Source organism: Miniopterus schreibersii, assembly GCF_964146895.1.
Source record: "Miniopterus schreibersii genome assembly, chromosome: 16".
NCBI classification, from domain to species: Eukaryota; Metazoa; Chordata; class Mammalia; order Chiroptera; family Miniopteridae; genus Miniopterus; species Miniopterus schreibersii.
The window spans coordinates 29,714,589-29,931,307 of NC_138116.1; the positions used below are offsets into that span (position 1 = coordinate 29,714,589).

The 216,719-nt window shown below is 37.8% G+C and overlaps 3 protein-coding genes and 2 pseudogenes across 7 annotated transcripts; 3 read left to right on the forward strand and 2 right to left on the reverse strand.

Annotated features, from left to right (window-relative positions):
* Positions 1-16,043: 16,043 nt before the first annotated feature.
* CRYBA1 (crystallin beta A1) lies at positions 16,044-22,711 on the forward strand (the record flags this gene model as incomplete). 2 transcript variants are annotated; one of them, XM_081162240.1, is made up of 6 exons in its annotated part: positions 16,044-16,074; positions 17,624-17,688; positions 18,685-18,803; positions 20,248-20,389; positions 21,998-22,140; positions 22,564-22,711. In XM_081162240.1, 6 exons carry the CDS (start codon positions 16,044-16,046, stop codon positions 22,709-22,711), a joined length of 648 nt encoding a protein of 215 aa, XP_081018366.1. The 2 variants fall into 2 exon arrangements, with proteins under 2 accessions (XP_081018366.1, XP_081018367.1); XM_081162241.1 differs by lacking the exons at positions 20,248-20,389; positions 22,564-22,711 and having other exon boundaries at positions 21,998-22,124.
* Positions 22,712-31,919: 9,208 nt separating this feature from the next.
* Positions 31,920-54,778, reverse strand: NUFIP2 (nuclear FMR1 interacting protein 2). The gene is made up of 4 exons (XM_081162218.1): positions 54,415-54,778; positions 47,608-49,335; positions 34,333-34,365; positions 31,920-32,059 (listed from the first exon to the last, which is right to left on the reverse strand). Exons 1-4 carry the CDS (start codon positions 54,686-54,688, stop codon positions 32,007-32,009), a joined length of 2,088 nt encoding a protein of 695 aa, XP_081018344.1. The 5' UTR covers positions 54,689-54,778; the 3' UTR covers positions 31,920-32,006.
* Positions 54,779-75,440: 20,662 nt separating this feature from the next.
* Positions 75,441-77,932, reverse strand: LOC308568825 (disks large-associated protein 4 pseudogene; annotated as a pseudogene). Its single transcript has 3 exons — positions 77,905-77,932; positions 76,845-76,946; positions 75,441-76,377 (listed from the first exon to the last, which is right to left on the reverse strand). The product of its transcript is annotated as a disks large-associated protein 4 pseudogene (transcript).
* Positions 77,933-95,557: 17,625 nt separating this feature from the next.
* On the forward strand, positions 95,558-96,920 carry LOC308568826 (small ribosomal subunit protein eS1 pseudogene; annotated as a pseudogene). Its single transcript has 3 exons — positions 95,558-95,766; positions 96,046-96,301; positions 96,511-96,920. The product of its transcript is annotated as a small ribosomal subunit protein eS1 pseudogene (transcript).
* Positions 96,921-108,130: 11,210 nt separating this feature from the next.
* TAOK1 (TAO kinase 1) lies at positions 108,131-215,624 on the forward strand. 2 transcript variants are annotated; one of them, XM_081162205.1, is made up of 21 exons: positions 108,131-108,377; positions 108,723-108,791; positions 141,221-141,443; positions 159,492-159,563; positions 162,978-163,079; positions 164,354-164,399; positions 164,932-165,028; positions 167,461-167,574; positions 170,216-170,307; positions 177,892-177,985; positions 179,635-179,716; positions 183,417-183,584; positions 185,343-185,546; positions 187,428-187,562; positions 190,859-191,095; positions 195,597-195,725; positions 198,483-198,686; positions 203,248-203,487; positions 207,019-207,231; positions 208,639-208,821; positions 214,615-215,624. In XM_081162205.1, exons 3-21 carry the CDS (start codon positions 141,312-141,314, stop codon positions 215,074-215,076), a joined length of 3,006 nt encoding a protein of 1,001 aa, XP_081018331.1. In that variant the 5' UTR covers positions 108,131-108,377; positions 108,723-108,791; positions 141,221-141,311; the 3' UTR covers positions 215,077-215,624. The 2 variants fall into 2 exon arrangements, with proteins under 2 accessions (XP_081018331.1, XP_081018330.1); XM_081162204.1 differs by having other exon boundaries at positions 108,131-108,791.
* Positions 215,625-216,719: the final 1,095 nt, after the last annotated feature.

A 216,719-nucleotide genomic window follows, 5' to 3' on the forward strand; every position in this document is an offset into this window, starting at 1 on the left:
TGAGGTTATTTACATCTATCGTACCTGTATGGTGGAAATAGTATATATTGATGTGCTACTGTGTGTCTCTTCCCAATTCTTTGTTCAGTTATATCACATTGGTAGCATAAAATTGGCCACAGTAGGAGCATTTACACCATGGAAATTGGCAAACACCACAAAACAGGGCTTGGTTTATTGTTTTGTTGATTTCCAGACTTAACATACTCATGGAGAAATGTTAATAATGTAGATTAAACTTAATAGTGTGTCATGTCTGTAGCTGTTACATTGTAAATTGCACAAAAATTTGGGGAAATAGTCTTCCAGTATTTGAAAACTATATGCAGTTTAGCAAAGAAGTTGTTCAGTCATTGACTAACAAGTGAAGTTCAGGCAAAAATCATTGTTTCACTTTCATCTCATGCCTTAACTTAAGCTAAAATAGCAACCAGCATTCATGTCAAAACTACACTTACCATTTTTAACCTAAGTTTTTTTACTGATACAAGTGGACCTTGAAAATCAATAAAAATCAGCTATGATTTTTTTTAAAAAAATCAATGAAAGCATTTTGTAGGAATAAATTGGTTATATGGAATTTACAGTAAAGAGTATTGTATATTTTGCTATTATTTCCAAATTATGTGCTACAATTCTTTATTTAAATACAAAGTTCTAATAAACTTATATAGTATTTATATACATCTTTTCAGAGAGCCATTTTCTAAACATTTATCAGCACACCACTGCCTGTTAGCACCCATGTTTGCCACTCTTAATCTTAAGTTTCTGGGCTAAGAAGGCAGCAAGTTTCTCTTCTGCTTCTTCCCAAATCCTTGTGCCGCATGGTCCCCAGGATGGGTACCCAGGAGTCCCTAAACCAACAGAAAATCTTTCTGAATCCACCTTCCTTACAGGAACCACCTGCTCCAATGCCAGGCTCCTCAAGTTTTTTATTTAAGTTCTCCTAACAGCTCCTTGAGGATTATCCCCATTTCACAGATGAGAGAACTGAGGGGCAGAGCCAGGATTTCGATCTTGGTCGGCTGCCTCCAAAGCCTGAACTCTTTGTACTGTGCAGCCTCACAAAGGAGACACAAACATGGCTTAGAGGAGGCAGGGCACAGGAGAAAGGCCGGGACATTTCCCTGATTCCAGTTAAAAAAAAAAGTGTCATTGAACCAGTCCCATAGACAGGGTTGGCTCCAGAGCCTTATCCTCCCCTTCAAGATATTCCTTCAGTCAAATCTAAATCCCTCTTATTATAGTTCTGGATTCTGAAAACCCCCAGAGCCCAGCCCACCACTCTCTTACCTATAAGGGAGTACTTGTCACTGAGAGCTGGAGGCCCAACCAAATCTGCTGCCTGCTCTGGGCTAATGCAGATCAGGAGACATGCAGAACATGGACGGTTTATCCCCAAGCTTTGGGGCCCTGCAGCAGGAAAACTCAGAAAAGGCTGGGACAAAAGCTGGGAGACACAATGGACATCCCTCGTGTTCAGAATCCTGCCTACTCAGCACAACAGAAACCACAAGAATCCCTCACCCCTCCAGCACTCAGGACCTACCTGTGGCCATGGCCTGAAAATTTGGCTAATTCCTTCCACAGGTATAGACACCCTGAGGGTCCTACATGGTCACCCATGTGGAGGGGCAGGTGAGGCCTGGATTGAGACCACCTGGCTCCCAAGAGCTTGGCCGACAATGGCAAGAATGAATCAGGAGCTGTGACCATTACATCCCCAAAGCAGAAGTTCCTGCTAGTGAAGCCCTTTGCCGCTGGCTTGGTGGAGGGGCTGGGGAAGCTTGGGGATGGAGTTTAGGAGTGCCTCCCCAGGAGAAAGCCCCCTTCCAAGATTGCCTGGCCTTCCTGACCATTCTCAGCAACTGAGCCTAAAACCAGGGCCCAGGGCTCTATCACTTCCTGTGTGACTTTGGGCCACTCACCTCACCTCTCTGGTCCTCGTTTCTGTAACAGAACTAACAAATATTAGTGGCTTCCCAGTGCCAGACACATAGGAATTTTACATTTCTTGCCCCATTCATATCCTCCCTCCAACATAGTGAGGGTGATATTGCAATCCCTACATTGTACCAGAGGAAACTGAGGAGTGGAGAGGGTAGGTCACTCCGCTGGAATTCAAGCCCAGGTCTAGTGACTCCAACTCCACAGCTCCCTGTCGTAAACTATAAAGTACTTGACATGAGTGTAGCAGGAATGACTTTCCTCTACTGCAGGGTCTAAGGAATAGATAGGAACTTCACATCTGTGCTTAACTGTATAACTCAGCTTAATCCCAGTCTGTTTTAGATTCCCCCTTCCTTTGCAAACACCAGGATTTTTTAAGGGGTCCCAGGGCAAAGGTGCAAGCACTCAGCTCTCTATGTCATCTTCCCCTGATTGGTATAGCTGGGTCATTCACTGCCCATCCAGTCATCGACCTGCACGTGGGTTACTGCTGACATGTCCTTTATTTCTTGTCTGTTGACTTTCTTTGATATATCCACTCCAGGTGTGAGGGACCAGGACTCCTAGGGGCCAGGTTTCCATCTGCCAGCCTCCCCATGCAGCCACTCCCTTCCAGCTGCCCCAGGCTCCAGCCCCAGTACACCTCAGGGTCCCTCTTGCTGGGACTCATGGCCACCTCCACAGTCATCTCTTCCCCTCTGCTCCTTCCCCCTAGCCTCGAGGAAACTTCTCTAGTTTCTGGAGGGAGCCCCTTTCCCCTCAATCTTATCCCACCCAGCTTTCACTGTGAAACTTGCCCCGAATATTCAGTCTGTGTTCAGAGGCCTCACCAGGCTCCCGAAGGCTAGGGGTCCGCAGAGCGAGGCCCGAAAGCAGCTCTATTTCTGAGACATTCCCCCCAGGCAATGAGCACAGGACAACCCCGCTCCTTGAAAAGGAGGCAGTGGCACGGATGAGGGGTTAAGATATCCATAAAGAAAAAATGGGTCATGTTTCAAAATTTTTATATCAATAATTATGTATGAACTTGTTATTATTCTTTCTCCCAGTTTCTCTATCCTTGGGGCAGAGATGTTATAGTCTTGCAGGGCTTAGTAGTAGTAGTACCAGCAATAATAATAATAATAATAATAATAATAAATGTTGAGTACTTATTACTGGCTAGGCACTATGGTAAGTGCTATACCTGTGTTGTTCTATTTAATTCTCAGGAAAACCCTGAGGCTGTTCTTATTATCCCATTTTACATATGAGGAAACTGATTCTCAAAGAGCCTTGTCCCCAAGGCGACACAACCTGCCGGTGTAGAGCCTGGGTCTCACCCAGTTTTCTGACTCCACCTAAGTCAGTTTTGGTTATCCAGCGGTGTAGCAACCACTGGCCATACTGCCCAGATGCACCACGAAGACTCATTAGTCGCCTGGCCAGTGTCACTCAGGCTGCCCACTCACCGGCATTGAGAAATACTGTCCATGAGCAAGTTAGACAGGCGCCTCCCCAGGTGAGGGTGTGATGGAGCGTTGGCGTGAACTGGTTTCACCACGAAGGAGCAGGGACGTGGCTAGAAGGGAGGTTACTCCCGGGGACCAAAAGACCAGACGATAGGTCCTCAACCCACCTGGCAATGGGCTCCCCAGGCCAGGCTCAGAAGCACTGCCCAGGGATCCAGGGTAAAGCCTTCTCCTGCCTGTCTTCCCTCTTGTCCGGGGGCTGCTGGGAAACCAGGATCTCCTCATCCACCCAGAAGTGAATTGGGTAACAAGTAGGTGCCAGGTGAAGCAGGTGCCAGTAGTCTAACCCTGGGAGGCGAGGGGTCAGGCAGGACCAGAGGTGCACACACACACACACCCACACCCACACCCACACCCACCCACACACACACACACACACACACTGCTCACCTCCCCTAATATGAGACTCTTTTTCTTCTATAGTGATAGAAGTTCTTATTTATAGCTGGGCAATGTCTACCCAGAATAAAGACCTCATTTCTCAGCCTACCTTTCATGAGGAGTGGCCACATGACTACTTTCTGGCCAACAGACATACGTAGAAGTATATGTGCAACTTTCAGGCAGGGCTCAGCGGGGCAATTTTGCTCCTTGTGTCATTGACTGAGGTCACCTGGTGATGTTTAGCTGGTGCATGGATTGGCTTAGAGGGTCCAAGACAACTTCACTCACATGTCTGGCATCTTAGCAGGGACAGCTGGGACTATTAACTGGAGCACCTACATGTGGCCTCTCCAGCATGATTGCCTCAGGAGAACTGGGCTTCTTACACAGCAGCCCAGGGCTCCAAGGGCAAGTGTTCCATGATCAAGACAGGCTCTCCAGCCCGGCCGGTGTGGCTCAGTTGGTTGAGCGTCATCCCATGCAGGGTTCAATTCCCAGGCAGGGCACACACCCAGGCTCTGGGCTTGATCCCTGCCAATCCATGTTTCTCTCTCTCTCTCTAAAAAAATCAATAAAAACGTATTTTTTAAAAAATTAAAAAAAAAAAAAGACAGATGCTCCAATGGCCTTTTAAACTGAGCCTCTTGAGTCACTGGACATCACTTCTATAGGTCAAAGCAGTCACAAGCTCACCCAGATTCAAGTATAAAGGACATAGACCTGCACTTCTTAATGGAAGGAGTGTCAAAGAATTTGCAACCTTGTTTAAAAAAAAGCACCAGCCTTGGACCACTTTGGTCTGGTCTTGGAGTAGGAGAAAAAAGAAACTTCTATCTTGTTTAACCCACTGTTACTTTGGTTATCTGTCACTCACAGCTGAATCCAGTCCCAACAGAAACGCATGTGCACACCGACACATTCACAATGTGCAGTGCACATGGAGCCCACAAGATCCGGGGGGTTAGCAGTATCGGAGTCTCACATTTACTCACTCAACACGTAAGTAAGTTCAGCAGCTGTCTTTCCACTGTGCTCTTACCCCACTCGGCACTTCCCCGTCATAGCCCTTGCCACGATCTAGAGTAATTACCCATTTATTTGTCCGTATTGACCTTGCTCGGTTCACCCCTTGGACCGTGTCTGTCTCGTTTATCACTTCGTACGGAGTGCAGGACCTCAGTGAACGTTTGACCAGGTTCATGTTTCACAGGCAGCCTGCAGGTGACACTTTGGGCTGCTGGGGACTGGAGATTGTGTGAGGATAGTGAGACTACTTAGGAGTCCGTACGGTGCCTGGAAACGATGAGTCCCTGGACGGAAACCTCAGTAGGGGGGGCAGGGGTGAAATGGAGAGAGCAAGAGGTGGGACTGGCAGGCCTTGGTGATATCGGGCGGGAGAGAAGCGGGAGTCAAGATTGGCACCCAGGTGTCTAATCTGATCAATGGAATAATTAACAGTGGCACCATTTGCTGAGAGAGAAAAACAAAACAAAAGGGTGGTGGGAGACTCAGGAGGAAGGTAATGAGCTTGGTTTTAGCTATCTGCTTTTTAAATGCCTGGGGGACATCCAGGTGGAGTCATGCAGGAGGCAATGGGACACATGGAGTTGGACAGACCAGAAGACCCATGAAGACATGACCACAAATTCAGAAAGAGTCTCACGTGTGTGCATCCATTGTTCACCCAGAAGTGTTAGAGGAAGCAGGCCCTGGGGTGGAAGCTGGCAGACCCACAGTCCCCTCTGCACTACAACCTGATGTGTCACCTTGAGCAAGGAACTCTGTCATTCTGGCTCATAGTTTTCTGCTTTGTTGTAAAATGAGGACTGCCTCCAACCTCTGTTTCTTCCCAGCTCTCACATGCCATGATTCCCAGTTAAATATTTGAAGGCTTACCCTGTGCAGGTTACTGTGCTAGACACTGACCTCATTCCTGCTTCTCACAGAAAACCAAATCAGCAACAACAATAACAACAAAAAGGGTGTCAGCTGCAGGAGGAGCCTGGTAGGTGGGCCACATTGCAAGCTGTCCCCCTCCAGCCTGTTCTTCCTTTCGCCCATTGCCCACACCCAGCTCCCTGTCCGCCCGATTCTCCAGCACGTCCACCTTAGGCCTCCAGGCTCCTCCTGCCACTCCTGGCCTAACCCTCTTCTCATCCACAGAGCAACTAGGAATAAAAGTTATTCTAATTCTTCACATTTGTGTCACACATTTTATTTCTACTTTCCAATATAAATGATATGTATTGCACAGGAACCATGTGGTAGGCAGACTGCCAGGCTCTGAGGCCCTGCCTGGGATAAAGAAGACATGGGCCCTGCCCTCTTCACAATAAGCGGGGAAGACAATTAGCCATATAAACCAAGGCGATGCAATCACACAGGGACTGTAGGAATCACATAGGAATTACACAGGGGCTGTACAGGTGGGGTGTGTGTGTATGTTTAGGAGGAGCTTCCAATCCTGTTATGTTTTCATAAAACATCGACATTGAAAGGGGTCTCACACACCAGTTAGTTCCACTCCCTATTTTTATACGTGTAGAAACTGAGGCTCAGAGAAGTTACTTGTCTAAGGACACACAGCTGGTGAAGGTAGCAAAGCCTAGACTGGAATCATATTTCCCAACCTTCTTCCAGTTCTCACACATTGTACTCTTGCCCCCTCATCACAGGATCCTTCTAAGATTATTTAATAATAATAATATCCTAAGCTTTATAAGTGCTAAGATAATGCCAGGCACCATGCTAAACTCTCTGCATGGATTCCACGTGTATAAAGTACAATATGGTAAAAATGAGTCTAATGTTAAAGTCTCATTTGTTATTCATGGCAACTCTAAGAGTTAGGTGTGTTTTTCTGATCCCTTATTATGATTATACTGAGTATAGGTTGATTGACTTGCTCAAGGTCACCCAGTCAACATGTGAAAAAGTCCATATTTGAACACAGGTAGTCTGATTACAGAGTCATGTGCATTAAATAATCACTTGGCAACTTTGTTTAACATACAGTTCCCAGAACCTAACCCCCAAAAGTCTGATTCTGTAGGTCTCAATGAACAAACTGGGGCAATTTTAAAGATAAATGTTAGGTGATTAAGATTTGGTGGCCCTCACGCCACACCCTATAAACCCCAATTCTCTTGTATCATTTTTCTAAATTCAGAATTTTCTGGCAGAGCCCCTCCCTTCCCTGGGACCCATGGAACTGTCCCCAGGGAACTGGTTTTGGGAGACTAAGAATGAGGGTGCTCTAGGCACAGGAGTGTGCCCCCTGGTGGTCAGAGATTAGAGGCCAGGAGCTGCTGCTCAAAAGGCCCCTGGTCAACAGAACAAGTGTGAATTTTTCTTTAATTCTGCTCAGCCAGTGTTACTGAGGTGCCGCTGTGTGCCAGCACTGAGCCAGTGTAACTCACGGCACCCCCAAAAGAATCAACACTTTGGGGAGCAGAATTCTTCAAGGTGGCTGCTCACTTGTTTTCATCCACAAATACAGCAGCATGAATTCCAAGCTGCAGTTGGACTAATGTCATCTGGGGCAGCTAGTCATGTCTGGCAACATATGGCTCTGCATTTTAGATCTTTAGGAAGGCTGCAAAAGAGGCTTCTGGAAAAGGCTGAGCTAACACTCTGGAATAAGAACACAGGAGCATATTCGCAGCGCAGCGTGAAGAGCCGGGTTTCAGAGTCAGGCTGCGGCTCCAGGCTCCGGGCCCTGGGCCAGTTACTTCATCTCTCTGGGTTGCAGCTGCCTCACCTGAAACATGAAACAATAATAATACCTGCACCATAGGGTTGTAAGGAGTATGAAATGGCACCTGGCACATGGCAAAATTTTTTAAAAAACTGTAGTGATTTTGCCCGGCCGGGCATGGCTCAGCAGTTGAGCATTGACCTAGGATCCAGGAGATCGGGGTTCGATTCCCATCAGGGCACATGCCTGGGTTGAGGGCTCGAACCCCAGCAGGGGACGTGCAGGAGGCAGCCAATCAATGACTCTCATCATTGATGTTTCTATCTCTCTCTCCTTTTCCTTTCCTCTCTCTGAAATCAATCAAGATATATTTAAAAAACAAAACAAAACAAAACAAAAAAAAACCCTGTAGTTATTTAAATATACTTTGTAGTTATATATCATGCAGTATGAAAGACACAAACCAGGAGATGTGACATCAATCTTGATTTATTTTCCTTGAAAGAGAACAGTAATAATTTTCAATCTCATGTACTTTAGAGACAAGATCTGCTCTGTTCTGAATCCTCTAATATGTGTCCACAGACATGCAAAGTGCCCCACACTGTTGCGGAGAGTGTAAATTAGTACTACTTTGGAAAGTTGTTTGACAATGTCTGAGCATACGTATGAGCCTGCGGTTCCACCCCTAGGTGTATTTCCCACAAAATGCTCACATTATCTTAACCAAAAACATATAGAAGTATGTTCACACCAATACTCTTTATAATAGCCCCAAAGTGGGAACTACCCAAGTGTCTACCAACACTAGAATGAACTAAAAAACTATGGTATTATCACCGAATAGAATGCCATGCAGCCATGGGAAGGGACAAGCTACAAATACACACGGTGACCTGGGAGCATCTCATCAGTATATCTAGTGATGAGAGAGAGAAGCCAGATGCCGAAGCGTACATGCCACACGATTCCACGTGTGTACAGTAGAGTGTGGTCAAAATGAATCTAATGCTGTTAGGAACTGGAACAGCAGTTACCTTTCAGAGAAGAGGGTGTAAGGAAGCCTTTGGGGGCTGCCAGGAAGTTCTGTGTCTTGATCTGTGTGGCAGTTATACAAGTGTGTGCACCTTATAAAAACACATGAGGCTCTTCATTCAAGATCTGTGCACTTCTATGCAAGTATGTTTGATTCCAATAAAAAGATTATCTTTAAAAACTCTTGGTAGGTCCCTCATGACGAGTCACAGAACACACTCGGAGCTCACTTATCACAAACCGAAGCCCTGAGTTCTTCAGGGCATCAGAACCAGGAATTTAAGGCCCCTCTGGGGACGGGAGATGTGACCTCAGGCCAGTGATCTGGGACCAGGTTTTCTGCTCAAAGCCAAGAACAAACAGGCTATCTTGTAGATAAAACAGGTTCTAGAAAAACTGCACTATGGGGCTATGGAGCATAGCAAGAGAGCTCGGTATCTGCCTGGAGTCCATAAGTGGAAAAAATCAGACCTCTGACACTGTGCTAATCACAGAACTAGACTTGCTGTTCAAGAACCCTAGTCCAAGAAATTAGCAAAAATTGTCTGGAATTAGTGAAACTTATAAAGTACTAGCATAGGAATCCCCTAGGAATTCCTCCAAAGCCTAGAAAGTGAGCGAGACCCTGCTACCTGGAAAAACAAATACAGAAGGCAGCCAACCCATGGTTTTCACTCATCACTGATGTTTCTATCTCTCTCTTCCTCTCCTTTCCTCTCTCTCTAAAATCAATTTTTAAAAAAAAAAACACATGTTTTTTAAAAAGATCTGAAGCAAATATGATGAAATGTTAGCACTTGTTGATTCTGGTCAGCGAGACATGAGGTTTGGATATTGGAGGCCACTGGGAAAGTTCTTTCTTACTCTTTAAAAACCCACAGGAAGCCACTCTCTCTTTGTCTCCTGATAGATGTGAACAGCGAAGCACGCAGCCCCAACTGCTGCTGGAAAACATCCAACAATCGTGAAAGCAACCAGGCTTAAAAGGAAGCCAATACTGAAGTCAGTAGAACAGAGATGGAAAAAACCCAGGTCACTGAAACATGACTGAATCAACTAAGCCTGAAGCTTACCTTATTGCATTATTGTCTGTTACGTGAACTAAATAATTTTCTTATTGTCTCAGCCAGTTTACATTAGGTTTCCTATGACTTGCGACAAACTTACAATGACTGATACAATGGGATGGAGAAGTGGGCGCATATAGAACTGTCAGGGAGGTGGGATGGGCAAGATTCAACCAGAGGGTGGATATGATGGCAAGAAAGAGAGAAGAGCTGAGATCGATCCCCAGATTCCTGGCTTGGATAACTGGGTGTATAGCGGTGCCATTCCCGAGACAGGGCTCATCAGAGGCAGCTCAAGCGGAGAGCAGAGAATCTGAACAGCTTGGCTATGCTGGGCTGGAGGAACCTTTTGGAAGCCATCTAACTGGAGATGTCCAGGAGGTAGCTAAATACTCAACACTAGAATTGAAAAGTGAGTTGTGTCTCCCCCAAATTAATGTCCACCTGGAGCCTTAGAACAGTGTTCTTATCAGAAGGCCACATGAAGACATAGAGACACGTGGAGAAGACCACGTGAAGACAGGGGCAAGAGACTGGAGCGATGCATCTACAATGCTAAGAATTGCTGACAACTAGCAGAAGCTGGGACACAGGCACGGGACAGTTTCTGCCTCAGAGCCTTCGGAAGGAATCTACCCTGCTGACGCAATGATTAAGACTTCTGGCCTGCAGAACCGTGAGAGAATACATTTTTGTTGCTTTAAGTCAAGTTCATGGTCATTTGTACAGTAGCTCTAGGGAACTAATACCAAGATAGGTGTCTGAATTTGAAACATGGATTTAGGAACCATCAGCATAAAGTGGCTGTTGAGGTCTTGGGAGCAGGTGAGGTTACCTAAGGAGAGTATAGACTGAGAAGAGAAAAGAGGCCAGGGACAGGCCTTGAGGAAGACTGACTTGGAAGGAGCGGGAAGATGAAAAGGAACAGGCCGAGAAGGCTGGGGACGAGCAGCAGATGCCGAGCGGTGCCTTGGAAGCTGAGGGAAAAGCGTTTCTGAAGAGGAACATGCTCAGTGGGCCAGACACTGTAGAGGAGGGAAAGAGTTTATTGCATGTGGCAGCATGGACGTTACTGGTCTCCCTGGCCAAGAGATTTTGGAATAATGGCAAAGAAAGAAATAAGATCGCCGTTCGTGAAGAGTGGAGGCGGGCGGGGGTGAGCATGTGGATATAGTCGCTATGTTTCTAAGGCCGGTGGCTATGACAGGCAGAGGGAGAGCGGTGACGGCCAGAAGGGGAGGCAGGGTCTTGGGTGGGTTTGGGGTTTTGTTTTGAGCTCAGGGAGGCTTACCCATGTTCACAGGCTGAAGGAAAAAAGTTAGTAAGGATAAAAATTATCGGAACATAACACGGAGACCAAAAAGCAGAAATACAAATTTCATCATTGATGAAACCAGCAGACATATATCGCTTCTAATCAGATCTTTAAGACAAAAAGTGAATGGGAGCCTCTCGCTTTCTAAGGAGGTGAAGCATAACTCGCCACTCCCTACGTGTGGGCTGTGCACAGTGGCTTTTTCCCAAAGATTACGACAAGGAAAGGAAGGGGGGGAAAGTAACTTTTCAAGTGGAGAAATGTGACAAACACCTTAAGCGAGGTGCTCAAGATTAACATCCAAATGGAGATAAGCCACTTGATAGTGTGTACCCATCATATGATATGATATGATATGATATGATATGATATGATATGATATGATATGATATGATATGATGTGATGTGATGTGACGTGATGTGATATGATATATGATATGATATGATATGATGATATGATATGAGAGTGGCCCTGTGCCTCTAGGAGGGGGGTCTTCCTCCCCAAAACGCATTGCCCCAGTCTAATCATGAGAACAACATCAGACAAATCCAGATTGAGGAACATTCTATGAAAAAACCCGACCTGGACTCCTCAGAGCCGTCAAGGTCATCAAAACCAAGGAATGGCTGCTCCTCTGTAGTGGAAAGAGGGAGCTGAACATCACCCAGTGGGGTAAGTTCCATCCCCGCACCTATTTTTCTAGCAGTTTCATAGAGTTCCAGTTGAGAGGAAACGCAGTATGAAGAAATTCAGTTAGACTGAGTGGAGTTGAAATGCCCTCAAGCCCATTCCATACAGAGGAAGCAGGCTAGAGGGACCGGGGGCCTAGCACAACAGCACCCCGAGCAGGGGGCACCCGTTCGTGCCTGGATGCAGAGGAATGGACGACTGTAGAAAGTGTTCAGAAGAAATGGAGGTTCTAGATGCCTCCCAAGTTCTCGCCCAGTGCTTGTGCCTTCTCAGGACCCCCAGACCCTGGTTCTCTTGCTTGTTTAAAAGGGTAGCAAGGGACTGGCAATAAAGGTCCCAGAAGCAGCCCCTCGTGAGGGAGGGAGGTGCTGGCTGAATGCTGACTGGGCCCTTTGCTTTGTATCAACCAGCTCATTCCCAAACAACAGAAGTGCTGCTCGGCCTCAATATGCTCTCGCCACAAAGTGCTGAGTCCAGGGGCTGGCTGCCCTGGCCCCATGACCTCACCCTCCCACACTGGGCCTCATCCTGTGAGGCTCCCTAGGCCCAGAGGCAAGGCCAGGGCATTGAAGCCGTCCATAAAATCCTACTGAGTATCTACCGTGCTTGACATATAGTCCTACTGCCGAGGAGCCCACGGTTCAAACCGACCATGTTACATTTGGGAAGTCACCTCATTCACCTCCAAATCTAACAGCCCATCCCGCTGGACACCCGGCTGCCCCACCTGCTTGTGCAATGAGTGTGTGGGCTGACAACGTGGTTCAAAATCCACATCCCCAAATAAATCAATGCACTTTGGAAAATTAGACTGACAGAGCACACTGCTAAAACTAAATAACGAAAAATACTGGAAAGAAAGAAAAACTGAACAAATGGGGCCTTTTCCAAATTCAAAGAGAACACTTTCTATCTGATAATTTTTCTAAACTTTTGCCACTTGCTCCCACTTATCTCTATGAAAATCTGGCAGAAGATGATACCTGATTTGGACATAAATAACACCGTTAGCATTTATTGAGCTCTAACTGACTGCCCATGTCTCCTTTCATCTGACGTCAGTCGGTCATGTAGGTCTTTTCATCCCGTTTCATGCCAGAGACAGGGTTGCCAAGAGGAAAGAATACGGGCTTTGAGTCAGATGGACATGTATTCAAGGCCCTGCTGGGTTTCCTGGCCCAGAACTTGGCCCCTCAGAACCTCAACGAACTCATCCTTAAAACGGGTATTATAATGATCTACTGAGGAGGCACCGTCTGCTTCACAGTAAATGCTCAGTAAGCTGCAGTTATTGTTAATATGGATGAACAAGAGAACCCAAACCCAGCTTGGGAGCAGCGATAACAAGGCGGCAGCTCCCTTCATTCCCACTCCTGGAGGGGCTATGTCCTGACTTTCCTCGGAATAGATGGTGGTGGGGGCTGGAGGTAACCAACATGGAGCTCACGAAGCAACAGCTCCAGACAGTGTCAGAGGGGGAACCTTCTAGAACTTGGTTAAAAACCATATTGAGGTAATATCTGAAAAGCATGATGGTGTGCGCTGGAGAGCTGGTAACCCTTTTCCAACCTCCACGGACTTCAGGTAACTGAGGAAAGCAGAGGAAGACAGGCTGGGGCTGTGTATGACTCTGGGGGTATTTGATGGATATTGGTAAGTTGGTTGCGCAATAACCCTGATTTTCCTCCACCCCCGCCCACCCACACAAACAGTAGTTTTGTGCATGTGTGTTTGGGCTTTTCAACCAAATATTAAAAAGCTCCACTTTTCTGTTGGCTCAATCAGTCTTCACTGTACTAACTCTTCAGTAAGGCGTAAAGCTCCCAAATTAAAATGCTGAGAGTATCTGAAGCGCAAACACAACACAAGCAGGTCAGTGTGGCCAGGGTAAGTAAGGACTATAACATGGTCAACCTCCGTGCCTACAGAGTCACAAAGCCCATCAGAGGATGTCATTCATTTATTCAAAAATATTTATTGCCCTGGCCGGGTGGCTCAGCTGGTTGGAGCGACACCCAGTACACCCAAAGGCAATTCCCAGTCGGGCACATACCTAGGCTGCAGGTTCCATCCCCTGTCAGGGCATGTACAGGAGGAGGCCAATCCATTTTCTCTCTCACATCCATGTTCCCCTCTCTCGCTCTCTTGCTCTCTCTCTCCCCCTTCCTCTCTCTCTCAAATTAATAAAAACATATTCTCAGGCGAGGATTAAAAAAACACATATTTATTGAGCTAGGAGTTATGCCCAGAGATATAACTATGAGCAAGACAGATGAAGCCCCTGCCCTCATAGAGCATGAAGTCTAGTGAAAGAAGCAGATAAGTAAGCACTCGGTTTCTTTATTTTCAAGAATAACTTTAATTGTTTTTGATAGAAAATATGTTCACATTGTTCAAAACTCAAAAAGTACAGAAAAATAGCCCTAGCCTGTTGGGCTCAGTGGTTAGAGCATCGACCCTTGGACTGAAGGGTCCCAGGTTTGATTCCAGCCAAGGGCATGTACCTGGGTTGTAGGCTCAGTCCCCAGCCCCAGGTCTGGGCGAGTGCAGGAGGCAGCCAACCGATGTGTCTCTCACATCGATGTCTCTCCCTCTCTTCCACTCTCTCAGAAAAGCAATGGAAAAAATATCCTCAGGTGAAGGTTAAAAAAAAAGTACAGAAAAATATATGAAAAGTTCTGTTCTATACCTGAGCCCCAAGTGCCTCAGTTCCCCTCCTTGGAGCCCAATATTTCTAGTTTCTTTAGGAATTTCTACAGCATGATCAATGCAATAATTGAAGTACATTGTGGGAGTACCTCAGCCAGTCCAGGGGTTAGGGAATTAATGAATGAATAAATGACCCAATAAGTGTTTCCTGAGGACCCCAGTTCTGTGGAGTAAGAAAAGGTGAGGAAGCCCAGGAGATTGTGGTTCGATTCCCGGTCAGGGCACATGCCTGGGTTTCAGGCTCCATCCCCAGTGGGGGGCGTGCAGGAGGCAGCCGATCAATGACTCTCATCGTTGATGTTTCTCTCTCTCTCCCTCTCCCTTCCTCTCTCTGAAATCAATAAAGATATATTTGAAAGAAAGAAAAGGTAAGGAAGAACCACCAGCCATGGACCTCTGATGCTTTAAGCCCTGCCATGATCATCCCCAAGTCAACTCTGTCCCTTGCCAGCCATTGATCCAGACGTCACTGATTTATTAAGGAGCAGAAACGTCCTGGGGTGGCGCGTTGTGCTTAGAGGCAGACATGTACCTTTGGAATATTCTGCCCAAATCTACAAATACTTGTGTACATACCAGAACTTGCCCCCTGAGTTTTGGTTCTGAGAACAGGGGACTCTGATGAACCTTGAGTTAAGGGCTGAAAAAAGTGGCAGAGGGATTAGGGGGACTTTACTGGGAAAAGTTTATTCTCTCCAAGCTGCTATCAGGCTTTCTACAGTATCTGCCACCTGAAAGAGAGGAGGATGATAAACCAACAATGTGTTGGGCAGATGTTATATTCATTTTTGGAGTTGAGAGAGGTGAGTGACTTGCTCAAAGTCACCCAGACAGGGCAGTGAGGATCTGAACCTACATCTGCCAGGCTCAAGGCCCTCCCCACCCACTGCATCCCACCCTTTCTTCAGTAACTGTGATTCTTAAACAACACATCTTCCCCTTCAGGGCTCCTGGGGAAGCCCACCATGCATTCCCCTACACTACCCTCACCAAGTGCCCTGACTTTCCAGAGGGAAATCTTTTTACCCGCTAGGGTACTATAGGTACAGTACCTTGGGCCATGAGACTGCCAAGGGCCTAAAGCAGTCTATTAAAAACCTAAAAAAGATTTATTGGCTCTAAATTTTTAAAAGAAAATTACTAAATTAAAATGAATAAATATTTAATAACATATCTGCTGGTGAACTGTAATTTTATTTAACTCTTACATATTTAATATATAAATATAGTGTAACAAAGATTTCCAAAACAGAGTGAACCATTTTTTTCTTAATAAAGTTCAGGATTGTAATAATCCTTCACATTTTCTTTAACAAAGATAAAAACTGTATTTCCTATGTGGAAAGTGAGGTGCACTTTAATGTGTTCGCTACGATGTGGGGTCTTAGGAAGGGCCTGGGGTCGCATGAGGAATCTGGAGAAGGACAGGGGACAAGCACTCACACAGAGACCTGTCCTCACCTCCCAACTGCTGAGATCAAGACCACAGCAGCGGGGCCTCTCCGGATTTGTTTCCCTAATTTAAACAAAGGCCTGAGGGATGCCTGCCCAGCAGGCTGAGCCACCAAAGCTCTGGGGATCAGGCAGAACTAAAGCAGAGGGAAAGAAGAGTGCTGACAGGGCCGGAGGCCGGCAGCCTGCAGGGCTATAAAGAGCAGGGCCCCAGAGAAAGTGGGACCACATGGAGACCCGGGCTGTGCAGCGAGAGCTAGGTAAGGTCCTGAGGGGTGCTCTGGCCCTTCCTTTCTGTCCCCTGTGGAGCCATGCCCCGGAGGGGACCTAGTTCTCAAGCCTTGTGCTCAGAGCCTCCTAGGATGGCTGGAGAAGGGTGGGGAACTCTGCAGGGAGGCAGCCTCCTTTTGCCCCCCCCAAGAGGAGTCACTATCTTAGCCATCAAGGCCAGGAGGCGGTGTGGGGCTGCAATAAATGACAGGCTCCGTGGCACAGGGAGAAGGTACAGGGGTTGGGAAGCGCTTATTCAGAGGCTCAGGATGGAAAGATATGTCACAGAATCGATATGCATCAGTCCCTGGGCCTGATACCAGCCGGAGGGAAGGGCCATGAATGGCTGTTCCGAGTCTAGAAGCCTAATGCACAGCTACCTGTCTTCTTCCTTCCGCCCCCCTCCCCTGTCCCTCCCTCCTTATCTTTCTCTTCTTTCTTCTTCCTACCATGTTTTATGTCTACCTAATCTTTGAGCCTCAGTATCCTCACCTGTAAAATGGGGGTAATGATAGTACTTACCCCGTGGGCTCGCTGTGAAGATGAACTGCGCTGACCACGTGGAGCATTCAGGATGGCCTGGCACAGAGGGAGGCTTTGTTAAAGTGTCAGCTCTCACTGGCCTCCTTCCTGCCTCCCTTTCCTTCAATACAGTTTTTCCCAGCGGCACCCATGCCTCCCCACCCCCAACCTCCCAATGCCCCAACATGGGCTCAGCTTGGTGCAACAACAATCACCCAGGAGACCCAGGCCCCCATTGGGATGTTCACGGGGATGCATTCAGTAGGAACTCAGGTCAGTACTGTGATGAGTGCTAGAAATCAGAGGAGAAAGCGAGTCACTGCAGGCTGGGGAAAGCAGCAAAGTCTCTCCGAGGAGCTGGGCAGGTTGAGAAGGTGGAGAAGTAGGGACGGAGTGGTAGCATGGCCACGCACAGCCAGTCAGTTTGAGAGCTGCTAAGAGCCAGGTGAGGGCAAGGCGAGCCCACACACTGGTAATATGCGGGGTCTGGACTAGACGGTTGCCAAGGAGTTTATGTTGGGGTGTGAGACTGAGGCAATGTTGCCACCTGTAGGGGGTACCTGGAAGCTGGCAAGTGAACAAGACCTACATTTATCAAGAGGTCACAAGGCCTGTGCCGCGCTTTACCTGCATTATTGCTTGTAATCCTTACAATAACTCTGCACACAGAAGCTTTACTGATGGAAGACAGCAGAGACTCAACTAGTGAGAGGCAGAGCTAGAATCTCAACCGAAGTCTGTCTGCTGGACTTCAAGCCTCTCCTTCACTTGCCAGCCTCCAGGTACCCCCTACAGGTGGCAGCATTGCCTCAGTCTCACACCCAACATAAACTCCTTGGCAACCATCTAGTCCAGGCCCCTCATATTACCAGTGTGTGTCTCACCTCGCTCTCACCTACCTCTTAGCAGCTCTCAAACTGACTGGCTGTGCATGGCCATGCTACCATTCCCTCCTGGCTCCATCACCTCATCTCCCATCCCAGAGGCCATGTCATTGGTGTGTGTTCTGTCTTCCAGAAACCCTTCCAACCACCAAGATGGCTCAAACCAACCCCATGCCAGGGTCTGTGGGGCCATGGAAGGTAAGCCCAGCCCCAGCACATGGAAAATTGAGGGATTCTAATGGGGCAGGGGGTGAGATGTTGCCACAGATCAGGCTGTGCTTTTCCATGGGACAGTGACTGGCCAATAAAACACCAGTTCATAGGGGAAGGGTCCAAACAAGGTCCAGATGCTCTTTCAGGAAGAATCTCTCAGGATGTCCCATTTGGACAGAAGGATGACCCTGGAAGCCCATGAGGGGTGGGAGATGATACCTAGTTTTCTAGTTCAATTCTCCCCTGCACTGCTAAACTCATCTTAAAGTTGAGCAGCCCAGAGTGGATTATGCCATGGAGAAACTGAGTGCCCAGAAATGAAGAGAGATTGGCCACCAGATCCCAAATAAGTGATGGGACCTAGGTCTTCTGACTCTCATCCTGAACTTGGTTGTAACTATTACCTCACGTGACTGATCCTCAGGCTTTTCATTGTTTCCCGCAACACCTCTACCCTCTCCATTGGATCACCTCTGAGGCCAGTTCCTAGCTATGGGAGTTGTTCTCTAGCCAAGTTCAAGAATTCTAGTTCAAGATATGGAAGGGGTTTATTACAACTCTCTCTACACCTCAGGTTTCTATAGCAGGTATGGCTGGAGAACCTAAGTAATAATCCACAGGGAGCTCCTGGGACTTCCAGAATCCTGGCCCTTGGATCACACTTATGCAAGCAGCATGGTGAATGAGTCCTTGAGTCCTTGGTCTGTCCAGTGGGCCAGCTATTGATCCTAGAAGACCACTCCTATCATAAACCAAGTCCCCACACCTTATCCTTAGCCTGGGCATGTGAACACCACCAACCAGTGGTATTAATTCAAACCTCTTCCTACCCTGTCTATACTGGAAGAGACCTCATCAGGCATCCTGAGCTACAGCTAGTGATGGAAAACAGGATTGGACACAAGCTAAGCTGCTGACCAGGGCCTCTGTTCTTCCTGATGTGCCACATTCTAGCTTCCTTTTCATTCGGTCTCATTTCAGATAACCATCTACGATCAGGAGAACTTCCAGGGCAAGAGGATGGAATTCACCAGCTCTTGCCCAAATGTCTCTGAGCGCAGTTTTGATAATGTCCGATCTCTCAAGGTGGAATGTGGCGCGTGAGTATGGACCTCAGCAGAACCTCAGGCCCCTTATTTCCAGTCCCCTCAGGCATGGGGCCATAAAGGTGGGGATTGGGGAAGAAGGGTGTTCCCCAGACTCTAATCATTTCTGGGAGATAGACTTCCATACTGATATAATCTCAAAAGAAATCACTACACATGTAATTCTGTAACTCAAAGCTAGAAGGTACATGAGGTTCTTAATGGTTTGGTACAAAAATTGGAGGGTATTAAAGAAATATATCATGAGTTGGGGCAGTGACAGTAATCAGATCTGTGCTTCCAGACCCCATGGACTGCTACCTAGGATTCCCTGTAGAGCAGCCACAGGATCCTTGAGGTTTTCTTACCTGCAGAAAATAGAGAGAAAATAGTCAAGCTGTAGCCTCTTTACAGCTAACTCCCCTCCTGCATGTCCCAGAACAGACATCACTAGCTAGTTTCTCTGTGTAAAAGGAAACTCAACCACAGATGCTGGTTTATATTTAGTCTTCCAGGAGTTTCTTGTTGATGGTTAATCTCCTTGGTGAGGAAGACCTTCTCTTGTCTTCTGACTCTTGGCAGGGTAGTTGAGGCCTTCATCATCGGCCTGAAAACATGTAAGGAAAGGACTCACCTTTGCCATAGGAAGTTGCTCACCACCAAAACTCAGCCCTTTAACTTTTAAAAAGGAATGATACTTTCAGGTATTGTCAGTAGCTAAGGCCTGGTTGTGAAAATATGACCTGAGGGTTTTTTGTTTTATTTATTTTTAATCCTCACCAAGGATATTTTTCCCATTGCTTTTCAGAAAGAGTGGAAGGGAGAGAGAGAGAGAAACATCGATGAGACACATCAATTGGTTGTCTCCTGAATGTACTCCAACCGGGGCTAGGAATTGAGCCTTCAACTGAGGCACATGCCCTTGGCCGGAATCGAACCCAGGGCCCTTCAGTCCACAGGCCACCTCTCTAACCACTGAGCAAAACCGGCTAGGGCTCATCTGAGAGTTTTTATAAATTAGGTCTGCGACAAGGAACCAAGAGACTGATAATCCATCAGTTGCCCATTCAACCCTTTACTTCCTTAGGAAGAAGCCAATAGGTTTGGCTGGAGGCAAAGCGATAGTCAGTCACTTTATCCTGAACCTGAAGCTTCAAGTAGAAAATAAGGTAACTTGGAGAGAAAGGAAATAAAGCTTTAGACTGACTTTGCTAATGCACATTACTCAGGCTAATGAAGTAGACCCTTTCAGTGGATAATCTCAAGACAAGTATCACATTTATAAATCTGCTTAGTGCACTTCCCACCTCATGTGATAAATGTTATTACTTTGCATGGCTTTGTTAGAACTGGCTTGATATTTTACCCCGCTATTAACATCTAAAACAAAAATGCCTTCTCCCTGAGGCCACATAGACTCTGAACACCATGAACAAACGCCACTAATTATCTTTGGCAGCTGGATTGGTTATGAGCATACCAACTTCTGTGGGCAACAGTTTATCCTGGAGAGAGGCGAGTACCCTCGCTGGGATGCCTGGAGCGGGAGTAATGCCTACCACGTTGAGCGCCTCCTGTCCTTCCGCCCCATCTGCTCAGCTGTGAGTCTCTGAAATTTTCACTTGTGTGCATGTGGGAAATGGGGTAAGAGAGGGTGCACATGGACTGACACGTATGCTACTTCTCATCTGTGAGGCCGAAATGTGGCAGGAAGAAAAAGAAAAGTAAAAAAGAGAAGAAAAACACTGGTCTCTCTAAGTTTGTCATTTGATTTTTTTCGACTAGATAATAATTTGATTAAGCTAAAAGTAAATGCCTCCCTATTTATAGGTGGCAGGAAGTGGATACTCAAGAGCCCAGATCTTCAAAAAGTGCAATGGGACAACTAATGAGAACCTTATAGTAAAAAGTAAATCCTTAGCCAGTTAAAATTCAATCTGTGTAAATTTTATCGAGAAACATGGAAGTACTGAAGTAACCTTTCAATAAGTGGGATAACGGAAGAAAGAAGCAAGTCTTCCAGTGTCTTTTTTTTTTTTTAATACTCACCGGAGGGTATTTTTTCCATTGCTTTTCAGAGAGAGTGGAGGGGTGAGAGAGAGAGAAAAACATCAATGTGAGAGAGATACACTGATTGGTTGCCTTCCACACTCACCCTGACTGGGGAGGGGGGTCGAGTCTGCAACCAAGGTACATGCCTTCGGCTGGAATCAAACCTGGGACCCTTCAGTGCACAGGCGGATGCTTTAACCACTGAGCAAAACCAGCCAAGGCAGTGTCTCTTATCTTTGACTCATAATAACCTCCTGATTTCTAATACTAAGCAATATTCAATTCTGCATCGGAGTAGGATACTTCTAGTCTTTGGAGAGTTCAAGTAGAAGCAGGATGATCTTCAATGGTTTGTTGAAAATGACCCTTATATTGGGAAAGTGAGGCTGGGCTACAACCTTTCCAAATATTTGTCTCTATCATGTGACTTTTCTCATGATTGTCATGATCTCACCCGTTTAAAATCCTACCAAAATTCTAGTAAAGAAGGTAACCTAAAGTTATAGAGCTAAAATGTACTGTCTTATCTGGGTGTGTTTGCATCTCACTTTAACTCTGCATTTTCCCTAAATGGCTATTCTCATGAGTTTTAAAAAATATGTATACACCCATGTAACCAATACCCTACTCAGACAGAATTCCACCACCCCATTAAGTTCCCTGGTGTCCCTTTCCAATCAATTGCTCTTCCCCACGTTCTGTCACCAGAGCTAGTTTTGACCGCTTTTGTACTTCAGTTTAGTCTCTGCCTTCTTACTGCTTATGTAGTATTCACATCCCCTACTGGATTTTAGATTATTTCCAACACTATGCACATACTTACGAGCTTACTTTCCTTATTAACTTGTGGGATCTTTATCCACATTAGTGAATCTTAATCCCTTGATTGGCTGGGTTACAAGTATTTCCTTCCTGCTGTTATGTTTTCATTAGTCTACCGTTACTCCTCAGTATTAGTTACTTGTACATTTCAAATGTTATGGTATTAAACAGGATTATGGGCAAATTTTTTCTTATAAATCTCCATATCGCCTGAAATATTTTTACATCATGTATTTCCTTCTGTAAACCAGGAGTGTTTTGAAAAATATGGTAATTAAAAAAATTAAGATAGCCATAACACTAGTACTTAACTTTTTCAAACTTCTGGATTACAGAATCACAAGGAGTCCAAGATTACCATCTTTGAGAAAGCAAGCCTTACTGGATGCCAGTGGGAGATCTGTGACGACTACCCCTCCTTGCAAGCCATGGGTTGGTTCAATAATGAAGTTGGCTCCATGAAGATACAATGTGGGGCGTAAGTACAAAAACAGCACCAGGGCACATTTCAAGGTAACTCTTGTAGCTGTAAACTTTGTGAATATTAATGTATAAACGATCATGTCTTATCAAATTTCATTTATTGATGTCATATTGGTATGGCTGTCACAGTCTAGTTATTAGTATTTTTGAATTTCAAATTCTTGCTGCCAACTTCAGGTCCGTTTTTTTGCCCCAAGACTCCCCTAGAGTCTATGGAATCATTTGTGTTTACTCATACCTTTTTTCATGAGGTTAATTGTTAATTAATTACAGCTATATTATGCTCACAAATGTGCCGGGCACATTTTCTAAGCCTAAAAGTATTCCATACCAATTGTGTTGAGAAAAGAGGCTGTCTTGGGGTGTTGATCACTTCCTAACTAGGTTTAATAGTCCAACGTGCTTTTGGATTTTCTAGCTGGGTTTGCTACCAGTATCCTGGATACCGTGGCTATCAATATATCTTGGAATGTGACCATCACGGAGGAGACTATAAACACTGGAGAGAGTGGGGTTCTCACGCCCAGACTTCCCAGATTCAATCAATTCGCCGTATCCAACAGTAGTGGATGAAAAGCTCCAAGAGAATTCCTCAAGCAGACCTTGCTAAGCAATCTAGAATGAGTATTATGTTCTGCTCACACATTGTTTACAAATGTTAGCTGCTGAAATCAACAATAAATGTCATTAAAAAAAGAGACTCAATTAACGACCATGCTTCATATAAATCACACTTAAATGGCTGACAATTTTTAGAAACAAATTTCAATAAAACCCCAGATTTCCTTCTGTGTCCTTGCAAATCACTTACCAGGCCAAGTAGAATTATTCCCCATCTCAAATAACATTAAAGCATATAACCCAAATGTATCAGTCTATGCAGTGACAGACACTTTTGATGTTTCTGCATCTTTTCTCCTGATCCCCTACTCTAATATTGATGCCAGCATTGATTTTTTTTTAACCTGGTGACAAATCAATGCTAAACAAACTTAGGAAGTTTCTCAAATAAGCATTATCATATACTTCTACATTAAGTTATGAATAAATTCAGTCTTGGCAACTTATTCTGGTTGCTTAATTGCTTAGCTCAATTTTGGTCTCGTCTTTTAATTTTTTAAGAACATAAGGCTCAATCTCATGCAAAAAGGCAGTACAGCTGTTCTCACAGCTGTTTTTTCAATAAATATGCCATTTCTAAGCACTTTAATAATTTGGATTTTTTTTAATGCCATGACATGACCACGGTACATTTAAGACATAAATTTGTGCACTTCACCCTTCAGAATTACACCATTATCAATGTCATAATATTAACTTGGTTTTCAGTAATTTTTGTTAATTAAAGCACACAAAAGATAACACAAACACTTCAGAAACTTTAAAATTTTTTATTCAACAATGTACACTTATTGTCTCTTAATTGGATCTACAAAGTTCTCAAGTTTTTTTCTGATAAAATAAGTAAATCTTGGTATGGATGTAGAGTGTAATTTATATTTTTTAAACACTGAACATGAAGTAAGACATCAATAAAGGAAGATCATTACGTAACTGACACTTCCTCAGAATCCGTATCAGAAACAGCTATGGCAAATACCTAAGCATTTAGCAAAAGGATACATTTCTGGCCACTATTCTTTCACCTAGAAAAGGCCTATCTTTTTGACTGGGTAAAACAAACAGTAAAAAAAATTTTTTTTTAATTGGGAGAGAGAAGGAAAAACATCCTCTAACATAATTGTAGTCCACTAATTATCCTTTCCCCCAGATTGAGGTAACTCAGCTCCTAAATGCTGACGCACACAAGACAAAAATTATTTTGCTCTTCCAAATATGTTCTAAGACTGAACATAAGTGAACTACTGACAGATGCTGAGAAGCCAGAGCCATCTAAGATGATGCTACACTCCTCCATTTATGCCTTTTGAGGCCATGAATTATCGGCCACCTTTCGAGTCTTGACTAGTAGACTTAGTTTTTAACTGTCACTTTCAGTGAAGATAAAGGGTTTTGCTGTGATTTCAAAGTCAACAACATACATCAAGAGCACACTTGTTGACAAAGTAACACTCTTCTATACATAGTTAAAAACTATAAAACAAGGATTTATTTTATATCTAGAAGCATGGGGAAAATATCATTAGTATTATCTTCTATTTAAACTTATTAGCTTCTTCTACAAAGGTCCTGGAGAGATTACAAAACAATCTTTTAAAAGAAGAATGACAAAACCTGGCCAGTACATCTACACAATCTTTTAAGTACACATACATGTGAAATAAAGCTAATTAGTACATGCAGACTGCAGCAATTTAACCAAATTTGCCCAAATTCTAAACTTGTTCTAATCAGCTTGGGCAATTTTTAAAAGGTACACATTATCTTCAAAACAACCTGTGCTTAGATATTTAAGCAAGACAATGATCCTAATTTCAAGTCAATCACTCATTCATTAAACCAAATTTATGCTAAAGTGATAAAGGTAAATTGGTTATCCTACCTTTAAACCAAGTTAAATCATAAAATTGTCACAGAACTCCATGTGGCAAAAGGTCCTTCATTTCAGTTTTAATTACTTCCCATTTTTATTTGATCAAATAAACCAAAAATTTCACTGAGGAAGAGCATCCAACAGTTTGTAAAACTGATAAAAATGCCCTGTTTCAAGAAAAGCCCTTTAGTAGATACAAGTCAAGCTCTCATTTAAACTGAAGTTTACTAAAATAGGTGCCAGTTTTCCTCTCTTCTGCTTCCACTGATGAGCTAGCCCAGTACTATCATTTTGAGCCACGTTCCTAAAGATGATGAAGCTAAGAACAGCGAAGTAATAAGGATAGGTCACTTTTGTAATGACACACAAATTAACTTTCAAAACATGTGCATAGCTTTATTCATCTACTTAGATCTAACCTTTTCAATGGAGCTTCGGCAAAATTCGAGTGTGCAAAATGCATTTCTAAAACGTAATGCAAGCAAAGCTTTTCACATTTACACTGGCAGGAAATACAGAGAAACTAACAAGTCACATTAGGGAGAGTTTTTTTAATGACAAGAATTGCACAGTTCATTATTTTGAGACAATTGTTGCAGACATAAGTATTTAAAATTTTTCTAAGCAAGGTGCTTTAACAATAAAAAAAAAATTGAAGTTGGAAAGAGCCAGTAACTTGGATCATAGCTCACATAGAATTCCAAATTAAAGCGGACTGTTATCTCCCTAGATTTTGCAAACAATGCTTTTTATAACACTTTTTTTAAATAACACTAAAGGAAACAGCAAGCTGAAACTTTTTTCAAAGCACACAAAAAATGGTGTCATCACATTACTTGAAGAAGGTGCTAAGGGGGGAGGGAAAGGGAGTGAAGAATCCTTTTACTATTTCCCACTACAGAACAGCCACTAACAGACTAAGAACAAAAAAAGAAACAACAAAAGTAAATTAAATCACTTCCCCAGTTTATAAAATAGTTCCAGTTTGTGACAAGACCTATAACTTTAAACAGAGAGCACCAGTTGGGCGATAGAATGAGCATTTCATACTGCATAAAAATTAGTGAGGTGGTAAGAACCATCAATCATCTCAGGCATTACTACATGGCCTTTCCAATTTTTTTTTAATAGACATGCAAGGCACATTGATATAAAAATAGATCTCTGGCCAAGAAATATATTAAATAAGCAAATTAAAATTTTGGCTTTGCAATATTGGCAACATCAAAATATAACCAGATAGCTTTGGACCACATATCTTTCTCATATTCCTCCACCCCATTTGGTGTTTCTTCCCTCCTATTTTGGGTTCAATCTTCAAGTTTGGGTATGTGCTTGAGAAATGACTTTTGTCAAGTAGCATTCCTACTATACTTGTTTATTTTTGCTAAGTAAAAATATACTAGAGAAGCAGAATAGTTGGAGTTCTAATTTATTTGATTAAACTAAATCTGATTGGCTCGAGGCAGCATCATTTCTCTTCTGTATACAAACAAAAAAATTAAGTCCTCAGCTTATATAGTAGACAATTGTTTTCTTTCTAAAAGAGAAATAAGCAACAAACCCTTTATGCCATTCTTCCCAACTCCTCTTTTTGAGGCAGAGAGGGGAAATAATAGAAACAAAACTAGGTTTAAAAGATTTTCAGTAGTAGAAGACATTTTAAGGCCAAAAAGTGTAATACTAACAGAATTTTTATTTTCCTAAGTTACTGTCCTTCATAGGCCAATACCATAAAGTTATTTGTACTGATTCCCTCCCAAAGAGAATTTTAAAATTCATTCACTTTTGTTAGTGGCTGTGCTACAGGAAAGGTATCAAAGCAACCTATAAAGGTATGGTATATTGTAATGTAAAAAGTGCATCACATTCTTGATTTTCAGTTTCTCATAGCAGCAGCAGGATTAATCCAAGACAGATAAACAGTTGTATTTTCATTCTAAAAATGCAATATACCTAATGAAATGTATTCAAGATCATGAAAGGATCCTCCTCTATAAAGGATAAATGAAATACACTAATAATAGACAAACAGGGGCAAACTAGAGGCATTCATTCATATTTACATATTAAAATCACTTTTGTTAACACCAAATCTTTACATCTAGGCAAAAGAAATATTTTAAGAATAAAGCAGACATTACTAAAGCAGTATCCATTTTTGGAGCCTTTGTTTAGCACCTGAGGAAAAAAGGGTATATGGAAAGCTATATAATTTACCTCAAGTTGGTTTGTGGAGTAAAACTTTGATATTCAATGAAAGGGATACTACATTGGGGGGAAAAAAAGTTTGTAGATATTTTACTAAGGCTGTAGAAAAGGGATACTGCAGTATTATAAAATGGCTTTAGAACTCTGGACATAAACAAAATTGTATGGATAAATAGGGAAGTCTGAATCAGCAATCCTACCAGGTGTGAGGATGGCTGTTCCATAGGTTTCTAGCCAATAACTGCTATCTGACACTCCCAGTAATGCAAAATCAACATATCACTCATGCTTCACTGGGTGTTATTATGCACAACTTAAAACACTATTTATTTGTAAGACCCTTGAGTAGCAAAACTGTGAAGTTTAATTTAAAACACATTAAAGGAGTGCTTTTGAGTGCAGCCAATGATTCATCATTTTAAAAACCAACCCAGGGTGGTCCTGGTTCTTACATCTGAACAGATGTACAGACCTAAGTATATTTAAAAACAAACATTTTATGATACTTAAAGCAAAAGCCCATCTTTCTCACCATAAAAGAATCCTGGTACTCTGTTAATTACATTAACAAAAATAACATCAATATTAAAAACTGATAACCTATGTGTCTCTGCAAATTTAGAGCAGCTATTATACTTGTAGTCTTGTCCTCCGCCCTCCACCCTTTAAACAAATAGAACACTTTGGGAAGATGCGCAAACCCTACCCTTTTAAAATTCAGCAGGACTACCCAGGACTTAAGACACTGCCAGATTAGAATCTACTTCAACCGGTGCAAGATCAACAGACCTATCATAAAAACTATTGTCCGGAAATGTTTTTCCCACTATAGTGTCTGTTCTGCAGTTAGCGTAAGTATACAAAAGAGGGATCATGTGTTATTTGAGAATATGGTCCAGTGTTATAACTACACTCATAATCCTTGGAAATGACACTTTTAATCTATTTCTCTAAAGCAAGCCTTTAAAGAATGACTTTTAAATTAAGTGCAGTCCTCTTACAGATTTCTTTGCCTGTGGCCATTTGGTACATGATATACTTTACACTAAATGGCTTTTTCATGTTTAAAAAAGTGTACAGCAAGATAAACCATTAGATATCTCTAATTAGGTTAGCAACAAACTAATGACTAAGGATGAAACCACCACTGCTATGTACTGTTTTGTGAATAAACACCTTGTATTGTGGACAACACTCATAACTGAGGTTTGTCATACTTTCCCTAGAAACTGTTATTTGAAGAAAACAATGCAGCACTTTTTTTCCTTTATAAAGTTTTTGCAGATTCTGAGTAATGACTAGGTAAGCAGATGATTAAGAACAACGAAATTCTAAAGTGGAGAAAACCTTTCCAGCCATTCATTTCAGGAAAAAAACTAACTGGCATTAACAAATTCCTAGTTATTGTCTATTGCCTCCTAGAAGGTAGAGGAGAAAGGGCTAACTACAGATGCTGTAAATATACTTTACATGAAAGTTCATTACTAGGAGGTCAGAGGAAAGGCTATGCAATTAACTTCAGTTCAGCAAAGTGGGGGTGAATAAAGAGAAAGATAAATACACCCTGTCTTTTGTGGGAAAGGGGAATTATTCAAGACATCTACAAGAGAGTGGTATGTGACACAGAAGCCTACAATCAAGACAGATTTTAAAAGAAATCTTCACCCATAATTAGTATCTTCATAGCTATTAAAAAAATAGGTCATGATTTCATTCTTAGTGCCATTTTTCAAACACTACCCCTTTAAGGATTAAAACCACCTGACTTTATTCTGTGTAATGAAAACAAATGGCACAAAATAAATACAAGCTCATTCTCTGAATACTAATGTCTTACACACATTTGTTTACTAATTTTTAACATCTCCCTCTTTCCCACACACACACACACACACAAACACACAAGCACTCAACACACACACACCTTTTTCAGTCTTTATAATGGAGGGATGTTAAAAATCCCCTCTAGACTGTATTTGGTTTATGCTACAGTACTAATACTCTGAGTTGAAGGAAAATTCTTTATATCAAACAGTAACACATTAATGTTATTTAAATGTGCTAAATTAATCACAGCTGAAGTTTGTTTAGAAGCTTACACAAAAATAATGAGAAAACAGATCAACTCTTAAGATTTTTTTTTAATAAGTGCTCTGTAAGGAATTGTGTGAGGACCTAAGGAGAAAGATTTCGACAAGTAGAGAGTTAAGTGTTACCAAACAGCACAAAGGATATTTGTCCCAAAGTCCTGCTTGTACCTAGGCAATTAAGTCCATTAACCCAATGCCCAAAAAATACTGACAGTTAATATAATGGGGCAACTAGGGTTCCCAGAAGGTTAAAAGATATTTCTAACTATATACCTTTAACCATATAATGAAGGAAATTTCAGTGGAGAAATCAAAGTGAAATGTTGCATTGTCTCATTTAGGAGTGAGACTCTGAAAAACCTTTGGACAAACAGAGAAGGGATACATTCTCTTTTTGGCTTCTCTAAACATGGAGGCCTGAGGGATATGAAAGGGAAGTAGGAAAACAACAACTTTCTAGAAATATTTTATAAGTGTTGCTTCTAAATTTAAAAGCCCAATTCAGATGGGAGCTGGCTTGGGTTTTTTTTTTCCTTTTAAAATGTATATTCGTTCAACCTCTGTATGTCACAAACCCAGAAAGTTTCTTGTGAGTTGTGAAACAGAAGAGCTTTAAAATTCCAGGCAAGCAAAATGGATATTTAAAAAAGGAAAGGGACATGGGAGAGGGTGGGGTGGAGTGGGGGTGGAATCTGGCCCTAAGGCGACAAGTGGTTACACAAGGCAATTGAACACACAGCAGAACTTTAAAACCTATAAAACAAACTGGAGCCTTTTTTCCTTTAATCAACCTTATATCTTTTTTTAAAAAACTTTTTGAAAATTTTTATTAAAAAAAAAGAAAAAAGAAAAAAAGAACACAAAAACACAGACTTCTTTCACTTCATTGCATTTTCCAGTTTGTTCAATGCTTTAAAGCTCAAGGATGCCTCTGCTTTCAATTGTACATGGGCCTGAAGCATCCTAGCTTTTGGCAAGCAGGCAGGAGACTCAACAAAAATCAAAATTGGAACAAGGCAGACTAAATGCAGGGCACATCTGTAAACATATTATACATTTAAAAATTACAATATCAGTAAAAGTGATACAGTTTACAGGTGAAATGAAACTATCTGAAACTGGCCTACCACAAGTTTCTGAACCTGGACTGATACAATAAGTTATCTTATATATATATATATATATATATATATATATATATATATATATATACACACACATATATATATATATATACACACACACACACACACACATATATATATATATTATGTATAAAAAGTTTTGTTTACATCAAGTGGAATTGGCAATCCATGCTTATACTTTTAAAATCTAAGCAGGGCAGAAATCCAGACTATAAAGATATTTTACTCTATGTTGAGTCCAATAGCTTCTTTCACAAACTACTTGTTAAAAGCCTCAAATGAATCAACAAAACAAAAAAACTCATCCATACTACAGCCGCTCAAAACTGGACATTTCTTAAGCAAAGGACTTGAGCAAAAGTAGCTACTTTCTCCCCAAACACCCCAGGGGATCCAGTCTTTTCTTAGAAGACTACACCTCTCTATAGAAATGCCCTGCTATTTTAACCTGTATTTGACATACATGGATATACTAATTTCTGTGTGTGTAATGTGATGCTATCTCAGGCCAGAGAACTTGTTTTTATGCCACTGACATCACCCAATCTTAAATTGGACCCTTTGTTTCTGCACACACACAAAAAATTATTTTAGCATGCTATATACAAGCTGCAGTGCAACAGGATGGCAATGTGATAAGACAGGGCTAATGCTCTTCTTTGCCCAAAAGAAAATTTCCAGAACTTCACATTATTTTCCTTAAAAAACCCATTTTGCTCTAGTAATAAAATATATTTAAGATATAATTAGAAGCTAATAAGCTCAGAAGTATAATTTGCATGAAAACACATCTTCTATTGGCAGGGTTTATTATCCTCTCACTGGCTAAAAACATAAAAAGTTTTATAGATTTCATGGAATTTTTCTTCCCTTTTAGATATTTCTGAGAAATTAAAAGAGAATTTACAAAAAGGTACACAAGTTTCTCTTTAGGTGTTTGATGAAAAACAAGGAAAACAGCACATTTAGTGTTAGTGACAGAGAGCAAGTCCGGAGCACCTACAGTTGAAAAGCAGAATATATTTTTGCTCCCACTTATACAATTACATTAAAAGATGGGCACAGGATTATTTTTTCATATTAAATATCTAAAGCCAATTGTTTGTTCTGTAACTTTTAAATGACACTCATGGATTCGTCACTTGTTAAAGTCCAATAGGTAACTAAAGCCAAGTGAACTATGTACCACCAACTATTCCAGAACTGTATAATTTCAATGCCCTCCCCTAACCCCACCCCACAAAAAAGTTAAAGGAAAGAAAATACTTCCCCAACACCCCACAGAGGCTGCTTAACTCCTGGCAAGACATGCAAATCATATTCGCTAAAAAAAAAAAAAAAAAAATTTAAACAAAAAAAATACACCCCTGCAAACTTCAAGGCATTTATCCAGCATTCTCGCAGGGCTCAAAGTATAACCAAAGTATTAAGGGAGGAGTGGGGGGAAATGTTGAATCATTCTGGGTTCCCTGTGATTAGTGTATCACTTTAGTCACAGAACAAGATACAGAGATTTCATAAGCGGATTTGCCTTTCCAGTAGGTCATTTGTTGCCCAAGTTGATGACAGCAGGAACTTTAGAACCACGCTTGTTAACAAGTCTGTATTCATTAATCACTTGCATTCACACTTAAAACAAAAACATAAGAAAAAAAAACTATTCAGTACCGGAGATTAAATAACCATGTGTAGTCTCTTGAAATAAATTTGATTCCTTAAGAAGTCTAATTACTTTCAGTTGCCTTTTTTTTAAATAACTATATATATATATATGTATATATATATATTTGTATATATTATCCTGTGATTCTACTTATGGTTCCTCTGCTGCGTTGAAGATCTAGGAGCATAAAAGCCTTGTGTCCCCCATGAACGGTGGCTCTAATGCTGCAGAAAGGTTACAAATAGGCAGTCTGGTCCTTCATTGATCTGGACTATCCATGGCTTCATTGTAAGTGATTATCCTTTTGGGATCTGGAGGGAAGGTTAAAAAATACATAAATAAAAATAAGGCTTAAAATCCTCAAATGCCAATGTTCTAATAACAAATCCAAAATAACTATCATCATTTAAACTGCGCCTCCTTTTAATGAAAATACAATTTAAAGACCATTTCCTATTTGTATTAACACATGCATGATCCACTTTTTCTCAACCCTAAATAGTTCGTATCCCAATAGATTCTCAGCAACAGTCCTCAAGCCCATGAGAGCCTCTACTCTTACAGATGAGTTCAATTAACAAGGGCTAGCTTTATGTGTTTTTCCTGATTTTAAAAACAGTATATTTGAAAAAAGCAGACCGAAAAAAAAAAAAAAGGCTTAAATTGTCAGTAATTCAATACTAAAACACTTGGATTTCTTTTCTTTTGTTCTCAGAAAAATGAAGTAAAATTTTATTTTAATCAGTGTGGACTGTCTATAGTTAGAAATTGTTGAAGTAACACCTAGCACCAAAAACTTCAAAATAAGTTAGTTTGGCAAAACTACCAGTTGTGTCCTAATCATGACTTATTTCTTCCTTCTTCCTTATTTCCCAGAGCACCACCGCCCGTTATTCTCAAAAACAGCAAAAGCCTGTAGACCTGTTGGGTTCAAAGTATAAAACAGAGCTATCTGGCCAAAACACCATTGTTGTTCTAAATTCCTATTATTTAGCTGTATGCTCCCCTCTTCTGAGAGGAACTGATTTTATTACATAATATTTCTACCTGTCACAGAAATTTTTTAAAGTATACATGCTTTAATAAAAAAATAGGAAACTAAAAAAATCTGTCACTTAATGGACAAGTATAAAGACCTGAAAATAATATTAAAAAACTCAAGCTCACCTCAGCTTAAGAGTCAATCTAATTTAGTCCACAGATAATATAATATTCTTTCTAGGACTCCAAGGGCCATCCACTAGCAACCTGCCATGAAGACAATGCTCATTCTTAATAGTTAATAGTCATTTTACAGTAAAAACAGAGAGGTCTACTTTTGCAGGATATATTTTCTAATCTACCCTTTTCCCATATGTGTTTGAATAAAAAGATACACAGAAAGTGTCTCAAAACAGTTTAAGAGCTTGATAGTTATCTTTAGGCCACTGCTGTTTTAGACGAAAAAGATCTGGCCTAAGAACAAGAATGAGTTGGAAAAAGAAGCAGTGTTGGGAAATCAGAGAAACCTACATTTCAGTCCTGCTACTTTCTAGCTTATATAGTAACCTCTCTGGGCCTCAGTTTCCTAATCAGCAAAATAAGGAGATAGAAGAGATTTGTTACGTCTTTCAAGTTCTGAAATTCTAGGAATTTCTCATTCACCTGCAAGTGATACACAATTCAGTTACAGGGCCCAAACCTATTAGTGACTAGTTCTCTAAACCAAAACTCTTACTTTATTTTAGGTATTCCACAACTACCATATTTGAATATATTTGGAAAGAAGGCACACACTAATTAGGAAAGCCAATTCCAATTTTATGAAAATTTTAGACAACCCAGATACAAATTATCCAGTCCCTCTGCCCTCCTGCTATTCACATCTTGTTTATGGGGATAAAAGAAACCAATTTGCTGTTCTTTAGATTTCTAACCATCTTTTCAGAAAATATACGGCCCAAATAAGGTTTTGAAAACAGCAAATATTTTTTTGAACTGTGAATTTCAGTTCTTAGGCTACCCCTTGTCTACCACACAAATACAGATAAAAATTGACCATAAATGGGAACACTTATTCATGTTGATTTCCTAGATTAAAAATATTTATGGTCTGTCTTATTTTCATAATCAAGGGCAAAAGAAAATATTCATGTTCTTCACCTAGCAGATAGAGTACTTTCATATATTTTTTTCCCTTACTGCAGGGGTGGGGAACATCCAGCCTGTGGGCCATATACGGTCCTTGAAATCATTTGGTCTGGCCCTGCCAAAGCAACCGCAGGCGGGACTCAAAATTCAATAAATCTAGGAGTTTTATTCAAGCTAATTTTTAAGTTGATAATTTTGTATGGCCCATGAATGATGTTATAAATATCCAAATGGCCCTTGGCAGAAAAGAGGTTCCCCACCCCTGCCTTAGTGCTACCCAGTCCTTAGCAATCTTGGTATGGTAGCTAGTCCCTTTTGACTGCAGTTATTAAATCATTCCAAAATACAAAGTCTATTTATTTGGTAGGCCATTATTCATGTTATTACCACCCCAAAATAAAGTATAGTAATTAGTGATTAGTACTAACATTTCTGGTAACCTAAACATTCTTACCTTGCTTCTGTAAATTCCAAACAGATTCCATTTCTGCAAAGGAAAAAAAAAAAAAAGAATTATTTTTTATACACTAAGTTTAGTAGAACACAGTTCAAAGCTATGCTGTAGTCTAAAAAAATTAGACTGGTTATTACTGGGCTGGAGATAGTGCTGAAATAGCACAGTTCTATGAAGCTGGAACAAAACAACTCATATTTTTCTATATTCTTAAGAATGTCATTCAGATTTAAGCAGATTACAGAAAGTCATTATCTGAAATCAAACCGCCAAGAGAACTATTTTATCTACATAAATAGAGAAGGTATGTAGAAGCAAGGCTTTAGATAAAATATTTGTAATAGCTCATTGTTATTAAAAACGAACAAAAACCACCAAACAAAAAAAAAACACCAAGTATTTTTTGGCAACCTATCCATCACCCCTCAATGAGGTGCCCAAATCCTCTGAATGAAGCATTCATCAAAACTGATTAAGCTTGGTGCTTAAAATGCCGTATTAAAATTTTACTTAACTCTTGCTACAGGCAAATGGTTCTATTCTTTAAACCAAACTCACTCTTATTTTAATCCTTATGGCCAAAATGCCTACCCACACCTATTTATTAATTACACGGAATCCTTATTTGCTTCAATTCCATTCAAATGTGATTATCTACAATGTGCTCACTTTGGTATCTTACAAAAAGGGAAATATGTGTATGTTCAAACTATAGTGACATATAGAAAGAAGGCAAAAGCTCTACCTGTAAGCATACTAGAAAGCTTCACAGAGGGGATATTTGAAGTCTTATTAAGACAGTGTATGACTATTACACCACAAGAACCTAAGAATTGGACCTTGAAAGGAAATACTGTACTAGAAGATTAATATAAACAAAAGCTACTTAGAAACAGGAATAAGCTCTAACTAATACCGGGAGTAAGTGCTCTTCCTGTGTCCATACAACTACCGTTTTTAAAAGACAAAAAGGTGATTTTATGCTGAGTAACTGGATTCTGTGTAATTGTTTTCTATACCAGCAACCAATTATAGTTAAAGAAAAACAAAACTTGAGCTAAGATAGGATATAACTGGACATGGGTTATAGTTAAGATACAACATAATCCTTTCACAGGGCTAAAATAGGTGTAGAGATCTAAAATTATTTTGTTTTATGAGTATGGAGGGAGTTAGGGAATAGAGAGGAATCACACTCTCCTTGCTCGGCTGCCCCCCACCCCCACCCCAATCAAACTCACTTATAAAAAACTGCTAGATTTTTTGAAAATTTGTCAGAATTGACTATTTGGAGCAAACAGGTTAATTATTCAAATGATCAAAGTAATTATCCAGATAAAATCCCATTAAAGGTATTACAACAACTCTCTCATTTAACAAAGACTGGGAAATAATGCACTGGTTGCCATTTGGCTCAAGAGCCTAGCTGGATACTATGGCCTTTAAACTGCTGGGCAGATGCCCATGCATAGATTGGCAGGAAAATACCCCTCTCCTAGGAGATCTAAGAAAGGGAGAGAATTGTAACCAATCTAATCTGGAAAAAAAGATACATCACAAATGGAATTCTAGTCATGGTGCTCATATTTATTACTCCAAAATAATTTATAATTCCATTAGTTTCAGACAACCAGGAACAGCTGGAATAGTCATTAGACCTGTTATCCTACAAATGTCTATATTTCAGAATGGTTTACTTTAAGAAACCCAAAGAAACACCTTTCCTTGGTTGACCTGACTATAAAAAAACTAACCCTATACAACCAACATTTTTTCTTTTAGTGAAAGTGCAGAAATCCCACATTCTGCAACAAATAAATTCCAGAGTTCTGTATACAGATTATTTGATGCTCAATATGGTAAGTTTGCTTAATGCAAAGCTAAATCTACATTTAGTTGTACATTGAGGAAGAAAAGTTACAATCAAACTTTTCACTTTAGCCCACCTATGCTATAAATTTCCCCACCACAAACCTCAATCTGCCCCTGCACCTTTCTGGGGGGATAGGCGTGAAGGTGGACTACACTTAAGAGTCATAGTAGTGCCCTGCCGAGCGTTGCTCAGCGGTTGAGCGTCGAACTAGGATACAGGCGATCGGGGTTCGATTCCCGGTCAGGGCAAATGCCCGGGTTGTGGGCTCGATCAATAACTCTCTCATCATTGATTATTCTGTCTCTCTCTCTCCCTCTCCCTTCCTCTCTCTGAAATCAATAAAGATATATTTGGGGGGAAAAAAAAAGTCATAGTAGCAACCATACTATTTTAAAGCAAAGTAAAGATATAAATTTTAGAATAAAGATAAAAGTAACTACAGTTGACCCTTAGAACATGGGGTGCCAACCCCCTGTACAGTCAAAAACCTGAGTATAATGTTCAACTCCCCAAAAACTTAAGCTGTCCTTAGTTAAAAAGTTAGCCATGGGCCAGCCTAGCTTCTACCCAAGAAATAAATCAGCATTACCTATAGAGCAATGAATGCAAGTCCCCTTCTTGTTATTTAATATTACTTCTATAATATTAATTACTTCTAATATAACTAGTAGCAACTAGGTTACCTTGATTAGAATTTTGAAGTTTCCATGAACTCAAAGTTAAGATAATAAAAGGTGAAATAAGTATCATTTGCATGTTTGTATGTCATGCTTAAACAACCCTAGTTAAGACCAACAAACAAGGCTAGAGAAAAGATAGGAAAGTAGTGAATTATATTTTGCCCTCTTTTAGGCTACAAAAATCTTGAGTCAAACTCTAAATATGAAATGAGTTAGTTTGTGTAATTTTATTTCACTATTATAAGAGAAAATGAACAGATGAATAGTAAAGAAGGCTACAGAAAGCTCATTCAACTATACAAAATCGTAACATAGCAGTAAATCGTTTCACTTTTAATATGGCACTCTTCTATACACACACTGACACACAGTCTTTAACCTCTCAGTTTTTGTTTTCTTTTTTGTTAATCCTCACCTGAGGATATTTTTTCCATTGATTTTTAGAGAGTGGGAGGGAGGGGGGAAGAAAAGAGGGGGAGAGGGAGAGAGAAGCATCCATGTGAGGGAGACATACAGACTGGTTGCCTCCCACACGTGCCCCAACAAGGCTGGAATTAGAACCTGCAATCCAGGTATATGCCCTTGACCAGGAATTGAACCCAAGACCCACCCTTCAGTGCTCGGGCTGTGCTCTAACCACTTAGCTTCACTTTTTAAAGACTGATCACAGCATCCAATTATACAAATAGTTACTGAAAAATGGCCACAGGGCCAAACCTGCTCACCTAAGTAAAGAGTGCTGCTCTTAAGATACACCAAGGTAGGCAATTTTCTTAAAATCCTGTAGTTTAGATCACCACCCAAATTTGAAATTTTACTATATCAAAGTTTTCAAGTATTTAGTTATGTCTCTTATCAAATGAAGAAAATTTAACATTCAATTTTCAGAGCAGACTTTCTACATAGCACCCTATCACAATGGTTCCTGTAATAAATGTCCAATTACCTGCAAATTCTTAATTCCAAGTGGATTAAAAAGTAACATTTAGGGCTTTCCGTGCTGCTAATGCTCTTGAAAACATGGTGAATGTTCCTAAAACCCGCCGGACTTTCTGTAAGAAGTGTGCCAAGCATCAACCCCCACAAAGTAACACAGTACAAGAAGGGCAAGGATTCTCTGTATGCGCAGGAAAAGCAACGTTATGACAGGAAGCAGAGTGGCTATGCTGGACGGACTACGCCAATTTTCCGCAAAAAGGATAAAACACAAAGAAGATTGTGCTGAGGCTTGACTATGTTGAGCACAACTGCAGATCTAAGAGAATGCTGGCTATTAAGAGATGCAAGCATTTTGAACTGGGAGATAAGAGAAAAGGCCAAGTGATCCAGTTCTAAGCTTCATCTTTGAGGATAAAAAAAATAACATTTAGGCCCTGGCCAGTGTGGCTCAGTAGGTGGAGTGTCAGACTGAAGGGTCCAGGGATTGTTCCTTGCAAGGAGTGCATGCCTTAGTTGTGGCTCGATCCTCAGGCCCGGTCAGGGAACGTGCAGGAGGCAACCAATCGATGTGTCTCTCTCGCATCTATGTTTCTGTCTCTCCCACTTCCACTCTCTCTGAAAAGCAATGGAGATAATATCCTCTGGTGAGGATTAAAAAAAAGGGTAATGTTTAGGATCTAGGGATACAGATCCAAACACAGAAAGACTCTGCCCCTGGTAAGCTTAGTACAGTAGGAAGCTTTGCTAAGTAGACGCATCAACATAAATAAAGCTTGGTGGTATTAAAGGTGTTCTTAAGCAGGGGTCAGCAAAGTTGAGTTCCACCCACGTTTAAAAAAAAAAAAAGTTTTATTGGAACAGAGTCACATTCACTGTATATGTTATCTATGGCTTTTTTGTGTACAAAACAGAATCAAGAATCCAGTAATTGCAACAGAGACCCTATGGCTCAGAAAGCCTAAAATATTTACTATCTGATCCTTTATACAAAAAGTTTGCTGACCCATGTGTAAGTGGTCGAAAGTAATTTATTAAGGCTGAAAGTCACTAAGAGAAAAAGATTTAGGCAAAGAACACTATTCAGAGAACAGAGCTGAATGTCACTAAAAAGAAAAGATTTTAGAGAAAGAAAAATGCTTTTTTGCTATTCACGGGAAAGAGCACAAAGGCATACATGAAGAAAAGTTTATTATTTAATCATTTAGGTGAAGGGAAGCCACTGAAGAAATCTAAGGTCACTGTACTAAATATTAGTAATGATTCTGATGCAACTGAAGAGAATGGATGAAGTAACAATACAAAGAGCCCAGTATATGTTACTGTAAAAGTAATTAGCACAGCTGCATTAGAGACGGAAAAGAAAAAAAATGGAGGTGTTTGGGACGGGATCCATATAGCCTAATAAGGGCTATAACGTTAATTTACTGAGAGAAAAGGCAAGAAAAAAGAGAAAGTTTGGGGGGGAAAAATGAATTCACTTTTACATATGTAGACTGAAGTGGTGATACTGCATATATGTGGTCTGAACTCAGCGTAAAAGTTGAAGAAGTGTTAATACAAAGCGATAGAACTGTATGAGATTACCCAGAGGAGTTTCCGTAGCATCAAAAGGGGTCAGAAGGGACATCGAAGCTGAAGAAGGGAGAATGATACCAGAAAGGTTAAACTGAAGATACAGAAACTAGGAGAGTGGGTAGAATTAAGGAACTGCAAATTAGAGAATTTAGGGAGTGTTAAACCACTGCAATTCTTACATGAAGTTAAGACACTTATAACTTTTTAGTCACCTATTCCTTTTTCTCTAGCCCAATGCCAGGGCCATGGTTTAAGGAATGGTATTTTATGAATTTTAACTGGCCCCTTTTGCCATAAATTGAGCCTTACTTTCTGTCTTCTATACCATGGCTATCATTCTCTTCCTTTAAAAATATAAATCTGAGAATAGATTCAATGACAGGGAAGCATAGATCAGAATGATGAATGTCAGAGGGATGGAGGAGGGCAGGTGGGTGGAGGGGGAAGAGAGTAACCAAAGAATTTATATGCATATATGCACAACCCAAAGTCACAGACAATGGTGGGGAGAGGGACTGGGGAGGGGGATGGGATGGGGTGGAATGGGTCATTGGGGAGAAAAAGGGACATTTGTAATATTTAAATCAATCAATCAATCAATCAATCAATCAATCAATCAATCTGAAAGTGAGCACAAGGTTCAAAACATTTCAGTGGATTCCCACTGCCTACAGGTAGATTGGATCTGTGTGTGTCTTGTATAAAATTTCTAGCATCTGACACAGTGGCTGGTACATCAATAAGTAAATTAGATGACTAAGTTAAGATTTTTAATCTTGCACCATTCACCTTCCTTGAAACAAATTAAATAACTGGCAATCTTCAAACACTTCCATTTCCTCTACCTAAAATATTCTGACTCTCCTTGTTCAACAAGCCAACTTCCACTTGTTTTTTGAATCCCCCCCATCAGTAGATCCTGACCCCACCACCCACCTTAAAGTTTATGTTCCAACTGCATTTTATATATTTTTCTACAGCACTATCATATTAGTAATATTTGTTTCCATGTAAGCTTCCCTAATAGAGGTCCTTAATGACATGATCCTCTCTTTTCATCTACTTATCACAATTGCTTCACACAGTCCTTGGTGCAATAAATACTGATATAGCCCTGATCAGTGTGTTTCAGTAGTTAGAGCATCAGCCTGTGCACCGAAGGGTTCTGGGTACGATTCCCAGTCAAGGGCGCACATCTGGGTTGCAGTAGGGGAGCATGCAGGAAGCAAACAATCGATGTCTCTCTCTCACATTGATGCTTCTCTATCTCCCTCCCTCCAGAATTGTGAAAAATAAACTTCTGTTGTTTATAAGCTAAGAAAAAATTTTTAAAAAATACTGATAAATACTACTCATAAATCAGTCAGGAAAATAATAAAGTAGTATTAGGTAGACCCATTTGAAACTGCTGACATTCAACCTTTTCTGACCTACAAAACCAGAATTTCACATGGTACATACAACCAAATAGATTTAGCACATAATTCTAAAGTCCTAAGAAAAAGACTGAAGCTGAGGGTTAAAACCAAGCAGAGGCTTTTTTTGCCTTTAAAATTAAATGAAACAGCCCTGGCCGTTGTGGCTCAGCTGGCTGAACGTCATCCGGTACACAGAAAGGTTGCCAGTTTGATTCCCAGTTGATGTTTCACTCTAACAATGATGTTTCTCTCTCTCAAAATCAATAAAAATAATTTAAAAATATATATAAATAGGACACTTAAAAAATCATTTAAAAAATTTAAACATGTAAAATACCCATAATGGCTTCACCCACTCCAAAAAAGAAAATACATAAAATATAAGGCCAAACAAGCTGACTCCCACAACTGAGAGCCCCCAGATCAATTTACTGCTAATCATGCCTTCCAACCCTTTATTAAGCCATTTTTACATCAAATTCTGTAGAATTCAGCACAGGGTGGTGACATTGTGGTTTTTTTTCTCCCCTAATTCAGATTGCCCATTTTTTGATGATTACTGGCTATCCCAACACATTTTGCTATTCTGATGTCCCCTTTCTCAAACTGTCCACTGTACCGTCCTATTCTTCTGCAAAGTCTGTCAGAAATTTCTCTCCACCCTTTTCTTTTCCATTTTGACTATACCCATAGAGAAATGTAGCATGTTTTCAAGCAAATTTGGTTAATGTAGTTAGAAGTCACCACTTTTTCAGAAGATCCGTAACAAACTTTTCAGTGTATCACTTTCAATCCCATATTACCAATTTGGAGCTACACCAAACCAGAATAAACAGAATTGTCTGGATCACCTCTAAACACACACTTGGAACTCAAGGGTTTATTTTTGTTTTTTGCTCATTTCTACGGCTATAGGTATTCTAATCTGGTTTATTTTTAAAGGTAAAATATCAAATTCACGTTGCTTGAAATGGAACTGCTAGTACAATGGTAACAAATAGACAATTTCTGTTTTTATAGCATGGGTGGTTACTTCCCTCACCCTCAGAACTTAAGCTAATGAAACCTGAGGGTAAAATTTTAGCTTCTACAAATTCCTTACAAGCTACCTTTCAGACTAATACCAAAGTAAATTCATTAATGCACTCATAAAGCAGATTTAATGAGAAATCAGGCACCCAGTATAGATGCTAAAATGGCAACTCATTGGGGAAAAAAAGTATCTTATACCATCTTAAGAACTACTTGTTACATACATTCCTATTTGTCTCATAGGGAAGAAAAAAAGACCCTCACCTCAATCTAGGAAATTTAACCAGGGCTGAAACCAAAGTCAAATCTTCAGGTAACGGGATTAGAAAATATTAGATTAAAATATTAATAATCTCTAATATTAAATAATCTTTAATATTAAAAATATTAAAGATATTTTCTAATAAGATTAGACAGCTGTGAAGAAATCATGAAGAAACTGTTATAAAATGCAGTAAAGGTGAAAATACTTATTAAACATTGTGTTAAAAGGAGGAAACTTAACATTCAGGTCATTCTGTGAACAACTGTCTAAATTGTATATATAGTTCCCCATCAGTTTTATGGATCAATTAACCATAACTTGTCTCCTCATATCCCGTTTGCCAAATCCGGTAGATGAAAATACAAAGGGAAAACTCATGTTATTTCTCTGCCTATACTATTCCAAGAGGCTGCCTGACCTACTTCTAGTCACCAGAAAAAAGGTTTCCAATCCACCTTACAAACTAGTGTCACATTAATCTATCTGAACACAGATCTACAAGTCAACTGCTTAATACCAACTAAATTTTTAAATCACTTGAGTATAATCTGATAGGACAAAAAAATAAAAATAAAAATCAGGAAACCCAGGCTTAAAAATGATAAATGATTTGCCCAAGTACACAGGAACTGGGAAGAGCAGCATTTAAACCCTTCCTCTGTCATTTAAATTACTTCCATTCCATCAGCCTATTTCTCTGACACTCAAAAGAAAAACCTCCTGATCTGGCAGCAACTTACCTTCCTTCTCTTTTATAGTCCCTCAGCACATCCCAAGTGGATGGATCCCTTCCCATATTTACATTTACTCATGATTCTCCAACTTTTGTATTCTTTATCTTCCTCTTCTCTGTATTTCCATCTATCAAAAATGTTCCCTATCTATCAAAAGCCAGTTTCAAGACCACTGTGCCTCCATGAAAACCATACATTTACTCTTTCTACTTTTACTCCATTAAATTCTCTCTTCTCTCTTCCGCCACTGACATTTCCTAGTTATTTGTATCCTTATGACAGTTAAAATCTTACCTTATAAGCTTGTTACTGTTTTCTCCTCTACTAGATTAAGTTCTTTAAAGGAAAATACCCTTCCATAACTAAGCAAAGTACTTTGCTTATGGTGGGTACATCATAAGGGAAAGGAAAAACATACACAAATTATTGCACAACTCAGTAGTAAAGAAAACACTGGCAAATAGTACAGAAAACTTACAGAGAGAAGGAAAAAAGAATTAATGTGAGGAAAGTTCTCTAGACCCTGAGTTCCCAACCCCAGCTGGCAATTAGAACCACCCAGTGAGTTAAATTTTTTTTATTCCAGGGCCCAGCCCAGATCTAGTGAATCGAATCATTTACCCCAATAACCTGCAACCTCTGGAGGTAATAGAAAATCAAATTTTTAAAATTTCATGCAATAGCCTAGAGTTGCCTCAGGGATATCTTATACTGGATAGCTTTCATGTTGACTCACCCCAACCATCAAGAATTAAATCTTAATTCCTCTCCCCTGAATCTCTATGTGCTGGGTAAAATTTACCATATCAAACTATTTTTTAATGAATATTCCAAAATGTTAGCATTTTAAATGCTTGTTATCCTTCAGTGCCTTATTAGCCAGATATGATAAATCAACCCAGTTTAAATTAACACTGACCAAACACACAACTAACATCAATCTACCATATTTCAACAGACTTGGCTTCAAATGACTTAGACTACTTCAAAACCAAAGAGTAACCTTAGAAAATTAGGATCTAATGTTATAAGCCTTTGACAACAAATCAAAGAATTCTACTAAATTAAGAATTATAAGTAACTACTTTGAAGGAGGCAGCTATTGCATGTCCTAGGTACGTGCATCAAAGGTATCACTCTAACATATTCAAAGTATTGACCAGTTAAATGTTATACCTGGAATTTGGTTTTAAAAACTCCTACCAAAAAAGTGTGAAGGTAAATAGCTGAAACAAGAATGACAATGCTTTTTAAATGTCCAAGCTAGATGCTGGGTACACTGGAGATTATATTATTGGGTCCATTTCTGTGTATACTTAAATCTTTTCATAATCAATTTAAAAAGATACTACTTTTTAAAAGTTTTGCCTCTTGCCCTAGCTGGTTTGGCTCAGTGATGAGAGTGTCGGTCTACCGACTTAAGGGTCCCTGGTTTGATTCCAGCCAAGGGCTTGTACCTTGGTTGCAGGCTCAGTCCTCAGCCCTGGTTGGTGCTGGAGTAGGAGGCAAACAATTGATGTGTCCCTCTCACATCAATGTTTCTCTCTCTCCCTCCCCTCTTTCCACTCTCTCTGAAAAGCAACAGAAAAAATATCCTCGGGTGAGGATTAAATAAATAAAGTTTTGCCTCTTGAGGATCACTTTAGATAAACAGGAAAAGAGGACATACCTCTCACCTTAAATATTGGTACTGCTATGTAACAGTACTACGTGCCCTCAGATAATACAAAGATTAGCAGTCTTGTTGCTTAAAAAACTAGCATAATATATATAAAAAACCTAAAAGAAAGATCCCCCAAACCAGAATTCCCACCAATCCCTTTTATGCCTCAATGTATCCTTCATTTCATATCCTCAACTGTATTGAGCAATCAGATTTTTAATAATCTGAAGTACTTCTAAGGCTGCAAGTAATTAATGTTTAATCTAAAACATGCACCATTCCTACTGAACTGACATAATACACCCTCCTACCTACTACTTCCAAATAAAGTTGTTGAAGGGCTTATTTTTGACAGGAGGTATACACAGAACTTCCAATTCTAAACCTAACTTCAACTCACTTAGAGATTATTTTTGAACATTTGAAGACTACCTTAAAGGACCAAGAAAATAATACAGATACTTTTTTAAAGAATACTCCAACAAGCCCAACTGATGAGTTACCATCCTTTTAGGGTTTAAGAAAACTTAAAAAAAAAGAAAAAAGGGGGGGGGACCTTCACTTATGAAAAAGATCCTCAAATCTTCAAAAAGTTGTGATTCAAAACAAATCCAAAGAAAAAGAGAAATTAGTGACCTAATGGGCCAATCTACATTTGGCAGGAATTCAAAGGACCTGCCACTTTGGGATCTAATTTAACAGAATACTGCATATCATTCTAGAGGGGGAAAAATAGTCTTTACTAATTTAATCTCAATAATGTCCAACTACAAAAACCAAAACTACCCACTTCACTAAAGCAAATCTTTCAGTAACACCACCCAAACTAAATATAACTGCATCCATGTAGGGGCATTTAGTTTATCTAAATACCATTGATTTCATATTTAGTTAGCCTATCTATACGGAAAATGCATACAGAATACCTAGCAATAAATAGGAGTTAATACTCCCATTTTAAAAGGCCCGCAGTTCTTCATAACAAAAATCACACAAAACCACCAACCAACCACCTAATGAAACTTATCCCAGAATCTTCTGCAGGTTGTGGGAGATAACACAACCAGATATCCTCTGAGGCTCACACAATGACCACCAGCACAAAATACTCTGGTAGATTTTCCAAGTAATGGTATCTAAAGGGCAGATGGCACAGAAAATAATACCAAAAACACCCAACTCCCCTGGCAGAATTTAACTTATAATTAACCACGTCTTAAGAAACTAAGCATTTCTTTTTTGCCTTGACTTTCCTAAAAACATACAGCTCCTGATTAACTTTAGAAATTGGTTTTACAGAGAGGGAAACATCTATTTGTTGTTCCACTCATCCATGTATTCATTGGTTGCTTCTTACATGTGCCGACAGGGGATCAAACCCACAACCTTGGCATATCAGGTCTAGGTTGTATCCCACAAGGACTAGTTAACTTATATTTACTTCCAAAGAGCAGTGCTAGAGAAAAGTGAAGACAGATCATTTTACCTGCCAAGAGTTCTACTTCTAATCTCCCATAAGGCAATTCTACTTGCTCCCATTTTTAAAAAGAAAAAAGTAAAAGGACATCTGTTTATTTCACTAAATGTCTTCCAGTTTGCAGATAAGGGAAGATATGCAGACTAAGTAACTTGCTTAAAAGTCACATAAATAGCTGCTAGTCACCTCTGAGGCAGTGATTCTTCCAGTGAGAATATGCTAATTACCACATCCCCACAGTATATGCTGCCCCAACCCTGCAGCTGGCACATGACTGCCTAAATGAGTCAGTTAAAAATGGAAAGTGCATGAAACTAACATTGCATGTCAACAAAAATTGGAAAATAAATAACCTTTAAAAAAATATTTTTTAATGGTAATGAACAGTATTTATTAGATGTGTGAATGCATGGGTATGCATTTGCTTGGGGAAGGGGTGAAGGACGAAGGTGGAAGACTGAAAATCACCCTTTTTAAAAGCACTGAAGTTGTAAACTTCATTAAACCTCATTATTTGCTTTGCAAATTTAAAGAAATCTGTTTATGCCATACAGCAAATTTTTCTTTAAGACACAAACCATATTCTAGAAAAATTATTAGCATGGAACTTGGAAGATTATCTGGTTCTTTAAAAAAAAAGAAAAGTATCTTTACTGGTTTCAGAGAGGAGAGAGGGGGAGACATCAATGATGAGAGAGTCATTGATCTGCTGTCTCTTGCAAGCCCCCCACTAGGGACAGAGCCCTCAACCCGGATATGTGCCCTGACCAGGAATCGCACTGCGATCTCCTGGATCATAGGTCAATGCTCAACTGCTGAGCCATGCCGGCCGGGCTCTCATTCTTTTTTTTTTTTTAAATATATCTTTATTGATTTCAGAGAGAGGAACAGAGAGAGAGAGAGATAGAAACATCAACGATGAGAGAGTCATTGATCAGCCACCTCCTGCATGCCCCTGACTGGGGATCGAGCCCGCAACCTGGGCATGTGCCCTGACCAAGAATTGAACCCCAATCACCTGGATCCTAGGTCGACGTGCAACCACTGAGCCATGCCTGACCGGGCTCGTTCCGTTTTAACATGGGCTTTGGGGCTATGAAAAGGATATCCTCCCAAGAGCCTGGTCTCTACAGTGCTGTGTTTACCAATATAATTTGTCTAAATTATTTTCTAGTTACCATTCAGCACTCATTATCCCTAATCATTTTAAGCAAATTATAACTATCAAGTAAGCTCACTAATGATGTAAAAAGCAAATGAAAGGGGACATCTGCTAAAAAAACTTAAGAACTTTTTAAGAGCGTTCAAGAAAGAACATAGCATCATCCCTTTAGGCACCCCTCTTTATTCTCTGAACCAAGCAATAGGTCAATTATACTTGTCTATATAAATGCGTTGAAGTTGCAAAAGTAAACATTTCTTCTAAATTTCAACCATACTATTTCCAAAGACCCTGAATTAGTTTGTTATCAGCTGCTTATCCATATTACTCTCAAGTAAGGTCTAAAATTCTTAAAGAATGTGATAGCAATTTACAAAATTCACCCTTAATACAACAGCTAATAAATATATATTACACTGACCAATAAGAACCTTTATATAGGAAACAAATGAGTTACCTTTAGTGTGATATACAATAGCAGCCCTCAGGTCAAAAGAACCCCAGCTATCATTTCTTTCTAGGCCTCTCTGGTATCTCTGTTCTTTGGCGGAGCCTAATAAAGTGTTCGTAGGAGACGCCAGAGGATTTTGATTTTCTATCTCATAGTCCTTTGAGAGAAACACTAAAGCACCTTGACTACTGGTGTCTGCTTTTTGCAGGTCACCTATATGACTGGGTTCCAAGGATAAGGCTCCACTCTCACTAGTAGTCCCAGATTTTAGAATGCTACCCAGAACTTGAGGACTAGTCCGTTTTTCCAGCTCATAAGCCTTGGGAAACACAGGATGCTCAGTTCCTGAGGGGATTATTTCAGCACCCTGTGAAACCAAAGTGGCAGGATATTCCCCTTGAAATGTCACCTCCATCACTTTATGATCTGATGACTTCCCAATAACAGTCTCAGGGCCAGCACTGGGCTCATTTATAAATGATAAACCCCACTGATTCTGGAAGATATCCCCCAGGTTTTGCTGATCTGTCTGAGAGGGTAGATCCACTTGTTGTGCTGTGCTCAACAGCATAGTTTGCATATTTGAAGGGTAGATAAAAAGGCTAGATTTAATTTGATCAACAGCTGCTGAAGTCAGACTCTTATCCTGGAGAACTGAATCAGTCCCAGAAGAGATGGGTGTCAGAGTATTAGCAGCAGTAGTTAGCAGTGGCTGACCCCCTGGAGAATACACACTTGCATCAGTCCCTGCTAAAACAGGCCCATTAGAAAAGTTGGCTGAAGTAACAGATTTCAGCGCTGACATAGGGACCTGGGATAACCGACTCGAAGATTGGGTCTGATTTTCCCCAGTAGATGACGAAGAGGATGAAGATGAAGATGGTGACACAGAAGAGTTCTGTACAGTTTTGTTGAGGTTTTCCTTAACTTTGCTTGCATAACTTATTTTAGGAACTATTTTAGCACTGCTATTGTCCACTGGAAAAACTGGGGGTGGTTTAAATAGGGTCCACGAGTCCTCTTTGGAGGCAACAGCCGAAGCATGCTTTCCTTTAGGCCGATCGTCAAACTTCTTGCTACTCACACCAGGTTTAACATCAGAGCTTTTCCGCAGCATATCACCCACAGCTGGTTTTCCTCGACTTGTTCCTCCAGGCCCAGTTTCATACTTCCAAATGGGCCTCGAACCATCTACTCGATTTCCCTTTTGTTCACTGTAGTCAGGCTTGAAAGCTTCAAGTCCCTGTTTTAAGGTTGGGACACTGGTCTCTTGTTGCATTATTTTGTCCTGCACTAAATTAAGGTTTTCACAACCCTTGGCACTATTGCGCCTAGCTTTCCTTTTTTTAGGAGTGGTATATCCGCTCTCAGATCCACTACCATCATTATCTGCTCCTTTGCCCATATAACCATTAGTAATATAGCCAGAATTATTTGTTACAACACCATTTGGAATTGCTACAGTATCACTCTTATCTACAGACTGGTTTTCTCCAGATTTATTTTCATATGACTTTCCATTCTTTTTGTCCATACTGTTTTTCTGAATGAAATTCCTGGTTTTAATTCCTGCTTTCCCAAAGGTGCTGGACTTTATAGTTGGCTTCAGGTTAGTGTCTACAACTTGTTGGTTGCCATTGAGGACCCTGGAAATAGGGTTGGTAGCTTCATCAGAACCGAGGTTCTTTAAATGTATTTCTCTTTCTCCAGCATTACCATTTAGTTCACCATAGCCTAGGGAGGGGAAAAAAAAGGTTTTTAAAAATTACAATATACAAATTACAGTAGTACTTAACATTTAAGGAATGTTTATTTACTATGTGCTAGACACTATGCTGAGCTTTAGCGTTATATGTTCTATTTCACAGTTGTCTGAAAAGACACTTGTCAACCCCAATTTATAGATTAGGAAGTCAACTAAGCAAAGACAGGACTAAGCAGGGATTCATCTAACAGAATCATCTAACAGATCAACCTCTCCATCATTCTCACAAAACTGTTATAAAATTTCCTTTACAATTAAGAGCAGAGCTACCCTGTGGGCAAAACTGTTATACTGATACAGTAATTTTAAGTATTACAGGGAAATTAAAGACTCCATTTCTATGAAACCATAAATGATGGATGGTGACCATAAGCAGTTTCTATTGCATTCTGTCAAACAAAAATCTAACACCTGTGAACTTTTTTTCAAAGTAGTTAAATTCATTTTGACACTTCCCAGACATTAGATCATACTTTTTAGCATGAAACCAAAACACTTATTATACTAATGTTTCTAACTCTAAGATATATTTTCTTCATTTTACATTTGGGTAAACAGATTCTCAGAGAAATTAAGTAATCTGTCCAAGTCACAAAGTGGAAGAACTGGAAATATCAACTTCCAGTCTGTCTGAAACATGGTTTCCTATTACTATGTCATACTGCCTACCCAAATGATGCAGTAAGAAAATATTTACAAACAAAAACTTCAGTGAAAGGTAACTATTTTTAAAAAATGTTATGGTATTCATTGTTATGAATTAAAAATGTTATGTTTAAGACCTTCAACTGCCATAAGCAATTTATTACTGTACGTGATTCAAATGAGTCCAACCTTTCCCATTTCCTTACTAGTAAAATAATGATATTAGTTATCTACCTTTCCATGAAATGTTACCAAAACATCTTGAGCTCAAGTCATTAGAAACAAATACACAACAGAAAGATACACACACACACACATTCATTCAAGGCAGGGGGTGGGTCTCTAACAGGAATACCAAAAAATTTGCCTTTGTCACTTTCATTCACTCTCTTGGGCTTTTAATCTGTGAAGGTTAAAAGGCACATGAGTTTGTATATTCTTAGGTTTTGAAATTTTGTTTTAATTTCTAATATAGTAAATATCAATAGATATATAGTTCCGGAAAGCTGTTCAGGAAGCAATTTGTTCAAAAACGGAATCATTTTTCCCATTAGAAATGTCAATTGAATAAATCTGTTCCAGATCCCCAAATAATTCCCTTTTAACCTTTCTTATATACAGTATATGCCTAATGTACTGTTTAACCTATAAATAAGCACGTCTTTTCTTAAATTTATTGAACTACCCCCTACTAGCCTTAAACAAATTTTTCATATATCACTGCCTCCAAAATGCCACCAGCGGCTGCTTTCTGTTCACCCAATCAACAACAGTTTTTCTATCTACTCAACTGCCAGTGATTGTTGTTTTGTGAGCAATTTCACACCCTTAGCAACATTAGCACTCTTGATAGCCTCTTTATGTTTTAAAATTGTACTAATCGTTTTGCCACAACAAAAGCATTCTCTCCTTTGTTGCCTGAGAGATGTTTTTTGCTGTGCTGACATATCAGCATGAAAAGATTGTCAGGCAGAAAACTGAAGTTTTGGTCCACAACCAAGGTTTTACTGTATAAAGAATACTAAGATTGAAAAGAAATTTTGGGAACCATTGTTTTAAAAGAACTTGATGTGGAATAGAACAGTCTGGGAAGATTCACAGAAGGGCTTACTTTTAAGTTATTCATTCTACATCAGAGAAAAAGGTGGGAATACTGAAATGAGCACAGAAAAGCATTTTCTTCTACTGTATTAACTTTCAGGAAATAACCTAACAAAACATACTTAAGACATAATCATTTCCTAAGAGTGGCACAAAACTTGTACAATGAGAATATATTCTATAGAAGTTGTACTTTATTTTTTGGCTGCTGAAAAAGCTGTATTAGCTAATCAAGTCAAACTTGGTGTAAAACTTCTAACTATGAAACAGTAAAAAAGGGATCATTGCTTAGGATGCTTTTCTAAATTTTTTGTTTGTTTTAGAAAAGCAGAAAGTCCCAACAGAGAGGCTCTCAACATTTTCAACAGATATAAGTTTACCTGTGTACAACTCTAGGCCAAAGAGAAGAACTACCCATAGCATTTAACATGCTAACAGGCTAACAAAGGTTTGTACCCTTGAGCCCATTAGTCATAACTTTCCAGATCTCAAAGGTAAGTAGTCTTAAACATAAAAAAAAAAAAAATCCAATGTCCAAACCAAGTTGGACCAAAGCCAAGATTTTTAAGTGAACTAGAACAATTGTTTTTAAGATTACTAATATTTAGTGCCTCTGATGTCATAAATCACAGTTAAAAACCAGCTTAGAAGCCACTATGCTTCCACCTCCAAGTTTTAATGACAAAAAAAATTTCTCATTTAACTATATAAAATTTTCCCTGTGGTAATCTTGGCATACAAAAAGTTTGCCAGAGAGAGGTTTTCTTTTTAAAATTCAGGTATTCAAGAAAAATGTAAACACTAAAATTACTGAGAAAAACTCCCCCTCTCCTCCTAGTGCTTTCATTATTCAGGGATGCCATGCTAAAAAGCATCTAACCCTACTTCAAAAGGACTCAGCAAAAGTTGAGTCCTGATAAATCTAGCTTTGGTTAGAAACTGAAATTACTGAGTACATTTGGCCCTCTTTTGCGCCCTCTTCTGGATAAAGAAAAGCTGTTCCTTTATGGGCTTGTGAGTCATAAAAGCCCACCCCAACATATTGCAGATATATTTCAAAAACCCTCACTAAGTTTTTCTTAGTAAATTAGCATTATGCATGTTGAAGCAACAGTACTGTGACCTGGCCACACATGAAGAACTGCTCCTCCCAAATTGTTTATATTCTTTCACAACTGCTAAACCCAGTTTCTCCTCTTTATCCCTTCCAGGAATAAAACACATTAATTTGAAGGATGTCACTTTGAATGGTACTGGAGCTGCTTCTATGTGTAAAGAGGAGTCCTGCAGGGGTATATTAATATCTGACTGACAAAATACTGGTCAGTAATATTGCCTTATATTCCAAGCAACCATAATAAGGTAAGATTTTCTCACCTTCAAGTTGAAAAAGACTAACATTAAAAAGATCTAGTGTTGCAGTTTCTTCATTTTTAAATCCTTAAGATTAAACACAAAACATTTATATGTTTATTTCCACTGCACACCGTCAGTCCCTACCACCCCCCAAAACGGAAAATGACATTTCCATTTCAGTCTTCAAGTCACATTAAGTCTGCCATAGAAAAAGTTTTTTCCTGCTCTCAGTAACTGCATGTATCACATTTGACATGCGTGGTCATAAACTTTTTAAAGTTCATTTCTTAAACATTTTCTAAAATGGCTTTTACCCTCAATTTAACATTTGTTAAAACAAGAGTTTGGGAATCAGTATCAGTTCGAAAATGGGAAAACACCTTTCCTTTCAATGTGGAAAAAAGCCTCATCAGAGGCAACATAGTGAACCAACCTCACGGATGAGTTCAAAAAAACTTGCCCTCTCCCCCATACAATCAAACATTTTTCAAATCTACCTCCTCAAAAATACTACCCAACCCAGGACGTAAATTGGGAGGCGGGGGGGGGGAGGTTGGAGGGAGTTAGAACAAGCTTATTTTGTAAAAATGAGAAGCTAGAAGGAAAGGGCCCAAGTGAAAGCCTGAGAGGCGGAGTCGTGAGCGAACCTGGCAGGAGACAGGGTTCCTGTGGCAGAGAAACTCGTGACCGGGGAGCCCGGTTCCCGCTGAGTACCCCACCCGGCCTTCAAGCACCGCCTCTACCCAAAATGTATCCCCCGCACCCTCAGCCCTCCAGCCCGGAGGAGCGCCGCGGACGCCGCCCGCCGTCTGCGGCCTCCTTCTCCCCCCAGCTCCGCTTGGAGACCGGCTCCCCGCCCCGACCGCCTGCGCCTCACGCCGCAGCCGGGAGCGGGAAACGCGGAGGCCAGCGAGCGGGGCCCGGCACAGGCCGCTCCCCTCGTGGCCGTTTCCCTCCCCCACCCCTCACCCCAGGGACCCGCCCGGGGCCGCGCGGCCGCCACCGGATTACACAACTCCGCTGGCGACGGGGGAGGGGCGGCCACGGGCCGGGGCAGGCAGCGCCCCCGTAGTGCAAGGGGCAAAGCGATCGCGGGTGGGGACCCCGATCCACCGGCTCCGCCGCGCCGGGCGAACCTCGACACCCTCCCCCCTCCGCTCCTTAGTGGGCCGGAGTCTGTGACAGGAATCGGCTTCCAACATGGCGGACAGGAAGCGGCCCCGCGAGGAGGAGAGAACATTCCAGCCGCGCCGGCTCTGGGGGGGAGCGGGCCCGGGGCGCCGGCCGCAGAGGAGCCGCGGAGACTGACTGCGGGGTCGGGCGCCCAAAAGGGGCATCTGGGAGTGGAAATGACCCGAGAGACGAGGGGTCCCAACCGACCCCCCAACCCCAGACGGGGAACCCCAAGGCCACAGGTGGGCTTGGGGCGGAGGGTAAGGGAGGGCACTTCCTCAACTCTGCCCACCTACCCTTTGCTTGCCGCCTGCAATAGGGTCTCGCGACACCACCACAGTCGAGATTCGCTAGGCCTTCCTGAGTTCCACCCCGAAGGATTTGGGGAGGCTAGGTACATCCCAACTGAGGGCCCCCAAATTAAGGTCCTCCCAGGGCCGCAGGAAGGTAAACGGGAAAGGAATAATAAGGCCAGACTTCCCAGGCCAACCCTCCAGGTCTCCCTCAGCCCGGGCGGGGGCCGGGAAGGTCACACTGGCCTAGTTGGGCCTCTCCCATGCTGAGGGGAAGGAGAGCGCGCTGCAAACCCCGCGGCCCAGCCCAAGCTTTGGGAGAAATGAAAGGGGCTTCCCAGACCCGCAGGACTGACGGACGGACACACACACACACAGAGACACCCCGACCCAGTCCGCGCTTTCCAGATCGAGCCCCACCCCCATCTCCCCTATCCCCCACCCCCATTCCCCTTCCCCCACTCGTCCTCCCTCACAGACCTGTTTTCTTCTTCGGCGTTTCCTGGTGCTGCTGGAGGGCGTGTTTCTGCTCATGTTTCAGCGGCTTTGGCTGGGCCTTGGGGCTGCCCTCGGTTCCATGCTGCAGGTATTGGTGAGGCTGCTGGTGATGGTGGTGGTGATGGTGGTTGTGGCTGTGGTTATAGAAATAATAATGGTGGTGGTGGTGCGGCTGCTGCTGCTGCTGGGGGTGATGGTGCGGATGGTGGTGGCTGTGATGGTGCTGAGGCTGTGGCTGGCCGGGCTTCTCCTCCATTGAAAGCGACTGGGACTCCCTAGCTGAGGCTGCGGGCTGCCTGCACCGTCAGGATCTGAGACTGCTTCTCCGGACTCACTCAGTATATCTGAGCGCGTCTCGCCAGCGCACTGGTTAGCAGAGCGATTTTGTGAGATTGGCAGCCGCGCTCCAGCAATCAGGAGCCACGCTGCGCCGCAGGCCCCGCCCCCAGCCAAAGCCTCTTTCCTTCCTCTTCGCCACAGCCTGCCGGCCAACGCCGCTTACCCTGTGCAACCTCACAGGGCCGGGCCTTCAACGTCAGCACTATGGCTCTTTCTCCGGTCGCTTTCTCTCCTTCACCGCGCAGTCGGCGAACAGCACTTTCTACACTCTTCGCCCGCGAGCAACCTCACGTCGAATGTAGCAGATTCCACGGGCGATTCCACTGGCTCTGGGAGCCATCTGTTGGTTTTGCATCTCCTAGAATCTTTTAGCTTTTTTTTTTTTTTTTTTTAATCCTTTTCCGGGTAACCGGAGGGGAAGCTCAGTTCCTTAACCCTGAGACCACTAAAGGCGCGATACAAAAAGAGGCAATACATACATTTTTAAGATTACAAGAGCTTCACAATCGGTAGATCATTTTGTATTCTGGATTAATTTTGCTTTATATTCATATGCTAATCTCTTCCTTTCCACGAAGGGATTATAAGGTTCCACAATGGGGTATCTGTGTAATTTTCTAAAAGGGCACAAAGGGTTTAAAGCACTGTTTCTTTGTAGTTGGAGGCAATAGAGAGCAGGAGGAATAAAAATTAAAAATCTACACAGAGTTAGTTGTGGTGTGCGTGTTTTTAAACTCTGCAGGTGACGTCAACTGTGGAACCACGATAGGTTTTAGAATTATGAAGAGTTGCAAGAGCGAAGAAGGAAAAGAGCACTTTAAAAGTGATTAAGTTTTGGAAAAAATTGCATTTATGGAAAATACTGGAATTTAAATATTCTTGCATTTTGTTGCGACTTAGCCTGCATTATCACATCACAGCTTGATTTTTAAGCACATGTTAGGATAGTGGTTACTCAGTAAGGAAGAAAAGGATTGTGGTGGGGAGGGGCTCAGGGGTACCCTCTGATAGTATTTTATTTTTTGACCCAAGTGGTGATTATACAGGAGTTGACAAAAGTAGGTTTACAGTTGTGAATATGGTTGAAACAGGGTTTATTCTTGTGTTATTTATTTGTTATTGTATTTATTATTAACCTTTTACCCACCCCTGTACATATTTGCTTTATATATTTCTTAAACTGAATATGTATGTATGTATGTATAATATACTTTTTTTTAATATGTCTTTTATTGGTTTCAGAGAGGGGAGAGGCAGAAAAAGATAGAAACATCAATGGTGAAAGAGTCATTGATTGGCTGCCTCCTGCACGTCCCCCTTTGGGGGGTGGAGCCCGCAAACCCGGCATGTACCCTGACCAGGAATCAAACTGGGATCCCCTGGATCATAGGTCGATGTTGAAACGCTGAGCCATGCCAGCAAAGCTGTATAATATACTTCTTAAGTATATGTTATATTGAGGGTATTTAATTTATGAAAAATACAAAAAATTTACCACTTTAACCATTTTTAAGTATACAGTTCAGTAGCAGAAAGTGCATTCACGCTGTTGTGCACCCATCACCACTGTCCGTCTCCAGAAGCTTATCATTATTCAAACTGAAACTCTGTGCCCATTAAACAATAACCCCCCTTGCCCTCCTACCCCTAGTCCCTTGGTATCCTCTATTCTCTTTTCTGTCTCTGATACCTTATACATGTAGAATCATGTAATATTTATCCTTTTGTGTCTGACTTATTTCACTTAGCATGTCTTCAAGATTCATCCATGTTGTACCAGCATTTCCTTACTTTGTAAGGCTGAATAATATTCCATTGCATGTATATATTACATTTTGTGTATCCATTTATTCGGATTGGACACATGGATTGTTTCCTCAATGTATATTTTATAACTTTTTAAATGTGACTTGAATTCTTACAGCAAGACAATGTCAAAGGAACAAAGACACTTAAAAGGAAGAGTTTGTGGCCTGAAATCAATGAAGGTCAACACAATAGCATAATTGAAAGGTAAAAGCCTATTTCCAACAGCAAATGTCACTGAATCCAGACAACTGTTACCAGACTGTGAACTGTTCAATAGGTTGAGGATTTGCATCGCCTTGCTAATTTTTAAAGAAAGATCCCTTTGTGGTGAGAGTATGTTTACCTAATTTTGAGAGCTAAAACCCCATATATCATGACAAATAAGTCTTTGTCATTTAATAATATTCCACCACTTTCCACCTATTAAAGGAGAAATAAAAGTGTATATGCAATATATAGTATTATATTGATAATGCTTTATATTCTTTTGCTGATTTATACATTTAGTTGGAAGACAAGAATTCCTGAATTCTAATCTCTTTGTACATTTTCTACATTACAGTTTCAGGTAAACCAGCACTCATTCTGAGTTTCTGACTTATCACACCTTAGCCTGCCTTAGTTTCTTCACATACATATGAAGTTTAGGAAACTAAGCCTTGCTCTCAGATGCTTTAGTTACTGTGAGTGTTGTGTCAGTTGTATGTAGTAGTATGGAGAAAGGCTTTTGATATAATGTAAGAAAAAATGCCATTAAAATCTATGTACACTAGGATCATAAGCATGTAAAACTATGAATTTTTAGTAAGTATGGAAATATAACAGTAGAATGCGTACCTTCTCTTTCATCTGATTTTTCTAAAATAGTTTTATATAAAACATCTTTGAAATTTGCCATGTATTTGAAAATAATGATGCCGTAATATCAAACCTCTGTGAAAAGAGAATAATTGGATCTACTTATTTTAAGCATATTTTTATAAAATTAAATCTGCATAAAGGAAAAAATACAACATGGAAATATAGTATAAGTCTGGTGAAACTATGTGTGCTTTTTTTCTCTTTCTGTTTTCCAAATGTTCTGTTATATAGGCATTACTTTTCGTAATAACATTATTTTAAAACAATTAAAATAAAAAATTGAATCTGCACAACACTTTGAAAATCATTTTGCACCACATTTCATCTATAGTCAATGTGGGAAGTGATAATGGAGAGATAGGAGGTTCCCATATATGGTAGGTTACTTGGTAGGTTATTGCTGTAATCATAATAGGAAATATTTATTGAGCACTTACTATTTGTCAAGAACTGTGCCAAATATTTCATCTTTGTCTTCATTTGTAATTCTTTGAGATGGATATTAAGCCCATTCTATAGATGAGGGATTTGAGGTCTGAAGAAGTTAAGAGGCTTGCTTATAATTTAAAAGCTACCAAGTTTATAGTGGAGCCTGAAAAGATTCCAGATCAACTGGAGAGAAAGAATTTCTAACACTATTGAAGTGTGATATACTTTTCTAAAATTCTAGAAAACCTCTAAAAAATATTCAAGGTATATCATAACCACCATGAAGATGGTGTCTGGTTATTAACAGAGTCAGGTGTACTTGAAGCTATTGAAGGTTCAAGGCTCCTAAATGCACAGAACCTTCCAAGGCCCTGAAATGTTCTTTTGAAAGACCTAGATATTTTTTCATTATTGTGTAAAAAAATTTTTTTTTTAAAAATATATCTTTATTGATTTCAGAGAGAGAAAAGGAGAGGGAGAGAGAGATAGAAACATCAATGATGAGAGAGTCATTGATCGGCTGCAGCCCTTAACCGGGGCATGTGCCCTGACCGGGAATCGAACCCCGATCTCCTGGATCCCAGGTCGACGCTTAACCACTGAGCCACGCCCAGCCAGGCTTGTGTAAAAATTTTTAAAGTAACATTTTTGTACATTTTTCCCTCAATAAAGGTCCCCCAAAACCTGGATTTGCCTGTTAACGGTCATTTGTGATCTGAACTCAGAAGTGTTGTAACTTCAGTAGGTACTTTAAAAGATTATAGTCATATTTTATAACAACATGGAAAAATGTTGACACTATAACTCAAGTGCCAAAAGCAAAGTAAGTTTTAAGTATACATTATGATTGCTTATAAAATATGAATTCAAGGACTGTGAGGGAACTTGAAGACTAAAAGCAATAAAATATTTTTTTCATTTGTTCATTCACAAATATTTATTAGGCACATTTTATGTACCACATATTATGCTTTTCGTTAACTTGAGTTTTTTAAAAATCCATTTCTCTTATTGATACAGTTTTGGAACTTGGTTAAATATATTTGCAAGACTGTCTTAATTATCAAATGAAAAATCACTTTTCACACACTTTAATCTTATACTTGTGTACTATGCCAGGTTAGGAGACACAGAAATATTTAACTATTTGGACCTCAATTTTCTCTTCTCTAAAATACAGAGAATGGGCAAAATGACCTCCAAATCTTTTCCCACTTTAACATGCCATGATCATATCTCTACTCTTTATTCCCAGGCTACTCCTTTACTTCATTATAATAAAACTATACAATAGCAAGAAATTTGGCTGCTAAAAATCTAGTTTTTCAACTAACAATTAACTATAACTTTACAGAAATTATAATCAGAAACAGTACCATGTAGTTTTATATAAATAGAAATAGGCTCTCTGATGATAATTCCAGTTTCAAAATGAGGCAAGTCACTGGTAACATCCACTATTTCATTTCATCAGGGAAAGAATTTTATTCATGTATATTTCCTTCAGATCTTAATATTTTTGCCTAGAGACACTAACTTCAAAAAACTTTCAAAGGAATTGAATAGAGGTATGAGTAAATTAGGTTAGTCTTTTAATAACTGGAGTATGATGACTTTTCTAAATATAAAAGTTTTCAAAAATGACATTTTGCTTTTAAGAAAAGTATTATGGGGGAAATTTTGAGGGAGAAACTATAGCTGAGAGGTTGTTTCGTAGTCAGACCAGAATTAGGATGGAATCTATTCTGAAACTGCTTAGCTTTGTGGCCTTGTTTGGGCAAATTATTTAACCTCTCTAAGCCCTACTTTACTCATTTGAAAAATGGAAGTAATATCAGTGCCTAACTCTCAAGGTGTAGTGAAATTTAAATAAGATAATATAAATAAAATTGTTGTGTATAGTGTTTATAACATCAGCAAGTAGTAAGTGGTACTAAATATTCAATATTAGTGATACTGCCCTGGCCGGGTAACTCACTTGGTTACAGTGTCTTCCCAATACGACAAGGTTGAGGGTTCAATCCCCAGTCAGGGCACATACAAGAATCAACCAATGAATGCATAAATAAGTGGAACAACAAATTGATCTCTCTCTCTCAATTTTTAGAATACTGTAAATATTAGTGATACTAAGTTATTAAATATTACATATTATATAAAGCTAAACTTCCTGATATGAAATTTCGTTAAGGAAACTGAATTTTAGAGAAATTAGTTATCAGGTTAACCAAGAATAGAGTGTTTTCCCAATTTTTAAAAGGTTAGGCAAATAATCTTTTGGCTTTCTGGGCAGCACCATGGCAGTCAGCAAGAACAAGGACCTTATGAAAGATGGGGAAAAGGTTGCCAAGAAGAAAGTGGTCAATCCATTTTCTATGAAAGATTAATAGGATGTGAAAACACCAGCTATGTTAAATATAAAAATATTGGGAAACATTAGTCGCTAGAACTCAAGGAATCAAAATTGCATGTGATGACCTCAAGGGCAGTGTTTTTGAAGTGAGCCTTGTTGATCAGCAGAATGAAGTTGCATTTAGAAAATTCAAGTTAATTGCTGAGAATGTTCGGGGCAAAAACTACCTCACTTTCATGGCATGTATCTTACCATGGAGACAAAATGTGTTCCATGGTCAAAAAATGGCAGCCCATGAATGAAGCTCATATTGTTGTCAAGACCACCAATAGTGTCAGGGCACATGCCCAGGTTGTGGGCTCGATCCCCAGTGGGGGGCATGCAGGAGGCAGCCGATCAATGACTCTCATCATTGATGTTTCTCTCTCTCTCCCTCTCCCTTCCTCTCTCTGAAATCAATAAAGATATATTTAAAAATTTTAAAAAGACTACCAATAGTTATTTGCTTTGTTTATTCTGTGTTGGTTTTACTTAAAAAAAAACAAAACCCGCAATAATTAGATTCATAAGACCTCTTAAGCATCAACAGGTCTACCAAATCCTGAAAAAGATGGAAATTATGACCTGAGAGGTTCAGACAAGTTACTTGAAAAAAGTGGTTGCAAATAAATTGGTTGCAAATAAATAAATTGATTGCAGAAAGCATTAGAAGAGACATAGAAAAGGCTTGCCAATCTATTTATCTGCTCCATGATGTCTTTATTAGGGAAAAAGTGCTGAGAAAGCCTAAGTATGAATTGGGAACACTCAAAGAGCTTTATGGTGAAGGCAGTAGTGCTGGAAAAGCTTTGGGGATGAGACAGGTGCTAAATTTGAATGAGCTGATGGATATGAGCCACCAGTTCAAGAATCTGTTTAAAATTCAGACTTTTAATGGTGACAAATAAAAAGCCTTATTGTAATGTTTGAAAAATAAAACAGCCCTGGCTGGTGTGGTTCAGTTGGTTGGAGCTTTGCCCCATACACCCAAGTGTCACCAGTTCAATTCCCGGTCAGGACACATACCCAGGTTGCGGGTTTGATCCCCAGTCCGGGTGCATACGGGAAGCAACCAGTCAATGTTTTTCTCTCACATCAATGTTTCTCCCTCTCCCTTCCTCCATCTCTAAAATCAATAAAAAAATAAAACAAAAACAATAGACAAGTACTGTCAATTAAAATCAATAGTGCATTCAGTCTCAATAGCAGTTCTCTCTGAGCAGCAAGTTCAAAATTGACTTTTACTTTTTTCTTTTTAGTTTCTCTATATTCTCTAAATGTTGTACATTGAACATTTATTCTCTTTATTTAAAAAAAAGTATTTTTAAAAAATGAATCAATTCAACATCCAACTATCCTGTAAACATTAATCCAAAAAAAAGACCAAGGAAATTAATATGCCATTATTCATTTGACAAAATGAATTTGTGTACAAATGAATTCGTAAATATTTGGTTGTCAGTATGTATATGCAGTGTATTAGAGTCCATAGTTAGATGCATCCAGAAGCTGGATAAAAGGTCACTCCCTGAGAATCAAACTGGTAAGATTCAACATAAGCTGGATAAAATTAACTAAATGAGACTCCAGTCAGTGTGATTAGAATGCCTAAGAAATGATAAGAAAATAGTGTAACCATGAAAACTACAGCTTATTAATTTTATTAATTCTATTCTCTTTTATTGTTTTTAAATTAGTACAGTATTTCAAAAGTTATGTGATTGGTATTGTATTATTGATTGCTGTGTAACAATTTACCCCTAAAACTTAGGACCTTAAAACAACAAACTTTTTTTCCAGTTACAGTTGACATTCAACGTTATTTTGTATTAGTTTCAGGTGTACAGTAACAAACCTTTATTATATCACAGTTTCTGAGGGTCAGGAATCCCAGTGCTGCCTAGCTGGGTGCCTCTGGGTCAGGGTGTCTCCTGAGACTGCTGGGGGCATCTGTTTTCAAGCTTACTCCTGTGGCTGTTGGTAGGATTCAGTTCCTTGTGAGGTGTTGGACTGAGGGCCTCAGTTCCTCACTGGCTGTTGACTGGAGGCCTCTCGGCAGAGGGTCCACAACATAGCAACTATCTTCCCTCAGAGTGAGCAACAGAACAAGAGGGAGCACTCAAGATGAAGCCACAGTCCTTTTGTAACCCAGCCTCAGAAGTGACACCCCATCACTTCTGCTACGCTCTATCGTTAGAAGTGAGTCCAACCCACACACAATGGGAAGGGGTCGCAGGAGGGTGTGAATACTATACACCCATGGAAGGAATCACTGAAGATCATCTCAGAGGCTGCCTAGTATAAAACACTCCTCAAACTTATTCTGCTTGCTCTGATGTCATCATCTACCTATATTCTGAATATAACCACATTATCTATGACTTATCTATAAGGAAAGTACACATAAATTCCTCATCATTTATTAAATTATTAAATATTTTTAAACACTCGAATTTTGTCATTTGCCAAACTTGTGAGTTTGGTTAGTGAGATTCAGTGTCCCTGATTCTGGTCAGTGACTGAACCTACACTTGTGACCAGGTCCAGGGCTGTAGCCTCATCTCAAAAGGGCCTACCTGAGCTGCCAGGAGCCTCCTTGTACAATAAGAATGGCTCTATAAAATGTCCCCATGGGCCAGGCAGGTAACTTAACTTGGGTGAATTTACTTGGGTGTCAACAAACTTGGATGTAAAAAATATTTTTCCCAACACAGCATCAAATTTTACAGTAATAATTCTACTAAAAGATATATGTACTTACCTTAAGAACTGGGTAATTTAATTTCTCAGTCTAACATCTGCATTCAGCTTACTTAAAGATAACCTAATACACACTCTAAAAATCCTTAATCACATCTTTTCCTATAAGGTAATGTTTACTCTTTTGCCATATGAGGTAATAGTCACAGGTTTCAGGGATTAAGATGTGAACATATCTTTTGGAGAGAGACCGTTTAGCACATGATGGGGCATTGTCTGTAAAGAAGTTTAAAATAATTGTAAAACTGACTAAACGTCACTCTAATTTTTATTATCACCATGTGTGGGCAATTTCAAACAATGCCAGTGATAAAATACTCCCATGGGGCAGACCATGCCAACACCTCCCCTCCTCGCTGGGCCACTTCGAAATATTCCAATATGAGCTATTCAGCCTGCCTCAATTTTTCAGGGCCAAATACCACATAAAACAATTTGGTGGTTCATCGATGGCCAGCCACAGCTCCTAATTTTGTTATGACTTTTCATCCTCTAGAAACCAGCTTAAGTAACTGTCACCACCTCAAGGAAGATTTCCCTAAATACCTTATCTAGATGAAGTGTCACCCCCGACTTACTTCCTGTATTTATTTATTTATTTATTTGTATTTATTTCTTTCATAGCACTTGCCACACTTTGCAGTTATTTTTCTTTTTTGTAGGTTAAATTTTCCCATCTCCCTTATTAGCCTGTAAACTCCAAGTCCTGTCTGTCTTTTCCTCTGAGTTATTCACAGAGCCTAGCACAGTGCCTGCCACGTGGTAGATGCTCAATATATGTATATCATTGCATTCTCCTCTGCTTGTGTGCTATCAGTAAAGACTGTTCGCTCAACATTGGACAAATTCTTCTTTCTTCATCTAGAAATAGCCACTTGTCTACGACTGGTGACACAGAGAACCATTTATCTCCATAATTCAGAAACAGCTGCAGCATTATGGATTTTAGTAGAGTTTTCTCTTATTCCAAACTCCAACTCAGTCATGATTAGGAATGTTTTATTCTGAAAATTCAGAAATATCATAAGACTGAATCATACAATAAAATATAAATAAAGCGTTAACATTATGAAGGGGAACCTATATATTCTGCCCAGTCACCACTAGAAATGACAAGAATCTAATCAGTACTCCAAACTTAACAAGTTCCAAAGACAAATGACCAATTTCCTCTTCAAACCACATACAAGCTCCTGTTAATTTCCTTTAGCATTTCTTTTAGTAGCACAACTCTTCACCTGGCTAGTTCCTTAGCACATTCTGTTTCTTCTGTTGTGATTTTTCCCCTTTGGCTCTTCCTGTAGCAGGTTCCTTCTCATCCTAAAACTTAATGTAAATGTCACTTCAAAGACTCTTTTCCTCCCTGCCCTATATAATTAGATCTCTCCTCTTCTACTCTTATATGCATTTATTATATCCTATACATTTTCTTCATAACACCTTATTCCAATTAATATATTTGATTAGTCTTCCACACTAGAGCTGAATCTACATGAGAGCAGGAACTGTGTCTTGTTTACTGATATATATCTAGCTCCTAAAGCAATGTCTGGCACACGGCAGGTGATTAACCAGTTGTAGAACAAATTAAGGTGCCCTATTCTGTTGTGGCCTGTTGTTACACGTGTGATGCATTTGCACAACATTGTGCAGAAGGGGGAAATTCTTATTCCTCTACTCCATGTCCATTACTTTAAAAAGTTACTTGTATGAGACTAATGGCATAGAGAGCCATTTATCTCCACAGTGCAGAAACAGCTGCGGTGTCATGGATCTTAGGAAAGACAATACTTTTTCCCATCATTAGGAACATTTCATACTAAATCTTATAGGAATTTCATAAAGAAATTGAATTCAGGGACTAGTTTAAACCCTGAATATAACCTTACATATTTAGTGTGGGGGGAAAAAAAAGAAAAAAAGAAATTGAATTGTAAAATACAGGACAGATGAAGAATATGAAGGGATAGGACCTGGAAAATTTTGCCTAGGGCAACAAGGTATTTTCTGTAAGCTTCTGAGATAAACATACAGGTTTCTTTTCTTTTTTTCCCCACACTTTAAAAACATCTCACAAAGATGGACTACATCTGCTGCCTCTACTGGCCAGAAGTACAAAAGTTATTTATTTAGGCATGATTCACCCACCCAGAGGCCTTCATTTTCATGAAAAGGAGAGGACAACTAATTTCAGATAAGCACAGCATACTAATTTGACCTCACAGAAAAGTGAGTCCACATTACCACTCTCTTGGAACTTACACCAAATGACAGTGTCCAAAGCCATGACCCTTCACAGCTACACTTCAGGACTGCTTTGCATATCTGGGCTTCCCAGCAACCAGGCCTCATTTGCTATATGCCTCAAACAGACGCACTTTGGCCTAGCTTGAAAGTGCTCATAGCTATAATAGCATTCAAACAATAACAAAAAGTCTTCAGCTTCCTTAGTGTCTATCTTTGAACAGTTCAAAGAGCTCCCAATTTTTTTTCTCCTGGGGCCTTCCCTGTCATGCTATAAGATCTGCGATTAGAGAACCTGAAGTTCAAATAGTTTGTTCAAAGCCACAGTGAAATTACGTATCACAATCAGCCTTCATTCTCCTGACTCCCATCAGGCCACGTAGCTTTCCAAGGGGTTTGAGACCCTTTATTAAAAATTTCAAAACTACATATAATTATGAGTCTCGATCATTTTTTAATCCTCTTAACATAGAAAAAAAATGTTATTTTGTGGTTTTTAAATAAAATGACTTTGTGAGAACAGGCTTCTAAATCACCTTATTCTAAGTTCACATAGATGAGATCAAAGGACTAGGCATAGAGGAAAAACCTTCTATGTGCCAGAAACTTTGAGGAATTTCTGCTGGTTAGAATGTAGAGGGGTTCAATTAGAAAGAAGGGCCAGTTCAAGATTCTACTTCTGGAAACTAGATTATCACCCTGATAATCTATGAGCACCCCCTTACTTGGGGTTGAAAGCTAGGCTAGGGCAGATGGAGAGATAATCAGGACGTGCACTTATGTCCTTTCAATCTCTGATAGAACCCACTGTAATTCCTACTTGAGTATTAAACAAAGCTGGACACTCACATAGGTAGGTAGATAGATAGATAGATAGATGATAGATGATAGATAGATAGATAGATAGATAGATAGATAGATAGATAGATAGATGATAGATAGATAGATAGATAGATAGATAGATAGATAGATAGATGATAGATAGATAGATAGATAGATAGATAGATAGATAGATAGATAAAATAAAAAGAATTCAGGTAAGGAAAAATCAGAAAATAGAAACAAAACAGATGATCTCCAAAGGAACTAAACTCAAGCTGGTCTCAGAATGAAGCAACCCTGTATGACACAAGTCAATAAAGCGTATCCTACAGAGCTCTGAGGATGTTTGTAGCTTAGGAATTCTGCGCTCAGCCAAGTTGTCCCTTGGTTGTGAAGGCCTCAGGGAGAAGCGCCCGGATATAAAGGAGGCAAAAATAACACCCCCAGGTTACCTGTTCTGAAATGAACGCTCTTACATATGCTGCTGAATGGAACTCAGGAATAAAGAAGAAGACAGTCATTGCATGAAAAGACTATGCATGAAAGAACTTTATTTAAATGCCTAAAATAACTCTCCTGAGAGAAAATACATAATGTGAAAAAGGGAATTTCTTTTTCCAAGAGGAATAATCGAGGTTGAAAAGGCCAGGCTATACGAAGAAAAACCGAGCTGGGAGGGGTGGGGGTGGGAGATAAAGAACAGGAGGAAACAGAAGTGTGCTAGATACTCCATCTCGCACAAAAGAAATCAAGAGCTATTATTTTGTTGTGATATTGAAAATGAGATACTTTTCTTTAATTTAAAGGTAAGCACTTTTAGAATATAAACTGAATGTGTAACTTCCAAAGCATTAAACAGGATTTTAAAAGCAAAGAATGCATAGTTCTTACAGGAAGAGACAAGAAAAACAGAAGATCATGCAGAATGTGAAAGAAAGATGATGAAAATAAGATGACAGAAAGAGTCTGAAACATCAGAGCATCCACCAAATCTATCCTTCGCCAGAGCAGTGTGTGATAAACAATACTTTATTCATTTATTTATTTCAATAATCTTAAGAAATATCATAAGGCCATTGAAATTAGGTTAGTAAAGGATATGAACTGTTATAGAAAATACAATAAAAACATAGATCAAAATTAATCCTATGGTAATTCCGGCTTGATTTAAGACAGAAATGTACAGGCAGTCCTGTAGCATAATGGTTGAGGTTATAGGTTTTAGAATTGGATCTAGATTTATATCTCAGATCTACCATTTACTAATGACCTCAAGGCAAACAAATTAATACTCTCAGCCTCATTTACTCATCTGTAAAATGAGAATGATAATGTTTCCTCACAAAACTGTTGAGAAGATTATAAAAGAATATATATATATATATGTACATATATATATCTGTACATATATATATATATGTACATATATATCAAGGTATCTGGCATACCCAGTAAATAATAACTATGAATATGTGTGTATTATTTATATATTATATGTATATATTATATATGTATGTGCATATATTGTATATATACAAATATATGTGTTATATATGATGAGTGTGTGTCCTAGGGCTGAGAGAAATTATGCCAAAGTGTTAATAATGGTTATCTTCAGGTGGTGAAATTTTGAGTGATTTTTTTTTCTCTCTATACTTTTTGCTTCTCCTTCATGCTTTTCTTTATTTTCCAAAATTTTTACAAAGAATATGCTTGCTTTTAGAATTAGGAAAAAAGTTATTAATTAAAATTAAAATATATAGTAAGAACACTGTAGGATACAAATAGAAAATATACAAATAGAATACAAATACAAATAGAAAAAATATCTTATAACCATACAAAAACAATATCCATTCTTAGATACCTAAACTGCACAAATTTATCTATAAACGCAGCAGCGTCTTTCACATAGCTGGATTTCAGTTTTAGCAAAACAAAACAAATGTCTTTTCCTCTGAATGGTGAATGCCTTGGACTTACTCCAGAATAATACTGAATTATTCACATTGAATGGTGAATGCCTGGAGTTATTCCAAAATGATATGAAATCAAACTTTATTTCAGTGGAACTTTTAAGCCTAAAATCTTACAAATTGAATGAGTTCTGGTACGTGTGTCTGTTCCAAGAACCAGTTTCCAAATTCATAGAGACAAGGTCTGGCCCTAGGAGATTACACGTACTAGACAAATGCTACTTGATGGTGAGGGTAGAGGTTGGGAGGGGGTAGGGAATGATGAAACCCAACACCAACCATTAAATATTGTCAGTAACATCCATTTTCACCCCAAGCTGTCCTTCCCCGGAGTGCGATATGTATGAAATGTGTGATAAACATTTCATTCATTCATTTATTCTTGCAATTAACATCTATCTAAGGGCCTATTATGCGTATAACACTGTGCTAGGCACTGGGTTTACAGTAGAGAACAAAACAGAAGGGGGTCCCTGCTTGCACAGGGCTGGGAGTCTAATGGGGAAGACAAATACATACACGAATAGACATTTAATTGAAAATTGTGATGAATGCTGTGAAGGAAAGTACAGAGCGTTATGAAAGAATTGGAGGAGGGAATGTTTTAGGGAAGGAAGAGGGAGAGGCCAGACATGACTTCTCTGAGTGACATTTTAGCTAGAACCCAAAAGATGAGTAAGAATTAAGGGAGGGACGGAGAGGAGAATTCCGGGAAGAGGAAAAGAAGCTTGGAGCCTTGGGGCAAGTGAAAGAAGACCAGGGCAATCTCTTATGGAAAAGCCTGTCTCGGCTCCACTGTTCCTCATTCCAGTCAGAACAGAGAACCACGCAGCGACGCAAGGCCCAGGTGGTAGCAGACAGGTCTTACTCAGGTCTGTCACTTAGCTATTTAACTTTATTGCTGGGCCTTGTGTCAGCATCTTTGAAATGAAAATTATGGATTTTCTTTTTGAACCTCTTGTGAAATACTTGCCCTTTTCATAAGGATATATGTGTAATGTAATAATCAACAAAATATGGCATTTTTACTATCAAAATGCCCATGTGTAGGGAAAGGAGTAGGAACTCCCCACCAGTTTAGGAAAGTGAAAAGAGAGAACTATATCATTCATTTGCAACTGTCATTTCAGAAGGTTAATTATGATCATGAGTTAGGTCATCTGTTTTTGTGAAAGTCAACTGGTATTTGCAAGAAAATGGTTTATTTGAAGCTTTCTCAAGGAGAATCCTGTCACTTAGCCTGAGAGTTTTGTTGTGAAGTTTCTAGTAAAATATACCCCTGCTTTGGACCATGTGGTACTTAGATAAATGTCAGAATCAAACTGACGAGAACATATCTAGAATCTTACCCCACCCTCACCCTGCACTGGCCCTAATCCTCAGATGCAAGGCAGAAGGCTGAACATTTGCACACAATAGTTCAGTTAAGCTCTGCTTAACAGCCTTATGAGATACCGTCAATACTTGCTATTTCCAGTAGTTATATTCCCTAACGTGCCACTGAATACTGAATTAGTGAGTCACAAACAATTGCTCCTATGGGAAATACAGTGTTAGGTTCCTGTGAACTTCTGATCATGATATTTTCATCAACTAATCGATACATAACTTTGTTTTATGTGTTTTTGTTTAAAGACACCATGTGTAATATATATTGCTGATTCCTTAACATTGAACTCATGTTCAACAGTGCTATAACTCATGCCTGAATGAAGCTTATCTAACATGTATTTTCTCCCTCTTTTCTCCATGGCAGCCTTCTTGCACTCAGGAACAGTAGACAGCACTTCGGCAATATGTTTGGGAGCTATTTTAAATAGAGAAATCACCATGAGAAAGTATAAAATAGAAAAAAAAGTCATGCTCAATAGACCATAGAGAGGACTCTTGTTTACAGCATGAGAGCGGAAACAAAAAGACAAAGTGTTGCTGCTTTGTTCAGCCTCAATTGGGAAAGCACAAGCTGCTCTGCACGTGCCTGTGAACATGCACAAAGGCACCATGGGTATCAATTTGGGGATTACAAGGAAATTTTAGCAAGTAGGCAAATTCATAAAAACAGAATCTGTAAATAATGGAGATCAATTGTAGGTTTGTGATTTTCATGATTTAGATGAAGAAATCGAAGATCAGAGAGGTTAAATAACTTCCCCAAGACAATTTTGATAAGAAGTGGTAGAGATAGGATTCAAACACAGTACTGCTCAACTCCAAAGTCAAATACACTTAATCACTATTATCTCCTTCTGTTCATTAATAGGGAACTAGTTAAGCAAATTATAACAGTAAAATTCTACAGAAAGTTCCAGAAGGTGATACTTTAGTATTACATTTCTATTATTTAACAAGAGCTACCAAATGAGGTCTTGGATGCTATTCAAGGATCTTTCTATTCATTTTCTCACTTGATTGTCACAATTCCCCAATGAGGAAGGTGCTGTCCAAACCCTCAGTTGATTGATTAGAAAATTGAGGCCCAGGGAAGTTATGTAACTTGTTTAAGATCACATGGCATGTAAGAAAAACCTGGCCTCAAGCTTTTAACTACTATATTATTCTAAATCCCAAAATGGGCATGTGACCAAAAGACAGAAATTGAACATTGGGAGAAATATGATAAAACCAATGAAGATTATTAAAAATAAGGCAGAAATACTAAGTCTTTTGAAGCATTTATAGTATATGACTAAGAAGGGAGGGTAAGGAAGAGATGTGCTTATAAAATGAGCATCTATTTAGTATGCAATTAACAGAGATTTTCACAAAATTTTTATTTCTGACCCTTATATTAAACTTTGTTACTAGCCCGGCCGGTGTTGCTCAGCGGTTGAGCACTGACTTATGATCCAGGAGATCACGGTTCGATTCCAGTCAGGGCACATGCCAGGGTTGGGGGCATGTGGGAGGCAGCCAATCAATGACTCTTCTCATCACTGATGTTTCTCTCTCTCTCTCCCTTTCCTTTCCTCTGAAATCAATAAAGATATATATTTTTAAAATAATAATAATAAATTTTGCTACTAGGTAGAGGGATGAGAAAGAGTATACAATAGCCTATATCTTTGGTATTATTCTAAAGAATGAAATGTACCATATAAACCTTTGAGGAAAAATTTGTAATCCATCAAACAGAATAGTCCCAATTGTGGGAAGTATCAGGTCAAAGGCTTATATTCCAGCCAGCGCAACACCATCAAGTTTTTAGAAACATCATGTCAGGCTTCGTGTGTGAGCTAAATAACTGTCTAGCTCACTGTCTTCTTCCATGAGCTCAAACTCCACCCAAATTCATGAAAATAGAGTACGTGTAATTTTATTTCATCAGAGGACTATTTCTCTTAGGGGAATTAGATCTAAGGAAAATCTCTGGACTAAACATTTCTTTTGGTTTTCTTTCTCAATTAGGCTCCTTTGGGTGAAAGTAACAGAAAACTCCAGCTCAAATTATTTAAATAAGAAAAATTTCTTATATCAGGTAATGGGCAGGAGATAGGGTGGTTACTAAGTTGGTTAATTTAGCAGCAAATGGTGTTATCTAGAATGTAAGGGGGTTTTGTGTGTGTGTGTGTTTTCTATTTTTCTACTCTGTTATCTACAGGCTTTTGTCCTCAGGCTTGTCTTCTCATGGTTGCAAGACGGCTGCTATAGTTCCAAGGTATTATATTTATAGTAGTTCTCCCTTATCTGAGAAAGAGATGTTACAAGACCCCCAGTAGATACCTGAAACTGAGGATAGTGCCAAACCCTACATACTATGTTTTTTTCATATGTATAGCCTTATATATATATATACCTATTTATAAATTAAACATTATATACCTATAACATTTAATTTATAAATTAAGCACAGTAAGAGATTAATGACAATAACTAATAATAAAATAAAGAATGAGTACAATAATGTATTGTAATAAAAGTTATGTGAATGTGGCCTTTCTCACTCTGTCAAAATACCTTACTGCACTGCACTGATCCTTCTTGTGATGATGTGAGGTGATCATGCGATGCCTACGTCATGAGATGAAGTGAATTGAATGACATAGGCGTTGTGACGTAGTGTTAGGGTAGTATTGACTTTCTGATGATACTCAGAAGGAGCATCATCTGCTTCAGAGAGAGAGAGAGAGAGAAACACTGATGTGAGAGAGACACATCGATTGGTTGCCTCCCTAAGGCATCCGGACTGGGGCCAGGGATTGAACCTGCAACCCAGGTACGAGCATGCCCTTGACCGGATATCAAACCCAGGACCCTTCAGTGTGCTGGCCACACCAGTCAGGGCTTTCCTTTACTTTTAATACCTTACATTTTTGAGGACTACGGGCTATTTATTTTGTAGACTATCCCTCAATTTGCATTTGTCTGATGTTTCCTAATGATTAGATTCAGGTAATGCATTTTTGGCAGAATTATCACAGAAGTGATGCTGTGTTTTTTTCTTATTGCATCCTATCAAGTGGCACACAATTTCAATTTGTTCCATTACTGGTTGGTAACTTTGATTACTTGAATAATGTGGTATTTGCCAGGTTTCTCCAATTAAAGATTACTCTTTTTCACTTTGTAATTAAATATTTTGTGGGGAGATATTTTGAGACTATATAAATATCCTCATCAAACTTTCACGCACTAATTTTAGTATCCGCAATGTTTCCTGGCTGAATTAACTATTTGGCAATAGTTGCCAAATGGTGATTTTCTATCCAGTATTCTTTCTGCGTTTATTAGTTAGCATTCACATGTAAAAAAATCTTTCTAGTCTTCCCATTTATTTATTCATTTGTTTACTTATATCAATATGGACTCATGGATTTCTATTTTATATAACCCTTTATTATTGTTATTTATCTTAATGCTCGAATTGTCTCAGATTAGCTCCTTTGAGCTGGCTTCTGTGTCCTTTGATAATCCCCATCACTCTTTGAATATTACTTTATTTTTTGTCACAATAAGATGTTCCAAGAGGGGAAGGAGTGTGGGGGGAGGAAAAAGAGGGTAAAGGGGGTCAAATATATGGTGACATAAGGAAACTAAACTTTAGGTGCTGAGCATATAATGAAGTACACGGATGTCATATTATAAAGTTGTACAGCTGAAATTTATATAATGTTATTAACCAATGCTACCCCAATAACTTTAATTTAAAAAGATGTTCCAAGCTTATTTTGTTCTTTCCATATCCCAGCCTTGGAATAAGTTATTTTTCCTAGCATCCCTGATACCTTTTAACAGAGAGTACTATTTAGAAACCAAGATATGGGCACTTATGTGCTGCTCCCAAGCTAAAGGACACATATATCTATATACATATCTATATATACAAATATACAAATATTACATATTGTACACAACATATATGTACAGAATTTATATATGTATATATAAAATACAAAAATTATAGTTTTCTATATACCTATATATTTAAATATGTATAAATATAGGGATATATAATTTTTATACATACATATATAAATTCTGTACATATATGTGTTGTGTACAATGTATAACATTGTGTGTATGTACTGTGTGTATTGTGTGTGTACGCACATACACATGCATTTGCATCTATATTTCTTTGTTTAAAATTTAATTTAATTTCCTTGATTTGAGAGAGAGGGAGGAAGGGGAGGAGAGAGAGAGACATCAATTTGTTGTTTCATTTATTTATGCATCATTGGTTGATTCTTGTATGTGCCCTTACCAGGGACTGAACCTGCAAACTTGGCGTATGGGAACAACACTCTAACCAACTGAGCTACACAGGCAGGGCTATATTTCTTTTTATTTCTATAGCTATATCTTATTTATTTATTTATTTATTTATTTATTTATTTATTTAATATGTTACCTTATTTATTCTCACAACATGCCTGTGATGTAGGGAGGGGCAGAGACTGTGTCCGTTTTACAGAGGAGAAAGTTGAGGCACATAGGGGTCAAAGGTCTTGTCCAAGGTCACAGACAGCAGCCAAGCTAGAATGGGGCCCCAGAGCAGGCCCTTGGTTCACTCAGGGCCCCCTGCAGTAAGTGCCAGACACCAGGACATCCCCAGTGCTGTAGTCTACACATAGCAGAGAACAGCTCTCCTGGACTGAGCTCATTGCAGGTTGGCCTTGCCCTCCCCCTGTCCTTCCCATGCAGCCCTGTAGGCTTGGGCCATTGCAGCTCAGGGCTCATGACACCCTGGGAGTGTGACTCAAGGGCAGGGGAGAGGGAAAGATGGTTGGGGTAAAAAAAAATAGAACAGAAAAAAAAAAGCTCAGAGGCTGGGCAGATGGACCCATGGCTGGGGGTGGGGAACATCCCTCCAAAAAAGGTATATATTACACACAAGGTATATATTTTTACACATACTTACACACACACCTGGATATAGTACATGTAAAAATATATGCTATTCACACAACCGCCTTCTGCCAGGTGCCCCGAGAGCCAGCGTTGGCACTGGTGGGCCTGGGTGAGCAGATGGGTGTTTGTTAAATATGCCCTCCAAGGTCCAGGCGCATATCTACACATACTACGGACACATCTGCTCGTCCCTCAGGTACTGTACACAGGCTCAGCCAGGAATAGATAAAAGGGGTCCCTCTCCTGAGTGTCCCTTGCAAGTCCCTCTGAGTCATACATTTCACTGAAGGAAGAAGGGGCTGGAGAAAAGAAAAAGGTAGGAGAACAGAGTGTGATAACTGTGGCTTTTATCTCATTTCCCCCCCAAAACTTAAACTCTCTGCATCTTCTCAGGGAGGTACGTCACCTGCCCCACCCTGCCTAGGGCTGGCCGATGGAAAGGTGAAGGCTGCTTCTGCTGAAAGGAACCTATGTCTGCTGTGACTATGAGCACTTGGCGGGGGTGCGTGGCCATCTCTCTGTCCTCTGGGCTCTCAACCATAAAGCGACTGAGAACCAGAAAGCCTCCAGCCAGGATGGTGAGCCCTGTGTGAGCTCTGAAGGGAAAAGCCAAACATAAGAATGAAAACTCTGAGGTCAGAGCAGGCATAGCTGGGAAAAGAAGGAAGGCCCAGGGCAGGTGCCCAAGGCTGCCCTAAGGCTGTCATTGTCTTGGAAATAAGCTAATTTAAGTTCTCATTAGATAGAACCAGTAAAAAGTTTGGAGGCTGGGCTGAGTTGCCGAAGCCCATCTACATAGTCCACCATGGCCAGCAAGAGGGAAAAAATGTTTTATAGTTTTGTGTTTTTGTTGACTTTTTGGGGGTGAAGTCTTCATAAACCTGGGAGGGATCCCAAAAAGCCAAATTGTATGCGTCAATTTGAAACTTGGTTCGGGGCCTCTAAAGCCAAATTGTATGCGTCAATTTGAAACTTGGTTCGGGGCCTCTAGATAGAACTTAAAATTGTTTGCTTCTTGCTTCCTGGTTTCAGAGCTGGGTCTGGGCCTCGGGGACATAAATCTCAATGCTGTCCGCACTCCCCGTGACTGAGTTTTGCCCCATGGAAGCAGCCCGCTTGGCCTCCAGAAGTCTCTTTCGGACTTCCTGACACTGCGGGTCCCCGTCAGAGGCCTTGTAGCAGCTCACGGCTGGCTTCTTTGGGACTGGAGGGGGTGGTTCCTTTTCTTCCTTCCTCTTCTCTGGGGTGTCCACCAGCTGCTAGCTGTTGGACTTGAGGTGGTAGAGTTCATTAAACTTCACTAATGTCCTTACTGGACAGCTGTAGCAGGCCCCAGAACCCTACCAGGTCCTGGGCTGTCGACCGTGGGTTGGCGTCATAGTTCAAGTTTTGCTCACAGAGGTTCTGGACCTGCTGGAATTTCTGGAACATCAGTAGCTGGGCACTGCCCACAGCACTAAGAACTATTCTTAAGACCCCCTCAGAGAAGTTGTTCTCTTTGGTCTCCTGTCCATCTGGCAGCACCTATTTCTGCCTACAGTAGCTTCAAGAACCAGTAGCCATCTCCACACAGGTCCCTGGCTGTGCTGGTTCTACTGGAAAGCTGGAGGAGGTCTCAAGCCAGGGGTCAGGAGGGGGCAGCAACGTCTCTAAGGCAGGGTTGCTCTTGTCTCCATAGGAGAGGTAGCACTTGATCTGGGCAATCCTGGGGATCTGCCCAGGGCCAGCATCGATGCTGATGGAGCTGGGTGTGGGTACAGTCCAGTAGGCACCTCTTAGATGATTTACAGCTCAAGTCATCGGCACCCTGGGCATCTGAGTCGTGTCCTGTCTGGAGGACGTGCTGTGAGAGAGAGGGAGTGCTGTTTCACCAGTAGTCCTCTGCCTGAACCCCGATGGACTGGAATTTGGTAGGGGGCCTGGGCCCTTCTTTTGGCACTGGCTGAATGTAGTCAACTTTTATTCCTATAGATCAGCAGTTTTCAGCCATGTGCCCAAGAATTTTTAAAACATGCAATACCTGACTATTTAGTCAGGAACACTGACCTCCTTTCCCTTGTATGGTCAAATAAAAAAATGACAATAGCCAACACAACAATAGTCATCTAGTGTGAATGAATCTAAATTATACCTATTTTATTGTGTGTCAGGTTGGCAAAAAACATAATATATTTTTTTGCTGTGCCGGAAAATTTTAGTAATTAGTTTATGAGGGCCATGAGATGAAAACGTTTGAAAATTGCTGCCCTAGATGACGGTTTCCTCTTGGGGACGGCCTCAGGATGAGATGCAGAGCTGGTTAGCATCCCTTATTGTCTCTTCAGAGCTGCATGTTTCAGGGGTGGTCCTGGAGCCTTGGAGGCTGGGGTGGCTCCGCCCTACTGGGCGGTGGCTGTCCAGGCTGACCAATGAGTTGCTCAGGCCCCACTGGCTTGTCACCTCTGTCTTGCTGTCCTGGCTGCCCAGGTAGGTATCCTGGCCATACTCAGTACTGCTCTGGATTGTGACTGAGATGAACAGCTTTGATGTGGTGCCTGTAGGGCACAGTAGTGGGGTCTTAGATGTCATTAGGCATGATGAACTAGGAAGCTTTCGCTGTTGCTGAGACCACTGGTGCTGGGTGGTGGGGAGAGCTATCTCTATACAGTATATTTTAAGCCATGAGTTCACACTGATAAGTACAATTTTAATATAACATTAAAGGGCCATTCTAGTTTTCTTTCTTTCCCTATTTGTAACTCCCACAGTGAAATATCCTCAATGTTTACTTATTGAATCAGTTCCTCCATGTTCTCCAAAGCGATTAATTGTCTGTATTCTTGATGCCCCCCCCCCCAGGCAAACACTCCCCCCACCCTACTCACACTCCAACAACCTGCACCCAGCTGACTCTGCCCTTCATCCCTCTTCCCTGTGAACACCAACCTCCCTCAGCCCCACCTAATGGCTTCGGGCTGAATTATTCAGGAACAGAGGGAGTCAAGAGGACAGGAAGGCAAGCAAGGAAGCAGTAAGGTGGCCAGGCAGGCCCCTATGTTTACCTTTGAATAAAACTTTCAAGTAAGGCTATTTTAACCCAAAAGAGAACTAATAAATTGAAAAACGCTGGATGCTCTGACAAGCCAGTGGAGATTATAGTTTGGGGGAAGCGAACCCTCATGACAATTCTTAAATAATAAGGTAAATATAAATACTTATAGTTTAATGTGTTAGGTTTTTTCCTTCTAAATATTTGTGTCCATGATTTTTAAATGAAAATAAATCACATCGCTTAAAGCAGAACCTTGCTCTTCAAGGTGTGAGCCACCAGTACATCAGCATGTTCTGGGGCCCCCCCCCGACAGAAATACAGCCTCAGGTCCCACCCTAGATGCACTGAATCAAAATCTACATTTAACAAGATCCTCCAGGTGATTCATCCGCACTTTAAAGTTTGAAAAGCGCAGAGTTCCAATATTCATCATTTAGTGGCAAAATCCATCTTGGTCTCACCTACAGAACGTAGGTAGTAAAAGTCCATCTCCTCTATCCAGCCCTGGAAGCTGGAGCTAAAAGTAAATACTACATCTACCTCCCCTCACTCACTATGATTTTCAGTCATTCACTTCCTTCTTCCCTTCCTGCCTGCCTCTCACTCCTCCTCCCTTTCTTCTTTCATTTTTAAATGTCTAGTTTCCTTAAATAGGTGGCAAACACCTTGAGAATAGGAATTCTTTGCCCCATAAGTTTACAGTGTAGCAGCCAGACACCAAAGACTGGCTAGTGCTTTACAAAAACTAACTTCTGGGAGAACTGTATTTAAGGAGTACAGTGAAGTGGAACCCAGTTAGAACGCTATGCTTTCAGTATTAGCTTCAAATGAGAGAATGCAATTATTTTCCATTATTTCTCTTACTTCCAAATGTCAACATTTCAGTTCTGAAATCGGAGAGACCTTGAGTAAAATATCAGCCTTGCCACTTGCCGGCTGTGTAAACTTGGGCGAGTCTCTTCAACGCTCTGAACTTCCATCTCAGTATTTGGAGTGTTTCAGCTCACGAGCTTTGGGATAAGAAAGCCCAGCTTGGAACCTGTTTCTTTCTCTTCTTAGCTCTGGAGACTTGGGCAAGTTATTTAACTTTTGACCCTCAGTGAAATGCAGGCCTCCTTCAGAGGTTTACCAAGGGAAAATGGATACCGGGTACTTAGCACGGGGCCTTGGCACATAGTACGTGTTTAATAATGGGTTAACTCAGTGTTCTTGTCTCGGTTTTGAAATAAGGATAATTATATGCTGTAAAGATATATAACAGAGCTGAGAGCCCTCTCGTGAGAGCTGAGATAACACAGGGTCTGAGAAGTGTCTGGCACAAAGGAAGTGCTCAGTAAATATTAACTATGACTGGCTCGTAGGGTTGTTGCAATGATCCAGTGGAATAAAATAGTATGATACTCAATGATCATGACTGTTTCCTCCAATCAGGCGGTAAGTGGCACCTCGGGTTTCAGAGAATTTTGACTATATACTATAACCTGCCATTTTTTTTAAACCATTCTGTATTACGCTTAATTCCTATACTTATTTCTTATTTATATGCTCAGATGCTAGAGAAGACAACCGCTGAGCATTTCAATCTGGATCCGGCTTGGTGAAACTCCTCTCTAATCCTAAAATCCTGCTGCCAGCCCCATCCAGTCATTCCCAGACGGATGGCTGGATTTGGACTGTAAAAGGGAAAAGGAAAATCAGGTGAAAAGAAATGTTCCAAAGCCTTCAAGATAAACAGCAAGGACTACATCTGCCTTGGAAATCACTTCTCTAAAGACCATGCAAAGGATGAAAAGGCGGACCGGTGGAAAGAGCAGCATCCAATTGCTATGGCAACTGGAATTTTCCAAACAAATACTTCAACATAGCTTGTCTCTCAAACGAACTGGCCTATTCTTCCCGTGTGTCGGTCCCTCTCCTGCTTCCTCCTCATTAGTGTGCACCCATTCCTATCATAGTTCGAAATGAAAGGAAAAGTACTCTTTTTTGAACTATCTTATGCTCCCCCCCAAAAAAAAATCAAATCAAATCTGGCAATGCATTGTTTGCCCACACCCGGAGATAGGAAGTGTCCCTATTATGTGCCAGGAGCTCTGTCCCTTCACCAGGGTCATCATACCAAGCTCCTGAGAGGCGTGGTAAGCCAGGGAGCTCTCTAAAATCCAGACAGTCACAGCAATGAAGTTCTTGTGACCACCAGATTTCTCTAAACTTCCCTTTCCCAAGTGTGCATGCGGGAGGCGCTGCTCTCAATCGTAGGAAATGTGGGCAAGGCTCAAACCATTTATATTCATATCCAACTGACCCAGTTTGGACCCGGCGTCCCCTTTCCAGCCTAAGCTCCCGCTGGCCGCCTGTGCTATAGCCAAACACGTCTACTTGTTCCTGGCACACACACGTTTGCGCCTTGGCTCTTGCTGTTCTCTCTGCCTGGAATGTCCTTTCCCCTTCTCTCCCTTTCCTCCTATTTTATCAAACTCTCATTCGTCTTCTTAGATGTCTCAGATCAAACAGCACCCCTTCCACAAAAAGACTTCTCTGATTTCCACAGCTAGTAGAAATCTTGCTTTTCTTATTTGTGTTCTGGTGTTTGGAGCTATCTGTGTGTATCTCTCATTCCCCCACACCCCCATGGAAGAGAGTAAGCCCCTTGTATATTCTCTTTGGTTCCCCATAGCACTCCAAACTCTATGTGGCCTTTTTGTTTACATGTATCCCTTCCCAACTAACCCTTGACTTATAAGCTTTTTGATACCAAGGGCCATGTCTTGTTCCCTATTACATACTCACCACCTAGCTCATTGCTTGGCACATAGTGCTCAAGAAATATTGGCTGAAGTAATGAATAAAAGCAGATGCTTTGTTGGGAATGAATTAGACTAATTTGTATTACGAAACTTTAAATTAGAGGAAAAGTATAGTACTGAGTTGTTACAGGTGCATGAAATTCATTCATTCATTAATCAGCAGTGAACCAGGCAAATAAGAATCTTGACTTCATGGAGCTGATGTTTTAGTAGGATGTGCAGAGAAGTAACAAACAAACAAATAAATAGAAGAAATTCAGATTATGATAAGTGCTGTCGAGGAAATAAATAGTGTAATAAAATAGAATCACTTAAAATAGGTGTTATTTAAAGTGTTATTTGTAGGATTTCTTAACCTCTGCACTATTGTCATTTTGGACTAGATCATTTTTCTTGCAGGAGGCTGCCCTGTGCATTGTAGGATATTTAGTAGCATCCCTGGGCTCTCTCCACTAGATGCCAGTTACATATAACCCCTCCTGTTGTTAAGACATCAGAAATGTCTTAAGACATTACCAAATTTCTGGGGGGCAAAACTACCCCGAATTGAGAACCATCGTGTTAAAGTAACGCCTCTTTGAGTTGTGACATGAGCTGAGACCGGAAAGACAATACAAAAGTAAACCTTCAAAACTAGGGAAGTGTATTCCAGGTGAGAGTGTAGACTACAGTACCAAAAACGAACAAACAAAAAACCCAAACAAACAAACAACACACACAAACTATAGTAGTTTACAATAATGGGTAAAGAAGGTAATGATATATAATGTGATTAGAGAGGAAGTCAGGGCTCAATTTGTAGTTGTCATATAAGGAAGTTTAGATTTAATTTTAAAGCAATTGAGGCCATTAAGGATTTTAAACAGAGATGTAACATGATCTAATTCATGTTTCTAAAGATCACTCTGACTATAATGTGGCAAATGGATTGGGCAAGAGTAAAAGCAAGGAGACCAATGAATAGGCCGTTGGAACCATGCAGGTGGAAGAACATGAGGCTCCAGTCCGGCCTAATAGCAATGGGAATGGAGATAAGTGAACCGATTCATGATATCGAAGAAGTATAAGACAAATACCACCACATAAAATTAAATACTACCAGCTCAGAACAGAACAACCTATAAAGCTGTAAACTAGGCTTTTTTCTCTACCTCTCATAGGTCTGAGTGGTCTGTTGTCTGCATTTTCTATGCAGATGAGTTTCTGTGCATCCGCCAAAGTTTAGCTTGCACATGGTTTTGATTAACCGCGTCTTAGCTTCTACAGCACCTTTCATTCAAGCATCCACCATTTACTAACTGCCTCATTCTCTCAGCGTCTCAATTCCAAACTGCTGGCAGAAGGAATCTCACTGGTCTAGTCTGCATCAAGTTGTCCTATTTTCTAGGGGACATGGAATGAAGAAGTTCACTAACAATGGAATATGAGTGAGAAGACAATGATTGACACACCTACTGGAGACGGCAGTTTTTTAAAAATCTGTGCTAATTTTTATTTTATTTATTTGTTTTTAAAACATATCTTTATTGATTTCAGAGAGAGGAAAGGAAGGGGAGAGAGACAGACAGAAACATCAATGATGAGAGAGTCATTGATCGGCTGCCTAGCCCACAACCTGGGCATGTGCCCTGACCTGGAATCGAACCCCGATCTCCTGGGTCCTAGGTCAATGCTCAACCGCTGAGCCACGCCCAGCCAGGCTGTGCTAATTTTTAAAGATACTTTTAAATTGTGACAAAATACATATAACACAAAATTTGCCATTTATTTTTAGGTGTGAAATTCAGTGGAATTAAGCATATTCACAATGTTATGCAACCATCACCAATATCCATTTCCAGAACTTTCTAATCTTCACCTGAGGAAATGTTTTATTGATTTTTAAAGAGAGAGAGGAAGAGAGAGAGAAAAAAAACATCAATGTGAGAGAGAAACATTGATCAACTGCCTTCGCATACTCCCCAACCGGGGATCAAACCCACAACCCAGGCATGTGCCCGGACCAGGAATCCAACCGGCAACCTTTCGGTGCGCAGAACCACGCTCAGCCGGCTGAGCCACTCTGGGAGGCTCCAGAACTTTTCCATCAGCCCAGACTGAGACTCTGTGCCCACTAAAGAATAATTCTGCTTTTTCCTTTTCCCCTAGACCCTACTAATCTTTATTATACTTTATGTCTGTATGAAATTACCTACCCTAGGTACCTAATATAAGTGGAATCGTACAGTATCTGTCCTTTAGTGGCTGGTTTCTTTCATTTAGCAAATGTCCTCAAGTTCATTCATGTTGTTGCATGTATCAGAATTTCATTCTTTTTTTTCCTTTTAATCTTCACCCAAGGAAATGTTTTATTTATTTTTAGTGATAGAGGAAGGGAGAGATATATAAAGAGAAGCATCGGTTGGTTGCCTCCTCCATGTGCCCCGACCAGTGATGGAACCTGCGACCCTTTGGTGCCCGGGCTGATGCTCCAACCATCTCAGCCACCCAGCCAGGGCTCCTTCTTTTCTGAAGCTGACTGTTCCATAGTGTGTCATATTACATTTTGTTTATCCATTCAGCTGTTAGTGGAATTTGGGTTGTTCCTACTTTTTGGCTACTGTGAATAATGCTGCTATGAACATTGTGTACAAATATCTGTTGGAGTCCTTGCTTTCAATTCTTTTGGGTACATACCTAAAAGTGGAATTGTTGCATCATATTATAATTCTAAGTTTAACTTTTGAGGACCTGCCAAACTGTCTTCCACAGTGGCTATACTATTTTTCATTCCCACAAGTAATGCACCAACAATTGTTTTCTTTCTTCTTTTCTTTTCTTTTTTATAATAGCCATCCTGGGTATGGAATGGTATCTTATGGTTTAGATTTGCATTTTACAGATTGTTAATTATGTTGAGCACTTCTTTTTGTGTTTTTCTTGGACATTTGTGCATCTTTTTTGAAGAAATAGACATCTCTTCAAAATAGACAAGTCTGTGGCTCATTTTTTAATTGGGTTGTTTGTTTTGTGTTGTTGTTGAGTTGTAGAAGTTCTTTACATGTTCTCGATATTAATCCCTTATCAGATACATGCTGTGCTAATATCTCACTGTGTGGACAAGATAATCGTTTTTAAATTTAGTGCCTGCCAAGGCAACAGCATGAAATAAATTCACCCAAATCAGCTCTAGTCTTGTAGTAGCTTGCTCCAGACGTCTGGATCAAGGGGATACTGGCATAAAACAAGTTCATATTTAGCCTAGAGAACTCCCTGAGAAGCTGGCTGTATTTCAGATTTACCTCAGATATTTTCTTTTCCTTCTTTGAGGATCAGAGAACCAAGGCATAGGAAGCCATAAATGAGAGAGTCAAGATAAGGCAAGAAATAAAAGACTGTCCTATTATTATCACAGGCTACACTGGATTGCCCTGTTTATTTCTTCAACTTGTCTGCAAGTTTCTTGGTAGCAGGTATTGCTATACACATTTAAAACTAGCATTCTCTTCAGCACCTAGCACATCAGTCTTTACATAGCAAATGCTCAATAAATTGTTAATTGGCTTGTTGATTGATTAGCAGTTCCTATTTTTATAGCAGATTATCATGAAGCAATCTAAATCTTCTCATAAAAACAATAACATCACCTTCCTGAGTATTTGATATCGAATAAAATTTAAGAACATTTCACTGACCACATATGACAGGAAGGATGAAATTAAAAAGGATATTAGGGAAAGCTAATAATATCTGAATAAATTGTGGAATTTAATTAATGGTAATATACCAATGTTGATTGTGACAAATATACTAGAGCTATGTAAGATGTCAACAACAGGAAAGCTAGGTGAGATATATATAGGAATTCTATTTTTACAACATTTTTGTATATCTATAATAAAGTTTATTATTTTTTTAACCTTTAAGTTTTTTTAATATGTTTTTGAGTTCATAAAATTTATTTAAATTAAAAAATTTAAAATAATTTCTCAATATATAGTTATGCTACATAGCTTATAAAAAATTTTTTAGGCAGAATTCTAATATGGCCACCCAAATTCCTGGCTCCTGATATATTTTCTTTTAGGTAGGAGGGTAGAAAATCCAAGCTGTCATAGGTCTTCTCACGGGAGTTTAAACTTCTCAAGGGAGTTTAGAGTCCTTCAAAAGATTAGAGGGAGAGCCCTGGCCAGTGCTGCTCAGTGGTTAGAGCATCAGCTGAAGGATTTCGGGTTTGATTCCTGGTCAAGGGCATGGACCTGGGGAGCAGGTTTAATTCCCCACCCTGGTTGGGGAGTGTGCAGGAGGCAACCAATCGATGTGTCTCCCTCACATCAATGTTCCTCTCTCTCTCTTCCCCCCCTCTCTCTCTGCCCCTTCCACTTTCTCTAAAAAAAAAATCAATGGAAAAAAATATCCTCAGCTGAAGATTAACAAAAACAAAACAAACAAAAGATCAGAGGGAGAGACAAGTCTCAGAAACTTAGATATCGAATTTAAACTGAGAAAAAATTGAAGACTAAAGTCATCTTAAAGAAACCCTTAGAGTTGGTAAAAAGATAATTTCCAGAAGGATATTAAAACTATTGATAACTATATTTTAACCAAAAGTAAGTTTCAAGAGAAAGAGTAGAAGTTATTCAATTTAGAACATGGAACCAGAAGTCATAAAATACTTGGAGTAGCCACTAAGTGGAGAGAAGGGGATGGCAAACAGGCAAAGAATTTTGACTTTTAAATTCATGAAGATCTTAACTGTATTTTTGCAATATGATTTTGCCTGCCTTTTATTGAGATATATTTGACATATAACATTATATTTGTTTCAGGTGTACAATATAATAATCCAACATTTGTATATATTGCAAAATAATCACCATAATATGTCTAGTTAACATCCATCACCACACATAGTTACGTGTGTGTGTGTGTGTGTGTGTGTGTGTGTGTGTGTGATGAGGACTTTTAATATCTACCCTCTGCCCTGGCAGGCATGGCTCAGTCTGTCGGGCATCCTCCCGTGCGCTGAAAGGCTGCAGGTTCCATTCCCGCCCAGGGCACATGCCCGGGTTGTGGGCTCTGGCCCCCCAGCAGGGGCCAAGCAGGAGGCAGCTGAGAGATGTTGTTGCTCTCCTGTAGATGTTTCTCTCTCCCTCTTCCTTGCTCTCTCTCTAAAAATCAATTTTAAAAATATTTTTTAAAAAATTACTCTCTTAGCTACTTCCAAGTATACAAAACTGTGTTATTAACTATGGTCACCATGTTTTACATTACATGCCCAGGACCTACTTATTTTGTAACTTACTTATTTTGTAACATGAGTCATTGTTGTTTTTTGGGGAGGAGGGGTTCTTCTGTTAAAGAGTTCACATGTAAATAAGATCATACAGTATTTGTCTTTATCTTACTCACTTTAACATAACGCCCGAGATCCAACCATGTTGTCCCAAATGGCAAGATTTTCTTATTTTTTTATAGACAAGAAATATTTCATTGTGTATATACATATATACATGCACACACGCAAAGAAATTATATATATATATATATATACACACACACATATATATATATATATATATATATATATATATATATCACATTTTCTTTATCCATTCTTCCATCAGTGAGCATTTATGTTGCTTCCATGTCTTGGCTGTTGTAACTAATGCTGCAATAAACATGGGGGTGCAGATACCTTTCAATTTAGTGTTTTTGTTTCCTTCTGACAAATACTCAGAAGTGGAATTGCTAGATCACATGGTAGTTCTATTTTTAATTTTTTGAAGAAACTCCATGTTGTTTTCCACAATGACTGCACCAACTTACATTCCTGCCAACAGTACCCAAGGATTCCCTTTTCTCCACACCCTCACCAACACTTGCTATTTTTCTTTTTTATAATAGCCATTCTAACAGGTGGCTTTGATTTGCGTTTCCCTGATGATTAGTAATGTCGAGCACTTTTTCATGTACCTGTTGGCCATCTGTATGTCTTCTTTGGAAAAAGGTCTATTCAGATCCTCCACCCCTTTCAAAATTGGATTGTTTAGCTTTTTCCTCTTGAGTTGTATGAGTTCTTTATATTTTTTTGGAGATTAACTCTTTATCAGATATATGATTTATAAATATTCTCTCTTGTTCCTTAGGTAGCCTTTTGATTTTGTTGATGGTTGCCTTTGCTGTGCAGAGGTTTTTGTAGTCTGACATAGTCCCACTTATTTATTTTTGCTTTTGTTGCCTTTACTTTTGGCATCAAATCCAAAAAATCATCGCCAAGACTGATGTCAAGAAGCTCATCACCTACATTTTCTTCTAGGAGTTTTATGGTTTTAGGTCTTACATCCAAATCTTGAATCTATTTTGAGTTAATTTTTTGTGTATGGTCTAAGATAGTGGTCCAGTGTTATTCTTTTGTGTGTGGTTGTCCAGTTTCCCCCAGTGTCATTTGTTGAACAGATTGTCCTTTCCCCATTGTGTATTCTTGGCTCCTTTGTCATAAATTAATTAACCATATATGCAGGGATTTATTTCTGGGCTCTCTATTCTGTTCCATTAAATTATGTGTCTGTTTTTATGCCAATGCCATATGATTTTTATTACTGAAGCTATAAATATAGTTTGAAATCAGGAAGTGTGACGTCTCCAACTTTGTTCTCTTTTTCTCAAGATTGTTTTGGCTATTTGTGATTCCATACAAATTTTAGGATTATTTGTTCCAGTTCCATGGGGGAAAAAAAAATACCATTGGTATTTTGATAGGGATTGCATTGAATCTGTAGATTGCTTTGGGAAGTATGGATATTTCAATTATATTAATTCTTCTAATATAAGAGCATGGGAAATCTTTCCACTTATTTGTGTCTTACTCAATTTCTCTCATCGATGTCTTATAGATTTCAGTGTACAGGTCTTTCGCTTTCTTGGTTAAATTTATTCATAGGTATTTTTTAATGCAATTATAAGAGGATTGTTTTCTTAATTTCTCTTTTTAATAGTTTGTCGTTAGTGTATAGACAATGTATAGTACATTGATCATGTATTCTGCAACTTTATTGAATTATTTGTTCTAACAATTTTTGGTAGAGTCTTTAGGGTTTTATATATATAATATTATATTTATTGAGGTATAATTAGATACCAAATGACTGATGAAAGTAGAAAATCTAAAGGCTTTGGATTTATGAGTTTTGAAAATTTTGAAAATGTCCAGAAAGCCATTGAAGGAATGAATGGAAAATTCCTTAATGGAAATCAAGTTTATATTGGTACATCACAGAATGAAGTAGATGGACAATCTAAATTAAAACGCAAATTTGAGCAAATAAAACAGGGTAAACTGCCAGGGTGCTAGTCTTCATGTGAAAAATCTTGAAGGTGGCATTGATAAGTGACTGAGGAGAGAATTCTACCTCTTTGGCACAATTACTAGTGTCAGGGTCATGATGGAATCCGGCCACAGCAAAGGCTTTGCCTTCGTTTGCCTTACATCTCCTGAGAAAGCTAATAAGGCTGTCATGGCAATTAATGGAAGAACTGTGGTCAGCAAGCCACCACATGAGGCTACGGCACAAAGCAAGGTGGAGCATCAGGCTCTCCTCACCAAGAATCATGTGGAGAGAACGGCACCTATGGGAGCTGGAGGCAATCCTGTGCTCAGCTCTCAAAAAGCGGCAGCAATACCAGCAAGTAACTGTACACCAGTTTTTCCTCAGCTTCAGCATGGACGTGCACGTCTTTGCAAGCGGTCAGGGCCAAACCTCACTTATCTCAGAATAAACACGGTGCTACCCACTCAGTTGTAGCAACACCTAAGTCACAATTTAGCACCTACAGACCACTGCAAGTTCTAGGAGTCCAGTCAGCTTATCAGATCGCCAGTACAACAACCCAGACCATGGCTATTCACCCTCGAAATTCTACAATGTCCATCCCAGCTGGCGTGGCTCAGCAATTGAGCATCGACCTATGGTCCAGGAGGTCGCAGTTTGATTCCCGGTCAGGGCACATGCCCAGGTTTCAGGCTCGATCCCCAGCGGGGGGCATGCAGGAGGCAGTCGATCAATGACTCTCTCTCATCATTGATGTTCTTATCTCTCTCTCCCTCTCCCTTCTTCTCTCTGAAATCAACAAAAATATGTTTTAAAAAATTCTGCCATGTCCAAATAAAAAATTCAAAACAGATGCAGGCGTTGCAGGTTTCATAGCCTTCTAAAATTTAAGGTAGGTAGACTAGCACCATCCAGGAGCCTGACCCTGTTTATATGCAAGGTCATGCATGGTATGTTGAGTGTATCTGTGTTGGCATCAGCTACTACTCAGAAGAAGATCATGGGTTAAAAGCTGATTTCTCTGGTTCCACATCTGGCTGGAGAAAATTCCCGCATACTTTTGGAGATGGATGACACTGAAATTCTTTATATGCTTAAATATCCTGAGTTTCTCCATGCCAAGGTTAATGAAACCATTCTTAGTCTACCATCCAACCAAGCTCAAGACACTGCCCTGAAATCTACTAACAACACTCCCAGTATCCCATCTGTGTAAGATAAAATTTCTGCTTGTAGAAATAAAAGTTCCAAACAATGGAAAACTTAAACATTGAAGAAAAACATAAACATTAAAAACAATTTTTTAAGAAAAATAAATTTATACTTTACCAAGAAACATCAAGACAATTATTGTCTTTTTTTCTTAATAAATTTCCTTGTAACAAGCAAGTAGAGGCAATAAAAATCAGTCTAATGACTTTCAAGCTGTTTCTAAAATTAGGAACTCCATAAATATTGCAGTTGATGATTATGGCATTTTTCCTATGGAAAGCATATTTTTAAAAAATGGCTGATCCAATATTTCTTTCTTTCACTTTCACTTTCCTCCCTCTCTGCATATGCAACTCTTAGATAACAACTCGCACCAATTACCGTATCATATACCCCTTTAACTCCCTCTGGCCTTGACTGGTTCAGGAATGAGCATATGCCTCAAGACAGGATATTCAAGGCTCATAAGACCAAGTTTGGGGACCTTTGTTCCAGCTATCAGGGAAATCTTTTCTCTAGGTTGGAAGCATATAATTCCAGGACTTGTTAGCAGCCAACTTGGCACCAAAAAAGGAGAGCCTGTCTAAAAATGAAGTTATTACCAAGGAAATAGACATCACTTGAATCCTGGATCAAGCTACATCAGGAGCAAGAAACAGTTTGACAGGTATAGGAGCTAATAAACTGGCGGGAGGGGAGAGGTGTTTTTTATTTTTGTTCAGCCAGTTCTGGTTGGATTTTCTACCATCTGCAACATAAAGAGTCCTAACTGATACAGGTAAGTTCTAATGCAATGCTTCAGTAACTTTGTTTCTTAATACAAAAGTCTGTATTGTATCTAGGTAAAGAAAGACACAATTTTAGATTGAAACTCATAGAATGCTTGATAATCTTTTGATATCCCATCATTACACACTTTTTGGAAAACCACCCAAAAAAATTTCCATGTCATAAGTACAGATTTTTAAAATCTATTCAAAAATCATTTTGTCTTACTGTAATTAAATGACTGTATCCCAAAATCAATTAAATGGTTGCAAAGAGTAAGGGAGTTTTTCCATTTTCTGTATTTTGTTTTCACTCAAACTTAATCCAAATATAAACATAAATATATTAAGTTGTATATTAAAATATTTGCTTGATACTTATTAAGATTGATGGGGAATGGATTTCTGTTCTTCCTTTATGCAAAAACTGGAAATGAAGAAGTAAAAGGTGATTTTAAAAGTGAGATATAGCGCTCTGGCCAGTGTAGCTAAGTTAGTTGGGCATTGTCCCATGCACCAAAAGGTTGTGGGTTCGATTACCAGTCGGGGCACATTCCCAGGATTTGGGTTTGATTTTCGGTCGGGTTGTGTGCCAGAGGCTGCCGATTGATGTTTCTCTTTCTCTTCCTTTCCCTCCCTCCCTCTCTCTCTCTAAAATCAATAAAAACATTTTAAAAAGTGAGATATAATAAGTCATAAGCATTATTAAGCGAAGTAATATAATAAGTGTCATAAAAGGGGTATATGCAAAATGATTTTGGAAGCACAGATAAAGGTATAGTAAATGCTGGCAAAATCAGAGAGGAAGCGCCACTGAGCCTTCATGGAACCTCCAATCGAGTAAGGGAGGCTGACAATAAGTGTAGTCTAAAAATACATAACATTATCATCGGGATAAAAGCTAGAAACAAATGGTACCATGAGAAAGAATAATAATTAGGGATAAAGGCCAGGAAAAGAGGGATAGCCTCAGACCAAGACTCAAAAGACATGAAGTAGACCACGACAAGAGCAGAGAGAAAAGCTTTTGCTAAAGGCTTATGGCAAGAGAGAGCTTTGCAGGTTCCAGAAATTGCAAAGAGGCTGGTGTGGCTGGAGCGCAGCAGGAGAGAGTGGCATACGATGAAAGCAGATGTGGAGAGAGGCCAGATCATTCAGGGTTTCTTCTAGGCCTCAGTAAGGAATCTGAATTATATTCTTAGAACAAGAAGTTGTAGGCTGGTTTTAAGCAGGGATATAACATGACTGGATTGGGTTTTTGTTTGTTTGATTTTTAAATTTTATTTTTGTTTAAAATATTACAGATGTCCCTTTTTCTCCCCAGTTGGATTGTGTTTTAACATTACTTTAGTTATTAAACGGGGAGTGGATTGTGTCGGGGCAATCAGGAGGCCTAGGGAAGTTTTTAGAGGAATAGTGTGCTTCTATCAAATGAAATACTGAAGGAAGTTAAGAGCACAGGGTGGTTTGGTGAAGAAAGTGATGAGATGGGTTTAGGTTTTGTTGCTTTGGGGAAGCTAACACTAGTTCTTTCTCCCATGGCTCCAAGTGGGACTGAGATCAGTAGATTTGTAGAGTCGGTAGAGAGCATTCCAGAGACTGTGACCAGCTAACGTAAGGGTAAGGAAGGTCAGAGAAGTAACGCCGAGGCTGGAGTACAGAGAAACCAAGGTACTTTCTCGCCCAGCCTTACTTTTACAGGGGTGTCAGATACGTCAATCGTCCTGTCGAAGATATTCCACAAACATCCGGACTGGAGCCTAGGACAGATGTCTGCCTGGACCCCGAGATTCTGTCTGTAGCACATAGCAAGGGGTTACGTAATGCTTCCTGGGTGAGGTGGATGTGGCAGTTCTCTGTCGAGCAGGGACAGTTGGAAGTACAGGAGTAGATGAAATCACCGAGGGAGAAAACAGACAGAGAAGGAAAAGGGAAGAGTCAGGAACAACTGAAGTCCGATTGAAATGGATCTGATAGAAACTGAATGATGTTACCACAGGAGAACCCGGGGTTAGACTCTGGACGGTCCTAAAACTGGTATTTTTAATAAGAATGAGAAAATATCTATTGAAGAAATGTTTCATTTCTGTCTCTACGTCAGAAGAGATTTTAAAGACTAGATAGCCTACTAGGTAAGTAGGATCCCAAGCATTTGGTGACACGATATCAATTAGATCCGTATTTTGCACATAGATCTTACCAGGTCCAACTAGGGGTTTTGAAACAATAGGATGTTGAATATAATGGCATTCAATCGTTAGGAAATTGTCTCTTGTACAAAATAGCTAACTAGGGTCTCTCTAAAGAACTGTAACTAAAGGGAAGTAAAAACAAATTATAGTTTCAGTGGGTTTAATTAAAATGTGTTTATCTGGATGAGCCAGCCCATTCCATGTGCAGCATGAATCTAATGTATTTGTTTGGATTTGGAGTTCCAGCAAACAAATTCAGACACTGGATATTTTGCTGCCTTTCTATAGGAGAGGCAGTATAACCTAATTATTAAGATTGAGGGCATTAACGTTAGACAGACCTGGTTTCGTCTGATTCTTTCTCAGACACTTCCTAGCCTTGTGCAAGTTACTCAAGCCCTCTAGGCCTAGTTTTCTCAACGGTGCTACAGAGAAAATGAAAGAGCCTACTTCAGAGGATTATTGTGAAAATTAAACGAGAAATTAAAGCATTTAGCCTAGTGCCTTATAGGCAATCCCTGACACATTCCATTGCAGAAACACATAATAGAAACAACATAATATCCAGCACTTATTATTTGCCCGTTGCTGTGCTTAAGTACTTTAAATACATTATTTCATTGAATCCTTTGAGATAGGTACTATTTCTTATCTGAATTTTGCTCCTGAGGAAAATGAGGTGTAAGGAATTTCAGTAATCAAGAGCTAGACAAATGCCTTGTTAGCATAATTATCCACAGGTGTGCCCATGTAATTCGATGCAAACGTATGCATGCATGTAAATGCAAGGATATTCACATACCCACTGTTGCCAGTACATTTCCTAGCACTTCTATCTGGAATTGGTGCTGAAATAGCACAGTGGAAATGGCTAGAGAAACATCCATTCAAACAGCATGTGCATGTGTGTTGTTGTGGTGGTTGTTTTTCGTGAGAGAGGAATGGAGAGAGAGAGAGGGAGAAACTTCCATCTGCCGTTCCACGTATTCATGCGTGTATTTTAATGTAAAAGGTAATGTCTTGCAAAGAGCACAGCTCTGTCCCTAACTTGGTCTAGGACTTTGAATAAGTCTCTTAAGTAAGTCTTTGGGCCTCCATGTCCTCATCTGTAAAATGAGGGGGCCGGCTCAGTTCTAGAATCCTGGGAATCTGAGCAGCCCTCAAGCCTACCACCTTGCAAACACTCCCATGGCAACGACCACTCGGCGCTCAGCAGCACCGGTCTGCTGGGGCACTCCAGCCAGCACTACATACTATTTCAATCGCAAATTCCTGGCTGAATAGAGGGGCTTGAATGGGGGAGGGATCTGTCGGTCAGAAACCTTAACGCCTCTGGCTTTAAAATAAATTCTGGAATACATTGTCTGAGGATGGTGTGTATGTGCCAAATCAGAAAAACGGCATCAGTGTTTAATGCACAAAATCACCCTTTTAGCAGGTAGAAGAGCCGTCTTAGATGAAACAAGATTTAAAGGGTCACTTTGCCACTAAGTGCTGAGTCAATGAGTTGGGGAGACTGTGGTCCGAGTTCATTAGCATTGGCGAGGATGCCAAAGGAACGTCGCCAGAGGGTGTTCAAACCAACCTGGATTTTTGAGAAATGATTCCAGTATTTATTTCCAAGCTACTTAGACTAATAAGGCTCTTTTATTACCATGGACATTATCAGAGCTCCATCCTAGAAGCATAGCGACTCTGGGGAAAAGAGACAAGGATTAAGGCGTGAGAGAAAGAGAACATTTCTTTCCAAGGAAAGCAGGAGACATCCTTGAAAAGGCTGCCCTATCCATGCCCTACTCTCAGTATTCAAGCCTTGGAAAAGTTGTGTTCTGAGTCTGTTGCTGGTAATGGTAGGATGACAACGCTGAATTCACGGAGAGGAGGAGCTCCTGCCTTTTCCACTTTCGTGTTGCTTCCTTGTATTTAAGCGGGGCAGTAGGAGGGGGCACTATCCTTTTATAACTAGGGTGTAAACAAAGAGGGTGCTCAATAACATACCAAGTTGAAAGAATTGACTTTCTCAGAGGAAGTGGTTCCAGAAGGAACGCAAGGCGCACTGCGCTAGGTCCCCGCCAGAGGGCAGCCGTGTAGCCTGCTTAGAGGGGACTCGCAAGGGCGGCGGAGGGAGGGAGTGTTGAGGTGGGGGCTGGAAGAATGGGAACCAGGCTAGCGGGAGTTCTCAGAGGAGGGCTCTTGATAGTCGGAGACAGACTTGGAGCTGAGGGAATCTCGGAATGAATGGATGGTCTCTGTTGAAGACTGAGCAGCAGAACTCACTGAGAAATCCAGGAGCTGTTAGCTTTCAGGGCAAATCAAAGTCTTGCAAACCTGTGGCGTTGGAACTTGCTGTTTTTCCTCTTGCCACTAGAGGGTAGACTGTGAAAAGAAGATTCAAGCATTGTCACCCTCTCAAATGGGCTGTTCAGCCCTGGAGGAATTCTAAGTTTTAGAAGGATAAATCTTGACCTTGCTAGCATGCATATCTGGTCAAGACATTTCCCTGATTACACATTTTTAACAGTTCCCAAAAGTCTCCACATGAATTCTGAGCTCATGGAATGACGTACAAAGTTTTTTTCCGATTTGTCCTTGGTCTTCCTTCCCTCTGCGCCTTATCTGAACATACAACCCTAAGGGAACCAGTGAGGTGGAAAGGGCAAGGGTGTTGGAGCCAACCACAAGCCAATAAACCATCCCAGGCTCTCCCTTTTTCATCACTTCCATATTCCACTCCACTGATTCCTGTCTATTCTGCCTCTTTGAAGAACTCTGTGACGGAAGGGACCACACCCACCTTGGTCATCTATATATCCTTAGTGCCTAGCACTCTTAGTAGGAGCTCATAAAATATTTATTGACCAAAGTAATAAATGAATGACTACATTAACGTCACTGTTATCAGCCTAGTCCACCTTACTATACCATCTTGCAATGGCAACCCAAGGGGCCTCCCTATGTCCCCTCTTTGCTCCCTATAATCTGTTTTATACTCTGTAGCAAGACTGATCTTTCTGAAATGCAAATATGCATAAAATCCTTCAACTGGCTTCCCAGCTCTTAAAACATCCTTAATATGATACACAAAGTAAATATAACTTAGCAGTTTGGTCACTTGCTAGTTATGTAATCATAAGAAAGTTACTAAATCTCACTGAGTCTTGGTTTGCTCATCTAAAAAAATATGAACAATAATTATTCCTACTCCACAGGGTTGTTGGGAAGATTAAATAAGGTAATTCATATAAAATGCTTAGCATAGTATGCAGTTTTCTACTAAATAAATAGTAACTCTATGATTATTAGTACCTGAATGGTATAGTCCCTGTCTGCCTCATGCCATTCCCTCTCATTTTCTGGCATCCTCATTAAGCTATTTTCAGATCCTGGAATGTGCCAGGGTCCTTATTAATCCTACTCCTCTCTCTGGTCCCCATGTGGAGTTTTCCTCCCCTAGGAAGCCTTTTTTTGACACCCCATGTCTGATTCAGGTGGCCCTGCAATGGATTTCCATAGCAGTCTATATAACATCATGACATCGGTTATCCACTCCTGGCATAGTGGCTGGTGTTTAGCAATGCCTCAAAAAACATCTGTTGAAATGCCATATGATTTCACTTATATGTGGAACCCAAGGAGCAAAATAAACAAACAAACAAAATAGAAACAGACTCATAGACACAGAGATCAGACTGATGGTTGCCAGAAGGGTGGACATTGGGGGACTAGGTGAAACAGGTGAAGGGATTAAGAAACAAATTGGGAGTCACAAAATAGTCACGGGGATGTAAGGTACACCGTTGGGAATATAGTCGATAATATTATTATAACTATGTACTGTGTCAGGTGGGTACTTGAAATATTGGGGGGCCCTTCTGGCCCTCTGAGCAGCACCATAGCCATTGGCAAGAACAAGTGCCTTATGAAAGGTGGCAAAAAGGGAACCAAGAAGAAAGTGGTTGATTCATTTTCTAAGAAAGACCGGTATGATGAAAAAGCACCAGCTATGTTCAATATAAGAAATGTTGGAGCCCTGCCAGTGTAGCTCAGCAGTTGAGCACCCATCTATGATCCAGGAGATCACGGTTCGATTCCAGGTCAGGGCACATGCCCAGGTTGCCAGCTCAATCCCCATGAGGGTTGTGCAGGATGCAGACAATCAATGACTCTCTCTCATCATTGATGTTTCTCTCTCTCTCTCTCCTTCTCCCTCTCCCTCTCTGAAACCAATACAGATTTTTTTTAAAAAAAAAAAAAAAAAAAAGAAGAAGAAGAAGCAATTCCTAAATTGAATAAGGGAATTAATTATTTTTTAAAAAGAAATATTGGAAAAACACTAGTCATGAGAACTCAAGGAACCAAAATCGCATCTGATAGTCTCAAGGGTAGTGTTTTTGAAGTGAGCCTAGCTGATCTGCAGAATGATGAAGTTGCATTTAAAAAATTCAAGCTAATTACTAAGAATGTTCAGGGCAAAAACTGCTTAATTTCCATGGCATGGATCTTACCTATGGCAAAAATGTGCTCCATGGTCAAAAAATGGCAGACCATGATTGAAGGTCATGTTGACGTCAAGACTACCAATGGTGCCTGGCTGGGCGTGGCTCAGCGGTTGAGCGTTGACCTGGAATCCAGGCGATCGGGGTTCGATTCCCAGTCAGGGCACATGCCCGGGTTGCAGGCTCGATCAATGACTCTCTCATCATTGATGTTTCTATCTCTCTCTCTCCCTCTCCTTCCCTCTCTCTGAAATCAATAAAGATACATTTAAAAAAAATAAATAAGACTACCGATGGTTACTTGCTTTGTCAGTTTTGTGTTGGTTTTGCTAAAAAATGCAATAATAGATTCAGAAGACATCTTATGCTCAGCATCAACAGGTCCACTAAATCCAGAAGAAGATGATGGAAATCACGACCTGAGAGGCATAGACAAATGACCTGAAAGAAGGGATCAATAAATTGATTCCAGATAGCATTGGAAGAGACATAGGAAAGGCTTGGCAATCTATTTATCTGCTCCAGATGTCTTTGTTAAAAAAAGTCAAAATGCTGAAGAAGCTTAAGTTTGAACTGGGAAAACTCATGAAGCTTCTTGGTGAAGTCACAGTTCTGGAAAAGCTACTGGGAATGAGACAGATGCTAAAGTCGAACGAGCTGATGGATATGAGCCCCCCAGTCCAAGAGTCTGTCTAAAATTCAGACTTAATGGTGACAAATTTAAAAGTCCTATTTGTGAAAAAACTAGAAAGAAAGAAATACAGAAGGGACCACTTCATAAAGTATCTGATTGTCTAACCACTATGCTGCACATCTGAAACTAATATAAAACAATATTGAATATAAACTGTAATTGAAAAATAAAATTAAAATAAATATATATCTGTTTAACCAACTCTAGGCCCAACAACTCACTTTTCCATGCTCTTTGTATATGTTATTTCTTCTTTCTGTCCTAAACAGAATGTCGTGACTGCTACACCCATATTTCCTTTCCGAAGGAAACTTCCCCCCTCCAGCCTCTGTTGAAGAGGCAGGCCTAGGTAGCCACAGTGCATGGACAGTTCATGGAGATACCTTCACTGACTGGACCAGAATTGCCATCTGAAGCAATGATGGACAATCAGAACCTGTTGTAAGTTGCTGATGGACAATCAGCAACTTACAACATACCTGGCACCAAAAAAAATGGAGTAGGTCAATCAGATTCCCTCTCTCTCTCTAAAATTTGGGTCAGGAAAAGGAGAGAATGTGGCTAAATGATATAGAAAAAAAATCATGAGTAAGCTTAGAGTCATGAGGGATCAAGGCAAGCAATAGCCATAAAGAAATAGAAACTATGAGGTAGGGGACATGGATACAAAGTGAAGACTTATACAAATGCTTAAGGGCTGGCAACTTCAACTGAAAAGAATACAAAGTGAAGAAAAAAGAAACATCTGGTAACAGTAAAAGAGGCCCTGCCAAGAGGAGAATAGCTAAGTCTTGCTAAGGACTGAGCATCAGGTTGAAAATGCCTAAAATGCTGCCACTAGCTCTCCTGGGCTATTAGTTTTCCTGGGTTTCTGTGACATACATCTTTCAAATAAAATTGTTGAGCTAAATGGAGTGAGTTGTCCTTTGCAATGCAAAGTGCCTAATTGACAAATCTTTCTCTGTTCCAGGAAAACCCGGGCATCCTTCAAGTCTGAATTTCTGGCCCCCTTTTCTGTTCTCTCCCCGTTTATTTTACTTATTTATTTTTTTAAAATATGTTTTTGCCCAGGCAGTGGGCTCCGTGGCTGAGCATTGACCTAGGATTCAGGAAATCATGGTTCCATTCGGGTCAGGGCACATGCCCCGGGGGGTGCGGGCTCGATCCCCAGCAAGGGGGACATGCAGGAGGAAGCTGATCAATGACTCTCAGCATTGGTGTTTCTATCTCTCTCTCTCCCTCTTTCCCTTCCTCTCTCTCTGAAATCAATAAATATATATATATTAAAAATGTTTTTATTGATTTTTAGAGAGAGGAAGGGAGAGGGATAGAGAGATAGAAACACTGATACGAGAGAAACATCATCGATCAGCTGCCCCCTGCACACTCCCTACTTGGGATGGAGCCTAAAACCCAGGCATGTGCCCTGACCAGGAATCAAACCATGACCACCTGGTTCATAGTTGACACTAAACCACTGAGCCACACCAGCCAGGCTGTTCTCTCTCCATTAGAAAAGCAGTTGTCACATTACCTATAACGATTGGTTTGTCTTTCTCTACTACGTGGATATCAGAGTTGAACTCTTTGAGAACAGGGTATCTTATCTGTGTTTCTCAGCAGCATACTCTATTTAGAGGTATACTTGGTATCTAAAACTAGGTACTATTCTAGATGCTTTACATATTTTAATTTATTTAATCCTCATGAAAGCCCTCTGAAGTTAATACTATTATTGTCCCCATTTCACAGATGGAGAAAGTGAAGCACAGAGAAAGTATTGGCTAAAGTGCAAGGTGAAGAGCAGAGAAGGGATTCGAACCTGGAAGTTTGGCGCCAGAGTCCATGAGTTTAACTCCAATGCAATATGGCCTTGAACCAAAGGGGAACATGGCCAGGGAATAGGAGTTAATGTGAATATTTGAACACTTCTGTACAAGGTACAAAGCACTTTCACACTTACATGAGGACATCAGGAAACCCCTCACCCTTTGTGGGAAACTAGCCAGTAGTTCTAGCTCTGAAATGCCAAGGACCCAGATTTTTCCTACCTGCACAGAAAAATGAACTATGCATTGAGGGCACATACAGGCATATTTTAAAACTCCATGAACCTTTAGAGATGCTAATACCTGGTAAATTGGTCAGATTTCTAGGCTAGTATCTAAAGAATCCTTAGAAAATGTATTAGAGCCCAGCCGGTGTGGCTCAGTGGTTGACCAGCGACCTAGGATCCAGGAGAACCAGATTCGATTCCTGGTCAGGGCACATGCCCGGGTTGTGGACTCGATCCCCAGTAGGGGGTGTGCAGGAGGCAGCCAATCAATGAGTCTCATCATTGAAGTTTCTATCTCTCCCTCTCCCTTCCTGTCTCTGAAATCAATAAATATATATATATTAAAAATGTCTTTATTGATTTTTAGAGAGAGAGGAAGGGAGAGACATATATATATTTAAAATAAGTAAATAAGAAAGAAAAAGGAAGGAAGGAAGGAAGGAAGGAAGGAAGGAAGGAAGGAAGGAAGGAAGGAAGGAAGGGAGGAAGAAAAAGAAAGAAGAAAGAAAGAAAGAAAGAAAGAAAGAAAGAAAGAAAGAAAGAAAGAAAGAAAGAAAGAAAGAAAGAAAGAAAGGAAGAAAGAAAGAAAGAGAAAGAAAATGTATTAGAAAGCCTTTCATCTGGGCAAAACCACCACATTCTCAGCCGTTCTAAGAACTGAATCTTTCCCATAAAACTGACAATTGAGGGTGTGTGTGTGGTGTGGCCGGGAGGATGGGTAGAGTAAGTGGCGATCCCACTTTGTACTATTGTTTTGAAAGGAGCCCGGGTTTAGGGAGCTCTTGCAGATGCCTTTATTGGCAGCTTCCACTGGTTCTTTCGGGTTGCCACAGCAACAGGAAGCCAAACTCTGGGGGCTGTTTATTAGTGAGTGATGAGAAGCCAACTGAAAGGAAAGCTCTCTGAGGAAGCCTAGGGCTATGGTGAGGGGGGTCCTTATGCTTTGGTATAGGGTAAATCCAGATGTCTCCTGACACAATGTACAAGTAGCTTCCTCCTAATTGCCTGTATCTCAGAGACCTGAGTGAACAACCAGGGGAGAGGTCTGAAGGTAGCAACTGTTCAGCATGAGAATGTTCTTAAGTATTAATGGTGCTATGTAAGGACAGGAGTCTTTGAGTTCCTTGGAAAATGAGAGAACAGCAGGAGATGCCTCTACCTGAGTAAAATTTACCAGGGAGGTGAATGAGATTTGTGTTTGGGCTGAACTCCTGTTGACACAGCCATATGGCTTTAGCTGGCTGCCACCTTCCAGACAGTATATTCCTTTTGTAGAGCACGTAACTTGTATAAAGGATTGTGCTTTCCTCACTGTCGTCTTTAATCTCACCCCCATCATCAGCCAGACCTCTTAAGTGAAGACTCAAGGTGCCCCTCCCTATCCCCCCAGCCTGAATTCCTGCCCAAGATCAGGGATCTTGATCCTTTCCCCAAGTCACTTCCCACATCTCTGATTTTCTCCCTAGAGTAGGAGGCTCCAGGGGACCACAGCTGACTCTGCCAGGCACAGAGGGTTGAGTCATCCTGCAGGCGTCAGAGCTGTTAGCAACAGCTCCGCTGATCTGTATGCAGCTCCAACTCCCTCTCCAGTTCAGAGTTTTGGAGCCGTCTTGTTCAAAAGTAAAGAACAGAGCACAGATGGCTGGTAACAGGATCCCACAGGGGCCTCTTTTCCCACTGAGCCCATCCTGCTAATCCTTTTATAGGAGAAGAGAAAATAAATGGTGAATGGAGCAAAAAAGGAGTATCAGCTTCTGCACTGTTCTTTGGGTCTTGGTGGAAGGCCCCTGAGAACAACTTCTAGCTACTCCCTTACGTTTCCCAGGCATATCCCCCTCCTGATCCTTCTTTGACTTCATTCACATCTTTTTCCTTCCTTCCTTCCTTCCTCCCGATTTCCATCCCAATTCCATATTCTCTGTAGTATCTCTGAATCTGATGGCGTATTTTGCTGAAAGCCTTCTATGTAACCAGGCAATTCTAGTCCACATATATGTATAAGAAAACCAAATCACTAGATGATCAGAGTGGCTGATTTTATCAGTCATCTATCTCTTGGGGGGTCCTTTTAGTTTCTTCTCTTCTACAGAGGTAGCATAACACATTACAAAGAACACAGGCTTTGGAGCAAGAAAGAAGTGGGTTCCAAGCCCACTTCTAAAAAGTAAATAAACAAATACATAATAAAAAATACCACTCTGCCATTTACTAACTGTGTCATCTTGGGCAATTTACCTAACCTCTCTGAGCTCCAGGTATGGCATATGAAGTGTATATAATTGTATCTACTTTGTCAGTTGGTTTATAGAATAAATTAGACAGAGGTAAAACATAGTATCTGGAGCATACTGGATGTGTCCAGTAAATATTAACTCTTTCTCTTTCCTCCCATCTCCTGTTGCTCTAAGTGCCAGGTCCCTGATTTTCAAGAATCTGAAAAATATTTTTCTATTGAGGAAGTTAGCATCCATGCTCAGGAGCTACTGATGCAACTGAAGAAAGAAAGGTGAGTGGGAAGTGTGTGCGAATGTTTTACAAGACTAGAGGACCAAGGCTTTGTAAAACTAGCATGTGAATGTGCTAATGTTTCTTTTCACCAGTTTACTAGGGATTCTTGGTGAAGATTGCTGGTCTCCTCATGTTGCTGCTGAGCATAGTTGATACTAATTTATTTTCCTTGGAAGATAAGATGCTGGGTTGCTGATGGACTATGTGACTTTAGGTAAGTTATTATCCCTCTCTGGGCTTCACCAGAAGTAAGGATCACTGGTCTTCTTCACTCCAGGAAAGGAGGATTGGCTGAAGTTTGTGTAAACTCCAGGAGAAAAGTTAAGTATGATTTGGTATCATCCTTGGCACTGAGAATATCGGAAGTATTTGTACAATCAGGTCAAATGCCACTGTTCAATTTAAATGATTACTAAAGACTCAGCTGACACAGGGCTGTGGTTTGACACGGTTCCTTTGTTCCAGATAATAAATGTGTGTAATAACAATTATACTAATGTGTTTTGCTCTAGTCGAAACAAGAAGGAGGCTGATGACAAGGCCAGGACACTGTACATCATCCTCTCTGACCAGGCTCTCGCTGACAACACGTTTTTCCTGTCTCTCTTTGTAACTGGTAATTAGGTTCTCAGCTGAGCTGTCAGGAATCTTGACAGGTTTCACAGGCAGTCATCATCTGACAATTTACAACTCTGGGCTTCTCACAGCTGGCATGTTCCCTCCCAGGAAACCAAATTTTCTCAATCCTAAGCTCCTCCTATTACTCAAAGAGTCTGACCTGAGAAGAAAGCTAGCTTTCTCAGTGCATTATCCAACTCCAAAGCAGACTGTCAGGTCCAGTGTTGGTGATGGGGAAACCTCTGTATTCATGTGTGTCCTCATACTAAGGGCTGGCTCTATGGAGTAGGAGTCACCGAAGGCAGAAGTAGCACGGGAATACGGAAATTTAACAGAGCCTTTCAAAAGGAGAGAAAAAATAGTTAACAAAGTCGCTTTTTCTTTTGTTCTTAAAAAGCTCAACCCCTGTACGCTCAAAAAATTGAAAGCAGGGACTCAAACAGATATTTGTATACCCGTGTTCATAGCATTATCACAATAGTCAAAAGGTAGAAACAACCCAAATGTCCATTGACAGGAAATTAGATAAACAAAATGTGATTTGTACATATAATGGAATATTATTCAGCCTTAAAAAGGAATGAAATTGTGATACATGCTACAACATGGATCAACCTTGAAGACACTATGTTAAGTGAAGTACACGAGTCATGAAAGGACAAATACTGTGTGATTCCACTTATATGAGGTACTTAGAGTGGTCAAACTTATAGAGACAGAATGGTGGTTACCAGGGGCTGGGGGAGGGGCAGGCGTGGGATGGGGAGTTGTTGTTTCACAGGTACAGGGGTTCAGTTTTGGAAGGTGAAGTGGTTCTCTGTCACTTGCAATCCAAAATGACTTAGAACTGTTTATTTGTTGGCCTTTCCCACTAAGCTGTGATCTGAAGAGCAGGAATGCTGTCTTATTTCTCTATCCACAGAGCCTAGCATATTGCACATAATTGACATTCAATAAATTTTTGCTATCAATTTAATTATCCCATAAACATTTATTTGAGTTGTCCATGTGACAGAAATCAGGTTAGGTTGTCAGTTCAATCCCTAATGGGGGTGTATGTGGGAGGCGACTGATAGGTGTTTCTCTCATACGTCGATGTTTTTTTTTCTCTCTCCCTTCCTCTCTCTCTCAAATCAGTAGAACATATCCTTGGGTGAGGGTTTTTTTAAAAAAGGTGTTAACCTGGAGTGTATGGAAGAACAGCAACTACAAAGGTTAGCATGACAGAGGTCTCTAGGAGAAGATGCACACACATGTTAGAGTCCCCAGGAAGTTGCTGTGACCTGGCCACTATGTGCCTGGCTGATGGGCATTTTCTGGGTTCCTGCACATGCCAGAAATTTTTCAGGGTTGTTTAAGGTTCTAAGAATGTCTAGAAGGTAACTGCTTCCCAAACTGATGTACATACCAGATTTATACCCGGCCCTGTCATATGAACCTGCTGTGCTTTTCTGCCGTGCTTTCCTGTGTTGCTTGAGTTTCGAAAGTGTATTCTGTGAAAGGAGTATGCCCTGCCCATTTCTCAGAGTTATGGTGAAAATCAAAAGAGGGCGTAGATATGAAAGTTCTGTTGTAACCAGGTGATGGTTGCTTTCTTTTACCTGACCACAGCAAGCGCTAAGACACCCTACTCTAGCTAGCATCCCCATAAAACCACATCACTTGGCTTCACCAGCAGTTCTAGCCTACGTATAGTGAACATCTGTTGTTTTCGTCTGTCCAAAATTTCTCCCTCTTCTTCTGACAAAAAGCACCCCACATTCCTTTGGGGAATTCCTCTCCACCATTCTGTGTCATTCTTTTGAGCTGTTACTCTAAGCCTGTTGCCACAGGGTGGACACACAATCCCAGCTAGAGCAACCAAAAATGTCTCACCCCTTGGTGAAGAGACTAGCCCACAGAAAGGGGTATGACATAGGGCCCAAGCTGGGCCACTCAGAGCTGTTCCTTTGGATTTTGTATATTGTTGTGTGAGAGTGAGAAGCTTTCCTTTGCCTTTGGGGTTACTAAACTGAGATGATGTAAATCTGGGCATCTGTGGCCACTCCTCTCACTCCCCATTGTCCCCCCCAACCCCAGTCTAGCTTCCCTCTGCTGCGTGAAATAAACTACTAAGGTGGAAGTTCTCCTCAGCATGTCCTATGTGAAGTCTGCTTCAACCTCTCATGGAAACATGTCTGTAGTCCATAAACCCCAAATTCTGATCTGCTCATCCTCACAAAGTCCCAAATGCCTTCAATTTCTATATTTATAATATTGTAACATTTCTGTGCTGAGAATATTTATGAAGAGGAGAAATAAAGGGTGAGTTTCATGTTGATCATTTATATGGTGCCATTTGATAACTAGAACAGATCCCTGTCCCCTGCTCAGAGGTTTTGGACAGCAGGTGAGAGAGAGATGATTATATAGGAGAGGTCACATAGCTGGCAAGCTTAAGTGGTTATATAAGCCTGAACTTTGGAACAAGGGCTCCTGTCACTTGTGGTCATAATACAACATATTAGTAAAGGAAGTATCTGGTTAAAAGCAATATTAAAATTCTCCTTGCTTTATTTCCTGAGTGTAGACAGTATCAATGTCAGCAATCCGTGTTGGGGAGTATTAAACTAGATGGCAGCAGTGGGAAGCACCTGAGCCCCCCAGTTGCACCTCTTAATATAAACAGACAACCTTATAACAAAACCTAATCTTTAGAGAGAAATATTCAAGCAAATTGGAAGCTGGGTGTGGTGTGTGCAGAGACAGAAAAAGGGGAGACAGAAAGATTCAAACACCTAACAAAATTCTTTTAACTCCTAAGGCACTAGATAGACTTTTCAGCTACAGGGTCTAATAAATTTTATTTATCTTTTATTTAAGCTGATTTAAATTGGCACTTTTAACCAAAAGACTTACTAGTATAGTATTACTACCTAGTAAAGAGGAGCCCCAAAGACAATCCCAGGCCAATTAAATAGTACCTTATTTTATGTTTTGATTGCCAGCTGTTTCTGTATCATGTCCTAGATGGCACAACTCTAGTAGGAATTTGTACAGTTTTTTGGTGTTGTTTTGTTTTTTAATACTGGCAGATGTCAGCCAAAGATAAGAGCATGACAAAATCACCAATTGGTCCCGACGATACATTCCAAAAACCTCTCAGGCCACAAACATGCTGCCCAACCCTTCCCACATTCACAGATGTCCCGGACAATCATGATGCGCTTGGATCACAGGGTGCCTGCCAGAGGGTAGTGTCAGAGCAGTGGGATGAATATTTACCTTCTTACACACACAAAATGAGAGCTAACACTTTAAAACATTTTTCCATGGGCTAAGCACTCCACATATTATCTTATTTAATCCTCACATAGCCATCTGAGGAAGGTAATATTAACCTCATTTTACAGATAAGGAAAGGAACACTCAGCCTGGTTATGAAATGGACACAACGTAACTTAGTCACTGACACCAGTAAGTGATGGGGGTGGGACACCATAGTCAATGTTTTTAACTACTGTTGTCCTACCTTCACATCCACTGCTTAACATCTTTGGGGTTGAATGTCTTTTAGACTCTGGTGCAGCTGCTTTAACTTATTCATGGCTTACTGCAGATGCTTATCTGGCAGATACCTGAGACTGAAGGGTTTTCAGGTCAGGACTTCCTTGAACTGAACTGTATTCTACCATCCTTAGGGTACCTTGGCCCAACGTTGATCTATTTCTGTGGGTTAAAATGGAAGAATCTGCTGCTTCCACATACACGGCATTTTTTAAAGATTGACATTTTTAAATGGATCCAATTATATGGGAATGCAGAGCTCAAGAAATAGCTCTGTACGGGAAGAGCTTTAATTTCCAGCCTGGGAAGCCATACTTATGTATCAGGCGGCCTCTGTAGAGATGCCTGAGTTAGGTTTGACAGCCAGACTGTAACCTACCTTCCTTAGTTGGTCCTGGGACCTAAAGACAAAATCTAGGGATGCACTGGTAACAGCCTAGAATGCATTAAACGGGCCTCCAGTAAAGTATTTATTTATTTACTTGATGATGATCCGTTCCACAGAGTGCCTCACCCCTGGTTTCTAAACTGGAAATCCTAAGACGCATCCCTCTCACTAACTCCCCATTCACACAATCAGCTTTATTGGTTTTTTGCCTTCCAGGAAGAATCAGAGATTTTCATAAGTAATCACAATGTTATTTCCAAAATAAATTATATACTAGCTAATTCTGGGTGAAGATATCACTGTGACCAATGAAGGCTTTAGAAAGCGTTTGGTAGAACACCCAAAGAAAAGTTTCAAGGTGGAAGGAGTATTAACTATGTCAAATATTACGGATGTCAAGAAGGAAAGGCTTAAAATGACTCCACTAGATGTAGCAATTAGGAGGTTACCCTTGACCTCTGCAAGATCCTTAGAGGTGGGAAGGTAGATAACTTATCTTTCTAATTCTTTTTTTTAATGTTTTTATTGATATCAGAGAGAGGGAGAGGGAGAGAGAGACAGAAACATCAACGCTGAGAGTCATTGATCGGCTGCCCCCTGCACGCCCCCTGCTGGGGATCGAGGCTGCCACCAGGGCGTGCGCCCTGACTGAGAGTCAAACCTCCACCTCCTGGATCATATATAAATAGATGCTCAACCACTGAGCCACACGGGCAGGGCAACAGATAACTTTTCTAAGAAAGCTTGGCTGTGAAGGAGAGGAGATGGGAAGACTGTGACCTTTCTTTACCCCCAAAGAGGGAGAACTAGGGCATGTTTTTTATGCTGAGGGGCAGCTGCCATTGGAGAATGTTTGACAATGTAGGTGAAAAGAGGAATGACTGACTGACTCAGAACAAGGGCCCTTACTAAGAAAGAATCTTCGCAACAAATTATGCGTGCATCCCACTGAGCAGACAGCCTGTTCTTCTGATCGCAGCCAGTTTATTGGGTCTTCACACAACTGCTTTGGAGTCCATTTTTTTTTTTTGAAACCTGGAAACAATTTATTAAGTTGCTTTATACAGAAGATTAACAATTTCCACACCGCCCCCTAACACCAACCTGGTGGCTGCACCAAAGCCACAGCCCCCCTCACACCTGAGAAACGGCGGCATCGAGGAAAGCCCTGCAGCCCTGCAGCCCTGCAGCCCTGCAGCCCTGCAGCCCTGCAGCCCTGCAGCCCCGGGCCCAGAGCCGGCTCCGCCTCTGTGGAGAACATTTCTACTCATACGTCTCACACAACAAATCCATTTAGATCTGTTGTTTCATTGGATGAAGAACCGAGATTTTTTTTTTATGACTGCGTTTTAGGCACATCGTTCAGTTCTTGCATAAAATTGCTCTCTTTGTAGTCCATGGAAGGGGTTTTTCCCTTAACAAAAAAGTTTTCACCACAAAAAATTGAGAAGGTCAATCTCTTCCCTGAATTAGGGCCTTTAGGACTCCGCTGACCGCTCTTGTTTCAAAAACTTACCGTCCCTCGACCTACACAAAAAAAAAATCCACAAAAAGTTTTCAAGAATTTGTCTCTTTCCTTCCATCACCAACACACAGGGTGGCTTAGATCTGCACTTCTGCTCTTATTACCGTTCCAAAAATTATTATAAACTATTAGAATCTTAAAAACTCAGTCACATGCTGGTTGCGCCGACCAGTTTACCTCTGAACCCCACGGAGGGGGTGGCGAAGGCGGGTAAGGCCGGGATAGTCTACATGTCAGGGCAACTTCTCAACGCAGGGTTGGTGGCGGGTAGACGGTGTGGGAATGGGGAGAGGGACAGAGAGCAGACAAGTCCTTCTTTCTCAGATTTCAGGGTGAAATGAATGCACCTGACGCCGGCGCGGCCTAGAGAGCCGCCAGCCGAGCGCGGCCAGGCTGGACAGAGGCTGGGCTCCGGGCCGCTCTGGGGACTCCGCCCCGGGCAGGCACTCGCGCGCTCCCGTGAGGGCGTGCACGTGCACGCAGTCGTGTCTCGCGCAGGGTCGGGCCTGTCAGGCGGGAAATCTCGCGAGATCGGAGACTGGGATGACTGTCGGGAGGAGGGGAGTGGTGTCGGGGAAGGGGGGGCAACCTAGGCAGCGGCCCGGCTCTGTGGCTTCAGGGCTCGGAGAGAGAGAGGGAGGGTGGCAAAGAGAGTGAGTCGGTGCCGCCGCCTGCCTGAGGAGAGAGGAGGGGTCCCGCTGGCCTGCGCCCTTCGCGGGCCGAGAGCGCCAGGCAGCCGAGAACCTCTGAGAGACCTCCGGGCCCCTGGGGACCCCGCCCCGCCGCTGGCCGGCCGGCCCGCGGCCTCTCTTCCCTTTGTGAGCGCCCCCTTCCCAGGGGTGGTGGTGGTGGTGGAGGGCTGTGCGTGGGCCCGCCCGCCGAGGGGCCGCGGCGGGGGACCAACAGGGCCTCGGCTGTGTGAGAACGAGAGGCGGCCGGGGCCCGGGCCGGTTCCCTCGAAGCGGCGGCGGCTCCTGGCACTTCCCCGCGCCATCTTAGCTGAGCCCAAGCGTTGAGGGCGCCTCCTCGACCCGGGTCGTCCCCTCGCCCCCCCCCCTCCGCCCCTTGTCGCAGAGCTTGGGCTGGGCGGCTAGCTGGGGCTCCGGGGGGGGGGGGCGGCGGTGTGTCGCCAGGCCCCCTCCTCCTCACTCCTCGCCTTCCAGCGTAGCGGCTACCCAAGCGCTGTAGGGGGCTGCGCCTGCCTTCTCCGCCCCAGACCTGTCGGCGAAAGGGTAAGGGCACCTCTGCTTTGGGAAAGGGGAGAGTTGGAGGGGGCGGGGAAATTCGGCCCTCTGTGGCCTCTGGGCGGAAGAAGGGATGTGGGGGTGGGGTGGGGGAGGGAGACAAGGAGGGTCTGTGATTCAGTGGGTGGGGTGAAGAAGCTGGTGAGGTGGACGCCCTCCTGTTTTGAGGGGCTAGAGCAATTACATTCCTCTTTCCTGAGGGTCACCGGAAGGGGTGGTGGAAGAGGATGCCTCGAGGAAGGTGTGGCCCTCAGAGGGAGACGGGGTTGATGTGCACCCCGATTTAAAAGGCGCGAGGTCCCTTTCCCTTCTGGTCCCTCTGCTCCCCTCCTTTGTAGTGTCTGTATTCTCGGGAAGGGAGACTGCTCTGGATAGCCTGCTGGGTGGATTCCACTCCCCCCCACTCCTAGGAAATCTATACCCCTCTTCTGTAGGGGTGATGGAAGCGTTTTTCTCCCCCTACCCTTCCCCCTACCCCATCCTTTAGTCTGCTGCAATGCTGCAGAAGTCCAAGGCAGTTTCTTCATACACAGGCCCGTGTATATACTGAAGGGAGGGGGAGCAGGAGAGGGAAGTAATGGCGCTTCCCTTGGAAAGGTTACTCTTTTTCCTTTGGTTTTAAATCGATAACAGTACCGGTTTAATACTCTTCCCCTGAGATCTGCCCTTGGAAAGTATATCTGTTCCTGTTGTTATTGTTGGCAGATAAGGCCTTCCGAGAGGGACCCTACCATATTAGAACAGTTTTAATGTCTCTTACTCTCTTTCTTAAACGCTGGATTGACATTTTTTGTGAGCATATTGGGTTTTCGTTAGGATTCAAATAGGATAACTTTGTACCCCTTACCCGCTTATTTCCCTTTTTTCCTTCCTATGACTTTTGTAGTTCTTGAAGAATTATTAAAGATCATTGCATACAGATAGGCAGTCTGATGGACATTGCTCCCAGAGCTGTGAATTTTTAGGGTTAATGCTATTTTGTATAACATCGAAATTGGAAAACTTTGAAAATGGTTAGGTTACAAATCTTTATGTAGCAAATGCTTCGTTTCTTAAGGAAATGAAAAAAAAAATTATAATTTGCTTAATTATGCTGTGATGGGATCTAAATTTTGTACTCAATAAGTTGTTTTTCCACTACTTTTGCTTCGTGTCCCATTTGTTTAAGACAAATACTCTTGTCTGATTTACAGTAACACTTGTTGGTTTCGTCCTTTAGTAGAGTAGAAATAAATAAAATAAATATTTTGACATTCTGGAAGTGTGTTGCCAAGTGTATTTTGTTACCAAAGACTAGGTTTGAAGTCTACTATTGATACTTTTTTCTTTAGTACTTAAATTTATTGAAGTGATTTCAATATGTTCCATATATGAATATTCATAGAATTAAATACTTCACAAAGCAATGAAGAGAACCAAAATATGTATGTATAGATATGAGTTGACTTGATATTTTACTAACAAGTTGTATTTGATATTTAAGGTTCACTTAGTGGGTGACTTACTTTTAGTAACTTTCAAATGCCATCTACATTTAATACCCTTAAGAGATTTTGTGGCGTTTTTTTGTTTGCGTTTTTTTTTTTTTTTTTTTTCATTTTGAAACCTGTTTTAAGATGGATTTAAAGATGTTAGTAGAAGTGTTAGACACTAATTTTGTTTTTGTCATCTTATTTCATGATTTTTATAGAGGGAGACACATTAATAGTCTGTTAAATTAGTTTTATTATTTTTCCTTAGAAAATGAAATTTTTGCTTTATTTATTCTTTTGAGTTTTATCTGGACTTATTTTAACTTTTAACAGCACTTCTCATAAATCTTTATTTCATGGCACAAAGCTGCATGTTGTGGTGTGTAGAGTTTTTTGCCATATGGCAAATTATTCCATAAAGTCTAATTCTCTATGTTATGGTTTGTTGTTGATAATTCATATATACTAGCATGTATAAACCCAAACATACTGCTTAGTAAAGAGTGACTTTTTGTCTTGGGAAGATGAAGGTATCAACAAAAGCTACAAAACTTAAGGATGTACACAGGATATAGGTAAACTACTTGCTATAGGTCAGCATGTTAGAACTAAAAGAGGTACTGTTTAGGCCAACTAAAAAGAAACCCTGTTTTCTGTAGTTGATAGGAATTCTGCTAAAAGTGGTAAAAGTATGTTCATGATCAATTAGATAAATTCATTATTAAGGAAAAACTACCCGAGGGTTATTTCAGCTGACCTCTGATGCCACTGTGAGAAAGAATGCTGAGAGCTCTTAGTCTGGGTTGGTTGATTTCAGATGAGTATGGTACTTCTTTTACCAAATAGTTCATCTACAAAATGGCAGTGTACATCACTTCCTGTTCTTTCACAACTGGCCCTTTCTCTGAATTCCCTTTTAATGACTTAATTTTTGGCATTCTGATTCTGATTTGTTAATTTGGTTATAATTCTCATGTTTTATAGATGGAAGAATTTCTTAGAATCAACTGGGTTTAAAGGCTTTGAATAGTCTCCAGATTATCTTGACAGTAACTAAACTTCCTTCCAAACTAAGGAATAGTTTCTCAAACAAATTTAAACTCTGAGAGGCTTTTAAGAAATACAACAGTGCACATTAGGACCAAAAGTATGAGTGAACTGAATAGAAAATAATTACTGTATTTTCTATAATATAGATTTTGGGAGAGCTGTGGATATGTCAATTAATTGAATGTGCGTTAAATATAAAACAAGCTTTCTGTATCTCAAGGCATATACATGGCATTTGGTCCCATGTTATGATGCCATCCCACTAATAAAAAAGAAACTGATTAGTTACAGAATACTAGAAAGACTGGATGCTCTTCACTTAACCATGAAGAATATAATTTGTTTTAAGAATTTCCTGGTACTTAGTAGGTATGGACCCAAGATATCTAGGGTCCAGTTGTTGTCATTGAAATTAGAGTTGAGATCAAGTCTAATTACCTGGAAATAAATTCTGGTGTTTTTTTCCCCTTTGACTGATTTGTGTATTAAAGTAAGTTAATTTTTTGCCCTCCAGAGTGGCTCAGTTGGTTGAGCATTGTCCTGTGCACCCAAAGGTTGCTTGTTGGATTCCTGGTCAGGGCACATACTAGGGTTGCTGGTTTGAACCCCAGTCGGGGACCTTATGAAAGGCAACTGATCGGATCTCATTCCCCCCCCCCCCAAGCATGTCCTCTGGTGAAGCTTGAAAAAAAAAGTCAGTTAATTTTTCCATTGTATCTGTTTTTGGTTTTCAGTAATCTCTATTACTTAAAATAATTACACATAATAATTTAACCTTTTCAAAATTAAGAGCTTTTTTGTATATATTAGTTAAGGGCTGCTGTTCAGATCAGGATCCTATATGAATGAATCTCTTCCAAAAGTGTTATTTCTATAATCAAGACTTGCATAAAATTGGGATTGTTTCATTAAAGAGAGTGCCAGTGTATGTTCATCTGCCTTTAGGTTTCTGTAATTGTTCATGGCTGGATTATTTTTTAATTTCAAATTCTAAAATGTAAGTGAAAAAGATACGAATCTGTGTTATTCCATTCCATTGTTGGATTGAAATATTGTAGTTTTTAGTGATAAAAATTAATGTTTAATTTTATTAAAGACATCTCATTTCTTCTAAAAAATCACCATGAATTAAAAAGTTGTATGGGTGGCCCTGGCCAGTGTGACTCAGTGGTTAGAGCATTAGCCAGAGCATGGAAGGGTTTTGGGTTCAATTCCCAGTCAAGGGCATGTGCCTGGGTTGGAGGTTCAATTCCTGCCTTGGTGGGGCCACGTATGGAGGTAACTGATAGATCCTTCTCTCTCACGTGGATGTTTCTCTTTCTCTTTCTTCTCTCCATCCCTCCTTTTCACTCTCTCTAAAAATCAGTGGAAAAAATATCTTAGGGTGAGGATTAAAAAAAAGAAAAAGTTGTGTGGATGGTCTAGAAACAATATTCAATTGGGATGTAATCTGTCATCATTTGATAACAGTTATTTCTATATTAGCCTCTTCCATTTGTGCTGGAAGCAGACGTTTTGTTCTGAAATGGTCTAAGGCTGCATCTTCTTACCTAGTAGCAAAATAAGTGGCCTATAAAAGGTGGAAAGGTTTTTCAAAATATAAGTACCTGGCATGTAAATAGGTAAATAAAAGTACAGGTTACTAAGTACTTTGCCTAATAGATATATAGCTTGTTAAAAATGCTAGTGTCAATGATATTGTCATATACAGATAACTATGTTTAATTGGCCTCTGACTTATTTTTAAAGCTGAGAAGGGGCTAATTTTTTCTTTTGATAAAATTATTCAATATGATAGCCTTGTACAGATTTAGAAGCAGATGAACCACTTCATTCAGAAATATACGCAAAGTTTAGTTTCTGACAGAAGAATTAATAAATAATGGAATGGAACAAAATATTCTGATTTTCAGCCACCGATAATAATAAAACTGGCACTTAATATATCCTAATTTCACCATTTATTAGCTGTGTAACTTGTTTATGTAATTTTTTAAGTCTCACTTTCCCCATCTATAAAATGAAGGTAGTATCCACTTTACAAGGTTGTTAGGTTTAAATGGGATAACCCTTGTTAAGTACTTAACATATTGCTTGATACATAGTAAGCACTCATTAAGTTTTTGGCTATCCAGCAATAGCTGCTTATTAAATGTTTACAAAAGAATACAGGGGATTTAATATTTAAGAATTAATTGCATTCCATAATTCTGATTTGAAGTTGGATTTATACGTTTGGACTTAGACATATGTTTGAAAGAAATGGTTAGAATTTCTAACCAAGGGTAGCTTACAAACTTTTGAACCTGTAATGGACTAGTATGTAGTTCTACAAGAGATTTTTCTTTTCCTGTGCTGGATATAAAGCCTATCCTAAAGAACAAATTTCCTTTCCTTTTAGTATTTCATTGGTTTATTTAAGGGTCATTTGGTATCACTCTGGAGCTCTTTTTACCATCCCTGGTTTTGAAGGCATGCAAAGTACTCATGCTTTCCTAAGCATTTTTTTAAGGTATCCTTTGTAGGTCTGTCTTCACCTTGAAAGTGCTTTACAGTGATGATTACGTGCCAGCAATACATGGTCTCTGCCCTAAAGGAGTTGTCTTCTCATTTTTCCGCCTCTTGATTAGTTTTCTCAAACTAGGTATTCATAGGAAAGCAAGGACCTTCCTATGGTTGTCAGTTCCTGTAAGCCAGTGCTTTTTAAACTTTAGGTTGTGACCCATTAGTGGCTTGTGAATTCACTTTAATGGGTCACAGTAACAGTTGTTAAAAATGAAAAGTAATGGGAAATATCAGAGTGTGGTGTGGAAGTAAGGGGAAGCACCGTATGGGAATTTTTTCTTTCTTTCTGTATTTTTATGTGTTCTGGTTACCCAGTTAAATTTTTTTGAAATTTCTTTTTCAAGTCATCCTTTTTATTTCTAATCTCATGTCTTTGAAGTATGAATATGCTTGTTTGTTTTTTCTTTTTCTTTTAGTAACCCTACTTTCAGTCTCTAGTTGCTAGTCTCTTTGGTAGTTATGTTGTGCATATTTACCTTTCCTAAGCTTGTAGGGTAAAAGATCCTGAGCAAGGTGTCAGCAGTTTTGGGTATGATGGTAATTTCTGAGGTTTTTATATTGGGGGACATGTGTTATCACGTTTGTAGATTTAATTTTAAAATGTTAATTGCAGTATATGTTTTAATAAGATTTATTATGTGCCTATTTAAATGTATTAAATAACTATATTAAGTATATAGTTGACTCTTGAGTGATGTGAAAGTTAGGGGTGCTGACCTCCTGCATAGTGGAAAATTCACATATAACTTTTGACTCCCCCAAAACTTAAGCTTGTCCCTTGGTATCAGCAGGGGATTGGTTCTAGGAACCCCCTAAGGGTACCAAAATCCGAGGATGCTGAAGTCCCCTGTATAAAATGGTGTAGATCAGTGCATACAGTTGGCCTTCTGCATCCGTGGACACTCCCAACCACAGATCGAACATAAGAGGTATTTATTGAAAAAAATTCGTGTATAAATGGACCCTCGCAGTTCAAACCTGTGTTGTTCAAGGGTCAACTGTGCTGTTAAAATTTCAGTGAGCATTAGTTATGAGTCTCTACAACTATAGTCTACATATTTAAATCCAAGAGTCACCGCTGGTAAACAATGTTAGGCAAATAATTAGCATGTGAACACTCTGAATCCCAAGTGAGCAGTAATTAGTTATGTTCTCTGTTTTTTTTAAAAATTATCTTTATTGTTGAAAGTATTACAGATGTCCCCTTTTTTTACCCCTGTTGACCCCCTCCACCCCCGCTCCTGCCCTCTCCCCAGGCCTTCCCTGCACTATTGTCTGACAGTGGGCTATGCATGTATGCATGCATAGAAGTTCATTGGTTAATCTCTCATGGAGTGACTTTCTGCTGCAGTTTTAAGGAGTGCTGGCTGATGTCTGACTGTGCTAAGTCTGAGTGTGCTAAGCTACCCCCCAGCTAAGCCACACCCCAGTTGCGTGCATTTGTTTACTCACGGTGACTGGTGAATGCACCCGTTTACTAGACCTATTCAGTATAAATTTAAAATTACTGTAATATATATAAAAGACTTTTCTGTGAAATTAAACTTTTCATACATACTTAATTTTAATTATGCAGACATGTCTACATAAGTAGAAACAGGTTAACTAATTTGTCAATTTTTTAATATATGCATTCGGAAAACCTACTTTATTAGAAAATGGACTTTTGGCTTCATCAGATACCCCCTCCTTGCCTGAGTTAGTTGTTATATCAAGGTTTTACTGTGTAGAATATGGATATTTCTTTGTTTAAATGACATTTTGATTGAACTGATTATACATATGTATGTATAGATACTAATCTATAGTAAACTGGTTCGAGAGAACTCCTACACTCAAGAATAGCATGGTTTCAGAGAAAAATTAAATATTGATAAATGAATTTTGTTTTTGTAGTATGTATTAGATAATTTGGTGAGAAAAATAAGTTTTACAATAGAGATTAGTGCTGTAGTAAAAGATGTAATAGCAAAATCTTAAATAATGGATTGTTACCAAATGAATTTTTTTGTTTCTGGTTGACTACATAAGAAGTAGATACTGGTTATTATTTAATAATCAAATAAATGATAAGGGTGTTGGGGTATTTTTGTTTGTTTTATTCTTTTTACATGTAGTAGTTTTAGTATTAGAATTGAATTGGATTTTGTGCCTGTAAGGAGGGCCAAATGTAATTTTTGAAAAATATTTTAATCACCCAGCCAGGTGTGGCTCAGTGGTTGAGCATTGACCTAGGATCCAGGAGATCGGGGTTCGATTCCCAGTCAGGGCACATGCCTGGGTTGCGGGCTGCAGCCGATCAATGACTCTCTCATCATTGATGTTTCCATCTCTCTCTCTCCCTCTCCCTTCCTCTCTCTGAAATCAATAAAGATATATTAAAATATATATATATTTTAATCAACAAGAATGGGCTTACTTTGGAAGCTGTATATTTTGAGAGCTTTAAATAGGAATCAAAGAACTTTTATTTATCAGATTTGGAATGTAGATATTTTAATAATGTATCATTCTTTCAGAATTTACCTTTAGTTGGAGAATTAGCCTCCTAATATTTTATAGTCTATCTACTCTAAATGACTCAATTTAACAAGGCATTTGGTTAATTTAAGAGGCTCGTAAGTACAGAATTTCATTCAGTCTTCCAGACGATGGGCTAGAATATATTAGGGTAAGAATGCTGAAATAGATATGTTACGCAAACATCTAAAATGTGTTTTATGACTATCTTTGAGGTGGTAAATCCAGTCATTAATAATAAAATGATTCTGTTGTTGAGATATGAAACATTTGTTAAATAATGCAAAAACTGTCAAATTGTTTATGGCTACTAATATGTTAAGTTACACCAGCATTGTTTTTTAGCATAAATTATATTGGACTAAAATTAGGTGAAATAGTATCCCAAATTTTAGTATCCATTTTTTTATCTTATTCAGGTGGCATTGTAATATGAGATTAAAACATTTTTTTGAAACTTCTTTTAAGAAATATTTTGAAGCATAGTCTTTGAGCTGTTTGGTTTACTCATGGTTAATATAGAAATCAATTTCAATTTAGTGCTTTTTAAAGATATTTACATAGGTTATAATTTATGATTTGGCAAAACTCCCAAATAATCCAATTTAAAATGGGCAGAGAACTTGAATAGACATTTTTTCCAAAGAAGATATACAAATGGCTAACAGGTATATGAAAAGATCACTAGTCATTAGGGAAATACAAATTAAAACCACAATGAAATATCACCTCACACCAGTTAGACTGGCCACTATCAAAAAGACGACATAACAAATGCTGGTGTGGATGCAGAGAAAAATGTAACCCTGTGCATTGTTAGTGGGATTGTAAATCGGTACAGCCACTATGGAAAATAGTATGGAGATTCCTCAAGAAATAAACATGATGGAATTTGAATTTATAAACTACCAGTTTAGCCAGTAAGCTATGTAGCTTTTGTCTCAAAATAAGATTTAGTAATAACACATGTATTTATCGTATAACTTGTGAGTGCTATATTAAGTACTGTGCTTATCAAAAATAGGTTCAGTAATGACATCTATTTATTACCCTTTTCTTTTTTTAATCCTCACCTGAGGATATTTTTTCCATTGCTTTTCAGAGAGAGTGGAAGGGAGAGAGAGAAAGAGAGAAACATGGATGAGAGAGGGACACATTGATTGGTTGCCTCCCGCACGCACCCTCACCAGGGCCAAGGATTGAGCCTGCAACCCAGGTATGGGTCCTTGGCTGGAATTGAACCCAGGACCCTTCAGGACGCAGGCCGACTCTCTAACCACTGAGCCAAACCAGACAAGGCATATTTATTACACATCTTAAAGTGTTCTTTGCTAGGATACTGTGCCAGGATACAGAAATGAGTAAGACCTGATTTCTCCCATTTTCCAGTTTAGTGGGGATACAGACTTGAAAACAAATATATACAATAATTCGGTGCAGGGTTTCTCAACCATGACAGTAGTGACATTTTAGGTAGGATAATTCATTGTTATGGTGATCTGTGCTGTGTATTATGGATATTTTTCAGTATTAGATGCCAGTAGCACTTCCTCCCCTGAGTTCTGATGATAAAAAATGTCTCCAGACATGGCCAAAAGTTCCCTGGGGAACAAAACTACCTCTGATTGAGACCCACTGGTGTAGTGAATGCTAAGGTTACAGTAAGTGGAATGTACAGAGAGCTGTTCTAGCACAAGTGAAGTAGAGTTAAGGGATGTTTAGGTGAAATGACCCCTGAGGAAGTGAGATTTTATATGGGTCTTGAGGAAAAGTAGGAGTGGAAAGGTTATTATATACCTGAGAACACGAAAGATCAATATCTAAAAGGGTGAAAACTAATAGTTTGTGACTATAGGCTCAGTTATGTGGTTTGGGATGGGTATTTGGTAAAATGAAGCTGAAAAGATACTTTGGTGCCATAGCTTTTTTCTTTCTTTTTAACTACTTAATTGTGGTGTAATTAATGAAGTACATTTATGCTTACATTAAGTGTAAGCATAAATATTAAGTGTTTAAATTTTGCAGACGTATACATTCATAAAACCACCATGCAGAAAAAGATATGGAACATTTCTAGCATATCTTAGTTATTTCTTGAAGGGCCATTTTTGCTGTGCTCCAATTGATGTGAAGTTCGCATCGTAAAAGCAGGAGTGTGATATGGTAACATTTGTGATTTGAAAAGATACCTCTGGATGTATTGTGGAGAATAGATGGGCAGAAATTATAATGTAGGGAGATTGGTTAATAGGTTTTTACAGAAGTCTAAATAAATAGTGGAGCTGATGTGATGGATTTGAGAGATTAAGACAGGAAAATTGATGGAATTGGTTTACTAGAGGTAGGGGGATATGTTGTGGATGGCTTTATTTTGCAATGGAACAAGGAACAGTAATGATTTTTCCCCCCCACACTATTGCATATGTCCCCATTTCCCCCACCCTCTTTGTACACCTACACTGAGTCCCTGTTTCCCTTTCCCTTTGACATCACCATACTGTTGTCTGTGATAAGGGTTATGCATATATGTTCTTTGGCTAATCCCGTCACCTTCTTTCATTCAGTCCTCCCCTCCCCTGCCCTCCCCTGCCCTCCCCTCCCCTCCCTGACAGCTGTCAGTCTGATCCATATTTGGTTGTGTGTGAGTAGAGACCAGGTTATGTTGGTGTGACGATTCAAAATTTCACTGGCTTTTAGTAGGACAAATATTTTTTGCTTTACATGTGTATAGTGTGGGTGGGTGGGTGGATTCTGCTTGTTCTCAATATGCAAGGTCTTAGACTGATGGAACTCCATCTCAACATATGGTTCTATGATCTCCATGGCAAAGGGATGGAGACTGTTGCTAATAACTTACTGGTTCTCTAAGTGTCTACCTAGAAGGGGGTTATGTCATTTTGGCTTATTGTTCACTGGCCAAAGCAAGTCGTATAACCTCAGAGATTTCACACAGGATAAGGAAGTGCAGCCCTACTGTGTGTCCTGAAGAGAACTGAAATATATCAACCATGGTAAATAGTTGTCATAAGTTGAGTTATAGCTTATTTAGTTTTTTAAAAATTGAGTTATGTTGAAATTTATAAGAAGCTCAGTAGCAATAAGAGCCACCATTTATTGAGCATTTACTGTATGCCAGGTATATACATATATGTATGTATGTATGTTTTGGGGGTTTTTTAATCCTCACCTGAGGATACTTTTTCCATTGCTTTTCAGAGAGAGTGGAAGGGAAAGAGAGAGAGAGAGAAACATCAATGTGAGAGAGAACCATCAATTGGTTGCCTCCCACACACACCCTGACTGGGGCCAGGGATCAAGCCTGCAATCGAGGTACATGCCCTTAGCTAGAATTGAACCCGGAGCCCTTCAGTCTGTGGGCTGATGCTCTAACCACTGAGCCAAATTGGCCAGGGCTAAGATATATTTATATTTATATTTTTTACAACATTCCCTGCGAGGCAGATTAAAGTCCCATTTAATAGTGGGGAAACTGATGTTCATAAGGTTAAATAACTCATTGAAGATTACATAGCTAGTAAGTGATGGAGCTAGGAGTGTATAAAGTCTGAGCTAGTTGTTCTCTACTTGGCAGTAGGGTGGAGGAAGGAAAAAAACCTTTTTGATTGACTATCAGTCAAATATTGTTAGTTAAACTTAAATGAATTAGCAGTAGTGTCTTCCTGTAAATAACATTTTTTCTCATAAGATTTTTTCTGAAATTTCCCAAGTTTAAACTATTTCATTGCATTTTAAAGATTCACAGATTAAAAGCTGCTGTTTCTTATATTACTCTGTTTTAACCACCTTCTCTCTGACTTCTGCCTATACCAAACCTTTTCTCTAAGGCTACCTATTTATTATAAGTTTGAGTCTGAGACTCTTTCGTCAGTTCTTTGTACATGAAATGCTAATGTATGTGATTTACTTCTCTGTGACACATTCTTAGAATTTCCTTTCAGGATGGGAATTGCTAGTCATGGGGGTGTTAGTAATTAGAATAAAAGAGAGTCTGGCTGTTAGGGACAGAAAGTCAAGTAGAAGGCTGAGTAAGAAGTAGGGATTTTGGTAAGAAAACCTTAGGAAAGATGAAAGGAAACAAATCTGATCTGTATAACTGTCTTCTTACCTCTCTTGGAAGGAAAGGGCTTATCTTTGAGAGGCTGGCAGGACTTTGACATGAAATTAATGGGCAGAGCTAAGGCTCTGTATAATAGGGAAAGCCAGTGAGAAGTAAGCTTGTTAAAGCATTCCCATTATCTAACAGCTATCCTTCTATCTTGGGACCATGGTTGGTCTTTGGAAAATCAGCAGCTTTTGCCTTAAAAATCAGAAAGGCCTTATATAATGGAAAAAAGTTAAATTATTTAAAATAAGCCCAGCTGCGTTAACCTATGAACCAGGAGATCATGGTTTGATTCCTGGTCAGGACATATGCCCAGGTTTCAGGCTCTATCTCTCGTAGGAGGTGTGCAGGAGGCAGCCGATCAATGACTCTCATCATTGATGTTTCTCTCGCTCTCTCTCCCTCTCCCTTCCTCTCTCTCAAATCAATAAAGACATATTTAAAAATAAATAAATAAATGTTCTATACATTTATTATTGACTATAGTCACCATGCTGTACATTACATCCTTATGACATTTATTTTATAATTGGAAGTTTGTACCTTTTGACCCTCTTCACTCATTTCGCTCCCCCTCCCAACTTCCACCTCTGGCAGCCACTAATCTATTTTCTGTATCTATGACATGAGCTTGTTTGTTTTTTTAGATTCCACACATAAGTGAGATCAGACAGTTTTTTAAAAATTTTAATTTTTTTCCATCACCATTTATTCCCCCTATACCCTCTTCCACCCCTACTCTCCTTTAATCACCACACTGTTGTCCATGTTCATGAGTTCTTTCTCTTTTTTGCTCAGTCCCACACACACACACACACACACACATACCCGCCGCACAGACATATAGGCTTTTTTTGTGTTTTGTCTTTCTGTCTGACTTATTTCATTTAGCATAATGCCCTCAAGATCCATCCATGTTATTGCAAATGGTGAGATTTTATCTTTTTTATCCCTGAATAATAATACTCCATCATATTATTCATATACACACATATACACACACACGTGTATACAGCCTATGTGTATATATGTATATGCATGTGTTTACATATATGTTATATTTCTGTCTCATTTTTCTTTATTCATTCATCCATTGATTAACACTTAGGTTGTTTCCATATCTTTGCTATTGTAAATAATGCTTCAGGGAACATGGGGTTTGCAGATATCTTTTCAAGTTAGTGTTTTCATTTTCTTTGGATAACTACCCAGAAGTGGAATTGCTGGATCATGTGATAGTTCTATTTTTAATTTATTTTAGTAACCTCCATACTATTTTCCATAGTGGCTGTACCAATTTCCAATCTTATCAACAGTGTATGAGGGTTCCCTTTTCTCCACATCCTGGCCAACATTATTTATTCCTTGACTTTTTAAGTAATAGCCATTCTAACAGGTACGAGATTATTTCATTGTGGTTTTGATTTGCATTTCTCTGACAATTAGTGTGTTGAACACCCTTTCATGTACTTGTTGGCCATCTGTTTGCCTTCTTTGGAAAAATATCTTTTGCCTATTTTTAAATCAGATTGTTTAGATATTTTTTTTTCTTGAGTTGTATAAGTTTTTTATATATTTTAGATATTAACCCTTTATCACATGTATGATTTACCAATATTTTCTCCTGTTCCCTAGGTTGTCTTTTCATTTGTTGATGGTGCAAATAATTTTTTTGTTTAATGTTTAAGTTTATCTGTGATTGACCCCTCCATATCTGTGCATTCTGTTTCCCATTACTACCCAGCACACCTATTCTGCCTATGTTCATGATGCCCCCTTAGTGTCCTTTTTATCTCATCTGTCCTATTTTCCCTGTCCATTCAAGTCTTCCATGAAATTGTCCCCAACTGCTCCAGCTTATACTGTTCTTGTTCTTCTCTAAGTTAATTTTGGCTCATTATCAGTATGCCAGTGTTGTACTTAAAGAGATATTTTCCTTTTTTGTAATTACTTAATCTTAACTTTAGTAGGACTATGGTTATTTTATAGAACTATGGTTATTTTATATCCTTCCCTTATAATGCCTAGCATAGGACACGTAGTACTAATTACTGAATAGAGGCTAATTGAATTTTTAAAATTAAAGTTTTCTTAAGTGTTGGACAGCAACTAGCAGTTGTAGTAGAGAACTTGACAGTGAACTAGGACAACTATTTATAAAACCACAAGAAATAAAAAGCACAGCTCCACGAACCTATATAGATCTTGAAGCTATCCCAGTGTTAGACTACAGTGGAATCTGAAATTTATAACTGGAAGGGTACATAGATGTAATATAATTAGGTATCCCTACTTTCCCTTAATGCTGAACCCATGGGAATTGCTTGTGTGGGTTACAATACGTCTGTGAACTTTCTGAGGTTATATGCAATTTGCTATATATGTACACATGCATTTTTCTGGGGAAAGAATCAGTAACAATTGGCTTTTCAAAGGTATCTGTGGTTCAAAAACATTAAGATCCTGTGATCTAGACAAAATATGACATTTTATAGATGAGACAACTGAGGCTTAGAGATAATTAAGACACAAGAGGGCTGACTTACTCATGCAGCCATTGTTATTCACGATGATCCTGAGTCAACAAGAAAATAATACCATGTTTAGTGTGTATCTAATACAATTAGGAAATATTTGTATCCCAAGTGGTTACAATAAACTTTAAATAGTTGAGGTGAAATTAATACACCATTAAATTAATAATTCTAAAATGGACAATTCAGTGGCATTTAATACATTCACAGTATTGTGCAACCACCACTTCTATTGTAGGGTAAGAAAAGCATCTTATTTACCATAGAAGCAAACCCTTTACCCATTAAGCCGTTGCTCTCTCTTCTACCCTTTCCCCTGCCCCTGATAACTACCAATCTGCATTCTGTTTCTGTAGATTTGCATAGTCTGCCTATTTCAGATAAATGGAATCATACATTGTACAACCGTTTATATCTGGCTTCTTTTGTTTAGCATAATGTTTTGGAGCTTCATCCACCTTGTAATATGTATTAGTATTTCATTCCTTTTTATGTCTGAATAGTATTCTATTTATGTCTGTACTACAGTTTGTTTATCCATCTGTTGAACATTTGGACTGTGTTTACCTTTTGGTTACTTATGGTAAATAGTGCTGCTGTGAACAAGTATGTATATGTACTTCTTTGAGTACCTGTTTTCAGTTCTTGTGGGTATATATCTAGAAGTGAAATTGCTGGGTCATATGATAATTCTAAGTTTAACTTTGAGGAACTGCCAGTTGTTTTCCACGGTGGCTGAACCATTTTACATTGCCACCAACAATGCACAAGGGTTCCAGTTTCTCCACGTCTATTATAACAATTATTGTCAAAGTTTTTAAAAAAATTATAAGCATTCTTTGTGGGTGTGAAGTGCTCTCTCTTTGTGTGTGTGTGTTTTTTAATCCTTACCTGAGGACATGCTTATTGATTTGAGAGAGAGTGGGGGGGGGAGAGCAAGAGAGACAAAAATCCATGAGTTGCTTTCCCACACTTGCCCTAGCCTCCCCACACTTGCCCCAATCAGGGATCAAACCCACAACCTAGGTATGTGCCCTGACTGGGAATCAAACCTGCAACCTTTTGGTGCACTGGACAACTCTCCAACCAACTGAGCCACCCACCAGGGCCCCCATATTATGGTAAAAGTATTTAATCTTTCATCATTACATATGTTATTAACTGTAGGGTTCTTAGAGATACTCTTTTTTTTTTTTAAATGTGTTTTTATTGGTTTCAGAGAGGGAGAGGAAGGGGGAGGGGGAAGAGATAGAAACATCAGTGATGAGAGTCATTGATCAGCTGCCTCCTGCACACCCCTTCTGGAGACTGAGCCTGCAACCCTGGCATGTGCCCTGACCAGGAATCAAACCCAATCTACTGGATCATAGGTTGATGTTCAACCACTGAGCCACACTGGCTGGGCACAACCACATTGTTATGCAACCCTCCCCACCATCCATTTCCATAATTTTTTTTTTTTTAAAGAGGTGCAAGAGGGTGTTTTTTAAATTTTTATTTTATATGTTTATTGCTTTCAGAGAGAGGAAAGGCAAGGGAGAGAGAGAGATAGAAACATCAATGATGAGAGAGTCATTGATTGAGCCCGCAACCCAGGCATGTGCCCTGACCGGGAATCAAACCCCGATTACCTGGATCCTAGGTCGACGCTCAACCGCTGAGCCATGCCCGGCCGGGCCCATTTCCATAATTCTTAATTTTTGCCAGCTGAAATTCTGTTCCAATTAAACACTAACTCCTCATTCCTCTCTCTCCCAGCCCCTGCCAACCACCATTCTACTTTCTGTCTCTATGAATTTATTATTCTAGGAACCTCATATGAAAGAATCATGCAATATTTCGCTTTTTGTGACTAGCTTATTTAGAATTTAGTTTTATAATTTTTTAAATTTTAGCCATTCTGATAGGTGTATCACTTTTATTTTTAAAAAATATTTTCACCCTACATAATATACCAGATTGACTTTTAAAATTTTAGTATTTGAAAGATGTCATGCATAGTTTCAGATAAGAAATCTGCAGTCATTCTTATCTTTGTTCCTCTATAGGAAGTGTCTTTTTTCTTTGACTACTCTTAAGAATTTCTTTTTATCATTGGTTTTTCAGCAGGTTGATTATAATGTGTCTCCATCTTGATTTGAGGTTATTCTGGTGGTACTTATTGAGCTTCTTGAAGCTGTGGGCTTGTAGTTTCCATCAAAATTAAGCAATTTTGGTTACTATTCTAGTAATATTTTTAGTTCACCCTTTCATGTGCTGCTTCAGTTATATATATGTTAGACCTTTTGATATTGTCCCACAGTAACTGAGATCCTACCTGTTTTTTATTCTTTTTTCCTGCTGTGCTATTATTTGGCTCTTATTTTCATGTTTCCATATTAATGGATCTTTTAAAAATCTATGGATTATTTCTTCTGCATTGGCATATGTACTATTTATTAGTCTCATCTGTTACATTTTTTATATTTCTGAATTTTACTTTTCATCTTTTGTATTTCCACTCTGTTCTGTTTTGTTCTTTTTTTCTTTCTCTTTTCTCTCTTAATTAAGCATGTGTTCTTATGTAAATGTTTGAAGATATTTATAATAATTTAATGCCCTTTCCCTCCTCATTTCTCCTTCATTATGAGGTCTGTTTCTGTTGACCAATTTTTCTGCTGGCTGTGGCTAACATATTTTTTGGTATGTCTTTTTTTTTTTTTTTTAATCCTTGCCTGAGAATATTTTTTCCCCATTGCTTTTCAGAGAGAATGGAAGGGGGAGAGAGAGAGAGAGAGAGAGAGAGAGAGAGAGAGAGAGTGAATAGGAAAGAGAGAGAGAAACATCGATGTGAGAGAGACACATCAATTGGTTGCCTCCCACACTCACCCCAACCAGGGCCGGGGATTGAGCCAGCAACTGAGGTGTATGCCCTTGGCTAGAACTGAACCTGGCACCCTTCAGTCTGAGGGCTGACACGTTAACCACTGAGCCAAAGCAGCTAGGGCAGTATGTCTTTTAATTTTTGATTGATTGTAATGTGTTGTCAATTTTACTTTTGGTATGTTGAATTTTTTTCTGTCTTTAAAGAATGTTACCCTTTGTTTTGATTGGCAATTACTTGTAGATGAGCTTGATCCTTTCAAAGCTGTTTTTAAGCTTTGTTAAAGTGAATTTAGAGAAGTCTTTATGCTAGGGCGAATTTAATCCTACTATTAAGGTTATGACCCTTTTGGGGTCTATACTGAATGTTCCAAGTCTTCAACAAGGACTCTCCACTGTGGTTGAGTTGGAACTCAGACATCTCTCAGCCTTGTGTGACCTCTGGGAAGTCAGCCTCCTAACAGTTGTTCTTTGCCTGTCTTTGTGGAGTTTCACCCTATGCATCTGCAACTTAGTATTAAGTCAAATACTGAAGGCATCCCATAAACAGTTCTGGAATTCTTTCCCTAAAAAGCCTGCTTTCTCTATTTCTGTTGCTTGATCTAACTGAACTCTGATCTCTGTCTTTTCAGTTCAGAGAGACTGCTATGCTTTACTTGGAATCCCTTTCACTGTACTGCATTCTGGAAAGTGTTTCCTGGTAGAAAGCCAGTAACCATATAATTTACCTTTTTGTTTCACTCCTCTCAGAGCTTGCAGTCAAGTGTTGCCTCTTGCCTAGTGTCTGGAAATGAATTATATATTTTTCCAGTTTTGCAGGTGTTTGTGACAGGAAGATAAATCCTGTCCCAGTTATTCTATCATTGCTCAGAAACAGAAATTGATCTCAAATTTGCATACAGCAAGTTTAAAAAACAATTTGGTTTAAATTTTGTCATTGTATTATGGCCAATATTGTGACATCATTGTAATTTTTATTAAAGTATAGTTGACATATAAAATGTAGGTTTTAAGTGTCCAACATAATGACTCTATATTTATATACTTTGTAATGTGATCAATACAATAAGTAACAATCTGTCACTGAACAAAGTTATTAAGATATTATTATGATGATTTTAATATGCTTTTATTCCTTCTTTAGAGAGAGAGGAACGGAGAGGGAGAAAGAGAAACATTGATTAGAGAAACATTAATTGGCTGCCTCCTTCATGCCTCCTACTAGGAATCAAACCTGTAACTCAGGGATGTGCCCTCACCGGGAATTGAACCAGTAACCTCTTGGTGCATGGGTTGCTCAACCAACTGAGCCACATCGGCCAGGGCTATTATAATATTATTGACTATATTTCTGGTGCTATAGTAACGTCATTATTTATTGAATTATGACAGCATATACTTGACTCATTTCTATTCCCCTCTGGAAGAGTTAGTGGGGTCACTGGAAGATCGTAACCAGTATAGAAATAAGTGAATGGAGAATATGTAATGAAACAGATACAATATCCTAGAGGGTTAGTGGAATTGATAAGAATTTACATACAGTGGAAAAATGAAATAGATTTGGAAGGGTGGATAAAATTTATAGACAGATGGTATTTGGTGGATAGCATTTCAAGTGAAGAGAATAGCACTGATATTAATATATGTAATTCCACTGGTGAGAAGTTTAGAGATGTAGATTTGACCCAAATGGGGAAAACCCTGAAAAGTCAACCTAGAGAAGTTTATAATAGTGGGAAGTTGTGAGCCATTTAAAGTTTTTGAGCAGGAGGATTGAGTGATGCTTTAAAGATCTTATATGAGTTAGGGTGCTGTATCCATTAGGGTCTTCATTTGCAAGCAGAAAAGTGACACTGACTATCTTAAGGAGAAAAGAAATTTATTGTAAGGCTATTAAATTGTTCAGAGACTCAAAGGGAAGGCTGGAGAGCCAGTCTTGGGCAGTTCTTGGGTCTTGGTATCAGCAATGAATTGACAGTCTAAACAGGATGCCATTAGAATGAATGCATGCCACTCATCCCCCCCCTCCCCCCAAAACTTGTGTCATTTACTCAAGATTCAGAATCCCTGAAAACAGCATCCTTGGTTTAGCTTGGTTCATGTCCATTTATCTATGGTGGGAGAACCAGGCAGCTTTATAGATAGTCCTGCCTAGGCAGAGGAGAAGTAATTTCCCAAAAGGAAATACAGTACCATTACTAAAAAGTGGGGATAGGTGCTGAGAATTTAACAAGTAACTAGAGGGGTACATTATAATGGATTAAAGGGGAAAGACTAGAGGTTGGAATGCTTGTTTGGGAGGCTTTTTTTGCTCTAGGACAGACAAGAGGTAGCAGACTGTACCTCTGTACCTGTGTGGTAGTGGCTGTGTGATGGGTAGTGAGGGTTTTGATGTGAAAAACACTGTGGAGGTAGAATCTGTCCAAACTTAGTATCAACTGTTTCTTATTCCCTCAAATACCCAGATGACTCCAAAGTGCCTATGTGACTGGGAGAAAGTTGATGAAGTATAGTAGAAACCTGGCCCTCTTACTTACTAGCTGTGTTATGGTGAGCAAATTGCTTAACTTCTCTGAGCCTCAAATATAATTAGTGTTGATAGTTATTTTAGAACAGTTGTGAGAATTAAATAAAATAAACAAAATGCCTGCAATATTACAAGAATTTAATGAGTGTTAATTCCCTTCATTATTAAACAGAAAAACAGGGAAGATTTCTTTTGATTGTTTTTGTTAGGAGGTGCTATGTTTTGTTACTTCTGAATACTTGGTACTAATATTTAATGCCTTTATGTTTGGGGATTTTAAGGAAATGGAAAGCATTTTGGATTAAAATTACTTTTAGATTTAGGATTTTAAAAATATGTCTTTTATAATTTTAGACTTACAGAAAAATTACAAAGATAGTGCAGAGAGTGCTCACATACCTTTCCCCCAGCTTCCTCTAATGTTAAGATTTTGAATAACTGTGGTATATTTGTCAAAACTAGAACACAACACTATTAACTAAATTACTGACTTTATTCAGATTTATCCAGATTTCCCATTGATGTCCTTTTTTCTGTTCCCAAGATCCAGTTCAGGATACTTCATTGCATTTAGTAAATTTAGATTTTTAGTTCCAATTCTGTTACTGATTGTAACCTTAGGCAAGCCACTCAACCCTTCAGACCCTCATGCATAACCTGGCTTACTTAAAGGATATCTAAGGGTGCCTTTGATCTCTTTTTATCTGAGTCTGTTTATATCTGTCAAACAGTGCATCTTTTTTATTTTGAAAGAAAGAAATCTAAGATCTAATCAATGCACCAGATTTTGTTGACAGTAAAATAATTCAATTTTTATCTTGTATTTTTACTTCAGTGTTAAAGTAAAACTATATTGAGATTTGGAGAAACTCACAAGAGCTTATCTTCCATTTGAACAAAAATGACAAAAGGGCAGGGTTCGTTTTGACTCATTCTGTCTCTAAATATTAATAAATTGTCTATTCAGTTGTGTGATGATTGGAAGGAAATCCATAAACCATGTGTATTGCTAAACTGGGGTATCTGCCTTTTCTTTTGAGAATACTAGGGAGGGCACAGAACTTAGGAATGTAACTTAAAAGTGGATCTTCATATAGTGGAATTTATATGATGGGGATAATTGAGAGCAGATTATGTGATCCAAAGTAGTCCATATTTTGCTTATTATTAGTTCTTAGCTTTGGGCATGATTTGGTATAGGCTAACTTGTTTATATTTTAAATTGTTGCCTCTTTCACTTCTAAGCTAGATCTATGTTAGGGAGAATATTATATTGGAAATAATCTTTTTTTTTTTTTAATATCTTTATTGATTTCAGAGAGAGGAAAGGAGATGGAGAGAGAGAGATGGAAACATCAATGATGAGAGTCATTGATTGGTTGCAGCCCACAACCCGGGCATGTGCCCTGACCGGGAATCAAACCCCGGTCGCCTGGATCCTAGGTCGATGCTCAACCACTGAGCCACGCCCGGCTGGGCTGGAAATAATCTTAAGAGAGTTGTATTTTACCCCTATTCAAAAATTATTGAACAAAACCTGCCAATAGTCTCGGCTTATAGTCAACTTCGATTCAATAGTAGATTCAATTAAATAGCTTTGTTACTTTATAAAAAAAAAAAGTTTTAATTGATTTTAGAGAGAGGAAGGAGAGAGAGAGAGAGACAGACAGACAGACAGACACCCCCACACACATAGATTGGCTGCCTCCTGCACATCCCCTACTGGGGATTGAGCCTGCAACCTGGGCATGTGTCTTGACTGGGAATCTAACCAGCTACCTTTTGGTGTATGGAACAATGCTCAACCAACTGAGCCACATGAGCAAGGCAGCTTTGTTACTTTTAAAGACATAGATGTGTAATATTTGATTGACCATTGTGTTAATTGATTTTCTTAAATTTACGTTTAATAATTGTGTTAGTTTTCATTATTCTAATCCAGTGACTCTCAACCTTTGACTTACCAAAAAAAGCTGCTTATTAAAATAAATTCCAGATTTCTGTAACACACTTCCAGAAATTCGTATTTAGTTTTTTTGTTTTGTTTTTCATATTTAGATTTGATGAGGAGCCCAGGAGTATGCTGCTGTTGTTGTTAATCCTCACCCAAGGATATTTTTCCCCCATTGATTTTTAGAGAGAGTGGAAGGGAGGGACGGGGGTGGGGGGAGAGAGAGAGAGAAAGAGAGAGAGAGAGAGAGAGAGAAAGAAACAGTGATGTGAGAGAGACACATTGATTGGTTGCCTCCCGCATGTGCCCTGACTGGGACTGAGGATCAAACCTGCAACCAAAGTACGTACGTGTCCTTGAATGGGAATCGAACCTGCGACCCTTTGGTGTACAGACTGAAGCTCTAACTGCCAGGCCACACTGGCCAGGGCGGGAGTACGCATTTAAAAAACACACTAGGCGTCCTAGCTACTTTTGCTCCGTGATTAGAACATCGACCTGCGGACTGAAAGGTCCCAGGTTCCATTCCAACCAAGGGCACATACCCAGTTGCAGGCTCTATCACCGGCCCTGGTCAGGGCACGTGTGGGAGACAGCCAATCGATGTATCTCTCCCTCTCTCTCTCCCTCTCTCCCCCACTCTCACTGTAAAGCAATGGAAAAAATATCCTTGGGTGAGGATTAAAAAATATAAATAAATAAAATAAAAGCACACTAGGCAATTTTCATGCAGGTAGGTTGTGGACCACACTTTACAAAATATGAAAGTGTACCAGAATTTTATATTTTCTCAATTCCTGCTTATTAAAAACCATAGTTTTTATAGTTCACCTATGTAATTTCCATATTCTCTCTGACATTTCTACAAGAGACATTGTAGAAAGCCACTAAGGCAGGTACGTTAGGATAGTTCTCCTTTGAAGAATGGCGGAACTGAAAATATACCAAGGGAAAAAGACCACTAAAAAGACAGCAAAAAGAGCTAATCTAAATACAAAATAACAATTTAAAAGCAATTTCTTTTGAATACTGAAGTTAAATATTTCTTTTCTTTTTTGGTAATAAAGGAATTCTTCTTGGCTTACCTCAACTATAATTATGCAAGTTACTGTATATCTACAATGGGAATAGTTATACCAGAAGGAAAGTGTTTTTCTTATTTCCAGATCATATTAATTTGAAACTGCAGTGGTAAATCACCACAGTATTACTTTATACATTTGGGCATATATATATATATATATATTTTTTTTAATATTTCTTTATTGATTTCAGAGAGAGGAAGGGAGGGGGAGAGATATAGAAACATCAATGATGAGAGAGAGTCATTGATCAACTGCCTCCTGTACTCCCTGCACTGGGGATTGAGCCCGAAACCCTGTCATGTTCCCTGACCGAGAATCGAACTGTGATCTCCTGGATCCTAGGTCAATGCTCAACGGCTGAGCCACACCCGGCCAGGCTGGGTTCAGATTTCTGATCCGCTACTTATTACCTATTGGATTTTAGCAAATCACTGGATTCCTCTGAATCCTGAATTTTACATCTGTAATATGGGGATAATAAAAGTAAACATTACTGTTTGCTGTGTGCCAAGTACTTTGCTAAGTATATTATGTGTAAAATCTTAATCCTTATAACATCTATACTTAAGACCTACTTAAGTGTAGTACCTTTAAGAGGATAAGTTAAATAATAGATGTAATGCACTTAGTACTTAGGACACAATAATAAATGTTACTTACATATTTTTAAAAATTGCATTTATACAGTATAATTAACCTGTTATTAAAGCTTTTGTTGTGGCCACATTCCCATACCATTAGTATTCTTTGAAAATGAAAATTTTAAAATGGCTTTATAGAAGTTCATCAAATTGATTCACTGATCTCTAGTGATACCAGTGATAGACCTTTGGATAATTTCTAATTGTTTTTTTCTTATAAATGATGCTGTTAGGAACATATTTATTATGATTAAATTTTTTTTAAAATTTTTTAATTCCTAGAGGTAGAATTGAGTCAAAAGGCAGAATATTTTTAAGGTCCTTGATACCTACCTAGTCCTGCATTACTTTCCAGAATTGTGAATCAGTGTACATTCTTATTTCTCATATATCCTTACATGTATATGAGAATGTACCTTTGAGAGCCCTAGGTGTTGCCATTTCATTTTCTTAAAAAATTACTTGTTTTAATTGGTGTGGTTTTATTGGTGTAGAGTGAGCTTACTTGGTCTATTCCTTTTGAGAATTGCCTATTGATGTTATTTTCTTATTTATTTGTCTGACTTCTTTATTGACATCCTGTATTAGTATAAACTAGTTTGAAAGTATTTTTAGCAGTTTGAGGTTTGTCTATTAATTTTCAGCAGTGTTTTGAGAAAAGTAATTTACATAGATATTAGCTACTCTGTTTTGTTGTTGGGGTTTTTAATTTATGTTTATAGTTCTTTCCTATTAAGACATAAAAATTTTCAAATTATTTTTTCCATTTCTTAGTTCTGATTAACTCATCAGTCTATCTCTCATTAATTTTGGCATATGATATATAAGGCATAGGAATCTAATTGAGCTTTTTTGAAATAGAAAACCTCGAATTGGGATATAGGTTTTGCATTCTACTTCAGTTCTAATGCATTGAAGGAATGTTGATAAGGACTTTGTGACTGTATCTGGACTTTGAGGAATGGTGTGGTGGATTAGCAATGTCTTCCATAGGTATAGGGGAGGGGTATTGAGAGGATAGTGACAGCATTCATATCTGCAATCCTAAATATAAACATTGTTCCAATATCATTTATTGAATATTCTGTTGGAAATACCATCTTGATATGAATTCAAAGTAAAATTGGTTAGTGCACTTAACTTGTTTTGCTGGGTTTTTTTCCCGTTACAAAGGTTATGTAAGCATTAAAACAAATTTAAAAGTTTTCCTACCTTTCTGCTTTGAAGTTTGAAAGTACTCACCAATAAAACTGTCAAGTTTTAAATCATAGTTGGAAGTAGCACTTTGTCACTCTTTCTGTTTATTCTCTTGTGGTTTTCCTACCTGTTGAGCAACTTTTAGTAATTATTTTAAACTGTTGGACTTTTAGGTTGTTTTCAGTTTTTCCCGTTCCCCAACTTTTTATTTTGAAAGACGTAAAATTTGTTGAAAAGGTGCAAGACTAGTACAATGAATATCCATTGTACTCTTTGTGAAGATTTGACAATTGTTAACATATATAACATAATAATTATTGCTGCAATACCTATACATACTTTTTAAAATGAACTTTTTTAAGTTAGTTGCAGACAGGGCTAAAAACTTTAGCATGCACTGCCTGAGAACAAGGACATTTTCCTAGTAAGTGCAATAAAAAATGCCACAGTCAGGAAATTTAACAATACAACACTCTTATCAAATATACAGCCTATCCAGATTATTCCAGTTTGTCACCATAATGTCTTTTAAAGCTGGGTATCCTCTTCCCCCCAATACAGGGCCATACATTGCATTTATTTGCCATATCTCTTTAGCCTCCTTTGATCTGTAGACCATTTCCCTGTTTGTTTTTTAGTATTTCATGACATTTTAAAGAATTTAGATTAGTTGTTTTGTAGCTAATTTCTGTTTTGACAGAAAATCATCTCTGTAGGTCTAGTGTGGAATTGCAGGTATCTAAGTAGTCTATAAATAGTGTGGAGTTGTAGCTATCTAAATAGTTAGAGTTTTTTTCCTGCCTCCAAAACTTTGACCCAGTAATTTTTTAGAAGAATGTTTCTCAATGTATGCATGAAATTTTGAAAAATTTAGACAAAAAAAAATCTTTATCCTTGCAAAGTTGCAACACTTGTAGATTTTGAGTTATATTAAACTTAAAAAAGTCCTGCTTCATTTCTACCTTACATTTAAGTTCCTGACACTTCCAAGAATGTCCCAATTCTATTGTTTTTTCTTGTTTGTTTTTGTTAATCCTCACCTGAGGACATTTTATCCATTGATTTCTTTTTTTTTAGAGAGAGTGGGAGGTGGAGAGAGAGAGAGACATCAATTAAATGGTTGCTCTTGCACATGCCCTGACCTCCTGAGGGTGAAACTGCAACCCAGGTACCTGTCTTTGACCAGGAATTGAACCTGAGACCCTTTGGTATATGGGTGATGTTCTACCACTGAGCCCCACCTGCCAGGGCTCTATTGGTTTTTATTTGCATTTTAAAAATTCACATGAACTACATTCATTGAAAGCAAAATAAACTAGAAATACTGATAATCAAAATGAAGAAAATAAGTCTGTAAATCCTAGCATTCACATATATACAACTCTCAACATTTTGGTCTATACCCTTCCAAACTTGAGGGAATAAGAGAGTATGTGTGAGAGAAACATTAAAAGAATTTGTGTCATTATAACACTGTGCTGTAGCTTGCTTTTCCCACCTGTAATAGTGATTACATTATTAAACAATGAAAGAATGGAAAAGTAGAGGTGCCATATGATCTTATTAAAGGGAAACAACTGGAAAGAAAGGCTCTTGTCTTATCAGTTAGCATTTAGATACTTATCAGGTACTGTAAATAACTCTTAATGGTTATATCAGTTACTTTTCTAGTTCTCAGAATCTTGATGGTGATAGGGGAGCACGAGAGAGGTGAGTGCTTGTGGAAAGTTGCAAATTATGAAAATACTAAACTTTGTTTATTTGATACTAAGTTTCATGTAAATATTATGGCCTAAAAATGAAATTTTTAAATTTTAACATTTGCTTTTCAAATAGGTAGAACATTCACCATTCAAAAATATAAAACAATGAAAAGTCTCCCTTCCATTTTTGTGTCCTAGGCTCTGGAGTCCCTTCATCAGAGGCCACGCTAGTGTTATCAGTTTCCAAGTATCTTTTCAGAGATAGTTTTACTGGTTGAGCATCGACCTATGATCCAGGAGATCGAGGTTCGATTCCTGGTCAAGACACATGCCCAGGTTTTGGGCTCGATCCTCAGTAGGGGGCATGCAGGAGGCAGCTGATCAGTGACTCTCTCTCTCATCATTGATGCTTCTGTATCTCTCCCTCTCCCTTCCTCTCTCTGAAATCAATAAAGATACATTTAAAAAAAAAAAAAAGATTATTAGATTTGAAGTTCTTTTGAAATTTCATGGAAATATTGTTTTATGCTTATTAAAATTATTTTTTATTTGTAAAAAAATGAATCATGTCTGTTTATAATTGGAGTGATTTTTACCTACCCTTGTGACTATTCTGTAACTACCAATTTGTACTTCTTAATCCCTTCACCTTTTTCACCCAGCCACAGTGATTCAAATTACAGTATAGGAAATATAGTCAGTAATATTATAATGATTATGTATGGGGCCAGGTGCATACTTCAGATATCAAGGGGACCACTCTGTAAAATACATATTGCCTAACCATTATGCTGTGCATCTGAAACTAATACAGAATAATATTGAATGTAAACTGTAATTGGAAAATATAAAAAACACCCTCCCCTCAAAAAAATTTTGAAAGTCTACCCTTACCTAAACTTGTATAAATACAAGACTTAGAAATAAATTAAATAATAGAGTATTTAAGTAGTCATTCAACAAACTCTGTGGGTTTCTTTTTTGTTTTTAATCCTCACTCAAGGATATTTTTTTCCATTGCTTTTTCAGAGTGTGTGGAAGGGAGAGTGAGATAGAGAGAGAAACATCAATGTAAGAGAGACATTAATTGGTTGCCTCCCACATGCACCCAGACTGGGGCCAGGGGAATCGAGCCTGCAACCGACGTACGGCTTTGGCTGGAATTGAACCTGGGACCCTTCAGTCTGCAGGCTGACACTCTAACCCCTGAGCCAAACTGGCTATGGCAACAAGCATTTGTTTTGATTGGCTATGTGATACTCTCAAGTTCTGTGAAGGAGCTCCAGAACCTTATGATCTATATAGCATGGGGGCATAAGGCATGTAAACAACTAGAATATATAGAAAAATAAATATTAAAATAGAGATGCAGAATGAAATATATAAAGAGGAAAGAATCACTAATTTCAAATGAAGTTTTTTGCAAACTTCATGGATTTAAGATTTGAAGTCAGATTTAAATAGAATAAATTAGTTAGAATGTGGAGAGGATAGTATTTCAGGTGGCATGGAGGCCTTTGATGAACATTGCTGTGGGTAAGGAATGGGTATGCTAAGAGAAAAGATTGGAAAGGAAGGATCTAGCCAGATTATAGAGTTCTTGAATGCTTTATCTACTGATGTGAATTTTATTTTATAAACATCATAGTATTATTTGAGTTTTTAAAAAAGTGAGCAGAAATTCTGTGATACTTCTTAATTTATTGCCTTAATTTGTACTTAATAAATATTAATGGAAAAATTAGAGAAACAGTATGAAAGATGAATTGGAGAGAATGAAACAAAACAATCCAGATAGGAGGTTAATGCATTAGTTTAATTAGATACAATTAAAATCTGGACTAGGCTATCATCAACAGTGGATAGAGGAGGAGATTCTAGTCTGTTGGATTTACCATTTTATTAGATTGATGTTAAAAGAGAGAAAGAGGAAGGGGAAAAATTCCAAGGTCATACCTAGTTTTCTCCTCAGAGACACAAAGAATAGGGGTGCCATTATCCTGGGTGGGAAATGCAGGATGGATTTGCTGAATAGAATTTCTGGGTCATATGGTAATTCTATGTTTAGCTTTTTGAGGAACTGCCAAATTTTTCCACAGCGACTGTACCATTTTACATCCTCACCAGTAATGCACAAGGTTCCAGTTTCCCCACAGCCTTGCCAACACCTGTCACTTGACTCTTCAATTGTCATCCTCATGGCTATGCAGTGATGTCTCATTGTAGTTTTGATTTGCATTTCCTTAATGAATAATGATGTTGAGAATTTTTCATGTGCTTATTGACCATTTGTATATCTTCTTTGGAGAAACGGCTTTTCAAATCCTTTGCCCATTTAAATAAACCTTTTAAACATTAATTTTATTTGTCAGCTACCTTTGCCCATTTTTAATTGGGTTAACCCAATTAATCATTTGTTATATATTCTAGATACTAGGCCCTTATCAAATATATGATTTGCAAATATTTTCTTCCATTCTGTAGGTTATCTTTTCACGTTGATGGAAATATTAATGGAAAAATTAGAGAGAAAAAATGTTTAAGTTTGAAGTGCAATTTATCCTTTTTTTAAAAATTGTATGTGCTTTTGGTGTCATATCTGAAAAACTGTTGCCTAATCCAGAGTCATGCAGCTTTTCACCTGTGTTTTCTCCAAGAGTTTTATAGTTTTATTTCTTGGTTTTTGACTTAAATTTTATATGTGGTGTGAAATAGGGGTCCAAATTCATTCTTTTGAATGTAGATACCCAGTTGTCTCACCAACAGTAGTTGAAAGTGTTGCTGCATTCATCAGTAGTTTCTTCCTCTTTACTGCTGAGAATAGTATTTCATTGTGTGAATATACCACAATTTTATTATACATTTATTTGTTGGTAGACATTTATATTTGCAGTTTTGGGCTATTATGAATAAAGCTGCTGTATACAAGTCTTTGTGTGTGTGTGTGCTTTCATTTCTTTTGAGTAAATGATAACTATTAAGGAAGTGTTCCATCATACAGTAAATGTTTATTTAACCTAATAACTTTCTTTTAAACTGTTTTCCAAAATGGTTGTACCATTTTACACTCCCATCAGCAATGTAATGAGTTCGAGTTCCTCATGTGCATTTATCAAATTATTTAAAAAATCATGGAAAGTAAAACAATAATAAGTTTAACAAGAATAAACTATGTATTTTGGGAGCTCCCAACTATAAACCTATTTTTGCCCACCCTGTATTTTGTATAATTAATTCTGGTATGGATTCTTTAAAGTAGGATTTTTGTGTGAAATGGTGTGTATTGAATTTGCTAGGTTTTGCTGGATTTTTCTCCACAGGGTTTGTACTGTTTTTATGTTACCACTACTAATGTATGAGAGTGCGTATCTCTTCCACCCCACCATCAGCATGTGGTAGATTTTTGCCATTTTGATAGGTACAAAATGAAATCTTAATATAGTTTAATTTGTATTTCTCTTTGAGTGATGTTGAACATAGTTTCATATATTTAATGGTGGTTTCCTTTTTTCCTTTGAACTCCCCATATCTCTGCCAGGTTGTGGAAACTATTAAGGATAGGTTGTTTTCATTTTCTTTTGTTTTTTGAAAGTTTACACATTAGGGTATTAACCCTTTATAAATATAAGTTTCAAACATTTTTCCCAAGTTCATTTGTCTTTTTCTTCAGAGTATCTCTTTCCATGACTCCTCTTTCCAAGCTTTCTTTTTAAATATGTCACTTTTTTCCTTATTGTTTGGGATTTGGATCATAGTTAGGGAAGCATCCCTCTTAATTACAGAGGAACTTGCTCATATTTCCTTCTAGTATTTGTATAGTTTTATTTTTTATATTTGTATTTCTGACCCATATGTAATTCTGATGTTCAGTTTGAGGAATAAGGTGTTTCATTTTTTCCCCAAATAGCTGTTGGGGTCTCCCAACAACACTTATTTATGTCAAATCTTATTTTTCTTCATGGATTTGTGATGCATCTTTAAGCCATTTAGCAGTAGTACTTATGTAAGATACGTGATAGGGCTCTAATTTTTGTAATTGTAAAATTATAACATTTTACATTTATTTCTTTAATTAGATGGTAAATTCCAAGATACACATATATGGAGTTTTTTAACTCTCTTTTAGATTATTGATTTATTTGTCCTATTTTTGTTATTCTAGTGATGATGATAATTTTGTGTTATCTTTGGAGATTTGGTAGAGCAAATATTCTAATTCCCTCATTATTTCTTGTTTTTCTGATGTTTTGAATGGTGCTAGCCTTATAAATTTACTCAGTTTTTGACTGTCAACTTTAATATTTTGCATATTATGTATACTATTTGTTCAGTAAATATTTGTGGAAGTTAGATCATTGCTGGCAGTGATATAGAGAGAATAATTACGTATTCCTTTTTAGTTCACCAAATATTTATGTAATATTAACTAGGAGGTAGGGTGTAGGACAGAGAGAGGTAATATGAAAATGAGTGAGAAATGTTGTGCCTACGTGTGTAGGAGAGAGAGTTAAATAATTGCAATATAATACAGTAAATACTGCACGATATTTTGGAGCTTGATGAGAGAATGACCAGTTCTTCCTACTAGAGTTAAGATTTTATGAGCAGTATTGCATTTCATCTAAATCTTGAAAGATTTTGAGTGGGAATTTGTTAAGCAGGTGAGAAAGAAGATGCAAATTATGGAACTAGTTAGAAAATGTTAATATAAAATAAAGGTACAAAATTATTCAATAAGGTCTTGAGTAACACTGAAGGGTTTTTTTAAAGGTAGATTAATTCCATTTTATATGGAATTTTAGTTCAATCTCCTCACTTTAGGAGTGAGAAGTTAAGTGACTTTCCTATGGTCATATATTCTTGAATCAACTGTATTTGAAGGACTTTCTTCCACAGATGTTCCAGAGCAGGGAAATTGGTAAAAGTATATGGGGCAGCCTTGAAAGTTTGTTAGAAATGGAATACAAATAACAATTAACAAGTAATGTTTTTATTGCAGTGTAGTGTTAATTCAGGGAGGTACAAAAGACATGTAAATGTGTTTTATTTAGTTACAGAGAGTTTTCTAGCAAGAATTAAAATTGGTTCAGTGACTTCACTAAAAATGAGGCAGCTGCTTAAAAGTTATATAAGGACCTCGCGGAGAGTTGGCTAGAACTTTATTTTCCTTAGAAGTCTAGTCAAGTCAGTTTTGGAGCTTTTTTTAAAAAAATGGTGAATTTAAGCAAGTTAAAATGGCTAACATTTATTGTAGTGCTTCGTATGTCAAAATATTAGTCTACCCTTACATTTAGTAACTCATTAAAGCCTCACAACTACTGTATGAGGTAGGTTATTTCATTTTACAGATTAGGAAAATGATGCTACCCAAGTCACAGCTTATAAATAGTGTTGTCAGAATTCATATCCTGGTAGTGTCATTCCGGAACCCAGCCTTTCAATTATGAGAGTCATTTTTTAAATTGGGTAATATGATACAAAGGAACTGGTAACAGAACTACTAGGGAATTTACTGGTTATCTGTAGTGTCTACTTATCTAATGAATCAGATATGTTAAAGGCCATATTTTGTGTGAATCAAGTTTATGGGCGAAACAGTTGTCTGTTTTAAATTTATTACTTTCTCCCATTGCATTTTTTCTTTTGAATGTCTGTGTTAGAGTTGACTAAATACTGGCATACGGTATATGAAAGGAAAAGAAGGACATCTTACTGCATTAAACCTTTTGTGTATTTTCTTATATTTGAAGATCATTAATAGATGGGACTCTTCCTGTTTATAGAAACATACTATGGGTACATCTTGAATTGTGCATGTTTTTAATAGTCTGTGTATTAAATTATCTCCTACTGATGGGCTCCCTGCATCAGGATTAGGTAAATAATTTAAGTACTGATACAGAAAATCTTTCAGTATAAAAATATTTCATTTTATAGGTGTACATATAGTATATACTTATATGCTATCTATAGTAGGAATCCTTTTTTTTTTTAAGCATCACAGGTGATTCTGATAATGAACCAGGTTTAGGAACTACTGTACTAGTAGACCACCCTTCCTTCTCAGTGAATTTCTAGACCTGAGATAATTTTGTATGGGCTGTTAGAAAATAATCTTACACTTATTGTTTTTAGCAACTTTTGCTTTCCCTGACTTTTTTCTTTTCTTTTTTCTCTACAATAGTTTATGCCATCGTGGCTTCATTCATACAGATGAACCAAGGATTGGGATAGCAAGTATAAAATTAGAATCAAAAAGCTGATTGCCCAGCAGGATGCCATCAACTAACCGAGCAGGCAGCCTGAAGGACCCTGAAATTGCAGAGCTCTTCTTCAAAGAAGATCCAGAGAAGCTCTTCACAGATCTCAGAGAAATTGGCCATGGAAGCTTTGGAGCAGTATATTTTGTAAGTGTTAAAGGCTTAATGTCACTGAGCAGCATTTACTTAATATTCAATCCTGGCAGAGTAAAAAACAATATAAAGAGATATAGGCCATAGTTCATTTTACATTTACTTGCATAGGTGTGTGTGTATAATATGAAAGTAGATAGTTTTATTTATTGAGCTTCTTGGATTATTGACAAATGGGAAAGAATATTTAGCTTTAACTTACATGTTTAGAAATTTTAGCACACTGTTTTTAGGAATCTTAGCACTTGTATTGCTATAGAATTAAACAGTGCAGAACACTGACTTCTGTAAAGTCCTATACAGAGTTAATTTTAGTGTTGTGAAAATCTAGGATTATTATTTGGAAGAAGGATATGAACCAGAATCTTTTTTTCTTCTGTGTGTATGTGTGTACTTTATGCTAAAAAAAATGAAATAACCATTTTAAAGTATATAGTTTGTGGCATTCAATATACTCACAATGTTGTACAACTGTTACCACTGTTTTCAAAAGGTTTTCATCACCCCAAACAGAAATTCTGTATCCATTAGCAATAACTTTGAATTTCCCCTCCACCCAGCTCCTGGTAACCTCTCTAATCTACTTTTTTCCTTTATAATTTGCCTATTCTAATATTTGATATAAATGGAATCATACTTGTACTTTCATGTATAGCTTGTATCTCTTATAATGTTTAGCATCACTTCACAGATCATCCACACTGTAGCATCTATCAGTAGTTCATTCCTTTCTATAGCTGAATAATATTCCATTGTGTGTATATACCATGGTTTGTTTATCCATTCATCTGTTGATGGACACTAAATTGTGTCCACCTTTTGGCTATTGTGAATAAATGCTACAGTGAACATTGGCATACAAGTATCTATTTCAGTCCCTGTTTTCAAATTTGACTCTGTACCTAGGAGTGAAAATACCAGATCACATGGTAATACTATGTTTAACTTTTTGAGGAAATGCCAAGCTACACCATAGTGTCTGCATTGTTTTCATTACCACCAGCAATGCACCAGAGTTCCAATTACTCCATATCCTTGCAAATGCCTATTTTCTGTTATTTTGATTGTAGCCTTCCTAGTAGGTGTGAAGTGGTATCTCATGGTTTTGATTTGCATTTCCCTAATGACTAATAATGTTGAGCATCTTTTCATGTGCTTATTGTCTATTTATATATCTTCTTTGGAGAAATGTCTATTCAAGTCTTTTTCTCAGTTTTTTTTTCTTTCTTTTTACAGTTTTTTAAAGTTAGGGTTGTATCTTTGTTGTTGAGGCCTAAGGGTTCTTTATGTATTTTTAATATTAAATTTTTATCAGAGACATGATTTGCAGATATTTTCTCCCGTTCTGTAGTTTTTTTTTCCACTTTCTTGATAATGTCCTTTGATATGCAAAAGTTTTCAATTTGGATGAAGTCCCATTTGTCTGTTTTTTTCTTTCGTTGTGCTTTTGGTGTCATATCTAAGAATCCTTTGCTAAATCCAAGGTCATGAAGATTTACCTCTGTGTTTCCTTCTAAGAGTTTTATGTTCTTAAGCTCTTATATTTAGGTCATTGATCCATTTTGAGTTAATTTTTGTATGTATTGTGAGGTAGAGGTCCAACTTTTTTTTTTTTTTTTTTTGCATGTGAAAATCCAGTTATCCCAGTACCATCTGTTGAAGAGATTTTTCCCCCCTTTGAATTTTCTTGACTTCCTTGTCAAATCAGTTTGCCATATTGTATAGGTTTATTTTTGAACTCTGAGTTCTATTCCCTTTGTATATTCATCTTTATGCTAGTACATCACTGTTTTGATTAATGTGGCTTTATAGTAAGTTTTCGATCAGGATTAACTTTGTTATTCTTTTTAAGGATAGTTTTGGCTATTTTGGGCCCCTTGTGATTCCATATGAATTTCAGTATTGGCTTTTGCATTTCTGTTAAAAAATCTGTTGGAATTTTGATAGGTATTGCTTAAATGTTTAGATCATATTTGGTAGTATTGGCATCTGAACAATATTAAGTCTTTCCATCCATAAACACAGGATGTCTTTCTAAACATTTATTTAGGTCTTTAATTTTGTTCAGCAGTGTTTCAATGTACAGATGTTAAACTCCATTATGTATTCATCAGTCTGTTATTCTTTTAGATACTGTTGTAATTGGATTACTTTCTTAATTGCTTTTTCACATTGTTCATTGCTGATATATAGAAATAGAGCTGATTTTTGTGTATTGCTCTTTTTATTATTTATTTTTCAATTACAGTCGACATACAGTATTATATTAGTTTCAGGTGTACAATATAGTGATTAGACATTTATATACCTTACAGAATTGTCACCCTGTAAGTCTAGTACCCATCTGATACCATAGATAGTTATTAAAATATTAAGTGTGTATTAATTAATATAAGTAATTAAAACATTATTAATGATGTACTTTACATCCCTGTGACTATTTTTTTTTAAAAATATGTTTTTATTGATTTCAGAGAAAGGAAGAGTGAGGGAGAGAGAGATAGAAACATTAATGATGAGCAAATCATTGATTGCCTCCTGCACACCCACTGCTGGGAATCAAGCCCACAACCCAGGGATGTGCTATTACCTGGAATTAAACCTTGATCTCCTGGATCATAGGTCGATGCTCAACTGCTGAGCCATGCCAGCCGGCTCCCTGTGACTATTTTTATAACTGGTCACTTGTACATTTTAATCCCTTTCACCTTTTTCACCCATCCCTCAATCTGGCAACTGTCAATTTGTTCTCTGTATCTGTGAGTTTGTTTCTGTTTTATTTTGTTTTTTAGATTCTGCATATCAGTGAAATCATACAGTATTTGTCTTTCTCTGTCTGACTTATTTCACCTAGCATAATACCCTCCATGTTGTCGCAAATGGCAAGATTTCATTATTGTTTATGGCTAAGTAATATTTCATTGTAAATATATATACCATTTCTACTGCATCTTCTTTATCCATTTGTCTGTTGATGGACACTTAGGCTGCTTTCATATCTTGACTAGTGTAAATAATACTGCAATGAACCTAGAGGTGCATGTATCTTTTCAAATTGATGTTTTTGTTTTCTTTGTATAAATACCCAGAAGTGGAACATATGGTAGTTTTCTTTTTAATTTTTGAGGAAATTTCATACTGTTTTCCATATTGGCTGCACCAATTTACAGGCCCAGCAACAGTGCACAGGGCTCACTTTTCTCCACATCCTCTCCAACACTTGTTGTTTGTGGATTTATTGATGATAGCCATTCTGAGAGGTGTGAGGTAATATTTCATTGTGATTTTAATTTGCATTTTCCTGATTACTAGGGATATTGAACATCTTTTCACATATCTATTGGTCATCTGTATGTCCTCTTTGGAGAAATGCCTATTCAAGTCCTGCTCATTTTTTTAATAGGATTGTTTGTTTTTTTGATGTTAAGTTGTATGGGTTTCTTAATATATTTGGGATATTAACCTCTATCATATGTATCGTTAGTGAATAGGTAGGTTGTCTTTTCGGGTTTTTTTTTTTATGGTTTCCTTCGCTATGTAAAAACTTTTTAGTTTGATATAGTGCCTTTTTTTTTTTTTTTTCTTTTCATTTCCCTGCCCATGGAGACATATCCAAAAAAAAATTTTCTTGTAATTGCTAAGGGCAATGCCAGTTTACTGCCTATGTTTTCTTCCAAAAGTTTTATAGATTCAGGTCTTACTTTTAAGTCTTTAATCCATTTTGAGGTTTTTTTTTAATATGGCATAAAAAAGTGGTCTCTTCTCTTAACTCTTCTCTTTTTCTTTCTCTTTTTTTTTCATATATCTGTCCAGTTTTCCCAATACCATCTACTGAAGACAGTCTTTCCCCATTATATATTTTTGCTTCCTCTGTTATAGATTAATTGATCATATAGATGTGAGTTTATTCCGGGCTCTCTCTTCTGCTCCATTGATCTATATGTCTTTTTATGCCAGCACCATGCTGCTTTGATTACTATAACCTTGTAGTATAGTTTGATGTCAGGTAGCGTGATACCTCCATCTATGTTCTTCTTTCTCAAGATTGCTTTGCTTTGGCTATGTGGGATCTTTTGTGATTCCATCTAAATTTTAGGGTTATTTGTTCGAGTTCTGTGAAAAATGCCATTGGTATTTTGATAGGGATTGCATTGAATCTTCAGATTGCTTTATGTAGTATGGACATTTTAATGATGTTAATTCTTCTTATGCATGAGCACCATATATCCTTTCATTTGTATATTCTTCAATTTCTTTCTTTAGTATCTTATAGTTTTCTGAGAACAGGTTTTTTTATCTCCTTGGTTAAATTTATTCCTACGTATCTTACTCTTTTTGATACAATTGTAATGGGGTTGTTTTCTTAATTTCTCTTTCTAGTAGTTCATTATTGATGTATTAAAATGCATCTGGGGCGGGGAGCAACCCCGCAGCCCAGGTACATGCTCTTGACCTGGAATTGAACCCATGCCCTATGTTGCGTGGTCCGATGCTCTAACCACTGGGAACACTGGTCAGGGCCTCACTTATTTATTTTTGCTTTTTGTTGCTTGTGCTTTGGGTGTCATATACAGAAAATTGCTGCCGCCTGGCCAGCATTGCTTAGCAGTTGAGCATCAAGCTATGATCTGGGAGATCGCGGTTCGATTCCCAGTCAGGGCACATGCCCAGGTTTCAGGCTTGGTTCCCACAAGGGGTGTGCAAGGAGGCAGCTAATCAATGACTCTCTTATCATTGATATTTTTATCTCTCTCTCCCTCTCCCTTCCTCTCTCTGAAATCAATAAAAACATATTTTAAAAAAAGAAAATTACTGCCAAGACCACTGTCAAGGAGTTTTTTTCTCCATCTCATCTTTGTTTTCATTGGAGTGTTTTGCATATTTGTATTTGATGCAATTATTAATATAGCTGGGCATGAGTTTATTGTTTCCTATTTGGTCTTTGTTTGTCCTCTCCTTCCTTTATTCCTCATTCTTGTTATCCTTTGAATTAGTCAAGTGTTTATATTATTTTTGTTTAAAAATATAGGTTTTATTATTATTCACATATGAGGAGGCCAACAGGTGAGGTAACAACTGCCATTGAAAAGATAGTTTGTGCCCTGGCTAGTGTGGCTTACTGGTAGAGCATCACCTGTGCTACAAAGAGTTGGGGGTTTGATTCCTGATCAAGGACACGTACCTGGGTTGCAGGTTTGTTCCCCAGTCCCGGTCGGGGCATGTGCATGAGGCAAGCCAATTGCCGTGTCTCTTTCACATTAATGTGTTGTTGTTTTTTTCTTTCTCCCCCCACATCTCACCCTCCCTTCCACACTCTCTAAAAATCAATGGAAAAAATGTTCTCAGGTCAGAATTTACAAAACAAACAAACAAAAAGAACAAAGGAAAGATAGTTTGTTATACTCACAGATCCTAAGAGAAGGAAGTACTGTGTCAGATTGGGGCCACATGGGGAAGTACTAGTTTAGTTGAGGAGGCAAAGGAATCAAGGGAAATACATGAGCAAAGAGCCTTTATTGTGGTTTCTGTGGGAAGGAACAGGAGTGGCAGGGTAAGCAAGTTTAAATAATTTCAGCAGGTGTTGGAGTATAGGGGTTGTCCCTAGCAGTCCAGTACCTGGTCCTATGGTCATTAGATCAGGGAGTAGAGGGCTCAGAGTGCGAGGTCATTGGAGATAATGGCTCTGGGTTGGCGATTTGTATATGTAAGATGTGCTATTTACTATTTCTAGGAATTAGCTAAATCTAGGAATGACAGGCCTTTTTTGTTAGCAAGGCCCCAGATGTCAAAACATCAAATTACAGTACACAAAAAGATATAATATGTATTTTAATTTTAACTCTATTAACCTTTTGATAATGTATTTTTATTATTCTTTCATTACCCTAGAGATTGTAATAGATATATTCTTGATTTATTATAGTAAAATTAGCACTTTTATCACTTCTCAAACAATGTAAAAAACCCTATAGTATTTCAATTCTTCCAGCTGTTCTTTATGCAATTTTTCTTATATATTTTACTTCTAAAATATCTATTGTATTCCCGTTTTGTTTGTTTTTTACAGTCCCCATTGGGTCTATTTATATTTCTAGTTTTTCCCTTTCCAGTATTTGGTCCATTTTTTAGCCTGACACAATTTTTGACTGGTTACTCTTCATTATAAAGGAGAATTTATAGATGTTTTGAATGATGTTATTTTTCTTCAAAGACATTAATTTTCATTATTATTATTATTATTATTTTGGCAAGCTGATAATATACTGGCGAATCACTTTGAGGCTTGGTTTTAAGCTTTGTTAGGGCTAGTTGACATTAGTTTTGCCCTTATTAGTAGGCTGTGGCCCTTATTAGTAGGCCGTGGCCCTTACTTTTAAAGCATGGCTCTTCTGGAATACAGCTGAATTTCTAGGGTGCTTATGAAGGCTCCATCATTTGGTTGGGTTTGAATTCCCACCTCCATCTCCAGCACTTCTTGTATTCTGAAAGATCTGTTATCTCTTTAGTTTTCTAGCTTCCTGTTTTCTGCTGAGTTTCTGGGGGTCTTATGCAGATATATACTATTTACTGGAGGAGAATTTTCAGATTTTTGAACTGCTTTTCTGCTCTCTTTTCTAAGATTATGCCTTTTAAATCCCAGATACTTTGGAAGCTCCTGTCTTTGGCCTCTGTCTCCTCAGCCTAACTTCCTCCTTGGACTGTATTTTCCTGTACAACAAATTCAGGGATGAAGACGGAGTAAATTTACAGCTTACTCTTTGTGTATTGTTCTTTCCGGAAGGATTCTAGTCTCTAAAACCTTGCCTGCATGTGTTGCTCTCTGATAGTTTCATAGATATATGCCTGCTATATGGTTGATTTGGGCTTCAGGGATAGTCTAACACAAGCATCATGGCAAGAATTAGTATTAAAATTTCCCTTGGTTAATATTATTTGCGTTTGCATGGACTTTTCATATGTCCTGTAAAAATATGTGTTTTTGGAGCATTTGTTCTTTCATTGTTAGTATTGAAAAGTATAGCATTTCAGTAGGCTTTCTGTCTTCTTTAGACCTTCCCATATGATCTATCCAGTAGGAGAAGTAATATTATTGTCCTTTTCCTTTCATTAAAGGGACATATTGACAAAATATCATTGCTTTAAAATTTTAAAATAAACTATAAAATTTGTATTATATCAAATCCAGAACTTACCAGTCGTCTTTGTTGAAGTGTATGACTGGTGTGGTTATGTTTTGGGTTAAAGTTGTAGTGGGAACTAAGGATGTGATCAGAGAAAGGTAAAAGGAAACACAAGTCCGGGCTTTTGAAGAAAGCCTCCTATACTGAGAATTGAAGGAACTGAGGTACAACAGAAATACTGTATTTCCATTTGCAATATAGAAAGTTTTTTCTTGCAGCAGTGTGGAGGAAAGATTGCATGCTAAAAATCAAAGAAGAAAGACTGATTATGAAGCTTTTGTAATAATTTAGGAAAGAAATGCTAAGAGCTTAAACTAGATATTGATAGTGAGGGTACAGAGATGAGTACACATTTCAAAGTTTAAATTAATAGAATCAAGAGAACTTGATTTCTGACAAGGTAAGAAGGTGTACATTGTATTTCCATCACACGTGGAATAGATTTATTGGAGGGGGATGATTCCCTAGTGCTTGGACTTCCTTATGCAATAGTTTCTGGGGTTGTCCTACCCAGGCTGGATTATTTCAGAGAGCTGTGGTTGAGAGAGGAAATCTCATAATCCCAGAAGTAAGGATCTATCTAATAGGGGCAACAAAAGCAAATTAGCGTAAGCTGGTTATTAGGAGCTGGCTCTGGAAAGACCTGGTGATTAAACACAATGTTCATGATCCCTGGATTGGAAAAAAATTCCTATAAAGGATATTACTGAGATAGTTGGTGAAATTTGAATATGAACTATATATGCATTGGGTAATAGTATTATATCAATGCAGATTTCCTAAATTTGATAATTGGACTGTGGTTATTCAGGGGAATGTTCTTATTCTCATAAGATATATGAAGAAGTACTTTGGAACCAAGGATGAGAATGTCTATTCTTATATCCTCTTTAATAATAAAATAATGATAATGTGGTGGTAACACTATGCATGTTTAGATAGAGAGTCTAAAAGCAAATGTAGCAAAATGTTAACCAAGGATTATTCTATGGTAGGGGCTGGAAACTACAGAGCCCATGGGCCAAATCCAGCCTGTGAACTATTTTTGCTCAGCTTTCAAACTAAGAATAGTTTTTACACTGAAAAAAGAAAAAGAATATGTAACAGAAAAAGAATAATATGTATTTGGCTCACAAAGCCTAAAATATTTAATATCTCGCTCCTCATAGAAAAAGGTAGTTACTTCCGACCTAGTGGAAGACTTGTAAAAGTTTACTGTGCTATACCAATTTTACTGTGTGCTTGACAGATTTGTATAATAAAATGAGAGAGAGAAACAAACAAAAAGTTGACTGAGGAAGTTGGGAAACTTAGGCTCAGGTAAGGACAACTCCAGGAACCCACTGCATGAAATCATAGAGGAGTAGCCAGGGGCAGCTGCTCTGAGCAGGTGTTTTCTGTTAATTGTCTTGATGTCTGGGAAGTATGCATCATGTAGGTGAGTGAAGTTTGAATGTAGCCCAGAATTGATTTTTACTATAATTGCATTTCTAAGTCACCAACCTTCGTATTTTGCGGTATCAGATAAACCCATGTGGGAGTGTGTTTATGTGTTGCATATTTGAGTGTATGTACATGAATGCATGCTTCTGTTTTATGTTTCCTTTCACTTTGACAAGGGCTAAATGTGCAGTGTCTGTCTATAGAGTATATGGAGGAAAGACCCTCTTGTCAAAATTTTTTTTTAGATAATTAAAAATAGTTGTTATAACATATCTCTGAACTCTCAATACTTGGCAGTAGGGAGCACATTAAATTTAAAAATATTCTAATTGAGCCAGCTCTGCTGGATGGCTCATCAACCAAGTTATTCAAGGACTTGTATCATAAGTATTTGAAACCAAAGGGTCATATGTCTAAAAGGACCCCTATCTCTAGATTGCCAGGAAGATAAACATTCTCTTTTATTTTCCAGTACCTTAAATAGAACCAACATGATGTTAATAGATGGGCCACAGAATAGTAGCTTGGGAATCAGGTAGTTTGCCAACAAATGTGGCAGATCACATATGATTCCAGCATGAAGTAATTTATTTACTTTACAAAAGTTTTTTTCTTCATTTTTAAATTTCCTAGTGTAAGATGCTACTAACATGTATTCTTTTAGGGACTTGGCAGGTTTTATCTTTCCGATGGTTATAGCAAATTTTTTAGTGTTATAAGAAAAAAGGTAATAAAGTATACAGAAGAAATATAGAAAGACAATTTACATATAATTGATTGATATGATTTCAGGTCATTCTTATTAGTTCATTAAAATAGTTCCCAAATGGATCTTCACAGTGTCCTGTTTTGAAACAAAATGATTGATTGTATATGTTTTCTTTTTTCCTAGCCACTCCTTTTTTCTCTTGACAGCATCAAGTTTGTGTTTAGGCCTCTATAGCCAATTTTGTCTTTACTCTTTTATTCTCAGCCAGTCAGTATGAATGACATATAATGTTGTGCTCTTCTTTAATTACTCATAGCTCATTTAATTCTGTTCTACATTATATTTTTTTATATATACAAACACTTTTTAAAACTTGTTTTTCCTCTTCTGTTTTCTCACTTATTCCACTAGAATATCCCATTCTCTATAGTTCATTTGTTAGTATTAATCATTAACTTAAAAGAACTGTAGAAATCATGGTTCTCTGTATTCTTTTTGCTAGTTTTGTTTTATGTATTTCATCTACATAATTATAAACCCACCATTCAGTATCATAATTTTCACTTTAAGTAGTCGTATGTGTTTTAAAGAATCTAAAAACAAGAATAGTTTTTAAATTTTTCCACATATTTACCTTATTTACATGTTACACACAACGTAATTGTTTACTTTGAAAAATCCCAAACATTCTGCAAAAGGACTCCCAGAACTAATAGAAGACTTTAGCAAGTTTGCAGGATAAAAGATTAATACATAAAAATCCATTGTATTTCTGTATGTTCGCAGTGAACAATTAGAATTTCTTATATTTTAAAAGTACTATGTATAGTATCCCCAAAGTGAAATACTTGAGTATAAATCCAACAAAAATGTGCAAGATCTATATGCTGAAAACCATAAACACTGATTAAAACAAAATCAAAGACCCAAATAAGTGAAGAGATACATACTGTGTTGATGGATTAGAAGACTAAATACTGCCGTGCTGTCAGTTATCTCCAAATTGATGTATAGATTCAATGCACTACCAATCAAAAACCCAGCAGGCTTTTTAAATAGATTTTTTTAAAAAATCCTCATCTGAGGATATTTTTTCCATTGGTTTTCAGAGAGAGTGGAAGGGAGAGATAGAAACATCGATGTGAAAGAGACACATCAATTGGTTGCCTCCTGCACGTGCCCCAACCAGGGCTGGAGATTGAGCCTGCAACTGAGGTACGTGCCCTTTGCCAGAATCTAACTCAGGACCCTTCAATCGCAGACCAACGGCCTAACCACTGAGCTAAACTGGCTAGGGCTTTGAATAGATATTGACTAACATATTCTAACATTTTATGGAAAGGTAAAAGAACTAAACTAGCCAAAACAATTTTGTTCTAGAAAGAGAACGGTTAAGGTACTCACTGTATGATTACAAAAACCTACGATAAACCTACAGCAGTTAAGATAGTATGATGTTGTTGAAAGGATAAATACATAAATAAATAAAATAAAGCAGACAAATACACAAATACAGTAAATTAATTTTTGACAAAGGTGCAAAGACAATTCAATGAAGAACAGATAGTCTTTTCAACAAATAGTGCCAGAGCAACTAGACATCCATTATACATAAAAATAAACTTTGACTTACACTTTATACAAAAGCTAATGCAAAGTGGATCATATTTCGAAATGTAAAGCATAATACTATAAATCATCTTAGATAAAATATAGGGGGAAAAACTTTATTACCCTGGATTATGCAGAGAGTTCATAGATAGGACACCAAAAGTATTGTCCCTAAAAGACAGAGTTTATAAATTGAACTTCATCAAATTTCAGAACTTTTGCTCTCTGAAAATTACTGTTAAGAGATTAAAAGGAAAGCCACAGACTGGCAGAATATATTTGCAAGTTACATATCCAGAAAATATAAAGAGCTTTCAAAACTCAATGATAAGAAAGTAATCCAATAAAAATTGAATAAAAGGTCTAAGCAGACACATCACACACACACACACACAGTACAGTTGGTCAATGAAAATAAAAGGTGGTCAACATCATTAGTCCTTAGGGAAAATAGAAATTAAGACCACATTGAGATACCACTACACACCTTTTAGAATGGCTTAAAAATAAATACAAGAAGAAAGAAATACATACAGTTAGTATCTAGTTCTAGCAAGTATGTGAAACAATTATAAATATTCATTGCTGGTAGGAATGCAAAGTGGTCTTGCCACTGTAGAAAATAGTTCGGCAGTTTTTATATAAAGTTAAACATACCGTTATCATATTATCCAGCATTCCCACTCCTAGAATCAACCCCAAAGAAATTAAAACTCAAGTTCACACAAAAACCTACACCTGAATATTTATGGTGAATTTATTCATAATTACCAGAAAATGTGATCTACTTCAATGTGTGTATATCACCAAGAGTGAATTTTACTGAAGTTCACTAAATGTTCATTTAAAAATAAAAATGATATAAGGAAACCCAAATGGAATACAGACTGAAACAAATGAACCTAACTATGTTATAAATAACATAAACACATAGAAGAGGGTGGGGAGGAAAAGAACTAATCTTAAATTATTTTGGAAACAATATTTTGGCTGAATACTCCTAAGACTAAAGAAAGACAAAAGGAATTCTAGTTACTTTGTTTCTCACAGGGATATGGTTTGGCATTTCTGAAACTACTGTATATATATGTATAGTAGATTTGAATAAATAAGTAAATGTAGATAATGACGACCAGTTTTCTTACTGTCCAAGAAAAAAGCAAATTCCTTATTTGTTAATAAGGAAATGGAGAAGGCTGGAAATAACCCTGTCGTGTTGGATTGGAATTGGAAGTATCACTAGGAACTTCTCTCTCCCTCTCAATCTCTCTCACACACACAGATGTACATATATAACAAGAATACAAATTCCTTTTGTTAAATGTAGAAGAACTAAGGGAAATAATTGTTGTAGCCGAAATCCACTGATAGAAATATGGAATCAGGGAAGGTAAGAAAGAACCCTTTGGGATTGAATAGGAATTAGAGGTATTAATATGAACTAATTAACTAGCTCTTTCTGCTGCAAGATTCTGGTTGCAGTGATACCCCATTTAGCGCTCAGATCTTGAATTCCTCACTAGGAGGAACAAGAGCTCCTTGGAGGAATGGCTCATTCTCTTGTGGGGTGCAGAGAACATAAAAGATAAGGCTTAGAACATCTTGTGACAAAGTTTAAGATGTACTTTAAGAAAATGGGATCTGTCAAATGGACACTGGAACCAGCTTGAAGGGGCTCCCACTGTCCAAATCTGGAACAATCTGAGTAATGGAATATAACCCATCAAATAAAGTAGGAATCCATAATTTCCATGATAGATGAGTGATGGACAGATGAAAAGGGCTTTTTCTTTATAACAGAATGCTGACTGATAAATGTGAAGGGAATGGTAGAGTTGGAAAATACCAGCATTTTGTAATCATAGTTTGTTTTGGACTTGAGTGTTCAATGGTTGCCAAATCTAGGGGAAAAGTTTGAAGAGCAGAATGTTTACATTTAAAAGTATCTTTCCACAGACAGCTTCTTAGATACAAGGTAGTAGGAAACAGTAACTATAACTATGTACATTGGGAAAAAATCAGATAACATTTTGAGTGGGGGATGAAAATTAGTAACACCAATGAGAACAGACAGACCTTGTATACCTCCAGATTTGATACCCTGAAGAGGACACAATATCATTCTTGTAGTATTTTGGCTGGGGATGTATAACCAGCATCTTTTAAAAAATAAATAAATAAATAAATGTTTTTATTGATTTGAGAGAGAGGAAAAGGAAAGGAGAGGGGGGAAGAGAAATATCAGTGAGTGAAAACCATCAGTCTGCTGCCCCTTGCACACCTCCCACCGGGGATCGAGCCTGCAATCCAGGCGTGTGCCCTGACTGGGAATCAAGCCAGTGAACTCTCAGTGCATGGGGACAATGCTTAACCAGCTGAGCCACACCACCCAGAGCCCAGCATCTAATCTGGAAGAAATGTCAGACAAGCACAAATGTAGTAACATTCTATAAAATTCCACAGTATGTTCTTCAAAAATGCCTGTGTAATGAGAGAGAAAGGTTGAGGAATTTTTCTTGATTAGAGGAGACTAATAAGAAATTATAAGTAAGCATAATAAGTGATCTTGAGAGAGGGAAAAACATGTTTGTTGACATTACTTTTTTTTTTTTTTTTTTTTTAGTGTTTTATTGATTTCAGAGAGAGGAAGGGAGAAGGGGAGAGAGAAACATAAATGATGAGAGAGAATCATTGATTGACTGCCTCCTGCATGCCCCATACTGGGGATTGAGCCTGCAACCCAGGCATGTGCCCTGACCAGGAATTGAACCATGATCTCCTGGTTCATGGGTCGATGACACTCAACCACTGAGCCACGCCGGCCAAGCTAAATATTTTTAGTTTTTGTTTCTTATAGATGTGATAAGCAAAAGTCATATCTCATTTTAATTTGTTCACTTAATTTTAATAATTATTACTAAGAAGTTTGAATTTTGATAAATTATAGTCACCTTTAAATTTAAGTTACTATTTAAAAATAATTTTAGATTTTGCAACAGTAAAGTTTTCCCCTATAACTTTCACCTAGTTCCTCTGATGGTAATATGTTTCATAACCATGGTACATTTATGAAAACTAAGAAGTCAGCACAGATACTATACTATTCAGATCTTTCCAGTTTTTTCACCATCTCTTTTCTATTCTAGAATCGAATCCAGAATACTGCATTGCTTTTAGTGTACCAATTTTTTTTAATTTTTAAAAAATATATCTTTATTGATTTCAGAGAGAGGAAAGGAGATGGAGAGAGAGAGATGGAAACATCAATGATGAGAGTCATTGATTGGTTGCAGCCCACAACCCGGGCATATGCCCTGACCGGGAATCGAACCCGGTTGCCTGGATCCTAGGTCGATGCTCAACCGCTGAGCCACGCCTGGCCGGGCTAGTGTACCCATTTTAAAATCAAGCTTTTATCTTAGGCCAATTAAAAGTGTAGCTTTTTGCCCTGGCTGTGTGGCTCAGTAGGTTGAGTATCCTCCCATGCACCCAGAGGTTGACTGTTCCACTACCAGTCAGGGCACATGTCTGGGTTTTGGGCTCTATCCCCAGTAGGGGGCATGCACAAAACTAACCTATCAATGTTTCTCTCTCCCCTCTCCCTTCCTCTCTCTCAAAAATCAATAAAAACATTAAAAAAAAAAAAAAATAGTGTAGCCTGGCCGGGCAAGGGCTCAGTGGTTGAGCCTCGACTTAGGATCCAGGAGATCACGGTTTGATTCCTGGTCAGGGCATATGCTTGGGTTTTGGGCTTGATCCCCAATCAAGAGCATGCAGGAGGCAGCCAATCATTGACAACTCTCTCATCATTGATGTTTCTCTCTCTCTCCCTCTCCCTCTCTCTTTGAAATCAATAAAGATACATGTTTTTTAAAAAAATAATGTAGCTGTTTTAATGCAAAACAATGAAATTGGACTCTTACCTCACGCCATATGTAAAAATTAACTAAAAATGTATTGAAGACCTAAAGGTAACAGTTAAAACTATAAAACTCTTAGAAGAAACCATAGGAGTAAATCTGAATGACCTTGGTTTTGGCAGAGAATTCTTAGATGAAAAGCATATGTGACAACAACAAAAATAGATAAATTAGACTATATTGAAATTAGACACTTCTGTTCTTCAAAACAGTGAAAAGACAACCTACAAAATAAAAGACTTACAAGTCATATATCTGATAAGAAGCTTGTAAAGAACTCTTACAACGCAATACTAAAAAAGACAACCCACTCTAAAAATGGGCAAAAAATCTTAACCAACATTTCACCAAAGATGTACAGATGGCCAAGAAGCACTTGAAGGTACTCAGCATCATTAGTCATGAATCTTGAAAACACTGTGCTAAGTGAAAGAAGCCAATCATAAAAGACCACAAATTATGGGAAATGTCCAGAATGGACAAATCTCTAGAGAGACACAGAGTAGATTAGTTTTTGCATAGGGCTGAGGGGATGGGGAAAAAGGGATAAAAGGGTGATAGTTAAAGGATATAGTTGTTTGGTTTTTTTAGTAGAGAAAAAAAATTACTGTTGTAAAATACACACAAATTTTACCATTTTAATTATTTTTAAATGAAGAATTTGGAGTTTCTTTTTGAGGCTATGTAAGTTCTAAAATTGACTGTAGTGATGGTTGCATATATCTATGAATATACTGAAAGCCACTGAACTGTAAAAATTAAAGTGGGTAAATTTTATGATATGTAAATTATATTTCAATAAAGCTATTATAAAATAAAATAATATAGCTGTTTAAACCTATTGATTAAAATCAAGGGGCCCTTTTTTCTCCCTGGCTGCTTGGAGATCAGCTGCCATCATGAATAACTTATCTGGACCAGGTGGAAACAAATGTTCACCCTGGGAGGCTATAGTACCTAAGACAGAAATTCAGGAAAAACTAGCCAAGATGTATAAGACCACACCAGATGTCATCTTTATGTTTGGATTCAGAACTCGTTTTGGTGGTGGCAAGACAACTGGCTTTGGCATGATTTATCATTCCTTGGATTACGCAAAGCAAAATGAACCCAAACATAGATGCTTGCAAGACATGGTCTGTATGAGGAGACAACCTCAAGAAAACAGAGAAAGGAACACAAGGACAGAATGAAGAAAGTCAGGGGGATTGCAAACGCCAATGTTGGTGCTGGCAAAAAGTGAGCTGGAGATTGGACAACAGGAGGAGTGAAGATTATTTAGTCACTTTATCTGAGGCGATTGTGCAGATTTTTCATGAGATGATGAATAAAGTAAAAACTTTAAAAAAAAAAATCAACAGGTTCACAGATAGATAAAACCAGAGAACATTTTGGAAAAATTCATAGTCAAGTAGGACTGAACATGAATAGATCCACTTCACCCTTTATAATAAGTGGTGCAAGTTTCCATTAACCAGTCCACTTGTAATTAAAATTGGAATGTAGTTAGATGTTCCCGGGATCCACTTAATAGAGCCTTTTTTCTTTTTTAAAAAATATATGTTTTTATTGATTTTTTTTTTTTAGAGTGGAGGGAGAGGGGCGGAGAGGGAGAGAAACTTCCATGAGAGGAAAACATCAACGTGGATTGGCTGCCTCCTGCATGCCCCTGCTGGGGATCAAGTCTGCAACCCGTGCATGTGCCCTGATTGGGTTATCAAATCAGGGCATGGGTCTGTGCTCAACCAACTGATGCTCAACCACCAGTCAGGCCAGAGTGTCTTTTTTGTTTGTTTTTTAAGCAACTATTTAGGTATAATTTATATATGTGTTGTCTTTTTTTCAAACAAATTTTTTGAGGTATAAATTACATACTGTAAGTTCCCCAATTTTAAGTATACATTTTATTGCTTTTTAGTAAATGAGGTTTGGAGCCATCACTATAATCTAATTTAAAGCATTTTATTTTTGACAGTTTATTAAAGTCTGGATTGAAAAAGAGTTCTTCCACAGATGATTTGAGATGGTTCTGACCCTTTTACTGAACTCATTTTAACTATTTTGCAACTATTTTCATGTGTCTTTTCAATATATAATAATTTTTTAAAACATATAATGAGAGTTTGGCTCTTTTTCAAAGAGTTAACTATATGTTAATGCTACATTTTTATTACTTTTAAAAGAACAGTTGTAAATAATTTTGTTAGTATTTTAGCAGTCTTATCTTAATCTTGATTAGCAGTTGTTTATGATAGGCATGATTTAGCATGTTGAGGAATTATATTTGTAATTTGAGTTTTCTAACAGTTTGGCCTTCCTGCAACTGAATACATTTAGAGTTGAGATCTTCCTGCGTTCTCAGCATTTTTTGAGTGTATTGTGTGTGTGTGTGTACACATACATACATACATACACATCTATTTTCTACCCTTTTGACTTTTTAAGAAATGTGGTAAATTGTTAAATGTTTTCCTAGTATTGAAATCTTTTGCATTTCTGTGATTATAGTATATTTTATGCAAATGAAAGTTTCTTTTAATGCTCTGTAATATTTGGTTTTAAAATTTTATTTAGAACTTTCTTGTCTATATTTAAAAATGAAATTGGTACCTAACTTTCTATTTTGCACTCTTTTGTCAAGTTTTAATTATTGGATTATACTGGCTTCATAAAATTAATAGCATAGTTTTCCTTTTTCACCCTGTATATCCTGGAAAGTTTCCCTGGTAAAACTGTTTTCAACTCAAGGCTATTTAAAATGTAATTCATTGGTATTCTTTTCAGCCTGCCACTATTTGTTTTATTTACATTTTCTTCTTTAGATCAGTTTTGGTAATTTATTCTTAACTAGAAAATTGTCCAGTTCATTGAGATTTCAAAAATTATTGGTATAGCCTTGTATATACTTGTCTTGTTTTGTCTTTTTGTTTATAGTACTATTCAACTTTCTGTATTTTTCTTCTTAACTAGATTACTCAAAGATAACTGCTTTTTTTTTTCTTTCCAAAGTATTGGTTAATTGGCTGTTTTGTTAAATAGTTATTATTTTTTTATTCTTTAAAAACAGCTCCCATGTCCTTTTTGACATGGGAGCTTATAAATGCTTTTATTCCCAGAGAAATGATTGCCCAGATTTAACCTGTTAATTTTTACAATGGTTCTTTCTTTGTTTTGTTAGGCACGAGATGTACGTACCAATGAAGTGGTGGCTATCAAGAAAATGTCTTACAGTGGAAAGCAGTCTACAGAGGTAGGTGGTGAAATATATACATTCTTACTGGTATGTTAGAGAAAGACATACTATTTTTAATTGGGAGTGGGTGGGAATTTCTTCCAAAAAGTATAACATACATAAAGAAAAGTGTACAGATATTAAGTGTATATCTCAGTGAATTTTCTTTCATATACTGAATGTACCCCTTTAACTTTGACCTAGAGCCATAAATAGCATTACTGGCGTCCCAAAAGCCTCCCAACTTGTGCCCCCTGCTTTTAATTTTTTAAACTGTGATTTAATATATTACTCTATTACTTTTTTTTAATCCTCACCCAAGGAGTGAGGATATTTTTTCCATTAATTTTTAGAGAGAATGGAAGGGAGCGGGGAGGGAAGGAGAGAGAGACGTCGATGTGAGAGAGACATATCCATTGGCTGCCTCCCACACGCACCCGGACCAAGGGCGAGGATCGAACCTGCAACCCAGGTATGTGCCCTTGACTAGGAATCAAACCCGTGACCCTTAGTGTGCAGGCTGATGCTCTAACCACTAAGCAACATGACCAGGGCACTATATTACTCTATCATAGAGGGATTATCAGTTCCTAAAATAGTAAACTAGAATAAGATGTATTTTACAGTAAATATGTTGGATATAATCTTTTAATGGTTTAGAGATTAACTGCTATTTTATTTTATTTTTTATTTTTATTTTCAAAAAAATATATATTGATTTCAGAGAGAGGAAGGGAGAGGTAGAGAGAGAGAGAAACATCAATGATAAGAGAGTCATCATTGATCAGCTGCCTCCTGCATGCCCCTGACTGGGGATCGAGCCCACAACCCAGGCTTGTGCCCTGACTGAGAATCGAACCTCGGTCTCCTGGATCCTAGGTTGATGCTCAACTGGTGAGCCACGCCCAGCCAGGCTTAACTGCTATTTTAAATGCACTTTAATTAACAGGCAGTATAGATCTAGTCTAAAAAATAGGTGGTATGTAATAATCTGAAAAACCAAAATATAAAATTAACAATACTACATTAAGTATACTTTAGTTGACTAATATTCTGATTAGTTCTTTTGATGTTATATTCTATTTAATTGCATAAACAAACTTTATAAACTGTAGTCTACTTGCTAAATCTAGGATATGTCAGTCTTTAATTAAAAAATTTTTTTTTTAAATTATAGCAAAATACACAAAATTTACCGCTAAACCATTTTTAAGTGTTTAGTGGCATTAAGGATAGTCATATTGCTGTACAAATATCACCACCATTCATCTCCAAACTTCTTTTTATCTCATCTTGCAAAATTGAAGCTCTGTACCTATTAAATAATAACTCCTCATTCCCTCCTTCCTCCAGTCCCTGGAAATCACCATTCTACTATCTCTCTATGTGAATTTTGGCTACTTTAGGTTGACTCATGTACACGAAATTATGCAGTATTTGTATTTTTGTGACAGGGTTATTTTACATAACAAAATGCCCTCAAAGCTCATCCATGTGGTAGTATGTGTCAGAATTTCCTTCCTTTTTAGGGCTAAATAATATTCCTGTGGGGTGTGTGTGTGTGTGTGTGTGAGAGAGAGAGAGAGAGAGAGAGAGAGAGAGAGAGAGAGAAACACCACATTTTTATCCATTCATTTCTTGATGGACACTTGAGTACCTTCATCCCTTGGTTATTGTGAATGATGCTGCTATGAACATAGGTATACAAATATTTCTTTGAGTCCCTGCTTTCAATACTTTCGGGTATGTGCCCAGAGGTAGAATTTCTGGATCAGTCTTTAATTTTTAAAGACTTTGGTTTTCTGCCTTTTTCAAATCTCTTTATTTTATGCTAAATCTCGTATTTGTGATGATCGTACCGTGGGTATGATGATACTATTATGTCAATGTTCCATCATTTTAATACCTAAAAAACTCCTAAAAATTCCTAAAACTCCCCAAAAAACACTCACCTCCATTTCTTACAAGTTTACTCTAAGTTTATTCACCATTGTGTCGCACAACTTTAGAACTGATTTTCACAGGAAGACTTATGCTATGCTAGAGTCTGGTTAGGCACACCTAGAACAAAAAGTTTCATTTAGGGCATCATTTTTTTACATTTGATACTAGTGTCCTTCATAAAAGTTTTTTTTACATTGAAGAATACAGGTGTTTATTTTGTTTTGAGACTTTGTCTCCCAGAGCATTCAAATTTGAAATTTAAGGTCTATGAAACTTTTTCGGAATTTAGCATCTTATATCTTACACATTTTATATAAAACACTGTGCACCTACTTCACTGTATTTTGTTGAGGGCTTGTTAAAGAACATGGGAGATATATGATCTTAAATTTAGTACAAAATATTTCTTAAAGTTTTCTATTATGCTAGTTTCTCTGACTTTTTAAAAAAAAAAAATGTCTATTGATTTCAAAGAGGGGAAGGGAATGGGAGAGAGAGATAGAAGCATCAATAATGAGAGAGTCATTGATTGGCTGCCTCCTGCATGACCCTACTGGGGATCGAGCCCACAACCCGGGCATGTGCCCTGACCGGAAATTGAACCACAATCTCCTGGATCATAGGTCAATGCTCAGCCACTGAGCCATGCCAGCCAAGCAGTTTCTCTGATTTTAGAAATATGGCCCAAGTTGGGGTTAAAGCTTTAAAACATTAAAACAAAGAAAAAATAGATTCCTGCTTGCTATCTCATACCTACTAAGACTATATAGTAGGTATGAGACCCAAGGACCTCGTTGGGTCCTTTAGAGTTCCCTGGTTGCTTCTTAAGATGAACTTTGTTTAGGATATGGCCTAAATATATTGTTTATAGCCAATGGTTTGTCTGTATTTCCTTGAAGGTGTCCATGAAGAAAGCTCTTAGTAAAATATGTAGGAAAATGTTTTCATACTGCTTGTTTTTTCTGTGAACTTTTCTATGTAATAGCTAATTGTTCACTAGTATTTTAGAAAGGGTGCATTTATGAATTTATGTCTCAGAGTAATTACTTCATTTGAGTTTAAAAAATAAACAAAACCTTAACATTTGGTAGAAGATATAAGCCAAAAACATAGTAGGTGAACTTTATGGTATGTAGATTATGTCAGTAAAGCTGCAATTAAGAAAGGGAAGTTGAATTTTGAAGAAAAATCACTAAATACGGTATATAGTTTTCACCAGCATGTGGTGTGTGGTTGTAAATTTTTAATAAGAATCATTGATGATAAATTTTACCTAACTAACATTTGTCCTATCTTGAATGAAATAATTTTATAAATTATGTGATTGTAAATTATATGAATGTAAAATTGACATTTAAGTTAAGTATTACAAATAAAGCAGTTTTATGCTTTTCTTAACCCTTAATCTAGTAATTACTTTTTTCTTATATAAATTTCTAAGGAAAAGCAGCTGTTCATAATTCTTTATTCCCTTTTTTCTCCCCATAGAAATGGCAGGATATTATTAAAGAAGTCAAGTTCCTACAAAGAATAAAACATCCCAACAGTATAGAATATAAAGGCTGCTATTTACGTGAGCACACAGCATGGGTAGGTATCTGCTCTTCTTTTGCCTTAATTTTAGTTGGTTTGGGCATAGAATTAATTAAATTAAGAATGTTTCAAAATGGTCTTGCGAAGCTTGCTAAACCACCTTGAAATGTTACTTCATACTGAGAAAGGAAGAGCAGCTTTTTCCAGAACTCCTACTCCTAGATGATAAGAACTTTTGCATTGCACGTTTACTATATTTAGCTGATCTTTATATGCATTAACTGTTCTCTGATTTTTTTTTGTAGTTTATCAAACTACTAAATTGTTTCTCAAACATTGTGAAACCAGTTCTATTACTTGAGGATGAAAGTTACAGCTTTTTGGTATAATGTGTTATAATCTATTTAACCACAAAGTTCTTGGTGAAGTCTTGGTGAATCCTGGTGAAACTTGAATTGATTGTGATTCCTTGGCAGAGTAATACTAAAGGTAGAGAATTGGGACACTTTATTACAAGAAGTGGAGATTAATTTTACCCTGTTGTTACCACTGAGGAGATAAGTAGTAATCCTTTAATGGTATAGGCACAATAACTGTATCTTTTAAGAAAAGGGCTAAATTTTCGTTAAACAGGAACGATCCTTTATACTGAATAAGTAATAAGCCACAGCTAATTATCATTTTAGTGTACTGAAGTTACATTTAGATTTCTAATGTTTGGTACATTTTTGTCCAGTTTGATTTTGGTTGTGGTTGCGGTAATGCTCCTAAAGCTGAGTTTGTGGTTAAAGAGAAAGAAGTGACATTGAGCTGGTTACTTCATCTCTCAGGTTTTCCATCTGTAAAACAAGGAAATAATAGGACCTACCTCATAAAGTGGTTGTGAGGATTAAATTAGTTACTATATATTAAATACCTGGTGCTCTTTATTTGCTTTAAAGGAAACATTTAAACCGTAACCTAAGCTTTGTACATAGAGTCCCAGAGGATCCCAGAGAATAGTTTTTTGCGTCCTAACAATCAGTATTGCTACTCTAGGTTAATAGTAACAAAATATGTATATTCTTTTATAATTTTAGTTAGTAGTTATATATGAAATACATATCTTATACAAGTGATTATATGTTGATATAAAAGATTAATGTATCATTGACTTTATAAATGTATTTAACAAATTGCTAACTACGTAAATATTTTTTAAGGTAAATAACGACTAGAGTTTGTTTTACTTCAAACTATGTTCTTGATCTCCTTGGTGAATTTATTTTATCTCAAATAGAATCTTTTCAATACTATATTTTAATGCTTTTATAATTTTTCTTTCCACATAGCTTGTAATGGAATATTGTTTAGGATCTGCTTCAGATTTACTGGAAGGTAGGTTTCCTTCAAATACTAAGAAAAAAGTGTTAGCAAAATAAAATGAGAATTCTTAAATAATGTAAAAACTTTTCAAAACAGTGAAAACCTTAACTTTTTCTAGATTCTCACCATGGTATGCACCATCCTCTTTTTATGTTATGTAGTAGCATAAAATAGGTGAATTTTCTCTCATTATGCCTTAACAAGCATTTTTCTGAATTCTTTGTCATTCAGCTTGATCTATTCCTTCTGTTCAGAGTAAAAATATGGGAGAATGAAGGGAAAACTTTTTTGTTACTTTTGTACAATTTATCACCAAATAATTGTTAAATGTTGTTAGCTTGAATATTGGCTGTAACCTCAACTTTAACAGCAAGACATAATTGGTACTGGGTATAACATTCAATAGCCTTGTTTTATATCTTGGGAAAAATCCCTTTTTGCTAAATGTTACTGTTTTAAAATTGCCCCATATATATCAAATATGTGTACTTATTATCTTAAACAAAAATATTCTATATAATTATTTTCAAATTCTTATTTTAAGTTCACAAAAAGCCATTACAAGAAGTGGAAATAGCAGCAATTACACATGGTGCTCTCCAGGGATTAGCCTACTTGCATTCTCATACTATGATCCATAGGTAAGTATATTGAAAATTATCATATATTAACAAGCAAATGGTTTGTTGCATTTATCAACCCTGGAACTCATTTGCCCTGAAATTTTCATTGGTTATAGCCAAATAAAAGCATTTCAGAATCTTATAAACTCATGTTTTTTAGATTGCCCATACCTTAAAAAGAACATGCTAGTACACTTGATCTTTGTTTAGGATAATTTTTATCTTTTCTGCACATGCTGCTGGGCTTTTTGAAGTATGTTCACTTTATAGATTTGAGGTCAAAATTTAATTACAGAATTATTTAATTTGCAAAATGGAAAGGACATTAGGGGTTATGTTGTCTTTTTTCATTTTGCAGATGAAGAAACTGATGTCCCAATTTGTGACTAATTTCCCCAAATTTATTTATTTTTTTAAGTTTGTTTGTATGTTCTTGTTGGTTTTTTTTAATCCTCACCCAAGGAGGGTATTTTTTCCATTGCTTTTCAGAGACGGGGGGCCGGGGGGGACATCGATGTGAAAGAGAGACATCAATTGGTTGCTTCCTGCATGCACCCCAACCAGGGCCGGGACCCAGCCTGCAAGTACGTGCTCTTGGCCAGAATCGAACGTGAGACCCTTCAGTCTGTGGGCCGGACACTCTAACCACTGAACCAAACCAGCTAGGGCTAATTTCCCCAAGTTTAAAAAGCCAGATAGATTAAACTAGAACTAAACCTAGATCTTTTTTCTCCCAGGTAACTGATAATGCCAAATGTGTTCCATTGATTCCATAACATGGACATATAAAAGCTACTTAAGACTTTTTATGCTTTTTAGTATTAATCCTTGATAATCCATGATAATGGATAGTTACTTTAAAATTAAACCATTTTATAATGCATTTTTAGCATTGGTATTAGTTTTGCCTGGTTTAGAAGGAAATTAACATTTTTCAATTATATATGTGAACCAGGCAGTACATATTAAATTATATAGTAGAGTCATTGTGAGTTAATGGGTTATTAATTTTTTAGATGAGAATAGGAAGGTCGAAGAGAAATCCATATGCTAGTAGGTATATGAAAGAGATGGAATTAGAACCTAAGGTCTTCTCAAATTCAGAATACCTCTCCATTTTTTAAAAACAAATGGAAGGACAATAGATTTAGTATTGTATCCATTACAATACTATAGTAAGAATTGACCAGTGCTTGGAAATAAAGTTTTTCTTTTTTAAAAAGGGTAAGTGTATATTATGGTACCCATTGGACACACAACCCTATTATATAAATATCCATCATTTTCTTAGTTTGCATGGATAGTATGTCTGCTGGTTTAGAAAAGTAAGCTTGAAAGTAAATTTGAGATCAACAATAGTATATTATCCTTATGCATCAGTTTTCATATCATATTAAGTTAGGTGAATTATGCTGAGCTTTAGAAATGATATTAATAATCCCTTTTTAGAAATTGGGGCATATTTGCAACAACATGGATGGATCTAGAGGGTATGGTTTCACTTATATGTGAAATCTAAAAAAACACACCAGTCAATCAATGGGATGATTACCAGAAGGAAGGGGGTGGGAGGATGGGAGAAAAGGGGGAAAAGACTGTAGTCAATAACATTGTGATAAGTTTGCACAGTGACAGATTATTATTAGAATTAGTTGGGTGATCACATTGTAAGGTATAAAAATGTCAAATTACCATATTGTACACCTGAAACTAATAAACCAACATAAGATTTTATATAGCCCCATCAGCATGGCTCAGTGGTTGAGCATCAACCTATGAACCGGGAGGTCGAGATTCGATTCCTGGTCAGGGCACATGCCCAGGTTGTGGACTCAATCTCCAGTAAGGGGTGTGCAAGAGGCAGCTGATCAGTGACTCTCTTTTATCATTGATGTTTCTATCTCTCCCTCTCCCTTCCTCTCCCTGAAATCAATAGACATAATACATAAATAAATAAACAAATAAATAAATGACATTCCTTTCATTAAAAAAAGATTGTATACCAACTATACTTAAATTTAAAATTTTAAAAAATTAAATAATGAAAAATTCGGCATGAGGTTCTTTATTTTTACATTAAGTGAGATATTGAGAAATCTTATATTTAGGAAAAAAAGGTCGACTAATTAAATTCTATTTTTAAAACCATTATTTTACCAGTAAATAGGAACTCAGATATAGTCTATATGTTCCAATTGCTTGATTTTTTTGTTTTGTTTTTACTGCTATTTTATCTTCTCTTAGAAATTTGTTCCTATATATTTATATGAATTTTGTACTTTTTGGTTTTTAATTTGGATCTCAATTCTTACTATCCCAATTGAAAGTTTATCCTAGAACTTAATTATTTTGATTTCTCCTTCCCTACTTTACAAATTTTTACTTTTTATCATTTTCAACACAGTATAATGAAAGAAAAAGAAATAATTTTCTGTGTTCCTTAAACCCAGAGATATCAAAGCAGGAAATATTCTTCTGACAGAACCAGGCCAGGTGAAACTTGCTGACTTTGGATCTGCTTCCATGGCATCTCCTGCCAATTCTTTTGTGGGAACGCCATATTGGTAAGAATCCTATCTAGTATTGATCCTCATATTTGAAATAGGTAATATGTGGTTGTACTTTTTTCAGATGTCTTTTTCCTGGAAATGTAATACTATTTTGGACATTTTAATTTTAAGCATTACAGTTAGTTTCAGATTTGGAGTGCTACCCTTGCATCTCCTATTTTTCCCCCCTCATGGTCCATATTTTCTTTCCTGTTATTTTCTGAATCCTATGTTGGGTGTGGAAGTGAAAAAATTTCAATAAAAATTGAAGTGGGGCGTAGATAGAAATGCTAAGTGGAAATTTGTGTTTTCTTTAGGTTTACATTTACTACATATTGGTGATCTTTAAGAGTACCTCAAGACTGGTAGCTAATTTGGAGTTTGGGGTGGTTTTTTTTAATATGTTATTAATAGAGAATTTTAAATACATATAAAAGTCAACAAGAGTGCCCTGGCTGGGTAGCTCAGTTGGTTAGAGCATTGTCCCCATGTACCAGGGTTGCAGATTCCATCCCCAGTTAGGGCACATACAGGAATCAACTAATGAATGCATAAATAAATGGAAAAATAAATTGATGGTTCTCTCTCCAAAATCAATAAATTTTAAAAAAAGTCAACAAGAGTATAATAAAACCTCACATACTAAGCACTCATCCCAACATTATCCCATGGCCATTCCCAACCTATGTATTCACTCCTTTCTCCTTCTTCTCCACCCCTCAGTTATTTTGAAGCAAATTCTAGACATCATGTAATTTTAACCATAAACAATTCAGTGTTAATGTCAGCAAGTTTGAAGGGAATAATTTTCAACTTCTATCCATATGTGTCCTCTTTCTCTGTGTATGCTGAGAGTGCTGTCTTAGGTCCACTACATCTTTTTCCCCACGGACCTTTCAAATCTCCCTTCTACTGCTTTATAAAAGAAAGACTTCTTACCTATCCTGAATATTATAATCATATATTTCTCTGGGATATAAAAGCCTCAGAGCAACACCAGAGGGACAATTTCAGAATATAAAGCATCTATGAGAAATATTAAAGAGTTCAGGACACAGGCTCTTGGTAAGGCCTTGTTCCTTTTACATCATCTCCCATTCCTTTTACTCCTTGCTTTTTCTTTTTTCCCAGTTATCTTCCCTCCCTTCTTTTTTTCTAATGTAGAATTCATAACCAAGATGTTCATCATGGGGACACACTAACATGTTGTTTGTATTGAAAAATGAAGTCAGATTTTTTTCTGGAAGAAATGATTCTGATTCTATTGATTGATATGACCCTAAAGACTGGCTTTGCTAGTTAAGTTACATGGCAGTGGTTTTGATTAAATTGAATGAGCTAATCCTGAAGCTCCAAGTTTTAAGTATCTTTAAAACATATATACAAAATACTGTATGTGTGTAGGTATGCTGTGCATTGTATCTTTTGCAAGTATTAAATTTTTAAAATTTACATATAAACTCAGATGTGCAAGGGGATACATAGTTTTTATAAATTCATTGGAGGTAAGTGAATAAAAAAAATTTGAAGACCACTGCTCTAGAAGACCAAAATTTTTTTATGTGGACCTTAGTTTAGATAGAGTCTCCCTCCCCTCTTTAAAAAAGGGATTCTGTGAGCAAATATTATTTCTTAATGGTTCTCTTCTTTAGAAATTAATGATGAATATTAGATATTTTAAAAGCCCTGGAAAGTTCTACAATAAAAAAAAATTACTTGTTTAATTTTGTTTAACTTAGTAATTTCCCAAACTTCAACATCTTAAAGAACACATTGGAAACACCCTATTATTGACAATTGAAAGTTTACTTTATTTACATATTTGTTAATTTGTATGTAGTGTATTTGGAACAGAGGAACTAGGCACGTATTTATATGTCTTCGCATGCTCACACACAAACACGCAGGGGTGCCTGGTGACAGTCCCATTGAAGAAGTCAGTGAGTGTTTTAAGTGTCTATCTGTGCTTAACTCCTAGTGCAAATGAAGTGTAAGGTTAAAGTACCATAAAAAATGTTTGACTCTAATTGAAGATATGAATTAATGTTTGATTTTATAACCAAGACACCTGTAAGCTTGATAATTGTCTGATTGTTTTAGTTGTAAGCCTCCCTAGACACTTTTTTTCACAGAACACTATTTTTATTTGAAAGGAAGACTGACAAACTATGGTAATTTAGTGTTGGTTATTGTGGCAAATATTTTCTGAAATAAATGGAGTGAGCTTGTAACTTCAAGGAAGATAATTGCCGGTATTCAGTGCCAATGATGGGATTTGATCTTTCTAGCAAAAAATTAGATGTTTGTAATGGGATCCTGAAACCACCACTGGCCTAAAGGATGTACAATATTAGAACATGTGAACCTGAACAGATGTAGAATACAACTGTTCTTTGTGGCATCCTTTAGGATGCTGTTACGTGATCATGCAGATAGTAAGAATGAATCTCATACTGTCTGTGCAATGGTAGATTTTTACCTCACAACCTGCAATGCATTCATTTTCTATTATAAAAATTACTATGTCCTGATATATTGTCTGCAATTCACACAGGTGTTCTCCATGTAGATAGTCATTATATTTTAGTGAATAGTATACACTTTTTTCTTTCTTTTTTTTTTTTTTTTTTACTTTAAATGACATTTTATGTTTTAGGATGGCCCCAGAAGTAATTTTAGCCATGGATGAAGGACAGTATGATGGCAAAGTAGATGTATGGTCTCTTGGAATAACATGCATTGAACTAGGTAAGCATTCTTTTTTATTACTGGGGAGTAAGATTTAATCAATGTCTTACATCAACTTCTGTACCAAATTACAGGTTTTTATTTTTTGTGTCAGTTACTAAGGGGAACAGTAAATTTATTCAAGTTTTCATTTTGGTGACCTGTTAATTTTTATATATATTAGGTATATTATATTTGGTCAGTTAAATTAGGTCTAAAATAATTTTCCACTATGGTATTAAGTTTGAAGTATCCATTTGTAATATTAATGAATATTTGTTAAACACCTGGAATATGTCTATAATTACTAGATTTATCATCTATAGCAGATCTCTAAAGCATTCATGAATTACTTACCTCTATCTAAGATACTTATCACCTTAAGTTAGGCAAGAGAATTAGATGTCAGGCTGCATACCATATGCAGTGTTTTGATTTTGTGCAAGCATTTTATCCTGTTGCCTGTAAATGGAACTATGCTTAAGGCAGTAGACTATCATAACTTTACTTACATTCCCACTGTGAGCCAAGTGGGTAATTGAAATGTCACTGTAATCAAAGATGATGGACATCTTCTTGCTCTTGATTCCCCAAGCTTCCTGCCTCCCACCCTCATCAGCCCAGTATCCTTCCCTTTTTTCTTTTTACAAGAATATTCCATTAAACTTTATTTAAAAGTGGGAAATATTGGGAATATTTACTTGAACCATTCTAGTAGTAGATTGAAAAGAACATGTTAATAGTAAAATCCATGTGTAATTTTGAGAAATCTTTATCAACCTGGGTTTGTTAGTAGTTTTCTAAAACAAGTAGATAGGGAAATTTAGATAAAAATAAAAGTAAAGCTTGCTTATCAGTACACAGCAGATGAGTATTATAATTCCCATTACAACCAGATTGTTTCTTTCTTACAGTCTAATATTTTTCCAAAATGATATTTTTGCTTTCATTGGAATTTCTACATTAACCGTTGCCTTCAGGCCTTTTATCTTATTTAAGTATGACAACATCAGTAAACAGAGGTTTGGAGACTCTCATAATGTCATTCTCTTCTGATATCTTGGTCTCAATTTGAGGTTTATAAAATGTTTCTTCCATTTGAAAGTATTTTTTTTGTGTGTCAGTAATGGAATGATCCACCCTTTTTACTTGCAAAGGGTGAGTAGAAAGCTACTATATTTCTCTGGGACATTTGCAAAGAGTTTTCTTCACCTTAAGAAGAAACTGAATAAAAGTAAATGTCCACTAAAAGTATCTTTAAGTGGCTTAAACTTTATTCCTTTATCCTTGATTATTATTCTTATTGTTAGATCCTAATTAATTTCTTAAGAAACCTGGATATTGCCCAGCCAGGCGTGGCTCAGCGGTTGAGCATCGACCTAGGATCCAGGAGATCACGATTTGATTCTTGGTCAGGGCACATGCCTGGGCTGTGGGCTTGATCTCCGGTGGGGGATGTGCAGGAGGCAGTCAGTCAATGACTCTCTCTCATCATTGATGTTTCTATCTCTGTCTCTCCCTTTCCCTTCCTCTCTCTGAAGTCAATAAAGATATATTAAATAAATAAATAAATAAGTAAATAAATAAATAAATAAATAAATAAATAAAACCTGGGTATAAATGTAGAGACGCTACTTAATATTAGCAATGTGCCCATGGGGCATTTTTACATATGGTGCCCCTTGGTGATAGTGAAATTACATTAATGATCTTTAGATAACATTGATGTATTTTAATTTTTACTTAGTTAGAAAGTTCTAATTAGTTAATTGTACTGCTCAGAAAGAAATCTGAACTATGCACTTTCTGTGGAATAGCTTCTTATTTTTTCTAGGTTTTCTAGCTTTTTATTATAAAATAGAATTCCTTCATAATGAAGTGTCTTTACACTTATAACAAAGCAACTTCAGAAGATGTGACTACTTGTATATAACTTTAAATGAATCAGGCACTAGAGTTTTAGGTGTATATTTGTCATCTTCAACTTTTTAAATAGTGTGTTATAATCACTTTTTGAAAGATTTTACTTACAAATGTTTTTGTGTGTGTTTTTTCATCCTTACCCAAGGATATGCTTTATTGATTTTTTAGAAAGAGGAAGGGGGGGAGGAGAGAGAGAGATGAAAGAGAACCATTGATTGATTGCCTCCTATACACGCCCCACTGGGGATCAAACCCACAATCTAGGTATGTGCCCTGACCTGGAACTGAACCTGTAGCCTTTTGGTGTATAGGACAACACTCCAGTCAACTGAGCTACCTGGCCAGCGCACTTAAAATGTTTTGAATTATGAAGTGCTAAGTCAGGAACTATATTTTAAGACTGATTCTGGTTCCAGGGGAAAGGTCTAGGGTAGCACAGGCCAATAAAACTTTATTCAATGATAACAGTGTTCTGTATCTATGTGACTTTTGAGCACTTGAAATGTGGAATTAAATTTAAATTTTTATTTTCATTTAAATTGCATTTTTAAAAATATGTTTTTATTGATTTCAGAGAGAGGAAGGGAGAGGGAGAGATACAAACATCAATGATGTGAGAGAATCATCAATCAGCTGCCCTCCTATATGCCCCCTACTGGGGCTTGAGCCCAAAACCCATGTGCCCTGACCAGGAAAACCTTGACCTCCAGGTTCATGGGTTGATGCTCAACCACTGAGGCACACTGGCTGGGCAAGTTTGCATTTAAATAGTCACATGTGGCTAGTGGCTACCTTGTTAGACAGTACAAGTCTAGAGGCATGATTTTCATTGCAAATTAGATTTGCAGTCTTAGGAAATACATCTATTACATGCTTTTCTACTTTAAATTAGAGATAATGAGTCAAAGCAAATTTTTTTTTATAGTATAGGAGAAAGAACAAACTTAAATCAATTGTACTATCTTTGGTTTTGATAAATACAGATCTAAATAAATATGACTCACTTATAGTTTGTTATCATAAAGGTTGAAATAACTTGGTTTTGTCTTACAACCAGGAAATCTTAAAGGTGAGTTTGTATGTTTGTTTACAGTTTGATGAAAAAGATCCCTAGTTTGTTTTTCAGGCTATATATGCATGATTGTACAATTGTCATTATAAAAATAAAATTTACTATTTTTTTCTGATTGTAAAGGTAGAGTGTGTTGAGGGCATAATATTTCAGAAATATATTAAGGAATAAAAAGAAAACAAATGAAAATAACAATAACAGTAATTTTTGTTAATGGATACACAGAATATGAAGATGTAATTGTGACAACAAAACAAAGGGATTGTGGGGAGGAAATAGGTAAGCTTTAAAGTATGTTCAGCCCGGCCGGGCGTGGCTCAGCGGTTGAGCATCGACCTAGGATCCAGGAGATCAAGGTTCGATTCCCGGTCAGGGCACATCCCCGGGCTGCGGGCTCGATCCCCAATGACTCTCTCATCATTGATGTTTCTGCCTGTCTCTCTCTCCCTCTCCTTTCCTCTCTCTGAAATCAATAAAGATATATTTAAAAAATAATAATAAAATAAAATAAAGTATGTTCAACTTTAGTTGTTATTAATTTAAAATAGGCTATTAAAATAAAGGTTTTTTTCCCTAGCTGTTTGATCAGTGGTTAGAGTTTTGGCCCTTGGACTGAAGGGTCCTGGGACTGTTAGGCTCAGTCACTTAAAGAGCCTCAGGCGTACTCAGCAGGGCTTAAACTCCATGGGTGGGGCGAGAGGGATTCCAGTGGGAGGGTGGTGGGACTGTTGCCTACCCCCAGGCTGATGCTGCCTGGAGGAGAATGCTTTGCCTGGGAAAGGTGGCTTCTATAGTATGGGGGAATGACTCAGCACAGGGATCCTGGCGGCTGACCTTTCAGCTCTCTCCCCAGAGCCACCAACTGCAGACTGTCCTCATGCAGCTCTAGTCCATTCTTCCCTTTCTCCTCCAGAGCCCAGGGTGAGTGGCTGCAAACAAAATTTTGTGTGTTACCCCTTTAGTTTGCCCTTTAAGGGGGTGCTTGTGTTTCTAGGCATATCTCCTGGTGGACAGAAACTCCCCAGCCCAGCCCACCAAAACTGGGAAAGGTGCAAGATGTTATGTGGGCACCTTTCCCAGTTTTGGTGCTCTGGGCTGGAAAGGCATGCTTGTGGTTTAGACCCCAGAGTCCTCAGGGGGACTCCCCAGCAGCTGAGATATCCCTCTGGAACTTCAGCTGCTGCCTGTGGGAGCCTGACCTACCCTCTCCCACCTACCTCTGCACTTCCTACCAGTCTCAGTGTGGCCTCCTCTGTAAGTCCTTTATTGTAAGGCTTCTCTCCAGCTACTCTGCAGTTAGTTATTCAGGATGATTTTTCTATACTTTAGTTGTAATTCCAGCTTGGTCCTGGGAGGAAGTGAGTGTAGCTTCCACCTAATCTGCAGCCATCCAGATCCCATATGGAGGGTGCTCACTCTTGCTACTTTTATGCAATGTCGTATTAGAAGTCCTCACCAGAGCAGTTTAAGGCAAGATAAAGAAATAAAAGGCATCCAAATCAGAAAGGAAGAAGAACTGTCATTACTTGCAGATGACATGACATTATACATAGAAAATTTTAAAGACTCCACCAACAAACTGTTAGAACTAATAAACTAATTCAGTAAAGTTTCAGGATACAAAGTCCATATATAAAAATCAGTTGCATTTCTATATACTGACAACAAACTATCAGAAAGAAATTAAGAAAACAGTCCCATTTACAACCACATCAAATAGAGTTAAATGCCTAAGAATAAATTTAGCCAAGGAGGTCAAAGATCTGTCCTGAGAGATGTTCAATTTTATAGTAAATTACAAAATCAAAAAGCATAGTATGGATTGATGTGTTGATGGTATACCACTTAAAAATGGTATACTCTAATAAGTTAAAAATTTAAATACTCTAATAAGTTATCATAGAAACAAGTTATTTCATTCAAAATCAGAATTTCTCAGTAACTCTGTCCCCTTCCCAAACTATTTAGCTGGTGAGCCATGGTACCCCAGGATGGAGTATCAGGGTCATGTGATTAAAGGAGGGAGTTCCCACAGACCAATGTCCTGGTATGAGGAAACAGAACCTAATGAGGGTATCTGTGCAGGTGGGCCATCAGGTTTGGAGATACAGAGCCCAAGGAGGGTGACTGAGTCATTCATACCTAAAGTTGGCTCAGCTTGGGGTATCAGAGTCCAGGTAGGGTGAGAAGGTGACAGTAGGGAGAGTGATCTATTGTATGGTGTCAAAGTCTAAAGAGGGTGTCCATTTTGGGGGGTGGACCTACACACTCAGTGCCTCATCAAAAAAAAGGATTTTCTCTCATGACGACTAATGAGGAGGGCCTTACTGCAGTTTGGGGGAGTATCAGAAACTGAGTGTATCGCCTTGGCCAGTGGTTGAGCATCATCACTTGTACCAAAAGGTCACCAGTTCTTTTCCTGGTCAGGGCACATGCCCAGGTTTTGGGTTCAATCCCTGGTCTGGGTGTGTGCATGCAGAAGGCAACCAATCTATGTTTCTCTCTCACATTGATGTTTCTCTCTCTCCCTCTCCCTTCCTCTTTCTCTAGAATCAATAAAAAGAAAACATATTTTTTAAAAATGAAAAGAACCTGAGTGGATGAAGAGGACATTCATACTGTAGAGTGACTTGGAATGGGGTTTCAAAAGCAACAGGGAGAGGGGGGATATCTGCTCAGGAAAAAGGGTAGTGGCAATGACAGGAGACTAGTTACATACAGGGGGGAAATACATTAAGGGTAATCAGAGCAAGGTTTTTCATTGTTAGAGATAAGGTGTTACCAATAATGGAAAGAGAGAGAGCTAGAATAAATATTAAGGTATTGGATTGGATTTGAAATACTGTAGTGAACACAATTGTTTTCAATACACATATAGGTGTTTAATGTGTATGTATGTGTATAAATACAGGGTGTCCCCAAAAATGTATACACACACTTTGAATAAATTATAAAGGCAGGGTTTATTAAAATGCATTTTTCATTTTCAAAATTGAGCTATCAGCTGTTAAAGTGTATATACATTTTTGGGGGATACCCAGTATATTGTGTATCTGTATGTGTTCCCTAACTTTATCCACCGAGAGGATCTAAGAGTAGTGACACCTCAGTAGCAGTGAGCACATTTACTGTGACAGCTTTTGGAGAAACAGTTGATCCAGTGTTTGAAGTAGGGAAAGTATCAGATGAACCTGAAACATCTTGGTGTGCCAGAAAGCAAGGAGGTGATCAAGGAATGATGAGACCATGTCAGAAAGACAGAAGCCAGGATAAAAACATTCTCATTGATCAAATATGATGAGGCATTTTTGAATATCAAAATAAATGATAGCAGATTATAGTTTATTAAATAAAATAAAAATATATAAATCTATACAGTAAATAAAGAATAAAATGAAAGTTTTATGAAAAACTGTTTATATAGATTTACAGTATCTTCTTGCCAAGGAAAAAAAGAGAAACTTTACTGTGAAGAAACCTGTCAGACATGGCCTTAAGTGGTCCAAGTGAATGCCATCAACCATCAGAACAAGACTATTTGAAATCATGCACTGCCTCATAGAACAATGAGAAAACCATAACATCTCCTTCTGTGATATTTCTTCTGAGATACTTGCCAAAGATGTTTAACCTAAATTTAATCATAAGACAAACTCATATTGGGGACATTCAAAAATCTCCTATCTTCAGAATTGTCAAGGTTATAACTTCAACTTTTACTTTAAGATACTAGAAAAAGAAGAGCAAATTCAACTCAAAATAACCAGAAGGGCCAGGGCAGTGTGGCTCAGGAGTTGAGCATTGACCTGTGATCCAGGAGATCACGGTTCGATTTCTGGTCAGGGCACATGCCCAGTTTCAGGCTCCATCCCCAGTAGGGGGCATGCAGGAGGCAGCCGATCAATGACTCATCATTGATGTTTCTATCTCTTTCTCTCTCTGAAATCAATAAAGACATATTAAAAAAAAAACAGAAGAAAGTAAAAAGATCAAAGCAGAAATCAATTAAATAGAAAAAAACAATAGAGAAAATCAATGAAATAAAAAACTAGTTCTTCGAGGTAATTGGTAAACCTCTAGCTAGATTGATCAGGAAAAAAAGACATAAATTATCAATATCAGGTGTGAGAGGTGACATCACTACAGATTTTACAGGTACAAAAGGATTCTAAGGATATAGTCCTTTAAGTATGAATAATTTTATGTTAATAAATTTAACAACAGATAAAATAGACAATATCCTTGAAGGACACAAATGATCAAAGCTCACTTTTGCTACAGAGGACATTATTTGATATTTGATTGAAACGTGAGTGGGTTTGAGGATTAGATGAAAGTTATGTATCAGCATTAATGGCCTGATTTAATAGAGATATTACTGTTCTTTAGTAGAATGTTCTTCTTTTAAAGTATTTAGGAATGGTGGGACATCAGTTCAGCATTTTACTCTAAATTGATTTACTTGACAATGTTTTTGAACTCAACTTGCAGTATTTTTGCTAAGTTTGAGATTATTTAAAAAAAGAAAAATCTTTAACAATATTAACAATATTTGTGTGCCCCTTTATAACAAGCATGTATTTTAACAGGCAAGTTTCTTTCTCTTACAGCGGAACGGAAGCCTCCTTTATTTAATATGAATGCAATGAGTGCCTTATATCACATAGCCCAAAATGAATCCCCTACACTACAGTCTAATGAATGGTGAGTATTGCTAAGAGATACATTACTCAACATTTTATAAATTAAATGCTTTCTCATAATGTTATCAAAATGATTTCATTTCAACTAGGTAAAATGTATTACTACCTGAAGAGATATTAAAATAGGTTTATTCCTGTAACAAATTGTGTAATTAATTCATCATTGCTTTGGAGTATATTATTTTTATTGGCTTATTAAGAGACTGTGTACTATTGGTTTGTGAAATTCCCTCAGTGAACCTGTATTAAATAAACTATAGGCAAAGATAAATAAAATAAAATAAAATAAAATAATAAAATAAAATAGGGTTATTTTACCCTTATATCACGTTTATCCTTGATTGTGTCTGCTTTTCATAGCATATATATCTCAGTGATGCCACATGGATAAAAGTATTGCTTTTTACAAAAATTCATATCTTATATTTTCTTTGAACTTTAGGAATATTTATAACCCTGATTATATAATAGCTGGCACAATTTAAACATTACTATTTTATAACTAAAATATGTAGATTGCCATACCTGTAGTGATATTTTGCTGAGAACAGTTTATAATTTATATGGTATAAAGCATAGGTAAAATGACTTGACTTACCAGATTATCAGATAATTTGTAACTTTGGGATCATTCTAGTTGTGTTATTTATTATTCAGAATGCTCTGATGTTCCTTTTCCTAGTACTTCCTTGATAAAATTAAGTTCATTTATGTAAAGAAGTTTATGCAGAACAGATTGACAGTTTTAGAAAATTAGAATTTTTAGTGATAGAAAATTTTAGTGGGAAATTAATTCTTCAGGCAGTTGCATAAATTAGGAATACTTTATTTTTTTAAAGGTTACATAATTAGGTCACATTAAAAGGTCTTTACTACTTATTTAGATATATGTAGAAGGAATTTTTTTGGCAGAGTTTACTATTATGGGACATATAAATAATATATTGAACACAGATTGTCTTTATACTGTGATACTTTAGGGATTCAAAATGAAATATTTTCTTGCACAAGGGACATAAATGTTATTTGATATTTAAGACAAACATTGATGGAGTAATTATTACTTACTGTCTTGCTCACTGAACTCTTCATTGATTACATACTATAATAATACGCTGCAGACTTCATATGTTTTTAAAAATATCTTAATTGGTTTTTTGGGTTTAATGGAAGTTCTATCCATTTGTTCAGGGACACCAAATACTCAGATATGCAAAATGCTCTCTCCAAAGCTAATAGAGTGATGTTCTGAAACATGCAATATAGGAGATAATCCAAGAAGCAAATAAAAAAGAGATGGCTTATACGAGAAAACAAATTGAGAAAAATGTTATTTTAGATTTGAATGCAAAGCAGAAAAAAATTGACTTCCCTAATTTTGCCTCAATTTAGAATGAGTTGTGTTTTTATGTGGGAGCAGGATTTTTAAATAATCTGTGCAAGTTTATCTTTGAAAAATGGTAAAGATTCACTGGTTGCTTTAGATGGTCTTCATAGATTTACATGAAATATATAGTGTATTGTGTCTGCCTTTTTTTAATATTTTTTTTTCCATCCCAACCCTCCCACCAGTAGATACATACCTTGATTTGTGGATCTGTTTTTAAAGGAAATAGCAATATGTTCACTTGATACTTTCCTTTACAATAGGTCTGATTATTTTCGCAACTTTGTAGATTCTTGCCTCCAGAAAATCCCTCAAGATCGCCCTACATCAGAGGAACTTTTAAAGGTTAGTTCTATTATACTCTTATGTCGGTTTTCTACCCAAGAAATTATTTTAAAGAATGTGCTTTGCCCTAGCCAGTTTGCTCAGTGGTTAGAGCATTGGCTCGCAGACTGAAGGGTCCTGGGTTCAATCTCAGCCAAGGGCACAGACCTTGGTTGCAGGCTCGATCCCCAACCCCGACTGGGCCGCATGTGGGAGGCAACCGATCGATGTGTCTCTCTCACATCAATGTTTTTTCCTCTCTTTCCCCTCCAGTCTCTGAAAAGCAATGGAAAAAATATCCTCAGGTGAGGATAAAAAAAAAGAATGTACTTTATTTCTCTTTGATTCTGAATCCGTATTAAGAACGCTCTACTAGTTTGGGGGGGGGGGCTTGGTTTTAAATATATCTTTATTGATTTCAGAGAAAGGGAGGGAGAGAGATAGAAACATCATTGATGAGAGTCGTAATTGATCAGCTGCCTCCTGTACGCCCCCTACTGGGGAATCAAGCCTACAACCTGGGCCTGTGCCCTGACTGGGAATGGAATCTTGATCTCCTGGATCCTAGGTCTCTGTTCAACCGCTGAGCCACACTGGCTGGGCTGCTCTACTAGTTTTTACTAAAATATTGTTTGGAACTTTTCTCAGGTGCTAAGTTTTTTCATTTGTTTTATTCAAAATTGATTAACTGGTTTTACCATGGCTGAATAGAATATATAGCCAAATATTCAAAATAGTACCAAATTTTTATATGTGAAAGAATATATTCATGAGTTATAATTATAAATTTTAATTTATATGGAATGTTTTATTTCAAAGTTGACAAAACATAGTTTAATTTTTAATTTAATTTTTATACTTATACTACTTTATATATTAATCTGTCCTATATTAAAATAATATGAGAGAAAGAAAAATTATGTGATATATTTATATAAATATTGTGGGAGAAAAGAGATTTCAAAAGAAACTTATAAATGGATATCATATTTTTGTTTATTTTCTGGAAATACATTTTTCCAACTTAATGAAAATTAAAAAATCTTGTAAATTCTGTTCAGTGTGCAATAGATTTGGTTGCCTATTTTAAATACATTATTAGTATATCCTTTATATTCTCAAAAAAATATTATTTCATGCCTGACCAGCTTGGCTCAGCAGTTGAGTGTTGACCTATGATCCAGGAGATCAAGGTTCAATCCCAATCAGGTCACATGCCTGGGTTTTGGGCTCAATCCCCAGTGTGGGGCATGCAGGAGGCAGCCAATCAATGACTCTCTCATCATTGATGTTTCTGTCTCTCTCCCTCTGCCTCCCTCTCTCTCCCTCTCTCTGAAATCAATAAAGATATATATATGTATATATATTTTAAATTATTATTTCATTTGGAGGTTCACCATTTTATTAATAACAATAGTATTGTTGGAATTAATATACTTCTTAAAACATCTAGATAAGACATTATTAGGAAGCAGGATTTGGCTCTCTCTTTGTGACCCTAAGCAATCTTGTTGATTTTTCACTACAAGATATAAGTAGGCTATTATTACATGAATGTTTTAGAATTTCAAGAGGTTCAATTTATTTTCACTGATACACAGCAGTTAAAGATACAGAGGAAATCCTCATATATATATATATATATATATATATATATATATATATATATATATATTCAATAGTATTATTTGCAACCATAGTATGTTGAAGAGCAATATAAAGTTTCAGTAATGCTTGGGGAATTCTAGGCAGTAATCTCACTCATGGTCTCAGAAATGAAAGCCTGAATAAATAGGTACTCATTACAGCAATAAAATGTTCAGTATACCTAGGAATTATGTTAGTGAAAAATAAGCAAGACCTATATGTAGAAAATTATCAAACTTAGAAATATATTATTTTTTGATAAGACTGAATATTGGCCCCAGTGCATGGCTCACTTGGTTGGAGCGTTGCCTCAAGCACCATAAGGGTTGTGGGTTGATTTTCAGTTGGGGCACATGTCAAGGTTTCAGATTTGATCCCCTGTTCAGGGTGTGTACAGGAGGCAACTGATCATTGTTTCTCTCTCAACCTCTCTCTCTCCCCCTCCTTCTCCCCCTGTTCCTTCTTCTCTCTCTAAAATCAACAAATATGTCCTCAGGCGAGGATTTAAAAATAATAATAATAATAAGACTGAGTATTGTAGATAGTGGTACATACCAAGAAGCTAAGGCTCAGGAAAAAGGGAGAATGTGACCGCCTTCTTACACTTGTCTAAGCGTAATCTCTTTTGATAAAAACCCAACCCACCAGGGCCAGGTGTTTGGTATTTGGACATTAGATCCCAAGTCTGCATATAGTATTCATTTACCTGTATTGAATACTGAGTGTGTTGGCATAGCCTTATTCAAAATGACAGGAAGTAATCAAGTGCTTCTTTTTCTTTGACCTAATTACATTTCTGTTGAAGTCCATCATAAAGAAAAAATAATAATAGAAAAAAGGTTTTTTATTTATGAAGCTGTTTATCTCAGAAATAAAAATTGGAAATAACCATCCAGAATTAGGATAGTGGTTAAATAATTTTGGCATAAACATTTGATGTGATATTCTATAGGCATTGTGTGTATGAATTGAAATAACATGATACTATGACAATGAAAGTAGAATAAAATATATAGTTATAACTCTGCATAGCAAAGAAGTAAATTTAAACTAAGAAGGTAAAAGTGTTATGAGAATTCAAGGGCATCTCATGAACTCAAGGTAGAAGGTATCTTTCTGCAATCTATATTATAACTGTGTATTTATAAAACATAATCTATACATAGAGAATTTCTGAAAAGAAATATACCATCACGGGGATGTAAAGTACAGCATAGAGAATGTAATCAATAATATTGTCATAACTATGTATGGTGCCAGGAGGGTACTAGACTTATTGGGGGGGATCACTTCATAAGTTTTTTTTTGGTGTGTTTTTTTACTTCATAAGTTTTTAAAACACCTACTGTGCTGTACACCTGAAACTAATATAATATTGAATGTCAATTGTAATTGAAAAAAAGAAAGAACGAAAGAAAAGAAATATACCAAAATTTAACAGTGGTAATTTTAATGGTGGAATTGTTCTTCCTACTTTTCTGTACTTGATAAGGTTGAGCTTTATTAAATGTTATTAGTAAAAATCACTAATAATATAATGGCTTTTAATCAGCTGCTAGTGTTTTATAAAGTGTTGCTTATGCAACATGTAAAGGAGCCCATAATGTTCAAGTTTATATGACATAAAACCACCATCAGTAAATTCCTGTTGAAACCTAACTCAGAACTGAACATGCCTCATCTATGAAATCAGCAGTTCTAGAGTATGTAAACCTTTATTTAGCCCTTATTTAGGGCTCTAATTTAATAATTGAACTTAATTCTTAGAACTTAATTAGACCTTTTTTTTATTTTAACTCAGCATTTTCAGTTGGCCAACAAAGGTATAATGTTCAAAGTTTTTATAAAATGTGCACGGTAGTTACATAGGCACGGAGTATGTATGTGTAAATCACAACTTTGTAAATGAAAGAATTCAGAAGTATAATAGAATTAGATAGCCATAGATTATATGCCTTATCTATCATAATTATGTAAGGTAGTAATTCTAGGATCTGAGAAAGGGGTACATTTGTACTAATTGAAAAAATACACAGTATAGGTTTCATCCTGACTTTTAACTTCTGTTATCCAGCACATGTTTGTTCTTCGGGAGCGCCCTGAAACAGTGTTAATAGATCTCATTCAAAGGACAAAGGATGCAGTAAGAGAGCTGGACAATCTGCAATATCGAAAGATGAAGAAACTCCTTTTCCAGGAGGCACATAATGGACCAGCAGTAGAAGCACAGGAAGAAGAAGAGGTAATAGGTTAGAAATTACTGAAATGTTGAGCTCTCTTTATTGGCTTTTTTACTTAGGCAGTTTGTCTTGCCACAAATCTTTTAGATCAGTGGTTCCTAGATTGTGTTTTCTTAACACTGGTCCTGTAAGGATCCCAGGTGGGGAAAAGATTTTGCATTATTTAGACCCAAACCCTTCATAGTGTACATTTGCATAGTAATCTAGTCCCTCTCAAAGTTCTTGGCCACTGAACCCTTTTTTTTCTTTGCCTGATTCTCCAATTTCATGGGACATACCTTTGGAAGCATTTGAAGTTATAAACTCTGGAAGTTGCCAGAGGTTATTACAAAGTTATCGAGCATTCTACTCTGTCACCATAGGCACTTGATTCTTTTCAGTTCTGTACAATTTTATTCCATCTACACAGCTTTAAAATACTCATTTTATAGATGAGTAAAGCAAAGCTCAGAATGGTTAACTAACCTTAGGTAAGGGTATGTAGGTTCAAATTCATATATCATTCATTCTCAAGGCCACAGTCTGTCCATGTTGCCTGTTAGGGAGAATGGAAATACAAATTTGTAATATAAATGCTAAAGAACTTCCTCACAAGGAGATAGATAGCAAGATGATTGATTGATAGATAGATGATAGATAGATAGATAGATAGATAGATAGATAGATAGATAGATAGATAGACAGATAGAAGCTTATTTGTGGAACTATCTTTTTCACTCTAAATACTTTCCATTTTCTTCTTTGCTCTTGTTAGAATTCCAAAACTTGGATTCTTTTGTATTGTGTTCCAGTGAAGGTGATCACTTTGCATTCTGAAACAAGGAGCAATAGTTACTTACTTTTCTTGACTTACAGTTTTGGTTTTGGTTTTATTTTGTTTTATTAGTTCTTATAATAATCGTTAGAAAATTGTTTGGAGCTATTTTAAACATATGAATAGTTTAGCAAAGTTGTGAAATTAACAAAATTCTAATGTAATTAAATCTGTAATTCTAATGTAGCATCCCTGATAGGCTAGGGATATAAGTTCAGATAGAAAGGTAGATATAGATATATAGATACAGATATATACCTGTATGTAGCGAGATATACACACCATGGGTGTATATTAATTAAAGTCTGCATATCTTATAGAATTTTGATATGGTAAGACTACTATAATGTTGGTGCCCAGATACCATTGCTTTCCTGGTTACTTCAGAAAAACAGTTTTATGATTACGATTAAATATATAGGTAATATTTAATTTACACAGAAATGGATAAGGAATTAATGTTAATTATTTGGTGGTAGAGGATAGAGTAGAGACTATATTCTGAGGGAGAAAGGAAAATATAATTACAAAAAGGCTTCAATAAAAATAACAACTAAAAGGAGTTGTTTACAAGATAAAAAAAATTAAAGGGCTTGTTTTAACCATGGGAATCACTGAGAAATGAGCAGCATTTTTCTATATAGCCCATGAGATGTGTGGTAAAAATGGATTTCAAAAAATGTCAAACAATTTAGAGAAAATGCTACGCTTTAGAAATAACGCAAAACTGATTAACTTTTTCACATGGTTGGTTTTCACACTTGCTGGTCATTTTTATTTGCTTTACTGTCAAGTGACAGTTGGTAAACTTACTTGACGAATAAAAGGAATTTCTCATGATAGATCTTTGACTTTCTAAAGACTATGTCAAGTAATGTATTAGGTACTTATACTTAAGAATTCAAAAGAAATACAGATATTTGAACCTGATGCTCTTTTCCCTTAGGAACAAGATCATGGCGTTGGACGAACAGGAACAGTCAATAGTGTTGGAAGTAATCAGTCTATTCCCAGTATGTCCATTAGTGCCAGTAGCCAAAGCAGTAGTGTTAACAGTCTTCCAGATGCCTCAGATGACAAGAGTGAGCTAGACATGATGGAGGGAGATCATACAGTGATGTCTAATAGTTCTGTCATCCACTTAAAACCTGTGAGTATTTGGGTTTCAGTGAAAATTTTCAACTTTGGTAAATAATTTTCAACTTTGGTAAATAATTTTCTTCATCTGATTAGTTTAAGAGAAGTTTTTTGTTTTGTTTTTGTGTTTTAGAAGTTTGAAACATAGGCTTGCTAATTCCCAGTGTAATAATCTGCATTTGGGAAACTAATGTTTTGAGAATACAAAAAGATTATTTCAAAAATCTTAGAAGAAAGAAATACAGAAATACGATATAATTTATTATTTGAAGTTACTTAGATGGAAAATAAAGTATTTGAAAATAATAAGTATACACATGAAATTAGTGATAATGGTTGCCTTTGGGGAGTAGGAGAAAGGGTTAGAATGATAAAAAGTAACATTTGGCCCTGGCCAGTGCCGCTCAATGGTTAGACCATCGTCCCATGCACCAAAGGGTCACAGATTCAATTCCTGGTCAGGCGCATTCGTGAGGCAACTGATCTGTGTTTCTTTTACTCTCTCCCTCTTCCTCTCCATTCCCCTTTCTCTAGAATCAATGAAAAACATATCCTTGGGTGAGGATTAAAAAAAGAAAGTAACTTTTGCATTATCCATGTTTACAATTTTAAAATAAAATTGAGTGTAGTTGCAGAAAATTATAAATTCTGGGTATCAGAAATGGGGGTGTTTGCTACATTATTATTTGCACTTTCAAATGCAAAATTTTAAATTTTCTTGAAATTATTTGAAGGTCAGCTAGCTCCTTTCAGCAATGAATAGGAATGCTTCCTTTTTAACTTAACAATTGTGGCATTACCTAAAATGTTAGTAGGCCCATTAGCTAAAAGATGGAACCAATACAAGCGTCCATCAACAGATGAATGAATAAACAAAATGTGGTATATACATCTAATGGAATATTATTCAGCTATAAAAAGGAATGAAATTCTGATACACACTACATCGAGTGAACCTTGAAAACATTATGCTAAGAAAGATAAGCCAGATGCAGAAAGACAAATACTGTGTAATTCCACTTATATAAAATATCTGGAATAGGCAAATTCATAGAGATAGAAAGTAGATTAAAGGTTACCAGGGCCTGAGTAGAGGGTACAATAGAGAGGTTTTTTTAATGAATACAGAGTTTCCAGTTGGGGTGATAATAAAGTTCTGGAAATAGTGGCAATGGTTGCACAACATTAAGAAAGTAATTAATGCCACTGACTTGTATACTTAAAGATGGTTAAAATGGCAAATTTTGTATTACATATATTTTGTATAAATACAAAAATTTATTAAGAATGGTTAGATAAGCGGTAAGTGTTATTCAGAGCAAAATCATGGTTAATTTTTATATTCATACAATAGAATCAGCAATATAAAAGATTAGTCCCACAATTAGTTTGGTTGCTACTTAATTGACTTCTCTTTAGTTAAGGAACTCAGGGAATATATAAGGAAAGACATCAATTTACAACTATTTTTTTATTACTTGGACAAATGGCAGAAGTATTATAAAGTTGTTTTTAAGCTATATTATTGCTTCTAAAACCCAAGAGCCTTAGAGTAATTAATTTTATTACTGCTGTTTAAAATACTGCTGCAGGTTTCATCGTCATTATTTTGAAGTCATACTAAAAATTTGCAATTTTATATGAGTAGGACATATAAATCTAGCCTTATATATTTTTTTATCCTGAATCTGTGTGCTATTTCATACACTGAAGAAATAATGTTTCCTAATTCTAACTATGTTGAAAATAAAATATCAGTGTTCCCAATTTTAGTTTGTTTTTGCTTTTACAATTATGTCTGGGATTTGTTGGTCAGGTTGTTTTTAAACTAATTTTCTTGAAAGTTCAAATAAACTCTGTTCACCTGAAATAGTGTTGCTCTTTCTTTGTCTAGGAGGAAGAAAATTACAGAGAGGAGGGAGATCCTAGAACAAGAGCATCAGATCCACAATCTCCGCCCCAAGTGTCTCGTCATAAATCACACTATCGTAATCGAGAACATTTTGCTACTATACGGACAGCATCACTGGTATGTACTTCACTGGAATTAAAAGTATATTTTTCATGTTGGACCTTGTCATCTGTATACTCAAATATAACTATTTTTTTGTATTTGTTATTTTGCAAAACATTCATTCAGTATTCAAGTGCCTATTATGAGAAGGATTATAAACAGAGACATTAAACTAATAATATCTTCAAGACATGTACACAAATAACTAATATGTTAGAATATATTAAACACTTAAGAAGACTACAAGACACTAAGTAGGAATTCACATTACTTTTAATTCAAAGCATAAAGGAAGTATTTATAAAACAAATTGTTTGAGCCTTAAATAATTAGTTTTAGGCTCGAGGGAGAGGAGAAATGTTATTTCCATATAAGAATTAACAATAAGGAAATATTAAGGTTAACCAAAATGAGTGGGAATGTTTGGGAAATGTCAGGTGATGCAATTTGATATACTCAAAATGTAGGTCGTCTGATTTTTTTCAAATAACAATAAAAATTATTTGTTCATTACAGGAACATTTTTAATGGGGTACTTATAACCCTGATCAGTCAGATAGGTAGGACCAAAACATAGCAAAGGATTCTAGGTAGAGAGAAATTATATTAAGATATTATAGGAAAGGTAGGATATTGGAAAATATAACAGAAAGAAAAAAAGATATGGGAGTTATCTGAAGTATCAGCTACATATGCAGATTTTATAAATTCCATGCCCTGTGACCTGTGAATCTGTATGACATGGAGTCAAGAACACCATCTCCCATTATAATTCAGGTCATTCCTACTATTCTGCAACATCTAAATAATTTTTTGAACAGAGCAGGTGGCAAAAGTTGCTTACTTTTTTTCCATGACTATTTTAATAAATACATAGAGAGGGGCCAGTTTGCGGGGAAACTTAACCATCCCCTAAAAAAACAGGATGTGTAAGATTTCTTGTCATCCCAGAAAGTTCCCTTCATACCCCTTTTTAGGTAGTTCTCCATTTTCATGACCCCACTTTCTGTTTCTTCACTATTGTTAGGTTTAACTGTTTTTTGATTTTATATAAATACAATCACACAATGTACTCTTTTGAGTTGAGTGTATTTTGCTCAGCTTAATGTTTTTGAGATTCATGTTGTTGTGTTCAGTCTTTTTTATTACTGTGAATAATTTTCCATTTATTCATTCCTTCTGTTGATAAGCATTTGGTTTGAATCTCATTTTGAGTTATTATAGGTTGCTAAAAGTATTCTTGTATAGTCTTTATGTGAATGTGGTGTTTTAATTTCTTTTTGGTAAATACCTACGTGTAGAATTGCAGACTCATAGAATATATGTATGTTTAACTTTATAAGAAACTGTTGAACAGTTTTCCAAAATGGTTGTACTATTTGACATGCCCATTAGCAATGTCTAAGAGTTGAAGTTGGTTTACATCCTGTTCAACATTTGGTGTTGTCAGTCTTTTTTATTTTAAAGCCATTCTAGTGGGTGTCAAATAGAATCTCATAGTGGGTTCTTTTTTTTTTTTTAACATTTCTCTATGACTAAAGCTATCACCATAATCACCTTTTCTTGTGCTTATTGTCTGTTCATGTATGTTCTTTAGTGAAGTGTCTCTTCAGGTCTTTTGCCTGATTTCTTATTCAGAAGTTCATCCTTTTAATATTGATTTGTAGGAGTTCTTTATATAGTCTAAATACAAATATTATATCTTGTATGAGTCTTGCAAATATTTTTTCTCCATCTATGATTTACCTTTTCTTTTTTTTACTGTTTTTTTGATGAGAAATTAATTTGTAGTTTTAAAATACAGTTTAAACAACCCAATTTAAAAATGGGTGTAAAGGACCTTTACACTTTGAATACACCTTTATCCAGAGAAGATACACAAATGGCCAACAAACACATGAAAAGATGCTCAACATCATCATTCATTAGGGAAATACAAATCAAAACCACAGTGAAGTACCACCTCACACCCACTAGAATGGCAATTTAAAAAACAAACAAACAAAAAAGGAATATAAGTGTTGGAGAGCCTACAGAGAAATTGGAACTCCTGTATACTGCTGGTAGGATGTAAAATGGTTTGACTGCTGTGGAAACAGTTGATTATTCCTCAAAAAGTTAAACATAAAATTACCATATGACCCAGCAATTCTACTCCAAGGTATGTACCCCAAAGAATTGAAAACAGGTATTTAAACAAGTGCATGTACACAGAAGTTCATAGCAGCATTATTGACAATAGCGAAAAGGTGGAAACAACACAGATATTTACAATGGGTGAATGGATAAACAATTTATTACATATGCATACAATGAAATATTATTTAGCTATTAAAAGGAATGAAGTATTGATACATACAACATGGATAAGCCTTGAAAACATGCTAAATGAAAGAAGTCAGACACAAAAGGTCATATATTATATGATTCTGATTATATGAAATATCCAGAATAGATAAATCCATAGAGACAGAAGACAGATTGGTGGTTACCTGAAGGGGGGAGAATAAAGAGTAACTGTATAACAGATAAAGAGTTTCTTCTGAAGTGATAAAAATATGTTGTAACTAGATACAGGTAGTGGGTGCATAAAATTATGAATGTACTAAATGCTACTGAGTTGTTCACGTTAAAGTGATTAATTTTATATTACATGAATTTCACCTCAATTTAAAAATCCAATTTATATATATTTTTTTCTTTATAGTCAGTGTGTTTTGTGTACTGTCCAAGAAATATTTGCCTATCCCAAGGTCGTGAAGATATTCTACGTTTTCTTCTGCTATAGGATTCTGGGGTTTATGTTTAGATTAAATAGATCTTTTCAAATTAATTTTGGTATGTGGATTGATATAGGAGTCGAGGCTTATTTACTTATTTTTTTATGCAGAGCACCAGTTGTTTTAGTAGAATTTGTTAAAAAAAAAAAAAAAAAAGTTTTTTCTTTCTTCTTTGAACTAACTTTTTGGTAGAAGTCAATTGACTGAATATGTATGGGTCTTTTCTAGATTTTATTCTGTTCCTTTGATCTACTCAGCCTATCCTTACAACCACACTATTTTGATTACTGAAGTGTATGTCTTCCATTTTTTTTCACCCCCGCAAGATTGTTTTAGCTATTCTAGGTCCCTTTACATTTTAGTTCTAAAATAAAAATTTTAGAACTAGTTTGTCTGTTTAAAAGACCCACTGGAAATTTAAATGGAAACTGCTAGCTGGTATCTCTTATATTAATTACCTACTTAGTTAATACTAGAGTGGTCTAAAATTCTTTCAAAAGAAAAATATTTTGCTTTATTATTTTCTTCTAGGTTACAAGGCAAATGCAAGAACATGAGCAGGACTCTGAGCTTAGAGAACAGATGTCTGGCTATAAGAGAATGAGACGGCAACATCAAAAGCAGCTGATGACTCTGGAAAATAAGCTAAAGGCTGAGATGGATGAACATCGCCTCAGATTAGATAAAGATCTTGAAACTCAACGTAACAACTTTGCTGCAGAAATGGAGAAACTTATCAAAAAACATCAGGCTGCTATGGAAAAAGAGGTGGCTGATTCAGTATTAATGTTTTTAATGACTGAATTTTAGAGACAGGAAAACAGAGAAACAATGCTTTACTGTTCCACTTATTTATGCATTCATTAGTTGATTTTTGTATGTGCCCTAACCAGGAATGAGACCTGCAGCCATGGCACATCAGGACAATGCTCTAACCAACTGAGTTACCCAGCCAGGACTCAGTATTTCTAATTTATTTATTCTAGCTTTTGATCATCTCAGAATTAAGGTAGCATTTTGATGTTAGTGTATCTATTCCCCAGAACCAAGCAAATTAATTGGGGAAAGGGAGAAATATTTATATAATGTGAATAATATCAAGTACTAAGTCTGGGAACCAGTGGACATGAGATCATCTCCTGACACTTAATAGTTTTATAGTGTCACAGTGGTAAGTCATTCAACTATTCTAGGCCTTTGGATACCCTGGTTATTGAGGAGTTTGATAAATCACCCATCAATAGGAGGTTTAGGTCTCAATATCATTCATGACTCTCTTTTCTGTGTATATGTTTTAAACATTTTAAAATTTATAGCAGGATTTTTATGTCATAATAATTGAAGATTATTATATACAACATGTTAGAGGTTATAAATTAAGAGAGATTAAGATTTAGCCCAGATTCCAAGATGGCCGTGGATTGAATGTAAGCTACATTGACACTCTCCCAGGACCAAACTGGAATTACAGCTAAAATAATAGAAAACCATCCTGAATAATGAACTACAATTAAAGACTAGTTGGAGAGAACTCTTCATAACCAAGGACAAAAAGTGGAGACTGCATAGAGACTGGTACGAAGTGCAGAGGTGCAAGAGGGCTGGCTGGGCTCCCACAGGCAGCAGCTGAAGGTCAAGAGGGATATCTCAGCTGTGGGGGTTTCCCAATGAGAACTCTGGGGTCTGAACCCCAAGCTGGGCTTCCTAGCCCAGAGCACTTAGAAACGTGCCCACATAACATCTGGCTATGAAAAGCAGCCGGGTTTCTGTCTGCCAGGGAGAGAGGGCTAGAAATGCAGGCACCCTCTTAAGGGGCGAACACACAAAGTTTCATGTGCAGACACTCACCTTGGGCTCTGGCCAAGGGAGGGCAGAGTGGACTAGAGCTGTATGAAGAATCTAGGGAAGCTGGCTTGGAGAATAGAGCTCAGACGGCAGTCATCTGGATTCCTGTGCTTAGTCATTCCTCCATATGGCTGAGGACATTTTTCTCAGGCAGACATTTACCATCCCAGCATCTTTTGCTTGGGGGGGAAGCAATTGTCCCACCCTGTTAGAAGACCTCTCGTCCTACCTAGAGGAGTTTCTACAGCCTGAAGCTCATTAAGAGACTGATAACAATCAGCCACCCCACCCTGTGGAATTTCTACAGCCTGAAGCTTATCAAGAAACTGAGTAACAATCAGTCTCTGGGTGCTTTTAGTATTTGCCTGATTTGCTTTTGCACCCAGGGCTTGGAAAAGCAGACCTTGGTATGCATCTTGGTCCTGTCCAAACACATGCAGCCCAACAGAGGGAATGACAAGCTGTGGAGTGTGGAAAACTTCAAACAAAGCCCTCAAGAGCAGTTACAAACAGCATCTGACATTGCCCTGCACCAGAGGCCATCCAAAAGACTTGGAGTCCTAGCAGATCTACGTAATACATAGAAACAAAACAGACAAAATGGGAAGACAAAACAAGTCTGAAATGAAAGAATAAAAGAATTCTCCAGAATAAGAGCTAAATAAAATGGAGATAAGCAATCTGTCAGATACAGAATTCAGAATACTGATCATAAGGATGCTCAAAACAGCATGAGAAAAGAAATGGAAACTATGATGGAAATTAAAAATGACATAGTAGAAATAAAAAAAAAATAAACACATTGGAAGGGATAAACAGCAGATTAGGGGAAGCCGAGAATAGGGTCAACGAATTAGAAGACAGGGTAGAAAAATCACTCAGAGATCCAAAAAGAAACAACAAATAAAAAACAGGAGGACAGTTTAAGAGAGCTGTGGGACAACGTGAAATGTAACAATATTTGCATAATAGGAGTGCCAGAAGATGTAGAAAGCAAGCAAGGTTGGAGAACCTGTTTGAAGAAATAATGGCAGAAAACTTCCCTAACCTGGTGAAGGAAAAAGTCACACAAGTTCAGGAGGCACAGAGTGTCCCGAGCAAAAAGAACCCAAAGAGGCCCACGCCCAGACACATCATAATTAAAATGCCAAAAAAATCAAGATAGAATTTTTTTTCTTTTTAATATATCTTTATTGATTTCAGAGAGAGAAAAGGAGAGGGAGAGAGAGAAATAGAAACATCAATGATCAGAGAGTCATTGATCGGCTACAGCCCGCAACCCGGGCATGTGCCCTGACCAGGAATTGAACCCTGATCGCCTGGATCCTAGGTCGACTCTCAACCGCTGAGCCACGCTACGCCGGGCAAGATAGAATCTTAAAGGCAGCAAGAGAAAAGCAATCTGTTACCTACCAAGGAGCTCCCATAAAGTTGTCAAGTGACTTCTCATCAGAAACTCTACTGGCCAGAAGGGAATGACATGAAGTATTCAAGGTAATGCAAAACAAGGATCTGAAACCAAGACTACTCTGTCCAGCAAGGCTATCATTCAAAATAGACGGTGAAATAAAGAGCTTCCCAGACAAAGAAAGGCTAAAGGATTTTATTACCACCAAACCAGCATTGCAAGAAATGTTAAAGGGACTGTTGTAATAAGAAGTTGAAATAAAGAGAATGAGAAACATAGGCATAAAGAAATAAAATGACAATAGGTAAGTACCTGTTAGTAATAACCTTAAATATAAATGGATTAAATGCTCCAATCAAAGGACATAGGGTAGCTGAATGAATAAGAAAAGAAGACTCAACTATATGCTGTCTACAAGAGACCCACCTTAGAACAAAAGACTCAGGCTGGGGGAAAAAAAACTTCTGGAGGACTTTAAAGGAGAGATTAACAGCAATACAGTTACAGTAGGGCACTTTAACATGCCACTGACTTTACTGGATAGATCTTCCAGATGAAAAAATCAACAAGGACACTGATTCTAAATGTCACACTACATCAGATGGATTTAATTGACATTTACAGAACATTTCATCCCAAAGTTGCAGAATATGTATTCTCCTCAAGTGCACATGGGACATTCTCAAAGGTAGCCCACATGTTACGACACAAAACAAGTTTCTACAAGTTCAAGAAGATTGAAATCATATGAAGCATCTTCTCAAGACATTTATACCATGGAATACTATGCAGCTGTAAAAAATGAAGGGTCCTTTACCCTATGAGATAGCATGGTGGGACTTGGAGGGTATTATGCTAAGTGAAATAATCCAGTCAGAGAAAGACAAGTGTCACATGATCTTACTCATATGTGGAATCTAATGAAAAAAATAAACCAATGAACAAAATAGATCCAGAGACATAAAAGCATGGAACACACTGACGGATCTCAGAGGGAAGGTGGGGGGTGGGAGTGTGTGGGTGGGAAGAGATTAACCTAAGAACTTATATACATGTATGCATAACCCATGGACACAGACACTAGAATGGTGAAGGCCTGGGTGGAAGGGAGCAGGGGGGAGGGGATCAATGAGGGGAAAAGGGACATTTGTAATACTTTCAACAATAAAAATAAATTAAAAAAAATAAAGATTTAGCCCATTTGTTTAATATGATAATTATGTATTTTTAAGGAGTCTTGTCATGCTAAACCTTTTCTTCTGTTTTTGGTGTCCCATCTGTTACATTTTATTTTGAGAGTCATGTTTTTCAAGTAAAACATAAGCTTCTCAGTAAATTCACATAAAATCATCAAATATGTCTGGCTAGTCCTCATTGAAGCATTATCATAGTTACCCTGTTTATATTTTCCCCCCACAAAAAAAGAACCACTCTCTCACAATAGTAGAGAAGTTAGCAAAATTTATGGTGTAAATACTTGATTTTGAAATAATTTGGTGAAAGAAAGTACAGATATTTAGAATCCTATTGGGTTTTAGGTAGCATTTTTAAACTTGAGAAGAGGTAGAAACTAACATTTAGGAAAGCAATTCATGAAACAAGATTTGCAATGTGATTACAGATATGTTTAAAAAATATATATATGTGCATGAAAAAATTAGGAAGGATATCACCAAAATGTTTATATTGGCTATTTCTGGGTGCTAAAATCATATAAGATTTTTCTTGTTTTTGTTTTTTTTATTTCCTAAATGTTCTACAATGGGTATATATTGAGTATATAATTAGAAGTAAAACAGATGATATATTTTATTTTAAAGGTGAGTTTAATTTTACTGGTTCTCTAAAATTCATATAGTAAAAGATCTGAATCATAATAATACGGGAATTCTCCTTTTGGTAATGCTTATACAAATTTTATGTTCTTGGGAAACAGAGGTATCCTTGGTGATATGTATTAAACTGCTGCTTTGAATCTGCTTAACTAATGTAATCCATTTAAAAAATTTCTTACAGGCTAAAGTGATGGCCAATGAGGAGAAAAAATTCCAGCAACATATTCAGGCCCAACAGAAGAAAGAACTGAATAGCTTTTTGGAGTCCCAGAAAAGAGAATATAAACTTCGAAAAGAACAGCTTAAGGAGGTACTTTATAAAAAATTTCACAGCAGTTAATCTGATTAGTAATTATATCCAATGCTGATCAACTCATAGAAGCATTAAGATAAATTTTTCTTTTAATTTTTTTCTTCAATTACAGTTGACATTCAATATTATATTAGTTTCAGGTGTATAACATAGTGGTTAGACATTTATATAAATTACAAAGTGATCTCCTTTATAAGTCTAGGACTTACCTGGCATGATACATAGTTATTACAAAATTATTGACTATATTCCTTATGCAGGATAAAGTTTTCTTTTGTTGTTTGTAGTCACTAAATGTATATCAGTTTGAATGACGACATTGATTATGACCATTTGCTTGTCAGTGAAATAAGAATCATCAGTTGAGTGGGATCTAAAAAGAATAACCTGAAAGTACAAATTATTTTACTTATAATAGCTTTCCTATGCATTTATTAAGTAACTGACTCACTAGAAATAAAAATACTTGAGCTGTGAAAAAAAGTCCCACATTTTCTTTAAAAGTACCATCTTTTTTCTTACTTTTGGCTCAGAAGATTATAATAATTTGTTCTTCCAATTTTAACATAGAGCAAGGATAAGAGACTTATTTGCTCATCATATTTTCTTTAATAGGAGAACATGTTTATTATTTCTTTATGGCCACCTGATTTCATTCATATTCATTTGCCCTTTATCAGCTGCGTTCCTTTTTTTTTTTAACCCTCACCTGAGAATATGTTTTTCTTGATTTTTAGAGAGAGAGAGAGAAAGAGAGAAAGAAACATCAGTGTGAGAGAGAAACATTTGATTTGTTGCCTCCCATACTCACCCCGACCGGAGATTGAACCCAAAACCTAGGTATGTGCCCTGACTGGGAATTGAACTCACAACCTTTTGGTGTACAGGACAACAAACACTCCCAGCTAGGGCTATGAACTGCTTTCTTGAACTTCGTTTAAACGAAGATGTTGTCTAATTTTGAAAAGCCTTAATTGTTCCAAGGCAATTTCTGAAAGGAGATAATTACTCAGGATAGTGTTCAGGACAGAAAAATGATGTCTAAAATTATAACCCCCACCTCAGGCCTTTCCTGAACTATTTGCCTGTCCATGCATATAAGAACAGATTGAAATTTTTAGACCATGTAATCAGTTATTAGGATACTGATAAGTTAATTGATCTTGATAAAATAACAGTAATCTCTTTGATATTAATGCTTTTGTGTGTGTAGGAATTTGCTTTATAGTCACATATATAAGTCTTATGAATATATTGATGGCACAAAGACTTGCTATATATACCTTGCCAAGTGAGCTTCATTGACAGGATTTTTCCAACTCTAGAGGGTATAACCTGCAATATGTTCCCATGACTATAATATAGAAGCCAAAGTCTATACTGGAACATTGGGTTTGAAAAGATTGTAAATAGGATTCACAACTTTAAGTATTGCATCCAACAAAATGCAATTCTATAGTTATGCTTCCCAGGGAAATGAAATTTAGTGCATTTGTGTGCGTTGGTTTAGATAATCCTTTAATAATATAACTTATAGTCCTACTAATAAATTCAGTTTGTTTTAGAAGCCAGCTTTGCGTGTGTTTATTTAGAATACTGATTCTCTGTATAGAGGAGGGGACTTAGAGTCTTGGTGTGGAACGTCCTGACAGATTTTTAAAAGATACCCAGGTGATTATGTATATGCCCTATCTCTTCCCACAGTGTTCATACACACACACACCCTTACATTGAGAGCTACTAATTTATGTGCTTTTTATTTTTTTAATTTACCTTTATTGTTGAAAGTATTACAGATGTCCCCCTCATTGACCCCCTCCACCCCATTCCCACTCCCGCCCCAGTCTTCCCCGAACTATTGCCTGTCCATGCATGTATGCATATAAGTTCATTGGTTTGTGTTTTTTATTTTTATGTGTTTGAATATCTCATGAACTAAAGTTACAAAGAATTGGTCTCTTTCTTGATAAAGTTAGTAAACTGAAAAATCATTTTATACCTAGGAAAGATGTCTGATTTATATTCCATGCAATGGTGATGCTTTTTAGGTTGAAAATATACTACTACTAATTAGCATTCTAAGGTTTACCTCATTGAGTACGTTGTCAATGCTCTCATCTTGCCCAATAAAATGCATTTCATTTAGGTAGTTTATGAAATGGTACTTAAAATGCTATTGAAGAAGATTGGCTTTGTTGTTCATTGTTATTAATGCTGAATATTCAATACCATTCATAAGGAAGATCTCTGTTCTTCCATGGTTTTATTGATTTTTCTATTTAATTTCCAATTCTTTTCTATTGATTCCATTCATAATTTTGTCAGAAAAACTTAATATTTAGACTGTCGAAAACCAAGAAGTGAAATATAACTGTATTTTAGCCCTAATTTTAATTCACATACCTGAAAGCACTACCTCCTGTCTCAGGAAGGATTTAAAGAAAGGTGTGTTTTACTTCATTTACCAGTCATTTTGTGCTTTTGAAGCTAGAAACCATCACAAATTTAGCTGTGCAAAGTTAAAAGGGTATGCATTCTTTCTAGTTGTACATTTCTCTTTTCCCTTCCTACTTCATGGGTAACTCAAGGAAAAGGAAAACAGTGTCTTCCTCCTTAAAGTAATTGCCCTTCCTTAGCATTAGAGAGGACAAAGGTAAAGTACTTTTCTTTAAATTTACCAGATACCTACCAAATGGTAAATTTATGTAGTTAATTTTTATTAATTTTGAACTGAGTGGTTTTTTATGTTGCTAGGAGCTGAATGAAAACCAGAGCACTCCAAAAAAAGAAAAACAGGAGTGGCTTTCAAAGCAGAAGGAGAATATACAGCATTTCCAAGCAGAAGAAGAGGCTAATCTTCTTCGACGTCAGAGACAATACCTAGAGCTGGAATGCCGTCGCTTCAAGAGAAGAATGTTACTTGGACGCCATAACTTAGAGCAGGACCTTGTCAGGGAGGTATGTTTGAATGATATGAAATCAGGATCTTTCCTGAAAGTACAGGGATTCCCCCAAAATTTGAATAAATTATTCCACTGGGTTAAATCTAAAAGAAAGAAACATGTATTGAGCTATTAGCTGTAAAGTGAATATACATTTTTTGGGGACACCCCATATGTTAGTTACATCCCAGCCTCAAGGCCTTGGCGCTTGTACTCCACTCTGCCTAATATCCTGATATCCATATGACTTGCTTTCTCCCTTCCTTCATATCTTGCTTCAAATGTCACTTCCTCAGAAATGCCTTCTCTGATCACAGAATCCTTCTTCCTTTAAATGTTCTTCTTTGTACTTCTCTCTCTTACATACATGCACCTTTTTGAAGGAAGTCTCTTTTCACCACTAGAATGGAAATTATATGAAGTCACAGGCCCTGGCCGGGTAGCTCAGTTGGTTAGAGTGTCATCCCAGTGTGCCAAGGTTGCGGGTTGATCCCTGTTCACGGCACATATAAGCATCAGCCAACGAATGCATAAATAAGTGGAACAACAACCCGGCTGGGTGTGGGTCAGTGTTTGATCATTGATTCATGAACCAGGAGGTCATGGTTCAATTCCTGGTCAGGGTACATGCCTGGGTTGCAGGCTTGATCCCCAGTGGGGGCATGCAGGAGGCAGCCAATCAGTGATTCTCTCTCATCATTGATGTTTCTATTGCTCTATCCCTCTTCCATCCTCTCTTTGAAATCAATTAAAAATATATATACCCCCTACATTTAAAAAAAAAGTGAAACAACAAACAAATCAATGTTTCTCTCTCTCCTCCCCCCCCCCCAAATCAATAAATACTTTCTTTTTTTTTTAAAGAAATTATAGCCCTGGCCTGTTTGGCTCACTGGTTAAGAGTATCCACCCACCAACTGAAGGGTTCCGGGTTCAATTTTGGCCAAGGGCATGTACCTGGGTTACAGGCTTGATCCCTAGCCCAGGTCTCTCTCACATCAGTCTTTCTCTCTCTCTCTCTCTCTCTCTCTCTCTCTCTCTCTCCCCCCCCCATTCCACTTTCTCTGAAAAGCAGTGGAAAAAATGTCCTCGGATGAGGATTAAAGCATAGATAAATTTATTTCCAAGAGTGGCTTAAAGTAAGCTTCAAATATAGCATGGTGGTTCAAAGGCATTGAGTCTGAATAGTGGCATGGAGAAATGGGTAGTATTGGTAAGAATATAAATTGATACTGTGCTTTTGGAACATAACTCAAAAGTAGCTTTTAAAATGTAATACATAGCCCTGGCCAGTGTAGCACAGTGGCTAGAGCATCAGCCTGTGCAGCAAAGGGTCGCGGGTGTGATTCCCAGTCAAGGGAACATACTTGGGTTGCAGGTTTGATACCTGGCCCCAGTTGGGGCACATGCAGAAGCTTTTTAGTTTGATATAGTCCTATTCATTTATTTCATCCTTTACTTCTCTTGCCTTTGGGGTCAAATTTATAAAATATTCTTTGTAACCAAGGTCCACAAATTTAGTACCTATATTTTCTTCTATATAAGTTACTGTTGCCCAGCTGGGCATGGCTCAGCGGTTGAGCATCAACCTAGGATCCAGGAGATCGAGATTTGATTCCCAGTCAAGGCACATGCCCCAGATGCAGGCTTGCTCCCCAGTCAGAGGTGTGCATTGGTGTTTCATCATTGGTGTTTCTATCTCCCTCTCCCCCCTCCCCCTCCCCCTCCCCCCTCCCCTCTCCCCCCTCCCCCCTCCCCCCTCCCCTCTCCCCCTCCCCCTCCCCCCTCCCCTCTCCCCCCTCCCCTCTTCCCCTCTCCCCTCTCCCCTCTCTCTGAAATTAATGAAGATATATTAAAAATGTACTTTATTGTTTCATATCTTATATTTAGGTCTTTGATTCATTTTGAATTAATTTTTATACGTGGGGGCGAGCTGTAATCTAGTTTCATTCTTTTGCATGTGGCTTTTCAGTTTTCCCAGCACCATTTATTGAAGAGACTTTCTTTTTTCCATGTGTGTTTCTGGCTCCTTTGCTGAAAATGATCTACCCATATACATATGGTTTTATTTCTGGGCTGTGAATTCTGTTCCATTTCTGCCAGTACCATGCTGTTTTGATTATCATAGCTCTGAGAATTTGAAGTCAGTTAGTGTGATATGTCCAGCTTCGTTCTTTTTTCTGAAGATTGCTTTGGCTATTTGGGATCTTTTGTGGTTCCATACAAATCCGATGAGTTTTTGTTCTATTTCTTTAAAAAATGACACTGGGATTTGGATGGGGATTGCATTGAATCTGTATATTGCTTTGGGTAATACAGCCATTTTAACTGTTGATTCTTCAGCCCATGAACATGGAATATTTTTCCATTTCCCTGTGTCTTTTTCAGTCTCTTTTAATAATGCTTTGTAGTTTTCAGTATATAAGTCTTTCATATCTTTTGTTAAGTTTATTCCGAGGTATTTTATCCTTTTGGTTGCAACTGCAAAAGCAATTGTTATTTGTTTGTTTTTTCTGAAGTTTCATTGTTAATATATAGGAAAGCAGTGTGTTTTTGTACATTGATTTTGTATCCTGCAACTTTTCTGTATCTGTTTATTGTTTCTAATAGTTTTTAGTGGAGTCTTTAGGGTTTTCTGTGTATAGAATCATGTCATCTGCAAATAGTGACACACTTCTTTCCTTCCCAATTTGGATCCCTTTTATTTTGTTCTCTTGCCTGATTGCTCTGGCTAGGACTTCGAGAACTATGTTGAATAAGAGTGGTGAGAGTGGGCATTCTTGTCTTGTTCCTGATCTTAGAGGAAAAGCTTTCAGTTTTTCACCATTGAGTATGATATTGGCTGTGGGTTTGTCATATATGGCCTTTATTATGTTAAGATACTTTCCTTCTATACCTATTTTATTGAGTGTTTTAATCATAAATGGATATTGTATCTTATCAAATGCTTTTTCTGCGTCTACTGAAATGATCATATGATTTTTATCCTTTCTTCTTGTTAATGTGGTGTATTACATTGATCGATTTGTGTATGTTGAACCATCCTTGTGCCCCTGTAATGAACCCCACTTGATCATAATCTATTTTTTTAATATATTGTTGTATTCGACTTGCTAGTATTTTGTTTAGGATTTTTACATCTGTATTCATCAGAGATATTGGTCTGTAGTTTTCTTTTTTGTGTTATCCTTGTCTGGTTTTTATATCAGGGTTATATTGGCCTCATCAAATGTATTAGGAAGTGCCCTAGACAGTTTGGCTCAGTGATTAGAGTGTCAGCCCTCAGACTGAAGGGTCATGGGTTCAGTTCCAACCAAGGGCATGTACCTGGGTTGCAGGCTCGATCCCCGGCCCTGGTTGGGGCACATGCGCAAGTCAACCAGTTGATGATGTGTGTCTCTATCACATCCATGTCTTTCTCTCTCCCACTCTCTCTGCAAAGCAATGGAAAGAGATTCTCGGGTGAGGATTAAAAAAAAAGTGTTAGAGGTGTTGCCTCTTCAGTTTTTTGAAAGTTTGAGAAGGGTAGGTTTCAAATCTTCTTCGAATGTTTGGTAGAATTTACTGGTGAAGCTATCTAGCTGGTCATGGACTTTTATTTTGGGGGTGGTTTTTGATGGTTGTTTCGACTTCCTCACTGCTGATCGGTCTATTTAGATTTTCCAGTTCTTCCTCATTCAGTCTAGGAAGGTTGTATATTTCTAGGAACTTACCCATTTCTTCTAGTTAATGATTTTGGTGGCATATAGTCTTTCATAGTATTCTAGTATGATCCTTTGTATATCTGTGATGTCTGGTAACTTCTCTTTCATTTCCGATTTTGTTTAGATGAGTCTTTTCTCTTTTTTCCTTAGTGAGTCTAGCCAGGGGGTTTGTCAATTTTATTGAATTTTTCAAACAACCAGCTCTTTGTTGTATTAATTTTTACACTTGTTCTTTTTAATTGAAATAAAAAGAATAACATTTATTGAGCATTGTGTTAGTTATTACTCTGAGAACTTTCCACTTATGAACTCATTTCATCTTCATATTAAATATATGAAGTAGCTGTGTTATTATCTCTATTTTGAGAAGTGATAAAACTGAAGCACACAGAGAGTCTAAATAACCCAAGGACTTACTGCTCGTAAGAAGCAGACCCAGGATTTAGAATACAGGCAGTCTAGCTCTTGAGTCCATGTTCTTAACCACTGCACTCTACTGGGTATACTATATGTGATAGAATTGAAGAGCATATTCTGAAGAAATTCAAGGGATGACTTAGGAGCCCTCTTCAAATATAAAATTAAGAAGCAATAAATAAAAGAAGGAAAGGAAGAAGGACTTTGAGTGTCTTCAGATAGATTTGTCTTAAGCTTATTTTAAAAAATAGTATTAATGAATAATAAATGCATAGTATGAGGAAATTTGTGCTAATTGTCCATTTACTATAGTAAATGTCATAAAACTTTACTAGGCAGCTATTATTGATTCAGATTTTTACATTTCTTTCCTGGTTTTTCCTGTTTCTTAGGATTTTCCCCCCTGGCATTATACAGCAGTAAATTATACCTTTTGTCTCTTGTTTTATGGATTAGGAGTTAAATAAAAGGCAGACCCAAAAGGACTTAGAGCATGCCATGTTACTGCGACAGCACGAGTCCATGCAAGAACTGGAGTTCCGCCACCTCAACACAATTCAAAAAATGCGCTGTGAGTTGATCAGGTTGCAGCATCAAACCGAGCTCACTAACCAGCTGGAATACAATAAACGAAGAGAACGAGAACTAAGACGAAAGCATGTCATGGAGGTGCGGCAGCAGCCCAAGAGCCTGAAGGTACCTGTACCCTAAGCTGCTTGACAGGGCAAAGAGAAAAAAGACATTTAAACAGTGAAGGTCTAAGACAGATGTCTGTCATAAAGAAATTGAATGAGCTTTTTTCTTTGCATTTTAAGCATGTTTGGTTAATTTAATGTGGAGCATCTGTAGCTATACACTTTTGCTTATGTATTTCCCACCAAGTTCCAAAAAGTAGCCAAAACTTTTAACTGTGGGAAGTGCCATCAATAAGAATCAAAATTCTTATTTTAAATGTACCCAGATGTTCAATGCTGACATTACATGTCAACATGCTAACCTGTTGGCGTTTCTTTGTTCCAAGTAATAGTTTTGTAATCTTATTTGCTCTAAATGTGATTTGTATCCAAAAAAGTTCCAAATCATTACAGAAGCCAGTGAATGAAAGTGCCTTTTTAACTCCTCTTCCTTCTTGTCTATGCTCATCTGAAGAGGAATAGTGGAATCATAACAGAACTTTAATTTTTGTATTTGCTTTGAATAGAGGAATTCATTTGCATGGTATGAAATTTGAAAGTGTACTATAAAGTTAAAGGTTTCCCTTTCTCCCCTTTGTCCCTCTAGCCACCTGGTCCAGCCCCCTTCACCAAAGTGAACCAGAGTTAACAATTCCAAGAAATTTTCAAGTTTTATAACATGTAATAAATATTTGAAGGACTTTAGTCACATGAATCTTAATAAACTAAAACCACACACTATAGAGGCTATCATCTATATTAGTACCTCAAATAATCTGTACATGTCTGCACACTTTAAACTTTTATTTACATCCAATAAGGCCCACAGTATTTTCTTTTTAAACCTTTTCCTCTTTTTAAAACTATTTGACAATTAAACTGTAAAACTGTTCTTGGTCTTAACTGAATAACTGTCCTGGAGTAAAGTGAAATTCATTCACAGAGGTAATCTTTTAAAATCTTGAAGATACACCACACCCAGTGGTATCCCCAATTCCTACCCATTTCCTTTCAAACAAGCTGTATTGAACAAAATATAGAATCAAAGCTGTTGTACCCTTTCCTGTGAACCTGAGTAACATTTCATTTTGCTGTGTCCTCAGAACAGTTAATTAACATCATCTACAGTATAGCTTATGTTGACTGTCCACATAACCTTCTTTAGTTGTTGCTTAGAAAAATTGGAATTCATAATGATTTTTCAGATTTATTTTGTTTTTTTAGTGGAGAGAGATATACTCTTTTGCAGCAGAATAGATAATTTCCCTCAAAAGATTTTTAAAACAGAATGTCTGTGAAATTAATTATGGTTTTAAAGTCAGCAGCACCCAGAAGTAAACCAGACTGAAAGCTTATTAGTTTAATAGTCATATCATAAATCTGATATGACTGCATTTCTCTAGGATAGTTGTTCGATGTTTAACAACCCTTCCTGTTTCCTGTTGTTGGATCCTTTTCAGTTTGAAAGCTTGTAAACAGTAGTCTGATTTTCACAGATATTATACAGAAAGTGAGGAGAAAAATAATGTTTTACAGTCACCGTCATACTTTGAATAGAATGCCTCCTGATGACAAATGAGCTCCAAAAGTCCCATAAAGGAAATTGTTCTGTTACTTTAGTAGGGAAGGAAATCACCGTTTTCCTCTTAGTTGTGTATTTCTATCTACTTACTCAAAACAGACTAGATTTTAACACCAAGTTATTTCATTTTTATTTACCTAAGTATGTAGTTGCCTTTCCCACTTTCGCAAGACCTTAAAGAGGGCTAGGGGAACTTCAGTTTGAGCCCTTATGTGAGTTTACTAGGAGTTGTGGGGGTTGGCGTACCATTTCTATGGAATGGGTTGGGTAAACACCTACTCTGCTGTTTCTTCACCAAATGGTGCTCTGTAGTGTTAAGTGAGTAGAAACTATTGTAACCTATGTTCATCTTGCTTTCACTGAGTCAAACATTGAGGGATATAATTTATTCTTGGTATAAGTATCACTCTTCTTGTGAAAAAATATTCTTTGAGATGTATGTTAGCTGAACCTATTATAATTATTTCACAATATATATAAATCAAACCATCATGCGCTATACCTTAAAATTATACAGTGATGTATGTCAGTTATTTCTCGATAAAACTGGAAGAAATCAATAAGTGGAGAAAAAATTTTTTTAATTTCCTTTTCAAGTTTTTTTTCCTCATTAGGCTAAAGATATACAGTTTTCTTGGCACAATATTTTAAAAATAAAAACTTAAAACAATAGAGGCTGTTACACAGAGGCAGAAGAGCATGTCTAAATTTCATTGTTCCACTCCTAGATAAATTGGAAGAATTTTTTTAAACCAAGGACAGTATTTAAAAGCAGTGTTATTAAGCATAGCTAAACCAAGAGTTTCTCTTTCTAGCTAGACATTTCTTGACTCTTCACAGAATAAAGCTATATGACTATGATCTAGTGCTTCAGTTGGTATAAAATATGGAGAGGTTATATTTGAAGTTGTAGTATGGAGTGGGAGGGGCAAAAACTACTTCCTTGACCCAAGTGTATTACTTTGGTCATATATGCATTTTTTATACACTGTATCAACCAATTAATATCTGACAGTATTTATATTAAGGTAAAATAATTTCAACAGTAGATTCGGCCTTATTGTAGTAAATGAATATATTTTCACTTGTAGGTTTGATCAATATACCTTACAGAAATATATTTTATCTTATTAAATTTTGTTAAAACCTGAGTTCATAGAATACCTAACCTGTGATTAACCAAAAACCAAAGCCAAAACTCTTACATCTCTGAACTCAAATTATTTTATCACAGAAATGTTTATGTAATTCATGTTTATCATCACCCTAAGAAGGGTTGTCTCCTCCCTTGCCCCATAACTTTTGTTTGACCTTTGAAAGATTAGTTAACTCAACCGAATTTCAAGGTTTTGCTTGTGGTGTGTTAAAGAGTAAACTGTTACTAAGTGCGTTTCTACCTAGTTTGTTCCTTGAAGGAAAAGACCAATTGTAATAACAATACTAGTTACTAATACCCTTTTTTTATGGGTTCTGTCACAGACTATGTAGTTGGAGTTGAGATTGTCATTAAAAGAAATTGGTGCAAAGTGTCTCAGATAAGGAACAGAGTAAATATGTTTATTTTCTATCCGAGAGATCTGATAAAATATTGTCGGTGCTTTTATATCTACTACACTTACTGCTTGAGAAGAAATTTAATTTTCTGTCATCAATATACGCAGTAATCAAAACTAATTTTAATATTTACTCAAGTAGCTAAACTTACGAGCAAAGTAATGAGTATTACTCAAAGTCCTGTGATAAATGAGGTTGTTGGTATTCTAATGATTTAAGTTAGAGTATTTGTTATTAAAATATATAGAATTCAGTGATTTGACCCAGTAGCCAAGTACAAAAATACCTACAACCTTATGATCTCATCTTTTTGTTTTTCTTCTCCCTTTCTCCTAGTAGCCTTTGTTTTCATGTAAGCATAAGGTATGCCAAATGCCATATGTTAAAAATTATATACATCTTTTTTTTTCTTCCCAGTCTAAAGAACTCCAAATAAAAAAGCAATTTCAGGACACCTGCAAAATCCAAACCAGACAGTACAAAGCATTAAGAAATCACCTACTGGAGACTACACCAAAGAGTGAGCACAAAGCTGTTCTGAAACGGCTCAAGGAAGAACAGACCCGGAAGTTGGCCATCTTGGCTGAGCAATATGACCACAGCATTAATGAAATGCTGTCCACACAAGCCGTGAGTTTGTTTTATTTGGGCAAAACAATTTAGTGCCCCTATCCTTCTACCACCTGATTAAAATCCCAGCAATTAAAATACTAGTTGGAAGTCATTGCTCTCCTGCAGCTTGGAAAATAGTGGTGGGTGGTCCATATTCTTCCAGCTCTCAGCATTGCTTGGAAGCTGGCGTGATGTATATAGAACTCTCATTGGTCCATTTAGACACAAAGTTCTAAACAGGCTCTTTGCCGGTACTGCTCAGGTCTTTAGTACATATTCCAAAAGCTTATCAAGATTAGATAAGCAGCACCCTGGCTGGTCTGGCTCAGTTGGTTGGAGCGGCTTCCTGTACACCAAAAGGTGGCGGGTTCAATTTCTGGTCATGGCACATGTAGAAGGCAACAATCCATGTTTCTCTCTCACATTGATGTTTCTTTCTCTTTCTCTCTCTTCCTCTCTCTAAAAAAATCAGTAAAATTTAAAAAATTAGCCCTAGCTGGTTTGGCTCAGTGGTTAGAGCGTCAGCCCGCCAACTGAAGAGTCCTGGGTTCGATTCCGGCCACAGACATTTACCTGGGTTGTAGGCTTGATACCTGGCCTGGTCGGGATATGTGTGGGAGGCAACCAATCGATGTGTCTCTCTCACATCGCTGTTTCTCCCCTCCCCCCCCTTTGCACTTCCTCTGAAAAGCAAAGGAAAATTTCCTCAGGTGAGGATTAAAAAAATTTTTTTCTTTTTAATTAAAAAACTCAAAAAGATTAGAGCAGCAGAAGATTGGTTAAGCAGTGGGCAAAAAGTAGTACTATATTGAAAATCCAAATGGTCACATTGGAGAACTAATATAAAATATTGTCTATAAGTTTTGTAAACTTTTCTTAAAGGGCCAGATAGTAGATATTTTAAGCTCTGTGGGCCAGGAAGCAAAATTGAGGATATTTACAAACTTTTCTTAAAGGCCAGATAGTAGATACTTTAGGCTCTGTGGGCCAGGAGGCAAAGTTGAGGATATTACATGGGTACTTATATAGCCATTTAAAATGTAACCATTTCAAAATATAAAGACCATTCTTAACTAGTGGGCTATTTAAACACACACAATTTGGCCCATAGGCTATAGTTGGCTGGTCCCTATTCTGTAGTTATTTCCATTTGAGGAAGAGATTCAGAGTCTTATAATACCTAATCAGAGTCTAGATTTTTCTTAAGAAAAATACGGTTATTAGGCATCTGCCAAATAGCTTATGATAGCTTCATAAGCCTTAATTGGTTACTGTGCCTTTCTTTCTCAGAGATCTTTACTCTAAGGTAGAAGAGAAACCAATTATGTATCCTACAAAGGAGTGGTCTGTCTTACCTGACACTCCTTCTTTCCCTAGGTCATGGATAGCTCGCAATAGGATGTATCTGTTTTCTTTCTCTTTCAGCTGCGTTTGGATGAAGCACAGGAAGCAGAGTGCCAGGTTTTGAAGATGCAGCTGCAGCAGGAACTGGAGCTGTTGAATGCATATCAGAGCAAAATCAAGATGCAAGCTGAGGCACAACATGATCGAGAGCTTCGGGAGCTTGAACAGAGGGTCTCCCTCCGCAGGGCACTCTTAGAACAAAAGGTATAAGTAGTAGAAGGGAGGTAATTGTGCTAGTATTTGCTTTCTTCAAAAGCATTTTATAAGTATATTTTCATATTGACAGGGGTGGCATTAGACTATTTTCACAGTACCATATTTCCTTAATTCTAGTTTTGGTAGTGTTTTCCTTTTCTTTAAAATTATTGATTCAATAATGAACCATATTATTATTATTTTTTATTGGAGAGAGAGAGGGAGAGAGAGATAGAAACATCCATGAGAGAGAAACATAGATCGGCCACCCCCAGCACGCCCCCTACTGGGGATTGAGCTCGCAACCCAGGCATGTGCCCTGATCGGGAATCGAACCAGCGACCTTTTGGTTCATGGGACGATACTCAGTCCACTGAGTCACACTGGTCGGGCTTAATAATGAACCTTATAATTAATGAGTTCTAAACACCAGGAGACTATAATTAAGTAGTAATTGCTAGAAAAAGGATATGGGTTATGTGAAGATGGTTGAATTTTGAGAGAGTAACTCTGGCTCCATGTTCCTCACTTCTTTTATGTACCTAGCTCTACCTAAGGAGATTAGAGAAAACTTGGATAGTGAAGAAAAAGAACTTTAGCAATTGCTTGGGAGAGGCAGGGACAAAGGATCAGGAATATATACTTTACTCATACATCCTGAGCCTGGAACTATACAGGTTGGTGGAAGGTTACTAGAGGACAGAAAGTAAAACCAGTTCAACACAGGTGAAAAGTCAGGCTGAAAATGTTACTTCTAGGTGTACCTTTATTTATTTTATTTATTCTTTGTCGGATATTCAGATATGTTAGAGAATAGAACTAGAATCACAGCTTAAGGAGTGTAAACTGTGTGTGTGTGTGTGTGTGTGTCTGTGTGTGTGTGTGTGTGTTTTGGGGAAAGGGTGATGGGCAAGGAAAGGTATTTGTTGTGAGAAGTGGTAGAATATCAGTTGTATCTATGTTCCAGAGTTCCTGAGCCATAAGTTCCCGATAGCTGATACAGTGTTAGGTCCATTAAATTAATACTTGCCTCGCGCCAGCCAGTGTGGCTCAGCGGTTGAGCATCAACCTATGGTCCAGGAGATTGCAGTTTGATTCCCGATCAGGGCACATGCCTGGGTTACAGGCTTGATCCCCAGTAGGGGGCATGCTGGAGGCAGCCAATCAATGACTCTCATCATTGATGTTTCTATCTCTCCCCTCCCTTCGTCTCTGAAATCAATAAAGAGATATTAAAAAAAAATAAAAAATTAATACTTGCCTAATGGTCTTGCCTATTGCCTATTAAAAGTTGTCATCATTTCTGGACCATTGGCTCATAGATTTTTCTCTGTTTCCTGCAGTTCTTGTGATAAAAATAGAATGCCTTAAAAAACCCACCTAAATAAGATGTTACTATGTCTCTGGCAGAACTGTCTTTATTACTGGCTTCTTGAGAGGTACTTGCCTCTAAAAACTATCTCAGTTATGTTTCTCATTCAAGATGGAAAGATATAAATTTTGAGAAAAATCTAATTTGTTTCATGTACAGATTTCATAAATGTAATTCCAACTTTCATATTTAAAATTAAAAGTTCTGTCTCGTATGCTTCAAAATCATCACTAAAAGGAAAATTCCTTATAGTATTTCGGGAATAGTGTTGTGAGAAATATTGGTATTATTAAAGTATATTTGTATTTTTAGCTCCACCTAGTGGTTCAGAGTTAAACAGTGCTAATTAATCATTTCAATATATGAACCAAAGGCTGTGTGTTCTACAAAGCTTAGTAAGATGTGAGTATAAAACTGATACCCATTGGTGAAGATGATGTGGAATTCTCATGCATTGTTAATGCATTTTGGAAAATAATTTGGAAGTATATATTGGGCTTTGGAAATGTTAAGACTTTGAGAATTCCAAGGAAAATAAATCTAAAATACAGGGGGAAAGTATGCATAAATATGGTGATTATAATGCATATTTCATAATGGCTTAAAATACCTAACCATGTAAAATAGAGATATCAGGAGCATTTGAGATCTTGCTTCCCAGCATATGGTGTAAGTTTTGGCTTAAATGAACTCTCAATAAATAAATAAATAATAACTTTGAGATATAAATAAGTAATTATGGTCAATCTACTTATTAAAATCTTACTCATTCTTTTAATTGATGGCTACAAAGACAGCATTAATATGAATGTGTTGAAAATGATAACACATTTTGATCTATTGAATAAAATAAAGACAAATAACACTTAAAGTGAATTGAAGTAATGCTAGTAGTGACTATATTAATATGGTAGATTGGTTTGTTTTTCTATTTTATTATTTTTTATGTGGTTAATATTACTTTAATAATGGAAAATGCAAAAGATTAGTATTAAAAATAATAAAAGAACAATAGGATGATATATCTATAATGCTTTGAGTTGCTACTCGATTTTTAGAGTTGATGTTTACATTTCAAGTGGAATGCATGGCTATGAAGCACTTTGAGGTCAGTTGGGAACTACTAAAGCCAACCTAGGTATGTGCCCTGACTGGGAATTGAACCCAGAACCTTTTGGTTCAAGGGGATGACACTCCTACCAACTGAGCCACCCGGCCAGGGCCCATGTGAATTTTATACATAACATAAAAGGGGGCAGTATTTCCAAAGTATAAATTGACATTTTTTGTTATATCATTTCATTTAATTTTGTCTCTATTTCATTTAGTATCAGCAGCTGGTTGGTAGTTTTAAAGTAAGAATTGACCACTGGGACATGTTACAGGACCTTTCTTCGTGGAACTGAAAATATTCACACAAAAAATATCACATTTAGTTTCAAAAAGATAGGTTGGGAGAACCTCTCAAAAGTTTTAATTACAGCCTTGCCGGCGTGGCTCAGTGGTTGAACATCGACCTGTGATCCAGGAGATCACCACTCGATTCCTGGTCAGGGCACATGCCCAGGTTGTGGTCTTGGTCCTCAGTAGGGGATGTATAGGAGGCAGCCAATCAATGACTCTCTCATCATTGATGTTTCTCTCTCTCTCTCTTTCTCCCTTCCTCTCTCTGAAATCAATAAAGATATATTAAAAAAAATAAAAAGTTTTAATTACTGTAATTCATCTACTCAGTGAAACCACCTTTCTAATTTGTAATAATATATAACATTATAAAAGAAATGGGGATTAATGTAAACTATCACAAACCTTAGTTTTTATTTTTAATTGAAAACTGTTCTGAGTTTCTTAAAATGACAAAACTAATAAGTAAACATAGTTGAAACAGTGCTTACTGGATAAAAGGTTGATAATCATTAAAATGTGCTTATATTTTTATCATGAATTTTCTTCAAATAATATGCAAGGCATTAATATCAGTTTACATAGATGCTCAGGACATTCTCATTATTTATTAGATCCCTCAAGTTAAAATAAATACTTTTAGTGAATGAATTTTTTAAAGTTTTACATATAAACTATTTAAAAGACAAAAATTGAAGTTCTTTGAATCCTTAGAGATCTGTAAATCTAATTCTATATGAATTGGGTATTTTATATGTAGATACTAAAAGAGTGGGAAAATTATTTTACAAAACACAAATCATTTTTTTAAATGTGGTAAATATAGAGAAACATAAATAGAAATTAAAATGTCAAATTCTACCACTCAGAAATAACTGCAGTTAATGATTTGATTTGATATCTTTTCCTCAGAAGAAGCCTTCATGTCTAATCTAAGTTCTTCAACCTTCATATGAAATGCCCTCTCTAAACCTTTGTAACACTTTAGTTCTTAGAACTTTGAATAATTTTCAAACCTTTATTTCATTTATTTAGTCCATTCTGGCCTAATTGTAATTTCCCAAACTCTTATTTTATCATCTTTTCATGCTTTTATCTGTTCCCTCCGATGAAAATATATTTCCCTCCCCTTGTCTTCCTGGTAAACTTGTACTCTCTATTCAGAATCCAGTCTCGACCACCTCCTCTGAGATTTCTTTGCCTTATTCTCCATTCCCTGTAGAGTGAATCACTCCATCTCTTTGTATTTCTGCTATACCTTATAAATCTTTTATGATGTTTTAGAACATTCTATTGCAATTTTTTATTTGCATGTGTTTCCCATGCCACTAAACTGTTGTGTGTTTTTTTACGGGCACAAATATATGTTTACATAAAAACTAAACGTTTGTCAAGCTAGATTTCTGTAGAGAGCAATACCTATTGGCATAAGTTCTCAAATATCTTGAAACCTGATTATTTAATGCTCCTTTACAAATTCTTTTTATTTTTTTATCATGGAAATTTTCAAACATACACAAAAGTAGAAAGAATTAGTACAATGAAATCTCCAAGTACTCATCACCCATCTTTAGCAGTTATCAATGCTAATGTTTTCTTACCTATTCCCCTGTTCCACACACGCAACTTTTTGGGGGGTTGGGGGGGGGGTACAGCAGGAGTTAAAGTGTAGTGTCTGGAGTATTTAAAAGCAAATCCCAACATGGCATTATTTCACTCCTAAATGTAGGTAAGGACTTTTTAACCATAATTCCATCATGATAGCTAACAAAATTATAAATGTTTAATATTATCTAATATTCAGTCCATGTCTAAATTTCCCCTTTTATCTCAAAAATATATTTTTTAAGTTGGTACATTTGGATTGGGACCCAAAGAAGGTCCAGATATTGCCTTTAATGAATTGTCTTTTAAGTCTTTGAGTCTATAACAGACCCCACTCCACCCCCTTTTTTAAATTGGATTATATCATTTGCTGTACGGGAATTCTCATGTTCTGGATTTGGCTGATTGCATCCTCATGCTGTCATTTAATATATTCCTCTCTACTTTATATCTCTTGTAAACTGGTAATGAGATTTAGAGGCACGATTATATTTAGATTCAATATTTTCCTTTTAAAATTTTTGCAAGGAATTTTTATAAGGGTTACCATGTGTTTTGCATCATATCAAGAAATATAATGTCTAGTTGTCCCACTTTTAAGTGATATTATATTGATCATGGGTTCAGGTATTATCTGATTATTCATTAAAAGGTTCTCCAACTTTTTCATTGTCCATTAACTTTATTATTTTTTTTTACATTTAAAAAAATTATATACAATCAACTATATTTCTTTGTAATACCTCCCAGTTTTCTGAACTGATTATGATGACAACGCAACCACTAATTTCTAAGTACATAGTGTCTTCTAACTTTTTAATGAAAACTTTATAATTTTGTTTGCTTTTCACTTTGGTCCATTTGGAACATGGTATACAATGGGGTTCCACTTTTATTTCCTTCCAGATGGCTGGTCAATTGTGCCTGTGTTGTTTGTTTAAAAATCCATCTTTTCACCATTGAATTAATTACTGTTTTGTCCTGCATGAAAAACCTACAAACTGAGATCTGCATTCTGTTTCTATTTCACTAATTTTCTATTCCTATACCAATACCATATTTATCTTATTAAATGACATATGGTATGTCTTTTAAGACTGGTTTTCCCTCACCCATGTTTTCTTTCAACTTATTACCTAATGAATTTAGTAGCCATTGATGATCATTTCCTTGATTTATTATTTTAATAGAGGTTATTACCTTTGCTTTTAAGAACTTGATTCTGCACGTTTTAGAAATATAAATTATGTATAATTCCTAGAGTACATCTCTTTGATTTTTAAATATACATCCATAAAATAACCAGAGTGAATTTCTTTATGATTCACTTCAAAGCTGAGTAATTATTGCTTCCTTAGTTTTTTAGATTTTTTAAAAGTAAATCAACTTTCTTTTTGCTTCCTTCCTCCAACCCCCAACAGATTGAAGAAGAGATGTTGGCTTTGCAGAATGAACGCACAGAACGAATACGAAGCCTGCTGGAGCGTCAAGCCAGAGAAATTGAAGCTTTTGACTCTGAAAGTATGAGACTAGGTTTTAGTAACATGGTCCTTTCTAATCTCTCCCCTGAGGCATTCAGCCACAGCTACCCAGGAGCTTCTGGTTGGTCTCACAACCCTACTGGGGGTCCAGGACCTCACTGGGGTCATCCCATGGGTGGCCCACCACAAGCTTGGGGCCATCCGATGCAAGGTGGACCCCAGCCATGGGGTCACCCCTCAGGGCCAATGCAAGGGGTACCCCGAGGTAGTAGTATGGGAGTCCGCAATAGCCCTCAGGCTCTGAGGCGGACAGCTTCTGGGGGACGGACGGAGCAGGGCATGAGCAGAAGCACGAGTGTCACTTCACAAATATCCAATGGGTCACACATGTCTTATACATAATTTAATAATTGAAAGTGGCAATTCCGCTGGAGCTTCCTGCCAAAAGAAACTGCCTACAGACGTCGTCACAGCAGCCTCCTCACTTGGGTACTACAGTGTGGAAGCTGAATGCGTATGGTATATTTTATTCATTTTTGTAAAGCATTCTGTTTCGTGTTTACTAATTGGGATGTCATAGTATTTGGCTGCCGGGTTTCTTTTTTGTTTTGTTTTTTAACTTTTGGAGAAGTTTTGAAAAGGGGAATCGATATGTATGTGTGTGCTTATGTGTGTTCGTACACACATCATGCGTGTGGTAAAAAGAAATTGGCTAGATAGGGGGTATTTTCTGAACACTGCAAAAATAAAATACAGCCAAATGGCTTGAGTCATCACTTTTGGGCAACAATATCCTAAGAAGTTTGTGAAAAGATCTAAAGCCTTTCTCCATACCCCAAATTCTTATGAGCCACTCACAGCAGGCAGCATATGCTAAAACAAGTTATTATGGAAACACACTTGTATCCCCTTACCAGTGTATTTTCTTTATTAAATTGGTCTGACTTCTCAGCCTCATTTGTAGTAAAAAAAGTGGAAAGCCGTGAACACTGAAGGGTTGCATTGACCTTTTTGGAGAGTAGAAAACAACAGTTCTTTTTCTGAATGCTGCATAGGCTTGTCAGTGATTTTGTTTTTCCTCCCATTCAATTGTGCCTTCTTTGTGGCACTGCGAGATGGAGGTGCTTAAGGAGATCACAAGGTATGCAGGAATTGCATCAACAAACCTGTGAGCCTTCAAAGGGGAAGACCAGAAGGGTGAGAGAGGTCCCTGAAAGTTCATATGGTAGATGTATTCAGCAGCAGAGTGAGGAGATGAAGCCTATATATCCTGATGTTTTGTTGCTTATACTGTGATAATTCATCCTAGCTAAGCTCTATAACTCCCAAAATCCCAAACAGTACTTTCACTTTGTACAAAAACAAAGACGTATAGCCAATGCACATCAAATGCCTGAGGTATTTGAATAATGCCATATTTGCAAACTGCCATCTTTTGGAATTCTCATCACACTACGTAGACATTAATTTGATTACCCCCCTTTGGCTTATGGGATTTCCTGTTTACAAGTAGAATAGCCAATTATTTAAAGTTTAGTTGCCATAGTGAACTAGGAGTCACTGAGCCAATGACTTTATCAGCTGCTGACTAATCCTCACTACCACTGTAGATTTTGCTGTGTGTGCAGGTCCTCTTTTTTTTTTTTTAATTACTGTTTTTGTTGCTGCAATACTTTACAAACTTCTAGTTCCTTGAGACTTAGTGACCATTTGGCATCATGTTAACATCATGCAATAGGAAACACCACTTCCTGAAGTCTCTAGCCTCAGTGCTAAATTACTACTGAAAAGGAACTAGCAAGTTTGGCAAATTAAAAAAATTAAGTTATAGTGGTCAGGGAATCTCTTGACAAAAGCTAACCTTTTTTTCCAGAGAGGGGTGTGTTTTGTATTGTTTTTTGTTTTGTTGTTTTGCAATGAAGGATCAACCCAGTGCTGAAAGTCAGATGTTACTTAGTATTCCTTTGCCAGTGTGGAAATTTAGTTGAAGGTAGGTAGGGAGCTGTGAGTATTACTTGAAGAAGAAGAAAAAGTTCTTTCCAGTG

Bases quoted from the DNA above. Each gene is read 5' to 3' on its own strand.
- NUFIP2 (XM_081162218.1), bottom strand. From the start codon at position 54,688: ATGGAGGAGAAGCCCGGCCAGCCACAGCCTCAGCACCATCACAGCCAC. The intron at 34,366-47,607 runs GTAACTCATTTG...TTTCCTTTGCAG, and splicing joins TATTGTATATCACACTAAAG to AAATGGAATCTGTTTGGAAT. The intron at 32,060-34,332 runs GTAAGAATGTTT...CCTTCCCTCCAG, and splicing joins TTGGAATTTACAGAAGCAAG to ATCCCAAAAGGATAATCACT.
- TAOK1 (XM_081162204.1), top strand. From the start codon at position 141,312: ATGCCATCAACTAACCGAGCAGGCAGCCTGAAGGACCCTGAAATTGCA. The intron at 179,717-183,416 runs GTTAGTTCTATT...TCTGTTATCCAG, and splicing joins CATCAGAGGAACTTTTAAAG to CACATGTTTGTTCTTCGGGA. The intron at 183,585-185,342 runs GTAATAGGTTAG...CTTTTCCCTTAG, and splicing joins AAGCACAGGAAGAAGAAGAG to GAACAAGATCATGGCGTTGG.